This window comes from Syzygium oleosum, unplaced genomic scaffold (assembly GCF_021117445.2).
Source record: "Syzygium oleosum isolate NSW1041296 unplaced genomic scaffold, Sole_v2.1 Sole_v2.03, whole genome shotgun sequence".
Classification (NCBI taxonomy): domain Eukaryota; kingdom Viridiplantae; phylum Streptophyta; class Magnoliopsida; order Myrtales; family Myrtaceae; genus Syzygium; species Syzygium oleosum.
Window position 1 is genome coordinate 6,154,607 of NW_026607487.1, and position 285,491 is coordinate 6,440,097.

At 40.3% G+C, this 285,491-nt stretch overlaps 19 protein-coding genes, 2 long non-coding RNA genes and 4 pseudogenes across 29 annotated transcripts in view; 16 read left to right on the forward strand and 9 right to left on the reverse strand.

Annotated features, from left to right (window-relative positions):
• Positions 1-12,175: 12,175 nt before the first annotated feature.
• On the reverse strand, positions 12,176-15,240 carry LOC115667780 (uncharacterized; annotated as a pseudogene).
• A 922-nt stretch (positions 15,241-16,162) lies between these two features.
• On the reverse strand, positions 16,163-17,561 carry LOC130137661 (uncharacterized). Its single transcript, XR_008816023.1, has 3 exons — positions 17,350-17,561; positions 16,830-17,081; positions 16,163-16,492 (listed from the first exon to the last, which is right to left on the reverse strand). It is a non-coding gene; the product is annotated as an uncharacterized LOC130137661 (long non-coding RNA).
• A 16-nt stretch (positions 17,562-17,577) lies between these two features.
• LOC130137660 (putative disease resistance protein At3g14460) lies at positions 17,578-20,207 on the reverse strand. The gene has a single exon (XM_056309445.1). It carries the CDS (start codon positions 20,150-20,152, stop codon positions 17,621-17,623), a length of 2,532 nt encoding a protein of 843 aa, XP_056165420.1. The 5' UTR covers positions 20,153-20,207; the 3' UTR covers positions 17,578-17,620.
• Positions 20,208-43,017: 22,810 nt separating this feature from the next.
• Positions 43,018-43,815, forward strand: LOC115692623 (dehydration-responsive element-binding protein 2D-like; annotated as a pseudogene).
• Positions 43,816-44,814: 999 nt separating this feature from the next.
• LOC115692658 (photosystem I reaction center subunit IV A, chloroplastic-like) lies at positions 44,815-46,187 on the reverse strand. The gene is made up of 3 exons (XM_030619592.2): positions 45,830-46,187; positions 45,124-45,189; positions 44,815-45,023 (listed from the first exon to the last, which is right to left on the reverse strand). Exons 1-3 carry the CDS (start codon positions 46,064-46,066, stop codon positions 44,922-44,924), a joined length of 405 nt encoding a protein of 134 aa, XP_030475452.1. The 5' UTR covers positions 46,067-46,187; the 3' UTR covers positions 44,815-44,921.
• Positions 46,188-55,651: 9,464 nt separating this feature from the next.
• LOC115692655 (GDSL esterase/lipase At5g33370-like) lies at positions 55,652-59,066 on the forward strand. 2 transcript variants are annotated; one of them, XM_030619584.2, is made up of 5 exons: positions 55,652-56,008; positions 56,105-56,232; positions 56,660-56,902; positions 57,560-57,812; positions 58,596-59,066. In XM_030619584.2, exons 1-5 carry the CDS (start codon positions 55,756-55,758, stop codon positions 58,826-58,828), a joined length of 1,110 nt encoding a protein of 369 aa, XP_030475444.1. In that variant the 5' UTR covers positions 55,652-55,755; the 3' UTR covers positions 58,829-59,066. The 2 variants fall into 2 exon arrangements, with proteins under 2 accessions (XP_030475444.1, XP_030475443.1); XM_030619583.2 differs by having other exon boundaries at positions 55,653-56,008; positions 58,579-59,066.
• A 5,572-nt stretch (positions 59,067-64,638) lies between these two features.
• On the forward strand, positions 64,639-66,314 carry LOC115692624 (GDSL esterase/lipase At5g33370-like). Its single transcript, XM_030619532.2, has 5 exons — positions 64,639-64,928; positions 65,022-65,149; positions 65,243-65,485; positions 65,602-65,854; positions 65,977-66,314. The coding sequence occupies exons 1-5, from the start codon at positions 64,667-64,669 to the stop codon at positions 66,207-66,209; spliced, it is 1,119 nt and encodes a 372-aa protein (XP_030475392.1). The 5' UTR covers positions 64,639-64,666; the 3' UTR covers positions 66,210-66,314.
• A 4,208-nt stretch (positions 66,315-70,522) lies between these two features.
• LOC115692641 (two-component response regulator 24-like) lies at positions 70,523-71,132 on the forward strand. The gene is made up of 2 exons (XM_030619550.2): positions 70,523-70,837; positions 70,956-71,132. The coding sequence occupies exons 1-2, from the start codon at positions 70,523-70,525 to the stop codon at positions 71,130-71,132; spliced, it is 492 nt and encodes a 163-aa protein (XP_030475410.2).
• Positions 71,133-73,476: 2,344 nt separating this feature from the next.
• LOC115692631 (uncharacterized) lies at positions 73,477-85,036 on the forward strand. Of its 2 annotated transcripts, XR_008816226.1 has the most exons (14): positions 73,477-74,043; positions 74,251-74,422; positions 74,534-74,751; positions 75,406-75,466; positions 76,573-76,645; positions 77,689-77,766; positions 78,424-78,581; positions 79,611-79,779; positions 80,867-81,329; positions 81,480-81,854; positions 82,332-82,535; positions 83,516-83,649; positions 84,349-84,812; positions 84,845-85,036. XR_008816226.1 is itself a non-coding variant. In XM_056310034.1 (13 exons), exons 1-13 carry the CDS (start codon positions 73,615-73,617, stop codon positions 84,521-84,523), a joined length of 2,709 nt encoding a protein of 902 aa, XP_056166009.1. In that variant the 5' UTR covers positions 73,477-73,614; the 3' UTR covers positions 84,524-85,036. The 2 variants fall into 2 exon arrangements, 1 of the variants encoding a protein (XP_056166009.1); XM_056310034.1 differs by having other exon boundaries at positions 84,349-85,036.
• A 1,288-nt stretch (positions 85,037-86,324) lies between these two features.
• LOC115692627 (protein PIR) lies at positions 86,325-118,339 on the forward strand. The gene is made up of 30 exons (XM_056309359.1): positions 86,325-86,594; positions 86,707-86,779; positions 86,949-87,013; positions 87,252-87,329; positions 88,152-88,271; positions 88,350-88,420; positions 88,633-88,725; positions 90,507-90,576; positions 90,709-90,773; positions 90,996-91,191; positions 91,408-91,566; positions 93,409-93,495; positions 93,589-93,804; positions 94,554-94,765; positions 95,401-95,548; positions 95,999-96,167; positions 98,861-98,937; positions 101,370-101,540; positions 103,049-103,125; positions 103,202-103,304; positions 104,040-104,159; positions 104,255-104,398; positions 112,582-112,731; positions 112,967-113,110; positions 114,991-115,078; positions 115,209-115,336; positions 115,547-115,754; positions 116,623-116,795; positions 117,256-117,462; positions 117,806-118,339. The coding sequence occupies exons 1-30, from the start codon at positions 86,541-86,543 to the stop codon at positions 117,998-118,000; spliced, it is 3,861 nt and encodes a 1,286-aa protein (XP_056165334.1). The 5' UTR covers positions 86,325-86,540; the 3' UTR covers positions 118,001-118,339.
• Positions 118,340-127,107: 8,768 nt separating this feature from the next.
• Positions 127,108-131,408, forward strand: LOC115692653 (probable leucine-rich repeat receptor-like protein kinase At5g63930). Its single transcript, XM_030619579.2, has 2 exons — positions 127,108-130,686; positions 130,884-131,408. Exons 1-2 carry the CDS (start codon positions 127,764-127,766, stop codon positions 131,243-131,245), a joined length of 3,285 nt encoding a protein of 1,094 aa, XP_030475439.1. The 5' UTR covers positions 127,108-127,763; the 3' UTR covers positions 131,246-131,408.
• A 1,250-nt stretch (positions 131,409-132,658) lies between these two features.
• Positions 132,659-134,284, reverse strand: LOC115692654 (uncharacterized). Its single transcript, XM_030619582.2, has 4 exons — positions 133,863-134,284; positions 133,502-133,750; positions 133,092-133,358; positions 132,659-132,982 (listed from the first exon to the last, which is right to left on the reverse strand). The coding sequence occupies exons 1-4, from the start codon at positions 133,866-133,868 to the stop codon at positions 132,929-132,931; spliced, it is 576 nt and encodes a 191-aa protein (XP_030475442.1). The 5' UTR covers positions 133,869-134,284; the 3' UTR covers positions 132,659-132,928.
• Positions 134,285-143,067: 8,783 nt separating this feature from the next.
• On the forward strand, positions 143,068-147,819 carry LOC115692640 (uncharacterized; annotated as a pseudogene).
• A 10,012-nt stretch (positions 147,820-157,831) lies between these two features.
• LOC115692616 (uncharacterized) lies at positions 157,832-162,071 on the forward strand. Of its 2 annotated transcripts, none has more exons than XM_056310228.1 (8): positions 157,832-158,091; positions 158,264-158,596; positions 158,697-158,868; positions 159,413-159,596; positions 159,688-159,771; positions 159,967-160,074; positions 160,751-161,020; positions 161,764-162,071. In XM_056310228.1, the coding sequence occupies exons 2-8, from the start codon at positions 158,293-158,295 to the stop codon at positions 161,845-161,847; spliced, it is 1,206 nt and encodes a 401-aa protein (XP_056166203.1). In that variant the 5' UTR covers positions 157,832-158,091; positions 158,264-158,292; the 3' UTR covers positions 161,848-162,071. The 2 variants fall into 2 exon arrangements, with proteins under 2 accessions (XP_056166203.1, XP_030475384.1); XM_030619524.2 differs by having other exon boundaries at positions 157,833-158,091; positions 158,694-158,868.
• A 3,137-nt stretch (positions 162,072-165,208) lies between these two features.
• LOC115692617 (uncharacterized) lies at positions 165,209-170,729 on the forward strand. 4 transcript variants are annotated; one of them, XM_056310227.1, is made up of 7 exons: positions 165,209-166,577; positions 166,667-166,841; positions 167,482-167,659; positions 167,759-167,875; positions 168,026-168,133; positions 168,713-168,834; positions 169,400-169,618. In XM_056310227.1, the coding sequence occupies exons 1-7, from the start codon at positions 165,689-165,691 to the stop codon at positions 169,428-169,430; spliced, it is 1,620 nt and encodes a 539-aa protein (XP_056166202.1). In that variant the 5' UTR covers positions 165,209-165,688; the 3' UTR covers positions 169,431-169,618. The 4 variants fall into 4 exon arrangements, with proteins under 4 accessions (XP_056166202.1, XP_056166201.1, XP_056166200.1 ...); XM_056310225.1 differs by lacking the exon at positions 168,713-168,834 and adding an exon at positions 170,429-170,729 and having other exon boundaries at positions 165,215-166,577; positions 169,400-169,669; XM_030619525.2 differs by lacking the exon at positions 168,713-168,834 and adding an exon at positions 170,429-170,729 and having other exon boundaries at positions 165,215-166,577; positions 167,759-167,842; positions 169,400-169,669.
• Positions 170,730-172,773: 2,044 nt separating this feature from the next.
• On the forward strand, positions 172,774-188,709 carry LOC130137830 (uncharacterized). Of its 2 annotated transcripts, XM_056310224.1 has the most exons (9): positions 172,774-172,919; positions 173,228-174,495; positions 174,590-174,764; positions 175,404-175,581; positions 175,674-175,757; positions 175,942-176,049; positions 176,525-176,794; positions 177,521-177,636; positions 188,555-188,709. In XM_056310224.1, exons 2-8 carry the CDS (start codon positions 173,256-173,258, stop codon positions 177,617-177,619), a joined length of 2,154 nt encoding a protein of 717 aa, XP_056166199.1. In that variant the 5' UTR covers positions 172,774-172,919; positions 173,228-173,255; the 3' UTR covers positions 177,620-177,636; positions 188,555-188,709. The 2 variants fall into 2 exon arrangements, with proteins under 2 accessions (XP_056166199.1, XP_056166198.1); XM_056310223.1 differs by lacking the exon at positions 188,555-188,709 and having other exon boundaries at positions 177,521-177,801.
• On the forward strand, positions 184,380-188,709 carry LOC130134353 (uncharacterized). Its single transcript, XM_030619522.2, has 8 exons — positions 184,380-184,562; positions 184,831-185,153; positions 185,250-185,424; positions 186,038-186,206; positions 186,306-186,389; positions 186,602-186,709; positions 187,379-187,648; positions 188,442-188,709. Exons 2-8 carry the CDS (start codon positions 184,859-184,861, stop codon positions 188,583-188,585), a joined length of 1,245 nt encoding a protein of 414 aa, XP_030475382.1. The 5' UTR covers positions 184,380-184,562; positions 184,831-184,858; the 3' UTR covers positions 188,586-188,709.
• Positions 188,710-190,574: 1,865 nt separating this feature from the next.
• Positions 190,575-200,522, forward strand: LOC115692620 (uncharacterized; annotated as a pseudogene).
• On the reverse strand, positions 196,843-200,211 carry LOC115692622 (probable receptor-like protein kinase At2g42960). Its single transcript, XM_056309604.1, has 8 exons — positions 200,109-200,211; positions 199,127-199,684; positions 198,690-198,713; positions 198,159-198,599; positions 197,902-198,017; positions 197,362-197,622; positions 197,082-197,279; positions 196,843-196,881 (listed from the first exon to the last, which is right to left on the reverse strand). The coding sequence occupies exons 1-8, from the start codon at positions 200,209-200,211 to the stop codon at positions 196,843-196,845; spliced, it is 1,740 nt and encodes a 579-aa protein (XP_056165579.1).
• Positions 200,523-202,641: 2,119 nt separating the features above from the next.
• Positions 202,642-219,912, forward strand: LOC115661811 (violaxanthin de-epoxidase, chloroplastic-like). The gene is made up of 6 exons (XM_056309698.1): positions 202,642-202,782; positions 203,093-203,409; positions 203,490-203,650; positions 218,083-218,179; positions 218,513-218,904; positions 219,480-219,912. The coding sequence occupies exons 2-6, from the start codon at positions 203,122-203,124 to the stop codon at positions 219,556-219,558; spliced, it is 1,017 nt and encodes a 338-aa protein (XP_056165673.1). The 5' UTR covers positions 202,642-202,782; positions 203,093-203,121; the 3' UTR covers positions 219,559-219,912.
• A 219-nt stretch (positions 219,913-220,131) lies between these two features.
• Positions 220,132-223,740, reverse strand: LOC115661810 (cation/H(+) antiporter 19-like). Its single transcript, XM_030584011.2, has 3 exons — positions 223,543-223,740; positions 222,208-223,209; positions 220,132-222,015 (listed from the first exon to the last, which is right to left on the reverse strand). The coding sequence occupies exons 1-3, from the start codon at positions 223,738-223,740 to the stop codon at positions 220,804-220,806; spliced, it is 2,412 nt and encodes an 803-aa protein (XP_030439871.1). The 3' UTR covers positions 220,132-220,803.
• A 33,864-nt stretch (positions 223,741-257,604) lies between these two features.
• LOC115661812 (uncharacterized) lies at positions 257,605-260,566 on the forward strand. Its single transcript, XR_008816108.1, has 3 exons — positions 257,605-258,531; positions 258,661-258,840; positions 259,342-260,566. It is a non-coding gene; the product is annotated as an uncharacterized LOC115661812 (long non-coding RNA).
• A 6,714-nt stretch (positions 260,567-267,280) lies between these two features.
• Positions 267,281-269,151, reverse strand: LOC115664406 (probable receptor-like protein kinase At1g11050). The gene is made up of 4 exons (XM_056309605.1): positions 269,142-269,151; positions 268,406-268,963; positions 267,486-267,880; positions 267,281-267,298 (listed from the first exon to the last, which is right to left on the reverse strand). Exons 1-4 carry the CDS (start codon positions 269,149-269,151, stop codon positions 267,281-267,283), a joined length of 981 nt encoding a protein of 326 aa, XP_056165580.1.
• Positions 269,152-278,727: 9,576 nt separating this feature from the next.
• On the forward strand, positions 278,728-282,760 carry LOC115692660 (violaxanthin de-epoxidase, chloroplastic-like). Of its 2 annotated transcripts, none has more exons than XM_030619595.2 (6): positions 278,728-278,885; positions 279,206-279,522; positions 279,603-279,763; positions 280,648-280,744; positions 281,066-281,457; positions 282,032-282,760. In XM_030619595.2, exons 2-6 carry the CDS (start codon positions 279,235-279,237, stop codon positions 282,531-282,533), a joined length of 1,440 nt encoding a protein of 479 aa, XP_030475455.1. In that variant the 5' UTR covers positions 278,728-278,885; positions 279,206-279,234; the 3' UTR covers positions 282,534-282,760. The 2 variants fall into 2 exon arrangements, with proteins under 2 accessions (XP_030475455.1, XP_030475456.1); XM_030619596.2 differs by having other exon boundaries at positions 278,733-278,885; positions 279,213-279,522.
• Positions 282,761-282,858: 98 nt separating this feature from the next.
• LOC115692656 (cation/H(+) antiporter 19-like) overlaps positions 282,859-285,491 on the reverse strand; it is a 4,472-nt gene continuing 1,839 nt past the window's right edge. The window contains exons 3-4 of the mRNA XM_030619585.2: positions 284,730-285,491; positions 282,859-284,536 (exon numbers count right to left, since the gene is read on the reverse strand). The exon at positions 284,730-285,491 is cut by the window's right edge and continues 240 nt beyond it. Coding sequence (XP_030475445.1) covers positions 283,325-284,536; positions 284,730-285,491 — 1,974 coding nt within the window. The 3' untranslated portion in view covers positions 282,859-283,324. The remainder of the gene's footprint in view (positions 284,537-284,729) is intronic.

Sequence of the window (285,491 nt, forward strand, 5' to 3'; positions counted from 1 at the left end):
AACCAAAGACTTTTTAAGCATTAAAGTATTCTAACTAGATGGAGATGGCTTTTGTCTTGGTCTGCATCTCTTCAATCCACTTGCACTGAAAAATGGACTTTGAGGCAACAGTCCGTGTAATTGGATGGATCCAATGATAATTGTTGCAGCGATCTGAATTTGAACTATTGAAAAAGGTTGGCCTCATATGGACCTTACTTGATCTAACGATTAAAATTCAATTTAATATGTCTACTAGATTTACTAAATAATTGCTCACATCCAATTTATTGGGATGCAGGGTCAGAAGTAAATTTGTCATATGGATCATTAGCGAGCATCTTGAGCCATATATATTTAATTTTTGGTAAAAAAGGCATATTTAAAATAAAAAAATCAATTTCTAAGCATTTTTTTCACGTAATATCAAAACAGAATGCATTGAAAGCTTAAAAAAATCCATAGTTGATTGCTTAACAAGTGTCCAGAAAGAATCATTAAAAAACTAGTTTTTAAATAATAATTAAAAAATTGTGGCATTGTATTCACCCTTAAATGGTTCCATCCACCTCTAGAGGATTTAAAAGGACAAACGTATCCAAATTAGCGGTCCCATTCCTCATCATCTCTATCTCCACCAAGTTTGTGTGCCTCACTCATTGTTCACCTCTATTTTGTTTAGGACTAGTACCTAATCGACATTGGTACATTAGCGGTGGAGGAAAGAATTGAGACTTAGGGCCCGTTTGGTTCGGCTTTGGGAAAATGCATTTGGAGTAATGCAAATACCTTTGGGCTAAAGGGGTTTTCCGAAATGCAAGTAGCGTTTGGTAAGTGTTTTACAAAATCAACTTGGGCTAAAGGACTTTTGCTTTTTTTTTTTTTAAAAAAAAAAAACTCCGGTGGAGCTACACGGCCGGCCATCGCCTCCGGCCAGATCTGGTCGCCGGCCAACCGCCGACGGCCGGATCGTCGCCGGCGACCACCGCCCTGGGGTCGCGCGACCCGGCGACCACCGCCAGGGTCGCTGGGACCTCGGGAGTCGCACAGGTCTCACGACCCGGGCGAAGCGTTACTGGGTCGCGCGACCCGGGCGAGCGTTGCTGGGTCGCGAGACCCGGGCGACTCCCGAGGTCCGGTGACTCCCGAGGTCGGCGACCCAGGCGGTGGTTGCGGGGTCGCGTGACCCCCGAGGCGGTGGTCGCGGAGGGTCGCGCGACCCCGGCGACCGCCGCCTTTGGGGTCGCCGGACCTCGGGCGGTCGCCCGCCGGAGGGTCGCGCGACCCCCGGGCGGTGGTCGCCGGAGTCGGGCTAGCCCTCAGGCGGCGGTCGCCGGACGTCGGTTTGGGGAAGATGAACAGTGTTGATGAATAGTGCAAGTTGCATTCCGAAAATGCAACTTCCCAAAGCACCTTGAGAAGTGCATTGGCCAAAGGTCCCTTGGCCAGCATTCCAAATGCAATTGCATTTCCCCAAAGTGAGTAAAAAAAATTGCCAAACGCCATTTGCATTTGGCCAAGGGACTTTAGAGGCCAAATGAGCATTGGGAATGCTGAACCAAACGGGGCCTTAAGACACTAGTGGTGGTAATTGGCGGCCCAATTCCCTAAAAATCCCCAACTTTAGCCTTTGTCCTAATTATATCCCAAACTTTTTTTTGTCTCATAAAAAACCTCAAACTTTTACTTTTGTCCCAAATTTACCCAGTTAACTTTTCGTCTAATTTTTTAATTTTATTTTTTAATTTTTCGAATTTTTTTATTTTTTTATTTTCTTTTATTTTTCCTTTCCTTTTTTTTTTTTTTTTTCACCTTCGGCGGTCAGGCCGCCAGCGCCCAGCTAGCTGGCCGGCGAGGCTTAGCCCCGCCGGCCATTAGCGAGGCTCGGCCCCGCCGGCGTTGGGCGAGCCGACCTCGCTAATAGCCGCGGGCCGAGCCTCGCCGTGGCTAGCGAGGCTCGGCCCTCCGGCCTGGCGAGGCTCGGCCTCGCCGTTCTCGGGCGAGGCCGATCTCACCGGAGGTCGGCGGGGCCGACCTTGCCAATAGCCAGACGGGGCGAGCCTCGCCCTCGCCGATTCTTGAGGCGAGGCCGATCTCACCCGGAGGTCGGCGGGGCGTACCTTGCCCGATGGCCGGCGGGCCGAGCCTCGCCGACCACGGCGAGGCTCGGCCCGTCGGCTATTGGCGAGGTCGGCCTCGCAGGCGGCGTGGCCGAGTTCTCGCCGAGATCGGCGAGACTCACCCCGCCGACAACGAGCGAGGTTGGCCTCGCCGAAGCAACGGCAAGGTCGGCCGAGGCTGAACCTCGCCATTGCTAGGCGAGCCGACCTTGCCAGATCCTGGTGAGAACTCGGCCACGCTGCCGGGCTTGCGAGGCCGACCCTCGCCAATGCCGACGGGCCGAGCCTCGCCGTGGTGGCGAGGCTCGGCCCCCGGCGGCTATTGGCAAGGTCGGCCCGCGCGGCCTACGGTGAGATCGGCCTCGCCCAAGACGGCGAGGCCGAGCCTCGCGCCCCCGCTCTCGGCCAGGTCACTGGGACCGCGGCCAGGCCCGAAGGTGAAACAAAAAAGAAAGAAAAGGAAAGGAAAAAGAAAAGAAAAAAGAATAAAAAAATTTGAAAAAATAAAAAATAATATTAAAAAATTGGACAAAAAGTTAACTGGGTAGATTTGGGACAAATATAAAAGTTTGGGGTTTTTTATGAGACAAAAAAAAGTTTGGGATATAATTGGGACAAAGGCTAAAGTTGGGGTTTTTTTAGGGAATTGGGCCGGTAATTGGCCAAGTAAAGTAGATGTAATACACAAAATATCATCCATCTCTACGTATGTATAAAAACACTTTTTTATGGGTCACCATTTGAATGTATACTCGATTTTTCATAAGTCCAATATTCTTGTCTTGATTGAGGCCACCGGCAAGTCTTTTCTTTTGATATCTAGTTTTGGCCAATGATGACTTAAAGAAGTCTGCTAAGAAAGTCTTCAGCTTCCAAAGAAATTGACTGGTGCTTAGTTAATAACTGAGGTTAGGTTACGGAGTTTCGTAGTCCATACTGTTAAATATGTCTTGAATTTTATGTACTCGGTCCGGTTCATCACCCGACCCGACATATTTTTTGTACTACCCAAAAGTGGAGAAAAAATTGAGATTTAGTTCGTGACGAGGAAGGTTGTGCCGATAGGCCCAACCCGGAGCAAGAGAACAACAAATGTCTCGGGGGGTTCGAGGGCTATGCCCTCGAGGAAATTTTTTGGGGAGCCCTATTTATACTGCGGCTAGGTTTTTTCATAGAAAAAAAGAGAGATTTTTGTTTTGGGAGAGATTTGTGAGCCGTGAGGTTTTGCTAAGTCGCTTTTTCGACTTCTGAAAACTGTATTCTCTTTGATTATAGTGAAATCTTGTTTTGCCTCACCCGTGAACGTAGATCACCTTATGATCGAATCACGTAAATCCTTGTGTTCTGTATTTGTTTTTCCGCATTTGTTTCGAACACATACCCATCTCTTCTTTCCTCCTCGCGATTTCGGTCTTTGTTTAAAGTTCTAAATCGTTGGATTGCTAGCACTAAATCTCAGCCGTCGATAATCAAATATTCCAGCAAATTGTCCAGCAAAAAGTTGCTGGTTTTCCTTTCTTCATTGATTGCTCTGCGACACCCCCCTCTTCCATCTTGATTTTTTGCACTCAAATCTGTTTTGCTCCTTCTCCACGGCACAACCATTCTTCCTCCGTCTCTTCTTCTTGTTTTTCTTCAGCATATTCTGTTCTTTTTCATCATTCTGTCTGTCTGTCTGTCTTTTTGTTTGTTGGTTTCTGTCCCGTCGTTTTCTCTCTTTCTTACTAGGAAGAGACTGCTGTTGCATTTCATCAGATGATGGTGTGGACCAAAGACTTTTCAAGCACTAAACTGCTCATTCTTTCTCGAAAGAAGCTGCCGTTGCATTTCATCTCGCCTCATTTGAATTTGAATTTCATTTCTTTTGCCTATAATTTCTCGGAAGCAAGTTGGTCGGACGCGGGACCAACAAGTCTTGGCATCATTAAAGCCAGCAAAGGCTCAGAAAGTAAAGAAGCGGGCCCCGTCTCCAACCCAACCCCGAAACTTTTCTGCTCTATTATTGTTCATTCAGTTTTCCCTCACCACTCACATCAATCGAATGCCCAAATGCACCCATCCGCCATCATCATGCATCACATAAGATCATATGGCATCGTGGTTTCATTGCAGCCTCATAAACCCCATCCTGTTATCAAATAAAGAAGTTATTACATACTTTTAGTTTACGTAGAACGAATACCATCGTAACCATTGATCATATGGGTCCCAACATAATGTCACGTAACACGAGAGCTCAATGCATTGAAAGCTCCAAATAATATGTAGTTGATTGCTCAACGAGAGTCTAGAAATACTTGATAAAAAAATCATTTTTAAAATAATGGCCATAAAAGAAAAATTGTTACTTTTCTTTGTTACTGTGGTTGCTACTGAGATTTGCCCTCTGAAAGATACATTATGCATAAGATTAGGGGGGAAAAATAGAGCGGCCCTAGATCGAATTAAATTGCAGACCTTCAAGCTTCATTTTTTCCGTTTACCTTTTTGCCAAGCAACAATGACTATATTCATGTTGAAGCTTCCTCGTTTTATTTGGTCCGCGGGGTCAAATAAAATATGCTTATTGTTTCAATAAATTTAATTAACCTACAAGGTTTTAAGGGACGGCTCAAGAAGTGAGTTAGCACGAGGACGCGGTTCAAGGGGTGGTTCAAGAAATGGGAGCCAGATAAGAACAAGAATTATTGCGCGAAGTAGAGGAAGACCCCTTCACCTTTCCCAGATGCAAAGCATGGAAAGAAGGGATCAAACTTTTTATAGTTTGTATGTTAGTGTTGTTCTTCCGATGCTTCGCACATGGGCCCAACCCTACGACAGGACACCAATACCCTATCCCACCAGAGAGAAGCTCTAAGCACCACCGATCATGAAAGTCGAAAGACTTTTGTATCGGTTGTCTAGGTTCTATCCATGCATCCCCCGGGAATTGGCTATTGAAATTCCGACAACTTGTTGACTTCCTTCTATTATAATGTAGATTTGTTAGGGCAATCAGAGGGATTGCGGCGTGCAAAGGAAGCAAGCTCTGAAAAGATATGTGCCAATATGAGATGTGAGGAATTTTGCGAATTGTTGTTAAATTATGTTTTATCGGGTGGATTTGCGATGGTTAAATTCATAATGAACATGTTTCGTGGTTTTAATATTTAGTGAAAGCCAACCTGCAAATGCATAATGACCCAAGTTTCAGTTTGTAAGCATGAACAATTTGAAGCCTGGTGTAAGACTGTCCGACTATTGCATTGCAAGATTCAACCATCAAATTTCAACACTAGAGAAAATGTCAGAGAGAATCAGATGTGCTCTAGGCAATTGATCCTACACGTTAGCTAATGAGGCTGTTTGTGGGATGAAAGAAGACCATTAGAAGTTAAAACTGTCTACATCAGTGTCGGCGTCGGTGATGCCACATCGGACTGCTGGTGTGCATGTTAATGATTTCTGATTTAGATTGGCCGAATGGACTCAATTTATAAAAATGTGAAAAAGGTTTAGGACTAAATTGATACAATTTGCAAATTAAAAGGTTTATAACTGAATTGGCATAAATTCAATAGGTTTTGGACTTGTTTTGTTCTTTTCCCTGTAAAAAAGCATTCCACTATTAAAGTTATAGCACTGAAATTGATTCTATGTGATGCCATAGTCCTTATGTCATTCATCTCAGCTATTTGACCTCATCCGTTTATAATTAGGACATGGAAACAAAGGAAAAATCGAATTAAGATCGATGCTCACACAAAACGCCAGATTATAGGCTCAGGGATCCTTCCCCGTAGCTTGCTTGCGCTATATTTTTCTACCTCAATTAAAGTTGAATTTGGCAATTAGATGCTGGGCTTTTCAGGATCTTCCTTTGCTATACTATAATGAAAGTGATTTAATTATGTTCATCGAGACATTTCGGTGCAAGATTTGAACGAATTAGCCGAGGCAAGTCGAACGAAATCCAAATTTGCGCTTGGGCTCGTTGGGTTCGAATTCAGATTTCAAATTATAAATTAGAGTATTTCAGGCCCAAGTCCAGAAAACCTTCTCAATCTCTCGGGCCTAATTCAGAAGAGTTCTCGGTCGCTAATACAAAATCTACCAACGATTTACACGATCTTTGAAGTTATAGCGGCAAACTCATGCAGCAATGGCAGTCGCCACCAAAGCCAAATACGCATGAGATGTTTCAAATGTCCTAGTGTAGATGCATGATCAGCAAAATCCAGAAAAAACAAAAGATGTTACTTCATTTACTCGATAACATTACAAGTAGAGCGAATGTGGAAGATCAGCATTGAATGAAGAGTTTCAACCCTAATACATCTCAAGACAATTTTTGCAATTTTTTTTTCCTTTTCTTTTCTTTTTCTTTTCTTTCCTTCCATTTTTGCCTGGCGGCCATAGGCGAGGACCACCCTCGCCTGGGCAATAGTCGCCCACACTAGATGTAGCGAGAAAATTATAAAACAATCATAAATTTTTTAGAATATTGCAAAAATTGCCCAGATTAGCACTAGCAACGCCACGTAAGACGGCCAACGTTCACATCAGTGATTTCCGGTCAAAATTGGCTAGAAGGACTATATTGGCAAAATATCGAAAGATTTATAACTAAATTGACACAATTGAGAAGTTTAGAACTAAATTTGCAAATCGTTAAAATGTTTAGGACTTTTTGGATAGTTCCTTTGTTTTTAGTTAAAACAATGCTCGCACAAGTTAGCCACGAAACTCACATCGTCGCCAAAACCATTAAATCTTCACTATTTCTAGGGATGAACACATTTTTGTGCCAGGCGCAACTTTCTTTGCCAAAATATGTTGCGACGTGGGTCTAGCAACGAAGCTTCATGACGAGGGGGTCTTGTCGCTAATAGCTCCAGTTACATGATACATATCAAGTTCTGGCGACGGATTTGCTTGGCCGACAGAAGCCCTTTTTCTAGTGAATCTAATGTTGGAGTATGTGTATAGATGTACCGCCAGATAGAAATCCATTAGTATAGGCCTTTTCTTCCGACAGATGAAATATCACATTCTTATGTTCAAAGCGTGCATATGATGCCCTAGGAGCTTGCTGTCCGTATGTATTTGTGCAGTGAAGGAGGATTTTTTGATCTCATTTGGATGATAAACTTGTATTGTGGTTGATGGGGTCTTCGTTCTGTTGAAGTAGCTACCGGCGCTTTTTGTTAGGTCTCCTGCGAGTGTTGCTGTCAACCTATTCTCATATTGGGCAATAGTGTGCATAGATGAAAGTTGCTCTCTTTGAGGTAAAGTAAGTGAGTGTTTCGAGCTAAATCTTCACTGCATCATGTTGACATCTTCTCGGCTTGCCATCCATGCTTTGAGAGTGTAAAATATCACCCGTCGTTCTATCGGTAGAGATAGTATGACGTTTGATCCCTTCTTCCTCTCCTTCGCACAGTACTTCTTCTTGTTGTCTGGCCCCCATTTCTTGAACCAGCTAAATACAGGGTGTCAAGAGATACTTGTCCATGGAGAAATTACAAGGTCCCTGTTGAGATGCAGTCCTTTTCTAAATAATGTGCATGCTCTTTAGGGTGAAGTGCACTTTCCTCTCGATAAATTGCTCACTTTTTTACAGTGAAGTGCATGCTTCTCATAATAATATACTCTCGTACACAGGAAAAAATTATCAAAAAAATCCTAAACCTGTCCTAAACCTTTTAATTTGTCTACGTCAATGCCACGTCGGATAGTTGGCATCCATATCAGTGATTTTTAGCTAAAATTGGCTAGATGAACTAAATTGTCAAAATATTTAGAACTAAATTAGTCAAATTAAATGGTTTAAGACTGTATTGGTACAATTACAATAGATTTATAATTTTTTTGGTAATTTTTCCCTCTTTCATGTCAAGCGCACATTCCTTTGAGGCCAAGTGCATCCTTCTTAGGGTCGAGTGAACACTCGTTATGGTCAAGAGTGAGCTCCTTCTGGCATCTAGATGAGAAATGTGCTTCTTTCGATGAGGGGCATGCCCCTTAAGCAGGTCGATGTTAACGGGGCTCCCATGGTATTCCTAATGTTCTATCAAGTTATCAAAACTATTGTGAAATCGTCTAGAAAGCCCATGTTCACCTTCTATTGTTGTAGGAACTGGTTAATTAATCCAATCAAGCCCACTACGATCATTTGCAAAATAGGGACGAGATTTTTCCGTTGTTTTAACCGTGGGTCAAATTCTAGTATAAGTTCCCAACTAAAATCCCCAACTCAGTTTTAGCAGAAAAGAAAGTCCCCAGCTCAGAGCGTTTGACCCTTTTTTGCCTTAAGTCAAAATTGAAGCAGTGGCCATCCATCTCGCTCGCAACCTCAAAAAAGGACTTGGAGCTCCCAAACATCATCAATTAAAGTGATTGCAAGATAGCCATTGATGCTCCGCTCAGCCCTCGATCTGTGCTTTGCTCTAACTCCAGGAAAGGCCAGGATTGAGTGTAACCTGTTCCTCCCGTTTCTCCAACAAATAATGTCTTCTTGTAAGACTCTTCAAATGATCAATGAATGATGTTACTTTCTAGCAAAATAATAAAAAGTATAGTTAGATTGATTTATTAAATCTAATGATGATTAGTTCGACAGAATTAAGACCTTCCTCTGTTCTTCATGAGAGAAACTCCAATCCAAAATTAGATGAGAGCGACATTCAATGCTTAGATTACAGAACAAGTAGAGAGATATTGTTCTCCCAACAGACGAACTGTTAATCCTGTCAAACGTAGGGAGTTTATCATGTATTACTAACCAAGAATTAAAGCCAAATCTCGGCACATTAGGGGAGAACCACACAAGTCTGTGCCAGTCAATATCAGCATTCTTGTTTCTGACAATTTCCGAAGCAACAAAAGAGTCAAAGCAACCAGTTGAAGAAGCTGTGCATACAACATTCTCTGCAGCTGAGGAATTAGGAAAATTCACACAACAAAGGGCAGCTTGGATGGAAACCAACTCTCTAGACCTAGCAGCGGGCCACTTCCAATGAGAGTTACGAATTACAGCAGATACTTTGGCCTGCAGAGGAAGAGAAGATTCATAAGTAATTCTCCCTGAGATATGATTCCGGCAAGAGCCCAGCATGGTGTCACAATCATACCAAGAGAAATATTATCTCCATTATCCACTATATATCTAATGCAGGGTTTCCAAATATTCCCAGACTTTTAATAACTTCTTCCAAGCATAAGTAGCATCTTGTTTACAGTCAAGGTGATAGCTATAGAGCCCGGCAAAACATAGAGACCACACCTCAGCAAAATACTCCACAGACACTTTAAAATACAAGCAAGATTTCACAAATCCAGTCTTCTAACACCAAGGCCTCCAAAGTGCTTAGGAGGACAGACGGTGTCCCATCCAACTTTTGCTCCCTCTTTAGCATCAGGATCTCCCTTCCAAAGGAAAGCTCTACACTTTCGCTCAACCATTTCAAAAACTTTCTTGGGCAACAAAAAGAGTTGACAGTAATAGTTAACCAGATTATGAATAACAGATTTAATAAGCTGAAGTTTGATGGCATATGAGCGGCTTTTAACTGTCCAAGCTCTAAATCTTGTTGTAATTCGATGATTTTATGAGAGGCTTATACTCCTTGTCTGAAAGTCTTCCAGACAATCGACAATTACTAGAAGAAAGAACCAAACAAGAACATAGGGTTGGCTGATCGGTCAAGCTGTTTGATTTGATTGCTGCATGTTAGACAAATGCATTTATCAAAAGCTAAAGTTGTTAGGAAACGTACCGAGCAATGTATATATGACGTACAACTTAACACTCCCCTTGCGTAGAACCGATCCCTTACGCATGCACGACACAATGTGGGCGTAATCACATCAATGAGATATCCAGGGAAATGATAACAAACAACATAACAGACGAGAAATGTTAAACCAATGACATGTGCTTTGATACAATGCTAGAAATGGACAAGTAGAATGCGGACAATTTGTCGGAAATTTAACAAAACAAGTAGAATGCAGACTATATGCTAATCCTTCAGAAGAGATTCTTTCTATGTTCTGATTATACCCCATGATCATTACCCGCCTCTTAAACAGCCAGTCAATAGAAATAGCAGAAACAAATCTACTCACCCTTTAAACTTTGCCAACCAGCGACTCCAGAATCCAAAGCTATGCATCTTTGACTCCATGAAGCAGAACATGAATAGTTATCAAAATGAACTTTGGGCAAAGATTTCATTGAGAGCTAACCAGTCCGCGAAACGCCTTCATTTGTGTCTGTACTCAAACCGACTAAACCATTCCTCAGTCTTGGATGGTGAGTAAAATGCCGGGATGGAAGGGTTGAGGCACAACAAATCTGTTTCCCCCATAGATCTCGATGTGCGTCACAGTATGCTCGGAAATGAGAAGATTGCGTGGGTGGGAATAAGTACTTTGAACCAGTAGATGCAGACAGAAAGTTAATATCGAGTTCCTTCCACTTATGGTGAATGCTGCCAGAGTAATTTTCGCGTATCAGAATCAGAGAAAATAGTCGAATACATTCCACAACTTAGTAAATGTGTTCAAATGTGTTCAAAGGGCGTGGCCGCCTTGCCCAGATCTGGGTGAGGCCAGCTTCGCCATGGCCTCATCGACCGCGGGCGGTTGAAGAGGACAGTCAACAGGGACGCACAGCGGACGTAAAATAGGCAAGCTCCGGACAAATCCATCGTTGTTCGGGACCCAGTCAGTGATGAGATCTCTCTTTGGCAACGGTCCTTTGTACTGTCCCTTTGCTTGAAAACGAACACAAAGCATATGAATAACGAACACGAATTGAAGAATTTTGTGTAGAAGCAAAGCGACGTGGAAGCACCTCCGCCAGCGGATATGAAGAAGCCCTGACGGAGCGCGGGAAAGTAGGGCTCGGACGACGACGGAGGCGAAGGCGATGGGGGTTGGAGGGAAGGAAGTCGGGGAGGAGTATAGTTCCTGCTTTCAGATTAAACCCAAACCCAAACCCAAGTGTTTACTAGTAGATTGCTTGAAAACAGAAACCTGCAAATGCAATAAGAAACCAAGCTCTGAATTCTGAGCATCTATCTTGGGTCATCGTCAAAGCTGGAAGGAATAACATATCGTAGAAGTACAATAATGCATAAGACGATCAATAGCTTGAAGCATGAGCAGTTAAATCACTACGCTCAATCTTATTTTGAAACTAGAGACATCGCCCATCCATATCAAGGACTTTATAATTATCGAAAGTGAAAGACCGCTCAAGGCAAAGTGAGAACCTTTTTTAACCAATTCTATCAATTAACGACAATCGCGATATGTTTTGAATAGTCGTAAGACTGGACGATTCCCATGAAGTCAGGTAGCTGTTGTTGATTAACATCAATTACTCTGCTCGACTGCTGCAATACTAAATAAGTTCATAGAAGTCCATAGATTCTTTATAAGACTCCCTAAACATCAATGGTACTAAAGAAATAGGCAAAAGGAGAAAAGGGCTTCATGAGTTGGATATTCTTGTCAAAGACTGGGGCTGCTTCTTGGAAGAGGTCTTCATCAGCAAATTTGCTTTGACAAGTAAAGTCCGAAGCACAAACACCATCGACCATTCCAAATAATTCCTTTTTTGAAATGATGATGATATTATGGCGAATATCTACAAGAAAAAGTCCAAATTTAGAGGTTGAATTTCCTACGGATGTAACCGAGTGAAATTACCATGAATGCCAAAAAAAATTGTTGTTAAGTCTCTCTTGGAATCTTAGTCAATATACATTTCTCGTTTTAATCTTATAACAACTCCTTTTCATCGATTGTGCTTCTTCCTCCAATAACTATCTGGAGAAATGCAAAGGTCAGTACCTAGACCTCATGAAAATTGGACCCGAAAAGAGGAGGGTTGAAGTTGACATCTGTCTGCTGTCACTGGATAGTTTTCAGAGCAAAACACTGCAACTTTACACAACAATAAACGATAATAAGCACAATCTCAAACAAACCTTACTCTAGCTAGATAGTTTTCACAAACTTAGATTCCAAGCAAGACACAACCTACAATGCTTATTGGTGCCAATCTTATTTTGAGACCAAGGCAACACTCAAAACTATGCTTAAGAGAGAACTCGACAATGTTGATTACATTAAAGGTCGAGAACTAGATGATAGTGAGATTCAATGATTAGTTTGACAGAATTAAGACCTTCCTCTGTTCTTCATTAGAGAAACTCCACTCCAAAATTATATGAGAGCGAGATTCAATGCTTAGATTACAGAACAAGTAGAGAGATCTTGTTCTCCCAACAGAAGAACTGTTAATCCTCTCAAAGGGGGGGAGTTTATCACGCATATGACTAAACAAGAAATAAAGCCAGATCTTGGCACATTAGGGGAGGACCACACAAGTTTGTGCCAGTCAACATTGGCACTCTTATTTCTGACAATTTCCCAAGCAACAAAAGAGTTAAGGCAACCATTTAAAGAAGCTGTTCATACTACTTTGTCTGCAGCTGAGGAACTGGGAAAATCACACCACAAACTGCAGCTTGGAAGGGAATCGACTCTTCAGACCTAGCAGCGGACCACTTCCAATGAGAGTTACAAATTACAGCAGATACTTTGGCCTGCAGAGGAAGAGAAGAGTCATGAGTTATTCTCCGTGAGAAATGATCCGGTGAGATCCAAGCATGGTGCCACAAGTCATACCAAAGAGAAATAATCTCCATTACCCACTCTATATCTAATATGGCATTCAAAGTTTTCCGGACTCTTAATAACTTCTTCCAAGCATAATAAGCAGCATCCGGCTTACAGTCAAGATGCTCCCCATACAACAAGTCAAAACATAGAGACCTACATCTCAACAACATACTTCACAGACACTTCAAAATACAAGCAAGATTTCCCAAATCCAGTCTTCGAATGCCAAGCCTCCAAACTGCTTAGGAAGACAGACAGTGTCCCATGTAACTTTTGCTCCCTCTTTGGCATCGGAATTTCCCATCCAAAGGAAAGCACTATAGTTTCGCTCAACCATTTCAGTTACTTTCTTGGACAGCAAAAAGAGTTGACACTAATAGTCAACCAGACTATAAATAACAGATTAATAAGCTGAAGGTCATCGGCCTATGAGCGGCTTTTAACTGTCCAAGCTTTAAATCTTGTTGTAATTTGATGATTTATGAGATTGTCTAAAAGTCTTTCAGACCATCCAAAATAACTAGAAGAAAGAACCAAACAAGAACATAGGGTTGGGGTTGGCTGATTGATCATGCTGTTTGATTAGATTGCTGCATATTAGACAAATGCATTTTTTAAAAGCTTAAGCTGTTAGGAAACGCGCCAAACAATGTATATATAATGTATAACTTAACACTCCCCTTGCGTAGAACTGCAGCCTTACACACTTACAACAGAATGTGGACATAATCACGTCAATGGGATAACTAGGTAAATGATAACAAGCGACATGACAGACCATAAATTTTGAACCATTGGCATGTGTTTTGATACAATGCTAGAAATGAACAAATAGAATGCGGATAATTTGCTGGAATCTCAACAAAACAAGTAGAATGCGGACAATTTGCTAATCCTTCAGAAGAGATTCTTTTGGGATTCTGATTGTTCCCCATGATCATTACCCGCCTCTTAAACAGCCAGTCAAAAGTAAAAGCAGAAACAAATCTACTCACCCTTTAAACTTTGCCAACCAGCAACTCCAGGGCTATGCATCTTTGATTCCATGAAGCAGAATACGAATACTTATCGAAATGAACAATGGGCAAAGATTTCATTGAGTGCTATCCAGGACGCAAAACGCCTTCATTTGTGTCTGCACTCAAAGCGACTAAACCATTCCGTAGTCTTGGATGGTGAGTAAAATGCTGGAATGGAAGGGTTGAGGTGCAATAAATCTGTTTCCCCCATAGATCTCGATGTTGTCTCTGTAAATGCAGACAGAAAGTTAATACCGAGTTCCTTCCACTTTTGGTGAATGCTGCAAAAGTAATTTTCGCATATCAGAATCAAAGATATAAGGGAAATTAGTCAGGTACATTCCACAACTTAGTAAATGTGTCCAAATGGAGTTTCCAGACTAAAACAGGAAAGAGGATTTGGAGTACCCATTAACATGAAATGAACTTGCTCTATCCATCCTGAAGTTCTGAGCCATACTTCTTCGATGCAATGCAACTTTCAAACATTTTTCAAGCTCGTCTTTGCTATTTATTCATCATATAAATCATGTCCAGACTTTAGATTCATCTAGCAGATCGAACATCCGGGGAAAAACAAGACATTTATTGAACAGGGAAAGAGAACACAGGCATACCACTATCCCTGCCAGTAATTCGAGAACCAACAAAAAATCATGGAAAAGCTTTCACCAAAGTGGAGATGTTAACAAGAAAGCCAGCAACTCCGGGGCTATCCATCTTTGATTCCATGAAGCAGAATACGAATACTTATCAAAATGAACAATGGGTAAAGATTTCATTGAGTGCTATCCAGGACGCAAAACGCCTTCATTTGTGTCTGCACTCAAAGCGACTAAACCATTCCTCAGTCTTGGATGGTGAGTAAAATGCTGGAACGGAAGGGTTGAGGTGCAATAAATCTGTTTCCCCCATAGATCTCGATGTTGTATCTGTAAATGCAGACAGAAAGTCAATACTGAGTTGCTTCCACTTCTGGTGAATGCCGCAATAGTAATTTTCGTATATCAGAATAAGAGATATTAGCGAAATTAGTCGGGTACATTCCGCAACTTAGTAAATGTGATCAAATGGAGTGTCCAGAATAAAACAGGAAAGAGGATTCAAAGCACCTTAACTGCCATTAACATGACATGAACTTGCTCTATCCATATGAAGTTCTGACTTCTGAGCTACCCTTTTACAATGAGACCCAACTTTCAAACATTTTCAAACTTCGTCTTTGCTATTTATTCATCACATAAATCATGTCCAGATTTTAGATTCATCTAGCCGATCGAACATCACGGGGAAAAACAAGACACTTATTGAACAGGGAAAGAGAACACGTACATACCGATCCCCGCGAGTAATTCGAGAACCAACTGATCACGGAAAAGCTTCCACGAAAGCCGAGATCTTAACAAGAAAGCTAGGCTGCAGTGGCATGTACCCTTCTTCTTCATCTCTACAATGAGGAGCAATCTCACGTCCAGGGTCAACCCCCTTCAGCATCTTCTCCTACTAAGACTTAAATACCGGTGAGGCGGCGATGGCGAAGGAAAGGGTACCGACCAAACTTCACCAATGGGAATTCCAGTGTAATCTGCAAGGCAAGCAGGATTGAGAGAGAATCTTGGGTAATGAGGCGATGACAAAAGAATTGGTGGATGAGGGAGCGCAGAAAAACTGGTGGAATGCAAAAAAAAATAAAAAAAATCAGCCGGTCGACAACATCCCCGGGATTTTTTCACGACAATTTACGCCGGACCGATGAGATCACGGGGGGAAGAAAGCATTTCAATGGAGAGGGGGGGAACCGGTGCCAAATCTGAGGAGAGAATTTGACAGCGAGTTGAAATCAAATACCTGGTTTTTACCCCGAAGGGCCATCGAGAGGAGGAGAGCCGAAGAAGAAGCGGAGAGAGGCGGTGATTGGGATGGTGATGGCTATACGCCCAAAAGTAGCTGCTTCTTCTTCAAGCTTTACTACTGCTAAAATCTTCTAAAATAATAATTAAAATACGGAACCCCCTTTTCCCAAAAAAAGCCAAAGCTCAGATAATATTAAAACCCCCCCTATCGATTCCCCGCATATAATAGCATTCGAGTCTGAATCGCCCTTTTAAGTAATTGACTCCAATGTGTAATCATCGCCAAATACGACCAGCGGGATTTCGCGGATGAGGGGCCAATAGCGGCCGGTCCCTTTCTTGCATCGCTCCTCCAGAATCTCGCATCCAAAGATCGAGAGTTCTTCAAGGGAGGGAGGGAGGCCATCCTGGGGCAACTCCCTCAGCTTCGGGCAATTAGTGATCCTTAATCTCTTGAGAGAGGGAGGGAGACTGCTGGACAGTCTTTCATCCAAAGAAAGTGTTGATTGAATCCAGAGCTATGCATCTTTGAATCCATGAAGCAGAACATGAATAGTTATCAAAATGAACTTTGGGCAAAGATTTCATTGAGAGCTAACCAGTCCGCGAAACGCCTTCATTTGTGTCTGTACTCAAACCGACTAAACCATTCCTCAGTCTTGGATGGTGAGTAAAATGCTGGAATGGAAGGGTTGAGGCACAACAAATCTGTTTCCCCCATAGATCTGGATGTGCGTCACAGTATGCTCAGAAATGAGAAGATTGCGTGGGTGGGAATAAGTACTTTGAACCGGTAGATGCAGACAGAAAGTTAATATCGAGTTCCTTCCACTTATGGTGAATGCTGCCAGAGTAATTTTCGCGTATCAGAATCAGAGAAGATAGTCGAATACATTCCACAACTTAGTAAATGTGTTCAAATGGAGTGTCCAGACTAAAACAGGAAAGATGATTTAAAGCACCTTAACTGCCATTAACATAACATGAACTTTGCTCTATCCATCCTGAAGTTTTGATCCACCCTTTTTCGATGCGATGCAACTTTCAAACATTTTTAAACTTTGTCTTTGCTATTTATTCATCACATAAATCATGTCCAGATTTTAGATTCATCTAGCCGATCGAACATCACGGGGAAAAACAAGACACTTATTGAACAGGGAAAGAGAACACGTACATACCTCGATCCCCGCGAGTAATTCGAGAACCAACTGATCAAGGGAAAAGCTTCCACGAAAGTCCGAGATGTTAACAAGAAAGCTATGCTGCAGTGGCATGGACCCTTCTTCTTCGTCTCTACAATGAGGAGCAATCTCACGTCCAGGGTCAACCCCTCCAGCATCTTCTCCTCCTAAGACTTAAATACCGGTGAGGCGGCGATGGCGAAGGAAAGGGTACCGACCAAACTTCACCAATGGGAATTCCAGTGTAATCTGCAAGGCAAGCAGGATTGAGAGAGAATCTTGGGTAATGAGCGATGACAAAAGAATTGGTGGATGAGGGAGCGCAGAAAAACTGGTGGAATGCCAAAATAAAAAATAAAAAAAAAAATCAGCCCGTCGACAACATCCCCGGGATTTTTTCACGACAATTTGTGCCGGACCGATGAGATCACGGGGGGAAGAAAGCATTTCAATGGAGAGGGGGGGAACCGGTACCAAATCTGAGGAGAGAAATTGACAGCGAGTTGAAATCAAATACCTGGTTTTTACCCCGAAGGGCCATCGAAATCTTCGCGAGATCGAGAGGAGGAGAGCGGAGAGAGGCGGTGATTGGGATGGTGATGGTTACGCCCAAAAGCAGCTGCTGCTGCTTCTTCAGGCTTACTACTACTAAAATCTTCTAAAATAATAATTAAAATACGGAATTCCCTTTTCCAAAAAAAGAAGCCAAAGCTCAGATAATATTAAAATCCCCCCCCTCCCCCAATCTCTTCCCCGCATATAACAGCATTCGAGCCTGAATCCTCCTTTTAAGTAATTGACTCCGATGGGTCATCACCGGTTAATGAAACCAGCGGGATTTCGCGGATGAGGGGCCAATAGCGGCCGGTCCCTTTCTTGCATCGCTCCACCAGAATCCCACATCCACGGATCCAGAGATTCTTTAGGGAGGGAGGGAGGCCATCCTGGGGCAACTCCCTCAGCTTCGGGCAATTTTTGAACGATAACATCTGTAGAGAGGGAGGGAGACTGCTGGACAGTCTTTCCACCTTCCCCATGTCCCGCATACAGAGATCGAGCAGAGAGGAAGGGAGCGGAAGCCGAAGATCCTTCTCCTCTCCCACTCCTCCCACCCTGCCGTCGATATGCAGAGATTGAAGGGAGGTGAGGGGGGTAAGCCACTCCCTCACCGGCTGCTTCATATTCCCGCATCCCCTTACTTCAAGTTCCTGTAGCTGGGGCGGCAATCCTCCGTGGGGAAAGCACGCAATACTCTCACACCCTGAAATTTCGAATTCACGGAGACATGGAAGTTGATACAACTGATTAGGTAACGATTTTATCTTCGGACAATTATAAAGAGAAAATCTCGAGATGCTGAGAGGAAGAGGAGGGAAGCACTCTAGCTCCAGTGCAGGACAGTTGACCAATGCCAAGGAAGTGAGATGGGATAGTGTGTGCAGGCACGGAGGTAAACTTCTCAAATTCTCGCAATACCAAATTTCAATCTCTTGAAGCGACCGAAGACAATCTACATTTATCTCCGCGAGCGACTCCACTCCATTGCAGTAAGAAATCTCAAGTGTCTTGAGGGTCGCAGGTAAAAATCTACCCTCGCTAAATAGAGAAGCTGGTAGAGAATTGCATTCGTCAATTGTTAACTCTTGCAGACAAGACGTCATGTCAATGCGGTTATTGCTATTGCTGCTGTTGCCACTGCTTGGTTCATCCGGATGAATACTTAATCCTCTGGGTAAAGATTGCAACATATTGCAGCGTTCGACATTTAATGATATCACCGATGTTGGTATACCTGTTTCGGGGAAAGACACGAGTTTTGGACAGTTACCGACCATCAAGTTTATAAGAGAGGAGAGGGTATGCATTTTGCTTGGGAGCTTCTCTAAATTGACGCAATTTGTCAATATGATAGTCTCGAGGTTGATGGGCAGCTCTATATCTCCTTCTCCAGCCCCAAAATATATGAATTCCAAACAATTATGGACGACTAACCTCTTCAGGCAAGCAAGATTCCCAATTATATCTATGTCTTGCCACAAGTACAATAGCTTTTCACAACTTCTCATCTCCAACTCCTCCAGTTTGATCAAGGAGCTTGTAAACCCATGACTTAAGCAAGTTAGGTTAGCAACATCTTTTACAACAAGAGCGGTTAGAGATGTCAAGTTCACCAAACTCTTCAGCACCCCCTCATTACAACCTCCAAACTCTAATTTCTCAAGAGATGGAAGGCTCGTGATAGAGGGCGAGGCATCCATGCGAGGACAGGAGTTGATTTCAAGCTCTATGAGGGAGCTTAGTTGACTAGGCAATCTTCCGATCAAAATAGGGCAATCTTGTATGACGAGATGCTCAAGACGAGGGAACAAAACTCCCACTTCTTCAGTGCCGACCCAATGAGACCAGTCCTCCCATAATGGCATGTCCTTGAATTCCAGAGTTATTAAGGACATAAAAGGACTTCTAGTTCCATAAAATTCAAATCCAACCTTGCGTATTGCATTTAGACCTTCGATGTACAGTTCTTTCAGCGAAGATAGTTGCCCGAGTGATGGTAATGTTTTGGCCCTACGACACCCGTGTAAATGTAAATGCACTATGTTAACATGTGGGGGACTTCCTAACCATGATGGGAATTCTAGGCCACCATAAAAAAATATTTTGAGAATTTGAAGGTTTTGGTGAGGGCAAAGTAAGTCAAGGACCTTTGCTTCAAGCTCTTCATCCCGGAAATTCTCAAAATCTCTACACCATTGCATGGTTAACCAGCATATTCCCTTCTTCGTGTATAAATTGGCATCCGTGGCATCTCTGGCTTCTTGAACCATATGCAAATCAGAGATGCATAATTCCCCTCTAAGGTTCTCCAGATTTTTTAACTCCTTCAATCTCGAGCCATTTTCCGTTCCCACTACAAACTTCGACAACATCTCAAGACCTACCAAATTACCTATATTCAGTGGCATCCCTATTAGGCTCGGAGTGTCGGTAATATCGAGATATCTCAGATTGATCAGTTTCTCCATATCTTCGGGTAATTTGATAAGCTCATTACAGCCCCGCAACATCAAAGCCTCTAGATTGTACAATGCAACAATTGACTTTGGAAGCATTTTGATATTAGTATACGACAGATTAAGGTGCCTTAGGTGCCTCAGTTTGCCAATGCAATCTGGTACCTCTCCGATGCAGTAGTGACTTAATGAAATCACTCTCAAGTACTTCAATGCTTGCAACAAGTCACATATCACTTTCTGGGACAAATAGGAATAAGGGCTAGATTGCTTCCTTAACGATATGAAGCTCCTAAGTCCCTTCATTTGATGATATATCTTGAATCTTTCCGGTACAATGTGAATACTTGGAAATGAATGAGGCATGACGAGCTAAAGATGCATTTTTTTATCATGCTCAAACTCAAGCTCCCCGAGCTAAAATGGGTTGCACCCGCCACTAACTTTGCCAGGTCATTCACAAGATCATGCATCAAGAATCTTAATTCACTGCTACTCGAATTTTGAAATAACGATCTAGATACTAGCTCGTCAAAATAATTCAAACCTGCATTCCAACGGTCCTTTCCTTCTTTTCCCTCAACGAAGCCCTCTCGCAATCCACCAAGTGAATCAACTCGTCTCTTGGATTTCATAGTCTTGGGGAAATATAGCACAAGTAAGCGAAACATCTCCTCAAATAGGAAGGGAGATGGAGGTAGCTAAGTTTCAAAGCCGGAAGGATGTTAATTCTTTCTTCCGGTAGATCCCAAATCTTGCTATTCAATACAGCTTCCCATTCACGGGGACTGACTTTAGCACGTAGCAGCCCGGCCAATGCCTTCACGGCTAATGGCAAACCTTTGCATTTTTCTACTATTTTCCGGCCTAATACTTCAAGATCGGTACGACCATCGAAATTTCGGTCTCCAAGAGCATGAAATGCAAACAAAGTCATACAAGCATCTGGTGATAGCACTTTGAGAGTTATCGGTCGAGCACGGGCCATTAAAGCAATGTCGAGGTGACGAGTTGTGATAATGATCTTGCTTCCCTTCTCTCCAGATTGAAAAGGCTTCAAGAGGGTTGTCCAGTTGTCATAATTCTCATTCCAAATATCGTCTAATACGACAAGAAACTTCTTCCCCGAAAGGTTTTTCTTGAGCTCATCTTGAAGCCAATTCAGGGTTTTACCTTTCACAGGACAAACGGCGGTTGGTCATCTCCAGGATACTCTTTGTAATAGAAAGCAAATCGAAATTATCGGAAACACAGGCCCATGCTTTCTCATCATAGGTGAGACTAGTATCATGGTAGACTCGCTGAGCTAGAGCCGTCTTCCCAACACCCCCCATCCCTACGATGGCAATTACTTCTGGATCCACACATGTTCTATTGTCCTCGATTCGGGTCAGCCATTCGAGGATCTGCCTTTTTTCATCCTCCCTACTAACAAAACAAGGCTCGGTCCCATCCGTAGCGGGAGGCCGCCTATCCAGTTGGCTGTATGCTGATCGTTGCCCATTATTCTCTCTCAGGCTCAGATCATCTTTAAGAGTTATGATCTCCTGCAATCTTCTATCCATCTCTTCGATCTTGGATCTCATTTTGCAGTCGAACATAAATGCACATGGACTAAATCTGAAGCAATAATTCGGAAGAAGAGATTGCACCTTGCTACAACCGGGTTCCGCCTTGGACTCGTTCTTCGCGGATTTTGTGGCGAACTCATCAAGCAAGTCGTCAATGTCGTAGGCCAAGTTCCTGAGATCTTCGAGCCACGACTTCACCTCTGGATCGCCGTTCAGTTGCCTGTCCTCTGCATCATCCAGCACGTGGTCAATCCTGATCAGCCTCTGCCCCCATTTCTTCAGCAGCTTATCGATACCCTCGTGCCGCGCAAAGTTGAGAAGCTCGCGAGAGGCCAACCTATCAAACAGCACTTGAAGAAAGGCCCCAAGAAAGAGCTCTGCGATGGGCATGGCTTGGTTCGGGAGCAGCAAAGAATTAAACGAGAGTGCGCGTATGGTTCGAAACAAAGTGTACTGAGCGGAGAGGAAACACAAGTTCTAATTTCCAGGACAACAGCATCAAATGATGGTGTGAACCAAAGACTTTTCAAGCACTGGAGTGCTTTCTTTCTCGGAAGAAGCTGTCGTTGCGTTTCATCTCGTCTCATTTGAATTTGAATTTCATTTATTTTTCCTTAATTTCTCGGAAGCAAGTTGGTTGGACGTGGGACCAACAAGTCTTGGCATCATTGAAGCCACCAAAGGCTCAGAAAGTAAAGAAGTGGGCCCCGTCTCCAACCCAACCCCGAAACTCCTGCTCTATTATTGTTCAATCAGTTCTCTCTCACCACTCACATCACACAAATTCTCAAAATGCACCCATCCACCTCCATCATGAATCACGTGGATCATATGGCATCATGGTTTCATTGATGCAGCCTTATGAACCCCATCCTGTTATCAAATAAAGGAGCAGTTATCACATAATTTTAGTTTATGTAAACCGAATACCACCTTAATCATTGACCATATGGGTCTCAACATTATTCAACGTAACATGAAAGCTCAATGCATTGAAAGCTCAAAAAATTATGTAGTAGATTGCTCAACAAGTGTCCATAAACACTCGATAAAACACTCACTAGAAAGAAAAAAACTGTTACTTTTCTTCATTACTATGGTTGCTACCTAAATTTGTTCTCTGAAAGATTCATTATGTGTAAAATTCGGGGAAAAATTGAGTGACCCTAGATCGAATTAAATTGCAGACCTTCAAGCTTCATTTTCTTTTTACCTTTTTCCCAAGCAAAAATGATTATATTCATAATGAAGCTTCCTCCTTTTATAGGTAGAATTTGATATAGAGCTATTCATACCCTATTATTATACTTGCACGCTACAATATTTATACTTGCACGATGACTAAATTTTGGATTATATGGGTAAGTATATTTTACCAACGGTTAACACCATTTTTGTTAACGAATTTGTAGGTTACTTTTTTTTTAGAATAGTTATTGCTGGCTAATTCCAAAAAAAAAAGCACAAATTTTATCTTGAGTGACAATTCTGATCCGAACTTTTTTTTATCTCAATAAAAAATACTAAATTTTACTCGAGTCCTAAATCTAGCTCAAAGTGATATGAAATTTTAAAATTATCCGGGTCAAATTTGAGATTTAAGTAAAAATTGATAATTTTTTATGAGACGAAATAAAAGTTCGGGCCAGAATAGATGCTCAAGGTAAAATCTGTAGCTCTTCCATTTTTTGTTTTGGAATTAGGCCGTTGTTGCTGCTATTCGCAAAATAATTTGTACAGATTTGGGACTCGATATATAAATTATACTTTGGTTGTGCACCCAAGCCTCCGTTGCAGCGGGTCCTCCATCTCCCATCGAAAGCGGATCTCTCCGTGTCCCTACTTAATATTGGCGTTCCCATGCGGGAAGCCTAAACGACGGATAGGACCACGCGGGCGAGTTGGGTCCCCTCGGCCATCACTGCGCGTGCATGGAGTCGTACCGCCCTCTGGATCGGTGCGAGGTTGACACGACACGTACGAAGCTTTGATAATGGCTACGTGACCGGCCAAGGGCCAGAAAAGCAACTCGACTCCTCCAGCCGTGGCTAACTATCGACATCACTTTTTCTTTTCTTTTTTTTGGGTTTCAGCGCCAGGCCTGTCCTGATGTAACTGCATGGAAGCAAATCCCGCCATCCCTTCTCTGAGAGTGTTCATCTCAGGCCAAGCGGTAAAAAAGGTCGAATGGATGCAACGGAGGTACGAACAGCTAGATAAGAAGCGACTGAAGGAGCCTGACGAGTCGCCGGTTAGGCCAAAAAAAAAAAAAAAACAACTGCCGGTCGAGGATTTTAGGACCAGCGACGGACGGGAATTAGGCGACGTGCAGCGGCGGTGGACGATGCCGAGGGAGCTTTCTTCCTCTGCGTTTTAGACAGAGAGAGAGGTAGAGAGAGAGAGAGAGAGAGAGAGAGAGAGAGAGAGAGAGGGGACGTACGCCATTGAAACTCTGGTCAAGCTTTAATCCCTAGGCTAGTAGTTCGAAAGCTCGCCGGTGAGAAATAATATGTTTAAGGACATAATGAAAGCCCTTCTATTGTCATCAAGAAACCCTTCGTGAGTGGGTTGATGGATATTCGAATCGTCAAAAAAAAAAAATCTTAATAGTCGATTAAGAGCGTCTCCAAGTTTGTTTTGATACGATGATTTCATGTTAAAATTACAACAAAATATACGTCATTACGACCACGGTATGACTTAAAAATATGTTTCTTCTTTTTTTCTTAGGGAGTTTCATTAGTTATCGTAGCCCGAGCGAGAACAATTCTCGATCGTCAAAGTAATATGCCAACCCTAAACTCTCTAAACGTTTTTTAATCTTCACTAATCCCATCAATCAAGTGACCTTAGCCCTCCCCTATATACCAATAAATCACGTACCGATTTCTTTACCTTTTAATGAAGTTTGGTGGTCTTTACTCGCTCATCTCCAACACATTTATTAACCACCCACCCATCTACCTCATTCCAATATAAACTCTCTCTCTCTCTCCATGTATGTTACTTTTCAATTTTATGTTATTGTTACCCTTTTCTCATACGAGTGTCTTTCAATTTCACTTTGAAGAAAATTCCATGATTTTACAGTAGATTTGATAAATAATGAATTGTCTCATTATGTGTGATTAACAAGAGAAATTGTCAGTTTACTTCTTCTTTTTAATGATTCTCTTGAAAATCACACGAATGTCCCTCATTAACCCTCTGTCCAAAATTTATCGTTGACAACCGAGAAATGAAAAACTCCAAAGCACGAACTATTTGAGTATTTCGAGCGCGAGCTCTCCAACCGCGAGAGATGAAATATTCCCAAGCACGAGATATCAATGAGCGCAAAATCACTAATGGAGATTTTGATGAAGGGTTAATGCAGAACATATTTGGGATTCAAGTAAAAGTTTGTGATCTTTTATGAGATAAAGACCACCCGCCTGGGTGGCGCTGCTGGAAAGGGCACTCTTCCTCTCGCAAAAGGTTGGGTGTTCGAATCCCGGGCGCCGCAGGGTGACTTAACCGGTGCACGTGTGTGGTGGCTAGCACGTGTCGCCCCCAGGGTTTACCTCCCGGCTGTCGGCCGTACGGGGGTTCCCTGGGTTACCAAAAAAAAAAAAAAACAATTAAAGTGAAATTGAAACCAGACCTAAAGTTGGGATTTTTTTATAAGACAAAAAAAAAAGAGTTTAAGGTAAAATTGATATTGAATCTAAAGTTGAGGGTTTTTTATGAGACAAAAAAGTTTATGGTAGAATTAAGACTGAACCTAAAGTTGGGGATTTTTTTATGAGACAAAAGCTAAAGTTGGAGATTTTTTTGGATATTATGCCTAATTTATAGTGAAGTGCATGCTTCTCATGATAATACATGCTGTCATTGAGGTCATGTGCTCATTCCTTAGAGGCAAAGTGCATCCTTCTTAGGGTTTGAGTGAACACTCTTTACGGTCAAGAGTGAGCTCCTTCTGGCGTTTGGATCAGAAATGTGCCTCTTTCGATGAGGAGCACGCCCCTTAAGCACGTCGATGTTGATGGGGGCACCCATGATATTCCTATCGTTCTATCAACAAGATTGTGGAATTGTCTAGAAAGCCAGTGTTCACTTTCTATTGTTGTAGGAATTGGTTAATCCAAACTTGCGATTGTGTCTAGTACTATCATTTGCAAAATAGAGATGAGATTTTTCCATTATTTTTACCGTTGGTCAAAATCTAGTATGAGTTCCCAACTAAAATCCCCAACTCAGAGCGTTTGACCCTTTCGTGCCTTGGGTCAAAATTGAAGCAGTGGCCATTCATCTCGTCAGCGACCTCGAAAAGGTCTAGGATCTCTCAAACATCATCAATGAAAGTCGTTGCCAGTTAGCCATTAGTGCTCTACTCTGCCCGATCTATGCTATGCTCTAACTCCAAGAAAGGCCACGATTGAGTTTAACCCAGTCCTCTCGTTTCTCCAACAAATAATGTTTTCTTGTACGGCTCTTCAAATGATCAATAAATGATATTACTTTCTACCAAAATGATACAAAATACAGTTAGATTGATTTATTAAATTGAATTACTATGTGTCTGTCAAACTTTTCTTAATACGCAGCATATGACCCATTTATTTAAATGTCCATTTATAGTATAATATATCACTTGGTGTATCAATCTAGTTAACTGTCGTTAATATTGTCATCTCTACAAATGGAGAGCGTAGGCCAACATCAGTGATAATAGTTTGACAAATTGATTGATTTTTCTAACTACAGATCGATTTGATACTTTGCTCCCTCATTTTTTCCATAGCTTAAGTAGTTTAGACTTGAACATATTCATTGCATTCGTGATGTGGTGTAATGCGTAGAAAATTTTTTCAAATGCAAAATTGAACATTAGAAAATTTATAGGATTTTCACTTCAATCAAATGCTATTTTGTCAAACATCATTTTATTAAGACGACCAAACACAGCCATAGAAATTAGGTACTTTACATAGTGAGTTCAGAAAGGTGGCTTGATAATGAGAACATAATTAAAATGTCACCATTTTTTCAAAGTTTCAATATCAAGTGTTAGATATCTTCAAAGTCTTTATCATTTCTTAAAATTGTTATACTTAACAAGGTAAAATTGAATGTGATTCACAATGGAGATCTACATCTCTTATTTTGTTCTTAATTTTTTTTAACTGACACTTCATTTTTAACTCAAGTTGATAAATCGAATTCTCAACGAGGAAAATGCTAATTGAGTTCTTAATTGGATAGTATCCAAAGATCATACTAGACAAATCTCTCTAGAAAATGTTAAACCTACATGACCACAAAATAATTTCTAACCATATAGCTTGCTTTCAACTGCTCGTGATAGTGAGATGTGCTACTCTGTTAGAAAAGAAAGTATGCATATAAAGGGGCTCCTAAATCACGATGAATATTTTTCGGACATCCATATATTTTGGTTAAAAGTGTCATACTTCATTTTTTGCTATACGAAATTACCCCAACAATTACAATTTCTATATACTGAGAAACCACCCACTTTTTTTTTTTATACATAACCGCCATTTTATCTCAATCTCACATTTCATCTATATATTTAGGCCAAAAGTGGAATTTGTTTGTCTTAATTCACTTTTTAAAATTACCCCTACAATTACAATTTCCATTTATTGAATAACCACCCATTTTTTCATGCATAAGGACCATTTTGTCTCACAATCTCGTTTTTCGCAAGTGTCGATATTGGTCTAATGCTATGACTTTTACTTTTATACTACGACGGTTCTCCTCTTATTTTTAGAATGATATCACTAAAGGCTTTTGAAATCAAAATTTAAAAGTTGGACATGCAACATTATGGCATTAATTGATGGGAAATATTAGATGTCACGATGGAATTCGATATCTAAACAAGTAAAGTATTGATTGTTCACGTCATGACGGCAATCAGTGTATTAGAACGTGCCCACAAGTCATGTTTTAACAAAATCCTCCTGTTTTGCAAATTGAATGACTCGAACGAATGTTTTAAAGTGTACTGCGACCCCAATTAGCCAATTAACTAGACCTAATTGGAATTTACTGCGTTGGTGTAAGCGTAATTTACCACATTGGTGACAAGTGGTATGCTCCTTTCCGATTCTTAATTCTGCACACTGCGATTCTTAATGTGATTCACAATGATGGTCTAGACCTTTCATTTTATTCGTGAGTTTTTTTTTCACCAGAAATTTTATTCTTAACTCGAATTCAATAATATTGGTAATCAAATAAATCCAATTCTCGACAAGAAAATGCTAATCAAGTTCGTGGTTAGGTAGTATCTATGAAGCATACTCGAAATTTATCCATGTTAGATCTCCAATGTGCCACGTAGGACAATTAACGATAACTAGATCGTCACGTTAACAATTTCAGATGAAAATTGATCGGAAAAACTATATTGACAAAATTAAAAAATATAAGGACTACATTGAAACCAAACAATGAACCTCTTTAAACTGAATTGATAATTTTTTCGTTTGAAAAGTTTTGACACCCAATTGGTAGCTGTACAATAGTTATGATAGTGTTATCGTCCTTATCCTGATATTTTTTGATGAACTTTTCACGTCTCGCATGTCCATCAATTGTTTTATTCGGACGAAAAAAAGGTCCAAAGGCCACTGCAGGTACTCAGAGGGAGGACAATACTGTCCACTTCTTTTGCTTTTTTCTTCGAAAGTGACACTAATGCCGCGAATCATTTGGTGCTACAAACGTGGTGTGGTTTGCATGGACATGCGACGTTTGATTGATTGCCTGAACTTTTGTGAACTTTGGACCATCTTGGTCTTTCCACGTTTCGCATGTCCAACCGTTGTTTTATTCGGACACGAAGTATTAAAGTTTGTATAATAAGGCCCACCATCCACTACAGGTCCTTCGAGCATGATAATGTCTGCTTTTCCTTTTGCCGTTTTTCAAAAGTAACAATAATGTCACGAATCCTTTACAGCTAATAAAGTGGCAACGTTTCACATGGCGATAAGAGGGTACATGCTCCACTATAGGTCCTTAGAGGACATGACAATAATGTCTCCGTCCCCTCTTGCTGTTTTTCCAAAGTAACAACAAAGTGGCGAATCATTTGCAGCTAAAACAATGGCGTGTTTCGCGCGGCGATGTGACGTTTAATGGAACATGAAAAAGATGAGTAATTATACTAATAATCATGGCTTTTTTTTTATCAAAATAATCATAATTTTTTATTAAAATAATATTATAAAAAACCTCAAACTAATATATAAATGATAAATTTACTGAAACAAAATTTTGGATTGTTAAATATGTCTTGAATTTTATGTACTCAGTCCGGTTCATCACCCGACTCGATATATTTTTTGTGCGACCAAAAAGTGCAGAAAAAATTGAGATTTAGTTCGTAACGCGAAGAGTTGGGCCGATAAGCCCAACCTGGAGCAAGTAAACAAATCTTTATGGCGGTCCGCCTAAGCTAAAGTAAGCGAATCAATGTCTTGGGGGGGTTTGGGGGCTAAGCCCCCGAGGAAATTTTTTTGGAGAGCCCTATTTATACCACGGCTAGGTTTTTTCATTGATGTAGAGACGATTTTGTTTTCGGAGAGATTTGTGAGCCATGAGGTTTTGTTAAGTTGTTTTCGACTTCTGAAAACTGTACTCTTTTTTTATTATAGTGGAATCTTGTTTTGCCTCGCCCATGAACATAGATTATCTTGTGATCGAACCACGTAAATCCTTGTGTTCCGTATTTGTCTTTCCGCGTTTGTTTCGAACATGGATCAACAAAAATCCGAAACTGGTACACGTGTGACATAATTATCCTCCGTTAGCTTTCGTCAAATTTTGTTGTTAAATTATTAAGTTGAATAACATATGGCAGTTGATGTAGCAAATCCACGTGAAAATCTATGGGTTAATACCACCAAAAACTCTAACCTAGTACACCTATGATAAATTTACCTCAAACTAATTTTTAGGCCATCGAAAAAACCCCCAAACTAATATACGCGGGATACATTTACCCTCCGTTAGCTTTCGTCAAATTTTACCGTTAAATTTACCAAGAACTCTATATCGTATTCCTCTTCATCGAGTCATTCATCGTCGTCTCTGTCTAAGGTTGTGAAAATTGGAAACACCATTTAGCGAGAACTCTTTAGTGACACTTTTAGTAACTCTAGTGGTACTCTTGACAAAATGGCTTGACCAAATACTACTATATGGCCTAATCACTGCCTAATGTGGCATCTTGTGTAAGAATATTAACGACTGATTAGGCCCTTGCAAGTTTTACTTGACCTTCTGTTAATACTCCTTCTTCAAGATGAGCATAAGCAGTGTCTTTTCACAGGTGGAACGCAATAATTGTTGGAATCCTGAATCCCATTCAAAAGAGGGTACTGAGCATTTGACGTAGCAGCTTTTTTTGATAAATCTACGTCGATGAATGAAGCAATTGGGCCGAGTTGTGTTGAGCAATGAAGTTTATGTTCTAGATTTCTCTAATATCGCATATATATCATCAATACCTGAATTTTTTTGTTGCTAATTCACTACAAAATTTACCAAGAAGAAAAAGGCTTTGCTGTTTAAGTAAAATCACTGCGACCATTCATCATAGGCAATATCATCATATGCAAGGACCTCTATAGATATTAGCAAACATAATTTCATTAACTGGCTAGTTTGTAGAGACAAACTATCGATAGCAGAGATCGTAATTCAATGGTTAACTTCAGTTGCTATACAATGTAATTTGTGTAGGCCCGGTATAGAAAACAAAATCCGCTTATTTTTTCGGTGTGAGTAGACAAACAGCATATGTCGCAATATCTTGGCACAACAAGGGATTAGGCACTCTCTAGGAGGACGCAGAGGAACTTCAATCGATGATTAGGGCAACAAAGGCTATAAATTTGGCAGAACGACTCCTCAAGGTATCTTCTCTAGTAACCATATATTGCATCTAGATAGAGTGCAAAACAAATAAACTAACATCCATATTATTTTGGTTAAGGTGCATAAAATTGTAAAAGGAAGAGTGAAAATTAAACCTTCCTAGACAAATGTTATATTGACTACTATATGAAGACCTACTACCTCCATTTTTTCGAATTATTAGCTCTATTTATAATGATGGGGAATGCTCATAAACTGTTGTACTTCATCTGCTTTATAATACTTATTTTTAACATAAAAAAAAAACAAAAGAAAAATCCCAACTCAGAGCGTTTGACCCTTTTTTTGCCTTAGGTCAAAATTGAAGCAGTGGCCATCCATCTCGCCAGCAACCTCGAAAAAGGACTTGGAGCTCCCAAACATCACCAATTAAAGTGATTGCAAGTTAGCCATTGATGCTCTGCTCAGGCCCCGATCTATGCTAACTCCAGGAAAGGCCAGAATTGAGTCTAACCTGGTCCTCCCGTTTCTGCAACAAATAATGTCTTGTTGTACGACTCTTTAAATGATCAATGAATGATATTACTTTCTAGCAAAATAATAAAAAGTATACTTAGATTGATTTATTAAATTGGAATACTATGTCTGTGTCCAACTTTTCTTAATATATGTCCCATTCGTTTAAATGTCCATTTGAAGACTGATATATCACTTGATGTATCAGGCTAGTTGACTGTTCTCAAAATCATTTAGCTTAGTTATATCTACAAATGGAGAACGTTGGCTAACAACAGTGATGATAGTCCGACAAATTGACCCATTGTTTTGACTATCGGTTGATTTGATACTCTACTCCCTCATTTTTTCCAAAGCGCAAGTAATTTGGACTTGAATACACTAATTGCATTCCTGACGTGGTATAGTACATAGCAAGATCTATCATCCTTCAAACACAAAATTGAAAATGTGAAAATCTAAAGGACTTTCAGTTCAATCAAATGCTGTTTTATCAAACATCAGTTTCTTAAGATGACCAAACATAGCGATAGAAGTAAGGTAGTTTACATAATGAGTTCGGAAAGGTGGTTTGACAATAAGAACATAATTAAAATGCCCCCATTTTTTCAGAGTTCCAAGATCAAATGTTATATCTTTGAAGTCTTTACATTTGTTTAAAATTGTTATACTTAATGGGGTAAGATTGAATGTGATTCACAATGGGGATCTATATCTCTCATTTTGTTCTCGACTTTTTTTTACCTGACAATCTATTCTTAACTCAAGTTAAAAAATATTGGTAATCTAATTAATCAAATTCTCGATGGGGAAAATGCTAATGGAGTTCTTAATTAGATGGTATCCGGGAATCATACTCGACAAATCTCTCTAAAAAAATATTAAACCCACATGACCACAAAAATAATTTTTAAGCACAGAGCTTGCTTTCAGCTGCTCGTGATGGTGAGATGTGCTACTCGGCTAGAAAAGAAAGCATGCATATAAAGACGTTCATGAATCACAATGAATATTTTTTGGACATCCATATATTTAGGTTAAAAGTGTTATTTACTTCATTTTTTGCTCTACGAAATTACCCCAACAAGTACAATTTCTATATACTAGAGTAACCGCCCACCTTTTTTAAAGCATAACCACCATTTTATCTCACAATCTCCCATTTTATCTATATTTAAGCCGAATGTGTAACTTGTCTAACTTTCACTTTTTAAAATTACCCCTATAATTTAAATTTCCATTTATTGAATAAGCACCTACTTTTTAATGCATAACCACCATTTTGTTTCACGATCTCATTTTTCACGAGTATTTATATTGGTCCAATGCTAATAAGTTTTTGAGCTATACTTTTGCAATACAACGATTCTCTTCTTATTTTTAGAATGATATCACTAAAAGCTTTTGGAATCAAAATTAATAGGTTGGACACGTAACATTATGGCATTAATTGATGGAAAAATATTCGATGTTATGATGGAATTCGATACCTAAACAAGTGAAAGTATCGATTGTGCACATCACGATGGTAATCATTGTATTAGAACGTGCCCTTAAGGCACTTTTTAACAGACTTTTTTTTGCAAATTGAATGACTCGAAGGAATGCTTTAAAGTGTTCCGTGACCCCAATTAGCCAATTAATTATAGGCTTAACTGAAATTTACGGTGTTGGTGTAAGCGTAATTTACCACATTGGTGACAAGTGGTATGCTCCTTTCCGATTCATAATTATGCACATTGCGATCCATTGTGTGTATAGATAACTATGGAAAAGATAAGCTTTACAGGTGGATTGGTGTTAAGAAATTGAAATTCGTTCAATTGAGATCAGGAAGGCATTACTTGTTTAGAGAGATTCCAAATACGGAAATCACTTATCTATTGGCATGACTTGTAGAAGTTTATCTTTTCACTTGCGTTGATAATCCTAATATTTTGCGGAATTCTTTTTTATGCTTGAGTGCTATGTTTTTCTCATTTTCGCAGCATCATTAGATGGTGGAATTGATTGTTTGCGACAGGTGCGTTATATAAGGCAGCAGATGGGCCAAGATTGGCAGCATCGTGTTAATGTTAGCTTTCTTTAACATGATTTCGAGCAAATATAAACCCACTCGACCACAAGTAGAAAACAATAGCAAATCTCTCTTGATGCGTATCTAATTTTATTTTCTAGGGAAAATTATCAAAAAATTCAAATTTTTAATTTTTTTTTTCTTTTTCTTTGCTTCTTCCTTGGCCAATTGCTAGCCATGGCAACCAGCCACAGGCGAGCTTGAGCCTCACCACAAGCCGACGAGGCTCCAGCTCACCAAATTTCGGCGAGGTCGAGCTCACCTGAGGTCGCCAAAGGTCGGCAAGGCTCTAGCCACCTCGAGTGAAGCTCGAGCCTCGCCCAACTCACCGGATCTAGCAAGGCCCGAGCTCACCCCAGGCCGTCGGGAGTAATGCTTGGTCTAGAGGTGAAAGAAAGAGGATGGAAAATGTTTTCCGCTTTCTAAAAAACTGAACATTTTCCCCACTTTTTATGGTGCTTTTTCCATTGGCGGAAAAAGTTTTCCTTGACTGGTTTATTTTCTGTGAACCAAATGTCGGAAAATCCAAAAAAAATTTCCTGGAAGTTTTTTTCTGTAAAACGAACTGAGCCTCAAAGAAAATTTAGCTAACCTATGAGCCGTTGTATTACCTTCCCTTCCATTATTAACCTATATCAGGACACAAAGCACCATTGAACATGAAAGTCAGAAAGACTTTTGCATCAATCGACTAGGTTCTATCCGTGCATCACCCGGGAACTCACTCTTGAAATTCCGGCAACTTGTTCACTTTCTTCTATTAAATAATAGATTTGCTAGAGCGATCAGAGGGATTGCAGCGGCAGCTGCGATCCCTAGGAAGCAAGCTGGTGAAAAGACATGCCACAATGAGATGTGAGGAATTTTGCGAATTGTGGTTGAATTGTGTTTGTCGGTTGGATTTGCGACAGTAAAATTCATAATGAACATATTTCGGGGTTTAATGTTTAGTGGAAGGCAACCTGCAAATGCATAATGACCCAAGTTTCAGTTTGTAAGCATGAACAATTTGAAGCCTCGGGTAAGACTGTCCGACTATTGCATTGCAAGATTCAACCATCAAAATTTCAACACTAAAGAAAATGTAGGAGAGAATCAGATGCGCTCTAGGCAATTGATCTTATCACGTTAGCTAATGAGGCTATTTGTGGAGATGGGAGAAGCCCATTAGAAGTTAGAACAGCTCCTAAACCTGCCATCTTAGAATGGCAAGACTCATAAACTGACTAGGTTTCCCACCAGTAGCAAAAGACTATAAATAAAGCACTACAGTAGCCTCACCTAAGCTTCCATTAAAGACGACCTGTATCAGGAAATGTTGAATTCAGACAGGTTTTACTCTGAAATCAAGAAAGGATTTTTATGAATGAGCCTAAATATGTGTATACTATTATTGTTTCTTCGTATCAAATGGGCTCACTTCTAAACCCATGCAAATATGGAGGCAACTTTTCCAAACTCAAGTAGAAAGTAAAGCTTTCTCAAGATGCCACCAATGAAAAGCTTGTGGCCTGACGGGTCACATGGTAACTACACCACTATCTCCTTGGCTAGTGGAGCAACATGTGTTTCTCTAACTGCTTAGCACTTGCATCAATCTCGAATTCCTTAGTCATAGCTTTTAATGCCTGCAAGTGGTTGTTCCCCAGGAAACTTCTTCAAGGACTGTAGCTGTAAAAAGCCAAAAAGCAAATCATGCAGCATCGTCTTTAAACAAAAAGGATGCAAAACTACCAACGTAATAATTACAGAAAAATGATGATTAGACGATCCCGGTAGAGGACGGGGGACACCGAAGGGAAGAAAATTAGTTCAAAGAACTACGAAGGACATGAAATTGCCAAACTGGAGAAAGGAATTGAACAAAAGAACAGTCGCCATCGCGAGAACAACTGCATGAGCAATCACAAATTAAAAACCTACTTCTGCCCTTTCAGCAACCAGATGACGGGGCATTCGCCTTAAAGTTCTGTCAATGTCCCTGCTCTCCTTATAATACTCTTGTGCCATTGCTCTATCACTTCTTTTTGTATCTAAACTATATTAAGGGAAAAAGTTGCGCTTGTACCAGGGGAAAAGAAACGAATAAGCCCTCTAAGTGCATGCAATGAACCACACAAAATGTGCTTTCTCCATAATATACTGAAAATATTAAAAGGATATCCCCTCCCTCGGATCAAGAATCATGCTCCCAGCAGTTTTTTCCACTCTCTTCGAAGTGGTGCTGCACCAATATCGCGAGTTGGCACAAGACCGCTTCCAAAGCGCTGGTAGAGATAAGAAAAAGTTGAATGTATTAATCACTTAGCTCGAAGAAAACAATTTAGCAAATATGAAGAGCTGCGCCATATTGCAATGACTTCATTCACAAATTTAAGATGGAAAATAACTCACCTTCGTTTTGGTTAAACTATAGAAACGACTCTTGCATGCACCCTTTTGGAGGCTCAACCACAAAATGGCGTAAAAAGATACTCTCTGTAATCCATATGTTTAAGTGGGGAGTTCGATTCCCCACCTTCTCAGGGGGGGTTAGAGGTGGGGACGTGTAATTTCAGATATGCGTTTCGACTCTCACGCCCTGCAAGAAGCAAATCAAAAGTTTGAGAGTGAGTTGAGAGTTAGAATAGGACAGACTAAAAAAAAAAAAGTCAAAAGTCAGATTTTCCGATTCCTAAACGGTTCTTCAATTGCATGTCTAATAGGGGGAAAATACCAAAAAAGTTCTAAACCTATTGCACTTGTGCAAATTCAGTTCTAAACTTTTCTATTGTGCTAATTCAGTCCTAAACATCTTCACGTTTTGCCAATTGAATCCATCAGGCCAATTTATGCTTGAAATTACTAACTTGGATGCTGGGCGTCCTACGCGATATGGCCTATGCTGATGTAAACAATTTTTTTTTCAATTTTATAAATTTTTTTTGAATTTTTTTATTTTTCCTTTTGTTCTCTTTTCCTTCTTTTCTTTTTTTTTTTTGTCTTTCATTGTGACTGGCGAGCTCACCAGCCATTGGGCAAGGCCATCGTGGCTGTAGGTGAAAATGGCCTCACCCACAACTGTCAAGGCTTCGCCTAGATCATCGCGGCCACGGGTGAGGCCGCCTTGCCAAGGTATGGAAGCAGGATCTATACTTCTCTACGACTTCCTTCCCTCTGGCCCCCATTGCCTTCGCCTCGGTCATTGTCCGAGCCCTACTTTCCCGTGCTCTATCAAGGCTTCTTCATCTTCGTTGGTAGAGGCACTTCCACATCGCTTTGCTTCTACATGGAATTCTTGGATTTGTGTTCCTTATTCATATGCTTTGTGTTCGTTTTTGAGCGAAGGGACAGTATAGAGGACCACAGCCGAAGAGAGATCTCATTGCCGACTGGGTCCTGAACAATGACGGATTTGTCCGAAGCTTGCCTATTTACATCCACGTTGCATTCCTATTGGTTGTCTCTCACCCGTAGCTAGCGAGCCATGGCTAGGCAGGCCTCGCCCAGATCTGGGCAAGGCAGCCCTGCCCGTGGCCACGATGGCTTTGCCTGCATCTTGGCAAGGCTGAGTGAGGGTCACGGCCCTCATCCAGTGGCTAGAGACGTCACTGAAAGGAAAAAAAAAAAAAGAAGGAAAAGAGAAGAAAAGAAAAAAGAAAAGAAAATAACCAAAAGAATTATTAAAAAAATTATAGAAAAGTCCATGTTAGTGCCGGCTGTGCCACGTAAGACCGTCAGCGTCCACGTCAGCTATTTCCTACTTAAAATTGATCGGATGGACTCAATTGGCAAAATGTGAAAATATTTAAGACTAAATTGGTATAATTGAAACGTTTAAGATTAAATTGGCACAAATGCAATAAATTTAGGATTTTTGTATATGTTTCCTTAAAATTATTCCACTATTGAATTTATAGCACTGAAATTGATTCTATGTGATGCTATGGTCCTTATGTCATTCCTGTCATCTATTTGACCTCATCCGGTTTATAACTAGAACAGGAAAACAAAGGGAAAATGGAATTAAGAGCGATTATCACACAAAACGCCAGTTTATAGGCTTGAGGCTCCTTCCCTGGGATTTTGCTTCCGCTATACTTTTCTAGCTCAATTAAAGTTAAATTTTGTCTATTCGATGCTAAGCTTTTCAGGATCTTTCTTTGTTACACTATAATGAAAGCGATTTAGTTATGTTCATCGAGACATTTCGGTGCAAGATTTGAACGAATTTGCCGAGGCTAGTCAAACCATAGCTAATTTTCCTATTAAATCGAAATTTGCGTTTGGGCTCGTTGAGTTCAAATTCAGATTTTAGATTATAAATTAGAGTATTTCAGACCCAAGTCCAGAAAACCTTCTCAATCTCTCCGGCCTAATTTACTAGTGTTCTCGGTCGCTAATACAAAATTTACCAACGATTTACACGATCTTTGAAGTTATAGCGGCAAACTCACGCAGCAATGGCAATCGCCACTAAAGTCAAATTCGCATTAGATGTTTCAAATGTCCTAGTGCAGTAGCGTTTGCAGTGGCTACTAAATCAGGTTTTGCAATGACAATTGCATAATCAGCAAAACCCAGAAAAAAACGAAAAGATATTACTTCATTTACTTGATAACATTACAAGTAGAGCAAATGTCGAAGATCACCATTGAATGAAGAGTTTCAACCCTAATATATCTGAAAGCTTTTTAACAGTTGAGACCGTTTAAATGTGAATGGAAAAACCTTTCTTAAACCGATTCCAATGGCAAGTGAGGTAGGTCCGAGCTTAAGCCTTCCTCAGGAAGATTGTCTGAAAAATCTTAAACCTATTTTATCGAGGCCAATTCAGTCATGAACCTTTCAATTGTGCCAATTTAGTCCTAAACCTTTTGACGATTTGTCAATGTAGTTCTTCTAGCCAATTTTGGCTGAAATCGCTGATGTGAACGCCGGCCATCCTAATTGGCATGGTGGGTGCTGACGGGGACAATTTTTGCAATTTTTTTTCCGTTTCCTTTTCTTTTTCCTTTTTGTCTCTTTCTGTTCCTTCCTTTCATTTTTTCCTGCTGGCCACAGGCACCTAGGCGATCGTCGCCCACACTAGATCTAGCAAGAAAATTATTTGAAAAAATCAATTTTTAAAAAAAATGCAAAAATTGTCTAGATCAGTGCTGGCCGTACCATGTAAGACAGCCGATGTTTACGTCAGCTGAAGGACTACATTGGCAAATTGTTAAAAGACTTAGGATTAAATTGGCACAATTGAAAGGTTTAGAATTAAATTTGCAAATTATCAAAAAAGTTTAGGATTAAATTGGTACAACATAAAGGTTTAGGACTGAATTAGCCCAATATAATAGATTTAGGACTTTTTGGACTATTTCTTTATTTTTAGTCCCAACATTGCTCGCACAAGTTAGCGACCAAACTCACATCGTCACGAAAACCTTTAGATCTCTACTATTTCTAGTGATGAACACATTTGGTACCAGGCGCGACTTTCTTCGCCAAAATATGTTGCGACGAAGGTCTAGCAACGAAGCTTCGTGACAAAGGGTCTTGTCGCTAAAATCTCTCGCTACATCACATGTTACATACCAAGTTCTGGCGACGCGTTTGCTTTGCCGACAGGAGCCCTTTTTCTAGTGAATATAATGTTGGAGTATGTGTATGAAGATGTACCGCCGGATAGAAACCCATTAGTATCGACCTTATCTTCTGACATTGTGGGTATTAAGTCGCCTATTCAAAACACATTTTGCGGGGGAAAATTATCAAGAAAGTACTAAATCTATTGCACTTTTGCCAATTCAGTTATAAACCTTTCAATTTTATCAATTGAGTCATAAACCTTTTCACTTCTTACCAATTGAGTTCATCTAGCCAATTTTGACCAGAAATTGCTAACGTGGATGTTGGTCGTCTTACATGATCCTTGCCGGCTCTGGGCGAGGGCCGCAACACCTTCGCCAGCCAAAGCAAGGTTCGCGACGCCCTCAGGCGAGGGCTTGGCGGCCTTTGCTGGCCCTAACTCTAAAAACGGAAAAAAAAAAAAAGAAAACAAAGAAAAGGGAAAAAAAGAAAAAAAACTATAAAAATTTCAGAAAATTATTAAAATATTATTAAAAATGTCAACGTCAGTGACGGCAATGCCACATCAGCAATTTCTGAGTAAAATCGGCCAAATGGACTTAATTGGTAAGAAGTGAAAATGTTTATGATTCAATTAGCAAATTTGAAAGTTTTAGGAATGAATTAGCAAAAGTGCAATAGATTTAGGACTTTTTGGGTAATTTTCCCCACTTTGCGATGGACGCACTGTAACAAACTCCTCACCATTTGACAGGAAGTGTGTTCTGCATAACCAAGGTTGCAGAGGCCGTTTCCTTAGGATTCGTCGTCTGTGTATATACAAGCTAGAAAGGGACTCTTCGCAATGCCAATGTTGAATAACTTGCCACTGAGTCAAAGTCCTGCATGCCCTAACATGTATTCCTCTCATCGAACCAGTCGTCAGGCATTCACGACGGCTTTCCTCCGTCGCTATGGCCGTTCTTCTCGTTCCTTCGTTCCCCTCTGTATGAATCGGACGTGCTCCTTGAAAACGTGATAACCTCTCGGTTTGCCTCGACATAACGTGCGGACAAAAACAGCCGGAACTAGGGCAGGGGCTTCGACTCTCTTTATTTATCACGTTGTCGGATGATACACACGAGACATGCTCTCGTATTTTCTCGTGTTCTAGGGGTTACGCCATGCGCATGCAACGGGGGCGACGGTACGTCGCCAACGTGGCGCTGCGTAGGGCCCCATGCTTCGACACACGTAGCTTTGCTCTCCATCACTTGAGGACGAAGCTCCTCCCGAACCTCGTCGTCGACGCCTGTGCCTCGGTGTTTTGTCTCTCTGTCACTGCCGCAGGCGTCTCGCTTTCCACCTGTCAACTCGAGCCACCATCTCTTTCTCTACGAGTATCATGCATCCACCTAACTCATTAGACAAAAGAAAAAGTCATAATTCCCTTGCGAAATTTATGTGTAAGTGATTGAATGTAGGAATATATTATCGATGTTGGATTGTTATTATTCGATGTGCCAAATTTGAATTCATTTCACGAGTGGGTCGTGTTCGTGAACCTACAAGTTCTCGTATTGTCGTGTATTAGCGATTTCCAGTATACTAAAAGGATCGTTTAAGAAGCGAATTTAAGTTCCGATGAAGTTGCCAGGCGATATCGTATGTGGTTAAGATGATGACCAGCTAATGTAGAATGTTAAATAACAGATGACTGGCACGCCTCTCGATTACTTTGCTCCCGCGGCCGGGGAAAATTGTCCAAAACATTTAAACCTATTTCACTTTTACTAATTGAGTCATAAACCTTTTCACTTTTTGCCAATTGAGTCCATCTGGCTAATTTTGACTGCCCGGAGTTGACGTAGACGCCGGCCGGCACCGGCCGTCCAGCCACTATTGACATGACAATTTTTAATATTTTTTTTCGAATTTTTAAATATTTTTTCCTTCTTTTTTTTTTTTTCTGGCCTTCTTCCCTCAGGCAGATCCAGCGACCGACCAAAGGCGAGGGTTGGGTCAACTCGGAGGTCGCCACTCCGACAACCGACGAGGAGGACAAGGACAACAACGAATTTGACCCGCCGTTCAGGGTCTTCAACCTCTTCCAGGTAGCGCTCTCGAAGTCCGGGTCGCTCTGCGGGTAGGTGACGATGTCGGGAATCGCCCTCAAGCCGTGCTCATCATTGAAGATGACCTGGGACGGCGTCTGAGCCTGAGACTGAGACCCAGTATGCGAACGCTGGTGCTGTGTGATGATGGAGGATGACTCGACCGGAGCGAAGACCAGGTCGGCTACCTGCGGCAGTGCCGGCGGAGGGTTGAGCTCAAAGAGCATGCTCTGGACCCAAGACGAGAGATCGAAGGGGTTGTAGTGGACGGCATTGTAGGAAAGACAGGAGATGCCGTCTTCTTGAGCAATGCCCATCACTATCTCAAGCTGCTCTAGCTTCTGGGTGACGTCGGCCATGCCTGACGACCTCACCTTGTAGCCAAGAACTGCGAGGAGCTCATCCATGTCGCCACCTGGGTCGCGACGGCGAGGTCGGCCTCGCCTTGGCTCGGCGAGGCAGACCTCGCCATCGCCGTCGCTTGGGTTGGGACAACGAGGTTGGGCGAGGTTCGACCTCACCCAGCCAGGTGCCGGCGAGGCTCACCCTCGCCAGTGGCCAGCGAGGGCGAGCTTCGCCAGAGGTCGGCAAGGCCTCACCTCTGGCCGGTTCGACCTCGCCGGCATTTGGCCGGTCGTCGGATGGGCCAGAGGAAGAAGGCCAGGAAAAAAAAATAAAAAAAATCAATAAATATTTAAAATTGCCACGTCAGCGTCGGCTGTTCAGCATCCACGTTAGCTCCGGATGGCTAAAATTAGCCGAATGGACTTAATTGTTAAGAAGTGAAAAGGTTTATGACTCAATTGACAGACTTAAAAGGTTTAGGACTGAATTGGCAAAAGTGTAACAGGTTTAGGACTTTTTGGATAATTTTCCCCCGCGGCCGATATAGGTGCCTCCGATTATTTCATGCTAATGATCATTGCAAAGAGTTATTATCCAAATGCAATCTTGTCTACGAGCAAGACTTGAGGTACCAAATTTGACCTACGAAATAGTAACCAACATGTTGATATAAACCCAACAAATGAAAAGCACATCACCTCGTATACCCTCGCTAACTCGTCTCGTAAATTTTTTTTGTAAATGGGCCAATTAAATTTAAACAACCACTTACAGACTGTCACGTTAAGTTTAGTGTTCCTAGCTCGTAGACAATAATAAAGATTTTATTTGGTACGTTGACAGTATGAAAATATAGAGTTTTAAGCACGAATACGTGTATAGTTTTTAATATCGAGAATCAATCCATTTTATCAATAAGGCTGTGTTTGTTTCCGGAAAAATATTCTCCCGGAAAATATTTTCCGGGTTTTCCGGTGTTCGGGGGGCGGAAAACGTTTTCTGTGGGAAAACATTTTCCTTATCCCCTCACAAAATAGCCTAAGTCTATGGAAAATGACTTCCACTTCTTCAAAAGCGGAAATCATTTTCCGTAGCTGCTTCTTCTTCTTCTTCACTATTTTTTTTTTCATTTTTTTTCGTTCTTCTCTTTCCTCAGCGCTGTGGCTGGCGACCGGCCAATGGCGAGGCCCGAGCTCGCCGGCCTCAAGCGACCTCGGCCTCGCCGCCGTCTGGCGACCTCGGGTGAGTCTCGAGCCTCGCCCAGGTGGGCAGATCCGGCGAGGCCGAGCTCGCCCGAGGTCGGCGAGCTCCAACCTCACCAGATCCGGCGACCTCGGGCGAGGCTCACCCGAGGTCGCCAGACGTCGGCGAGGCTCTCGCCCAAGGTCGCCGGACGTCGGCGAGGCTCCGGCGACCTCAGGCGAGGCTCAAGGTCGCCGGATCTGCTGATGCTTTGATTGTTTTGTTTTCTGGTGTTGCTGTTTGTGGGTTCTTCTTCTTCTTGTTCGTGGGCGAGGCTCCTCGGGCTGCTTGATCGCCAGCGGCGACTTGGGCCTCGCTAGATCCGGCGACCTCGAGCCTTGCCCGAGGTCGCCAGACATCGGCGAGGCTCCGGCGACCTCGGGTGAGGCTCGAGCCTCGCCCAGGTCGCCGGATCTGGCGAAGACGGGCTCGCCGGATCAAGCGAGGCTCGACCTCGCCGGAATCTGGCGAGCTCGAGCCTCACCGGCCTGGGGTGATGCTCGAGCTCGCCTCCGGCCGTAGCCGTTGTCGGCGACCTGCAGGAGAAGAAGCAAAAGAAAAAGAAAAAAAAAGAAAATATTAAAAGTATTACAAGAAGAAAAATCATTTCTATACCGAACAACGGAAAATATTTTCCGAAACTTTTTCAGATTTTAGCCGAACACCAGAAAATTGTGTTTCAGGAAAACATTTTTCAGGAAAATGACTTCCGGGAAAATATTTTCCAAAATGAGAATATTTTCTGCCAACTTAAATGAGTTTTCATTTTCCGACTGTCCGTACAAGACTGAATTTCCTATATACATCCATCTTATAAAAGGTCTGTGTCATTTCTTCCGTATAGTCACTGAACCAAGAATCAAAGTCTCCCTCCCATCACTTCGGGTCCCCAAAGGCCCCTTCCCTCCTTTTCATCATCTCAAATCCTACAGGAAGAGATACGTAAAACATGGACAAACTGGATCGAGCACAAATATCAGCTGGCAAGAAGAAAGAAGCTGTCAAAACCAAGAAGCCTTCCATAAGCAGCTCGAGGAAGGGCTGCATGAGGGGCAAGGGTGGCCCCGAGAAAGCGCTCTGCACGTACCGGGGCGTCCGGCAGCGGACGTGGGGCAAGGGGGTGGCTGAGATGCGCGAGCCAAACTGCGGCGTGAGGCTCTGACTCGGCACCTTCAACACCTCCCTCGAGGCGGCCCTCACCTACGATGAGGCCGCGAGGAAGCTCTACGGGCCCTCCGCAAGGCTCAACTTGCCCGCGACAACGACTGCCATCACAGCACCACCGATCAACAGCGACAACAACAGTGGCAACTTCTCGGCGGTTGGTTCCGGCAATAGTTGTATAAGTGAGCAAGCGGTGAAGAGTGAAGCGGTTGATGCAAGTAGTCACGACCCATTTAACATGAGGGATGAGACTGCTAGTCGCGCGACGGGAGATGCTAATTACAATTACGTGGATTGGTCATGGGAGAACTTGGTGTTGCCTGACATGGTGAATGAAGATCAGGGCGATTACGAGTGCTGGCCAGAGTTCTCATTTGGGAGTGATTATCTTGAGAGAGTGATCTAGGGTTTGTTGGTCATGAGGAGCTGTGATTGCCGGATGGTAGTCAAGAGAATACAGATTGGGAGGGCTTGCAAGTTCCATGGAATTTGTATGCTTGATGTGGTTCACCATGGCCTCTCGTTTTGGTACAAGAGGAGGAAGATGAAGCACAGCTAAGAATTATGTTAATTTTGGTTCTTTAGGAACGTTTCTCTTTCTTTCTTTCTTTCTTTTCCTTTATAAAAAGAGAACCCTTTATAGATTGTATAAATTAGTTGGGTTTACGTTTCTTTTTTTTATATCTTTTATCTTCTTTTTTTCGTCCCTTAGATGGGGTGATATAGGGACTAGAAAACTAAGAGTAGAACTGGTCTGTTCTATGTGTTTTTTAAGGCGGAAAATAATCATAGAAAGGTCCTTTAAGGCTCTATTTGCCTTTTTTTGGGCTCTTTCTATGATTTTTTCTAGGCTTTCAGCCTTTTTTCATGTGGTTTTGTAAGGGCCTGGCCGCAACCCATTCTAAGTTCTGACGATGGTTTTTTTGTGGCTCCATGTTTGAAATGGATTGTAGATTTTATGGTTATATTTTCTCTACTCCTTTCTAGTATATATATTTTGTGTTTGTGCTGCTTCATAGGTAAATAGTCTTTCAACGGATGTTCGTGAGATATGGCAGGACTCCTCTTCTTTGGTGATCTGGTCTTTATTCATCGTCTTGCACAAGTAAAAGTTCAAAGATATGCATGCACGAAGGCTCAACATGAATGTATCACATTTAACCAATCTAAAGTCATGGAAAATCGCTTCAGAATAATGTTCTTTGTTGGTGTTAAGAGTACAGTAAGGTACTCAAAGGAGGGTGGCATTAACATCAACATTCTCATTGATCCTCTCTTTTCCTCATTGTTCGTGTGATTTTTCGTACGTGAGTGGGCATGATCAGCCTGCTACTGAAACGACGTACTTAACGATTAGGGGTTTTCTCCTGATACGAAGAAGGGAGGTGCAATGCGGATCAACATGACCTCGACGCGTCCACCCTTTTAATCAGTACCTTGGTTACAAGCCCACGATGGTGAACTCGATCGATGGACGAAAGAAGGTCTGCGTCGTCGATCTAATAAGGCACTCGTGGATGAATTAGATTGACTGTGGAAGAAGAAGATGGAGAGGATATTACAAAGACAAAGTATCATACAAATCCTGGGTTTTACAAAGCACTCATTTAGACTTCTTCAATCTCATCCAACGCGAAGTTGTTGGTCGATACGTTGGCGTAGTTGACCTTCTGGAATCTGACCACCACCGGGTACCTCGTCTTTGGGTCCTGTCCGTCATGCGTGAACAACAAAAAAACATCCGCAATCAAACGTTTTTGCCAAGATATCTCTGTGTTTCGAAGCGCAGAGAGAGAGAGAGAGACAGACCTGATCAACTGCGACCACAGATCCCACATCCTTGAACCAGTAAGACTCTCTCCTCAAGATCTTCACCTACAAAAGAAAAAGAAAGGAATTATGATCGACCCATCTGACTATTTGCCACAGTAATTTGGTATAAACCCACTGCAAGAACTGAAATTTTACTGAAGATGCAAACTTTGTAGATTTTGTTGGGTACCCATCAACACCATACTTTATCTCTACGAATGACGACATCGAATTTCGATTAGGCTTATCATTGGTTCTTAGCCTGATAATCATCGCAATATTCTACTTTTTGCTAACTTGACTATATGTAAAAATCCCCACGAATGCATGCGTAACCGCATCGTGTTATAAAACAGACAACGATATCATATTTCTCGACAGGGCAATAATTCGCGTGTCATATTTTAGCAAAGTGAAATGCTAACTCCAGAAACTAGCAAGGGTGGTCAATCAGTATAAATTAAGAAAACATAAAAGAGGAAAATTCCGGACCACAGAGAGTAATCAGCATTTTCCTTCAAATATTGCTAACTACAACACTCACTTCAACAGATTTGAATCTACATATAAATAGCTATTACTAGGTAAGACGGCTGATTGATGAAAAATTATCCAAGATAAGCTTCAGAAGTATGCTAATACCACATGATTCATCCCAATCTATTCAACTTGAATGACAAGAGCTTTGAAGCAAATCGATTACCTTGGTGCCCCTCTTGGGCCCGATCGGAGGGGGCTTGGGCTCGCCCGAGGCCGGAGCCTGCGTGGTGGTGGCCGCCGGTGGCACCGCCTCCCCCTCCGCGGCCCGCACCACAAGCCTCCTCGCGGACCGGCTGTTGCCGTCCCTAGGGAAATAGGCAATGCTCCTGGTGGTGGAAGAGCTCGTGTTGGAGCCAATGCTTGGGCTCAGCACAAAAGCTGCCATGTTCAGCGTAGCCATGAGAGGTCTTCTTCTTCTTTTGTGCCAATCTCTTTGCCTAAGGAGCTCTTGTTAAGTGCAAGATGGCAATTGAGGAGAGCAAAAGCGAGAGGATCGTTTTCTTCTTCTTCCTCGGGTGGGGAAATTATCCGACTTGTCTGAGAATTAGAGCGGGTTGATCTTTGCCGCCAATGGGCCGTTGCCACGTCGGCACAAAATCCATAACGTGTGGATAGAGAGTAGGGGTTGATCAGGTAGCGTTCTTACGCGGGAATTTCGGGGTTGCATTGGTGGACCATCAGAAGTTGAATCGAAAAGTATAGTCCCGTGTTCTGTTCCTGGGCCAATTGAAATTGGTCCAGTTGGGCCTAATCCCATGTAAAGAAAATTACAGATTACATGACCTAATTTTATCAATGATGTCACATATTAATAGGCTGATCACCTCGCTAGAGAGAGAGAGAGAGAGAGAGAGAGAGAGAGAGAGAGCATACTAGCTTCGAAGCTGAGGTAATCAGCGAGACCATCGCAAACTCAGGCAACACTGGTGCGAGATCTGTAGCTATTTGTTTTCACCCTTCTCTCTCCACCGTCTGTTTTCAAACTTGTCTAGCTTCTTTTTCTCTCTCGCCATTGTTATTTTTCGATAGTAATTGAGTTAGTAAATTAAATTGGTTGACTCTGAGTCTGTTCCAAATGTTCTAAACTTATTTAGACCCGCATGTAGTTGGGATTTGATTTTTCTGAAATCCTTTTCAACATGTTCTCAAGATTTTAGGTAATCTATGTACCACCTGGCCATTAAATTCGAGTTAGAAAGTGGTTATGTACCGATTTTGCCACCCGACTCGTTCTCGTAACCTTTTGTATTTGCTAGCCAAAACGGCGTTGGCTCATGTCTCATAGCTAGCGAACGGCAATTTTGAGAAGTGCAAAGAATTCAATTCTTCTCCGAAGCACTGTGAGTTTGGCAAATGCTAAATGTAATCTTGGTGAGTTGAAGTTTCTAAGGGGACATTGGCCAATGAAACCTAAACTTATTGTACGGCTTCCAATTCAATTCTAAACTTTTCAATTTTGCCAATTTAATCCTAAACTTTTGCGTGAAATTCCGATGTATTAGCCAATTTTTATCGGAAATTGTTGACGTGGGGGTATGCCACGTAAGACGGCCGGTAATGACTGGACCACCACTTCAACGATTCCTGACGAAAATTGACCGAAATAACTGCATTGGAATTTCAGGCAAAGATTTAGGACTAAATTGACAAAGTTGAAAAGTTTATGACTAATTAGAATCTATAAGTATTGTGATTCCAAAGATGAAATCACAAATAGAAATTGGAAATTAAGAAAGAGTGACGAGTAAATCCAGGCAGATACTAAACAAATAGTATCGAAATTTGCAAGGAACAAATGGGCAGGCCGAGAAAAGAAACAAAAAGGATTGAAGTTTTTGGAATCAATGAATGGGACTGGCCGAAGTTGGATGCGAACCGTCTCTTTATTCACTGATTCTAATGTGATGTCGCTTGAATTTACATGGCCCTTCAATACATGATTGAACTAAAGAACGTACGCCACCTCGAGAGGCCATGTTCTTGGCAGTTAATCTTAACCCAACACGAGAAATCACATCCTTAATTGTGCTATGTGTATTAAGAATGCGAAGGATCTCAGGGATGAGATAATTTTGCGCCTAAAAACTCTCTCTTGCTCTTTATATCCGACCTGATTTAAGCATCGGACGGTTTTCTCGTTTGTACAAAAACCATGTCCGGCTAGGGTATGGTAAGTCTGCGTCCAACCGATTAACGTGAATAGGAGAGTAAGGCTACATTGGGTTGGGCTTTTGGGGAAAGCTTTTGGAGAAATGCAGGAGGGTTTTTAGGTTGAAGTGTATTTTCAAATTGCATACAGTGTTGGTAAAATGTAATTTTAAAGTGTATTTGGAAAAAACTTCGGTTTTAATGCTCTTTGGAACAAACTAAACTTGAAAAGGACTTTTGATACAAAAAAATTTAATATAAAAAAACTCAAAACCTTCATCAGATGCCCGCGGCCTTCGCTTGAGGCCGCATGACCTCAGGCAAGGCTCACCGGCAACGTCAAGCGAGGTAAGGGCAATTTCCAAAATTTTTAAAATTTTAGCGAGGGAAAAATTGGAAGAAAAAGTGTATTAGCAATCCGAAAATGTTCAAAACCCAAGCTCATACAGACCTACCTTGGGATAAGAGACATTAGAGGTTTTTAGAAATGTAATTGCATCTTCGAAAAGCTCTTAAAAAAATTTGTCAAATTTTACTTGCATTTACCCAAAGTCATTCAAAGCCCCAAAGCTTTTTGGCAAAGCGTTGCCATATTAATTAGGCATTTGGGGAAAGTCTTTAAGGAAATGCAAGGGATTTTAGCTTAGGGGATTTAAAAATGCATTGGAAGCAACTTTGATTTAAATGGTGTTTAGAAAAATCACTCTTGTAAAGTTCCTACGCTTCTGCCTTAGGCTAACGGACGCAATACAGTTTCAGAACTCTCCAAAAAAATTTGCCTAACTCCTTAGCATTTGGCCAAGTACCTTCAGAGATTTAAAGGTCTTTGGGAAAGCCATTCTTAAGCGCAACCTAAATCTTCTAAGAGAAGTTTCCCCGTTCTAAACACGAACACTTTGTACAATGAACTTTAAGACAGGTTTTCCGCATTCTAAATACACAAACTTTACACATTGAAAACTCTCTCTCTCTCTCTCTCTCTCTCTCTCTCTCTCTCTCTCTCTCTCTCTCCACTTAAGTATCCCACCTAAGTTGGTCTGTGCCTTGGACCCCTCGCTCAGCAAATGAAGCGTCACATAGACATTTTATTTGCTCCCTGATGTTGTATCTATTCTCCTTTTTTATTTGACTTGATTCAATGACCACTAAAATTTAAGTACCTCAAAATACTTGGTTTTCGACTTAAAATCCATCATTTTCACCTGTTTCCTTTTTGCCAATACTATTATCACAAGCTTCTGGCTTTCTTTCTTTTTATTTATGTCTAATTCAAGCTCATCATCACGTGTAATGAGATCCGGTAATGATAATTCTTCTAGCGTTAGTTGGGTAAGTTTCATTCATTGTGACCAACTCTCCTGGTGTCGTGGTGGCCTGCACTGCCTTTTGCAAAAAGCAGTAGAGGGTCGCGCTATCCTCAGTCACACTCGCCGGGCCGTCACCGCCCTCCACGATGATAGCAAATAAAGGGACGACACCGTCTCCTAGTGTCTTAGAGGCTTGCATTGCCCTTTGCCGCGGTCGTTGAGGGATGACAACCCTTTGCTGTTGCAGGTGGAGGGTCGACAACTTCCGCCAGGAGGCAGAGGGTCGCGACTCTCTTAATCCCCCAACTTTTCTTTTTTACGTCAATTAGGACTGATGCGGCGCTAGGTTGGACGCCATGCGAAAGTCAATGTCCATCAAATCGGCATTTGCCCAATTCATTGTTTGGATCCCGATCAAAGCGTATCAATGCAAACAAGCGAAAAAAAATTCAGGTGCATTGGTTGATTGAAATCAAAACTCAATGATCGAATTGGCGAACACCGCCTCCGATGAGTTACTGCTGAGATTACATGAATTTGAATACGAGCATATGGTATGTATTGGACACTCTTTTTCCCTCAATTAACCATCAATGTCTTCCAAATCGAATGTGCACTCTTCAGACAAATTCCAAACTTGTGAGGTCGATATTATAAGAGAATCAGTTTAAAATTCAAATTTCAAATTATCCTCCATAATTTCAGCATTTTCATTGTTATAGATAGCTGTCAATTAGTTGAGATTTTCTTCATATTTTTAGTTGTTTACATCCTTGTACATGTACTATAAATATCACTGATATATAACAATGAAAATTATCCTAAAAAATATTCTCTTAATCTTCTCCTTTTATGGTATTAGAGCGTATTTGCTTCTAAGAGCTTCTCTCATCTGCTCCTAGCCATGGCTGCTACAAACTCTACTTTTGAAACAATGGTTGCCACAAACTCTGCTTTTGAAACAATCCTTCTCGAAATTTCTACAGCCACTTCAACCAGGCTTATTGCAATCTTTGTTGGTGCACAGCTTCCCATCAAGCTGATTTCCACCAACTATGCTTCTTGGCAGGCTCAATTCATGTCCTTGCTAGTCGGATATGACCTTAAAGGATTCATTGACGGAACGCATCCTTGCCCACCGGAAGAGATCACCCGCGGCAATCAATTTCTTCTCCTTTTAGATATTTCCACGAGTTTTGAGCCCCCAGCATAAATTGCTACATTTTTTAGGTGGAGTGATCATTCTTCTTTTCTTTTCTTCTCATCAGAAAAAAAAAAACAAAAGAAAGAAAAAACGATGGAGCAGAGCATCATTGTACTTATTCTGGCTGCCCGGAGAACAACTATTTAACCAATGGAATTTTCAGCAATATATTCCATTTGGTACTGGTGGGCTGGTCATTTAATAGCCTGAAAACTTTGGTTGCAGTCATATTGCAATAGGGCGTGGACCGACTTCTCTCCTTTGTCCCAAGATGAGGGAGATCGATATGTTTGCAGTACATTGTCCAGCTATTTCTTGTTCCAATTCGTTGTGAAAGTAGTTGACATCATTTAAATCTCACTAACCCTAGGTACACTCTATAGTCTTTTTTTTTTTTTATCAATTATATATCATATGTTGCGTAGTTTTGTAGAATAAGAAATTACCTCAAAGCCTCTATTAAGTTTTGTAGAAATTATCATAAATGTGGGTAATCATTAATTGTTATGATATTTTACTTTGCAAAAGAAAAAAAAGGTTGTTATAAAGCAAATGAAATATATGGGACAATATATGATAGCCCAAATGCAGTTTGCGATCAAACTATATTAGGCTGAGCACACGTCAGTTTAGTAATAACGTGGTTGGACAGGTAGTGCAAGATGGTATTTTGATAGTCGCGTGGGATGAACGGACCTGTTAGAACATATTATGTAAATAGCCTATGATCTCCTCTCTGCTTCTTATTCCATGCACGTTACGATTTATCATTCCAAACGCATTGGTCTGCCTGGTTTGTACAAATCGGAACCTCTTTTGTCGAAGTTAATATGAACTCCACCATGAAAAGTTAAGCCAATTGAATATGTCCAACTAGCGTTTGCAACCTCATTTCATGAACAGTATGCTCCTCATGAAACTTCTTCGAACATTCAACATGTCTCTTCTTTCCCTTGTCAAAGCATTTCTGTTTACTCACATCGTTCATTTCATTGAAACAAGTTAGATTGGTAGATGCATCAAATTGACCTTTTTTCTTCAAAGAATACCTCGGATGATCAAGATGGGTATTTTAGAGAGAGAGAGGAAGAAGAAGTAAAGAGAGACCCATATTCATAAATGAGAGAGCAAATTGGTAGATGGAGAGAAGTGAAGGTTGAGTAGTGGCAGTAGATTAAATTCAGGCCTACCCAATTTAAGGGAGTCACATGGCCAACTTTCATCTTTGTGGCCTTTTAATCTGCTTCCTTTGTTCAATCAATGAGCATCCCCCGCTCAAGCCAAAGCAGAAAATGACTACACGTGCTCTTGCCAAGCTTCAAAGTTATAAGCATTTAAAGCCACATTTTCACCCCCTTACTAAGTTACTATGGATTCCAAATTGATAGCCGAGGTACTTGTCAAGCTTATTTAATAAAAAAAAATCAAACTTCTAAATATGCGACGACAAAATTATATGTGAAAATCCAATATTTGCTTGCTCGATTGTCTAACGAGCGCAAGTGGTGCTGTTTAATGGAATTCAACTATTAGATACTACATTATTCATAATAGTTCCAACCGCTTTTTTACTCATTATATACATAAAAGTACTCGGTCAAAGTGATTAATTTGAATCAAGCTCGAGATTGGAACGTTTGAATTGACGCGAGGACTTCAAATGTTAAAAGTTTCCCCCGAAAAAGTGTAGGTAAGTGTAGTATTAATTTGAATCAAGCTCCAACTTATTTTTAGGTTTAGGCACTCTAACAAACATCTGCACTCAAACAAGCATTTGGGAACCCGACCCCAGTATGTCTATGTACAATAGATAATATCACACTAGGAAAAAATGCATCATGCGAATCGAAAAGTGCTAATAAAATGAAAGTATTTTCTCAAATAGAAAGACAAAAATTAAAATATAGAATTAGGTTCAAAGACCTAAAACTAACTTTTGCCTCATCACCCACTCATAAAAAAATGTCCATGCCTCACACAAACATTTTCACAAACACTCACATAAAAGACACCACTGGGCTACTTGTAGGCCTGTAGAATACCCTTGAAAGTCCCAGTTAAGTACCGGTATTTAACATTTAGAGTTGTTTGCACGCGGTTGGTGTCGCCTCCGATTCCTGAGCTGAAAATTCCCTCAAAGCCCCAATCAATCGTGCCAACCCTGAGGGAGTTGAGGAGTGCATCTCTGCTCCGAGCATTCAAAGATTGGCTTGAACCGATCAACTGCATCAAATCTGCTTGATCAATTGTTGAGTAGTCAAGAAATCGAGTTCCTCCAAAGGAGATCTGCATGTCTTCTGCGAAACTCCAGCATTGATCTTGTTGAACAATTTATCATTTGCTGACTTTAGTGAATTATGTGGGTACTAGATCATGCCAAATTTATCCGGGACATGAGAATGTTAAGTTCGAGATGCGGGATCAGAATAGGATAAAGAAGGACGAGAAATCTGCAGATTTATGATGGCCATTCCCATATTTGGAAAAGAAATTGTTGTAGATCGTGATAGCACGACCCATCTCATGCTGTGTTTGGTGTATTTTCGATATGAATGGACTAAAGTCGACTACTTTACCCTAATCATTCTCAAAATTTGGAAACTCGAGTCGCGTCACTGGATTTCGATGTCGACCGCTGGCAAGATTTCATGAGACTTGCCTCCCAACCGCAATTTTCCGCGGCAGATAATCATGCAGACTTGTTGGCCAAGCACGTTCCTTTGAGCAAGTTTGAGTAGTTCGAGTACCACCGGAACTTGATAAACATCTGTGGTGGTTGAGCAGCCCGTGAAGGCGTGAGAGAGGAGCAGTATAGAGCATGCAACAGCGATTTTGTCTCTGCTCAAATGTTAAGCTAGAGTGGAGAATTGTTATTTTATATATTGAGCTTGAGCTTTTCGATTAGGACAACATGTTGTCCCAGGCACACATTCGGCAAGACTCGGTGGCGCCAAACATCGTTTTTAAGCATGTTTCGAGGTTAATATCGTCGCATTACGCCTTTAGCCCTTAAAAGTATTTTGGTATTCTCTCCATGAGGTTTTTGGTGAGAAAAAACATTGTGTAGATTGTGCGAAACACTGAGTAAGCTTTAGATGTAATCAAAAGCTGAGTCATTTCCTAAGTTTTTTTTTTGTTTGTCTTATCTTTAGCTTTCTTTACTCTCCGACTTTTGCTCTATCTCTTGCACATCCCGTACCTATGATACTAATGTCTCCACCCGCCCAATTCCTTTACCCCGCATGTCTTACATTAAAAACATATAAATGACCTGAGAAGATTTTACATTATTAGGTCATTTATTTCATAAAAATGGTGGACACTATATAAATAAATGAAGTCATCCATCACCCGCCAACTCAAAATCTTATATCACAACCCCATTATTGGTCAAAATTACTGTGTAAACTTGCTTCAAAGAGGATTTATTTCCTCTTTCAACTTGGGGAAGACCATTGACAACTTGTTCATGATAGTGAACAATGATGCCACTGCAATAATGTAGAACAGTGGCATCCCAGTAATAATTTAAGTCTCCCTAGACGTCTGGCTAAAAATGTGGCACTTGCCCTAAATTGTAGTCCAAGTTATTATGAGGTGGTTTAGCCAAAAAAAAAGAAAAAAAAGAAACATTGTTTTAGAGGAAGTTGAGGTTATACTCAGACTCCTCCATTTAGTTTGCAAAAAAGTAAAATGATTTTGAGAATATTTTCTTAAAAATGATCACTTGTATCGTTTACAAAAATAAATGAATGAAAAATATTTTTGTCGTCGACAAAAATATTTATATATAAATTGTTATTAATAATAAAAGTATTTTTCGTTGACCCACTATATCAAACGATATAGGCGATCATTTTTAATAAAATATTTTTTAAATTATTTATTTTTCACGAAACAAAATAGTGCTTCATTATATATCTACTCAATCCTCGCCTCTAGGTCAAAGTATATCAGTTGCATTATGGGTTCTTTGTCACAGTTCATAGATACGTTTTACTATCACCGACACCAACATGTAACTTGCAAAGAGTAGGTACAGTGATGATAACCACATCAATATAAAACCATAAATGAGCTTTGGAAACTTCAGTTTGGCCCCACAAAGTTTACGTCGTGGTCATTTTGCTCCCCAAAAGTGTTATGTCATGTCAATTTACTCCTACGCTGATCACAGTGTGTGTACCAGTTTGCTCTCAATCCTTACTGTCAGTGCACGTTTAGCGGGAATATAGGGAGTGTAGTCAGTGCTCTTCAACCACGTAACCTGTGAATTGTTCAGACAAATGTAGTATAACTGTTGAGAAAATATATTTTGTTGCCTGTGATTGTCCCCCCTTAGGTGCCATATAGTGCTTCGGGATTGATCAAATGTCAGGCCAAAAAAACACACAGAGAATAAGGGCACTTGATAATCAATCTGTTTATCTATTTTTCTATTCCTTGAAATATGTTTGGAACAGAAATCCGTTTTGTAATGCAGTTTCATTTTTCTATTTTTCAAATAAATTTTTAGCCCAGAAATAAATTTGGAACATAAATGAGAAGTATAAATTTTCTACTTTTCTATTTCTGGAATAGAAATATAAATAAAAACTATTCTCATCGCTCGTCCTCATAGCCTACGCTCGCCACCACCACCTGTCGATGTACGAATTCTACATCGATGCTTTCAATTGAATTGATTAAGGATGTTCAATTCAATTTATCTCACGAAGGAGTGCAACACAATGAATGAAAAAGAGCATGGCAGGGAGATATTTAAGAAGGGCTATCAAACGAATTTCTGTTTCGAAACAAAATTTTTTTGTCATTATTAAATGCTACTCCCTACTCAGAAACTCATCTAGGGTATTTTTCTGGGCAGAAATTATTTTCGCAAACATAATGGTTATCGTTTGCACCCTAAGAATCTAGGGCAAATTGACACATAAAGATAGTGCGAAGGGCAAAGTGAAAGAGAATACAAGGGATCAAAATGATATAAGAATTTACAAACTTGTGAAGGCAAAGAAATATTTTTCAACATTTTCCTCTAGAAGAATGGCAAGATGCTAAGTAGCAAAAAATAAAAAAATAAAAAAAGGTGCTAAATAGTAAATGAAAAGAAGGATAAAATAAACACAACTAGCACACAACACATCGTACAATGCGATAGAATCGTGCTAAATAGTAAATACCCTCTTCAATTCGAAGCCCTACCCGCACCCAATAATAGGCACGGTGCATGTGGACCTTTTCCATATGTACTAGGGCGTTAGCAGATATCGCCATTCAATGCATGAACCCAAATGATTGATCTTTATATAAACCATTTGCTCTTCACTTTTCATATATATGCGTTGCATGGAGCTAGTCTCGCTCTAGAGAAAGATTTACATGCTCTAAGGTTTAAGAGAGTATATACTGTAGTGCTTGGGTTATTCCCCAATGGAGGGCACATTTTTCTCTTGGATCTCTTGCTCGATGATTCTGAGTCTAGCAGTGCTGATTGGCATTGCGACTCCAGGAGTCGACGCGGCGCGCGCTTTCTTTGTTTTCGGGGACTCGCTGGTCGACAGTGGCAACAACAATTACCTCGCCACCATTGCCAGGGCTGACGCACCGCCTTACGGCATCGACTATCCGACTCATCGGCCCACCGGCCGCTTCTCCAATGGGTTAAACATTCCCGACATTATCAGTTAGGACTCGAGAAACGAAAATTTGTGTGTATATATGTGATGATTTCGGCATTTTTGTTTTTCCAAACTGATATGGTCTTTTTGTTGATTGTCAGGTGAGTCGATTGGCTCGGAACCCACGTTGCCATATTTGGATCCTGAGCTCAATGGAGAAAGGTTGCTCATCGGCGCCAACTTTGCTTCCGCCGGAATTGGAATTTTGAATGATACTGGAATTCAGTTCGTAAGTGTAGTCTCAAACTGAACTGCATTTTGTTTTGCTAGCTTGCACAGCTCTTGCTCTTCAAAGAAACTAGAGAAAAATCAATGTGTCAGATTAGGGTTACATTTGCAACCACGTTTAATTCGTAGAAAGCAAAAACAACTAATATAGACGGAAGGGTATTCCACATTATGTCATGAAACGGAAAATTTGTTGATTATTGTAAATGCTCATACATTTCTAGCTCTTGAAGTCAAATGAAAGTTTCGCGCTTGAATCGTACATTATGGGGACAAGAACATCATAAATTGCGTAACTTAGGAGCTAAGATATATGTTTTTAACCTTGGCGATGTACATTCAAAATTGGGGATAAATTTCTAGAGCTGGTGTTGATATTTGCTTCATTGATCTCCAATGTTACTTGTCTCCGGGTTTTCTTTTTGCAGTTTAACATCATCCGAATCTCCCAGCAACTGCAATTCTTCCAACAGTACCAGGAAAGGGTTGCCTCACTCATCGGAGAAGACCAAGCGCAGCGGCTCGTGAGCGACGCTCTCGTGCTGATTACCCTCGGCGGCAACGACTTTGTCAACAACTATTACTTGGTGCCTTTCTCCGCCCGGTCCCGCCAGTTCTCCCTCCCTGACTACGTTGTCTATCTCATCTCCGAGTACCGCAAGATCTTGGCCGTAAGCCATTTGAACTTTTCCTGTTAGTCAAGCGACAAAAGAGAAATATAAATGTACATATGTACGTTTTTGAGATTTTCATTGGCTGTTAAAAATTTTCAGGGTTTTTGTAATGAAAAGCATGACATGAATTTAAAGGCTAGTAAAACCAATGTGAAACATCAATGCCATTTTCCATGTTTTAGTTCTGATCTATGCACATGGCACGTACACTTTTGATGCTATTTTCATGACATAAAGTAAACTATGCATGCGTGTTTGCGTCGTGAACGAGGGATGTTTTCAGCGGGTTTGGTCGATGAGATTGAATAGCATTTTTGCTGTATGTGAACATTGGCCTTTTCATGCTGTCATGGGGGTGGGTACTCCTCTCTAAGGCCTACGGGACAAGTTCTGAATGATAACACAAATTTATAATTTTGCCTCTCTCTCTCTCTCCCCCCCTCTCCCTCTCGCATTCAATAGGCATAATGCATGAGACGTATTGTATATCTACTAATAATAATAAGAATGCAACAATATGAAAGTTTCTCATCTAATTTTCAAAATTCTGTGCAGTAGAGTAGACAGTACAGCAATCTCTCATCAAGACCTTTAGATGAATTTTTCGCTATGGCATTACAATTCTTACATCAAGATTCCAATTTTTCATTTCAGAGGTTGTACGAACTAGGAGCACGGAGGGTCATTGTGACCGGCACCGGGCCGCTGGGCTGCGTCCCAGCCGAGCTGGCTCAGAGAAGCAGGAACGGCGAGTGTGCGGAGGAGCTGCAGCGGGCGGCCCACTTGTTCAACCCCCAGCTCATCCAAATTATCAACGATCTCAACAGAGAGATCGGCTCCGACGTGTTCGTCGCCGCCAACGCGCTAGAGATGAGCGTCAACTTCATCACCGACCCTCAAGCATATGGTAACGTGTCAAAAAAAAAAATCAAGAAACGAAACATAGTTTGCACTTGAAATAGCAGATGCAGCAACCCTCGCATAGCACTTGCAAGTGAAGGTGATATTACGAGTGAAAATATACAAAATAAATAAAATCTAAATACATTTTTATATTATCCTAAGCAATTAAATAGTTATTGGGACCACTTGGTCTTTAGGGTGCTAATGTTATGGGAGCCCATGTCTAGCATTTTTTATAAATGAGAAAGTTATATGCTTTTTTTTCCGTTTATTTTTTTTCTTTTAATATTGAGAAATTTATTGGGCACTAAAGTAAATGTGGCCTCTTTGAAACTCTGGGTCCATTTGCCCATCCCTGCTAGTAAATGCGAGAAATGAATGACTTAGGTCAGTCACATTCTGCCTAGTAAATAACGGGGCATCACATCTTCTTCTCACCCTCTAGAGACAACCTATAGCGTGGAACGAAACTTAAATCGCAACGACAATGACTCAGAAGTTGAGTGAGAACCAACCGGATTCAAACAAATGATATGAAGCACGGCCTTAGTACGATGATTTCTGGTTTGAACTCAACTGATCTGAGAGAGAGAGACTAGTATCTTGCATTTCTATTGACACGTCACCAGTCTTGATTAGCACTCGAAAGCCTAGACTTTCCCGAATTAGTATCATTTCCGGCATGTCCGTACCTCTAACGGATCGAACTTTCTTCCTGGTCATACTTGTTCTGACCATGCTTTTGGTGTGCGTGACCCCGATCGGCGCAGGTTTCGAGACATCGAAGGTGGCGTGCTGCGGGCAAGGGCCCTACAACGGATTGGGGCTGTGCACGGTGGCCTCCAACCTGTGCCCCAACCGGGACGTCTACGCGTTCTGGGACCCGTTCCATCCGTCGGAGAGGGCCAACAGGATCATCGTCCAGCAGATCCTGACCGCCGACACCAGATACATGTACCCGATGAACCTCAGCACCATCATGGCCTTGGACTCCAGGACTTAAAGTCTCGTCATGCCTAAGTTTTTTCATCTTTCGCCTATGTGTTCTTCTTCGATTTCCAAATGAAGACATTGTGTTCGTCCGTCGTATCTTTGCTTGCCGGATTCTTGGCTCTCTTTGTTCAGGAGGGGGTTTAGCAAAGTGAGTTCTCCTCTCTGGTGCGGTGGTGTAATGTGGTTGGAGTATATTACATGTTGTGCTTGATGGTGAAACAGAGATTTATTCTATTTGGTAATAATCTCAATTTGTTATCTTCTAGATGACCATCTTTTTGTCTGATGAGTGCTTGTCTAACGTCTTTGAGTGGCGGCATATTTGAATTGAGCTCCGTTTATTTCGCCGAAAATCAATAATTTTGAAAATCGTTTCATCTTCCATAAAAATATTTAAATATAAATTGTTGTTGATGATGAAAATATTTTTCATTGGATAATTATTTCAAACGATCATTTTTATAAAAATATTTTTCTAGTCATTCATTTTCCTCGCAATACACGGACATTGTCAGGATTGGAGGTACATGAACAAAAGATGGTAGTGAATATTTACAACTATTTAAAAGGTTGTTTGTGTACCTATAGGAATTTAAAGGAGTGGGGCATCTCCAAAAGGTCCCAATTATTGGGATCTTTTTATAATTAAACCATGAAATCCGATGTTTGTATATAGAAGATTGAAACAGAAAGTACAAAAAACTATAAACGTTTAGAATCTCATGTGGTAACTCGTACTTTTACATATAATTCAAGAAATATCTGATTTTCGGTAAAGTTTTCGTCCACATACGTGTTCTCAACTCAGGATTAAGTAATTTTTCCTTTTGAATAAAACAATATTATGCGCGTATTAAAATACCTATCATGTTAAAAATTTACGACAAAATTACTTCAATTTTAATTACACCTATTTTCTTTACTTGCACAATGGTTGTTATGTTACTTATCAGTTATGTACCACAAAAGTTGAGTACGCGATAATGTGATATCAAAATTTTCCAAATAAATGGAAACAAAATGAATTACTAGATACTGGAAATTTTTTCATGAAATGTTTTGTTTGAATGATCATAAATAACATGTGAGTTTTTCTCAGTTTAAGCCAAAACTTGAAAAGCACATTAAAATGATCAAGATTCAACGTTTCTTAACCAATCAGGAGAGGAATTGGGAATAGAAATAAGGTAAAATAGTCGAATTGCCCCTGAGCTTTGGCGAAAATACTCAGTCACCCCTTCCATTTTAGAAATTTGCTCTGAACCCCCTATCAAATTTGAAAGTTTCAAATGGGAAACAGTCTTTGCCCTCTACCCACTATTAGAGAGGGCTGAACCCGTACCCCCGTTGCCAAGGGTATTGCCGCCTCTACGAATAAAAAAAGAGGGTAGGGTGGCCATTCGCCACGGCGGAGGGTCGCTAGTCGACAGACCCTCGGGCTAGAGTGAAAGAAGGGCCACCTCGACATTGCAGTGTAAAGTTGTGTGACCCTCTCCTTCGTCGGGTGGAGGGTAGCGTGTCCACCCCGCCTTCGTGGCGGGGAGTCGAGTGGATCCTCGACCTGGCGGATGAAAGTCGCATGACCCCTTCGCCCTAGTGCATGAGGGTGTTCACGGCGATGGAGGGTCAGGGGACTCTCTTCTTGAGAAAGCGGAGAGGGTCACACGACCCTCTGTATTCTCGAGCATAGGGTTGGAAACCCTCTGATGTTGTGGCAAAGGGTTGCCCAACCCTCTTCCGTCGTCATAGAGTGCGACAATGCACTTTGTGAGAGTGCGCATTGGATTGCCAGTTGCCATATTAAATTATATTCGGACTAATGTTAATTCCTTAAATAAATATTAACTTTAAGTCCAATCCCAATTTTATCCCGAACTTTTTCTTGTCTAAAAAAAATCGCAAACTTACTCTTTAGATCCAAATATCCCCCCCCCCCCCCCCCGGTCCAAGAATTGCCACTAGCTTCTTCAAAAGTACTAACATCAGGGCCAATTAGAAATTTATTAATCTTGTGTCTTCACCAATACCCTCACTCCTCGTATGGAAGTAGAACAACATTAGCCTCCCAATATTGATAATTTGAAGAAATCAGAAGCAATTTTCAAACGTCGGATATATTTGAGATTAGAGTGAAAATTTGTAATTTTTTCTTAAATAAAGAAAAGCTCGAGACAAAATTAGGATTAAATCTAGTCTGTGAAGTTTTTTTAGGGAACCAAGCCTGCCGCATTATAGAGTACCACTTGGCATCCAACCAGGATGGATGTAGGGGAAGCAGCTCCAGCATCATTGGCCCAGAATGGCCTGAGGGGGGCCTCAAGCTGATGCTTTTCACCGTCTTTGAAGATTTGTCCTTCTTCCTTAATAAGTTGAAGATTTCATCCTAGTTGACTGCCGTTCTCCATCCCAAGAACAATAATAATACAAGGCGCAGTGATCAGTCCGCACATCATACATCCGCCGGACGAGGTTGTCATGGCGGCGTTGCTTCTGTTCTGCGTCAGCAAAGTACCGCGATTTTCTGACTCTGACGCGTGAAAGTTCTCATTGCGTCTGTGGGGTGCCACAAGCCTGTAAAAGACGGGGGGGAGTTACTGATGTGGTTGCACAGTTGCGCTCTCAATCAAAGCCGTCGTAGTTCCGGCTGGGGTAGGACTCTGACGATCCTGAAGTGCTTGTCCGTCCTACTTTTGCCCTTAATTAAAGCGCCTGGAAAGTGGGTTTCCGGTACTGTTGGTTGACAGTAAAACAGAAGCAACGCGTGATAAAGTTATATTAAGCTACAAATGATAATTATTCTATTTCAGAAATTAATTTTTGATCAGGAATTAATTTTTTTATTTCCATTCCTGAACGAATTTCTTAGCAAAAAAACACGTTTGATAATGACACAAAATTTCTGTACCCTAAATAAAAATTTGCTTGATAACGACACAAAATTTCTCCTTCTCGGGTAACCGGCGAGTGGAAGGTGCGCGAGCGAATGGCGGTGGCAGACAACAAGCGGCAGACTATGGCAATGAACGGCGGGGGGAGGCGGCGGTGGATAGTGACGCGACCAATGTGGAGGATGGCGGCTGGTGGCCGTCGGTGACGGGAGGAGGGCGGCCGACGCCGAGAGTGGTGGCCCCTGGACGGCGGGCGGCAAAAGGCGGGCTCCGGCGGGAGGAGGGCGACCGGCGCCGGGAGAGGTGGGCGGTGGACGGCAGGAGGCGAGCGGCGACAGGAAGAGGGTGACCGGTGCCGAGAGACGGTGGCCAGTGGACGGCGAGTGACTGCCCACGGCGGCTGGCAGCGGGAGACGGCGAATGGCGGGAGGTGGGCAGCAAGGGGACGAGGGCGGCGGCCAATGGCAGGAGACAGTGGCCGGTGGACAGCGTGTGGCGGCCCACAGCGACGGGGGGAGGGAGGGCGGCCGATGGCCCATGGCGGCGGGAGACGGAGAATGGCTGGAGGCGGCGGCCAGCAAGTGAGCTGCGATGGGCAGCAGGTGGGCGACCGGCTAATAGGGAGGGTGAGCGATGAGAAGAATTTTACCTTCTCATTTATGTTCCAGAAATAGAAAAGTAAAAAATTTTAACTTCTAATTTATGTTCCAAACCTAATTTTGGAACAAAAATTTGTTTCAGAAATAGAAAATGAAATTGCATTTTAAGGTATATGATACAAGACGTACGTATTTATACGGTTTTGGGATATAAAGGGTGTTTATTGATGTGTATAAATTTATACGTGCGAAGTTAGAGATTGGCGAGCGATGCGGTATTTCTTAGGATCTCATGTGAATTCTTCAATTTCACGTAAGATTTGTTTTACCAATAGGTTCTAGCTCATCACTTAACCCAACTCGGTTGGACAACAAGCAAGACGGCAGTGAAAAGGGAGCGTGTAGGTTTGAACTCTCGAATCGCAAATAAAAGAAATTGCAATAACAAAGTTGGAATCGATACAAATGAATACCGAGGCCTGTGTACTTCAAAGCTCCCGGCGAACTTGAACACTATCGAAAACCGTGCAAATACAGAGAATGTTTTAACAGAGGAAGAACGATTTCAATAAAATAGAATGGGAGAGCAATAACGGCTGATTAAATCAGCTGTACGTTACGAAATTCGTATTAAATCAGAATGCAAAATTGGGCTCGTCGTGAGGCCTACTTTTCGGTCCTGCAATTGTGTACGCGGGATATGCGCTCGCGCCCAATTTTCAGCTTGTCGGGCGTCGGATTTGCACCCCCTGAGCCTGCACGCGAGGCATAGTATTTGTGCTATGATAGTTGCTACTTCAAATGAGTGTAACTGTATATAAAGCACTCCATAGCCTTCTTTCTTTTCCAATGTGGGACTAGTGTTTTTCCACTTCCCACTTCCAACTCAAGGGTGTTCTTTGAGCATCAATTTCTCATTCATTCACCCATCAATTTATCCCATATTTCCAACAGATATAACCATTTAACCATGTCAAAAAATAGCTGATTAAAAGACCAAAAACTTGAGTATTTAGTTTGCTGGTCATCTGAAGAAAAAAAATTTGAATATGTCATATCGAGATCTGATCCTATAATCACATTCTACGGTTCGTGCAAAATTAGTTGGGGTGACCTAATTGCAACCCTATCAAGAATGTGCAAACCTCTCAGATCTAGGTTCACTTGCGACGTATAACCAATTTATGAGACATGCATGGTGTTTGATAAGCATCTTAGCAACCGAAACTTTGCACTCGTGCCTCTTAATTTACGAAAAGAACAGACACGGCCATAGATATATTTCGACATGAATTGTGAAACACTACTTTTTCACAAACCTACCTAATAAGGAAAATGAAATCGCGAGGTCCCCTAAGGAAAAAACACTGGACACAGCTCACGTCCGTGATACTCCATTTACGCACATCACATGCCACCTACTCTCTCTCTCTCTCTTTTGGCTCTTCTCCTCCTTGTCTTCCCTTCTTGCTCTGAAACTATTAATAGCTAGGGGACCTTGTTGAGAAAGCAAGTTTAAATCATCAATGTCAAGTCGGGCAATTCATTTGGCTTTTGCTGTTCAATTGAATTTGTGTACCTTAATCTAGCAAAGCACAAAGGGAAAAAGATTGATAGAGTCGAGTCTACATCGAGGCGGTCGTTGGAGGACTCGGATTAACTCTTTGAGAAAAAAGATTTAGATTTGATCATAGCAACCGAAAGATTTAGAACTCAATTGCGTGCCATAAATGAGATTCAGAACTTCTGGTGCGCTCGTTTTTCCACCAGCTCCCTTCGCAGTCATCATCAATTTTGCGGTTCGATTTTTAATGCTACAGTTGTTAGCTTTCGCGCAAGGAAAGTCATCGGAACATAAAAGTAGCCGAATTTTAACTTTCGAATTTGAGATTTCATGTACACTAAAAAGTTTAGGATCGGTTTGGCACTATGCTTTGACAAGCTATTATAATCAAAGGTCTCGAGCTCGAATTCTCCTTCCACTCGTTTATGAGTTTCCCTTCCTTCTTGTATACCTTGGATTCGGATCGTTGTTCGATCCACCCGCCAAGCTCGCACACGTAAAGGATTTCGCGGCGCTATTGATAATCTTATTTTCGACAATTAACCTAATGCACTCAACTTTCAACAGAGTAATCATATAATTCCATCTTGTGCAAAATTAGGAGTTGAGAATTGAATGGTGTTCATGGTCATTCACTCATTGGTGACCGAACCAACTGCTTTTGATCTGGCAAAAGACCTAATTCAAAACTACGAACCACTACCTCGCTTTGTGCATAAAGCTCTTCCCCTATTATTGCGTTCACGTATCAAAGCAAGTGAAATCACACCATAAAAAGAGAGCTAGCCATTTCGAGCTTCTCACACCCACTTCAATGGCCAGCTCCTCATTCCAAACTCCATGGCCCGCTCTTCTCGCTCTCGCTATTGTCATGTCATTGGGGATAACCCTCGCGCCGCGAGCGGAGGCGGCGCGGGCCTTCTTCGTGTTCGGGGATTCGCTCGTCGACAACGGCAACAACAACTACCTCGCGACGACCGCCCGGGCCGACTCCCCGCCCTACGGGATTGACTACCCCCCAACCCACCGGCCCACGGGCCGGTTCTCCAACGGGTTCAACATCCCCGATTTCATCAGTTGGGTCCTTACCAAACTTACCATTTCTTCTTGAGAACTGCCTTGTCCAATGTTTGAGCCTTAGTATTTATTCTCTTTTCTCATTTGGACAGGCCAGGAGATTGGGTCAGAGTCCACGTTGCCATACCTGAGCCCCGAGCTCGGAGGGCAAAGGCTGCTTGTGGGTGCAAACTTCGCTTCAGCAGGAATTGGAGTTCTCAACGACACTGGAGTTCAATTTGTGAGCTGTCCCCCCTTCTTTTGCAGTTCAAATTACATTAGAACAAGCGATCGAATACTGTTCGCTAATGGATGCAACATAAATCTTTTGCAGATCAATGTAATAAGGATGTATCAGCAATTTGAGTACTTTCGGCAGTACCAGCAAAGGGTGGCTGCATTGATCGGGCCCGAACGCACCAAAAAGCTCGTGAACCAGGCCCTCGTGCTCATCACCGTCGGAGGCAATGATTTCGTGAATAACTACTTCTTGGTGCCATACTCCGCAAGATCTCGCCAGTACTCTCTCCCTAATTACGTCCGCTATGTCATTTCCGAGTTCAAAAAACTCCTCATGGTAATTAGTTAATAGCTTACTTCAGGGTTCTTATGTTGTGCAAGAAAAAAAGAAGACATTCCTATGGAGGGTCTATGTGTCATTGGTTTCTTTGTGATCCCGTTTTGTTCTTGCAGAGGTTGTACGATCTCGGGGCGCGGAGGGTCTTGGTGACGGGCACCGGACCACTGGGGTGCGTACCGGCGGAGTTGGCAATGCGGAGCCGGAACGGGCAGTGCGCTGCTGATCTGCAGCAGGCGGCATCACTGTACAACCCTCAGCTCGTCCAGATGCTCAAGGATCTCAACAAGAAGTACAAATCGCAGGTGTTCATCAGCGCCAACACCCAGCAGATGCACAATGACTTCATCTCCAACCCTCAAGCATACGGTATGTATACATATGATTGAAAAAAGGGGTGCGCGCCAAAAATGGCCCCTGTACTCTTTTCCAATGTTCGATTTGGTCCTCGCACGTTAAATCTTTATCAATTTGGTCCTTGAACGTTGCAGGATTCATCACATCGAAGGTGGCATGCTGCGGGCAGGGGCCGTACAACGGGATCGGGCTTTGCACGGTGGCGTCGACCCTGTGCACCAACAGGGACCAATACGCGTTTTGGGACCCGTTCCACCCGTCGCAGAAGGCCAACCGTCTGATCGTCCAGCAGATCATGACCGGTTCCACCAAGTACATGGACCCCATGAACCTCTCCACCATCATGGCCATGGACTCTAGGCTCTAAATCATGATAATGTCTTTCGTTTTCTCTCTAATGGCTATGTACCATCTACTTAAATCTTTGTGAAGGACTTAGTTAATAATGGTAATTAATGCATTTTATGAGACATGTTATCATGGTCATTCTTCGTTAATCGCGTTTGATAAAATTGAGAACGTTGGATCTTTGGTATTTCGCTTAAGAGTTAAACATCACTAAAGAGAGGGAGCCAAGCTCCGACAGGGCATCTGCAGCCTGTCTATTTACATTACAATGACGGTAAGCTCCACAGATGCATTATGTATTTTAACGTATTAGTGCCCGCACGCTTTGCCCTTTTAAGTTACTCTTATATCTTTTTCTTCCCTTGGGAGAGGAAATACCCTCTAGTCATTTTACATCTCAATGATTCCCGAGGTCCAAATGAGAACCGAGATGAAGCCTTTTAACAACTTGCTAAACTTGCTAAGGTCAAAATAATGTCCTTCAATTTCTCTCTATGGTTATGTATCTTCTACTAAAATCTATGTGAAGGACTTAGTCAATAATGGTAATTGATGCATTTTTATGAGACATGTTATCATGGTCATCCTTCCTGAGCCGTGTTTGATGAAATTGAGAATCGGTAACCTAGACGAGGCCGTTCTGACAGTTTCGGGTGATCGAGTTATCCATTTGGTATGGTGGTGATGGTTAAAGGAGGACTCGTAAGTAAAACAATATTTGACACGCCTTGCTCGAGTTTCGATCTACAATGTTATCTAATTTTCTCCGATCTTCATCTGATCCGACACTACTTAGGAATTATTCGAACAGGGAAAATTATCCAAAAAGTCCTAAACCTATTGTATTTTTGCCAATTCAATTTTAAACCTTTTAAGTTTGCCAATTGAGTCATAAACCTTTTCACTTCTTGACAATTGAGTCCATCCGGCTAATTTTGACCGCCCAAAGTTGATGTGGACGCCGGCCAGTGCCGGCCGTCCGGCAAAGGCTGACATGGTAATTTTTTAAATATTTTTTTCGAATTTTTAAATTTTTAAAAAAATTTCTTTTTCTTTTTCTTTTTTCTTTTGGCCTTCCTCTGGCCAGTTGCTGGTCGCCTGATCCGCCAGAGGGAAGAAGTTAGAAAAAAAAAAGAAAAAAAATTTAAAAAATTGCCATGTCAGTGTTGGCCGAACGGCCGGCGACCACGTCAGTGCTGGCCGGCCAAAATTGGTCGGACGGACTCAATTGGCAAGAAGTGAAAAAGTTTAGGACTAAATTGATAAAAGTGCAACAGGTTTATGACTTTTTGGACAATTTTCCCTATTCGTACATGTATAATGCTAGTGATTGAAGTAATTCTCTTAAAGCACATCAAATTATTTTCTGACCCTATAGATCATGCATGGATGGTAAGTTCCATGACCAGAATCAGTTCTTTTGCCCATTAGCAATGCTTCGTCTTCAAATAAGATGTGTTTAAGCTTTGAGGGAGCAACCATTAAACACCAGTTAATTGTCATTAGTCCCCAATTGGGTGACTTCACGGATAGCATACACATCTTACTTTATGATTTCCACATGTTGATGTTCAAAAATTTGTATTTAATATTCCAAGTTACTCTTTCTCAAAGTTTCCATAGTAAGGTCTCATGTACACAAGTAGGTGGATCTCAAGTATGCCTCGAGTATGTCATTGTCATTATTAGGTAACTAGTTCGCGAAAGAAATAGCATCTGAAACAATAATTGTGATCCAAGACTGGATAACAATACTGATAGTATGATACTAATTGCGGATTCGGAGACTAGATAACAATATTAATATTTGGGATATCACTTTTGATTGCTTTGTAGTCTTCTACTTTATCATATATGTCTTTTTCCAGCATGTTAAATTCAACTTTTTAAGGTCGAGTAATGAGTTGATATTGGCTATCAGATTTTTTTTAGCTAATTTTAAATGCGACTTAAGTAGCTTTTTCCCTTCTCTTGGGGTATAAAATCCGAGCCGAAGATGTCAAAAGAGGGAAGAAAAAAATTGCAACAAATATTTTTTAAAATTGCAAAAAAATTGTTCACGTCAGCGTCGGCTATGCCACGTAGGACAGCCGGCGTCCACATCATCGATTTCTGATCAAAATTGCTCGGATGGACTACATCTACAAATTGCCAAAAGATTTAGGACTAAATTGGTTAATTTGAAATGTTTATGACCGAATTGGCATAAGTGTAACAGGTTTATGACTTTTTTTTTGATAATTTCCCTCATTTTCGTGGACAATGAAAAAATTTATCATGAAAACATTTTCCATCAACTAATTATTTCAAGAGATATGGGCGACCATTTTTAGGAAAATATTTTCCAAATCATTCATTTTTTGCGAAACAAATGGAACGTTAATACATGTTTGTGTATAAGGTGTTTTTAATAAAAATCGATAAGTGCTTTAATATCTAATAAAATTCATATGTAGATTATATCTATTCCTATATAAAAGATGATGAGTTATTCATCCCTAATAATCTCGACAGAAATGAGCAATGACAAATTAAGGAGTTTAGGGCTCTATTTGTTTCGCAGAAAATGAAAGTTTTGGAAATATTTTCCTCAAATTAATCGCTTATATTGCTTACAAAATGGCTGAATGAAAAATATTTTCATCATCTATGAAAATATTCAAATGTAATTTGTTGTCAATAATGATTTTCAGTAGCTAATTATTTGAAGGGATACAATCAATCAATTTGGAAAAATACTTTCCAAGTCATTCATTTTTCACTAATTAAACATAGCCTAAATTTGAAAGAAGGATCGACTTTTTCCTTAATTCCATTAAAAAAGGCAAAAGTATAAGTTGTATAAGGTTAGCTAATCAAGCTTTTGACCGGGTTCTTCATTTTCCTAACCGTTGCTTCTTATTAGCTTATACATTATTCTTGAGTATTGCATATAAATGATTTAGAACCCAAATTTTCTAACCTAATCAATTTTTATCTCTCTCTACTTCTATTGCTTAATGAATTAACAAAATGTATACTCAAAATGATATCTGATTATTTCTTAATGCTGTTTAGTGTAAACTTTTGGGTTAATTATAAACTAGTGTTCAGGCTCAGGCTGCGTGTGCACGCAAATAATTATGTAAGTAAGTGCATGAAATGGAAAGTTATTGTACTAAAAATGTACTTTCTCATTTACAATATTTTTTTAATTTTCACGCAATTAAATATCAGATAAATTCTAAAAGCTACTTTGTTAATTGGTATGATTCTAATCATATAAACTATATTCCGACAACATATATAGCTTTAGGGTTTGCAATGTTTATCCCAATTTGACAATGATGAACTATATCAAATTTTGAGGGAAAATCCAATGATTCAATTTTTTTAATTTTATGAGAAGTTAGGTCAATTCGACTATTTTCTAGCCATAAAAACTCAATGAAATTCTTCCAAGAACTTGCTAAAGTAATGATTTACATACTTTAGATTAAAGAAGAACAAAAAAAACATAACCTATTGTTCAAAAATTTGTATTTACTATTCTAAGTATAACTTTCTCAAAGTTTCGATAGCAAGGTCTCATGTACACAAGTAGGTGGATCTCAAGTATGCCTTGAGTGTGTCACTTTCATTATTAAAGTAACTAGTTTGCAAAAGAAATAGCATCTGAAACAATAATTGTGAATTGAGACTGGATAACGATACTGATAGTATAATAATAATTGTGGATTCGAAGACCAGATTACGATATTAATATTTGGGATATCACTTTCGGTTGCTTTGTAGTCTTCTGCTTTTTCAAATGTCTTTTTTTGGCGTATTACATTCAACCTTTTTTTAGGTCGAGTAATGAGTCGATATTGGCTATCAGATTTTGTTTTAGCTAATTTTAAATGCGAGTTAAGTAGCTTTTTCCCTTCTCTTGTGCTATATAATCCCCGCTGAAGATGTCAAAAGAAGTAAGAAAAACAAGAGTCCAAGCTCCTTCCTACGGGCCTCCGTTCTTGTGTGTGAGCGAGCAGGTGTTTCGGGTTAGTTTTGTAACTTATTCTTCGAAAATACTTCTTTTAAGCCAACTTAAGAAGCTATATGTATGCATGCATGCAACTCATTTCATTTTCATCATCCAACACATCCTAAAGAGTGACTGCACAATGATCTTCAGGATGAAATCCTACAAAAAAAAAGGAGTCATTAATTAACCTAATCCTTACAAAAGTATCATCAAATTAGAGCTTGACATATAAAACAAATTATCGTTCGACCTATTATAGGCCAGATGATTACATGAATGCTTGATCCTCATGTAAATGTAACTTCGGTTGTGCGACGTGGCACTAGGGGATGTCGCTGTCGAAGCAAGTCGCCGGTGCAGCTAGCCCCGATCTGAGGGGCACCGGAAGCGGGAAGGCTGAAATGTGCGAGTGGACTGGAGTCAGCTTGACTGCCGCACCGGCAAAGAAGAAACTGTCAGTGCTGATCGTGGACGACGACTCGACGATCCGCACCATCCATACCATCCTGGTGAATAGGGTGGGCGTGGAAGTGGAATCTAAACTGGCTGAAAATGGGAAAGTGGCGGTGGATCTGTTCCGCGCTGGAGAATCCTTTGATCTCGTTCTCATGGACTGGGAGATGCCCGTCATGAACGGCATTGAGGTAACTACGTGCTGCTGCTAAGATGCACAAACAAACTTTTTCACATGTCTGTTAGTTTTCGTCGATCATTCGATATCCATTCCATACCCTAACAACGGCATTTTCATCTTCGCCGCAGGCAACAAAGGAGCTGCGGAACATGGGAGTCAGCAGCATGATCGTGGGAGTGACGTCGCACTCCATGGATACCGAGAAGGGCACTTTCATGGCGGCTGGTCTGGATGATTGCTATGGAAAGCCACTGTCGATCAAGATCCTCAAGAACATCCTCCAGAAGATGAAGATCGACGACTGAGTTCTTGAATGTGGGAAGAAGCAAAACCTCTTTTCATGTCGTGTGGGTGGTGGTGCTTTATGTATGAGGCCGGTCGATCAATCTAAATAATAAACTAAATGCTTTCCTTTTAATCCATAATCTTAGAAGGAAGGTGTGGTGAGGCATTTACTTGTTCCAGTTCACAAATCTACCAAGGAGATATGACAAGAAGTGAGGATAGTGAGAACAAACCCTCGATCATTAACATAAAAATACTTAGCATTAAATCTACCCTAGATATACACCTAGGAGATGTGCTAGCTCTATGATAGTTTTGATGAGTTCATGGGACTAGGAGAATGTTATCTCTAATTCAATCGTCATATTGCAAAACATTCGATTTGTTCCCGGGCTTTTATTATTATGTAATTGGTTTCTTAGAGTGAATACATTTTTTTTTCTCAAATTGGTCATTCTACCAAACATGTGGATGAAAATGCTGACGTGACAAGCCACCTGAGTGACCCTCAACAAGCTGAAGTAGTAGAAAAAAACAAGCAAAAAATAAAAGACTAGGAGCAGAGATGGGCGGCGAAGGCTAGTGAACGGTGGCGCCACCCATATGCTGGCAGGGGTCGCCAGTCCACTCCATCACCAGCGAGAGTCCACCGACCCTCACCTTCGTCTGGACCAGTCGTAACAAGTCGTCCTCGCCACAAGCACACGCATACACACCAGGGAGAGAGAGGCTCGGTGAGGGATGCCGTGATCGAAGTGACAAGAAGCACGGTGAGGGACTCTGATCCCCTCCCCTTCTTTCCATGTTTCTCTTTGACAAAACCCTTCTCCCTCTATTTCGCCTTTTTCCTTCTGTTTATCCAGATTTTCATTTTCTAAAATCAGGAGAAACTTTTTTAGATTATCTTAATTAGTGGTGTTCAGCCGGATTGAATTTACCTGGGAATCAAATTAAATCATCTGAAAAACAGGTCCAAAACCAGTTTCTATTTGAACTGATTTCATTTTTTTGGAACCAGTTTGGTTCCCGGTTCCAAGTGATGACCCGCTTGGGAACCGGACCGATCAAACCGGTTTTGGCACCGATTTTTAACTTGTGTTGAAAAAAAACCCTAGCTCACTAAACTCGGTCATCTCACCTCTCTCTCTCTCTCAGTCCCTCTCTCTTCGTGCAATCTTGTCCTGCAACAAGCTCAGTTGCCTCTCTCTCTCTCTCTCTCTCTCAGCAGCAAGCCAGCAACTAATATCGTCGCCAGTTGCCACCATCAAGGTCTTGGCGTTCAACAATGTGGATCTCCTGAGAACACCGGCTATCATGAAAGTCTTGGCGTTCGCCTCCATCTCCTGGGTCTTCTTCTACTTGGGCAAACACTGGTCCGAGTCCGACGATTAGCGCCAGCACATCTCCTCCTCCTCCTCCGCCCCCCCATCAGAGGCCTCCCTCCGCCGCCCTCTCCCCGAATTTCAACAAATCCTTTGATGTCTCCTCCTTCACACCTCATAAGCAAACCCCTAGCCCTCCCACCACCGCCTAGCCATCGCAGGATGGGACTGCCGCCACATCTCCTCCTCCTCCTCCTCCTCCTCCCCCACCTCTGTTGGCGATCACGAGGTTCAGGATCGTGGACGAAAATGGGATGATGACCGACAACTTCGAGGTAGGGGAGCTTGATCCGGAGTTTGTGGACGAGGGGACGAATAATGCGATTGAGATTGAGATTGAAGGGACCGAGGGTGAGAAGATTGGGATGAAGGTTCAGGTTCAGAAGTATGAGCTTTGCCCGGACAGTATGAGCGAGTACATACCTTGTTTGGACAATGTGGAGGCCATCCAAAGGTTGAATTGGACGGAGAGAGGCGAGAGGTTCGAGCGGCATTATCCGGAGAAAGATAAGGGGTTGAGCTGCTTGGTTCCGCCTACGGAAGGGTACCGACCGCCAATTTCTATACTGGAAAAAATGAAATCAGACAACGCAACAAAAGAAAAACAGGTTCTTAGGGTAAATTTGGAACCGGACCGAAAAAAATAGAGTGTGTTCTAAAACAGGTTATACGACAAACATGATAAATTTCATATTCCAAAAATTAAGAACCGATTATAATAAGATAAGTTCCATTGAAACCTATTCACTCTTAAATCGATCATCCTTAATCTTAACACACGTAAGTTGCCACGTGAGAGTGAAACGTTTTCATTTAACGATAATCCAACGGTCATATCAGTATATCCGTACATTTGTCCAACTAAATTGGAAAAAAAATTCAAAATTTAGGTACTCCATCACACTAAAAAAACTCTCAAGAGCCAGATTTAAATCAAATCACTCCGTTCTTAACTTGCTCGGACACCATAACGGTCACCGGCGACGGTGTCTCTCTCATAGCGACGACAATCTTAGCTTTCGCTAAACCCCTCCGTCCTCCGTCCTCATTTCTCTCGCTTCGAACTTTCGCTTTATCCAAAAACCCAAACGACTCCCCCGCCCCTCCCATCCTCCCTCAAATGCTCACCGCGCTCTCCGCTCCCCGCTCCCGCCTCTTCCTCCAGCCGCCTCCGCCGCCGCGCCGGCCCCCCGCCGCCACGCCGCGCTCCGCCGTCGCCTCCCCCGCGCCGCAGAAGAAGGCTCGGGGGAGGGGGAGGCGGAGGAAGCAGCAGCAGGCGGAGCAGCAGCAGCTCGCCGGCGGCGGGGGCGGCGGTGGCCACGGCTCCGGCCCCGCCTCTCCCGCCTATGTCATGGCCTCGGCCTCCGCCGCCGAGAAGGCCCTCCGCCTCGCCTTCATGGAGGAGCTGACGACCCGCGCCCGGGACGGGGACGCCGCCGGCGTGTCCGGAGTGATCTACGACATGGTCGCCGCGGGGTTGAGCCCCGGGCCCCGGTCGTTCCACGGACTCGTTGTCTCGCACGTGCTCAACGGTGACGCGGAGGGCGCGGTAATGCACAATTGAAGCTCAAAATGCTAGGACGTTAATCTTAGATCCATTTTGGTTCGGCAGATAGAAAGATCGTCCCCTTGCTGTCCCCTAATGTGTAGCAAGAACTGAGTCTCGAAGCTGTTTAATCGCAGGGATTGGTCTTGCTTTTGGTGCTAGAGTTGGTCTGTTGTGTGTGACGATGGCGCGTTGTTGGTTTGAATGCAGATGCACTCGCTGAGGAGGGAGCTCAGTGCGGGGCTTAGACCGGTGCATGAGACGTTTATTTCGTTGATTAGGTTGTTTGGTTCCAAAGGATACTCGAGCAGAGGAATGGAGATTCTTGCGGCGATGGAGAAATTGAACTACGATATACGCCAGGCGTGGATAGTTCTTGTTGGTACTTATTCAAGTTTTTGTTTTGCGCGCCGGGTTGCGTGTGCTTATGTGTATGAGTGCTGTATTCTTTTGCGCGAGTGTAACGATTTCTGTTTTTTAAACTTTCGGACAGAGGAGCTTATCAGGAACAAGCATCTGGAGGATGCTAATGATGTTTTCCTGAACGGAGCAAAAGGCGGTTTGAGAGCTACAGATGAGCTCTATGATCTTCTAATTCAAGAAGACTGTAAAGTTGGGGACCATTCTAACGCTTTGGAAATTTGTTACGAAATGGAGGCAGCAGGAAGAATGGCCACAACTTTCCATTTCAATTGTCTTCTTAGCGTTCAGGTTTGCCCTGATTCTTTATGAGCCTAATTCTGCAATCTGACACATTAATGATTTAAACAACAGGTTTTATGTGCATAGGATTTGTCTGTTGTATGTTTCTAATCATTTCTTGGTTTTTGGAATAGTTTCTAGGGCTTAATAAGCTTGGTTAATCAATAATTTCTAGGGCTTAATAACTTTGGAAAAGCATACTATGCGTGAATGTATGCCTATGTGCTTCTAAGAGCTTGTTTGGTATAGCTGTGGTTCATCTGTAGCTACGATGTGAAGTGCTGCTAGTTTTGCATTTGATGATAGATGTTGCAAAGCTGTAACACTTCAAAGCTGGGTGAGACAGCTCGCAAAAAACTACCGTAAGCTGTTGTAGCTTTAGAGGTGCTGCTGCTGTTGAGGTGTTTGCCAAACACCTTTAAAAGCTCAATTGCTGCAACATTCATTTTTTTAGCTGAAGCTGCCACAAGAAAGCCGTGTCAAACAACCTTTAAGCCCATTTGTGATGTGCACCAGATCATGAAATCTCTTTCTTATTGTAGAATAGTATGTTATGACAAGCTTGTATGTTGAGCTTAATTATTAGAAGCTTGTATGATATTTTTTTTATTCCTTTTTTTTGAAGACTTCACTATACTGATAGCATCTCTATCTGTTAATTAGGCTACTTGCGGGATACCAGAAATAGCTTTTGCCACGTTCGAGAACATGGAATATGGAGAAGGTCTCATTCTCTTCTCCCCTGATTGTGTCTGTGTTTCTTTGACAATTCTCTCCATAAGTTTTGTAACTTATTGAATAGTCTCCTGATTGGCCAGTATCAGAGAGACCTAGGTGTACCTCGCATTTCTTTTTCTACTGCTGGTGAATTATAACACCTTAATGTGTACTACTGTTGAACCCCAAGCTATAGATGATTTTATTGTCTTACTCCATAAGTATTCTAAAAGACAGATTGATTTTTGGATGTTAAACATGGGGCATAAAATCTTCTAAGATATAGAAAATCATTATGATATTTTGGTCTAATCAATTCTTGTTATACTTTTATTCCGGATGTTAGCAAGTAGGCGTGAAATACTACATATGCATGCACGCTTGCGCAAATATACCCAAATCATATTTATTTAAGTAGTCGATGTATAGATGGTTTAGCAATATGAATTTCAACTAAGCCAAAAAGAAATTGGAGTTCCAAGTCAAATGGCATATACAATAATTTTGGTGTTTTATATGTTTCAGAATAAATTATTGCTTTTAACTTTTTGATAGTTATTAGATTCAGTTCGGAATTCAATGGTGGTCATTCGTTAACTTTCCCCTTCCCTTCACCTCATTAATGAACATGGAGGCGCATTTTGAATTTTATGAAGTTAATCAGATTTCTAATTTTCGTCATGTCCCAAGTTCCAAACTTAAGATATGTGTTAACAATATACTTTTGTCATGTATTTTGTTGTGTGTACTCCCATGTGTATTCACCTAGTCATCAAACATGTGGACTACGAAAACTTGCAGAAGTAGATATCTTTAGCTGCTCTCGGTCTTCATTGTCAAAATTTCGTTGACCTACCTAGTTTAAGTCATGTGTATGTGCTTAATTAAATGTCGGTCTTGGGACAACTATGTGTGACCGTCAGAAATTATTGTGATCATGTATTTTCTGTTCATAGACGTTTGGATAGCAATAATTCTTGGTTTTGCTTCTTTTTTTTTTTATAAAATTACTTGGATGGAAAGGAAATGGAATAGAAATTTTTCTTTAGACGGTTGAATTGAAGTCTTTGGACTGCAACTTAATATGTTTCTTTCAACTTTCTTGGTTAACAGATTTTATGAAACCTGATACTGAGAGCTATAATTGGGTCATCCAAGCATATACTAGAGCTGAATCCTACGACAGGTAGAGTTCCGGTGAGCTTTGAAGATGTAGCTTTTCATTATGATGACAATAGCTTTTTGAAAGCTGATATTTATGCTCCATGTGTGTTTGATCTGAAAAAGAGCAGTTTGAAGAGCAGTTTGAAGTTGCTATGGGTTCACTCAACTCTTTTCTTCATATAAGTCATATCTTAACTAAATCTCACCTTCATGAATAGTTTCCATCTTGCCATAGTTGCTTGTTTAACTCGTGAATTCCCATCATGGTTTCTCCTCTCCTAGGGCTTCACTTTCATGAATCATTACCATGATTTTTTTTCTGGCCTCTGAATCCTTACCACAAGTACTTATCCCATCGTTCGTCCTAAAGTTATTGTAGGTTTATTTGGTGAGGTAAAATCGCAACCGTGGTAATACCCCTATCAAAAATTTGACAAATTCGTTTATGGATCTTACTCAAATTTACTTCTTGTTCTATTACTATTAAGAGATACTATGAGAAGTACTTGTCTGGTGTACACCTTGACAAGAAAATCAAGGGATGAATTGTGAACTATATTTCTGTTTCCTTTTCATTTGTCCTTTTTCTTTAGTGATACACTATCAAGGCTTTTGTATTTTGATCAGTTTGCTGCAAACTGCAAAGCCTGGAAGAGGCTTTTTCGGTAAAAAAGAAGTTCCATTTGTATGGCGTGTGTTTAGTCCAAGTATTTGACTATTGGTCAGCACAAATTTTTGCCAAGATGTTCACAAGTTTAGTCATTGATCTGCCCTCCTATTTTTTCTGTTTTGTCAAAAGTTGCATCATATGCGACCAGTATTAAGCATGGGCTGTTCTGGTGAAATGCAACGTTCCCCGTATTTTGCACTGTAAAGTGTGAATGGAGGTCATGTTGCTGAGTTCTGCTCACTGCACTTCTTTTATTGTGGAATGTGGTGAATGCTTCAACTATTTTTTATCTCAACATCCGGATGTTGCTGATCATCTGCTATATTGCGGTCCTTAGATACTTATATTGTGCAGACGTGCTGCTTTCATCATATTGGTTTCCTTGTTATTTGTAGAGTACAGGATGTTGCTGAATTACTTGGCATGATGGTTGAAGACCACAAGAGGTTGCAGCCTAATGTGAAAACTCATGCGTAAGGGACACCTATAGTGATCTTCTTTGATACAAGTCATCTGAATAGCATAACTTTTTGTTATGCTACCAAAAAATGCTGTACTGGAGCATTGCAGACATATAAATACAGGGTTTGACATATGATGCTAACTGCCAACTTTGTTGTTCTTTACATGCTTAATCATATAAGACTCTTGACATTTTAGATGAAGTTATGGACTGGTTGTTTGTGTGACTATATAATCCTTACATCTGTTTTTTTTTTTTTTTTTATAATTTATGGAAGGCATACCTAGTCTTGCAGTGGAACTGTTTGATAATCTTTGTTATTATTTTTTCTCTGATATCTGGACCTCTACGTTAAAGTCTGTGATCTCACATTGGTTGTTGGCATCACATGCATTTAGTCTCTCTCCACTTACCAACTTAAGCTTTTGAGTTTTACTTGCAACTTTAATGCAATTTCAGTCCAATTTGCATGTATAGGGCTCTTATACGCATATATTCTCCGTCCGCCTAGAATTTTAAAATTTTGAACTGGAAATTTTAACACTTCAAATATGATCTTTACTACAAATACATCAAGCAATCTAGTATGATTATGTCGAAGTGAGGAAGCTCAAAGTGGTCACTCTAATATATCTCAGTCTTACCTTTGATATGCTTCAATGCACAGGTTGTTGGTGGAATGCTTTACCAAATACTGTGTAGTGCGGGAGGCAATTCGGCATTTCCGTGCTCTGAAAAACTTTGAAGGAGGCACAAAAGTTTTGCATAATGAAGGGAATTTTGGAGATCCTTTGTCCTTGTACCTCCGAGCTTTATGTCGAGAAGGTTAATTATTTAGTAGGATTAATGTATTGTGTTTTGTTTACCAACTTTTAGATGAAAATTCTCTTAGAATCTTTATGAACAATAAGTTTCTGAATTTCTGCCACTTCAGTCTGCATTATAAGTTATGTTTCTTTCTTTAGATCATTTTTTGATCTTCTTCTCATGCTCTATAGCTTTTACCTGCGATGAGTATTACCTGTGATCCTTCAAAATGAGGGACAGCATAGACCTTATTCTTTTGCTTTTGGAGCAGAAGTCTTTTGTTGGTTCTTACTATAAATGATTGTTATATACTGACATTAGGATGGAAGTATATGGGTTTGATTGGTTTTTGAATCATGTGGGATGTGTGAATCTCTCGACCAATTGCATTAGTTCTGTCTAAAAGCAAAATTAGTTATTTAGGAGAACTCTGGATTCAAGAGGTCATACGTAAAGCCATTCTTTTGTTGTGTGCTGGCCTTGGATGAGTGTCTATATTAGGAAAGAAACTTTAAACTCAGCTAGTTCTTGAAATTAGGAGGATCCTTGAAGTTGACTGTACCAGATACTGTGGGTGTTGGGTCCGATAAAAGGAATGGATTAGTTGAGCCATCCAAACTTATGTGACCATGATACCTGTTGTACTTCCAGATCAGCAGGAAGATATTATATTATGCTTTTTTTGTACTATTTCTCAAACTGAGGCTTGAGTATTGACCGTTGTTGTCCAAATTTAGATTGAAATAATGACCGTGAGGTACTGTGTTTCATTTGTAACCTTGTCCATGTAAAATTGTAGGCAGTGTTTCCAATTTAATGAACTGTGAATGCATGTAAATTGCGAGGGCTTTGAGGTTGTAACTTTTAGCTGCTTTTACCTGTATTTGCCGCTTTTCTTTTGGTTTTGCCATAGTTTGCAGACTTGCTTGATATGGAACCATCTTATAATTGCCCAAAAATATTGGCGTCGGAATCTTAAGTATAATTAGATCGCGTTCTATTGTGATCTACTCACTCTTCCTTTTATTTGCTACATTCTAAATTCAGGAAGAATCGTTGAATTGCTGGAAGCATTGGAGGCAATGGCCAAAGATAACCAACCGATTCCTCCGCGAGCTATGATCTTAAGCAGAAAGTACCGAACCCTTGTGAGCTCTTGGATTGAACCTCTACAAGAAGAAGCTGAACTTGGATACCAGATTGATTACATCGCTAGGTGTGTTTCTCAACTCATATATTAGAAAAGCCGCATTATGTCAATTGTGCTATTTTTTCCCTTTGAGAATTCATTAAAATTTTAGTTTGGTTGCCATAAGTTTGTTATTTGGCAAACTGCCAGTGTAGTCAAAGGCGAAAAAGTGCACTTAAGGCGTTAAGGCCTTAAAACGCCTGAGGTGTAAAGTGCAGAGATAGTGCACGTCTGGGAGCTGGGTGCAATAACTCAAGTTGGTAACTAACATTTACAAGTTTCACAGTATAAATTGTGTGAGAAAATTACAATACGAATAGAATGATTATGATTATTCTTAGAACATAACATACAAATTGAAGCAGGGAGAGAGAAGAACACAAAAAAAGAAAATTTAAGTTGGAACCAACAAAAATTCCACAGAGAGAGAGAGAGAGAGAGAGAGAGTTGAATAACTTTTTTTTTTTTGAAAAAAAAACAGTGACTTGGTATCCAATAACTTTTTTTTTTTTTGAAAAAAAAACAGTGACTTGGTATCCTGTAACTCTAGTCCTTTCTCTGATGATGGCATTTTTAATGAGAGAGGAAATTGACAAGACTTTTATAAGCGAAGGTCTGAACAGTGTTTAAGACTAAGTAATACTTTTTGCGGGGATCCAGTCTGTCTAACCTTATAAAAAAGGCTGAAAGAGTTTTTGTCGAAAAGAAACCATTCTGGCATTTCTAAAGCCTAAGGTTTTAACAGCTAAAACTATTGCACCCGCACTTGATACGTTAAGCATAGAAGGCGTGTTCCTGATTGAAAACGTGTCACCTTGACATCCAAGAGGCAAATCTCCATTACACCGCCTCGCTTCAGCACCTATGCATACACCTCAAACGCCTTTGACTACACTGCAAATAGAAGCAAAAAGTAAGGCATTCATATCGTATGCTTTGATTTAATTTTTACTATGTTATCATAACTATGGGGCTCTTTAATAGTATGCCACATAAAACAAAAGAAGGATGTTGGGCTAGTGGTGTGATGATAATAATTTTTCAAATTACCTTGTGATTTAACGTGTGCTGAAAAATGTCTTAATGCTTAAGTAATTCTTCCCCATTAAATCAGGTATGTGGCTGAGGGTGGGCTTACTGGTGAACGCAAGCGCTGGGTTCCACGAAGAGGAAAGACCCCTTTGGATCCCGATGTGGCTGGATTCATATATTCCAACCCTATGGAAACCTCCTTCAAACAAAGATGTCTGGAGGATTGGAGAATGCACCATAGGAAGCTTTTGAAAACCTTGCAGTATGAAGGACTCACAGCTCTAGGCAATGCTTCTGAATATGATTATATTAGAGTGGAGGAGAGACTAAGAAAGATTATAAAGGGTCCTGATCAAAATGTTTTGAAACCTAAGGCTGCCAGTAAGATGACAGTATCTGAATTAAAGGAAGAATTAGAGGCTCAAGATCTGCCAACAGATGGAACCAGAAATGTTCTTTATCAGCGTGTGCAGAAAGCAAGGAGGATAAACCGTTCACGTGGACGCCCCCTTTGGGTTCCTCCTGTGGAGGAGGAAGAGGAGGAGGTTGACAATTTACTAGTTTTCTTGTTGTCTGTATTGGTTTTATAAATTGCTTACACGTGTGGGCATGACTGTCTTGACTTCAGTACAGTTCCCATTTTTGCTGGATAGTTGAATTTACCTTGGTGTTGTTGGCTTCTATTTCTGTCTTAGGTTGATGAAGAGCTGGATGAACTTATTTCTAGGATCAAGCTAGAGGAAGGAAATACAGAGTTCTGGAAACGCCGATTTCTTGGGGAAGGAATGGATAGGAGTCAGGGAAAAACCATAGAGGTGGAGCAAGTAGAAGTTTCAGATTTACTGGATGATGTTGATGCTGTAAAGGATGTTGAAGATGAAGAAGGTGATGAGGAGGAGGAAGTTGAACAAACCGAAACCGAGAGTCCAGATGGGGAGAGGGTAAAGGACAAGGAAGCTGAAGCGAAAAAGCCGCTTCAAATGATCGGTGTCCAGTTACTTAAAGATTCTGATCAAACAACTACCACAACAAAAAAATCGCGGAGAAGGGCTTCTCGAGCATCTGTGGAGGTAGATATTGTCTGATCTGTGCTCATTGTTGTCTCTTTAGTTCATTTTCTGGTCCAGAGAATTTAGACATCGTGTAAGTGATGACAATAATAAGTTTATGTAGTCCTTGAAAAGGTAAAAATAATAAGGGAACTTTTGCTCGACTTGTGCATTAAATAACTTGGTCAAAGTCTGTATTCAAATTAGGGACATTGGTAGGTCAAACTCTGCATTTGAATTTGTCAAACTCTGTTATTGGCTTTTGCCTGCTCTCTTTTCCTGATTATTGCGGTTGGATCTTACGATCTAATGGGCCTGGTCTATGCTCTTTGTTCAATACCTAAGGTGAGTTCTTGAAATGATTACACTCTAGCTACAATTCTTATTCGAAATAAAATTATGCTGATGTGGTTGTACTTGGTATCTTTTTGCGTAATCCTGTTTTGCATGGTGAGAGCCATTAAACTCAATCTATTGGTTGTACTGTTATTCATGCAGGATGACAAGGATGATGATTGGTTTCCTGAGGACATAGTTGAGGCATTTAAGGAACTGCGGGAAAGGAAAGTTTTTGATGTGTCAGATATGTATACAATAGCTGATGCTTGGGGTTGGACATGGGAGAGGGAGTTGAAGAACAGGCCACCTCAGAGGTGGTCTCAGGAACGGGAAGTGGAGTTGGCAATGAGAATAATGCAAAAGGCATGTTCACTGTCTCTTGTACTTGGCTCTTCTGTTCTTTCAATAGTAAAAGTTTTCCTTTATGCCAGATTATGCTTCTCTGTGCTGATTTTTCTTGTTAATTTCCTAGCATCATTTGAAAGGTTTTAGTTAGCTAGCTAAACTGCTTCCCCTTTCCTCTTAATTTAGGAGCTACTTTAATCTACTTCCCTTGAGCCATCTATTTGTAGAGCAGTTACTGCAAAAATTTGAGTAGCTTATAGAAAATTACTTTGATTGAAAGTGCTTTTTAAGTACGATCACCTTTAATTACTTGGCCTTTGAATGCTAAAGTTGAGCAGTTCAGATGCACTTTATAAACTAGTTTTTTATTAATAATCAATGCATCTAAGTTCCCTCAATGATATAATAGCTTGGAAAATTTGACAAATGTACAATTAGATCATTTTATTGTAAGTTAAAATATGCTGTGAGTAGTAGTATCATCAATGGTTTTCTGTTCTTGAAAGAATTTGAATGAAGGTTACTAGTAGGTCAAGAATATCAAGAATATCTTAGGCCCTATACAAAAGCTATTGGCAGTTGCATTGAAACTCATTACAGGATGGGGTAAGGAACTTAGCATGTGCTGTTGTTTGCTGAACCTTCTCAAGATGTTGAGACTTGCTAATTTGGAAACAAAATTTAAGTTGACATCTGGATTCTTCTGGTGACAATCTCTCTCTCTCTCTCTCTCTCTCTCTCTCTCTCTCTCTAGAAGGGGACACTGCAAAACCAACATCATAGACTTGTCAGTTAGCTAATATGTGCTGTAAACATGAGTTGGGTTCGTCCATTAAGCAGTATAAGTTATTTGGATGTGTTGAAGAATTTAATGACTTCAGATTTTCATGTCAAATAGTAAGAAAATTATTGCAAAAACCAATAGTAAGGAAAATTCAGGAAACTCTCATAACTCTTCTCTCCCAAGAATTTGATTGGTAAATTGAAATATTTTTCAGGTATTAGAATTGGGTGGGCAACCCACTATTGGGGATTGTGCCATGATACTTCGTGCAGCTATGAGGGCTCCTCTGCCATCAGCTTTCTTGAAGATCCTGCAAACTACACATAGTCTTGGTTATGTGTTTGGGAGGTATTGGATTCTCATTACCTTGTCGTATCACGATCTAAAAGTTTCATTTTCATCCGTATTGGTTCTTGGCCTGCCATGATCTGAAAGCTTTATCCATTATGCTGCTGCATACTCTGCCCCTTCTCTTCACTTTTGAGAAAGGGTCTCCAATTCAATATGATCAGCTTTTTGTAAGTCTAATGTGAAAGCATTTTTGTGTATCATTTTGATGTGGTGCCATTGCTTCTTTTGATGTAGAGCATGGTATATTTTATTCATGAAGTACCAATGCATTCAAAATCATAAATCTCTTGAAAGTATATTGAAATGGATGTCTTAAATCAATCATGTTTGGGTTTCGTGGCCTTTTTTGGAATTTTAGCTACTTGACATGTGGAATTTAGGTTCGAGATTAACTAGTATTAAAAGAATAGTTGATTTTTCTCTGCATATTTACCATCCATGGTATTCAGGGGAGCAGAAAGTGCCTAGATACGTACATGTTTGTATTTTGGCAGGAAAACACATGAGCATGTTAAATACTACCACGTTCCGTGCTTCTTTTAGTAGGAAATAATTCGAAATATGCTTTTCTTCTGTGAACTTGCATGATGAAATCCTGCCGAGTGTGGGGAACTATCATGGATTCTTAGAAACTTGAAGTAGTAGAAGAGTCTGTAATTTCACCTTACAAAAAATGGTTTCCCTCTCCTTTTGCAGTCCTCTATATGACGAAATCATCTCACTGTGTCTTGATCTTGGAGAATTGGATGCTGCGGTAGCCATAGTTGCAGACATGGAGACTACTGGAATAGCCGTGCCTGATCACACCATAGACAGGGTCATTTCTGCACGGCAAGGTGTTGATAGTGTCACCGATGATGTACCAGAATAACTGTCCTTGTCTGTTCATCTCCTTGCAGCGTTGCATTCAAGGGTTATCGGAAATTTGTATCAGGGTATCCACAAGTGCTCCAGATACTTGAATGTCGGGCTTGAGATTATCGACAAAGCTGATTGCCCGGACGAAGCTGATTTTTGTCACAATGAAGATGATTACAAGCGAGGTTCCAAGGTATGTTTACATTCAATCCAAGGACTTTGCCGGAAAGAAAGGGAACTCGACATACCGATGAGACTCATTAGAGAGATGAAATCTGATTGTACATACCCTAGTCTAGTAGGTTTTTTTTTTTTTGGTCGGATAGTCTAGTAGTTGAATGGGGTCATTTTGGTAGTAGATATGTTCATGTATTATTTATTGGATTCAGAGTTGTTTCTTGTATGGCCCGGAAAAACGAGCGGAATTGTCTCATTATCTGTGCTCATCTCAAATGTCATCGAGGAGAACTTTTCCGATAGTAGACGAAAATGCAATAGAGGCCTCTCGTGCTCGTTTGTCATTGTAGAGATGGTTTTTCAGAAGACGCGCTGACTCGCAAATTTGTTCGGCGTTTTGATGATTCCAGCAAATCGCGGTTTTACCTGGTATTAACAAAAGTACTTACATTCTCACCCCCCATCTTCTCTTTGAGTATCGAATGACAAACATGTTTACCGCTCGAAGCATCCCTCGGCGTTACCGTGCCTTGTTTAAATTGGAACTCGCTAGAATCCTAAAGTGACGTTCCGGTTTAGAGTGACCGAATGGTCCGGAGGCCATGGGGCCGGGGGAAGGAAATAACCTTTCAAAAGGACATCATGGTCTCTGCTTCATGTCGAAGCAATTGCATTGGCATTTATTAGTGTTCTATGAGTTCAAATGATTCAATTGACTTGCCTTTGAAGCAAAGAGCAGAAGAGATTTGTCTTGCCTTGCATCTCAAATTTCCACTAATTTCACGTGCTTTCATTGTTAAATAGCACAATCCGACTTATTATATTCTTTCATTTTAAATTTTATTTTTAAAAAGAACACTTTTTGAAATGATTTATGCTGTACAGTTTCTCTTGCCAAAGAGGATCTGATTAATTACAAAATGTGCAAAGCAGTGTAAATATAATCTCTGTCAATAGTTATAAATAGATGGTAGCAAAAAAAAAGGGAATAAGCAATATCAATAAGATGCATGTTGTGCATGATGCTAATGCTCAAAAATTAATTTTTTTAGCTATAGAAATGGACATGCACTATCGAAACACTTTGTTCTTTTTGTATAAAATCAATAATCTGATATGATTTTTTGGTCCATGCGACATGAACTATCAATAAAGCGTATCAGTTTGTATGATTGACAACATGAATCGATCATGAAATTTATTGCTTGAATACTAGCCCGAGCAGATCACACGAAATCCTTATGAGAGTTAAACTAATATATATAAATCAAATATGGGAAAATGAAAAGATGTTGACTATATCCCTAGATTCATATTGAAAAGGTAAAAAAAGTTAATTGGTTTCTTAGGGTGACTATAGTTTCTTACCCTTTTTTTCTCTAAAACAAATTGTATGTACTTCCATAGTTTGTCCTTTGTTTAGCCCCAAACACGTGGTTTTTCAAATATATATATATATACATACTGACATATAGATTAATGCCTTATTTTTTCTAATTTAAGAAATTACTTTTCAAATTGCAAAATTCCTAAGGAAAAACAAAAGGTAGAAAAATTGATCATCAAGTGCACCCAAAAAAAAAAAAATCATAATAAAGTTTACAAACCGTTGGATTTTCTTCCTAATCCCAGGCACCAACCTCGCTAAAAGCTCTGTCCGTTTCAGACAGCGGAGTCGAGTCAGCTCAGTTCCTCGCTCCGACTCGCCGGCGAGTCGCGATCCCATTCCCCCTCTGCTCTCACCAGTCCATAATCTTCACGTCGTCGTCGTCTTCAACCTCCGATTTCCATCGCTGTCGCATTGCGACCGGCGAGAAAATCTCGCCCGGCTTTGAGCTGGATTCGGCGCTCCAATGGCGGTCCCCGTGGAAGAAGCCATCGCTGCTCTCTCCACATTCTCTCTCGAGGTGAACTTTCTTGTACCCTTTTAGCTCCCTCTGCGAAATTCGTATCTGGGTGTCGCTGTTGTTGTCGTCGTCTCGTGGAATGCGATCGGAGTTCGGGATTTTTGTTTCGCAGGACGAGCAGCCGGAGATTCAAGGACCGGCCATCTGGGTGTCCGCCGAGCCCGGCGCCACCAACAGCCCCATCGGTACGTGAGAGACTCGGACCCGCTAGGACTTTGAGATTTGGATGCGTGATGCGTGCGTGCGTTGAATTCGTTCGCGCGTTTTTTTTTTTTTTTTGGTTTTTGCTTGATGAAATCGCTGGGAGTGTCTGTTGTGGACTGGCAAGTGATGCGGTGGCTTCCTCTCTCGCAGAATACAGCGATGTTTCGGCGTACCGGTTATCTCTGTCCGAAGACACGAAAGCTCTCAACCAGCTGGTGCGTGGACTTTTCATGTTTTCTTTTTCCCTCTTCCCGGTTTCGTCGTCTATTTGCGTTTGCTCTTTCAAGTGCACTGTAAAGTTTGCAGATTTATCTACGACAGAAGAAGTTTGCTGGGTCGATTTGTCCGGTCACGCTGATTCTTTCGGACAATTTTTGTTTCTCGACATTCGGAAAAACTAGTAATGTCGTTAGCTGTGCACTTTCTAATTGTGGAAATTGGAACCGTTTGCAGAACTCTCTTATTCAGGAGGGGAAAGAGATGGCTTCGGTGCTCTACACGTATCGCAGCTGTGTGAAGGCGCTTCCTCAGGTTGGTTTTTCCTTTCCATTTTGAAATCTGCAGGATATCTTTGCTGTTTTAGACAATAGTAGTACTCAATTGTGTTCTTAGTAGCATCATATGAGTAATTGTGTTGACATAAAGTAATATGGAGACACATGTTCGTGGTTCTCATATGGTGCTGCCAGAAAATCCACATTTGGACTGGAAAGCGGGGAAATTCTTGTTCTATCAAACTGGTTTTTTCTAGATTTCTTATCAAATTTTTTGGGTTATATTATGAGTTTATTTTTGTAGATTGGAGGGAAACGTAGATTTCTTGCAAAGAGCTGAGTTTGATGTCTAAAGATCTACAATGTACTTAGGGTTATTGTAGTGTTGAGCAATATTGATATTTCCCTTTGTAGAAAGTTAAAATTTGCATAAACTCCATCTCAAGATAATTGTCTTTTCTCTCCAAACGCCTAGGCCTTGTATTGGTTATTGATGCTTGTGGGAGCAATGGCTTTTTGATGAAGTATTGCATGTGTATTGAGAGAGGGCTTTGTTTTTTCTTTTCTCAAGCATAATGCTCAACTTAGTTTACTGTTAATCTACTCCAACCCCCCGCACCCCCCCCTCCCCCCCAACCAAAAAAAAAAAAAAAACAGGAAGAAAGAAGCTTGCAAAAAACCTATATATCATGGAAATGAACTTTGGGGACTTGTAATTGACATAAATACATTTTCTAACTACTGGATGATACTTTAAACAAGTCCCACATTTGTACTGTCTTTTGCAATTGAAGATAATAGTTAGCTTATGCTCTAGACAGAACTTGTTAAAGACAATCAATGTTGTAATAACATGCAGCTTCCTGAGTCTATGAAGCATAGTCAAGCTGACTTGTATATGGAGACATACCAAGTTCTTGACCTGGAGATGAGTCGACTCCGTGAAATTCAACGGTGGCAATCATCAGCTGCGTCTAAAGTATAACAATTTCTGCCTCACTTGTGGTTGGCTTCACTTGCATATTCCACAGTGTATAACTCTTAAGTTTTAATGCAGCTAGCAGCTGATATGCAGCGTTTTTCCAGGCCAGAGCGACGCATTAATGGCCCCACCATAACTCATCTCTGGTTTTATTTGAATTCCCTCTTTCTTTTACATCTATTCATCCTTTCCTGTCGTCTTTTTGAAGTTGTTTGTTCCAATGTTCAGCAGACATCCTCTACCATAAATGTTGAATATACTGTAAATTGTAGTTCACTTACATATGGAGACCTACCGTTGATATTTTTTGGCAGTTATATGCAGTGGACTGTAACACTTTTTCCGTTGCTTACAATAGGTCTATGTTGAAGTTACTTGATATCTTGGTACAACTTGATCATCTAAAAAATGCAAAAGCAAGCATACCGAATGATTTTTCTTGGTATAAGAGGTACGGCAACTGATTGTTACCTGATGTTGGTGCTAAGTTTAATTAAATTATGCTTGACATTTGGCTTAGCTCTCTCTCTCTCTCTCTCTCTCTCTCATGCTTGTCTGCTTAACTTTTGGATACTTATTAGGCTTATCTCTGTTCATTCTTGTTACCCAAGTCGTGTTTTTCTTGAGGATTCTATTGATAATTGAATTTTTTATGGACCCGTGTTTTCCTGGTTGGACAAAACTTCCTCTTCCCTCCTTGTGATCGGTGGGTTAATGCAAATCACTGCATGCATAGTTAATTATTACCTAAACAAACAGTATCTTCATCAGACCACCACCATATCAACTACTTGGCCTTTGAGCTCTGTAATCAACTTCCTCACCATCGATAGAGCCCACGCTATCCGAATCTAGGCAGATCTGGATATTGAACTCGCTGATTAGCTGCTAGGAGATTGATGGATGGTGAGAGAGAGAGAGAGAGAGAGAGAGAGAGAGAGAGAGAGCTGACGGAGGAGAAAAGAGGTGACGGTGATGGTGGGAGAGTTGTTGGTGCACTGAGTAGGTGGGGGGCATTGCAGAAGGGAATGGTAGTGGGGGGCTGCTGATGGCATTGAGGTTAGAGGAAAGACATGGAGATGGAGAGGAGAGAGAGGGGGGCTGACGGATTGTATAAAGTAATTTGGTGTGTGTTTTTTAAGTTAAAGTTAAATGCGCGTGACAGTAAACTGACCAATAAAAAGTTGGGTCAGAGGAATTTTCCTCCAACCTAGCTCATTATTGGTATTGTTGACAGTTTTTGGTTTGTATAAGGTCCCTTAATGCACATGCACATTTCTAGGACAAAATTTTTCTGAGGTGATTGTTATAGACATACCAATTTTATTTTTCATTTTTCATTTTTTTAGAAGATCATTACAAGAATACGCCATATAAATGGGAAAAGTGCACATGAAGTCCTAAACCTTGTGTATGTAATGTAATTATGTCCTAAATCTTTGAGTTAGTTCAATTAAGTTCCATAATTTTTCAAAAAGTGCAATCAAGTCCTTGGTTCAGTGTTGTGGTGCAATTTTCCCAGCCAAAAATATTAAATATCTAACCTCTGTCAATTACTTTAGTAGATTACATTCCTTGCTATTATACAGAGAACTCCAGCCTCCGAAACTTTAAATTGGCAATGATTAACTTTAGTATCTGCCATCCCTAGAGTAAGCATACTAGAGATGGTTAGGCCATGAAATATAGAATTGGTCAAAAGTGGAAGTGGGTGAATGGTTTAACAGTTCACTAGTAAAATATAAATTCTCATACCTTTCATAACATTCTTATAATATATATGCCTTTGCAATCTAGTATAACTTAGTTTAAGAGGTAATAGTAATGGTTGAAGTGGCTTAAAGTAGTGTTTGTTGTTTTGTGCTTCTAGCAAAACTAAGTAGATTCAATACAAAACCAATTGATGGTTAATTCGGCGATGATGTTCATTTGCTAGAAACATCAATTTTAGAAATGATGCTTTTGTGCATTTTGATTTTATGGCAAAGCTACGAGCATGATTGACATGAAAGTTAAAAATTGGAAGTTTTACTGAAGTCTTTGTAGTTTGAATTTTGACCTCTCATTTTTCTACCGAGCGTCATTTCATAAAAATACTGGACTAGAGAATACCCGTGAATATATGCATCTTTTGACATCTTTGACATGCAAATTACATTCCAGAGACATCTCTTCTTGTTTGCTTTAGAATTTAGATGAATATCTTCCTCTTGGCTATTCTCAAATTTTCAGGACTTTCACACAAGTCAGCATTCAATGGCAAGATGTTGACACAATGAGGGAGGAGTTGGATGATTTGCAGGTACACAATAGTTTGCTCCAAAGCAGGAAATGCTGGCATTACACTGATTAAAAGTCTTGGATGTCAACTTTGTTGCTCCTCATGCATGTTTGCTTCTCCTAACCGGGACTTCGTGCAATCCATTTGTCACAGATTTTCTTAAGCACAAGATGGGCCATCTTATTGAACTTGCACGTCGAGATGTTTCGGGTGAACAAGTATCCTGTCCGTATGACAACTGAATGCACTTATTCTGTATGAAAGAAAATTAATGTGATGTATAAGAACATATGCATTCTCATATATGTATTCTGTCCTTACATCGTTATGCTGCTGATTGATTGCCGGCAACACCAAAATGTGATTTGCCCCATCAGCTTACTTTTAAATGGTAGTACTATGCATATCTGATTATTTTTGAGGTCCTTAACTCTGACAAGTGTGGAAGATATTCTACAAGTTCTTATTGTTTTTGCTGTTGAGTCATTGGAATTGGATTTTGCTCTTCTTTTTCCTGAGCGGCATATTCTTCTACGAGTTCTGCCCGTCCTAGTTGTGCTGGCAACATCATCCGAGAAGGACAGTGAATCACTGTACAAAAGGGTTAAGATTAACAGACTGATCAATATATTTAAGGTACATTCTCATAATGTTTTTTTACTTTGCAATGAATAGTAAAATTTCAGGACAAAGCAGAACCATGCGATCATCAATAAAATGTTTATTCACTAGAATAGGAGTGGTAAATGTGCATTAGTTATAAATTTTTCATCTAAGATCGTTGATAATTATTCTAAATTAGTTCTTCCAGTGTGGTTGAAATGATTAATTTTATCATTTCTGTCTTGGCAGAATGATCCGGTAATTCCTGCATTTCCAGACCTTCATCTTTCTCCGGCTGCAATACTGAAAGAATTGTCAAGTTACTTCCAAAAGTTTTCTTCTCAAACTCGTCTTCTCACTCTTCCAGCGCCACATGAGCTCCCTCCGAGGGAAGCACAAGAATATCCTGTCTACCTATTTTAAAGTTGCAATATACTTTTTTGAGTGTTACAATCTTGTTCTCATAGTACTAGCGAACTGATAAGATAACTTGGTCGCATAGAAATCAAAGAGCATTAGTCAGTGAATGCTGCCTTTACACTATCTAATAGGGATTACTACATTAGTCACTCTACTGATATTCTGTTATCTTTAGGTACAGGGGAGATGCTTTATTGGTTTGAATTCAGTTCGGTTAACTCTTATAGGTTTAAGTACTGGGTCTGAGAAAATGAAAATATACGAACCCTCATTTTACATGCAAAAAATTCGTGTAGAATCTAAGCTTTCAATTTTTCAGTTACCTGGAAGATTTTCTTTATCCATTTTGTTCATAGAAGTCATACTTCCAGTTCCGGGGCAATATCTATACATACACGACTGCGGAATGAGATGGTGATATGCAAATGTGGCTTGATAAAACTTTGAATGTATCTTCCCCGTACTCTTTTGATTAAAATGCTAAGATCTTTACATCCTTTCTGCTGAGGCTTTTCAATGACTTTGCCTTTTGTTTCTTTTAGATGTACAAAGTCAGCTTGCCCATCATGAGGTAGATCAATATCTAACCTACTCGTTAAGAACTATATAAAAAAAGGTTTAAAACTACTATAAATGGGTAGCTGAGTGTTAGAAAGTCCAACCCAAAAGCTTAAGCTATTAGGTGGAGGGAGACCACATGAATATAAAGAGCATTTAGGACCCGTTGTCAATTGATGCGGGATAATTCTTCAACACCCCCACTCACGTGCAGGCTAGATTACAAGTAGCACGTGAAATTTTGACATCACACATTCACATGAAATTTTTACCACGCACATTCGCGAAAGGGATATCATTGGCTCTGATATCATGTTAGAAAGTCCAACCCAAAAGCTTAAGCTATTAGGTGGAGGGAGACCACATGAATATAAAGAGCATTTAGGACCCGTTGTCAATCGATGTGGGATAATTCTTCAACACTGAGCACAATAAGAGATACCATTTTACATAGGAATACATCATGATGCATCTATTATTGCACGGTTGATAGTAAAATCTTTTGCACTTTCTGATTCAGAATTTTAAGTTTTCAGGATTCATGAAAGACTATTCTGCTTTGAGTGCTTTTCACATAATCACCGAACTTCTGTTTATTTCATTGGTTGCGGTTACTCTTTTTTGTCATCTACCAATCATCACTCCATACCCATTGGAAAAACCTGACTAAAAGCTGCAATGGCACCCAGAGAGGAGTCTCCTCCCCTAGAATAAAGTGCCTTGTCATGTCTCCCCTTGTGATTTTGAGTCTTCTTGACAAAGTATTGCATGAGATATATTGGTTATACAAGTATCCTACCTGAACTTAGGCCTTTTCTATTTGTGCAGAATGGGACCTAGGTATAGACTGAGGCGATAGACCTTACTAGAGCAATACATCTTAGATTTAACCTTTGGACAGATAAATGTTGTATGTACTGGTGAGCATCATTTTCACCATAGGGTCATAGATAAAACTACCAACTGGCAGAATTGTCCTATAATATCGACTCTCAAGTCTTATATTGTTATCATAATTGTGTTCTGACTCCACAAAGTCTGGTGTCATCAATAAATTACAGCATGTCAATTTTATAATAGGAGAGTTGGCCACCCAATTTCACTGATATCTGCATTGTGGCAGCACTAGTGTTGCCAGAGCTTGGGCAATAATAAAACAATGTCATGCACTGTTCAAAAATTTTCTTTCTTCTTTCAAGGAAAAAATTGTTAGAAAATAATATCATCCTGCCAACTTGCTGTGATAACTCCTTGACATAGGCCACTTATCAGCGCCAGTATCTGATTGTTAATCACATTGGAGCCATTCGTGCTGAGCATGATGATTTCTCAATTCGTTTTGCTTCATCTGTGAATCAGGTATTCTTCTTCATACATATGCAGATGGATAGTTTCTCTACTTGCTTAAGGTGCAAATTTTGATTTAAATTCTGCTTGTCTATGTTTTGCTAGCTTTTGTTGTTGAAGTCAACAGAAAGCGCCGATGCTGAATGGTGCAAAGAGGTAAAGGGGAATGTGTATGATATGGTAGTGGAAGGATTTCAGCTCTTAAGCAGATGGACTACACGTATATGGGAACAATGTGCATGGAAATTTTCTCGGCCCTGCAAGGATGCGGTTTCACTAGAAGCAAATGAACCTTTAGGATCATGTTCTGACTATGAAAAGGTACTATATCTAGTGGTTGGAGCATTATCATTATTATGGAGTTCCTGTTAGTCTGCATTTTGTTTTATTTGCTCCCTTCTCTGCAGAGATAGCTGCTAATATTGGTCAGTGGGTAGGAGACTATTGGCTTCACTTGCGGCTGAATGTATAAAGCCTTGTCCAGCTAACTTTTCTTCTATTTGATCACTAAAATTAAAATTTCGTTAAGGAGGGCCACAAGACTTCAACCCATGAACAAACTGAAGCGTTCAGAAAAAAAAAATCATGAAGATGAGAGATTCATCAATGTTAATTAAACCCTGTGTGCCAAATCTACCTAGCGATATACTAAAAAAATGTACAGCATGTCTCAAGCCGACTATTTTATTAAGTCAACAAATTGTCAACCTCCTTTTCCAGCTGGATAACAGTATCAAATCAGATTCTCATCATCAAGGTGAAGTTACCCTTCCATTTGTCCGTTCTAGTGGCACTTTCCTGTTTCAGTCACATAGTAGGAAAATAACCTTTTGTTGAGTTGATGCTAGTTTTGTAAAGAACCAAACCAAGTTGATCCAGCTGCTGGGTGTGTTCAACCTTGATAGTGTTAATTTTTCTTCGAGGCTCTTCTAAAGTTGAGAACAGCCTAGTCTTGGACCTTGACCTGTTTAGCTTTAACTTTTGGTCACTGTTAACTTATGCAGCTGAGAGTGATGATAAACTGTAAACATATTGCTTCATGATAGTGCATATCTGGAATTACATTGCAGGTAGTTCGGTATAATTATAGTGCAGAGGAAAGAAAAGCTCTGGTTGAACTTGTTAGCTACATAAAGAGCACTGCTGCGATGATGCAAAGATGTGATACATTGGTAGCTGATGCTTTATGGGAAACCATACATGCCGAGGTACAAGATTTCGTGCAGAACACTCTAGCCACCATGTTGCGAACAACATTTCGAAAGAAGAAGGACCTATCAAGGTGAACATTTGAGGAGTTCTTGATTGGTACTTTTGGGAAAATTTTGCTCCTCAGGCTTGTTAAGTGCATGGACATAAGGAAATTTCGAGTTTTTTTACTTTTGAATAAGAGATGCTTCTATTTGCTTGTGATTTCCTTTTCTCCCCGTAATTTGCCAAGCTAATCAAGGCTAGCTTTTCCATGTCTATATGGGAAGGGAGGTTGATTTGTATTAGACAATTTTATAGTTTCTCTGAGAAATGTCCGTATGGTCAATTGATAAACAGGAAAATATGGAAGTTTCAAAGGATTGGTTGGCTGAGTGTGCAATATAGTATCGATGTCTTAATTTTTATTTCATACCCCGAGTAGAAAGCATATCATCTGTGAACAAAATATACAAATATGTGTAGAGCTTTGAAACAAACATAGAGGTTACTGTGGTCATGGAAATTGGACAAGTTGTCAAAAGCTCAGCTATCAGTATTTCCGTAACTTTTTGATGTCATCCTTTATGACATCACTATGTTGTCATATGTATTCCTAGATGACTTGTGAAATTGTTATTTTGCTCGATTATATAAGGTTCTTATTTATGCTTTGCTGAAATATCCTTCTGTTCTCATCCTTTATTTTGTCTAATTTTTATTTGATAGGATTCTCTCAGACATGCGAACTCTTTCAGCAGACTGGATGGCAAACACAAGCAAGTCCGAGCCAGACTTACAATCGCTACAGCCTGGAGGTGAAGAAAGCAAAGGGAACTTTTTCTGTCCAAGGCCAGTGGCACCAACGGCTTCTCAGGTTTTTCTAAAGCTTTAATCTTTCTCCATTTGTATTATTAATTTGGTGGTTATTCCTTTGTCCCATTTTTTCAGCTTTTGCAGTTATATATATTGATTTATTTGAGTTACTATATTCTCTTTCTTTATGTTTCAGCATGTCATGTATACTTTCTGCTTTGTATTCTTTATATTTGCACATGTGTGTATCTGCATGCATGCGTTTATGTCTGTATCTATCTTATGCTGCCATGTGCGAAGACACTTTGCGCTGAACCTTACAATGTTCTGTAAAGCTCAGTAGTAGCTTAGGGTTACAGGTATGAATCCACTTGAGAAACGTGCACTGGGTTGTGTAGTGTGCATTAAACCACTGTTAAATGGTATTAGATGGGTCATTAATCAATTTGCTGCTTGTATATGCAGTTGGTAGAGGATGAGTTTTCTAATTTCCCGATGTCACGTTTTTCAGGTCCATTGCCTGCAATTCTTAATCTATGAGGTTGTTTCTGGTGGTAATCTTAGGAAGCCTGGGGGACTCTTTGGTAACAGTGGTTCTGAGATCCCTGTCAATGACATGAAACAGTTGGAGACATTTTTTTACAAGCTTAGCTTTTTCCTGCATATATTGGACTATACAGGTACCATTTCATCTTGTAGGCTTTGTGCTTGATTTTTGTTCATGGTTGTCAACATTTTAATAATCTGATGGTAAAAGAACTAATCAATGATCTGGCTGGCAATTCTACCAGTTTAATTGCGGCTTCAATCGCATTGTATCAGAGCTTATTCATTTCATCCAGATAGATGTGCTCAAGATCTGTTGTCTCCTATTTTCAGCATGTCTTTTTAATGTATTTTACTTTCCTATAATCCCTCGCAATTTATTGTTTCAAGCTATGGACCGTCACTTTGGGAAACGTAATGCCTTAAGAGGTGTTCAATGCAGACTGGAAGACTGTCTCACTAACTTCAACTTTACCTCTATAAAGTTGCTAAGAAGCACATGCTGTCATGAGTAATGGGCAGATCAATTCTGTTTTTCAATTTTGAAATGAACACAATTCACTGTTGATATATATATATATATCTAGAGAGAGAGAGAGAGAGAGAGAGAGAGACTATCTATGTATGGTTTTTTAGACAATAAATATTGCACAATCGTTTAAATAATTTAAATAAGTTGAAAATAATCACGTAAAGAATCTAAATTTGTCTATACATTGTTTATATAAACAACAAAAAGTTGTATAATGTTTTCTGAAACTTTAGCCTTGAGAAAAAAGTCTCTTTTGTTTAGTACAATTAAATAGTTTCCTCCAGAATCTTGAAAGATATGTTGTATGCTAATTTGATCACGTAGCTTTAACTTTTCTAAAATGTAGATGCTAAATATTAACAAATGTGAAATATAATATGGAAAATATTCTTTTGACTTGTTAAAATGATAAAATGTCATCCAGATACCAAATAAGATAATTAAATTGTTTTAGTTATTAAGTTGTTCAGACTAAAGCCTTGATGATATATCCATTTACTCATGTTGCTGTTCAATATATTCCATTCTTGACCAGAGGTCAGAAAAAATAGGAGGTGAGAAGATGAATTATATTTGCCTAAAATGGAATACACCATTGGTTCCAAAGCGAGCCGCAAACATATGTTTCGGTTTTCTTGTTTTAGTACTATTTTTAGACAAACAGTTCAATTGCTGGTTCGATTGGACTGTATTAGAGCTCATGCATTTCATCTACAATTTGATGTGCTCAAGATCTTTTTGTCTTTTCTCCTTTCCTCTTTAGTGCATCTTACTTTGCTATAATCCCACGCATTCTAATATGTCAAACTATAGGGCATTTGTCACTTTGTGAAAATAGTGTATGTTAGAAAGTCCAACATAAAAGCTTAAGCTTCTAAATGAAGGCGTGGTTTAATATTTATGTTAGAAAGTTTAAGCTAATAGGTAGAGTAGACCACATGAATATAAAGAGCAGTTATGATCCGATGTCAATTGATGTAGGATGATACTTCAACAACTCAATTATTCTAATACTCCCCTCACTCTTAGTCTGGTCTTTTTGCCTAGTACTAACTGTGGACACATGACCTGTTGTCAATCGATGTGGGATAATACTTCAACAATTTAATTATTCTAACACTTCACCTCACGCTTAGTCTGATCTTTTTGCCTAGTACTAAGCATGGATATATTTCATTGGGGAGGCAAATTTGGCCTAGACAGATTTGAACTCAGGACCTTCTGCTTTGATGTGAGATTTTGGTGGGATCACTGTCAACTGTTCTAAAAGCTTAAGCTGTTAGGTGGAGGGAGACCACATGGATATTAAGAGCATTTAGAACCCATTATCAAGCGATGTGGGAAAATACTTCAACACCCCTCTCATGTGCAGACCGGATTACGAGCTGCCCGTGGAATTTTGACCACGGCACGTGGAATTTGACTAATGGGGGGTGGAGACACGTTCACGAAAGGGATAGACTGGCTTTGATACCATGTTAGAAAGTCCAACTCAAAAGCTTAAGCTGTTAGATGAAGGTGTTGTTTAATATTTAATTATTCTAATAGTGTATAAGAGGAGTTTAATGCAGACTAGAAGACTGTCTCACTAACTTCAACTTTACCTTCCCTAAAATTATATCACTGATCTCAACAACCAGCATCCCACAGTTTCACTAGCGGATGAAGTGGATCAGTATTGTGAAAGGAGAAGCTGCATTAGTGGTAGAGCTATACACTTTATTTCTTTGGCCGAAGTAGAATTTTATACTTGCTAGGTGAGAAACTAATGCTTCTATAGGATAGAGAATGCCTCTTGGTCCGGAGTATTTATCTCATGCAAATGTAATAACCACATTGTTTTCCTCTTTCTTTCTAATATCATTTTTATTATAACGGTTGTTGCTGTTGTTTGGATAACCACATCAATCGCATGGTCAATGTGTAATCCAAATTTTGACCCTTAACTGGCTTTCTAATTTCACAATAAGATTTCTAATTGCGCTTCCGGTGTGGGCAAGCCATAACCACTGATTATTGCTTCCATCAAAGGTAGTTGGTTAGAAGAAGACAGAAGGAAATGAATGTCCTTTGTTGATCGTTCCTTTTTCCCCTCTGTTAACCGTTTCATTTTTTGGATTCCCTAGCTCTATTGATGACATTTGTGTGATTTCATTCACTTATGGACATGTCAGTATTTCTTTGGACAAATCAACTTTATTTAACAGTTATCAGCAATAATTGTCTACTTGTATTGCTGTAAACAATTCACAGGAAGCATTTGGACAAATTTAACTTATTATTGTTGTGCTGCAGCGACATTGGTGACTCTGAGTGATCTTGGTTTTCTCTGGTTTAGAGAGTTTTACTTGGAGTCTTCTCGTGTTATTCAGGTAAAGTGACAACTTGTGGACACTGGAACATATTTCTCGTGCATTCTCACACTAGAATATCATCCTTGTGCATCTCTGATAGGGAACCGACGGTGAAATCTGAGATCAGGGGATTGTTTTTGGGTCATGAGTTGTGAGAACTTGCTTTGTCTTTTCTTGGTTGGATGTTTATGCTCTCAGAGTTGGTCAAGAAGGTCGCACTACATGCCTTATAATGAAGACAGTCCCTGCAAATAGCAACTATTTATTGATCAAGAAAAACTTTGTTGCAATCATGGTTTCTATGAACTCTGTGTCAGAAGATCAACTTTACAATTTTGAAACAAATATTGTAATATTCTGACTTCAAATACAAGATTTGATGCCTGCAGAGTCCTGTATTTATCTCCGGAAGATACAGAGAAACGGCTCCCTAAATATCTTGAAACGAGACGTTTCTAGTACCATTGTCACATGAGCAGTTGACCTAGTGTATTAGTTGTAATTTATCTGTTAGGAACCAGAGGCCAGACTTTTTACATCATTTTGTCAGTTTGCTTAAGAGAAGAAGTTGCTCCATCATCTCTTCACATCTATTCCTGGATTCTACCAGTAATTAACTGGATTCTTGAACATGGGAATTATGAGTGCAGTCAAATATGGACATGAGTCTTTTATTGACTTTTTTTTGGTTTTGTGAGGTGGATGTACTTATGAAACTCTTCAGAAAAAAAAATTAAAACTTGAATTTGTTAAAATAGATGTTTTTTTCTTGGTCTGTCCTACTCTAACTCTCCCCTCTCTCTCTCTCAGACTTTTACTCTGCTTTCTTGTTAGATAGATGGTTAACATAATTCAAATTCTCACAAGAGTCTTACCTTGGATCTCCATCAGTCTTTACCTATAACTCCTTTGACAAATGCATAAAAAGTGGAAGTTTGCATGTAGGCCCTTACGTATAATACAAAGATCTTTCTAGTTCTGGCTTGAGAGTTTGACAGCAGCGGGAGTTTTCCAGACATTGTTGGATTTGGAGTGGAATGAACTTTTTATCGATTTTATTGTATGATGGTACTTTTGTCGCTTCATTGACTACATTATTTTGTATTTGGGAAACTTTTTGTTAACTGGAAATTGGGGTGAATAGACTAGTAATGGATAAGGTGCAATGTCGTAGAAGGATCCATCAAGCCAACTTCGCTCACCGAGCAAAGGCTTAATTATTGTTACTTGGTTCTCAAATAAAACCCAATCTAGGCACCTTTTATTATATGTCAAGCTAGAGAGTACTTGTAACCAGACTGAACACCGAATGGCTGAAACTGTCAAGAGAATCTTCTATCTCGATTGGAATCATTAATCAAAGGACTGCCTAAGTTATAAAGGAAACTGAGCAAGTTTGTTAGTTATTCCTGAGCTTTAGATATCTAGTGATACTTATTGTTACTGAAAAAAAATATTACTTAAATAGGTACCTACTTGCTTAGTTGGTAAAGAACTAGGGTTCAATTTCATCTTGAATGTGATTAACATATAAAAGAAAGGAAAGGTCCCTTGCAATTCAGCAGCCTCTTTAATGAAAAGACAAGCAGAGGAAATTGAAACAGAATATAATTTTCACATGCTAGTATTCTTTTGATGGATGATTGGTAGATCAACTGTGAGGTTCCTGTCTAACGTGCAACATTTGCTGACACAATATGTGCTATTTTAGAATGAATTGATATCAGTTTATTTACATCTTGTTTCTAATATAATTACTTTAAAGCTAGGACTGTGTTAAAGTGGCTGCCTAAAGTATTGACACAGTTTGCCTAGGGGACCACTGTTCGAAATATAGTGGACAAGATCTGTAAATATGTCATTGATTCAATAATATACCTGGAGTCACGATAAATACATGCGTAGGTGCAAAGACATACTTGCGTAGAGAGACATTTATATGCATGGATTTTCAGTAGCTTTAATAAAAAATAATTACAGATGAGCTGCAATTGCTCGGCCAAAGCAATCCGAATAATTCCAGTGGAAAGTGGGCATGTCCCTGCTTCAAATTACAGCGGTTGTTCCACATATGTTGGACCAGATTTTTCAGATTGTTTTGCATTGCTCTTTACATTGGTAGGATACTGTGGTCAGAGCAAACTATCTAATGATATTACTTCAAGAATTATTTACCCATAGTTGTTATAGTGGGAGAAAATTGGCTAAGTAAATGGAAAGACTAATTCTGTCTTTCCTCATTTCTATATGGTAACAAAATAGGCATCAAATTAATGTACATCACTATAAGTAATGCTATTTTGAAATGCTTCATGGAAAACAAAGCATGCAGTACATTGCAAAGATAGATCTTCTCCATGAAGACGTTTTTATGTTCCGACTTTAACCATCCCTTGTTTCTCATTCTGCTATCCTCTGCACCAATTCCTTATGTCTTTTTGCTTTTGCAGTTTCCTATTGAATGCTCTCTTCCCTGGATGCTGGTGGATCACGTATTAGAGTCTCACAATTCTGGACTTCTTGAAAGTGTCCTGATGCCTTTGGACATCTATAATGATTCAGCTCAGCAGGCATTGGTTGTCTTGAAACAACGGTTCCTCTATGATGAAATTGAAGCTGAGGTGTGTTGACTTCTTGATCTCGAACTGTGAAGCTGTGGCATTCGTTCACTAATTTATGCTTGAGTGTTTGGATTGTCTTCCATAGCAGCATTATAGGATTTATGTAAGCTTTGAATCTGTCAAGCAGCTTCAAATACCAAGGTTTTTCACATTTTTGTTTTCGTATTGTGACAATCAAATGGTTACCAATCAGTATGTCATGCCATAGAGAGACAATTTAAGATTACTGTTATTTTAGGGTTTGAAAAAAGTTTAGAAAGGAAGAGGGAATTTGTCTTGATTTGGTAGAACTAAAATTGGTTCAGCTATGTCCTTAGCTAATTCAACTTTCCATATTGCCTGTTTGTCTTGACCCTTATGCAGCTTAGACTGACATAATAGAATAAGCACAGAAATTAAAAATCTTTCTTGCAGCCACTTGACCTATCAAAACTGCACCTTAGAATCACATTGCTTCAGGAGGGTAGATATAGTTTGTAATCTTTTTGTAAACTGATACATGTGCTGAAGAAAATTCGTGTGTTCTTGGAACATGCAATCTCTTTCATGTCTTATGAACTGCTTTCCCCACTGTAAGAATTGAGCTACTATGGCTTGGAGAACTTCCCATACTTGAATTTGAAAGCTTATACTGTTCTGTAGGAGCTTTAGTACAACCGATAATTGCTTAAAGAACATTCCATCAGTGTTATTATGCAATTTACACTTCCTTGATGGAAGTGATTACTTTAAAAGTTTGCCACTATTGCTGGCAAATGTTATCATGGCCGCACCTTGCAGTGCTTTTATTAGTATCAAAAGAAAAAAAAAACCTTGTAAAATAGACGGCCATACCTTTAGCATTACGTACAGACAATGGTTAGGTACAATATGCATTGCACCAATAGAACAAGAGAGTCATGATCACAATTAGCAGAGAATAAAGGACAGCTTAAAGAAAGTACTACATAATGGAATGTGAAGCAAAAGTTTCCTATTATAGCCTTCCTTTATGCATGACTAACCAAGATTATGCATGGATTGAGAGGACTGAAAAATGTGCATGATACATGGAACTGCTAAACCTCAAAAATCTAGAAATTACTGAGGGTAATATACTGCAAAAGGCGGATGTCAAGATAGGTATTATAACAGTTGAAGCAATTCTCTGTCTTTAATATCTGCAGGTAAACGTTCTTTCTTGCCGTCTTATATGAACGGTCAAGTTGAATGAGAGTTTTCTCATCTCCTTGTTGCTCAGTCTATCCTCTGTTGTGCTATTTCCTAGTTGCTGATTCATACATTTGTCAAGAATTTAAGAACAAGTATATGTTTGACGAAACTTTTTGTTATTGAGAATGCCCTCATTTCTGAAGCCAGTGTCCATAACTAGTTCAGGCCCATCAGGCAACATAAGCCTTGGGTCACCAAGGTTGCAACTATATTGTCATATGTAAAATTGATGACACTGATCGCTTATTTGCTTCATCCGGCTATGTTTTGCTTTTGCTCAATTTCTCCTTTTACAGGTGGACCATTGTTTTGATATATTCGTGTCAAAGCTTTGTGAGAGTATTTTCACATATTACAAGAGTTGGGCAGCAAGGTAAGCAATGTGGTCTCTATCTTGATTACTCAAATACAAATTCTTTACTATTCTTCACTGAAGTCAAATCTTGTAGCGAGCTACTTGATCCATCATTTCTCTTTGCCTTGGATAATGGAGAAAAATTTTCCGTCCAGCCTATGAGGTTTACAACATTACTAAAGATGACAAGAGTAAAGGTCAGTCTCATTCGAATGTCATTATCATGTGCTCTGCATCTTTTTTCCTTCTTGTTGTGGAAATGACGTGTGCTGCCAGTCATTCAAAAGAGCCAGTTACTAGATTTGTCCTGGATTTATATGAGGTTCTTATGCCCAGTACCGAACTACCAATTCTCGTACTAAATCTATACCTTAACTGGTGCTTCCAGTTCAGTAAACGAGCAAGCTCCATCATTGCATTATCCTGTGCATTTTCTATGTAAAGGTCATTCGAAAATGGGCAGGACACGGCATATTCTTTTCTTGGTCTGGGTTCTACAATATTGGATGAATTAGACATGCTGAGATTGTATGAAATGAAAATAGACGGAAAACGCACCTCTATTATGCTGCAAGTTAGAAAATCTCTACCTCGAGCACTGTTTGACCCCCACGAGAATGGTCTTTTTATCCTTTCATTTGCATCACCCAGGGAACAAAACCTTGGATATTTTTAATGTGATTCACATGATGTGTATGTGGTCTGTCCTACAAGTTCAAAAATTAATATATCCTGTGTGAGGTGAATAATTCCTCTTGCAATTGGATATATTGAAAAATCAAAAAACACCCCATTCATGCACTTAAATATAGGTGTACTTATTTTGTCATGTCCATATGTTTCTTTCCTCTTTTTGTCTCTCAAAATAACAATTATTTACTTTTTGAAATTTCTTCCTGCTTCTCTCTCTCCCTCTCTGCTCCCATGTATAGTTGCTTGGAAGGACCGTTGACTTGAGAAGTCTGATTACGGAAAGGCTGAACAAAGTTTTCAGAGAGAATCTCGAGTTTTTGTTTGATCGTTTTGAGTCCCAAGATTTATGTGCAATAGTGGTAAAGTTCTTTTCTTGCTCTTGTCAATCAAGTTTCCAAATTAGGGAGATCCTCAGAGTTTTCATCATTACCTCCATTATTTTCTCTTATTTCAGGAGTTGGATAAGTTGCTGGACGTCTTGAAGCATGCACATGAATTGATATCAAAGGATATCTCGATAGACTCATTTGATCTAATGATGAACGAGATGCTAGAGAACATATCACTTGTTTCATATTCAAGTCGACTTGCCTCTCAGGTTGAATCTCTTCCTTCATTGTTATATTTTTTTATCGTCGAACAAGTGTGCCCTAGGATGCTATTAACTCTGACGTGCGGTAACTCCTATTATTCTTGCCAATTGAGATTGTTTAATATTCTTTTTCTGCTTTGCCATATCCAACGTAGTATTTGCTAATTAAACTTAAGCATGTTCTGCTGTTGTTGTAAATTAACATTGCAAATCTATTTTCGGTCTATCACATTAAGATGTTTACTTTGAATAATAGTGAGTGTGTTGTAATCCTTATTATGGCCAAAGTTATAATTCCTATTACCCCATGTAATAGCTATGTTGCCTGACGTAATATACTACTATTTTGGTATACAGTTATACTTAATCATAACTGTGGATTTTTAGATGGAGAGAAATTCTTATTCTCATTCTCACATTCTGCTACTTTACAGTGTTATATATATAGGCTAATACACAGAAATCCTAACAAACAAAATAGGAAACAAAGCCTATATAGGAGAACAGTTGCAATCCCACGATATGTGGGATTTTACCATAATCAAAAAACTTCCTAAATAGGAAAACCCTACTCCTAACAATCAGTCAGGTTTCCTACATATTTACAGCCGGATAATCTGGCTATTCACAGCTCAACAATAACTGAATTATTTATTTGTAAATAAGAATAATAGTATTATATATATTGTTAAAGTATTGTCCCAAGTTGCTTGACAACGGTTCCTAAAGAGACGTGGTCTCCCTCCACCTATGAGCTTATGCTTTTGGATTGGAGTTTCTAACATGGCATTGGAGCTAGTGTTATCCTTTTTGCAAATGTGCGTGGTCAAAATTCCACATGATTGTGTATAGTCAAAATTCCACGTGCCACTCATAATCCGGCTTGCACGTGAGAGGGGTATTGAAGTATTGTGTCATATCGCTTGACAACAGGTCCTATTCATGTGATCTCCCTCCACCTATCAACTTAAGTTTTTGGGTTGAACTTTCTAACATATATTAATCAATTAATCATCATATTGATCATAATATTGTAGTTATTGTAGTTGTTAAATGCTTTTTCTACTTTGCCATCTCCAACGTACTATTTGCTAATTAAACTTAAGCATGTTTGGTTGTCATTGTAAATATGACATTGCAAGTCTATTTTCGATCTATCACATTAAGATGTTTGCTTTGAACAACAGTGAGTGTGTTGTAATCCTTATTATGGCCAAAGTTATTGTGAGAGGAAAAATTACTTTCTATTATTCAGTAAAGATCAGTATATACATTAGTAATCAGAAACAAATTAGTAATTAGAAACAAAATAAGCCCCAAGGGTCCTAAAGACCACTTTACCTTTATACTTCTAACACTCCCCCTCAAGCTAGAGCATAGATATTAATCATTCCCAGCTTGTTCCAAATATATTCTATCCTCCCACTAACCAGAGGTTTAGTAAAGATGTCTACAAGTTGTTCATTGGTTCGAATGTGACTATGAAGGATCACTCTACTTTGCAACTTCTCTCGAATAAAATGACGGTCAACCTCAATGTGTTTTATTCTTTCATGAAACATAGGGTTGGAAGCGATATGCACTGCAGCTTTATTATCCCACCATAGAGCCATAGACATTGAAGCTTTCAAGCCTAACTTAGTTAATAACTGCTGATTCCACACTAATTCACATGTCACTTGTGTCATGGCTCTATATTCTGACTCAACACTAGAGCGGGCGACAACACTATGTTTTTTAGTCTTCCATGACACCAGATTTCCTCCAACCAAGGTACAATAGCCAGTGGTTGATCTCCCATCATCTAGAGACCCTGTCCAATCAGCATCAGATTATCCTTCAACTCTGTTTGACCATGGTTTTGGTGAACAATTCCTTTCCCTGGAGCCTTCTTTGAGTACCTCAAAATTCGAATGATCGCATCCCAATGAGATGTACTTCAGAAACTGGCTTACCACACTAACTGGAAAGGCAATGTATGGTCGAGTAATTGTGAGATAATTCAACTTAACTACCAGCCTTGTATATCTCTCAGGATTATCAAGAATATTTCTTCCCTCATCAACCGGTTTAACCCTTTGTTCCATGGATGAATCAAGAGTCTTGATCCCAATATACCTGTCTCGGTGAGCAAATCCAGGACATATTTTCGCTGTGACAAATGACAAAATAATTCCTTTCGGTGACTGTGCCACGTCAATTCCTAGGAAATACTTCAACTTTCCTAAGTCCTTAGTTTGAAAGTGTTGCTGAAGATATATCTTTAGTTCAACTATACCAACCAAGTCATCTCCTGTGATAATAATATCATCAACATGCACAATCAAGAATAGCTTGCCTTCCCCTGACTGTTTATAAAAGAAAGAGTGATCATCTCCACTTCCAAATAGTCCGAAAGAAAGTGCAGCCTTAGAAAATCTTCCAAACCACGCCCGTGGGGATTGCCTCAAACCGCACAAAGACTTTTTCAATTTACAAACAAATCCCCTAGACTCCTCTTGAGCAATAAACTCCGGAGGTTGCTCCATGTAAACTTCCTCATGAAGAATACCATGCAAAAAAGCATTCTTGACATCAAGCTGATACAAGTGCTAGTTATGTGTGGCAGCAAAAGAGATCAAAATATGAACAGAAGTATGTCAATAGGAGAAAGTGTTTGGATAGTCAACCCCATACACCTGAGCATACCCTTTTACAACAAGTCAACCCCATACCCCGTACACCAGATTGTGATTGGGATTGACTTTCACTGCATACACCCATCGACAACCAATAGCAGGTTTGATTAACTTGTAGGGCCTTTAATTCTTCTTCCATTGCTGTCATCCAGCCAGAGCTTTGCAATGCCTCAGCTATAGACTTGGGGACACGATATTGTTCAACAATAGATAAAATAGACCGAAAGGAAGGTAAACACAAAAGAATATGAGATGAAGGTTGCAATCGAATGTTGGGTATAAGCACGTGTACCTTTGCGATGAGCAATAGGGACGTCAAGATCATATACAAGAGGAGGGTAAGCTATCGGTGGATCTAGAGGTGAAGATGACATTGTAGTGACAGGAGGAAGGGGGGAGCAGTAGCTACTCGAGGACGTTGAGTATAAAAATAGAGAGGAGGTGGTTCCCCTGTAGACACTGGTGAAACAGCTGGAGCAGTTGACTGAATGGTGGTCACGTGGAAGTCTTCGTCCAACTTAGACAGTTTTCGGAACATTATGATATGGAGTGGATTCAAAGAATGGAATATCGGCATGTATAAAGTATTTTCTCAGTAATGGAGAATAGCAACGATATCCCCTATGAGTATGGGAATAACCCAGAAACACACGCTTGATGGCCTTGGGATCAAGTTTTGATACTCCAGATCGATGATCACGAATTAAACAGACAACAAAAAATACGGGGTGGTAAGACTAACAGTAACTCTTTGGGAAACAAAGTAGAAAATGGAATACCACCTCGCAAAACAGAAAAAGGCATACGATTAATGAAATAGCATGCAGTTAGGACAGCACCAGACCAAAAGGTTTTGAGGACCTTCATCTCAAACAACATTCACCTAGTAACTTCCAATAAATGTCTATTCTTCCTTTCAACGACACCATTTCATTTTGTTGTGGCGTATCATGATAGGAAGATTCATGGATCATACTATGTTGAGTCATAAAGTTAGAAAAGGGTGCAGAAAAGCACTCCTTAGCGTTATTAGAACACAAACTTTAACACATCGAACTGAGTATGAATTTCAAAAATAAGCACAAAATACAGAAAACAATTATGAACGACTTTTCATTAGATATAACCAAGTGACTCTGGAATAGTCATCAACAAAAGTAACAAGGTATCTAAAACCCAAATTGGAAACCACATGACAAGGACCCCAAATATCTTAATGAACTAACAAAAAAGGGGACGCCACTGATTTAATGACTCTAGGCGGGTAACTAACTCGATGTAACTGTCCAAGTTGACATAAATCACACTTTAAACTAGAATGGGACCAAAAACTAGATTCTAACTTCTGAAGACTGTGTGGAGAAAAATGACCAAGATGACAATGGATCCGGTATGGGGATGCAATACTAGAACATGCAATGGAAGGAGTGTCTTCAAGCACATATAGCCCCCTGCCTCACATCCTCTACCATTCGTCTTCTTCGTAGCTAGATCCTGGAAAATACAAGAATCAGGGTAGATTGTTACTGAATACTGAAAGTTTTTGGTTAATTTACTAATAGACATGAGGTTAAATGGAAATTGTGGAAGATAAATAATGAAGGAGTTGGATGAACTGTGCCAACCCCCTGTACATGTGTAGATGAAACGTTGGTTAGGGTAACTGTGGATGAAGATGGAGTAAGAGGAAAATATACTCGAAAGATCTAACATGTGATCGAAAGCCCCTAAATCAATGATCCAAGGATGAGAAGCAGCTGAAAGGCATGCAGTAGTATTACCTATTTGTACCAAAGTAGCAGTGGAAAAAGTAGGCTGTGAAATCTGAACCTGGTTATACCGAGCAAATTCCTCATCAGACATAACAATTACCTTGCCTTCAAAAGAGTCAGTACTAGATGCAGTATTTGCAAACTATTGTTGCTGCCCTGGTTTTCCATTTAACTTGTAGCAAAATTTCTGAATATGACCAGGTTTGCCACGGTAATGACAAGTCCGTGTGGCCCCTGAGCTATTAGTAGACATGTGGGATTGTCCATAAAGATGTGGTTGGACTTGGCCTCTCCCTGTTCTAGTGCCTCGGCCTTCCCCTTCTCTACCACGTCCATTATATCCTCCACGGTTTCCTCCATCACTTCTACCACTACCAATTTGAGACGGGGACACAAGAGCTGAACTATTTACCAGAGGTATGGTGTCTTGAGAAGACTCACGAGATACCCGAAGAACCCAAGCAAACGTATCTGTGAGTGATGCAATAGTCTTTCCTCCAAGAATATGAGACCTAATGTTTTCATAGTCTGGACTGAGACCTCCTAGGAATCCCATTATAGCCAATTGTTCTCTCTGAAAGTGCATTTTCTGGACATTGGCTGAAATAGGGAGAGCAACATTCAACTCCTCATACATCCTCTTAAAATCTTCAAAGTACTGTGTAATAGAACGCCCCTTCCTTTCGGATCGATAAAGCTCATGTGATAGCTCATATATCTGTGACAGGTTATTTTGCCCAGAATAAAATGCATTCAAATATTTCCACGGTTCTTCAACTGTGTCAATTTAAATTACTAGATCAACTATATTACTCTCCATATAATTTAGCATTTGACCAAGAATACGTGCATCGACAACATCCCAAGTTGCATTGTCTCTGGGTTTAGGCTCAATTAAGTGTGTATGCTAATTCCTGGCTGTCAAAGTTGACTCCACAATTTCCATCCATTGATGAAAATTAGCACTACCCTCAAGCTTCTTATCGGTAATTCGATTGGATGAAGAGGAAATCACCTCAGTCATCACAATATTCTTCTTCTTGGGATCGCCCACAGTGTTACTCTTCGCAGGATCAACCATTCTCCAATAATAATAAGAAAACTCTCGCAAAAAATATCCTTCGAGCAACTCAACCGCAACAGTTCAATAGTCCAACACAATTGAAAAATATATCACCACATAAAAGAGTCTCCATGACCTGAACAGCCATTGACATGACAACCCGTTGCTTGAGATGGTACAGTAGCCCACCTCGTTCACAGTAATCAGCAAATATCAATACCTGAAGGCATCCTCGAAAGGTAGAAGCAAGGCTGTCGCATCACTTCAATCACGGCTAGTTTGGATCAGACTGTGCAAGATCCAGCGACTGCCTATCTAGTGACCGACGACTCTAGCAACCGACGAATTGCGTCGGCGATGGGAGTCGCGTGAGGCAACGAACAAGGAAGCGCTAGAGAGAGACACGCTGGTGGAGGCAAACGTGGTGACTGCTGACTGTTCCGGCGAGTGGTCGACGGCGGTGAGTGGCTGTTCTGTCGACTAGGTTTAAGAACCTTGCTCTGATTCCATGTGAGAGAAAATATTATTTTCTATTGTTCAGTAAAGATCAATATAGATCAATATATACATTAGCAACCAGAAACAAAATAAGCCCAAAGGATTCTAAAGACCACTCTACCCTTTATACTTCTAATAGTTATAATTCCTATTGCAGCCAAATCTCTAATAGTTATTGCTGAGATGCTCCTCTTTTCTCCCTCTGACTCCACCGGTAATATAATCTTTGTGTGATGCAATATTTGCGGTTGATGATTATACTTAATTATTTATTTATAAATAATAAAAATATTATTATATATTCTAATAATTATATTGATCATAATATTGTAGCTATTGTAGTTGTTAGAAACTTAATTGGATTGCATATGTTCATATAAAATAGGGTATAGTCATATATATAATAGAGAACCACCCTGTAATGATGGAAGCTGCGGGTTCGAGCCTTGTCAGTCTTGACGAAATCAAATCCAAGAATATAAATATGAAGAATCCCATTTAGTTTTGATAATTATATTTTAATAGTAAAACTACACAGTAATTTAACACTATTGTTCTGGTAATATAATTAGTTATGTTATACATAATTATATATTATACATAATATAGTATGTAACCACCAGCAGGGGTGGCCTGGTGGTAAACGCGCCCACATGCATCCGAGTTGAGGGAGTCAAGTCTAAGCAATGATAAAAATTCTCCTCGGAGCCAGCTTTAACGGATGCTGGTGGTGTTCTCCCAGCTTGTTGATGTGGCTGTGGTGACAGTCTTGTCCACACGAAGAGTAGCTATTGCTCAATCCTAACATTCTGCAGCAATTATGAGACTCTTATGGTCATGCCCAGAGGAAACGCTAGTTGCTTCTCTCCGCCCTTTTCCTTATCAAAAGAATTTAAACATAAATGTTACGTAGTTGATCTACTAGAGATGAGAGAGCTAGGCATATGGCATATTTTATCCCTATTCACAATGTCAAACCAAACGAAGTTACTATTCTGCTACCTAACCCAAAGAGTGCAATAACCATTAGAGCTATATAACATCATAATCAAAATAATTGTTACATTACAACCTTAACCATCACTGCAACCAAATATGCATTTCCTCCTCTATCTGTTGCGGGTCGACGACTCCTTTTTCCCCTTCTTCAAACTCCGATTTGTACTTTTCATAGAGAACTCTCTGATGCAATAGAAGAAGATCCATTTTGCATCATACCTAAGGGATCCGTTCGTTTGGGCCAAAGAAGCAATGTCACTTGATCTCTAGAAAATACATTCAACTTTGACAAATAATATGTAATTTCTGAAACAGTTATAGTAGATAAGATCTCATCTGTCCATTGGTTCAAGGCATATGAATGCTTTATCTCTAGAAAATACGTTCTACTTTGATAATTAAATTGTAATTTCTGAAACAGTTATAGTACATTAGATCTCATCCGTCCATTGGTTCAAGGCATATCACTGCTTTTCATCATCCTGTGAAAAGATTAAACTCGAATAATTATCTGGTCAAGTTCCATAACACATAAATCTTTGGAAGGGGTATGCTATATTTATAAAGCCCGAAGCCAAGATTGATATATGAGAAAGTTATCAGTTGCTAGTTACAATTCTTTGCCCATAACTTCGTATATTAGAAGATCTTGAATTTTCAGGTACTAGTTAAACGTAATTTGCAGACATTTGTTGAGGATAGGGTAGAATAATGGAATCTCCCAGAGTAAGGTGAGTCATGTCTTAGTTTGTATCTGATAACACATCATTAACGAAGATCTTGGAATAGCCTCTTAAAACACATTAATGAACATCAAAAGATAACCAGGATGGCAGCATTTCTAAAGAAGATTCTGTAGTTTAACATGAGGAACATGTCTATTAGATGAGCTTTTCACTGCTTATTCTTTTATCTGCAAGTTAATGATCTGTCATGATTTCTCTGTCATATTATCTGCTAGTTATGATCAAATAAGGTGCGTAAGTACCTGTGATTTTTTAAAGTTGGTTCGGTATTACAGTTTGACATACACGTAAGTTTGTCTATATGAATGCATACACACACACCTTATAGTTTGCCAACATCCAATCAATAACGCAATGTATGATCCGATGTTGCTGCAAATTTGTCATTGATGTCCTTAGCAAATGTTCACTTCAATTTTTTTCCCATTTCCAGATTTGGTCAGAGATGCAAAACGATTTCTTGCCCAACTTCATTCTTTGTAATACTACTCAACGATTCATCCGTTCTTCAAAGGTGGCATCAGTTCCTGTTCAAAAGCATTCTGTTCCCTATGCAAAGCCCAATTTCTACTGTGGTACTCAAGTAAGTTAGTGGGTTGATTTTACTTTAAACTTAGAAAATTAGAATCTGCTATTTTAAAGTTACTTCTTTTTTTAACTTAACACCAAATTTTTGGCATACTGTTGTATAAATTAAAGTATTACTTTTTGGTGGGAAATTTAATTGTGGCTTACTGGAAGGACTTTAAGCCCATACAAGCAGTTGCTTAACTTTGTTCGTTGCTCTTCGTAATCATTCCTTCTTGTTGTCATCATAGGATTTGAATTCTGCACATCAGAGTTTTGCGCGACTTCACAGTGGGTTCTTTGGTATGCCGCATATGTTTTCGATGGTTAAACTTCTAGGTTCAAGGTCATTGCCTTGGCTCATCAGAGCACTGCTGGACCATATCTCAAATAAGGTACTTTTAGAATCTCATACTTACTTCTCTTTTGTTTTAACATCCCCAACAATCTGTTCTTTCCTAATTGGAGTCCGCATGGTCTACATTGTCAATACATTATATTTCTGCTCTTTATATTAATTTGGAATTTTTCGCATTCTGATTTGTGTATTGTAATACTTCAAACAGAATAGATGTTATCAATTAAATATGGTCAACTAAGGGAGTGTTTACTGGGGGAAGGGGGGGGGGAGATTTGTTGGGGTGGCTGTAGCTTTTTTACTATGGTATTTTGGGTCCACCATCACTTTTAGTTTTGCTTATTTTTTGCTTTTAAGTAAACCATTAAGTTTGACCAAAAAAAAAAGAGTAAACCATTAAGAAATGAAATAAGATCAAATTAATTGAAATCCCAAAAATTGACAAAATTTCTAAAGTACTGTATAAATACTTTGTTATTAAATCCAAATGCTCCTCTGGAAAAGGCTCTATTACCTTCTAGACCTCCGAAGCAAATGAATATTAAATAAGTAAAGGAAGAAAGAAAGTACAAAATAGGGAATGCTGCCTGAAGATTAACCATCCTATGCTTGAGGGAAAATGGCTTGACTTCTAGGAAAATATAGAGATAGATTCTACAAGTATATTCTTGAATTGTGTAAACAAACCTTCCGTTTCAACCAATAGTACCAAATTGATTTAGAATTTGGTAAATCAGATTGTAGGAGAACCATAAACCTTTTATGGTGTTGTAAAGTCTCATCATAATAATTAATGAAATCTTACATGAGAAGAGAGTCAAAATCTCATGTCTTTTGTGGATGCATTATGCTTTATGAAAATCCATATTGAGATAATCAGTGGTAACACATGGCAATATTACCTTTAACTAATTTCTTTGATTTGGAATAAATAGAATTTTAGTGGAACTTTGTGGAATGTTAGAATAATTAAATATTAAACCACGCCTTCATCTAACAGCTTAAGCTTTTAGAACAGTTGGCAGTGGTTCCATCAAAATCTCACATTGTATCAGAGCTGAAGGTCCTGAGTTCAAATCTTTCGAGGCCTCATTTGCCTCTCTAATTAAATATGTTCACGCTTAGTACTAGGCAAACAGACCAAATTAAGCGTGGGGGGGAGTGTTAAAATAATTAAATATTAAACCACGCCTTCATCTAACAGCTTAAGCTTTTAGAACCGTTGGCAATAGTCCCACCAAAATCTCACACTATACATTTGTTTTCCTTTGGCAAAGACCACATAGTTCTGCTATCTGCTATATGCCTGAAATTTTTGAGCTCAAAATTTGACAAATCTTTGGGAATCTGAGAGTCAAGAAACTAATTAGCTTATTAAAAAGAATAAGTACAGATGTTCAGATCTTTGGCATCAGAAAAACTACATTTCAATTTGTTCTCCTTATAGGTTTTGTTAGGTAGACCATCTTAGATGGTTATGTGGAGTGGTATTTTCTTAGTACCTCAAGTATAAATTTTTTTCTTCTTTTTGAAGGAGAAAAGGTGAAACACGTGCAAGATCCACAAGACTCCAAGAAGTAACTTGTTTTAACATTTCTTGAATGACTTCACCCAGCATTTATGAAATAATTCTGAGCAAAATAATTTCTTCTTAGCTATCAAGAAGTCCTAAGTATTTTCTTCACAGAGAATATTCCTTGATAACCAGATGATGTTCCGTCTTGACTGGCCTTGACTCGGGATTGAGGAAATAATTCTGAGCAAAGTCATTTCTCCTTAGCTATGAAGAAGTCCAAATTTTTTACTTTGCATCGATGCCTTTTTTTTGTGCTAAATTTGGAAATCTTTTGAATAATCTCCGAGAATGTAAAATCTTTATCCTGGGTTTGTCTAATCTCCAATTTCTTTCATGTTCAGATTACTACCATAGAACCTATGATAGCGGGATTACAAGAAGCATTGCCCAAATCAATTGGATTGCTTCCTTTTGATGGTGGCGTGACAGGTAACTGATAACATTAGCAACGTTTTTCAAGTGATTTTTGTCACAAATTTTCTTACTCAATATATAAACAGATTGTTTCTCTGGTAACGTTATTCTAAATCCACCTTTTTCTCGTTGACTTCTTATATAGGCTGTATGAGGCTTATCAAAGAGCAACTTAACTGGGGGAAGAAATCAGAGCTTAAAGCAGAGGTGCTTCGTGGGATCAAAGAGATAGGAAGCGCTTTATATTGGATTGGGCTTCTTGATATAGCATTGGTCAGTGCTCTAACCTTTTCTTGTCTGAAATTTGAATGTCGTCCCGCTGAAAGTTTTATGTACTTATGCATGCATATGCTAAATGCTTGTAAGACTTGCTCGGTTGTTCCTCTAGTTTTCTGAATCTTATAATGTTCTATGACAACAGTTCTATGGGAATTGCCTCATTCATTTTATATCCTTATTCTTACTACATCACATCTATAACAGAGGGAATTAGACACCACACACTTCATGCAGACTGCACCTTGGCTGGGTATGATTCCAGGTGCAGATGGGCAGATAATGCAAGCTCAAGATGGTGGAGTCAGCCCTATAGTTAACCTTTTCAAATCAGCAACCACTGCCATTGTTTCTAACCCAGTTTGCGCAAGTCCAATGTCCTTTCACACCATGGCAAAACAGGCTGAAGCTGCTGGTAATTAATTGTCTATCAGCCATTTCTATTATTGAGCCATATTCTCTCTGCTTAGTCCTACCGTTGCAGTCCCACTTGTGTTTTTGACAAGTTTTGTGTAAGTTGTTGGATGTAGAGAGCTTGTATAAAGAAAAGAAGCATTTTGCACATAGCAGAGTTGCCTTCCTGCTTCAAATGTTGACTCACACGTTTCTGGCTTACCCCCAGATGCAGAATAGATTCAAGAAATTTCATAAACTGGATTGGAAGATGGTAAATTGGGAACAAGAGAGCTGGGTGATGCAATAGGAGATTGGCAGTTGCACATATGAAAATATAGCCTGCCCCTTAGTTTAGTATGACAGTGCATACACTCCCTTAGCTTGATTTAGAGATAATTTCCAAGAAAATTTAACAAATGTCTCAATGTTTTGCCAGTTTTTATATTAAAAACTTTACTGCATGATCGATTTGAAGACCTATTGATTCTGGCTATCGATTCTACCTACCCACCCGTGTCGGTTCCGGGTACAAGTACCCTTCTCTAAATCAAACTTCTCCTTGCTATAATGGTTCAGTTGCTCAAATCTTTGAGGGAGCACCCTTGTAATTTTTATTTCCTCTTACAAATACGAAATTCCTCTGTTAAGGTACTAATTTAACGTCAAAAATCTCATTGCACAGGTCACTTGGAGTTAGTTTACATAAAAAAGACTTTTCTTCCTTTGCTATACTTCATTATACTTTTACCTCTTAATGCAATCGACTAAAATTTTGCATCAACAGTCAATATGGAGGAAAACAGGACAATAACTTCCCTTGATGATGTCTGTAGTTTCTGTTTAATTGGCATTGCAGATGCATGACTGACTTCTCGTTTTAATTGCAGATTTACTGTACAAGGCTAACATAAATATGGGAAGTATCTTGGAGTATGCCCTTGCTTTTACAAGTGCTGCGCTAGATAAATATTGCAGTAAATGGAGTGCTGCACCCAAAACAGGTTTTATTGACATTACAACCTCAAAGGACTTCTACCGCATCTACAGTGGCCTCCAAATTGTAAGTTGATGTCAACATATTCTTTTCCTGTTTGTTCTGTAACAACTAAAAGTCAAAAATATCTTGATCTTAATGGGTTGTAGAAGCCTATCCAATTTCATACATCAGGGTTCTGTGGGAGATTTGTTTGGCTATAGATACATCGTCAATCCAATGTTTCCTTCTTTTGGGATGGATTCTACTTTTTGGTTATTTTGATAGTGAAGCATTCAGTAATTTTTCCTTGTGGATGTTGGCCACCTTGAATGGATGGGTCAATATTGGAAAAGGTTTACCTCTTTTGATTTGCTGTAATATGTTCCTACATCAAGGCAAATGCTGTTCCTGCTATGTTGGTGGCCAGGTCTCTATGGAATTAGTACTCTGAAAGTATAGTCAAAACACTCGCTCATGTGGAGACCTATCGATATATTAAATAACCACCTTCATGCTGAATGTTCTCTTAATTCTTCAAATATAGGGGTATGTGGAGGAGTCTGTTCAAATGCAATCACCAAGCCATGAAGTATTGGGGGATTCAGTTGCCTGGGGTGGTTGTACCATCATGTACTTGCTTGGGCAGCAGCTGCACTTCGAGCTATTTGATTTTTCATATCAGGTCCTCAATGTTGCCGAGGTAGAGGGAGTGTCCCCTACGCATGCGCACAAGAATCCTCCTTCCCTGCAGGTAAAACATGGGCCAAATTTCGTCATAAAATCTTCCCCGACCAGAATACAGTTCAAGAGACTCTTCCGACCTGAAAATTCAAGGGTTTCATGTAGTATGTGGCAAATAAGGCCATATAACGACTCATGTAAAGCAAGCAGTCTATATTTTGAATTTCTTCTCACATTAGGCGATAGCAATTGGTTGTCTTCCTTTTTCTTTCATAAAGCAGCTCAACAGGGTTTGGACCAGATGCTAGCGCTGCGTTGGAATGCACTTGATGTGCTGTATTGATCAATCTAATAAACTTGGCTTGCATTTTTCTGTTTCATATTTTAATGTGCTTGTATTCATCTTTAAACAGGGTTGGGAGGCGCTCTTGGAAGCTCTGAAGAAAGCTAGGAGGTTAAACAATCATGTGTTCTCCATGTTGAAAGCGCGGTGTCCACTCGAAGACAAAACAGCTTGTGCCATTAAGCAAAGCGGTGCACCCCTTCATCGAATCAAGTTCGAGAACACCGTGTCCGCATTCGAAACACTGCCACAGAAAGGTGCCTGAACAACGCTATTTCTTTAACTTTTCTTCTTGCAAGATCACCCTATCATGAGCGTGCCTAATGGAGAGGTATTCAGCATCGATGTTTCTGACTGTATGTAGTTATTCTCTTGTAGAGAGAGAGAGAGAGAGAGAGAGAGAGAGAGAGTTTTAAGACTCCCATTTCGGTTGGTAATGGGAATGAATTGCTTTACTCCCAAGTAAAAAGCTTATAATCCTAAAAGATAATCTCAAGAGTTGTCCTAGAGGAAATATACCCGTCACAACTTGGCTATATCATATCTTTCAGTACCTCAAAACACATGCATCATCGTGTCTTATGATAACATTTGTCCTCTTGCGGAGATTACATCTCTCTCTCTCTCTCTCTCTCTCTCTCTCTCTCTCTCTCTCTCTCTTCCAAGCTCAACGATATCCCGGACATGTTCTTGATTCATTTGACTTTATTGAGATTCTACGGTTGCTTCCGACTCATTTTCGAATACATTAAACTAGAAAAGACCGTGGTCATGTTATATGGTTAGATGGCGTCCTTATCCTCTCTTCCCATTTTGAGAACAATCAGTTCGGCCGACAAGTAAACCACATAAACAAATTACGATGAACTGGCGGATTAGACAGTGAGTTTACCCCCTTGACTGACTGTATCTGAATTGAAGACAACATTAGCTTTCTCTACTTGACATCTCAAACTATATATTATATTTTCTGTGGATATTTGATGGAGTGACAAGAACTAAACCACTTCGAAATCATGTAGTCTGATTAACGACTTTGAAAACTCAAATGATCTTTTTCTAATCGAACATAGCAAGGCTTTGCAATAGAATTTCTTGAAGTAACCTTAGGAGTCAAAAAAACATTGCTTATTAGTGGCCTATCTTGATTCTGTGAGGTAGGCTTTATGGATGTGTTTTTTATTTTAATGTGCCAGTGCCTGCACGTCTCACTCTCTCAATTCCCCTTGTAATCTTCTTCGGGGAGAGGGAATATCCTTTGGAAATTTTATATCCCGGTGATTCCAAGGTTCGGACGAAGATCGAGATAAAATCTTTTAAGGACTCAGAATTATAATGTGACGGGACAATTTCTAGATGAATATTCATCTAAATGAGACATTATTTAAAGTACCTATCAAGAACCTACTCATTTTTCACCATTGTTCAATTCGCAACACATGGAGGCATAGGCGCACCATAAATTGTCTTGGAATTGGACACCCTCAGCCTCTTAAGACATGAAAACATGTGGTTGGCTTGTAGCCTTTGTGGATCACATGTGATTGCATAACCAGGAATCATGAACTTCATTCCACAAAGTCAAATCCACACAATCAAGTTGTCGCACAGCAAAATTTCGACCCGAGAAAAACAAACTGAGATTATAAATAAAAAAAAATAGGACCATGAAGGAAAAGAAAAGCAAATGATTCCTACCAACAATACCAATAATTTAACACAAGGAGCTGAATCCACCTTGGGGAGTTGTATCCCATGACATGCGTGGGTCCATGGAAGCAATGTGGATGGCTCTTCCGACTCGTGGGTCTCCACTCATCCAACTCTTATTTTCAAGGCATGAATCATTCCTAGATCCTTTGGGTCGGTTTGAGTGCAATTCAAAGTCATCTTTTGACTTGTTCTCTCACTTCCGTGGCCAGACTTTCTAGTACATTCTGTTTCCTTTTTCTTTGGTCCAAATGATTCAGGAGAACGACCTTATGATCAAAACGAAGATGGATACAACGTTTTCAATTTGAAACAAGACTTTTACACGAACACCTCAAATCTGATAAATAAATAAAAAAACTATACGCGGGCATTTAAAGTTACCCCGAATTCACTCGTTAGAGTAGTTTACGAATTAAAATTTTGTTCATTTTGTGTGCATATATATAGGTACATGCGGTTTCTTCCATCTGACGAAGGATGATAGTAGTCTGAGTTGCCATGATTAAACATTTCTCATGAAGAACCCAAAAGAGAAGTGTAGAGCAATTTGAGACTCAAATGCCACCAAGGATCCCAAACTGAGGAATGTGTGATTATTTTTCCTAACGTTGGAGAGTTCCTTAAGAGAATAAACTACATCGAGGCCCCTTTTGTAGTGACAGTCGCTGTCCTAATACACTAAAGGGCAGCTCCGGAGTTATCTGGTTTTTCTTTTTTCTAATCTATATTGCTTCTAATTTGATCTACATGCACATAGATTATCATGACAATACAGATGGATGTAAAAGACAAGCAACATGTGATATCGCGCCGGTAAATAATAAAGTAAGAGGAGGAATTTTATGGGAAATGGACTTCCTTGATATGTAAAAGAGGTCGTCATCCGTGACGAAAGCTAAGGGGAATTTGGTAATCAACTAGTCTCTTAGCTACTTTCCTGAGTGGGTGATATTGTGACGCGGACACCCGGTTGCAGATGGCTTTGTGGAGCATTTGGATAAACACATATCTAGCAGACATTTCCTGAACAACAATTCCGTGTAGTGCGCTAGAAAACAGTTATAACTTTTGATCCATGACGAGTTATGGAACCATTGATACCAAACTAGAAAGCTCGCTTCGAGCACTACACTTCGGCCAAACCGGATACCTCATTTGCAAAGGGCTTTGGGACCTCAAAATTCATCGTTTGAGGCGTGTTTCTGGACACTTTTCTATTTTTATGTCATTTTTTCACATTATCTTATACTTTTGTTTATTTTTTTTTTGAACTCTTTACCGCTCAGGGTTATTTTCAAGTTCCAATGTCACCTAAGGTTAGCAATTTTTTTTTATTTATCTTTTCAATGCATCGGACATCTTTTTGTATATTTTATAGAATACAAAAAAGGAGATTTCTTTCTATGGTTGTTCCTGTGACCGTGTGCACCTGAATGCTTGTTTGTGAATCTTTACTGTGGCAACGAACAGGTTACCTGCTCTTAACGGTCAAAGCAAACCGTTTCATTCTAAATTATTGTCGAATCCATGTTTATCTATCCCTTAGTTGCATTATATTGCCACAAAAATAATTATCTTCCACACTAGATGCGTACGATTCTTCCTCTCACTTATTTCTTTTGGCGGGAATTTTTTTATTGGCCAAATACCCTAGAAAAACCTTGAACTTTTCGCTTTCTACAGAAACTTTTGAGATTTGTATAAAAACTCTAGATTTACCACTCCTAATTTTTGTTTGTTTTTCCAAGCTTTTTTATTTCTACAACTTTCTTCAACCGCTCTACCAGGAAACCTAAGGCAAGATTGTAGATATACTTAGACTTAAAAAGGAATTTAAGTAAACATAGAGTTTATTCATGGGACAGGACGGACTTGAGGAAGATTATGACCGAGCTTGAATAATTTCCAAAGGCTGGTTCTACAACTAGAAGGGTTTAAAAGCAGAAAATCAGTAGGCATAATTTGTTTAGATCAGGCAAGTTGTGCAATCCAACCGCAAGCAATAGCCAATATATTGTTAAAATCTTATTTCGTGTATAAATAAACAGTGGTAATAATTTCCACAAACAGGACTAGGACAAAAATATATATTCTCGTTTTTGTCGACTTCCAGTCATTTCATAAATGAATGTAGGTTTCTACTTATGCATAAAACCGTAATGTGATTGTCATTATGTTGTGGTGTAATAAAACTGTAATATCTATTGCATTGTTTGGTTTAACCGTTTAAGTAATGTAATACCTATTATAATATGTAATATGTGCTAACAGAATTTAAAAAATATCCTAAAATCAGAGTTAGAGAATATTATAATTATCACTTTAATAGTCAATCAAAATGTAAATATATTTATTTATTTATTGATTGTTACAATTGAAAATTAATTAAGTACATCTGATTATGTTTACAATAAGTATTACATTTTAGTAATTATGAATTTAATAGCGAATCATGAGTGTAATAACTCATATATTAATTATCAAGATATCACAACTTAATATATAAATTTCTATCGATCATCTAATAATTGGTTTATGATTAGATTTAACCATATAATATGTGATCATATAAAAGTAAACCTTCTTTATTCCATAATTAACAGTATGATCGAAATAATAATTATATTACAATTTGAGCATTAAATCTATATTCTTAAGTTATGAAAATTTACATAACCAGACCTAATGGGGAGCAACTAATATCATGCTATATTATGTTATGAATGGCTTTGATCATAATAAATAATTATGTATAACCAAGATAACCTAAATACTATTAAATTATTTATTTATTTATTATGTGACATTCTATTTTTTAATCATAGAATATATTATTAGAGTCAAGATAAGTACAGTTGATGTTATCGTTATAAATACTACAAATGAATTTAGGTGTAATTAATATACTTTAATTATTATAAATGATCCAACATTGATATAGTGAGTGAGAAAAAAAAAAGACAGATATTTTGGGAATAGTCTAACTGTAAAGGCTAATGACACAGGAGTCGATGTAATAGTTATTACCGCTTTGCCATAATGGTTACGACAATGGCTGTAATGGAAATTACACTGAAATAACTATCACAGCAAGCAAAAACTACAATAATTGGGCCAGTAATGTAATAGCCATTACTGCAACTAAACATGTTGTAAGTGTAAGTTAAATATTTATTAGTACATTCGTTTTCATAAAAGTTACAATAAGCTGTCAAACCTAAAAGAGTATGGCAAGTATAGAGAGCTTACCACACCTCTTACGAAAGTTGCGACACCTCTTTATAATATTAAAAAAAAAAAGCACCGTGAAAATCTATACTTAACAAGCTCTTGATCATGCCAATGTCGGCCCAATTCAAAAAAAAACCCTCAACTTTACACTTTGTCCCAAATATACCCTGAACTTTTTTTTGTCTCAAGAAAAACCACAAACTTTTATCTAAGTCCCAAATCTGCCTCCCGTTAAAAATCCATCCAATTAACGTCGGAAAAAAAAAAAAAACAGAGGCAGGCGGTGTGGCGGTGGCCAAGCCTTCGCGGTGGCCGCCGCCACAGCCCGCCGGGAAGGAGCGGCGGCCTCGCCACAGGCCTTCCCGAAGCCGGCGACCCTCGCCGGCCAGGGCGAGCCGCCGCGAGCGCGCGCCCCCGATCTGGGGAGGCGCGACCCTCGCGCCGAGATCGGGGCCGCGCGCCCTCGCCGGCGGCTAGCCGAGGGTCCGGCGAGGGTCGTCGGCCCTCGTTTGGGCCTTCTCGAAGGCCGGCGACCCTCGCCGGCCCCGGGCGAGCCAGCCGGCGGCGCGCGGCCCCCGATCTGGGGGAGGCGCGACCCTCGCCCAGATCGGGGCCGCGGGCCCTCGCCCGACGGCTCGCTGGGGCCGGCGGGGTCGCCGGCCCTCGCCGGGCCTTCTTGAAGAAGGCCGGCCCGAGCGAGCCGCCGGCGAGGGTCGCCGGCCTTCGGGAAGGCCCGGGCGAGGGTCGCCGGCCTTCGGGAAGGCCCAGGCGAGGGCCGCCGCTCCTTCCCGGCGGCTGTGGCGGCGGCCACCGGCGAAGGCTTGGCCACGGCCGCAGCTGCCGATTCTCTATTTTTTTTTTTTTTTTCTGACGTTAATTGGACGGATTTTTAACGGGAGGGCGGATTTGGGACTTAGATAAAAGTTTGTGATTTTTCTTGAGACAAAAAAAAGTTCAGGGTATATTTGGGATAAAGTGTAAAGTTGAAGGTTTTTTTTGGAATTGGGCCTGCCAATGTCACAACTTAAAATTAGTGTGCCCCCGACGCTATTCAACTGCATAATTGCTATCCATATGACAAAACCCAATTCCATCTTCAGAAACCCACTTGGGAGATTGATTAAGATAAGCTCCAATGGGTACAATCAACTTTGAACAAACCCACCACCTTTGCTTCAAAAGTGTTCTTTATTTTAATGTGTTAATTTTTGCACACCTAACATCTCCAAATTCTTTTATATATCCGTCTTTCTCAAAAAGAGGGAATACTCTCTTTTCGCCTTACATTCTAGAAACCTGAGGTCCGAATGAGGTGGAAGATGAAGCAATTTAAAGACTTACTCGGGTTGGAACTGCAAAATTGTTATCCATCTAACAGAACCCAGCTTTGTCTTCAGAAACCCACTTGACAGATTGATAAAGGCTGCGCATGACAACGATTCTGTGCCCGGAAACAGATTCTGCTCAGAAATAATTCTTTTTTATTCTGTACCCAGAATTGATTCTGAGCATTTTAAGGTGTTTGTTAACGGCCCAAAATTCCATTCCTGGAATAGAAAAAGAACAGAAATGTATTTGGTAACGCCACAAAATTTCTTTATATTAATAATATTTTTAAATATTTTAATATTTCTTTCTTTTTTTTCTTTTCTTTTTTTCTTTTCCTCCTTCTTGGCCATGGCCTGCTCGCTGGCCATGACCGGTAAAATCTTTTTTATTAATAATATTTTTATTAAAAGTATTTTTTCTTTTTTATGGCCATGGCCTGGTCGCCGGCCATGACTGGTAAAATATTTTTTTTATTAATAATATTTTTTATTAATAATATTTTTATTTTTTTGGCCATGGCCGGTAAAATATTTTTTTATTAATAATATTTTTTATTAAAATATTTTTATTAAAAATATACATTTTTATTTTTTTGGGCCATGGCCGGTAAAATATTTTTTTATTAATAATATTTTTTATTAAAATATTTTTATTAAAAATATATATTTTTATTTTTTTTTGCCATGGCCTGATCGCCGGCCATGGCTGGTAAAATATTTTTTTATTAAAATATTTATATTAAAAATATATTTTTTTCTTTTTTTTGGCCATGGCTTGATCACCGGTCATGGCCTGTAAAATATTTTTTTATTAATAATATTTTTATTAAAAATATATTTTTTTATTTTTTTTCCATGGCCTGGTTGCTGGCCATGGCCGGCAAAATATTTTTTTATTAATAATATTTTTATTAAAAATATATTGTTTTTCTTTTTTTGCCATGGCCTAGTCATCAGCCATGGCAGGTAAAATATTTTTTTTATTAATAATATTTTTTATTAAAAATATATTTTTTTCTTTTTTTTTTGCCATGGCATGGTCACTGGCCATGGGCGGTAAAATATTTTTTTATTTTAATAATATTTTTTATTAATAATATTTTTTATTAAAATATTTTATTCTCGTCAGATCCGGCGAGGGCGGTCCTCGGGCCGGACATTAGAAGCTACATTAAAAACCAAGAAAATGAAGAAGAAAAAAAAATTGATTCTCAAAATTGTTCCCAGAATCAAGAAGCTACTTTTTTTTTATTCTTGAAAACTGATTCTGGGAACAATTTTTGACAAAATTGTGCCCAGAATCAAAAAATTAAACAAACGCATTTCTGTTCTCAAATTGATTCTGGGAACAAAAGAATAAAATCAAACACTGTTTGGCAAATTATCATGCGCAGTCTAAGACAAGCTCCAACAGGTACGGTCAAACTTTGAACGTACCCACCACCCCTGCTTGAGCGTTGACCCACTTCTGTCGAAGTCTACCCTGCCAAGTACATTGGCATTAACTGTTGGCAAAGTCCAAGTCTACCTTGGATCTCAATGGAACTGATTGTCATCATACATATGACTAGAATTTGTTATTTCAAGGGGGATTACTTTAGAGATTGGACACCGGTGTACGTTTTCAGAACTTGCTAAAACATGCTTTAAAAAATGGAAATTTCTTGTTTTTATCTTTTTAAGGTAGGTTATTTTCGTAATATGTATTACTTTCTCAATCAATATATGAACTTGATAAGCCTTTTCTGAATCTCCTATTTTCTATCCGGAATTTTGACGCGGGGAAAATTTGATTCGTGAGATTATTAAGTATTTCAAGATATGAAACTTGTTATTTAAGAGTAAATTTCACGTCATTAAACTGGGATGAATATTGATGGGGTTAATACCACAAAAAACCCTAAACTGGTACACTTGTGATAAATTTACTATAAACTAATTTTTTGACAACAAAAAACTCCAAATTAGTACACATTTGACAAATTTACCTTTCATTAGTTTTCATTAAATTTTACCGTCAAATTTCTAAGTTGGATGACACGTAATAGTTGACTAGCGTACCAATTTAGGGTTTTACCTCTCCATTTGTCACATGTTTATCAATTTGTGATTTTTTATGGTATTAATCCAATTTAACGGAGGGTAAATTTATTATAAAAATACTAATTTACGATTTTTATGGTTAAAAAATTAATTTTAGATAAATAGGAATTTTTTGTGGTATTAACGAAGCTATAGCAGGAAAATAGGACTAAGGGTCTGTTTGGCAACTTGCCAAATAGTGATTGATTATGTTCTTTTGTTCCTAGAATCAGTTTGGGAACAGAAATCCGTTTGTTAAATTTTTTGTGCCCGGGCACAATTTTGCAAAAAATTATGCCCAGAATCAGTTTTGGAACAGAATCAAGAATAAAAAAAAGTAGTTTCTTGATTCTGGAACAATTTTTTCAGAACTGATTCTTCTTGATTTTTTTTTTTGTTCTTCGGCCCTGCCACCCGCTAGCCATCGCCGCCGGCTGCCGGCGACCGGCCAAAGGCCAGGGCCGACGAGGGCGTCACGGCCCTCGCCACTTGGGTGAGGGCAGCTCACGGCCTCGCCCAGCCAAGGCGAGGCCGACCTCGCCGTCGCCACTTAGGTCCGTCGCCTGGGTGACGACGGACCTGGGTGGCGAGGGCGAGGGCGAGGGCGAGGGCGGCAGCGAGGGCTGCAACACCCTCGCCAGCCTTGGCCTGTGGCCAATCGCCAACACCGGTGGCCGGCCATGGCTAAGAAAGGAAGGAGAAAGAAAGAAAAAAAAAGAAATATTAAAAAATTCAAAATATTATTAATAAAAAAAAATTTGTGTAATTACCAAATGTATTTCTGTTCTTTTTCTATTCTAAGAATGAAAATTTTGGGTAGTTACCAATTGCTGCTTAGAAATTATTTTTGGGCATTGACTCAAAAAAAATTATTTCTGCCCATGATTGCTATGCGAAGCCTAAGAAACTGACCACTGCTGTACTCACTTTCTTATTGACCTGTATAGAAATGAAACGTGGCGGGTCTCTGACTCTCTTCCAGTATTATCAAAGCATTATACTGTGCATTGTCCTGACAGATGGAGTGAGGGTTGAAAGTATGCTTTGTCGGCCATAACTATCTCTCTCTCTCTCTCTCTCTCTCTACCTTGTAAAGGTTTACCATCCTTCGTGTTCATCTATAGCTCATAGAAAAACTTTCACTTTTTGAGCACTTGGGTTTCTATGTTTCTGCTTTCTTGATGATAATAGTCACAAAAAGGGTTTTTGCATCTTTATTGCACTTTGAAGTAGAAGGGAAGACCACTGGCGAATAGTAAAGCCGTTTACTTGCATTCGTTACGTGACTCTTCTCGATTAAAAAGATTTTCCTTTTGGTCAAATATTCTGCTGATAACCAGAATAGAAAGATTCTCCTTTCCATGGTTTTTGGTTTCTCTCGTGGGGTAAAAAGGAGGTACGTGAGGCCCTTCTTCTTCTTCTTCTTCTTCTTCTTCCTCATATTTTTCGCCCAAAATCCAATCCTTTGATGGGAACTTTGTTTATTTGCATTCTTGTCGCGTCTGCATTTCGAGTTGGGGTACGAGTTTCTTCGACATTCGACACTTGGCTTATGTGAAACTGAATCATATTCAAGAACAGAAGCTTGAGAGGAAGAGTTCTATTTGACCCTGTTTTAAATGCAACATATAGAGGGGACTTTTTCATGGTTGAGTGATTGTGCTGGTTTGGAATATGGAGAGATTGAAATGGGTGTTTCTGGCCATTAACTGTGTTGTGGCTGCTTTTCTGGATCAGTCTCTGGGGCTTGATGAGGAAGGTCAATACCTTTTAGAAATAAAACAGAGCTTCATTGATCAATTCAATCATCTCACTAGCTGGAATGTTAATGACCCAACTCCTTGTGGATGGAATGGTGTGAATTGTACGTATAGTTACCACGATCAAGTCGTGTACTCTCTCAACTTGAGCTCGATGAATCTCTCCGGATCTTTATCTCCTAGTATTGGCAAACTGGTTGGCTTGACCTATCTTGATCTCTCTTTCAATAAGTTGTCCGGAAATATACCGGGAGAAATAGGCAACTGTTCGGGTCTCGAGGTCATCAAATTGAACAATAATCAGTTTGAAGGCGAAATACCAGCGGAATTGTGCAGGCTGGGGTGTCTGACATCCTTGAACATCTGCAACAACAAGATTTCCGGGCCTTTTCCTGATGGGCTCGGAAACCTTTCCTCGCTGTCCGAACTGGTTGCATACTCGAACAACATCACAGGATCGCTGCCACGTACTCTTGGGAATCTGAAGAGCCTGATGACTTTCCGTGCCGGACAGAATTTAATTTCTGGAAGTTTGCCTTCAGAATTGGGCGGATGCAACAGTTTACAGCTTCTCGGTCTAGCGCAGAACAAGTTAACGGGAAACATTCCAATGGAACTCGGAATGCTCCAGAGCTTGACTGACTTGATTCTTTGGGACAATCAGCTTTCTGGGGTGGTGCCTAAAGAGCTCGGAAACTGTACAAGTTTAGAGACTCTTGCTCTTTACAAGAACAATCTTGTGGGCGGAATACCGAGAGAGCTTGGCAACCTGATGTTTCTGAAGAAGCTGTATGTATACTGGAACCAGTTAAACGGAACGATACCAAGAGAAATTGGCAACCTTTCTTTAGCTACAGAAATAGATTTCTCGGAGAATTTCCTGACGGGGGAGATACCGATTGAGTTTGGGCGTATTACAGGGTTGAAATTGCTCTACCTTTTCCAGAATCAGTTAACAGGTGACATCCCCAACGAGCTTGCTGACTTGAAGAATCTAACGAAGCTCGATCTGTCCATCAACAGTCTTACTGGTCCCATCCCTTTGGGGTTTCAGTATCTGACAGAGCTTTACAGGTTGCAACTCTTCAACAACTGGCTGAGCGGCATCATTCCTCCGGGGCTTGGCGTTTATAGCAAACTCTGGGTGGTTGACTTATCGGAGAACTTGTTGACGGGGAAAATTCCCCGGTATCTGTGCATGAATTCCAATCTGATTTTGCTGAACTTGGGGTCGAACATGCTCACAGGTAATATTCCTAGGGGAATCTCGAACTGCAAGTCCCTCGTGCAGCTTCAGCTCGTCGGAAATAACTTCCAAGGCACTCTTCCACCAGATTTATGCAACCTGGTAAACCTTTCTACTATCGAATTGGATCAGAATAAGTTCAGTGGTCCCATACCTCCACAAATTGGTGAATGCACAACACTGCAAAGGCTTCACCTTTCCAATAATTACTTTGTGTCTGAGTTGCCGAGAGAGATTGGTAATCTCTCTCAACTGGTGACTTTCAACGTCTCGTCAAACTCGCTTACCGGGCAGATTCCACCCGAGATCTTCATGTGCCGGAGGCTTCAACGGCTTGATCTGAACCGTAACAATTTCATGGGTGCTTTGCCGAGTGAGGTCGGAAACCTTTCCCAATTGGAGCTTCTCATGCTTTCCGATAACAGGCTCTCGGGCACCATACCTGTCATGCTTGGGAACCTGAACCGATTGACCGAGCTAGAGATGGGGGGGAATTCGTTCTCCGGGGCTATACCGGCTGAGCTTGGAGCGCTCTCGAGCTTGCAGATTGCCCTAAATCTGAGTTACAACAACCTGTCTGGGGAAATCCCACCTGAGCTTGGGAATCTTGTTCTCCTGGAGTACCTCCTGCTCAACAATAACCGCTTGACCGGTTCGATCCCCAGCTCCTTTAGGAGTCTCTCAAGCTTACTAGGTTGCAACTTCTCGTGCAATGTCTTATCCGGACCTTTGCCTTCTTTGTTGCTGCTCGATACCATGCCTGTGAGTAGCTTTCTCGGGAACGAAGGGCTGTGCGGCGGACCCCTCGGAAATTGCAATGCCTCTCTGTCTTCACCTTCTTTACGCCCAGAAACAAACAGCCAAAGTTCAAAATTAGCTAAAGTTGTCACCATAGTAGCAGCTGCGATTGGTGGGATTTCTTTCATTTTAATCCTAGTTGTCCTGTTTTTTATGAGAAGGCCAGTTGAGACTGTTGCACCTTTGCAAGAAAAACCGGTTTCTTCGCCAGTCTCCGACATTTACTTCTCCCCAAAGGAAGGTTTCACTTTCCAAGACTTGGTCATGGCAACCGATAACTTCAGCGATAGCTTCGTCATTGGGAGGGGAGCTTGTGGGACGGTGTATAGAGCGGTGTTGCCAACCGGCAAAACCATCGCTGTCAAGAAGTTAGCGTCCAATAGAGAGGGAAACAACATGGACAACAGCTTCCATGCGGAAATACTGACTCTTGGGAAGATCAGGCACCGGAATATCGTGAAGCTATATGGCTTCTGTTATCATCAGGGCTCGAATCTCCTCCTTTACGAGTACATGGCAAGGGGTAGCTTAGGGGAATCGCTCCAAGGGTCAGCCTGCAATCTCGATTGGCCAAGGCGTTTCTTTATTGCTCTTGGAGCCGCAGAGGGGCTTGCGTACCTGCACCATGACTGCGTGCCTCGGATTTTCCACCGGGACATTAAATCAAACAACATCCTGTTAGACGATAAGTTCGAAGCCCATGTAGGAGATTTTGGATTGGCAAAGGTTATCGACATGCCGCAATCCAAATCTATGTCCGCAGTGGCAGGCTCTTATGGCTACATCGCCCCTGGTGAGTATCAATAGGAACCCCCACCACCCCCCCTCTCCCTCCGCCTTCAAAGAAATCTAATTCCAAATCAACGAGCCGTCGAATTACACGCAATAATTTGGTTATGAATCAGCAATCTGCCTTCAAGTTATATTCTAAAACACCATCCATTTGACAGATCTAGGACTCTCATAATGTTCTTGACCTTGAAATGGCAGAGTATGCATATACCATGAAAGTTTCCGAGAAGTGCGACATCTACAGCTATGGAGTCGTCTTGATGGAGCTGCTGACAGGAAGGACACCGGTGCAACCCCTGGAGCAAGGTGGCGACCTCGTGACTTGGGTGCGAAATTACATCCTAGAACACTCGTTATCTCCCGGAGTGCTTGATGTGAGAGTGGACTTACAGGACGAGAGCACCGTATCTCACATGATCATGATCTTGAAGATCGCTCTGCGTTGCACGAGCATGTCTCCATCAGATCGCCCGACGATGCGGGAAGTCATCGCGAAGCTCATTGAGTCTGGTGAGAGGGAAGGGAAGTTTAACTGTTATCCTAGTGATGACACTGATTAGAGAAAGGAATCTTGAATACTCTATATTATGACATTGAATGACTCAGGTTATGTAGGATGATCTTTTGGTGTTTGATTCATCCTTGTTTTATCTTATTAGAGATAGAAATTACTGCTTGTACATTCCTGAACACTGAATTTTATAGTTCTCTGTTTCTTCCGTATACCATTTTCTTTCATTGATCTTCTCATCTTTCTTTTTCTTTTTTTTTCTTTTTGCATGGTAAACAGCATTTACTTACTTGATTATCAAGCAGCAGTTGACATACTACAAAGGATTGAAATGAGGAGGCACTTGACTTGGTGACTTGTGGCTTGAATATCAATTTGATCATGGGAGTTTACCCTTAATTATCGACTTTAAAAAATAAAAAGAGCAGAGGCGGAATGAGGAGCGAAATGATTTTCTAACTCATCATTTATGAATCATTTTTCGGCGATAAGCAAATCCAAATTTTTACACAAGTCCCACGAGCAAATTCTTTTGAATCTCCAAAGATGCTCAATAATTTGCCTAAAGTCAAAAGGCAATAGTTATGCAAATATAAAGTAGGTAGCAAACATTAGGCGACATTTTCGTTGACATCGTTTCCATGTCTGAAGAATAAAAGTTGATTTGCAGAAGCGTGAACAATAGTTGACTTGCGATGATCTCAAGAATAAAAGGAGCCTAATTTCGGCGCAAATGTCCTCTTGATCAACAGAAGCATGCTTGACATTGATTAATGGATACTGCAAGGTCACAAGTGTCTTAATGAGCGTCCCAAAGTCTTGTTTTTCCCGGAAAAGCACTAAATCCGTTGTTTTTACAACATCGGAATTCTTCTAGCTGTAGTGAATCTATTCCCGTGACATGATAGCTTATGATCGCCGGTCGCTACTTTACTTTTCGCTCAATTGCCTTTCTGAAAGGTCATCAGCAGCTTGGAATGCGTTGGCATTTTCGGGATGCATCAAACATGAGAATTGCCAGCTTTGATATTGTGACGTTCGACATCTTACTCAGTGTCGCATGCATTGTGTCAACATCCAAAGCTGCTTTGAGAAATTATCGTTTTCTTTAGATGCAATAGTTTCACAACCGGATGTATGAATGGACGGTGCGGAGCAAATAAGGACGTGTCACCAAAGTGAAGCTCGTGAGTTGCTGAATAAGTTGGAAGAGAAGGAACTGCTGTTCGAATGATAATACCTAGCTACAATAACAAGTCGTCCTGCTTCGAAGTTTCTATCCAATTCAGTCCATAAATCGAACTTGGGAAAGTTCTCCCTAGTTGAACCGAACCAGATCGACAATTTCAATTCGACCTGAGTTCAATTCAAACCGGTTCAAACTGTTCCATGCTCATTTAAGTGTGTCAACAGCAAAATAAAGTCTGCTCATTAGGCTATTCAGCTCGATTATTTCGATCTCTTTGCTCCCTGAATGACTGAATTTCAAATTAATCACCGCTATCACCCACTCGTAAAGCTCCTAAATAAGTACATTAAGAATGATCACGAGGCTGGAGTGTGGCCATCTTGGAATTCAGAAATGTACTTTCTACCTCCTCGATCTATACTCGATATATATTATATCAACTCTCTCCACACATTTTCGGCAAAAAAAACAATACCATAATAAAAGAAACTATAAGTGTGAACATTCTTGAGTTCTCACTAGCACTGGACCTGGACGATGAGCTTAAGCTGAGCAAACCGGAACCAGACATCTTGAGATGAACCCCAGCATCTTCTTCTGAATCAATGTGAGAGGAAAACGTGTCAAAGCATTCATCAAAGCGACAGTCTTCGTAAATAGATCAACCGTATCAACAAGGGAGCGAGAGAGAGACAGAGACACTGACCCTCTTGGTGGTGCGAAGGAGGTCAGGGGAAATTTTGTAGAGATCTTCATCGACGGGCTTCGGGGGTCGTCTTCGTCGGGCCATTTGAGGATAGGCGACCGAACCGGCGTCGTCTTCTTGCAGTTTATCAACAATCTTGTTCTTGATGTTGCCAGTCCGTGACACGTAGCGCTGTTCCTTTGGCGGTTCTGGGACGTCACCGTCGCACGTTCTAGATTGCTTTTCTGACTCCTTGACATGCGCAAGTCGCTTTTCCCTCACTCTTGTCTGCTAGAGAGACGGGTCCCGTTACAACAGTTTTCACATTAACAAAATGAAAATTAACACAGGCACACCATTTTTAAGGTCGCTGATCCCTTCGTAACATGACCTATGCTTGGATGTTTCAACAAAACCGAAGGCGAACCAACCTTTCGAGGAGGGACACCAAGAGGAGCAGCACGAGGATGATGACGACGATGTTGATGTCTCTCTTCAGACAAGCCAGCACCGACGTGTGGCTGCGGCCGACCGCATTCGCCGGAAGAAGAAGAAGAGCAGTGAGAGCGGACCAAGCCAGCTTGCCTGGCGCACTCGAAGTACTGGGTGATGGGAAGCTGGTTTGCGTAATCCCAGTTCCCAAACGCCGGAATCTGCCCACTCCTCTTGTGATAATTCTCCTGAGTTGTTGCACCGAACACAACCAAAAACAAGCTTCAGACCCAAAAGAAAAAAAGGAACAGAACTCGGTGACAAAAGACAGATAACAGGAGTCAAACGATGCAAACTTACTTCCATACCACACACCCCAGCACAAGAAGCCAAGAACAAAGAGACAGAGAGAGGGAGTGGAAGATAGAGTGAGAACTGAGAACAGAGAGAAAAAGACGAGCTGATCTTTCTGTTTCTTGTCTCTTTTTCTTTAGGATTTTGGGGGATCTTTCACTAGATGGTGAAAAGGGTTGAGAGCAAAAAAGGTTAAAAGGAGGGAGTCGTCTCGGGATTGCCCAGAAACTCCAAAGGCTCCAAACTCAAATCTGGCTATGCGTTTTGACAGCAGAGAATTTTAGAGAGCAAAATCAGTGAATCGTGATGTTGAAGCTCAAGTCTCCATTTAAAGGCAACACAGCAGCAATGCACAGAGGTGAGGAGAAAGGACTAGAGAGAGAGAGAGAGAGAGAGAGAGAGAAGGAACTGTTGAAAAGGGTGATAGTTTTTCAACCTTTTGTCAGATTGTCCATGCCTCATGAAGAAATGTTACTTATTGTATTCACTATTCACCACCCTCTTTATAATATTTAATCTACAATACCATCTACGGATCTACCTTTGAAACTAGCTTGTGCGGAAAAGGTTTTCTTGAGTACTATTTGTCTTTGCTCTTTTTTCTTCTTTTTTTTTTGACATTCATGTATCTATATTTATATATTTAAGTTTAAAGTGAGTTTTGTCTCACTTTTTGCAACTTTTCTAAATTATCCCGCGATAATCAATAAAAGATATACCTATGCATCCGAGGCAAAAGTAAATTTCGTCTCACTTTCAGTGACCTTTCCAAATTATCTTTATATTAATAAATAAGAAGATATAATTAACATTTCTGAAAATTTCTCCTTTTAATCCACTTGTTTATATATCCGCTCATTTCTTTTTTATACACAACCACCAAACTTTGCCATAGCGTCCCAACGCACTAGTTATTGATTTAAGGAAGAAAACATAAATTCTCATATTTTTTACTCTCACGTTCCTAGTCATTTTGGGTCTGCCTCAAGCGATTTTCATTTCTAACTTTCGATTTTTGCAAGTTATGTTATACTTGCGCTTTGACTTTCATTTAACCCGAAACGCTTGAAAGATGTCAAATATCAAACTATTGACACGTAGCATCGTACATAACTTTCTTTAATTCTTCAAATTGGACATAATATTTTTTGTTATCAAATTTTAAAGAGAAAAACCTAAGTAATAGTCCAATGCTTCTCACCTTTCTTTTATTAACCTGAGTTCACTTGGCATGTACTGCAGAGGAGGAGGAGATGCATTTGAATTTGATGGCCTCAGTTAAGAAAAAGGAAAGCAAAGTGGAGTTTAGGTGAGAGTGCACAGTGCTAAAGAAAAAGAAAAGAAAGGGGAAGGAGGTTCTGAATTTGATTGTAGTGGATGGTGACTTTGCTGGATTTTTCCTACTGATGATTTGGACATTTGCGTGTTTCCCACTTAAAGACCCACTCATGATGAAAAGGAACTTGTTAAGAAGAATTGATGTTGTTGACATATATATTGATTAATTGCACTATATTTATATTGAGCATTCGAAGATGGTTCATTTTTCTAATATTCATTTTCGATTATTCTGCATGATATTAGTTTTAAAAATAAGATTTAGTATTGCTAGAGTGCAATATTGGAGGGGAAAAAGTTTCCTTATTGGTGTTACATACTATTGCTGTGTACACATGCTAAGGAAAAAGAAAATTATAAAAGGACTTATACAAGAAACCGCATCGGTGTAATTTTTCTTTTGCAAAAGGCACTTGTAAGATCAAGACTCATGTGCGTCGCCATGTTAAATATCAGTCATGTGCACACATGTTATGATTTCTTTTTCTTCTTTCTTTTTTGGTCATGACACATGTTATGATTTCAAGAGCATTATTTATATAAAACGATTGCATTATTGGTATCTCAATAAAAATCCAGAAAAATACCGGTCCATGAAATGTTTGTGCACTTCAGAGGGGTTTTCTTTTGAATCAGTAATAGGATAAGAATGGGCTATCAATATTGTCGATCTCCTAAACTTTACCCAATGAGTTCTACACAAGTAGTCTGAATGTTTGGTTTTGGCCATATAATCACCGCTCATATCGAGTAATCCGGTTACCGCCGCACCCTCAAACGTGAGTTGGTGTAAACCCCTACACCTATACTTCAATGAGGGGCTCGCTCATAATGCGTTTCGCAAGTTTTGGCAATTATCATATATGACACATGCTCGAGAACCCAAAGTCAAACATTTTGCACACTTGGGGATGAGGTGCCAAATATATAAATAGAAATTACTATTAACCAACAGTTATAATAGCTCAACGGTTCCGTACAAGCTTGTCTTTTATAAGGCCGAAGGATCGAGCGATGCCGCGGGCAAAACTCTGACCTTACTTTACTCTTGCGCACCTTTGCCTCGTGTGAAGAGAGTTTAGGACTACGAACCGCTAACCTCGGATCTTGAGGTCTTTATCGATGCGAAACAGTTACAAATCAAATCGAAAACAAGTATCGGGCTCTCATGGTAATGCCCAAAAGACAGTCAACCATGATTGGGTCACTATAGCAGATTAACATTACCTCATCTAAGTTTTGAATGAACCAACAATTAGGCGTATTAATGATGCTTGTAGATTTTGTAAGACCCCCTTCATCAATATACATCGTTCTTTATGGTCAACGTGTATAATGAGTAGTAGTATACGTCTCTTATAATATGTTTTCTGGGTCAAAGAAGACGGACCTCACCTTATTCATTCACACATGCCTCGTTTGCAATCGATGATGATGAAGAACTCATGCGGGGGAAGTCAAAACGTGTGCCACGGTCTAGTTAACTCGATCACGTTTGACCTAATGGCCGGCCCCAAACACAATCCGATACCCACAATAGTCAAATAAAACTTCTTTTTACATAATTATATTGGCTTTTATATAACCTCTCAAGCTGAAATTGTCAATTCCAAAACTGCCAGTACGCTCCCTACTTTAACCATTATACTAGGACGGATCCACCGTCCTAAAAACTGTGTGCCCTAGTGCAAATCGGACTACCTCTTGCATAGAACAACGTACCTCACACGTTCAACGATTTTCGACGAAGAATCAAGGCTTTTGTTTTTTTCGTGATCCAATGGCTTTCGGGCATTTATAGAAGTGCCCGGCACGCTACATACTTGATGGTCAACTCGATTGCTACTTTCGCATGCATGACTTTTGAGTGCCCGTAATTGAAAAACGAGTGCTTTCTTTGGTGGGGCGATTCGATCTTTATAATATATATGGATAATACTTTTTAAGTGCAAGACAAGTACTCTTTAATGGTATATGCCTCTCTGTTTACATTGTAAAATAAGCAAAAGCTAATTTATAATATTATTCAAATTTTAAAAAAGTATACGTGAATCTATGTATTAAGAGTTAATTTTGTGAAAGTTTCAATAGTTTTTAGATTAAAAAGAAAACAAAGGGGGTTTACGGTGGACTACTAAAAGTTGGCGGTAATAATTGAGATAATTTTACTATATGCTTCCATCAAAATTAATACATGGCTTTACATCTACCACGAAATCTTAAAAAAAAAAAAGAAAGCGAGAGAGATTTGTCACGAGGCATTAAGGACAACTGGAGTCTCGAAATCCACAGTCAAACCTTCTCTGTCGGTTCCAATCTTGTGAAGGAGACTTATTATAGTCAATTATTTGCGAGTAAATTATTGAATTAAATTTTTTGTTTAAAAAGGTCCTGCATCGACCACGTTGTAATAATATTAAATAATTTTGGATGAAGCGATTGTTCCAAATTAAAAATTGGTGAGCTTAGACTCGATTACTTTGATAATCGCATACTAATATTATCAAGAAGAAATCACTTGGCACAAAATAAAGCAAAAGGGAAGTACAAAAGCGCATCTGTAATGTCGCATAAAGTTCGAATAAATCAAGGGTCCTTGTATATATTTATTTAATATCGTAAAATAATGAAAAATTTTCCGAACGATTCTACGCGTCAAAATCAAATGTCATAAGAGGTTTCAGATACTCAACACCAAGTAAAGGTCAAAAAATACAAAAAAAAAAAAGGGACAGAGAGAAAGAACTGATCTGGTTTTCTACACTTAAACAAATATTTGAGTTTTTGTCTAGCAAGAAAAAATAATATCAGTTTGTTTTTCTGAATTTGTACAGATAAAGCATTTCTATTTTATTTTTCCTTACTTTTTGACTTCTAGCTGCAGGGGTTGGTTTTGGTTTTAAGTGTGTGGGACCAAAGGAAGTGGGAAAAACAGGGTGTGAACTCTGACTTGTATCGTTTAATCAAGCGAAAAAATAGAGTGTGAACTTTGACTTTAATCACCTCTTATCTAGTGAGTCACGATCTAATGAGTCAAAAAGTCAATATTGCTACCCACAATGGCACGTCATCGTGACAACTCCGTCCTTATTGCACGTAAATAATTCAAATAAAGAAGGAACATTTTTCTTTTAAAAGGGTAGAAGGTAAAAAATCACTTTGACTTGAGCTCTCTTAGCAAGATTGTCAATAATTTCATTGAAAAAGCAGAACATCTCGCATAATTTTTTACCACCATCTCATAATTCGTGGGCATCTTCATTCGTCAAATGATTACACATAATGATCCGACCGTCGCCTCAGCTAATAATCATTAGAAAGGTTGCCTCGTTAGAGGGATTTCAATGAATAAGATTAGTGTTAAGTAATCTTGAGCAGCTAGCTCAAAGAATTAGGTTTTTCATACTTATAAATTGATCACTAGCCCCTTCCACAATAAATGTGAGACAACCTCAACAATCGTCCCCTCGTGTTTAGTTTAATCTTTTTGCTAAGTACAAACGTGAACATATTTAATTGGGGAAGCAAATATGGCATAGAAAGATTTGAACTCCGGACCTCATACTCTAATACTATGTGAGATTTTGTGAAATCACTACCAATTATTCTAAAAGTTTAAGCTGTTAAATGAAGGCATTGTTTAATATTTAATTAATTTAACATTATTGATAAAAGTAAAATATTTAGAGGATGAATTAGAGATTTTAATTTAGCTCGCGAATCGAGATTAATGGTAATTTGATCTTTTGCGATATTTGAGAGGGACTGGCGATAATATTTATTCGAAAAGCATTTACGATTACTCTAATCATATCTTTTTGGTTTTTAGTACAGGAGTCATTAACCTTCATTTGCTTACATCCTAATTTCAAGTAAATAATTCAAATTAAAAAAGAACAATTTTCTTTTGGAGGGGCAGAAGGTAGAAAAATCACTTTGACTTAAGCCCTCTTAGCAAGATCGTCAACAATTTCATTGAAAAAGCAGAACATCTCGCATAGGTATTTTTTGACCGCCGTCTCATAATTGGTGCGCAACTTCATTAGTCAAATGACTACACGTAATGACCCGACCGCCGCCCCAGCTAAGAATCATTCGAGAGTGATAGAATGTCCATTATTTCTAGAATGCTGTCAGAGTCAATGTTATCCTTTTCGCGAATATGTGTCCATCCCATCCCCTATTAATCGATTTTCACGTGCGCTTGTAATCCGGCTTGCACATGAGAGGTGATGTTAAAGTATTGTCCCACATCAACTTGACAGCGGATCCTGTATAGTCTTTATATTTATATAGTCTCCCTTCACCTATCAATTTAAGCTTTTAAACAGTTGGTACTAGTTCCACCAAATCTCACAAAAGGGCTACCTCGTTAAAGAGATTCGAATGAGTAGGATTGGATTGATAAAATTGAATTATTTATGAGGGTAATCTATTGAGAGGATGAATTAGAGACTTTAATTTAGCTCGCGAATTGAGATTGATAGTAATCCGATCTTTTGCGATATTTGAGAGGGAATAGCAATAATGTTTATTTGAAAAGCATTTAAGATTACTCTAAACATTTCTTGTTTTTAGTACATGGGTCATTAACCTTCATTTGCTTACAATATTTGAGTTGAAAGTAATTTTTGTTTGATCAACATACTACTACTGAATTTTAAGGCTGATGCTTTTTATAAAACGACATAAATCGATTCGCTTAAGTTCGGGTGCTTTTCATGTTGATGGTGATAATTTTGTATATAACAGAGTTTAGAATGGTCCCGGGCGCCGCAGGGTGACTTAACTGGTGGCACGTGTGTGGTGGCTAGCACGTGTCGCCCCCAGGGTTTACTCCCCGGCTGTCGGCCGTGCGGGGGTTCCCTGGGTTACCAAAAAAAAAAAAAAAGAATGGTCATCCTTAAAAAAATTAAATCTTGTAATTTTTTGTCGTTTTCACTTCATATAGTTTCCAAGATCATTATATCCATATATTAGTCCATGATGAAACACTTGGAGAATCACCGACTTGCCACGAAAGTCAGAAATCGTTTTGCTCAGCAAACCCTAATCCCCATGTCGTTTGGCTCTTCAAAACCGAAATCCGTAAGCCGCACTTCGCAGTGAAGATCAAGGATCACGGAGCTGAAGTCGTCTGTGACTTTCCTGCCGATCGCTTTGTTCTTCATACCCTAATACCCAAATCGTTTTGTTCTTCAAAATCGAAATTTGTACCCTCCATCAGCCACACTCCGAAGTAAATATCTGATCGTTTTGTTTTCAAAATTTTACCTTCCTGTTCGAATTTGTGAAGTTTGTGAGGAAACCAGGGTGCCGTGGACCTAGGACTGGCCTCGATGGACTCGAGCATGGGCGCCAAAGTCCCAGGCCTGACCTCAATGGACTTAGTTCCAGGTGCAAGGGAGCGGGTCCTGGGCACCGAGTTCGGGGCTTGGCCTTGATGGACCTAGGTGTGGGCACCGGTACAAGATTCCCAGGCCTAGCCTCGATTGACCTGGGCTCGAGCATCGGGGTTCTAATCTCGGGCGTTGGGGTCTCAAACTTGGGTCCTACGTACCGAGGTCTAATTGCCAAGGACTTGGGCTCGACCTCTATAGACTAGGGCTAGGGCGCTAGGGAGCAAGGCACGGGCATCGAGTTCTCGGCTCAGTTTCAGGGGATCCAAGACCAGTGCCTATGCTCGTGCCCAGGAGTCGGGGACACAGGCTTGAGACCCAATGCCCATGCTGGGTTCCTTGGCTACCCAAACGGCGAAAAATATTTTTCAATTCATTTTCAGGTATCAGTCAAATACCGAAAAATATTGTCATTTTCCTAAAAAATGGCTTTCCAGAAATATTTTTTGGAAATGTCACATTTTTCGCGAACAAACGGAGCCTAAGTATCGAAAATGAACATCGGTGTTTATGAGTTATGAACCAAAAAAAAAAGAAGCAATCGTCTAAACCTAGAGTTGTGTAATATCCAATTAAACTGTCCATAAGCCAAATCTTAAAAAGGACACACATGGTAATTATTTAGGGGTAGGCTTCAACTGAAGTTTCGTAATGTAACTATTTGAATGCTTTCTTCGGAGGCTCGACCCTGAGAACTCGATCAAATCCTCAACTCTCGTCTTAGGTTGTCATTTTTTCCAATTGTTTATTCCATGTCGATTCAATATGTTAAGTTCTAATGTTCAATCACGATTTTTTGTCGACAATTAGTCGAAGGTAGTCCACAAATTGCAATCGGAGATTTAGGGACTAAATTGGACCAAGGAAAGTAAGAGAATAATTGAATAACGGCAATAGTACATGAACATCTTATTTCTTTCCACGTCGTTTCTATTCAACGTACAATCAAACAGATCGAAGAAATTATAAGTTTCTTTGTCTTTATTTTCGCAAATTGCCTGGATTTTTCTTTATGTAAATTCTTATATTTTGTTCCTATAAGGGAAGGGGAGGAAAGGAAATTTGGGGAGAAAATTGCAAAACCCCCGGTTTCCTTTTTTTTTTAATTATTTTTTGTCGAAAAAAAGTGTAGTCATTGCTCAAAATGATATATGAGAAGCACATAAAATTTATAGCAAAACAAATCGAAGTAGAGTGAAGCTTGTGATACTACAAAACAAGGCCAAATACAGAAAATAAGGAGAATCAATAGAACACTAGCAGAGTTAAGCATACACTTGTTCCATAAAAGCGGATTTGTCAAGTAAAGTATTCGGCGGCCGATCAGCAGATCTCGTATCATTGTCAGTCATGAGCACACGTCGAAAATTCCTTCTCTAGTAACTACGGCATTGCTAGTTGGCGGTGCGCACCTAGGTTTGGCTTCCTTTATACTATCGCCGTACGGAAATAGCCAAAACAAGTTAAACAAACACTGATATAATATTTTGGAAGACCAAATCTTCGTGATTTAGTGAGGCACCAGAGCTTCTGTGATCACTATTGAAGCGGGAGGCAGAGGAGTTGTACTCTGACAGAGCAAACGTTGGGGAATCCCGAAAACATGTTTGTTGAACTCCCCAATCTAGAAAGAGAAAGGATATCTCTTAGATCTTGAACTAGATCGACAAATTTACTCCAAACTTACTCCAACTTGTTCCAATAACCTCAAAATAAATTCGTTAGACTTTCATCCATATGAATCATTAAAAGTCCGAAGTGGCAGTGTGCATCACCACGCTCTTGACCTACGTAGAACCATTTACTGACACGTTCGATTATTAGTAGCTGTCATGGACGAAATCTAATGAAAGGCATTTTTAAGTCATCGATATAAATTCGGGTACGACGAGAAGGAAAAAATTAAGTATTGATATTTCACAAGATAAAGTTTAGAATATTTAGTGGGATTATCCCATTTTAATCTTTCCCACTTTCCCTCCGACAATCGATTCGCATTCTCCCACATTTCCCAAACGTATCTTCCTTACCTCGGAAAGGCCCTGCTTCAACGAGCTCCTTCTTCATTGCGGTCGCTCCCAAGAGAACTTCCTCTGCTTGCTCGCACGAGAGGGGAGACGAAGCGCACCGATGTTTCAGCTTCTCTGTTCTATATAAACCCGTTATCATGGCCGACCCGATTCGTCTCGCGAGAGGAGCAAACCGGTCCTCAAGTGTCTGGACGTTCTCCGGTATGTCTGCTGATGCGCTCGTGCATGTGAATTTTCGAAACTACTCTCGCACGGGTTTTGTGCTTTCCTTTCGTAGTTTCTTGCTTGCATGGCTGTGTATCATGAATGGGATGAGGCTATTCTTTTAAGCCCAGTTCTTGGTCTGTGGGTGTAAGGTGATGAACGCTCAGCTGCCAGTGTCATTCTCTTCAAGCTTTTTAAGAGAAATTGTAGGCATGTTTTTTCTTGACTGCAGTTTTCAGTTCCGGGTTGCTGTAACTATCATGGCGTACGTTCCTCCGCATAAGCAACATTCGAAGGAGAGCGGTGGCCCGTCCCCTGTTCCGGCATTGCTTCCACCACAGTTCAAGAAAGGCCTTAACTTTAGGTCGCCTAAAACAAATGCTCAGCAGAGTGAGAAGATCGTTAATGCAAACGGGGTAATATATAGATGGTTGCCTGTTGGTTCCGATTCCGATACTGATGGAGATCGTCTTCCTTCCAGTGTCTTCCTCAAGCCAGTCTCGGTCGAGGCCCACGAAAGGAGAACAGGGGAGAAACAGCTAGCCTAGGCAGAAGTTGTATGGTTAATGGTAAGCGATCGTTCCATTAAAATGTGATCCTACGTGCTCTATATACCTTGAGATGTGGATCCATGTTGACTTCAATGGCATTCTTGCCTTCTCAGAAGAAGATGAAACTTTGCGGGACCACAGGAAGAAACCTTGGGAACGTATAGCCGAAACCGCGATGCAAGATTTAGTTTCTTCATTCTAAGTTGTGAGGAGAGAGATTAAGGGTCCGAGCTTGGGACTGATAAAACCAGCACCGATTGCTAGATTCGGGAAAATTCTTTTTAGTGGGTAAGCTGCTTGGATTAATTTCGGTGAATAATTAGCTACTTCTACTTTATGTAACATTTGACTCTGTTTCATCAATTGAGGTCCACGTGAGCCTAAACGTGGTTAGGACAGAGTTCAACATTTCGCAATGCTTAGCATACACGAAGGAAATTAATTGAGGGCTTTGCTTGTTTAGAATTAAATTTCAGTAAAAAGCACGTTTTTGATTCTCGTCATAATTCAAAATATTGCATGTGTTGCAAAACTTAGATTAAACAAAAGGCAGAAAGCAAAGTCTATCCAGACGTGCCCTTAGTAATGAAATTTAAATTTTTGAAAGTCTCAATATTCTGTTGCGTGATCATGAATATTTCTTAAACTTCAGAGCACCTTATCCATTGTATCTGTTTAAAATCGTGCTCCCTATTGCGAATACCTCGCAAGCTAGGCTTTGTTGCTAATAAAGCATAATTATTTTGCCTAGTTTTAAGGTTGAACTCCTTATAGTGATTATTTTGAGTGTACTTGATGATATTTGGATGGCAGGATAGACGCATAAGCTTGACATTATTTTTGGGTTCAAGAGTCCTTCATTTCCAGTGGAAGCTTGCGGAGATATGGTTCCAAAGACCACATTGAAACGGCGGGGAAGAGTATCTTACACAAACCTTCCTGCCTTTTATATGGAAAATGTGACTCGTAGAATTTCCGCAGAGATTGGCCTTAGTTTTGAAGACAAGAAGGATATATATCAGGTCAAGGTATTAAGTCTCTAGTTTCTGCATTTTCACTTACTATTGACTTTCATATGCAATAATATGATTTTGACAGGTCAGTTGCTTCCATCTTTCTGTGGTGCAGTTATCTGATAAGTCCAGGCCAGATGCGACCATCACCCGCAAATGTAGTGTTTCTAAGGCAGATCAGAGACTTGAACTTTATAAGGCAAATTCCTGCTTCTGACCACATAATAAGAGCTTACACTAAATATTACCCTACTTGTTTCATGCTAAAGGCATTGTGTTGTTTTAGTAAAAAAAATCATGCATTACGCTAATCGTATGGAGTTATATATATATACTGTTCCTTTTTCTAAATGATCTGGTTTTTGTTGTTTATATAGGGACTGACAACTGCAAATTTTGGTTGTAGGTCGAATTAAATCCAGTGCGACATATGGTAGTTGATGTATCATGCCTCAATAAGGATCTGGACATGAGGTTGATGTTGCGCACCAAGAGAATCTTGACGGCTATAAGCGTAAGTAAATGAAGCTAAGATCCATGTGAGATTTCACTTACTAGGGCCTGTTTTTTTAGCTTAAGCAAAAATGGATAGTGTTTTTATACTTTCCTGCCAAAATTAAAAATATTATTCAGATTTTGTAAAATTATGATAAACTTTACGTAAAACAAGTCAACATTTGAATTTTGTGATTGGATTAGAAAATAGTTCAAGCGTGTGGGTAGCAAAATTTTGATTAAGTAGAAAGTAAAACGTAAGAGTCAATCTAGACAGACAGTAGCTGTTATTGAAGTAATTGCTTCTTTGCCTCAAGTCCTACCTATTGAACACTGGATACAATTTTAGCTTGGTGGATAATGTGCAAGAAATGACTGTTGGCCATGTTATACGTTATGTAACATGGCTAATTGCTTTACCTGGAGACTTTTCTATTGCCAGTTCATATTACGGCATAAGAAAGCAAGCAAAGTGGCCCATACAAAGAGGAATCGGTATGTAAAAGAGAAAATACTCTAACTGGTGGATAATGTGCAAGAAATGACTGTTGGCCATGTTGTACGTTATGTAACATGGCCAATTGCTTTACCTGGAGACTTTTCTATTGCCAGTTCATATCACGGCATAAGAAAGCAAGTAAAAGTGGCCTATACTAAGAGGAATCTGTATGTTAAAGATAAAATACTCTAACAATTTTTTACCTTCCCTGGGCAATTAAATTTTTTGCCACGTTGATATCATAAAAATTACTGCTTTTATTTTACTTCAAATTGTTCATGTGTCGCAGAAAAATGAAAAGAACAGCATTAGGGATTTGGTTACTTCTGCAGTTTTAGATTCTAGTGTTAAGGGGGGTTTAAGGTGGCCTCTGGGGAAGGCATCTTGTGGAGATAGATACAACGTCGTTGGAGTATGGCATACAATCTCTTCGACTTATAAGAATTCATACATGAGGCTTAAGGCGAGACAAGCTGATCGGTTTGATTTTGGGATGTCCCAAGGGGTAGTTACTGAAGAAATCTCCCTGAACTTGAGGGGAATGACTTCTGGATTGCACGTAAGTTCTTTTGACCCCTGTTAAGATAACTGTAGTCTTTTTGCGTGTACTTTGCTTGTGAATGCCCATGTGCTCCGGCTGAATACTAGAATCGACAATTGAAGCATCTTGTAACTTAGCTAATTTGTGAAAGCCTTCCAATGCAAAATGCATAGAATTACCGGTAGTTAAAGAAACCTGATAGTGCATGTCATGTTTTAAGTTTGAATCTTCTATTTTCACTAGAATTTCCTTATCAAGACAAATTTATCTTTTGATAAAAAAGAGGTTACTCGTTCTTTTCTGTTTTTTTACTGTTAAGTATTCGGATTTTCATTTTGTTGACACTACTACTACTGTTACAATTTTCAGGGACAAAGTTTGGGAATTGATTCAATCTCTGATATGCTTAAAGATGCAGTAAAGATGATGTGGGAGCACTTCTTATCTTGTGGAAATACGGCAAAAGGACACTATAAGTACCATAATTTGTGTACGGAGATCACTTTGGTGCCATAACTTTTTTTCGGATCACTTTAGTGCCAAGTCGGAGGAAAAACGATCACTTAAGTGTCATAAGTTTTTTTTGGATCACTTCAGTGCTAAAATTTTTGAAAAATGATCACTTAAGTGCTAAAATTTTTTAAAAACGATCATTTAAGTGCTAAAATTTTTGAAAAACGATCACTTAAGTGCTAATCTCCGGCGAGCCACGTCAGCTTCAGAAATTAATAAAAAAAATGCCACGTCGGATTTCCAGCGAAAAATTGTGTACGGCACCGGAGTTGGTACTTAAGTGATCGTTTTTTAAAAATTTTAGCACTTAAGTGATCGTTTTTCAAAAATTTTAGCACTAAAGTGATCCAAAAAAAACTTATGGCATCAAAGTGAGCGCCGTACACAAGTTATGGCACTTGTAGTGTTCTTTTGCCGTGGAAATACTGTCATTTGAATCAGCCTCTCTCTATCTACGAGAGAGAGAGAGAGAGAGAGAGAGAGAGAGAGAGAGAGAGAGAGAGAGAGAGAGAGAGAGAGAGAGAGAGAGAGAGAGAGAGAGTAAATGAAACTCACGGTGATTGTGTTTATTTGTCTTGTGAGAAAGTACGAATTCCTGGGCTCAAACGATTGGGCGTCATTCTCTTTTTTCGCCTTATGGGAATGAGTTTGTTATATCGCTCTCGCTTTATGTATCTCTAGCAATTTGCTTGAAAATGAGATCTTTTTTATTATAGAGATTTGAAGAACTAATGTGTAATTATGCGAATCTGGGTTAAATCTACGTGGATGCTTAGTAGACATTTCACTAGCTCTGATACTTAAATTGTGATGTTTATAGTGACATGTGATACATACTGATCAAGAGAACACCAGTACTGTATTGTGTATTGTGAAAAACTCGTGCATTGATCAGCGACCAGTGGTGACGTTTTTATTTTTCCCCGATTAATCAGTGTAAACTTAATCATGAACATTTGGTGTTTCAATGCCTTGAAAACTCGGAAAATTTTAGTAGGTCAGTTCCTAATCAAGGAAATATGGTAATACTCGTAGCGCCATGTCCCATGTCGAACAATCAGACCACACATGTGACATGACTTTAGCCAAATTAAGAAGTGGATAAATGTGGATTAAAGACCAACCTGTATCTTCCATTGCTTATGAAGAAGACATGCAAAAGATCTCTCCGGTTCCATTTCCTGGACATATAGTACATTATGTCTTCTCAATTCATAATCTAGGTGGATGCCCTGGTATTGCTTGAGGCACGGAGAATATTAGGATATTAGGGAGTTAGGTTGAGAACTGGTTGTTGAGTTTCTGTAGTTCGGAATGTTGTACACCCTGTTAATAGCTCATACAGGAACTGTGGACATTCCTGCTGGCGAAGCACTTTAGATGCTTCTAATTCTTTCCGTGCCTAATATGTACTTGATATGCTGTAAGCGGCAGTTTCAAATCGGCATGGTCGAGGGTTGTGGGACATTGACATATGCTGTCGGCAATCTCCAAGGAAAGGTATGGTCCAGATCCTATGATGTTCCTCGAATAATTTTAATACAAACATGTAGGGGTGTCAATGGGTCGGGTCGGGTCGGGTTTTCATGATACCCGACCCGACTCGACTCGAAACAATGAATATGTGTGCTTGGCCCGACCCGAAACAAGACTTGAACATGATATAGCCACACAATCGGGTCGGTTCGGGTCATGTTCGGGTCGGGTCGGGTTCGTGTTTTGGAAAGAGGGGAGTATGAATTGGAGTCCGGGAGGATGAATTGCCTCAGGCTCTGCAGTGCATTAAGGCAAAGTATGAAGGATACACTCTTAAAGTTGGCGTGGAGTGGAGTGGAATGAAAGAAACAAATACATGAGGAATCTGATCCTCTTGAAAGTAGAGTCATTGCCGGTGTTCTTTTTCCGGTGAGGATTTCCTCTGAATCCCTCACTCCAAGATGGTTGCAGGTTGATATCTACAGAGGTTGCTGAGCTGTGTCATAATCGGAGGATCCCTTGCCGATTTGGCCAGAAGGAATCGAAAAATCCTAGATTTGGAGATGTACATTGTTGCTGATCAGACATCAATTTTCATTGTTTGGAGACATCGATCTTTTCATTGTTTTGGTGGGGACATCTATAGAGGGCTTATAGATGATTCGTTCATCAAATCTTTTGTTTTAATGTCACTAGTTCATGGAGTGTAAGCTGGTTAAAGAGAGAATGCAGAGTGTGAGTTCAGCAAATGTAGAGTGTTAAGGGAATCAATCAATCACCGAAATTCAAGATATCAGCAACAATCAAGCAATCAACAACATTCTGGTTCCACCAAAGAAGGAAAATTGGAAGAATCAAGCAAAGAAGGAAACCCACAACACAATCTCCACCAAAGAAAGAAACAAATTGACAGAATCAAATCCCCACAAATCAAGCATCAACAAATCACTACATCAATTCCCAATCAGTGAATTACGATTCCTTTCAAAACCCTCTTAAGTGTAGACATTGATCTTCTTGTGAAAGTCTATATATAAAGCCTTTGTAATTGGACAAAGACACGATAGAAAAATACAAAACACAGAAAGATTATTTACACATTCCTTCCTCTGTTCTTCTGTTCAATTCTTCGTCACTATTCTTAGTTTCAAACATGGTATCAGAGCATACCAGCAAAAGCCCTCGATCCAACACTAACTCAACTCCTGTATCCTCAGAAATAATCACTAATGCTGCCCTTCCACATCTTGCAACTCCAAATTCAACACTCAATCTTCACTCCCCACCCACCATAGGGGAAAAACTCACTGGGCAAAATTACCCAATCTGGAAAGCCCAAATTACCCCATATCTTCTTGCAGCCAATCTCCTCTTTGTTCTTGATGACTTAGAACCAGCTCCTCCACAACACATCCCACATGCATCCAACAACGGCACTTTGGTGCCCAATCCCGAATACAAGGCATGGCAAATTCCTAACTCAATTGTGATTGGGTGGATTCTCAATTCATCCACCTCCCCCGTCGTCGCTCAATTGACGAACGACACCTCTACAGCAGCCATCTGGAGATACCTCTCCGACTCTTATGCCGCACAATCAATAGCACAGGCATCGGCTTTGCGACTTCAATTTCAATCCATTACAAAAGGAAGCCATGCAATAATAGAATTTCTTCACTAGGCAGCCACCGTTGCAGATCAATTAGCCACCATTGGAGAACCCCCATCAGCAAACGAGTACCACACACACATCTTCCGTGGTCTTGGACCAAAATTTTCCGATTTAGACACAGCGATCTCCGTTGTCTCTCAATCAGGAGCACTCTCACGTGACGCCCTTCATGGTTTGTTGCTTCAACACGAAGGAAGACTAGAAATCAACAAAATGACCTCCAATACCCTTCCACCTGCTGCTTTTGTATCTCACCAGTCGAGATTCACGTCTCAACAGTCTAAAAGGGGCACTCAAAATTTCAGCCCATCAAACGCAAGCCCATCCAGCACTAATCCAATTTTGCCGACACCAACAAGGGCACCCAACTACCGGTCGTTTGGTAAAGGTGGCAAGCGACAAAATTCAGGTCCATTTTGTTAGATATGCCGATGACAAGGCCACTGAGCGAACAATTGCAAGCAGCGGTTTAATCCCCAGTTTATTAAACTGGCACCACCTCAGGCACATTATTTGGCCCTAACCAGAACTGCTCAACCCATAGCTTATTATGCCTCACCTACTACTCCACCTTCTACGATGGATATTCAGTCTTGGTATCCAGATTTTGGAGCCACCCACCACATCACCAACAGCATTTCCGGCCTCTCCCAGGTCACTCCATACACTGGGAATCAATAATTGACTGTGGGTGATAGAGTTTCCCTTCCCATCACTCACACAGGTACATTCGTGTCTACAGCAGGTCCACAATTTTGTCTCTTAGATGTCTTAGTTGTCCTCATATTACAAAAAATATGCTGTCAGTTTCTAAATTTTCATGTGATAATAATTGCGTCTTCTTATTTTACCCCACCTCATTTGTTGCTCTGTGTGTTCATACTGGTCAGGTATTCTTCCGAGGTCATCTTGAGAATGATCTATATCATGTCTCCACCTCTAACAAGTCTTCATCAACTTTCCTTAGTTCCTTCAACTTATGGCATCAACGCCTGGTCATGCGTCATCTGATCAAATAACTCGTCTGCTTCAATCCACACAAACACAATTTTCCAAGTCATCTCCCTCCCATTGTACGGCCTGTGCTCTTAGCAAGAGTAAATGCCAACTCAACCCCCCATCCCCTTCTAGACCTAAATTCCCCCTTGAACTTGTTCACTTTGATGTTTGAGAACCTTCCCCTGTCACTTCTGTTTCAGGATATAAATATTAGTCGATAACCATTCTCGGTTCACTTGGTATTATCCTTTCACCACTCGTGATCAATTTGCAGACATTTTTAAGGCTTTTCACAAATTTGCAGAAACTCAATTGCAACGTACACTAACGACAATTCAATGCGATGACGCACTAGAATTTCACCGCTCTATTAAAGTGCGAAACCATCTCCTCCAATATGGTATTCATCAATGAGTATCTTGTCCATATGCTTCATTCCAAAATGGCACCGCTGAACGCAAACACCACCACATTGTCGAGATAGGCCTAGCTCTTATGTCCCACACTTCTGTTCCTTACCAGTTATGGGAATATGCTTTTGAAACGGCGGTACATCTTATCAACAGGACATTGACTCCTCTTCTCGACAATCTCACACCCTGGCAGACACTGTTCCAAACGCCACCAGAGATTTCACACCTCAAAGTTTTTGGGAGCACAGTTTTTCCATACTTGCAGCCAATTGCCACTCACAAACTTGCCTCAAGATCACATCGCTGCATCTTTCTTGGCTATCCTCCAGGGTATAAAGTCTATCACGGTTACTGCCCACAAACAGGCAAGATCTACATTGCGGCTGATGCAGTTTTCAACGAACACACCTTTCCATTTGGCGATACACCATCTCCACCGCCATGCTCTGCCCCTCCACCTACAAGTGTGGTACTACCTCTACCACTGACGGATGACTCTGAACAGCACTCCACGTCTGCAGCAGTAGATCTAGCCCCTGGGTCCTCACCATCCATCTCACCGACGTCATCTACAACTCCTTCCACAACTCCAGAGCCTAACACTTCCGACTCCTCTACTTCAGACATTCCAGCCCCCACACATCCCATGATCATTCAGTTGAGAGATGGCACGATTCACCGATGAGTCCTCACAAGGAATCAAACTTTTGCTTTGATTGCAGGTACACAGATTCCCGTCGAGCCTACTTGTTTCACGCAGGCTTCCTGAGATCCAAATTGGCATGCAGCTATGGCGGTAGAATATGATGCCTTAATCAACAATGGAACTTGGGAACTTGTACCAGCACCTTCTCATGTACGCCCCATCGGCTGCAACTGGATTTACAAAATCAAACTCAGGTCCGATGGCTCCCTTGAAAGGTATCACCAACAACCGGGAATTGACTATATGGGAACATTCAGCCCCGTTGCTAAGCCAGTCACAATTCGCACAATACTTGGGGTAGCTTACTCTCAAGGCTGGCCTATTCGCCAACTAGATGTCCAATGCTTTCCTTCATGGCCAATTATCTGAAGAAGTCTACATGACGCAACCATAAGGATTTGTTGATCCCCAACGACCGACTCATGTCTGCCGTCTTCGATGCTCTCTCTATGGCTTAAAGTAGGCGCCACGCGTGTGGGACCAACGGCTCTGTTCATATCTCCTTAAAATCAGGTTCTGTGTATCTACTGTGGACTCTTCTCTCTTCATTATGCATACTCCACATTACAGCATTTCTACTTGTCTATGTGGACGATAGCATCCTCATAGGGTCACCTCAGGCTCCTCTACAACCCTTACTCAACTCACTCCAAGGTGAATTTGCCATCAAAGACCTTGGACCCCTTCATTATTTTTTGGGAATGGAAGTTCAGCACACCTCCACCGGCCTTCTATTCAATCAAACCAAGTTCATACAAGAGATCCTGTAGCGGTCCAACATGACTGAAGCCAGAGCTGCTCCTACTCCTTACACCATCAATGAACCGTTATCTGCTTACTCCAGTGATCCTATGCCTGATCCTGCACTTTATCGTAGCATTGTGAGAGCTCTTCAATACCTCACACTCACACGCCCATATATAGCTTATTCTGTGAACACCGCCTGTCAGTTCCTTCATGCTCCCACCACCATGCATTGGCAAGCTGTGAAACGGATCCTACATTATCTTGTTGACACTCTATAGCACGGGCTACATTTTAGCTGCTCGTCCTCCACTGTTCTCCATGCATTTTTCGACGTAAGCTAGGCCGGTGATCGTGATGACCGACGTTCCATTGGTGGCTTTTGCATCTTCCTTGGTTCCAACCTTATTTCCTGGAGTTCGCGCAAACAACGAACAGTTGCTCGCTCTAGCACCGAAGCAGAATACAAAAGCCTAGCAGACACCACAGTCGAGCTCATTTGGATAGAGTTTCTACTTCGCGACCTTCGGGCACTACCTTCACACCCGCCTGCACTCTAGTGTGACAATCTCTCGGCTATCTATCTCACTACGAACTCGGTTTTCCATGCCCTCACAAAGGATGTGGAGATTGATTTTCACTTCATCCAAGAACGCTTGGCATGCTGTCAACTCTCGGTTCATTATATATCAACTATCGATCAACCAGCCGACATTTTCACCAAAGGACTCTCATCAGCTAGATTTCGAATGCTTCAAACCAAGCTGACTATCCATTCTGCCCAGTCAGCTTGCGGGGGGATGTTAAGGGAATCAATCAATCACCGAAATTCAAGAAATCAGCAACAATCAAGAAATCTGCAACAATCAAGCAATCAACAACATTCTGGTTCCACCAAAGAAGGAAAATTGGAAGAATCAAACAAAGAATGAAACCCACAACACAATCTCCACCAAAGAAAGAAACAAATTGACATAATCAAATCCCCACAAATCAAGCATCAACAAATCACTACATCAATTCCCAATCAGTGAATTACGTTTCCTTTTAAAACCCCCTTAAGTGTAGACATTGGTCTTCTTATGAAAGTCTATAAATAGAGCCTCTATAATTGTACAAAGACACGATAGAAAAATACAAAACAGAGAAAGATTATTTACACATTCCTTCCTCTGTTCTTCTGTTCAATTCTTCCTCACTATTCTTAGTTTCAAACATAGAGGTTCAAAGATACTATTAAAATATGTCTCGAATTTGACTCCGTAAACAAAACTAGACTCAGGATTAATTATATATGTGGATGCCTAAATATATGCCATGGAAATCAATTTTTTTCTAGTGTCAAAGTCCAGGTTGAACAAGATTTTCAGCCAAAACAGGGAAAAAGATATATACGACATTAGCTTTCCTAGCATGTGTTGGAGTTTTGCCCAAAAGTGAAAAGTCCAGCATGGAATTGATTTGGACAATGATTCGGTCGACTCTTGGGTGCATATAAATATAAATAATCTCTGCTTTTGGGAGTCTGCATAGAGTTGTTGAAGTGCCGTTCCATCGAGTGCTTGACAATGGGTTTGGTGTGTCTTTCTTCGTGAATTACATCCAAGATGAATTGATGTTCAAGCCAACATTTTATGGTAAGATTTGTTAATTCTTCTGTGAGATTGAGAGATTATTTCATGAAAAATTATGAGGCTAAACAGTGTGTGAATATATTGGGTGTAATTGGGATTGGAAAACATTAAGAGTGTTTGAGTGACTCGAGTGTGATTGTAACTTACATTATATCGTTTTATCTATAGTGAAATTCTTTGTTGCTCTCCCATGACCAAACCACGTAAACTTTGTGTCCGATTTATTTCTTGTTCTGTCTATTTTATTATTAGATCGCTTGCTTCCGCAATAATTGGTATTAGAGCTAGGCTTGGCTAAGCTGAAGCGAATGGATGGAGACAAAAAAAAAAGGAAAAGTGAAAATCGACAGATTTGATGGGAAGGATTTCAATTTCTGGAGGATGCCGATTGGAGATTATCCGTATTAGAAGAATCTAAATTTACCCCTATCTAGGGGGAAGCTTGACTTGATGAAGCTAGATAAATGGAAATTGCTGGATAGACAAGCATTAGGAGTTATCCGGCTGACGTTGGCTCGTAACATTGTGTTTAATATCATAAAAAAGAAGGCCACTACAGGTTTGATGAAAGACATGTTGGATATGTATAAGGAGCCATTTGCGATTAACAAGGTTTACTTGATGCGAGGTCTGTTTAACTTGAAAATGAGCAAAGGTGCGTCAATTGCTGATCATATCAATGAATTTAATGTGGTTGTCAGTCATTTGAGTTTATTTTAGATTGATTTTGAAGATGAGGTCCATGCTTTGATTCTATTATCTAGAAACTATGCTGTGGATTGTTATAAGTAATTACTCTTAATCAACAAGATGCATTGTTCCTTGAAGCATGGCGATGTCTTTCTTACAAGTAGAGTGACGGTTCGCTTCAATGATTATTAAATCTTGAAAAGTGGACTACCTCATTCCATGATAGTTGGAATACTACTATTACCGTTGTTAGTAATTTCTCTTGGTCAACAAATGAGGAGAATCTGATGAACCTATATCTGCTGCTTTAATGGGTGAAAGTAGAGAAATAACTAGTACATGTGTTGGGAGGAGCAGTATAAACTTGAATGGATGTAGTCGGTCTAAGACTGGTGGTGCTATTAGTTGGAGCTATGGCAAGATGGGGCATTTCAAAATGGATTGCCTTATGTCGAAGAGCAATAAAGGTAAGGGAATTACTGCAATAGCTAATAGCAATTCAAATATTGTTGATTATGATTTATCTGTCACTGAGGATTCGTCTGTTAATTGATGGATTATAAAATCTGGTTGTTCGTCTTATTAGTTTTTTACTTATCAGTGCACGAATAGTAGTATAGTGTAGTTGGTAAACAATGTTGAGTGCTATGTTGTGGGTGTTGGTGATATCAGAATCAGAATCCATGATGGTATAGTGAGGACATTGATTGGAGTGATGCACACTCAAGAGTTGAAGAAGAACCTAATTTCCTTGAGTACTCTAGATTTAGCTAGATGTTGGTATACTTTAGAAAGTAGAGTCTTGAAGGTTGTTCGAGCTGTCTTGATGATAATGAGAGGAATCAAGTATAATGGCCTGTATGAGCTTCAAGGTGAGACAATGACGGAATTTTCCATGTAGACATTGGAGGCATCTGTTCGAGAGTTTGAATTATGACATATGCGTTTGGGGCACATTAGCGAGAAAAGCTTGAAAGTTCTAAGTGAAACGAATCTATTATGTGGTTATGTTGCTGACAAACTGAATATATGCAGATATTGTAACTTAGATCAAAGGCGAAAAGTGCAGGTTAGTTAGGGGTGATCGATTCCGAGATGGGATGATTCCCACCTTGGAACCTAAAACCACCTACAAAGGGCCGGTTCCACAACTTAGGAATTGAAACCACCCATTGGTTCCTGCCGGACTACCGGTCCAATACTTTTGGATAAGAGTAATTATAGCAGTGTTTAAATGGATTTGAACGGTGTTCAACTCGAGGTGGAGGTTGTAGGTACTAGTGAAGTAATTGACACATATGGTGCTTGTAGCGAGATGGAGCCTGTAGAGCTAATAGTTGCTGTAACTGTTGAATTTGACAATATGTGTGCTAGATCTACTCACAAATATGAATGCAATGGGAAGGTTGTATCGGAAAATCCTTGTGGAGTAGTTAAAGTGAGAGGTGGAGTTGGTGTTCTAATGAAATCCACGGTTATGGCGAAAGATATCTGTGGCGATTGAGCCCATGAGGGGCCGCGAGAGAGTAGCAGTGAAGCTCGAAATCTATAGAAACGATTGTCACTTGGCTCAAACGTCAACCCAAGGTGGGGATTGTTATAATATGTCTCGAGTTTGAGCTCATGAACGAAACCCGACTCAAGATAAATTATATTTTTCAACGCCTAAATATATGCCATGGAAATCAATTTTTTTTTTTTTTGGTGCGAGAGTCCAAGTTGAACAAGGTTTCCAAGCAAAACAGGCAAAAAGAAATATACGGCATTAGCTTTCCTAGAGTGTATTGGAGTTTTGGCTGAAAGTGAAAAGTCCAGCGTGGACTTTGATTTGGACCATGATTCACTCAATTCTCGAGCACATGTAAATATAAATAACCTCCATTTTGCGGGAGTCTTTGCACAGTGTTGTTGAAGTGCCGTTCCACCGGGTGCTTGATAGTGGGTTTCGTGTGTCTTTTTTAGTGAATTACGTTTGAGAAAAATTAGAGTTTAAGCCGAAAGCTTATTGTAAGATTTGCTAATCTCTTTATAAGATCGATAGATTATTTCGTGAGAAATTGTGGGGCTAAACACTATGTGAAATTATTGTGTGTAATTGGAAAAGGATAAACATTGTGAGTATTGGAGTGACTCAAGTGTGGTTGTAATTTCTGTTGTATCAATGATCTATAGTGAAGTTCTTTACTGCTCTTCTTGTGGATGTACGTCATCTCAATCAAATCATGTAAATTTAGTATCCGATTTATTTTCTTATTCCGTTTATTTTATTGTTCGATCGCTTTTTCCACATAAATACAATAAGGAGAATTGCAGATCATCCCAAAAGGTGAACCCTATACCTGATGCACCGTGGAATAAACATCTGCATTACCCTAATTATTCAATTGTGGTGCTCGTAGTTAAGATTTTCGGAGGCATTTGGTCCCTAAACTAGTATTCCGTCATGAATTCAAAGTGAATCTCATATTTTCGTTCAAATGTTAATAGAAAATATGTTAACTAAGGCTCAATTTGTTTTGCAAAAAGCTTGAATTAATTTGTCAATGAAAGATATTTTTATTAGGGTTAATACCACTAAAAACCCCAAACTGGTGCACCCGTGACAATTTTATCCAAAACTAACATTTTGACCGCTAAAAACCCCAAAAAGATGCATTTTTGAAAAATTTACTCTTCATTAGTTTCTGTTAAATTTGAGTAATACCACAAAAAATCACAAACAGGTACACCTGTGACAAACAAAGGGTAAAACATAAAATTTGTACATCTGTCAACTGTCGTGTTGCATTTAACAAAATAAATTGACAGTAAAATTTAACGAAAATAAATTGAAGGTAAATTTATCATGTGTTTACCGGTTTGAGACTTCTAGAGGTATTAACCCTTTTTATTATCAATAATAATTTATATTTAAGTATTTTCGTGAATAATATAGATATATTTTATTCATTCATATTTGCACGTACGGGGTTACAAGTCCGAAGTATTGATATTTCACGAGGCAAGGTTTATTAATATTTAGTGGGATTAACCCATGTGTCTTTTCTTTCCCTCTTTCACTCCAACAGTGGATTCGCATTCTCTCGCATTTCCCAAAACGTATCCTCCTCCTCCCTCCGGCAAGGTCCTTCCGCAACAAGCTCCTTCTCCAATGCGGTCGCTCCCAAGAAAACTTCCTCTGCTTGCTCGCACGAGAAGGAAGACGAAGCCCACCGACGCTTCAGCTTCTCCGTTCTATATAAACCCACGATCGTATCCAATCCGATTCGTCTCGCGAACGGTGCAAAAAACGATCCACAAGCGACTGAACCTTCTCTGGTGCGTCTGTTGTTGCGCTCGCACGTGGTTTTGTACTTTCTTTCTGTAACTCCTCTGCTTGTATAGGTATGTATCATGAATGGGATGAGGCAGGTGTTCAACACTCGCCTGCCAGTGTTATGCTCTTATGCTTGTTAAGAGAATTTGTGGGCATGTTCTTTCTTGACTGCAGCTTTTGAGTTTCGGGTTGCTGTAGCTATCATGGCATACCTTCCTCCGCATAAGCGACACTCGAAGGGGAGCGGTGGCCCGTCCCCTGTTCCGGCATCGCTTCCGCGACAGTTCAAGAGAGGTCTGAACTTTAGGTCGCCTAAAACTAATGCCAATCAGAGCGGGAAGATCGTCTATGCGAACACGGCGATTTCTAGATGGTTTGCTGTTGGTTTGGGTGATGATGGGGACCATCTTCCTTCCGGGGTCTTCCTCAAGCCGGTCTCGGTTGAGGCCGTTGAAAGGAGATCAGGAGAGAAACCGCTAGCCTTAGCCAAAAGTTGTATGGCTAATGGTAAGTGATCGTTCCTTTAGTAATGAGATCCTGTTGTGCTCTAGATATCTTGAGGTGTGGATTCATGTTGACTTTAATGGCATTTTTGGCTTCTCAGAAGATGCTGAAACGGGTCGGGACCATAGCAAGAAACCTTGGGTTCATATAGCCGAAACTGTGATGCCTGATTTAGTTTCTTCATTCGAAGTGGTGAGAAGTGAGATTCAGGGTCAGAGCATGGAAGAAATAAAACCCACACTGGTTGCTAGATTCGGAAAAATTCATTTCCATGGGTAAGTTGCTTGAATCAATTTCAGTGAATTAGCTACTGCTTCTTTATGTGACATTTGACTCTGTTTCGTTGGTTGAGGTCCCCGTGGACCTAAAGAGAGTTCAGCATTTTGCAATTTGATACGCAAAGGAAATTAATTTAGGGTTTGTGTGTTTGGAAGGAAATTTATATAGAAAGTACTTTTTTGTTTTTCCACCAAAATTTAGAATATTGATTGTGTTGCAACATTTAGGTTAAACAAAAAGCAAAAAGTAAAAGGTTGTCCAGACATGCCCTTAGTAATGCAATTTAAATTTTGAGAATCGCAATGTTCTGCTGTGTGATCATGCAAATTTCTCAAACTTCAGAGGACCTTGCTCATTGTATCTTCTTAAAATCATGCTCCACACTGTAAATACCGCTCAAGCTAGGCTTTGCTGCTAATAAAGCATAGTTATTTTGCATACTTAGGTGGTTGAACTCCTTATAATAATCATTTTGACTGTAGTTGAGGATATTTGGATGACAAGATAGACACATGAGCTTAACATAATTTTTGGGTGCAGGAGTCCTTCATTTCCATTTCCAGTGGAAACTTGTGGAGATATGGTCACAGAGACCTCATTGAAACAGTTGAAAAGATCATTTTACACAAATGTTCCTGCCTCTTTTGTGAAAAATGTGACTCTTAGAATTATCCCAGAGATTGACCTTAGTTTTGAAGATGAAAAGGATATATATCATGTCAAGGTGCTTAAGTCTCTAGTTTCTGCCTTTTTACTTTTTCAGTCATGCATTTCAATAATTTTGACTGGTCGATTGCGTCCTTTTTGTGGTGCAGTTATCCGATAAGTCCAGGCCGGATTCGACCATCTCCTGCAAATGTAGTGTTTCTAAGGCAGAGCAGAGACTTGAACTCTATAAGGCAAATTCCTGCTTCTCTCAAAAAATAATGAGAGCTTATACTAAATATTACCCTACTTGTTTCATGCTAAGAGGCATTATGTCATTTTAGATAAAAATAACATTGTGGAGTTATATATGTACTATACCTTTTCCTAATGGTTGGGTTTTTTTCATTGTTTATAAAGGCATTGACAACTGCATATTTTGGCTGTAGGTCGAACTAAACCAGGTGCGGCACATGGTAGTTGATGTATCATGCCTGGATAAGGATCTGGACATGAGGTTGATGTTATACACTAAGAGAATCTTGACAGCTATTAGTGTAAGTATTGAAGCTAAGATCCATGTGAAACTTCACTTTGTTGGAGGCACTTACGAGGGCCTATTTGTTTTAGCTTAACTAAAAAAATGTGTTTTCTTGTTTTACTTTCCTGTCAAAATTTAAGATTTTATTCAAATTTCAAAATATCATGAAAATTATATGTGAATCTAAATGTCGACTTTTGAATTTTGTGAAAGTTTCAATTGTGTTGGATTTGAAAAGAGTTAAAGCGTGAGAGTAGCAAAATTTTAATTAAGTAAAAGTGAAATGTTAGAGTCAATTCAGACAGACCATAGCTCTTATTGCAGTAAATTTTTCTTCGTTTCGAGTCCCACCTTTTAACTCTAGCTTGGTGGATAATTTGCAAGGAATGACTGTTTGCCATGTTATATGTCATGTAGCATGGCTAATTACTTTTACTGGAGCCTTTTCTTTTGCCGGTTTCCATCACAGCATAAGATGTGGCCTATACTAAGAGAAATCAGTATGTGAAAGAGAATTGGAAGGGCCAACGGTTGCATTCTCAAATTTTTCGTCCATTGCCCAATTTACTGAATAATTATGCTTGAAACAATTTTCGACCTTAACTTTATTTCCTTGGGCAGTTAATTTTTTGCCACATTGCCATCATAATTGTTAGTCCTTTCAATTTACTTTAAGATGTTCATGTTTGCAGGAAAAGGAAAAGAACAGCATTAGGGATTTGATTGCTTCTGCAGTCATAGATTCTAGTGTTAAGGGGGGTTTAAGATGGCCTCTGGGAAAGGAATCTTCTGGAGATAGATACAGTGTCGTTGGAGTTTGGCATACAATCTCTAAAACTTATAAGAATTCATCCATGAGGCTGAAGGTGAGACATGCTGATCGGTTTGATTTTAGGATTTCCCATGGGGAAGTTACTGAAGAAACTGTCCTGAAGTTGAAAGGCATAACTTCTGAATTGCATGTAAGTTCTTTCGTCCCCTGTTAAGATAAAAGTAGCTTTTTTGCGTGTACTTTGCTTGTGAATGCGAATTGGTTCCATGTAAGTTCATTACTGGAATTGACAATTGAAGCATCCTGTAATTTCTGGATTAGTATTTGATTTGTGAAAGCCTTCCAATGCACATTAAATTATTTTAGGCAAAGAATTCCGGTGGCTTCTCTAACCAGTTAAAGTGCATGCCAAGTTTCGAGTTTGGATTCCTTTTAGTTTCACTAGAATTTCCTTTTCAAGACAAATTTATCTTCTGATAGTTAAAGAGGTGATTCTTTTTTCTTGTTATTTTTACTGTTTAAGTACTTCAGCTGTTATATTGGGTTGCATCGTTTGACCTTTGCTGGTGCAACATTTTAGAGAAGTTGTAAATTCAACTCCCCCCTCTAAATATCAATTTGATTCAGTGTGTTGAATTTGCTGTGTCATGAGGATGATGTGCTCTTAATGAAACACTATACAACAGACAAATAACTCTTTTTACATTAAACAATTTTTGTCAAGGGATTTGTTTCTGAGGCAGAGGCCAAGTATTTTCTTACAGATTGAGCTGCATGTAACAACCTATATATGTGGGTTTGTCATACCTGATGGCTTCCTGTCATCATCTTCATTTTGTGTTTAATTGCATCTTACTCGACAAGGACACAAGTGTCAATATATAATGGTTTTGGGATTTTCATTTTGTTGACACCTATTACTACAATTTTCAGGGACAGAGTCTGCAAACTGATCTAATTTCTGATGTGCTTAAAGATGCAGTGAAGATGATGTGGGAGCATTTCTTATCTTGCTGAAATACGGTCATTTGAATTGGCCTCTTTTTCTCAGTGTGTATTTGGGTGTGTGAGAGAGAATGTAAATGAAACTTATGGTTATTGGGTGAGTTTGTTTTTGTGAGAGTATGAATTCCTCACTGAGAACGTAAATTTATATAAGGGCTCCAAAACATGGGCCTCATTCTCTCTGGCTTTATGTATCCTCTAGCAATTTGCATATTATGAATTGACAATTATGTGAATCTCGGTATAATGTATGTTGATGCTTAGTAGACATTTCACCGGCTTTGATACTATATATATGATTTGCGATGTGATATACTCTGATCAAGAGAGAACTAGTACGATATTTTGTATCGTGGAAAACGCTCTCTATATTGAATCAGCGACTAGTGGTGAAGTTTTCATAATTTTCATTTTTCCTCGATACGTCATTGACCTGATCATGCACATTTGGTTTTTCAATGCTTTGAAAACTTGGATAATTCTAGAAGGTAAGTTCCTGATCAGATAAATATAGTATTACTTACAGCACCATTTCTCCATGTCAAATAATCGGACAACATATGTGACGTAACTTTAGCCCAATCAAACAGAGGACTAATGTGGATTAAAGACCGACCTGTATCTTCTGTTGCTCTTGGAGACGACATGCAACTGATCTCTGTGGTTGCATTTCCTTGACGTGTGATGCATTATTGTCTTCTCAATTCTTTATCTAGCAGGATGCCCTGGTATGGCTGGAGGCAACTTGGATTTCTGGAGAATACGAGGGAGTTAGGCTGAGAACTTGTCATTCAGTCTCTGTAGTTCGTGATGCTGTATATACTGATTCGATGTTCCTTTGTGTGGACAGCTCATGCAGGAACTGTGGACATTCCTGTTGGTGCAGCACTTCAGATGTTTCTGCTTCTTTCCGTGCCTCGTATATACTCGATACACCAACAGCGTGTGGCAGTTTCTTATAGGCGTGGTCGAGGGTTTGTGGGAAATTGACATATGCAGTCAGCAATCTCTGAGGAAAGGTACGGACCAGATCCTATGATGCTCCTCGAGTAATTTTAATACAAACTAGATTGATGGCATGTTTTTCTGCAGTTTTCTCACCTATGGTTTCTGCTGAGCATGCATAGTCCTGGGCCCTGTAACCTGTTGTGCATGGTTTAAGCCGTGCCCGCCACTCGCCCTCTTGCTTATAAGTAAAACTATCTCTCTCTCTCTCTGATTCTCGGTCCTCCTCTCGATCTCCATTACTTCCGTCGTGCACTTCACAAATCTTTTGTTTTAATGTCACTAGGTTAAAGAGAGAGAATGCGGAGTGTAAGTTAAGCAAAAGTAGAGGTTCAAAGATACAATAAGGAGATTTGGAGATCGTTCCAAAAGGAGAACCCCTATACCTGATGTGCCGTGGAATAAACATTTGTGCTCCTGTAATTATTCAATTTTGGTCCTCGTAATTACAATTTTCGGAGGCTTTCAGTCCCTAAATTACTATTTGGTCACTATCTCGAAGTTAATTTCGTATTTCTATCCAAATGTCGATAGAAAATGCTAACCGAGTACCGAAAATCGACATCGGTGTCGACGTGTTATGAGAACGCGGTTCATAACTATTTCGGAGTAAGCTTCTATCGAATGCTGCATTGTGATTAATTTGAAGTACTGCGATTCTAAATGGTAACTATTTGAATACTTTATTTGGGAGCTTGATCCATGTGGAGTGGACCAAAACATTAGCTCATCATTTTTTTTTCGATTGTTTATTCCGTATCGATTTAGCGTATTAAATTCTATCACTCGGTCAAAATTTTTGTCTACATTTGGTTGCAAATACGAAATGGGTCCAGATATCGCAATCGAAGACTAATTTGGGGACTAAATCTTACAAAACAAAGTAGGTAAGATTGCCAAAAAAAAAAGCCTTAAAACCTATTGTACGGATAATTTGATCGTAAACCTTTTGATTATATGTCAATGTAGTTATCCCGGTCAATTTTAGTTGGAAATTGCCGACGTGGACGGCGGGCGAAGCCGAGGTGGATAATTTTTTTAATTTTGAAATTTTTTTTCTGAATTTTTTTCTTTTCTTTTATTGTGGGCCGACGACTTTGGCTGGCGACCTCTGCTGGCCACCGTGGCTGTGGCTGTGGACTAGCGGAGGAAAATAAGGAAAAAAAAATAAAAGAAAAAAAAAGGAAAAGGAAAAAAATAGAGTAAAAGAATTCAAAAAAATTATGAAAATTATGCTTTATAAGACGGTTAGAATCCACGTCAGCGATTTTTGATTAAAATTGGTCGGAAGAATTACTTTAGCGAATCGTTAAAAGATTTAGGATTAGATTTGAGATCAAATTGGTATCCGTAAAATAAATTTAATTTAATTTTTGGTAATTTCCTTAACAAAGTATGGGACGATAATTACCCTTTTTCCCAATCTCATCATCACCCCTTTGTTTTTCACATGCAGACAGTACAAGAATGTCTCGTTTCTTTCCACGTCATCTCTATTCAATTAAAAAATCAAACGGATTGACGAAATTAAAATTTCATTTGTCTTTATTTTCGTCGATTGTTTAATTATGTTTGGTTCATATAAGGGGAGACGGGGGAGGTAATCGGCAATTTGAAAAACAAATTTTCCTTCGTATATTCGTTTCCGTTGCTTAATTGAACGAGTCGATAAAAATAAATTTTATTGTTAACAATAATTTGCGACATGCTAAGGTAGCTTGTTTTTCTAAAGGATTAATATCATGAAAAAAATTTAAACTGGTATATTTGTGACGAATTTATTCAAAGCTAATTTTTTTACCATAAAAAATCCAAAACCGATATATCTGTGATAAATTTACCCTCAGTTAGTTTCGGTTAAATTTTACCTTTAAATTGCTGAGTTAGATGATACGTGGCAACTGATTTTGAGAAGTAAACAGGTCTACCAGTGTGTGGTTTTACGTGGCATTAATCCAATTTTGTCACAAATGAACCAGTTTGGAGTTTTTGGTGGTTAAAAAATTAGTTTGCTGTAAATTTATCATAAATGTACCGGTTTGAAATTTTCGATGGTAAAAAAATTAATTTGAGATAAAGTTGTCACATATATATCAGTTTGGAAATTTTTGTAGTAATAATCCTTTTTCTAAATGATATAAATGATGATAATCAGGACATTTTTCTAAATCGTTAATTTTTCACGAGTCGAATTTTTTTTTCCTTTCTCACAAAAAAATTTAATTTTTCTTGTGTCATTTTTTCCACTGAAAAACAGGTCAATTCCTCAGTCTCTCTGGTTTCCCAAGAAACAGTATGTCCTTCTTCCTCGGAAAGGTGGTCCCTCCTCCAATGGGAAGGGGGGTCCCACTCAACTCAAATATTTTCTCTACTTCCTCGCGAAGCTACCTTGCTTCCACGAGAGAGAGAGAGAGAAGGCGAAGCGCACCGATGTTCAGCTTCCCTCTCTCAAATTCTACACTGACCCTCCTCGATCATGGCCGCTCCAATCTGTCTCGTGGAAGGAGCAAGAAACCAATCCTCAAGTGACCGACACCCCACGCTCTGGTACTGTCTGTCGATGCGCTCGTGCGTGTGAATTCTCGAAATTACTTGCTCTGGTTTAGCTTTGTTGTGCTCTTGTACTAGATTGACAGAATGCCTCTGAGTGATGTCAGCTGAAACTCTGCTTCTGTAGCTGTGTATCATGAATGGGGTGTGGGTGTTTTTTCAGTCCAGTTCTTGGTCTGTGGGTTTTAAAGGGATTGACACTCACCCGCCAGTGTTGTTCTCTTGTGCTGCTTAAGAGGAATTGTGGGCATGCTTTTTTCTAGACTGAAGTTTTGAGTTCCGGGTTGCTGAAACTATCATGGCATACGTTCCGCCGCGCGGGCAACATTGGAAGGAGAGGGATGGCCCGTCCCGTGTTCCAGCACCGGTTGCGTGGCGGGTCAGGAAAGGTCCTGACTCGAGGCCGCCCGAAACTATTGCTCATCAGATTGGGAGGGATCAACATTTGGAGGAGAGGGATGGCCCGTCCCATGTTCCAGCCTCGGTTGTGTGGCGGGTCAGGAAAGGTCCCGACTTGAGGCCGTCCGAAACTATTGCTCATCAGATTGGGAGGGATCAACATTGGGAGGAGAGGGATGGCCCGTCCCATGTTGCAGCCTCGGATTCGTGGCGGTTCAGGGAAGGTCTTAACCCGATGTTGCCCGACACGATTGCTAATCAGATTGGGAGGAATCTACATTGGAAGGAGAGGGATGGCTCGCTCCGTGTTCCAGCATCAGATGCGTGGCGGTTCGGGAAAGGTCTTAACTCGATGTCCTCCGAAACTATTGCTCGTCAGATTGGGAGGAATCAACGTTGGAAGGAGAGGGATGGCCCGTCCCGTGTTCCAGCATCAGTTGCGTGGCAGTCCACTCAAAGTCTTAACTCGAGGTTGCCCAAAACTATCGCTCATCAGAGTGGGAGGAACCAACATTGGAAGGAGAGGGATGGTCAGTCTCGTGTTCCAGCATCAGATGCGTCGCGGTTCAGGAAAGGTCTTAACTCGAGTTCGCCCAAACCTATTTCTCATCAGAGTGGGAGGATTGAGTATGCAGGCAAGGCAATATCTAGATGGTTGGCTGTTGGTTTGGATGCTGGCGGAGGTCATCTTCCTTCTAGTGTCTTTCTCAGGCCGGTCTCTGTTGAGGCCATTGAATTGCAACCAGGAGAGATACCGTTAGCCTTAGCCAAAAGTTGTATAGTTAATGGTAAGTGATGTTCCTTTGATAATGAGATCCTATGTGCTCTAGATATTGTGCATTTCATGTTGACTTCAATGGAATTCTTGGCTTCCCAGAAGATGATGAAACGGGCCGGGACCATGGGAAGAAGCCTTGGGTGCATATTACTGAAACTGTGATGCAAGATTTATTTTGTTCATTCAAAGCTTTGACGAGTAAGATTAAGGATCAGTGCATGGATGGAATAAAACCAACAGTGGTTGCTAGATTCGGAAAAATTCTTTTTCGTGGGTAAGTTGCTTGAATTAAATCTGGTGAATGATTAGCTACGGCTACTTTATGTAACATTTGGCTCTGTTTCATTGGTTGAGGTCCCCGTGGACCTAAACATGGTTCAAAGAGAGTTCAGTATTTGGCAATGCTTTGCATACACAAAGGAAATTTATCAGGGGCTTGTTTGTTTAGAATTAAATTTAAGTAAAAATTACTTTTTGCTTTTGCGCCAAAATAATGTGAAAAGATTATGAAAAATATATATGTGGATCTTTGTATCAATGTTTGCATATTGCACATGTTTCAAATGTTTAAAAAAAAAAAACAAAGTCAAAGTGCATGTGTCGCAATATTTAGATTATACAAAAAGCAAAAAGTAAAAATCTATCTAGACACACCCATGGTAATGCAATTTGAATTTTTGAGAATCTCAATATTCTGCTGCGTGATCTTGCAAATTCTCATACTTCAGAGCACCTTGCTTATTGTAAGTCTTTAAAATCACACTACACGTTGCAAATACCATTAAAATTAGGCTTTGCTGCTAATAAAGCATCATTGTTTTGCATAGTTGGGAGGTTGAACTCCTTATAATAATCATTTTGAGTGCAGTTGTGAATATTTGGATGACAAGATAGAACATAATTTTTGGGTGCAGGAGTCCTTCATTTCCGGTGGAAAATTGTGGAGATATGGTTGCAGTGGCCTCATTGAAATGGTTGAAAAGAAAATTTTACACAAATCTTCCTTCCTCTTATATGGAAAATGTGACTCATAAAGTTATCCCGGAGATTGGCCTTAGTTTTGAAGACGAAAAGGATATATATCATGTCAAGGTGCTTAAGTCTCTAGTTTCTCCTTTTTTACTTTTTTGTCTTTTGTATGCATTTCCATAATTTTGACTGGTCAGTTGCATCCATCTTTCTGTGGTGCAGTTATGTGATATGTCCAGGCCAGGTGAGACTATCTGCTGCAAATGTCTTGTTATTAAGGATGAGCAGCGACTTGAAATTTATAAGGCAAATTCCTGCTTCTCACCACATAATGAGCTTGTACTAAATATTACCATACTTGTTTCATGCTAAAAAATTCACGCTTCATGCTAATTGTGTGGATTTATATATGTACTATACCTTTTCCTAAATGATTGGGTTTTTGTCATTGTTTATTAAGGCATTGATGACTGCAAATTTTGGTTGTAGATCGAATTAGGCCAAATGAGACACATGGTTGTTGATGTATCATGCCTCAATAAGGATCTGGATATGAGGTTGATGCTACGTGCCAAGAGACTCTTCACGGCTATTAGTGTAAGTAATTGAAGCTAAGACCCATGTGAAACTTGACTTTGTTGGTATTTTTTAATATCCCGCCAAAATTCAAAATATTATTCAACTTTTAAAAAATTATTAAACCTCTTATTGATCTATTCTCCAACTGGAAAATCTTCCTTTTGCCTCCTCCTTCAACTGAGCTACCTAGTTTTCCAATCATACATGGCACTCCAAGCTCTTCAACAGAAGGTGGAATTGGACCAACACTTACTTTCGAAATCATCCAAATCCGCCCCTGTGAAGTACTTATTCATAAGAGCAAGTGCATACTCGATTCTATGAGGTACTTCCATGGCCATGCGTGAAAATCGATCAGAAGTATCCTCATCCCTGTCCGTTGGGTGGGTAGGCTCCTTGTCCTTGGGAAGCCGAACTCCCCATGGGGGTGCTTCAGGCATATCGATCTAAAACCTATTTTAGCATCGAAGAGGGAATTCAGTGAGGCTTCCCTAGTCATCTTATCCCATTAAGTGCATATTCAATCAATTTAGCTACTCCCTTACTAATGTCTTTCGAAGTTGATTATTCTATAATATAACTGTGAAAGGGGAATAGCTTGCGGAATCTATATCATCTATGAAGGGCATTTGTATCAACGCATTCCAAGTCAATGAAAAAAGAGGATTTCAAAAGAGAGCAGCTCCTATTACAAATGTAGTGAAACCAATAAAGTTGAGGTAGTGTTAATTGTCTTTCAAACTGCCTACAATTTTACATGTCTACATTTGAATTTTGTGAAAGTTTCAAGTTTTTGAAATTGAAAAAGGTTCAAGCATGTGAGTAGCTAAAATTTGATTAAAGTCGAAAGTAAAATTGAAGACCAATCCAGACAGACCATAGCTCTTATTGCAGTAATTACTTCTTCGTCTAAAGTCCTACCTATGGAACTATGGGTGCAATATAGCTTGATTGATAATTTGCAAGGAATGACTGTTCGCTGTGTCATAGGGTATGTTACATGGTAAGTTGCTTTTCCTGGAGAAATTTCCTGGGCCAGTTCATGTTACAAGATAAGAAAGCAAGTAAAGTGACCTATGCTGAGAGAAATCAGTATGTAAAAGAGAATGGAAAGGGCCAATGGTTGCATTTCAAAATTTTGATTCACAGCCCAATTTCCTGACAAATAATGCTTGCGACAATTTTCAACCGTAACTTTATTTCCCTGGGCAATCAACTTTTTTGCCTCATTGCCATCATAATTGTTACTCCCTATAATTTACTTCAAATTGTTCATGGTCGCAGGAAAGTGAAAAGAGCAGCATTACGGATTTGATTACTTCTGCAGCTTTAGATTCCAGTGTAAAGGGGGGTTTAAAATGGCCTCTGAGGAAGGCATTTTCTGGGGATAGATACAGGGTCGTTGGGTCTTGGCATACAATCTCTAAAACTTATAATAATTCATCCATGAGGCTGAAGGTGAAGCATGCCGATCGGTTTGATTTTAGGGGCTCCCATGGGGAAGTTACTGAAGAAATTACCCTGAAGTTGAAAGGAATAACTTCTGAATTGAATGTAAGTTCTTTTGTCCCTTATTATGATGAATTTAGTTTTTTTTGCGTGCATTGTGCTTGTGAATGCGAATTTCCATGTGTTCCAGCCATAGGTCTGACCATTGGCTCAATACAAGAATTGACAATTGAAGCATCCTGTAATTTCTGGATTCATAGCCGATTTATGAAAGCCTTCCAATGCATATTAACTTATTTTAGGCATAGCATTTCCGGTAGCTTCTGAAATCTGATAAAGTGCATGCCAAGTTTTAAGTTTGAATCTATTTTCACTAGAATTGCCTTTTCAACAAAATTTACCTTTCGATAGGTAAAGTGGTGATTCTTTTTTACTGTTCTATTACTCTCAAGTATTTCAGCTGTTACATGGGGTTACATTCTTTCACCTTTGCAAATTTTATAGAAGTTGTAGTTGCAATTCTGCCCCTGGAGATATCAATTTGATCAGTGTGTTGAAACTTGAATCTACTGTTTCATGGGGATGATGTGCTCTTAATGAAACACTATGTGTTATACAACACACAATCAACTCTATTTTTACATTGAATAAAATGTAAAAGGATTTGTTTCTGAGGCAAAGGCTGAGTATTTTCTTACAAATTGAGCTACCTGTAATAACCTATATGTGTGGGTTTGTCATACCTGATGGCTTCCTTTTTAATTGCATCTTACTCCCTATGCTTGACAAGGACACAAGATGTCAATATCCAATGGTCGTGGGAATTTTTTTTTTTTAAATGTTTACTGCTACTACAATTGTCAGGCACAGAGTCTGGGAACTGATTCAATCTGTGATATGCTTAAAGATGCAGTAAAGATGATGTGGGAGCACTTCTTATCTTGTGAAAATACGGTCTTTTGAATTGGCCTCTCTTACTCAGTGTATGAGAGAGAGAGAGAGAGAGAGAGAGAATGTAATTGAAAGTCATGGTGATTGTATGATTTGTCTTGTGAGAATGTACTAATTCCAACTGAGGATGTACATAAGGGCTCAAAAACATGGGCCTCATTCTATTTTTTCGCCTTGCGGGAATGAATTTGATATATCGCTCCGGCTTTATGTATCCTCTTGCAATTTGCTTAAAAATGCTATCTTTCTTATTATAGAGATTTGATGAGCTACTGCATCTTATGAATGGACAATTATGTGAATCTCGGTATATTGTATGTTGATGCTTAGTAGACAGTTCACCAGTTCTGATGCTATAAATGTGATGTTTAAAGTGCCGTGTGATATATTTTGATCAAGAGATAACTAGGACAACATCGTGTATTGTGAAAAATGCCCTATATTGAATCAGCGACTAGTGGCGAGTTCTTCCTCATTTTCATATTTCCTCGATACGTCTGTGTAAAACCTAATCATGCATATTTGGTGTTAAAATTTTCGGGAGGCATTTGGTCCCCTAAATTAACATTTGGCCGCTATTTCAAAGTAAATTCTCATATTTCTGTTCAAATGTTGATAGAAATTGTCGACTAAGTACCGAAAATCGACATTGGTGTCGATGTGTTACAAGCAGTAGACAAAACCTAGAGTTGTGATGATCCGATCAGATCTACGTGAGCGGTTGGTAACTATTTAGGAGTAAGCTTTTGTCTGAGTGTTGCGATGTGGTTGATTTAAAGTACTGCAATCCTAAATGCTAACTATTTGACTACTTTATTTGGGAGCTTGATTGATCCATGTGGAATAGACCAAATCATTAGCTCATCAATTTTTTTTTATTGTTTATTCTGTATCGATTTAGTGTATTAAATTCTATCACTCGGTCAAGATTTTTGTCTCTATTTGGTTGCAAATATGAAGTTGGTCCAAAAATTGCAATCGAGGACTAATTTAGGGACTAAATTTGACAAAGCAAAGTAGGGAAGATTACCAAAAAAGTCATTAACCTATTCTACGACAGCTAATTCAGTCATAGATCTTTCAGTTATGTCAATTTAGTCCTAAATCATTTGATGATTTGCTAATGTAGTCCATCTAACTAGGATTGATTGGATATAGTTGATGTGGAGGCCAACCAACACTAAAATGGATAATTTTTTTAATTTTATTATTTATTTTCTTTTTCTTTTTCTTTTTTTTTCCTTCTTTTTTTTTTACTATGGGCTGGCGACCATTGTCGGCTCTAGGCGAGGGCTTGTGAGCCCTTGGCTGTGGCGGGCGACCACTACTGGCAACCACTGAGGTTGTGGGCCGGCGAAGGGAAATAAGAAAAAAAGAAAAAGGAAAGAAAAGGAAAAAGAATTCACAAAAATTGTACACATCAGTGCTGGTTAAGATGTTCGCATCCATGTTAGCGATTTCCGGCTAAAATTAGTGAATCGTCAAAAGATTTAAGACTGGATTGGTTAATTGAAATGTTTAGAACTGAATTGATATTTGTAAAATGAATTTAAGGCTTTTTTGGTAATTTTCCTAAACAAAGTATGAGAAAATAATTGAATAACGGTACTCGTGCATGAACTATTCTTTTTCACTTTCCCTTTTTCCCACCCTTATCATGACTCCTTTGTTTTCACATGCAAATAGTACAAGAATGTCTCATCTCTTTCCGTACCTCATTTCTATTCAATTTAAAATCGAACAAATCGACGAAATTAAAATTTCTTTTATCCTTATTTTCCTCAAATTGTAATTATATTTGGCTCATACAAGGGAAGGGGGGAAGAAAATTGTAGAGGGAAAATCGCCAAGCCTTTCGCATCGTTTCTTTCATAAAGAATCAGCAATTTGAAAAATAAATTTTTTACATTTAATCATTTTTTGCTAAGTTTAACGAGTCAATGAAAAATAATTTGATCACTAACAACAACCTATGACTAACCATCTTGATTCCCTACCAAAAAAAAAACCATCTTGATTGATAATGAGAATATATTCGGGTAACTTGTTTTCCTAAATGATATAAATGAGAACAATTAGGATTTTTTTTAAATCGTTGATATTTCGAGTCGAATTTCTTTTCTCCTTCCTCACAAAAATTTAATTATTCCTTTTCATTTTTCACAAAAAAAAAAATACAGTCAATTCTCACTAGCTTCCTCGGGAAGGTCCTTTCTTCAATGGCGGGTCCCCACGCTCAAATTTTCTCTACTTGCTCGCGAAGCAAGTTTGCTTCGCCGAAGAGAGAAGTCGAAGTGCACTGATGCTCAGCTCCTCTGTTCTACATTGACCCTCCATCGTGGCCAACCCAAACTGTCTCGTGGAAGGAGCAAGAAACGATCCTCAAGTGACTGAACCCACTCTGGTACGTCTGTCCATGCTCTCGTACATGTGAACTTTCGAAGTTACTCTCGTTTAGTTTCTCTGTTTTTATTGAAGAAAAATTTGGAATCATATCTGGGTTTGTTGTGCTCTTGTGTTGGATGAGAGACTGCCTCTGAGTGATATCATCTGAAACTCTGCTTGTGTAGCTGCGTATCATCAATGGGATAAGGCAATTCTTTTAGTCCAGTTATTGGTCTGTCGGTTTATGGTGATCAAGACTCACCCGCCAGTGTTGTTCTCTTATGCTTCTTAAGAGAAATCGTGGGCATGTTTTTCTCTTGACTGCAGTTTTAAGTTTTGGGTTGCTGTAACTATCATGGCCTACGTTTATCGGCGTAAGCGACGTTGGGATGACAGGGATGGCCCGTCCCGTGTTCCAGCATCGGTTGCGTGGCGGTTGAGGGAAGGTCTTAACTCGAGGCTGCCCGAAACTATTGCTCATCAGACTGGGAGGAAGCGACATTGGGAGGAGAGGGATGGCCCGTCCTTTGTTCCAGCATCGGTTGCGTGGCAGTTCAGGGAAGGTCTTAACTCGAGGCGGCCTGAAACTATTGCTCATCAGATTGGGAGGAATCGACAGTGGGAGGAGAGGGATGGCCTGTCCCGTGTCCCAGCATCGTTTGCATGGCGGTTCAGGGAAGATCTCAACTGGAGGTGGCCCGAAACTATTGCTCATCAGATTGGGAGGAATCAATATTGGCAGGAGAAAGATGGCCCAACCCGTGTCACAGCATCGGTTGCATGGCGGTTCAGGGAAGACCTCAACTGGAGGTCGCCCGAAACTATTGCTCATCAGATTGGGAGGAATCAACATTGGCAGGAGACAGATGGCCCGTCCCGTGTCCCAGCATCGGTTGCATGGCGGTTCAGGGAAGATCTCAACTGGAGGTCGCCCGAAACTATTGCTCATCAGATTGGGAGGAATCAACATTGGCAGGAGAGGGATGGCCCATCCTGTGTCCCAGCATCGGTTGCGTGGCGGTTCAGGGAAGATCTTAACTCGAGGTCGCCCGAAACTATTGCTCATCAGATTGGGAGGAATCAACATTGGGAGGAGAGGGATGGCCCGTCCCGTGTTCCGGCATTGGTTCCGTGGCGGTTCAGGAAAGGTATTAACTCGAGGCTGCCCAAACGTATTGCTCATCAGATTAGGCGGAATCAACATTGGGAGGAGAGGGATGGCCCGTCCAGTGTTCCAGCATCGGTTCCATGGCGGTTCAGGAAAGGTATTGACTCGAGGCTGCCCAAACGTATTGCTCATCAGATTAGGCGGAATCAACATTGGGAGGAGAGGGATGGCCCATCCCGTGCTCCAGCATCGGTTGCGCGGCAGTTCAGGAAACGTCTTAACTCGAGGGCACCCAAACCTATTGCTCATCAGAGTGGGAGGATCGAGTATGCAAGCAAGGCAATATCTAGATGGTTGGCTGTTGGTTTGGATGATGACGGAGATCATCTTCCTTCTGGTTTCTTTCTCCGGCCAGTCTCTGTTGAGGCCATTGAATGGCAACAGGGAGAGAAACCGCTAGCCCTGGCCAAAAGTTGTATAGTTAATGGTAAGTGATGTTCCTTTGATAATGAGATCCTATGTGCTCTAGATATCTTGATTGTGGTTTCATGTGGACTTTAATGGAATTCTTGGCTTCTCAGAAGATGATGAAACGGGCCAGGACCATATGAAGAAACCTTGGGTGCATATAGCCGAAACTGTGATGGAAGATTTAGTTTGTTCATTCAAAGCTTTGAGGAGTGAGATTAAGGATCAGAGCTTGGATGGAATAAAACCAACTCTGATTGCTAGATTCGGGAAAATTCTTTTTCGAGGGTAAGTTGCTTGAATTATTTTTGGTGAATAATTAGCTACTGCTACTTTATTTAACATTTGACTCGGTTTCATTGGTTGAGGTCCCCCTGGACCTAAACATGGTTCAGAGAGAGTTTAGCATTTGACAATGCTTTGCATGCACAAAGGAATTTATCAAGGGCTTGTTTGTTTAGAATTAAATCCAAGTAAAAAGCACTTTTTTGCTTTTCCGCCAAAATAATTTGAAAAGATCATGAAAAATATATATGTGGATCTTCGTGTCAATATTTTCATGTTGCGCAGGTTTCAAGTATTTAGGAATAAAAAAGAAAGTCAAGGTGCATGTGTTACAGTATTTAGATTATACAAAAAGCAAAAAAGTAAAAATCTATCCAAACACGCCCCTACTAATGCAATTTAAAATTTTTGAGAATCTCAATATTCTGCTGTGTGATCATGCAAATTTTTCATACTTTAGAGCACCTTGTTTATTGTATCTCTTTAAAATCGCGCTCCACGTTGTAAATACCGCTCAAGCCAGGCTTTGCTGTTGATAAAGCATAATTGTTTTGCATAGTTGGGAGGCTGAAGTCCTTATAATAATAATTTTGAGTGTAGTTGTGAATATTTGGATGACTAGAACATAATTTTTGGGTGCAGGAGTCGTTCGTTTCCAGTGGAAAATTGTGGAGATATGGTTACAAAGGCCTCATTGACACGGTTGAAAAAATCATTTGACTCAAATCTTCCTTCTTCTTATATGGAAAATGTGACTCATAAAGTTATCCCGGAGATTGGCCTTAGTTTTGAAGATGAAAAGGATATATATCATGTCAAAGTGAGCCTCTAGTTTCTACTTTTTTACTTTGTCTTTCGTATGTATTTCCATGATTTTGACGGGTCAGTTGCATCCATCTTTCCGTGGTGCAGTTATCTGATGAGTCCAGGCCAGGTGAGACCATCTGCTGCAAATGTAGTGTTATTAAGGATGAGCAGCGACTTGAACTCTATAAGGCAAATTCCTGCTTCTCACCACATAATGAGAGCTTATACTAAAAATACCCTACTTGTTTCGTGCTGAAAAAATCGTGCATCGTGCTAATAGTTGGCAGTTATATATGTACTATACCTTTTCCTAAATGATCGGGCTTTTGCCATTGTTTATGAAGGCATTGACAATTGCAAATTTTGGTTGTAGGTCGAATTAGGCCAGATGCGACACATGGTTGTCGATGTATCATGCCTCAATAAGGATCTGGATATGAGGTTGATGTTACGTGCCAAGAGACTCTTTACGTCTATTAGCGTAAGTAATTGAAGCTAAGACCCTTGTGAACTTCACTTTGTTGGAGGCACTTACTAGGGATTGTTTGTTTTAACTAAAAAGTATTTTTTTTACTTTCCCACAAAATTCATAATATTACTCAAATTTTAAAATATACTTGGTGGATAATCTGCAAGGAATGACTGTTAGCCATGTTATAGGTTATGTAACATGGCAAATTGCTTTTCCTGGAGGCTTTTCCTGGGCCAGTTCATGTTACAGCATAAGAAAGCAAGTAAAGTGACCTATACTGAGAGAAATCAGTATGTAAAAGAGAATGGAAAGGGCTAATGGTTGCATTATCAAAATTTTCGTTTGCAGCCCAATTTCCTGGCAAATTATGCTGGAGACAATATTCGAACTTAACTTTATTTCCCTGGGCAATAAACTTTTTTTGCCACATTGCCATCATAATTGTTTCTCCCTACAATTTACTTCAAATTATTCATGGTCGCAGGAAAGTGAAAAGAACAGCATTACGGATTTGATTACTTCTGCAGTTTTAGATTCCAGTGAAAAGGGGGGTTTAAGATGGCCTCTGATGAAGCCATTTTCTGGGGATAGATACAGTGTCGTTGGGGCTTGGCATACGATCTCTAAAACTTACAATAATGCGTCCATGAGGCTGAAGGTGAAGCATGCCGATCGGTTTGATTTTACGGACTCCCATGGGGAAGTTGCTGAAGAAATTACCCTGAAGTTGAATGGAATAACTTCTGAATTGCATGTAAGTTCTTTTGTCCCCTGTTATGATAAATTTAGTTTTTTTGCGTGCATTGTGCTTGTGAATGCGAATTGGTTCCATGGGCTCCAGCCATAGGTCTGACCATTGGCTCAATACAAGAATCGACAATTGAAGCATCCTGTAATTTCTGGATTCATAGCTGATTTGTGACAGCCTTCCAATGCATATTTACTTATTTTAGGCATAGAATTTCCGGTAGCTTCTGAAATCTGATAAAGTGCATGCCAAGTTTTAAGTTTGAATCTATTTTCACTAGAATTGCCTTTCCAACAAATTTATCTTTTGAAAGGTAAAGAGGTGATTCTTATTCACTGTTCTTTTACTTCGAAGTATTTCAGCTGTCACATTGGGTTGCATTCTCTCACTTTTGCAAATTTTATAGAAGTTGCAACTGCGATTCTGCCCCTAGAGATATCAATTTGATTCAGTATGTTGAATCTACTGTTTCCTGAGGATGATGTGCTCTTAATGAAACACGGTGTTATACAACACACAGTATAAAATTTAAAGGGATTTGTTTCTGAGGCAAAGGCCGAGTATTTTCTTACAAATTGAGCTGCCTGTAATAACCTATACATGTGGGTTTGTCATACCTGTTGGCTTCCTTTTTAATTGCATCTTACTCCCTATGCTTGACAAGGACACAAGATGTCAGTATCCAATAGTTTTGGGATTTTTTTTAATGTTTACTACTGCTACAATATTCAGGGACAGAGTCTGGGAACTGATTCAATCTGTGATATGCTTAAAGACGCAGTAAAGATGATGTGGGAGCACTTCTTATCTTGTGGAAATACAGTCATTTGAATTGGCCTCTCCTTCTCGTGAGAGAGAGAGAGAGAGAGAGAGAATGTAATTGAAAGTCATGGTGATCGTATGAGTTTGTCTTGTGAGAATGTACGAATTCCAAACCGAAGATGTATATAAGGGCTAAAAAACGTGGGCCTCATTCTATTCTTTCGCCTTGTGGGAATGAATTTGATATATCACTCGGGCTTTACGTATCCTCTAACAATTTGCTTAAAATTGAGATCTTTCTAATTATAGAGATTTGATGAGTAATGGACAGTTATGTGAATATCGGTATAATGTATGTTGATGCTTAGTAGACATTTCACCAGCTCTGATGCTATAAATGCGATGTTTAAAGTGCCATTTGATACATTCGGATCAAGAGAGAACTAGTACAACATCGTGTATTGTGGACAACGCTCTCTCTCTCTATATTCAATCAGCGACAAGTGGTGAAGGTTTCGTCATTTTCATTTTTCCTCTATACGTCAGTATAAACCTAATCATGCACATTTAGTGTTTCAATGCCTTGAAAACTTGGATAAATTTATAAGGTAAGTTCCTGATCAGGTAAATATACTAAATACTCAGCAGCGCCATTTCCCCATGTCAAACAATCGGACAACGCATTTGACGTGACTTCAGCCTAATCAAAAGATGACAAATGTGGATTAAAGACCAACCTGTATCTTCTGTTGCTCTGGTAGAAGACGTGGAAATGATCTCTCTGGTCGCATCTCCTGGCCGTGTGATACATTATCGTCTCTCCATTCTTTATCCAGCACGATGCCCTAGTACGGCTGGAGATAGCTTGGATTTTTGGAGAATATTGGGGAGTTAGGTTGAGAACTGGTTAAACAGTCTCTATAGTTCGTAATGTCGTACACCCTGAACTTGTTAACACCCCGATTTTACGTTCCTCTTTTCGTAAAGTCGACGGTAAACTTTTCTATTGTTTACTTTCCTTTTTCCTATTAACTTTAACCGACTCCACTAAGGCAGTAACTAAAAGGAAATTGTACCGCACTTTCTTTTTCTTTCTTTAAATGACAACTCCTCCAAGACTTTTCCCTTGTATTTGACCGAATCCAATAAGAACTTTAATTTCCACATGCGTTTCTTTTTTTCTTTGATTTCATATTTTCGCCTCAAGCTCAACTCGAGACATGGTCACAATCGCTTCGCTAAAAATTTGAATTTTGCTGCTACTCTCTCACAGCGTCCAGTGGGCTCAACCGCCACAGACATCTTTTAAGTCCAAGCCTCGCTTAAACTTCGTCATAACCGTGGATTTCATAAGAACACGAGCTCCACCTGCACCTTTAACTATTCTACAAGGATTTTCCAACGCAATCTCCTCAATTACAAATAAAGCAAAACCACCGTTGCGTCCATACCGTACACCTTGTTAAACTTGGTAGATACAACAATTGTTGGCTCTATAGGCTCCACCTCATTACAAGCGCCATCCGTGTCAATTACTTCGCTAGTACTTGCTACCTTAAGAGTTTTTGGTTGCAATTCCACCTCAAGTTGTATACCATCCATATCCATATAAACACTGCTATAATCATTCCTCGACAGAAGTACTGAAGACTCATCAAACATAACTTTTCTGCTGATAACATGTGACTTTAATTCCGAGTACCATAACCGAAAACCCACTCACTTTGTGTATAACCTCGGAACATGCATTTTCTTTTCCTTCCATCGAGCTTGCCAGTACTCGTTCGCATATAACATGGACAACCAATTTTAAAAACAGAAGAATCAGCAATGTTACCTAGACTACACTTATTCAGGAGTCTCACATCCAATCGCAGTTGAAAAGGATCTATTCATTAGGTAGCTTGTCGTATTAAGCGCATCCACCATAAATTTTCTAGTCAAACCAGCTCTGAAGAGCATTTTATGAACCGTCTCTAGTATTGTTTTGTTCGTCAACTCTGTAACATGTTGTGATTCATTTGCACTACTGCAGTGTTTCACTATGCCTTCTTGCATGCAAAATTTGTTAATAACTCCAAGTAAAACTCCATACCATTGTCAATATGCACATGCTTGATTGTTTTACCAGTCTCATTTTCTATCAAACATTTCAATTGCCTGATCCTACATCAGTATCAAACTCGTGTCTCAACAAGCACACCCAAGTCTTCATCGAGTAATCATAAACAACTATTAGACTATTAGCATAAACTTGGGAAATCTCGACAACTTGCGAACATCCTAGTGAAATAACTCTGCAATCTATGTGGTTTCTTTAACGGTTGTACTGAATTGCACTTTCTGCCGTTGATCTAAGTCACGGCACTAGCATACTTTCACTTCGTCAACAACATAATTATATAATAAATTCCTTTCACTTAGAACCTTCAAACTTTTCTCGCTAATATGCCCTAAACGCATACGCCACAATTCAAACTCTCAATTAGATGCATCTGACATCTCCGCGGTGAAATCTGTCGCTGTTCACCTTGAAGCTTATATAGGCCACTATACTTAATTTCTTTCATTATCATTAAGACACCTCGAACAACCTTCAGAATTTCACCTTCTTAAGTATACCGACACCTAACTGTATCCAGAGCATTCACGGAAATCAAGTTTTTCTTCAACTGTGGAGCATGCCTCACTCAAGTCAATGTCCTCATGATATCATCATGCATTCTAATTAACATCACCAACACTTACAACATCGCAATCAACGTTGTTCCCCAACTGTACTTTACTACTATTCATGCACTGATAAGTAGTAAACCGGTTTCCATTTGGTGTAGCATGAAACAAATAACCCGAATCCATAATCCATCCACCAAACAACGAATCCTTAGTGACAGACAAGATATAAGCAACACCATCCGAATTACTATCAACTATAGTTGCAACATCATCAGTAAACTAAACTCTATTTCTCCACCATTGTCTTTTTCAACTTAAAACAATCTTTATATGGTGCCCTATCTTACCACAATTCCAACAGACAGCACCACTAGTCTTAGACTGACTTCGTTTGTTCAAGTTTATACTACTTCTACTTACACTAGTATTAGTTCTTCTTCTACTTTCAACTACTAAAGCAGGAGACATAGATTCACCATATATTATTCTACGTATGTCCTCACTCATAATTAAATCTTGAATCCCATTAAACGTCAAACTTGTTGATTCAGAGAAATTACTAACAACAATAATAACAGTATTCTAACTATAATAGAATCAAAGCACATACCTCATCTTCGAAGTCATTCTCAGCCGAACTCAATTAACTAACAATCACATTGAATTCATTGATAGGATCAGTAATTCACGCACCTTTGCTCATATTTAAGTTAAATAAACGTCGCATCAAATAGTCACAGAGGGCTTCTTGTACATATCCAATAGGGCTTTCATCAAACTCACAGTGGTATTCTCTTTCACGATATTACACGCGATGTTACGAGCCAACATCAGTCGAATAGCACCCAACACTTGTCTATCCATCAATTCCCATTCAGCTCGCTTCCTCGCCTCAAGTTTCTCCACAGATAAGGAGCAATTGCAATTTCATTTGATACAGATACTCCTCAATATGCATCTTCCAGAAACCAAAATCCTTCCCGTCAAATCTGTTGATTCTTACTTTTCCTTCTTTTGTCACTATTGAATCTCTTCAATTCAGTCAAGTCTAGCTTTGATACCAATTGTTGGAGAAATAAGTGATCGAATAATAAAATAAAAATAATAAGGAAATAAATCAAAAACCAAATTTACGTGATTCGGTCATAACGATCTACATCCACGGCATGCGTTAACGAATTCCACTATTAAAAAAACGATACAACGGAGATTACAACCACATCCGAATCACTCAAACACTCTCGATGTTTCCAAGCCCCCAAATTACACTCAATAACTTACACAATATTTAGCTTAATAATTACTCACGAAATAATCTTGCAATCTCACAAAGAAATTAATAAATCTTACCACAAGATTTAATCAACTTGAACACTAACTACATGGTATATAATTCACTAAGAAAGCCCACGAAGTATATCCATTGTCAAGTGCTCGAGCAGCCCTTCGAGCACTCTTCTTGGACATAATTTTACGAAGACCCACGTCTGCTATTTTTCATCAACGACGGCGCACCTCTATTCGCTAAAAACATAACAGCCCATATATATATATATAATGGTAGAAAACCCTTCTTAAAGTTGAGTCCAACGCGAAAGGAAAAAGTAAAGGAAACTTCAGGTCAACTTTCCTCTTATTTACCTTCCTTTTTCCTATTAACCTTGACCGACTCCAGTAAAGCAGTAACTAAAAGGAAATTGCACCGCACTTTCTTCCTCTTTCTTTATCTGACAACTCCTTCAAGACTTTCCCTTATATTTGATCAAATCAAACATGAACTTTAATACTTTAATTCATATTTTCGCTCCGAATATTTTCAACATATATATTTGTTATTATTCAATTTTGGTCCTCATAGTCAAAATTTGAGGAGACATTTGGTCCATAAACTGACATTTGGTCATGACTTCAAAGTAAATTTCATGTTTCCATTCAAATGTTAATAATAAATGCTACTGAAAATCAAAATCCGTGTCGATGGGTTGCAATCGGTGGAAAAAAGAGATGATTTGAACTTGGAGTTATAATGATTCAATTAGATATACGTGAGCCAAATCCACAAAAGGAGAACGCATGTGGTTTTCTATTTAGGATAAGTTTCTACACGATTGTTGTGATGTTATTAATTTGAAGTACCCGCGTTCCTAAATGGTAACTATTCGAGTACTGTTTTCGGGAGCTTGATCCATGTGGGCAAAGACCGAATCGTTAACTCTCATCTTAGGTCACCATTTTTTTGCAATTGCTTATTCCGTATCGGTTGAGTATATTAAATTTTATCACTCAATCAATGTTTTTTTTTTGTCTACATTTGGATGCAAATAAGAAATTGGACCAGAAATTGCAATCGAAGACTAAATTAGGGACTAAATCTAAAAAAACAAAGTATGAGATGATAATTGAACAGGCGATGAGTGCACTGGAAATCCTAAAACTTATCACAAAAATGCAATTGAATCCTAAAATTTTTTAAAATATTCAATTAAGTCATAAAACTTGTCAATGCGGGGCAATCAAATCCTTTTATTAACTCCATTCAACTTGGCTAACGGAAAATACTAACATGATTTTTTTAATTATTTTCTGTCTCCTACATGATGATGACGTGGCTAAAATATGAAACATAAAACTAAACGACATCGATTTGGTCCAAATTTGATTTTTTCAATATTTTATCTAAATTACATTAAACATAAGAAAACTTTAAAAAAAAAAACGCAAAAAACAGACGAGGGCTTGCAGCCCTCACTGCCTCTGTTGTCGCCCCACCATCACCGGGAAGGGCTGGTGATGGTTGGCGGGGGTCGTCGGGCCCCGGCCCTCGCTTGGGCTTGGCCAAGGGCCACTACTGGCATTGTGGTCGCGGCGGTAGCGAGGGCTGCCCTCGGTTTTGCTTTTTTTTTTTGTATTTTCTTAAAGTTTGCTTATTTTTTAACATAACTTATATAAACTTTGTATTAAAAAAATCAAATTTGGACCAAAACAATGTTGTTTTTGCCACATCAGCACCACGTAGGATAGAAAAAAAAAAAAGCCATGTCATTATTTTCTTTTAGCAAAATTGGAGAAAGTTAACGAAATGACTTAAAGTTTTAAAACTTAATTTTTTTTTTTAAGTTTTAGGACTGGATTATGCTTTATTGACAAGTTGTAAAACTTCGAGTGCACTTTCTCTATTGAATAGTGACAATAGTACATGAACTACTTTTTTCAATTTACCTTTTTTCCCAATCGTGTCACTCCTTTCTTTTCACATGCAAATAATACAAGAATATGTTATTTCCTGCCACCTCATTTGTATATTCGATCAAATAAATTGACGAAATTATAATTTCCTTTGTCTTTCTGTCCGCCAATTATCATTATATGTTATTCATATAAAGGAAGGGGAGGACGCGTCTTTTGTTTCGCAAAGAATCAGCAATTAGACGTTTATATCGCCTAATTTAATGAGTTGATGAAAATTGATTTTATTATTAACAATAATCTATGATTAACCATTTTTGTTGATAGTGGGAATATAGTTTCCGGTAAAACAGTAATGTGCGTGACACAAATGATGACAATTTGAATTTTTTTCTTTAAATTGAAAAATTATTTTTTGGAATAGATAAAGTCGAATTTCTTTTATAGGTTAATATCAAAAGAAATCCCAAATTGGTACACTTACGATAAATTTACCTCAAACTAATTTTTTGACCATCAAAACTCTAAACTGGTACACCTATGATAAATTTTTCCTCCGCCGTTAGTTTTCGTTAAATTTTACTGTCAAATTACTGAGTTGAAAGACACGTGGCATTTGATGAGTGTACTAATTTGGAGTTTTACACTTTTGTTTGTCATAAGTTTATTAGTTTGTGATTTTTCGTAGTATTAATCTAATTTAACAGAGGTAAAATTCTCACAAGTATACAAATTTGGGGTTTTTGGTGGTCTAAAAATTAATTTGAGGTAAATTTGTCATAAATTTATCGGTTTAGAATTTTTGTTGATATTAACCCTTCTATTTTTCCTTCTCGCAAAAATTTAATTTTTCTTTTCATTTATCATTCGGACACAGTCAATTGTCACTCTCTCTCTCTCTCTCTTCTTCCCAAAAAGTATTTTCCTTCCTCCGAAAGGTCCTTCAACAAGCTCCTTCAATGGGGTCCCACTCGCTCAAATTTTTCTCTACTTGCTGGCGAAGCAAATTTGCTTTTACAGGCGAGAGAGAAGACGCAGCGCGCTGACGTTCAGCTTCCCCATTCTTTATATAAACCGGCGATCGTGGCCAGTGCAATCTGTCTCGTGGAAGGAGCGAAAAACCAACGCTCAAGTGACTGAACCCTCTCCGGTACGTCTGTCGATGCGCTCGTACACGTGAATTTTCGAAATCGCTCTCGATTAGTTTTGCTGTGCTCTTGTGTTAGATGAGAGAATGCCTCTGAGTGATATCATCTGGAACTCTGCTTCTGTAGCTATGTATCATGAATGGGATGTGGCTGTTTTTTCAGTCCAGTTCTTGGTCTGTGGTTTTAAGGGGGATTAACACTCACCTGCCAGTGTTATTCTCTTATGCTTCTTAAGAGGAATTGTGGGCGTGTTTTTTTTCTTGACTGCAGTTCTTGGTTTCGGGTTGCTGTAACTATCATGGCCTACGTTCCTCCGCATAAGCGACATTCCAAGGAGAGCGGTGGCCCGTCCCCTGTTCCGGCATCGCTTGAGCGGCGGTTCAAGAAAGGTCTTAACTCGAGGTCGCCCAAAAGTAGTGCTCATCACTGGATCGATGCAGACACGGCGAAATATAGATGGTTGGCTGTTGGTTTGGATGATGATGGGGATCATCTTCCTTCTGGCGTCTTTCTCAAGCCGGTCTCTGTTGAGGCCGTTGGATGGCAACCAGGAGCGAAACCGCTAGCCTTAGTCAAAAGCTGTATAGTTAATGGTAAGTGATGGTTCCTTCGACATTGAGATTCCATGTGCTCTAGATATCTTGAGTTGTGGATTCATGTTGACCTTAATGTAATTGTTGGCTTCTCAGAAGAAGATGAAACTTTGCAGGACCATAGGAGGAAACCTTGGGAACAGATAGCCGAAACTGTGATGCAAGATTTAGTTTGTTCATTCGAAACTTTGAGGAGTGAGATTAAGGATCAGAGCATGGGAGAAACAAAACCAACAATGGTTGCTAGATTCGGCAAAATTCTTTTTCGTGGGTAAGTTGCTGGAATCAATATAGGTGAATAATTAGCAACTGCTACTTTATGTAACATTTGACTCTGTTTCATCGGTTGATGTCCCCGTGGAACTAAACGTGGTTTAGGGAGAGTTCAGCATTTGGCAGTGGTTTGCACACACAAAAGAAATTTATCAACGGCCTGTTTGTTTAGAATTAAATGCAACTAAAAAGTACTTTTGTTGCTTCTCAGCCAAAATATTTTATCTGAATTTCAAAAGTTCATAAAAAAAAATTTGTACGCAACAATTGCATATTGTGGAAGTTTCAAGTGTTTAGAAATAAAAACAAAAGGTCAAAGTGCATGTGTCGCAATATTTCAATTAAACAAAAAGCAAAAAGTAAACTATCCAGACACGCCCTTAATAATGCAATTTAAATTTTTGAGAATCTCAATATTCTGCTTATTGTATCTCTTTAAAATCGTGCTTCACGTTGCAAGTACCGCACAAGCTAGGCTTTGCTGCTAATAAAGCATAATTGTTTTGCATAGTTGGAAGGTTGAACTTCTTATAATAATTATTTTGAGTGTAGTTCTAAAATATTTGGATGACAAGATAGACACATAAGCTCAACATAATTTTTGGCTGCAGGATTCCTTCACTTCCAGTTGAAACTTGTGGAGAAATGGTAACACTGAAACGGTTGAAAAGATCATTTCACACATATCTTCCTTCCTTTTATATGGAAAATGTGACTCATAAAGTTATCCCAGAGATTGGCCTTAGTTTTGAAGATGAAAAGGATGTATATCATGTCGAGGTGCTTAAGTCTCTAGTTTGTACTCTTTTACTTTTTAATCTTTCGTATGCATTTCCATAATATTGACTGGTCAGTTGCATCCATCTTTCTGTGGCGCAGTTATCTGATAAGTCCAGGCCAGGTGCAACCATCTGCTGCAAGTGTAGTGTTATCAAGGCTGAGCAGAGACTCGAACTCTATAAGGCAAATTCCTGCTTCTCACCACATAATGAGAGCTTATACAAAAATTTACCCTACTTGTTTCATGCTAGAGGCATTATCTCATTTTAGATCAAAATAAAAATCATGCATAATGCTAATTCTGTAAGTTTATACATGGACTATACCTTTACCTAAATGGTCGAGTTATTTTCATTGTTTATAAAGGCATTGACAACTGCAAATTTTGGTTGTAGGTCGAATTAGGGCCGGTGCGACACCTGATAGTTGATGTATCATGCTTCAGTAAGGATCTGGATCTGAGGTTGATGTTACGCACCAAGAGAATCTTGACGGCTGTCAGCGTAAGTAATTGAAGCTAGGATCCATGTGAAACTTCACTTTGTTGGAGGCACTTACTATAGGGCCTGTTTGTTTTAGCTTAAGTGAAAACAATTTTTTTTACTTTCTTGCCAAAATTTAAAATTTATTCGATTTTAAAAAAATTATGAAAAATTATATGTGATACTACATGTCTAAATTTGACTTTTGTGAAAGTTTCAAGTGTTTTGGATTTGAAAAAGGCTTGGGAATTTTGACTAAAGTAAAAAGTAAAAAGTAAGAGCCAATCCAGACAGTCCGTAGCTCTTATTGCAGTGATTACTTCTTCGTCTCAAGTCCTACCTATTGAACAATGAGGGTGATATAGCTTGGTAGATAATTTGCAAGGAATGACTGTTACCCTTGTTATATGTTATGTTTTCCTGGAGACATTTCTTGGGCCAGTTCCTATTGCAGCAGAAGAAAGCAAGTGAAGTGATCTATACTGAGAGAAATCCGTATGTAAAAGAGAATGATTAGTGCCAATGGTTGCATTCCCAAAAATTTCGTTCACAGCCCAATTTACTGAGAACTTATGCTTGAGACAATTTTCGACCTTAACTTTATTTCCCTGGGCAATCAAATTTTTTTGCCACATTGCAATCGTAATTGTTACTCCCTGTAATTTACTTCAAATTGTTCATGCTTCGCAGGAAAATGAAAAGAACAGCATCAGGGATTTGGTTACTTCTGCAGTTTTAGATTCTAGTGTTCAGGGGGGTTTAAGGTGGCCTCTGGAGAAGGCATCATCTGGGGATAGATACAGTGTCATTGGGGTATGGCATACAATCTCTACAACTTACAAGAATTCATTGATGAGGCTGAAGGTGAGACATGCTGATCGGTTTGATTTGAGGATTTCCCAAGGGAAAGTTGTTGAAGAAATTACCTTGAAGTTGAATGGAATAACTTCTGAATTGCATGTAAGTTCGTTTATCCCCTGCTAAAAGAGACTTAGTTTTTTTGTGTGTACTTTGGTTGTGAATGTGAATTGGTTCCATGTGCTCCAGCCATAGGTCTGACCATCCGCTCAATACTAGAATCAACAATTGAAGCATCCTGTAATTTCTGGATTCATAGCCGACTGTGAAAGCCTGCCAATACATATTAACTTGTTTTAGGCATAGAATTTCTGGTTGCTTCTGAAATCTGGTATAGTGCATGCCAAGTTTTAAGTTTGAATCTATTTTCACTAGAATTTCCTTTTCATCAAAGGAAACGAGTTGATTCTTTTTTCCTGGTTTTTTAAATTTTTTTTATTTTGAGTGTTTTAGCTGTTAGATTGGGTTGCATTCTTTCACCTTTGCAAATCCTAGAATTTGTAAATTCAACTCTGCCTCTTGATATATCAATTTGATTCTGTGTGTTGAATTTACTGTTTCACAAGGACGATGTGCTCTTGATGAAACACTATATGTTATACAACGCACGGTTAACTCTTTTTTTTTTTTTTATGTTAACTAATGTATGTCAAAGGATTTGTTTCTGAGACAAAGGTTGAGTATTTTCTTACAAAGTGAGCTGCCTGTAACAACGTATACATGTGTGGTTTTTCGTACCTGGTGGCTTCCTTGTCATCGTCTTCATCATCAGATCTCGTATGAGGTTTCGTGTTGAATTGCATCTTACTCCCTATGCTTGACAAAGACACAAGATGTCAATGTCTAATAGTTTAGGGGTTTTCATTTTGTTTACTACTACTGCTACAATTTTCAGGGAGAGAGTCCGGAAACCAATTCAATCTCTGATCTGCTTAAAGATGCAATAAAGATGATGTGGGAGCACTTCTTATCTTGTGGAAATGCGGTCATTTGGCCTCTCTTTCTCAGCGCGCGCTCTCGCGTCGGAGAATGTAAATGAAAATCAGGGTGATTGTATGAGTTTGTCTTGTGAGATTGTACGAATTGCAAACTCAGGATGTGTGTAATCCTTCTTCTGTTTTTTCGCCTAGTGGGAATGAATTTGATCTATGGCTATCGCTCTAGCGATTTGCTTCAAAATGAAATCTTCTTTTTAATTATGGAGCTTTGATGGGGTTATGCATCTTCTTATCACGTTACAGTTATGTGAATCTCTGATACTATAAATGTGCTGTTTATCGTGCCATTTGACATATAGAGATCAAAAGAACACTAGTATAATATTGTGTATACTGAAAGATGCTCTCTCTATTGAATCAGCGACTAGTGGTGAAGTTTTGGTCGTTTTTTTTTATGTCGACCCAAAGTGGTTTTGAGCGGTTGCGAAAGGAAGAACAACGAACGAAGAAGAAGACGAAAATAGTTCATGAACTTTAGCCCAATGTGTGATGTGGTTCTCGAAATTTTAAGTTGCTCAATGTGCAATAACGTCCCTAAATTTTAAGTTATTCAATGTAGTTCATGGACTTTTGGTTTATATTCAATTTAACCCCTGGACTAATATGAAAATGTTCAATGTTGTCCTCGAATTTAAATTAATAAAAGTATAATATTGAACATTTTCATATAATTCATGGACGAAATTGAACATGTACAACCCACCCATCGGTGGCCGTGTTGGTTTGCGCTCAGTTCCTTTCACGAGAGGTCCTGGGTTCAAACTCGTCCATTGGTAATTTAAGTGGGGGGTCATGGCGGTGGGATGTTGCGCTAGCCCCCCTCGAGGACTAGTCGGGCATCACTGCTGGTTTGAGCCCTAGCTCGCCGGCTGGGCGGACACCTCGATTATAAAAAAAAAAAAATTGAACATGTACAAAAAAAATTCAAGGATCATGTTGCACAAGGGGTAAAGTTTAGAGACTATATTGAATAAATTAAAAGTTCATGGACCACATTGCACCTTGGGCCAAAATTCATGGACTATTTATGTTATTATTCCGAGGAAAAGCAAAAGGAAAAAAGAAAAAAAAAAGAAAGAAAATAAAAAAACCCAAATATGTCCCGATCATGTCTTTGAAAAGTGATATGAGAGATGCACATGCTCGCTTAGGTCCGTATTTTTTTTTGGTCACTGCTTAGGTCCTTATTTGAAGTGGCCTATTTAGACCCTTATATGAAATAAAGTTTATTTGAAGTCCTCTTTTATGGAAAAAAAAAGTACCACTTCAATTCCTTATTAGTCTGACAAAAAAAAAGGGTTAATACCACGAAAAACCGCAAATTAGTATATTTGTGATAAATTTATCCAAAATTAATTTTTTAATCATAAAAAACCCTAAATTGGTATATCTGTGATAAATTTGCCCATCGTTAGTTTCGTTAAAATTTATCGTCAAATTGCTGAGTTTGATGACACTTAAATGTTGACGGGTGTACCAATTTGGGGTTTTACCCCTCCGTTTGTCACAGATTTACCAATTTGTGATTTTTCGTGGTATTAATCCAATTTTATGGAGAATACATTTGTTACAAGTGTATCAATTTGGGTTTTTTGTGGTAAAAAAAATAGTTTGAGGTCAATTTGTTACAAGTGTACCAATTTGCGATTTTTAGTGGTTAAAAAATTAATTTCGGGTAAATATATTATAGATGTACTAATTTGAGATTTTTCGTGGTATTAAAAAAAAATACTTATTTGAAATTTCCCCAAATATCTTTTCCTTCTCGGGAAGGTCCTTCTTCCCCAAGCTCCTTCAACGGGTCCACTCACTCATGGTTTCTCTACTTGCTCGCGAAGTAGGTTGCTTTTACAAGAGAGAAGACAAAGCGCACTGATGTTCAGCTTCTCCATTCTATATATAAACCGTCGATCATGGCCAACCCAATATTGTCTCGTCAAAGGAGCAAAGAGCAATGCTCAAGTGACTGACCCCTCTCTGGTACGTCCGCCGCTGCGCTCGTGCATGTGAGTTTTCGATGATCGCTCTCGTTTAGTTTTGCCGTGCTCGTGTCAGACGAGAGAATGCCTCTTGAGTGATATCATCTGAAACTCTGCTTGTATAGCTGTGTATCATGAATGGGATGGGGAGCGATTCTTTTAGCACCGTTCTCAGCCCGTGGGTTCAGGGTGATCAACAGTCACCTGCCAGTGTTGTTCTCTTATTCATCTTTAGAGAAATTGTGGGCATGTTTTCTTTCCTGACTGCAGTTTTCAGTTTCGGGTTGCTGTAACTATCATGGCCTACGTTCCTCCGCATAAGCGACATTCCAAGGAGAGCGGTGGCCCGTCCCCTGTTCCGGCATCGCTTGAGCGGCGGTTCAAGAAAGGTCTTAACTCGAGGTCGCCCAAAACTGATGCTCATCAGAGTGGTAGCATCGAGTATGCAGACCCGGCGATATATAGATGGTTGGCTGTTGGTTTGGATTATGATGGAGATCATCTTCCTTCCAGCGTCTTTCTCAAGCCGGTCTCTGTTGAGGCCGTTGGATGGCGACCAGGAGAGAAACGGCTAGCCTTAGCCACAAGTTGTGCAGTTAATGGTAAGTGATCGCTCCTTAGATAATGAGATCGCATGTGCTCTAGATATCATGAGTTATGGATTCATGTTGACTTTTAATGGCATTCTTGGCTTCTCAGAAGATGATGAAACGGGTCGGGACCATACGAAGAAACCTTGGGTGCAGATAGCCGAAACTGTGATGCCTGATTTAGTTTCTTTATTCGAGGATTTGAGGAGGGAGACTAAGGATCAGAGCATGGGAGAAATAAAACCAACAATGGTTGCTAGATTCGGGAAAATTCTTTTTCGTGGGTAAGTTGCTCGACTCTGTTTCATTAGTTGCTAGAGAGAGTTCAACATTTGGCAATGATTTGCATACACAAAGGAAATTTATCAAGGGCTTGTTTTTTTAGAATTACATTCAAGTAAAACGTACTTTTTCTTTTGGTTTTCTGCCAAAATATTTTATCCAAATTTCAAAATATTATGAAAAGAATTATACGCGGATGTTCCTGTCAATAATTGCGTATCGTGAAAGTTTCAAGTGTTTAGGAATATAAAGAAAAAGTCAAAGCGTATGTGATGCAATTTTTAGATTAAACAGAAAGCAAAAGAGTAAAAATCTATCGAGATACGCCCTTAATAATGCAATTTAAATTTTTGAGAATCTGAATATTCTGCTGTGTGATCATGTAAATTTCTCAGACTTCAAAGCACCTTGCTTATTGTATCTCTTTAAAATCATGCTCCACGTCGCGAATACCGCTCAAGCTAGGCTTTGCTGCTAATAAAGCATAATTGTTTTGCATAGTCGGGAGGTTGGACTCCTTATGATAATCATTTTCAGTGTAGTTGTAAAATATTGGGATGACAAGATAGATAAATAAGCTTAACATAATTTTTGGCTGCAGGAGTCCTTCATTTCCAGTGGAAACTTGTGGAGATATGGTTACAGAGGCTTCATTGAAACGGTTGACAAGATCATTTTACGCAAATCTTCCTTCCTCTTATATGGAAAATGCGACTTATAAAGTTATCCCAGAGATTGGCCTTAATTTTGAAGGCGAAAAGGATATATATCATGTCGAGGTGCCGAAGTCTCTAATGTCTACTTCTGTGATTTTTAATCTTTCGTATGCATTTCCATAGTATTGACTGGTCAGTTGCATCCATCTTTCTGTGGTGCAGCTATCTGATAAGTCCAGGCCAGGTGCAACCATCTGGTGCAAATGCAGTGTTCTTAAGGCTGAACAGAAACTCTAACTCTATAAGGCAAATTCCTGCTTCTCACCACATAATGAGAGCGTACTCGAAATATTACCCTACTTGTTTCATGCTAGAGGCATTATCTCATTTTAGATCAAAGTAAAATCATGCATCATGCTGATTGTCTGGAGTTATATATGGACTATACATTTACCTAGATGATCGGGTTTTTTTCATTGTTTATGAAGGTATTGACAACTGCAAATTTTGGTTGTAGGTCGAATTAGGGCAGGTGTGTGTGCGGCACCTGGTAGTTGATGTATCATGCTTTAATAAGGATATGGATATGAGGTTGATGTTACTCACCAAGAGAATCTTGACGGCTATCATCGTAAGTAATTGAAGCAAAGATCTAAGTAAAACTTCACTTTGTTGGAGGCACTTAATAGGGCCTGTTTGTTTTAGCTTAAGTGAAAACAATAATTTTTTACTTTCCCCTCAAAATTTAAAAATTATTCGAATTTAAAAATTATGAAAAATTATATGTAATACTTAAAAAAAGCTCGAGCATGTGAGTAGTTAAATTTTGATTAAGTAAAAAGTGAGATGTAAGAGCCAATCCAGACAGACCATAGCTCTCAATGCAGTAACTTCTTCTTCATCTCGAGTCCTACCTATTGAACAATTAGGGTAATATAGCTTGGTAGATAATTTGCAAGGAATGACTGTTAGCCTTGTTATATGTTATGTGATATGGCAAATTGCTTTTCCTGGAGACATTTTTTGGGCCAGTTCATATTGCAGCATAAGAAAGCAAGTGAAGTGACCTATACTGAGAGAAATCCGTATGTAAAAGAGAAGGGAAAGGGCCAATGGTTGCATTCTCAAAATTTTTGTTCACAGCCCAATTTACTGAGAACTTGTGCTTGAGACAATTTTCGACCTTAACTTTATTTCCCTGGGCAATCAAATTTTTTTGCCACATTGCCATCATAATTGTTACTCCCTGTAATTTACTTCAAACTGTTCATGCTTCGCAGGAAAATGAAGAGAACAGCATTAGGGATTTGGTCACTTCTGCAGTTTTAGATTCTAGTGTTAAGGGGGGTTTAAGATGGCCTTTGGACAAGGCATCTTCTGGGGATAGATACAGCGTCGTTGGTGTATGGCATACAATCTCTACAACTTACAAGAATTCATTAATGAGGCTGAAGGTGAGACATGCTGATCGGTTTGATTTGAGGATTTCCCAGGGGGAAGTTACTGAAGAAATTTCCTTGAAGTTGAGTGGAATAACTTCTGAATTGCAGGTAAGATCTTTTGTCCCCTGCCAAAAAAAAATGCAGTTTTTTTGCCATGTACTTTGCTTGTGAATGCGAATAAGTTCCATGTGCTCCAGCCATAGGTCTGACCATTGGCTCAATACTAGAATCGACAATTGAAGCATCCTGTAATGTCTGGAATGATAGCAGACTTGTCAAAGCCTTCCAATGCATGTCAACTTATTTTAGGCATAGAATTTCCGGTAGCTTCTGAAATCTGGTAAAGTGCACGCCAAGTTTTACGTTTGAATCCATTTTCACTAGAATTTCCTTTTCAACAAAGGAAACGAGGTGATTATTTTTTCCTTTTTTTATTATTTTTAGTATTTCAGCTGTTAGATTGGGTTTCATTCTTTCACCTTTGCAAATTCTAGAATTTGTAAATTCGACTCTGCCCCTTGATTTATCAATTTGATTTAGTGTGTTGAATTTACTGTATCGTGAGGCTGATGTGCTCTTAATGAAACACTATATGTTATACAACCCACAGTTAACTCCTTTTTACATTGAATAATTCATGTCAAAGGATTTGTTTTTGAGGCAAAGGTTGAGTATTTTCTTACGAATTGAGCCGCCTGTAACAACGTATACATGTGTGGTTTGTCATACCTGGTGGCTTCCTTTTCATCACCTTCATTATCAGATCTCGTTTGAGGTTTTGTGTTTAATTGCATCGTACTCCCTATGCTTGACAAGGACAAAAGATGTCATTATCCAATGGTTTTGGGGTTTTCATTTTGTTTACTACTACTACTACCACTATTTCCAGGGACAGAGTCTGGGAACTAATTCAATCTCTGATCTGCTTAAAGATGCAATAAAGATGATGTGGGAGCACTTCTTATCTTGTGGAAATGTAATCATTTGAATTGGCCTCTCTTTCTCAGTGCGCACGCGCGAATGTAAGTGAAAATTGTGGAGATTGTATGAGTTTTTCTTGTGAGAACTACGAATTGCAAACTTTAGATGTATATAATCCCCATTCTCTTTTTTCACCTTGTGGGAATGAATTTGATCTATTGCTATCGCTTTATGTGTCCTCTAGCGATTTGCTTCCAAATGAAATCTATAGAGCTTTGATGAGGTGCTGCAAGTTACAGTTATGTGAATCTCTGATACTATAAATGTGCTGTTTAAAGTGCCATTTGACATATACAGATCAAAAGAACACTAGCACAATATTGTGTATACTGAAAGATGCTCTCTATATTGAATCGGCAACTAGTGGTGAAGTTTTCATCGTTTTTTTTCTTTTTTTTTCGGTATGTCAGTGTGTGAACTTCATCATGTACATTCGGCATTTTAATGCCTTGAAAACTTGGATAATTTTAGAAGGTAAGTTAATATAGTGGTACTCGTAGTGCCATGTCCCATGTCAAACAATCATGCGATACGTCACATGGCTTCAGCCAAAAGTCAATAGAGGACAAATCTAGGTTACAGAAATGTGATACATTATGTCTCCCATAATGAAAAAGGGAATAAAAAATTCTCTGGTTACATCTCCTGGACACGAAATTCATTATGTCATTTCAATTCTTCATCTATCAGGGTGCGCTGGTATGGCTGGAGGCGACTTTGGATTTTTGGAGAATATTAGGAAGTTAGGTTGAGAACTTGTTATTCAGTCTCTGTAGTTTGTAATGTACACATTGACTTTATGTTCCTTTGCGTTAACAGCTCATGCAGGAATTCTGGACATTCCTGTTGATGCAGCACTTCAGATGTTTCTTATTCTTTCTGTACCTCTTATGTACTTGATGCGCCAAGAGCGAACGGCAGTATCATATCGGGATGGTCAAGAGTTGTGGGAAATTGACATATGCAATCAGCAATCTCCCAGGAAGGGTATGGTCCAGATCCTATGATGTCATCCAATGCCTTAAACTTTTGCTCTCTCTTTCTTTTCCTTTTGTGATTTTAATACAAACATGATCGATGTTCTTTTGCAATTTTCTCACCTATGGTTTTCTTTGTTGAGCATATATGCCCCAGGGGCCTAAAACCTGTTTTGGATGTTTTAAGTCTTGTGCTCGCTGCTCGCCCTCTCGCTTATAAATAAAACCTTCTCGCCCTCTGATGGCCAATCTCCTCTCAATTTCCTTATTTCAATAATGTACTTCACAAATTTTTTGTTTAATGTCACTAGTTCATGTAGTGTAAGTTGGTTAAAGAGATAGAATATAGAGTGTGAGTTCAGTAAAAATAGAGGCTCAAAGATACTATAAATTTGGAAAGGATCGAGAAATTTATTTATATTTCATTCATGGAGTATAAGAAAGATGGATGAAGTGGAGGTGTGCCTATGATATTGATTGTAATTGTGAAGTGCCGCTGAGGAAAAATTTGCTAGGATTGTTCTAGAGGCCAGCGCTTCTTTATGACACTGAATGTTGCGTCATCAAACACCGACTCGTGTTTTCGCCTTTTAGTCTCTGAACCCTACATATGCAATCTAATATTTCAGAAAAGCTACCCTATATCTTAGATTCCAACACAGTTAGGAAAAGGTTAAGAAAATTTAAAAGCTAGTAGGTGCAGAGTGTAAAATTTTTGGAAACCTTACGATGCAAGTAGTAAGGTTTCGCGACTAAAGGCGCAGAGTGTTTGTTTTAGAAATTAGAGGTTATATGATGTAAATAGCGGAAAACTTGAGGATGGAGTTTCTTTATTTTCTGAAATGATACAGCCACGCATGTTCTTTCAATTGCCATCATGAAGAATAGTTTTGATGTTCATCTACTCACGATGTTTTTGAGAAAATTGAAAATTGAGAATAATGTAAATACCTTCTGATACTTGAACTATTTAATTCCCTCGACATTGAATTCATGCAGGTGGATGTGAAGGTGAGACTTCAGTTCCGCTATATGTATGCATCAACAAATACACATTATTGAAATGTAAAATATGTTATTAAAACTTGCAATATGTACAAAACAAGTGTAGTTCCTTGGATCATCTTTCCAGTTGGAAATGACCTCTGATCATGATTAGAACTCACTGAACTTTTGAATTTGTCATGAAGATTTCCATTCATTCACTTTGACTCAACAGCAGATACATGACGCTTAAAAGTCTTCTTTCACCCAGTTTTACCTTTTACGGCTTCCATACCTTCGATATATATATTCTTTTATGTATGCTTACTCAAGAGGAGAAGCAGAGAGTCTTGACTCTGGAGACCTGGACATTATCAGATGTCTATTTTCTTGAAGAAAGCTGATCTCTACACCGACTTATGACAGCCGTACAGAACCTTCTGCTGCTGCAATAGCAATATGGTAGTAATTTTCAGGCTGGAAGTACATCTGGTGATCTTGAAAAGGATGTCGATGTCGAGTTCTTCTCCCTCTTTTCCTTCTGCGACCGTGTAAAGGATTGGAATTGTGAGTAATCACTATCAGAATAGCAGGCGCAATACTGCTTCGGATATCCGATTAAGGGCTATAAAGTGTTGCCGCTTACCTTGGCCACTGTGTTCTTCCAAGCTTTCTCGAGCTCGTCAAGGAACATATCAATTGTGGGCCGATCTTTGCTATCTTGGGCAACGCAGAAGATGGCAACTTGCAAAATGGACTCAAAGTCTGCCTTATTGACGTTTCCGTTTAGTCGCGGGTCCTCAAAATCCGATAGTGGCCGTTTGCCAATGCTGACATCCCTTGCCTGCCAAAAGACAACACTATATCGTGATTACAAATCTGCTGATCAATGTTCAGCATGCGCAGAGTCACGAAATAAGCTGTACCTTCCTCGTCAGCTGATCTCTGGCCTCAAGATCTAGCTCAATAACTTTTTGTCCTGAAAGAAGTTGGAGTGCGACAATGCCAAAGCTGTAAATATCACTGGCACAGGTTAGCTTGGCATTGCTCATATACTCTGGATCCATGTAACCTATCGTTCCTCTGACTTCGGTAAAAACTTTGCTCTCCTCCATGTTCAGGATTCTTGCCAGCCCAAAATCCGAGAGCTTTGGTTCCAAGTTCTCAGTCAAAAGAATGTTGGTAAGCTGCGAATCAAGCTCACACCATTATAAACATCCAACCAACCAAGCCGCTGCATAATTTGGTTTGTGGCCTTTGTGTGCAAGCCATTATTTTGTACCATTAGTCAGACGTGAAGTCATTATTTTGTCCAGTGCAAATAGGAAAGATATGCTATAGTCCGCATATCAGTGCATTGAAATGACTAAATTTCTAAGTGGAAAAATCTTGGAAGCAATTTTGATAGGGAAGCTTTCATGTGACGGCTTTAAATGGAGGATCAAGAGGTAACTCATACTCATTACCTTAATATCCCTATGAACGATGCAGCCGTCTGTGTAGTGGTGGAGATATCTCAGGCCCAGAGCGCATTCTCTTAGAATTTTGACTCTCCTTTCCCAGGTCAAGACAGTGTCTTTCCCTATAATTAGGACAAAACAAGCTAAGGTTGAAAAATATGAAATAAAAGTTACCTTTCTGGAAAAGCTTCTTTTCTGTTTTCTTTTAAGTTTTGAAGAAAAAAAAAATGATAGAGGTATGAATGGAGCGGATCCGGATGTACTTAGTAAATGATAAGCTAGATTCCCGGCAGGGCAATATTCGTAGACCAGGTACTGCTCGCCATCTTCGATGCAGTAGCCGAAGAGACATACTAAATTTTGATGTCGGACCCTTGAAAGACCTTCGACCTCCCGCCTGAAAGAGTCAGATGTGTTGCTCTTGTATATGTGTTTTATGGCTACAGCTTGTCCGCTTGGCAAGACGCCTTTGTAAACCCGACCTGCACTTCCTCGGCCGAGGCATTTTTTTTCATTATGGTAGTTAATTGTATTTTCGATCTCTGCCCTTGAGAACCTGTAGAGGCCAGACCACGTGCTCATCTCATTTAGCTGAGCCGATTTAGGAGGTTTGTTCTTCCCAGTCACTTGTTTTATCAGTGCAATGACCAGCATCAGTCCAACGGTCGCAATCAGCATTGCCAATACCACTTTCACCGTGGAACCTGGCGAAGATACGATTAATTTGTGCAAAAATGATGATGACTCAAGAAGGCAAACTACGAATTATGCAGAGTTGGTGGATGGCTACTTACTTTTGACTTTGATGTAACCTGTATCTGTTGACAGAAAAGAGGAGAGTCAAGATGAGATCGTGTTGAGATACTGGTAAGCAAATAGAGCTGCATGCATACCCTTAAAGCAACTGGGCGGGTAGGTATGTGTTCAGAATGAAATGGGTATCTGATTTTCTTGAAGGGAAATAGGGGCATAATAGAATAGCACTTTGTGTGAAGATGTTCTGGTTATTCATTGTTGCAACACAAATTCCTAGTACAAAATCATTCATCAGTTTTTTAGGTTAGAGCAGTTTTCTTCATCCTCTTATTCGTGTTACGTTATCAAACATCTTTGGAGAATTTAGTTGACATTCGATTTAAAATCAGTGAAATCTTTAGTTACGAGGCAATACGAAGCACAAACTTTGCATGTTCTAGAATTAGTAGTCGTCATTTTTGGCTGTAGTCCTTACCCAGCTTGTCTAGAGCAGGCAGACATCTGTAGAAGTCATCCATCGACGCAAGATCCTCTGCTTTCCAAGAGGCTAGATAAGTAATAACAGCCACCCCACAAATTGCCCTTTCTGTATTATTGTTGTTTGCCTGATAATGATTTAATATGCTCTCCCTTGCGTTCGCTATTGCATTAATGCAATTCTCGCAGACATCATCGAACGAAGTGTTGAAGTTTGTGCAATTACCCTGTGCATCTCTGTATGAATCTTGTTCATTGATAAATGATGGCAAGAAGCTGGAGCACCGGCTGCTTCCCTCGAAGAGATTGTTGAAGTGACATGAATTAGCCGGCACGCCCAATGGCTGGAGGAAATGGTTGCTACAGTCGTTCCACTGGTCGCTGCTGAGAAAGATGTTGCTTGTGTTATTTGCGTGAAGAGCCAAGGATTGGGACAAAGCCTCGAGGACATTTCCGCAGCAAAGCGTCGTGGGGTAGCTACCCCAGTAAGTGATCTTTTCTTGGTTGCCGATGCATTCGCCCGTCGGTTTATAGGGGAACGAGTTCAGTGGACAGGCTGCAATGCATTAAGGCGTGAAGGAGGAAATGGCAAGTACGTCGTGATATATCATGTACTGTGCTTTTCTGTTCTTTTGGGTGTGAATCAAGTATCTCCAAGCAAGTTTGTAGCATCCTTCGTTCTGCATACAACCCTTTTGGTAGTACTGATTTATACAGATTTTATTTCTACATACTTAGATTCATCGTGCATCGATACGCTTTTCCATTTAAATTGTCCATAAGAGGATTAAATCTCATCATCTAATGAGCTAGCGAATCTTTAAAGGACTTGCATTTTTCTTTCTATTGTCATCAAACTTGGACAGGAACAGATGAACGCATGATGCACGGCGAGGTTTGGTGACTCGACATGTATTGTGCGATCAATGGTGCTTGTGAAGAACTTCATATATAAAGGGAAGGGAAAAGAAGCAACGGACCTGGATCAGGCGAAGGCGCCGGGGACAGATCGCTTAAGGCACGAACCAGCAGAGCGGCGAAGCCAAAAAGACACAGCTGCAACATATGTCCTCTTGCTTCCATATCTTCTCCAGTACAATGTGCATTTGCCCTCAGAAAATGACTCTAGTCGTGCCGACGACAGCTCGATGCGCTAGAGAAGAACCGGCTGAAATTTTCGAAGAGATGAGGGAGGTGGTGTAGTTATAGACGATCTTCTTCCTTGTGATCGTCGACCACAGTTTGGAATATCCTCGCCTACATGCATATGCTGCTTACAGCTACCGAACCTTTGGGTTCAACGAGGAATGTCTGCAATAAAGACTTATATTATCCTTCTATGCTAAGGATCGGAACCAGATATGCTACGAAACTTGTTCTCACAGATTGTCTGCTTCTTGTGGGTGATAGCAAACCTCTCCCTAGTTATTAACTCCCAACTAAAAATTTAATCATTTTCGGACAGTTCGTCCAATCGGGATTTTCCTTAATCACATCACCGCGTCGGGTCGAATAATCGCTGGCGGCGAAATCTTTAGTATGGTAGAGTTTAAGAAGCTGTTGCTAGCATGGGTTTGCGCGGAATTTGGTACCTTGAGATGTTGTCATGTCTTAGGTCGTACCATACACGAGCTGGATTTGACATTCTCGAAATAAGTAAAAGAAATTAAGTAGTAAGAAATAGAAATAAGAGTAACATAATTAGATTATGGAATCAGAAGAATATCTGTAAATTTAGCACTTAAATGTTTGAGCCGGATTTCAAATTCTCGAATACAATTTATATGTCCCTTCTTAATTTCTTTATAAACATAAAGACAATTAATCATAGTCTTTTAAATAGCGTGGACAATTTGGTTTTTGGCTAATTTAGGTGCCGACATTAAATAAATATAATTGAATGCTGAAAAGTGACTTTTGCATCATAAATTATTTTCTTTAAAGAATATGCACTTACTTGGTTTTTTCGGCTTATTCATTCGCCGTCTCCAAATAAATTGCATTTAATGCTGAAATGTCACTTTTAAATAACAGATCAATGGTTGTGCGTTGCATGAATCTAAATTAATAATTCCGTTTTTCTCATAATCTTGGAACACGACCTCCATGAGCCAGCTACTTACAGGGAAACAAGCATTGTAATGTGCCGCCATAACCTCCTACTTAAATCTGAGTTTCTTTGTGGGCAAGAGTTGAACCCTCAACGATCGGTTCTTGAACGGATCAAGGATGGGCAACAAGGAGCGTATCTCTAATCTTTTATTGTTGAGAATACAATGTTACCATAGTGGTTGACGAAAAGATCAAATAACAAATCTACAACATCGAAAATTGATACACAATATCATATCCTATTCACCGATCATAAACATAACTTGCATAAGGAATTTTTTTTTAATGTCTTCAACTATTAATATCTACGAACGATTGTTCTCAGAAAACTATAATTATTTTTTTTGGTAAAAATCATTTCCTTTGGTGCTTCAAATCTTCATTTATTTTCCTTTCTTTGAAAAGATTATTAGATATGCTAACACATTCGCCATCGAGTGAATGACACGTGTTTTCGGAATTAGTTTTATTATCGAATTCTACTATGTTGTCGGTAATCCAATAGCCAGTGTGTAAATTATTTCTTAAACCAACGACCAATTTAATTAAAAATCGTTTAAAGCATATTATATGTATTTTCAAAAACCAAGGCTGCACAATGCACATATGTTGAAAGAAAAGAAACTTAAACATACATTAGGCTCCATTCGTTTGGCGGAAAATATTCTCCCGGAAAATATTTTCCGGGTTTTCCGGTGTTCGGGGGGCGGAAAACGTTTTCCGTGGAAAAATATTTTCCTTCCCCCCTCACAAAATAGCCTAAGTCTATGGAAAATGACTTCCTCTTCTTCAAAAGCGGAAATCATTTTCCGAGCTTCTTCTTCTTCTTCTTCACTAAGGTCGCCGGCCGCGGCCGGCCGCCGCCGCCGGCCGCCACCGCCCGCTAGACGCCGGACGTTGGCCATCGGTCGCCGGCCGCCGTTGCCGCCGCCGCCGCCCGTTGGCCGTCGGTGCCGGCCGCCGCCGCCGCGGACAACGCTGCCGCCCGGCCGCCGGCCGCCGCCGCCTGGACGCCGCCGCGGGCCGCCATGCCCGCCGCCGGTCGCTGGACGCCGCCGCGGGCCGCCGCCAGTCGCCGGCGAAAAATATTTTCCGAAACTTTTTCATATTGGTCGCCGAACACCGGAAAAATATGTTCCGGGAAAATATTTTCCAGGAAAATGACTTCCGGGAAAATATTTTCCAAAAGGAGAATATTTTCCGCCAAACGAACGGAGCCTAAAAATGATTCCGGTTTATATTATAGAATTTAACAGGAGAAACTGAAAATGCTATTTGCTCAGAGGAAATCACTAATATAATTTAAGAAAATTGATAATAATAAAAAGAAATGTAGAGTGAGATTGAAATATTGAAATAATCACAACAACGTCACATGCCTTATTTCCACACAATCTCTTATCCGGCTTCCCTCCCTTCCAAGTCCCACGCAGCTTGGCGCCTCTTTTTCTCGTCACTTCTTCTGCAAAGTCCGAATTTTTCTTCGAGATGAACAGAAGCGAGCCTCTCTCCATTCTCGAATCCTGCCCGCCTGTCGTCAAGGTCAGTTTTTTTCCTCTTCTTCTTTAGCTGGGCCATTAGTTTGGTGATGGGTCTTCATGAATTGGAAGCCATGAATCGGCTGGTTGGAGTAGTTCCTGGGGTCTTTGTGCGTTCAGTTTCTTGTTATTGATTGAGAATTTCAATGTCCCATGTCCGGAGTTTAAGCCAAGATTGGATTTTGAGTTGAATATGGTGGGAACATGACTGTTTGATCTTCTGGGTTGGCATTACTTCCCTGTTGTTTGGGAGATGAGGCGTGAGTGCAAGACTAGTTCACGGTGAAAGAAGCTAATTTCGTGGGGTGAATCAGCTTGCAGTAGGAGGAGAAAATTCCGAACCATGGCATCGGCTGCTGCGCGGTCCATCTGCCTGTTCCGCAACGAGAGCATTGGTGCTGCGTCTATTGCGGTTAACATTTTGGCTGATAGAAGTTCTCATATGAAGTTGCTGTGCCATCACGGCAAAGCTCGGGCGACTATGTGGACGGGCATAAAGACAACGAGGTACTTGGAAATGAAATGCTGTCAAGAGAGCCATTGTCGTTTCGAATCAAGTTGTTCTGGTTTGCCATTGCCGAGGAAAGACGAAGTTTCTTCATTGCGCGGAAGTCGTTCGAGAGTGCCTAAAGTAGTGGGTGACTTCAAGTTTTCTCTTGTTCCATTCATGGAGAATCGCTAGGTCCTTGACATGGTTTTGTCTCTTTCAAGGTAACTGAGAGTGCACGGGAGATATTTCAATTAGCAAGAGAATGGAATCAGCGACACGTCACCAAACTAGCTGCTTTAGCTGCATGCGCATTCTTGATAATTCCCTCTGCTGATGCAGTTGATGCTCTCAAAACCTGCGCTTGCTTGCTAAAAGAGTGCAGGTATTTTCTCCGTTAAGTTTTGTAATATTCGGGTATTAAAAAAAAAAGAAGTCAAAAAGTCAAAAGTAGTTACAGTGGCTTGGCTAAGTTAAAAGAAGACCGAGAGCTCCTTGCCAATAACAGAAACAGAAAAGGGAAGACGAAAAAGGGGAAAGGAGAAGATAAGGAAAGGCAAAAGAGGTTTTGCGCCGCACGAACCTCCCCTAGACAATTCGACTTCGTATTTCAACGCTCGTTAAGCACTCGCGTCCCTCGTTCGTCCGATCGGAGAAATTTCCAGATTTAGGGTTTAAATTCGGAATTTTGGGAAATTTAAGCAACGAAGTTCAATTTTTGAGTCGTTGAGCTGCGTATATATATAGAATTGGTAGTTAAGGGTGTCGTAGAGCCGTGGGATTTTACGGATCTCGATTTCGACTTACTGTTTGCCCGAAACGAATTTTTGAAATTTTTCACAAGAGGTGAACAGTACACGTCTGGCAACGTTCAGGCCATATTTCGTCGGTTTTCGGCTCGATTTTGGAGTGGCCAATTTGGGGCTTTTGTAACACTCTAAATGGGCTTTTTTTTTACTATAAGTTTGCTAGGATCGGAGTTTGATGGAAAGAGTTTTGACGCGATCAAGTTTCGCCGTGCGGATGGTTTGGATAATCGCTTTGGATGAGCAATTTGTGGACGCTTTTGAGTTATCTTGTTAGCGTTTAAGAATCATTTAGCCAGTTCGTAGATATCGTAGTATTTTACTTGGTTTTGACGTCGATTCTCGTTTAATTGTTAGGATTACAAGATCGTCCGTTTGAGTGAGCGTCGTTATTTGATTTTTGGGGATTCTAGGTGAGTGGTGCTATCTCTTCTTTGAGTTTGTAAACTCATATTTCGAAAGCAATATGAGTCACATATGTTATAAGTTAAATAGCATTATTATTGCATAAAAGCTCGGATTGGGCATTTACTACCCTATTGATTATTTGAAATGGCATGGTAAAGCATTTCTGGAAATGAATTATATATCGATTATCGTGAAATGAATTGAGGAAATCCTTTATGAAAAGAATTCTTTTGTTTTATGAAAAGAATTCTTTTGTAGAAGGTTATACATATTGATTTATGAAGAATTATGAAATGGTTATGGAAACATATTATGAAATGTGTCATGAAAGTTTATATATATATTGTCTTGTGAAGCTGGGTTATGAATGATTTGAGAAATGGTTGAGAAAATGGCGGATGGGCTATGTTGTGAAAAGTTAATTGTTTGGTTTATGAGATCGATTTTCAGATTGGATTTTTGGTATTGGAAAATGATTATTTGATGCTCAATATCGTTGTGAGCCCATTGAAGGGCTTGGGAGTATGCATATCGAGTTTAGGATATCCTTTTGGGCCGAGCCACCGGCTTTGTAGGTGGAGACCTTGCCGAGGGGGGAATCTTGGGCTGCGCATGACAACCATTCTGTGTGTGGGAACAAATTCTGCTCAGAAATGATTCTTTTTTATTTTGTGTCCAGAAATAATTTCTAAGCATTTAAAGGCGTTTGGTAACTGCCCAGAATTTCTATTCTTAGAATAAAAAAAGAACAGAAATGCGTTTGGTAACTAAACAAAATTTCATTTTATTAATAATATTTTGAATTTTTTAATATTTCTTTATTTTTTTTCTTTTTTTTTCTTTCTTTCCTTGGCCATGGCCGGTCGCCGGCGCCGGCAACCGGCCACAGGCCAAGGCCGGTGAGGGCGTCACGGCCGCCGGCAAGCGGCCACAGGCCAGGGCCGGCAAGGGAGGCTCGACCTTGCCCAAATCTAGCGAGGCCGACCTCGCCATTGCCACCCAAGAGACGGACCTGGGTGGCAACAGCGAGGTCCACCTTGTCGTCGCGGCCGCGAGCCGCCCTTGCCCTGGCGGCGAGGGCCGCAACGCCGTCGCCAGTCACCGGCGGGTGGCTGGCCAAAGAACAATAAAAACCAAAAAAAGAAAAAAACCAAGAAGAATTAGTTTTGGAAAAATTGTTCCAAAATCAAGAAGCTACTTTTTTTTGCTTCTTGATTCTGTTCTAAAACTGATTTTGGAAATAATTTTTTGCAAAATTGTGTCCAGGCACAAAAATTTCAACAAACGCATTTCTGTTTCCAAACTGATTCTAGGAACAAAAGAACAGAAATTTTCACTGTTTGGCAAGTTGCCAAACATGTCCTTGATAGCTTTGTTACAAGGCTTTGTGTCGTGACCATAGTTTGATATTAAGCAGTAGATTCATCGATGGAATGGACCATCGATGTGTGATGTGATATGAGATTCATCAATGAAATAGACTATTGATGTGTGATTTGATATAAGTCAATGGAATGGACCACTGACGTGATTTTTAATAGAGATCGATCAATGGACTTGACCATTGATGTTTATGATGATTTAAATGAGTATTTTTGAATTTTATAAAACTCGTTGAAATGAAATAATTCTTATGTGACTCGATATGTATTTTATATCTTGAGTTTGACTTCTGGAATTCTGGTATGACTTTATGTATACGTGCATAGTGGTTGCTTGATCAGCTTAGAAGAGATATGCACTACTTATTGAGCTGTGGTTGCTTAGCCCTCTTTTTTCCCAATCTTTTCAGGTTCTTTGGTTAGTAGCCAATAGAGCGAGAGCGATGTCGTAGGGACTTTTGGATGGTTTGAGGCTGCGTCCTTTGAGTTGAAGGACGGCCATGTCATCCCCCATCCTGGTAAGTTTCAGGGTGTGACATCTTGTGGTATCAGAGCTTAGGTTGTGATCCATTTAGGTGTAGATTTTATGGGACGTTGTGAGGTCGTGTGTTAGTTTTTAGTGTGTTAGTCTTTTATTGAGTACTAGGGTGTATGTCTCTTTTGGGATCTAAGTGATCGTCGGTTCTAATTCAGCGAAGTATGCTTCGCCTTGTAAAGGATAACAAAGGCAAGCGAGTTATTACCTTTGATACTGAAAATGTATCTTAAGGTTCTCGAGGTGCGGTTTTGACAGGGAGATAAAAATGATCTAAGTCCTGACTCGTAGGAAGGGAGCAAGACAAGGTGCTTAGATGCTCAAGGTGATAAAGTTTATGAAGATTTTGTTGCTGTCACCGAGGATGGTCAATTAGAGCATATTCAGCTGGACATACTTTGTTTGTGTGTACGAGGGTGAATTTTTTTTGCGAAATGAAAGAACAGTGGAAGAAGAAAGGCCTTCTTCTATAGTAATAAGTGAATTGGTTCAATTGCGACAATAACATACTGTTTCTGGTTTAAGGGGAAGGATTCCGTTCCAGACTAGAAATTTTGTTTGCGTTTAGGCTAATATGCAGTCTAATTTTGCATCTGTTGATGTTGGCAATGAGTCCAGAAATGTCAGGACTCCCAGAACTTCATTGGATATTAAACAAGAAAACCACGAACCGTTACAATCCACTAGCCAAGCAAATGATAGCGACTGTCCATGGGATCGAGTAATAAACAACAAAAACAATGCAGGTGCTGAAAGTGTGAATTGGCAAGATACATCTAATGAAGGTGGAAACTGAGAACAAAATGTGGCTGGCAAGAGGGGAGAAGGGCAACAGCAAACTGTTGCACAATTTAACGAAGTTTAGGGATGATAAAATAGTTGTTATGGAAGGCAATTGGCCCACAAATTCAACTAGTGACTGGGCCCGTGGAGCTCCAACAATTATGAGGGAACAATACCTACATCAAATTCAGGACATATGGCATAATGATGTTGGCCCTCACAAAGTAGTGGGAATGTGGCCTGAAGGGTCTACGGGTCCTCCTAGAGCATAGCGTGCTGGTCCTCTTAAAATGTAAATAGATTCCATCCTCCTGGTGATGATAACAACATGGAGCTCAGGGACGTTTGAGTAGGAGTGCTTCCAATCTCCTTCACAGTGGTTTCTGTCAAAGTTTGGATCAGCTGACACAATCATTAGTGGAAAGGCAAGGTCATACTCTCATCGAAAGAGATTTGCAGAGAATGTCCGGTGTGGTCCCGAATTCTTTTACCATGATTGAAGTAGTTGTTGGTATTGCAGGTTTTAGCGACTTGTGGTGTCAATGTGTTTATGGATTGATTGTTAAGAATGGGCAAGAGCATAGTTTGATTGTGGGCACTGCATTGTTAGATGCTTATGCAAGATGCAGAATTGTTGGTGGCTCTTACAAGGTGTTTCAGGGACTAAAGAACACAGGTTTGATATCTTTCAATGCGGTCGTTAATGGGTTTGTGTATAACGATCCTTTCAAAGAGGCCCTAGTACTCTTTAACAGACTTAGGATGGTTAGCATAGTACCTGGTTTAGTGACAATGGTGTCCGTAGTTTGGGCATGTGCTGCTTTAGGTTCACTAAACTAGAATATGTTCATAGCTCGATTATCAAGAATGTACATATTTTGGACGTTCACAAGAGGCTTTGTGCCTCTGGGTAAGAGAACGAGCACAAGAGGAAGAAAGCTTTCGCCTTTATTCAATGTCATTGGTTGCTGTTCTAATCGCTTTTACGGAGCTCGCTGCACTGTATCTTTGCGAGCAGCTTCACTGTCATGAATTTGGATCTGGTCTTTTGCTATGTAGAGCAGTCAAGTATAGTCTCGTATAAGCATAATCAAAACATCGGCTCGTAGAACCAGCCCTCCATGTGTCCGAGGAGATGGTTGTCTTCGGGATATAGTCTTTTGGAATGTAATGTTGAAAGGTTATGGAGTTAATGGTGCCGGAGAAATTGCATCCTGCCGGGCTAGTGGAAGATGGACTAATGATTTTCAATCAAATAGCTGATGTGAAATTTTTAGATGGAGAGAAATTCTTTTTCTCATTCATATATACTACCTCTTTACATTGTTATATTTATAGACTAATACACAGAGGAGTCCTAGCAAACAAAATAGGAAACAAAACCTAAATAGGAGAACAACTACAATCTCACGATTTGTGGGATTTAACCAGAATAAAAAAACTCATAAATAGGAAAAAATCTACTCCTATCAATCAGTCAATTTTCCTACATATTTTTATAGACATATAATCTGGATATTTACAGCTCGACACTCCCCCTCATGCTGGTGAATAGATATCCTCCATTCCCAACTTGGTAACTAGCTCGTGAAAACTTCCACCATTAAGCCCTTTGGTCAAGACATCTGCCACTTGCTGTCCTGAAGGAACATAAGACAAACAAATTAGTCCTTCTTCAAGTTTCTCCTTGATGAAGTGCCTATCGATCTCAATGTGCTTTGTCCTATCATACTGCACAGGATTATGAGCAATATTAATTGCAGATTTATTGTCACAAAATAGCTTCATAGGACTTTGCCACTCGACCTCCAAGTCATCAAGAATGATCTTGACCCACAATAACTCACATATTCCTTGAGCTGCGGCCCTAAACTCAGATTCTGCACTAGATCTTGCCACCACATTCTATTTTTTACTTCTCCAAGTTACTAGGTTACCTCCTAGGAAGGTACAATAACCAGTTGTAGACCTCCTGTCAACCACGGATCCAGCATAATCCGCATCTGTATAAGCCTCAAGCTTAAGATCAGGACTCTTCTTGAATAGTACTCCCTTCCCTGGGCTCCCTTTCAAGTAGTGTAGGACTCGATGAGCAGCCTGTAGATGTGACTCCTTTGGATTATGCATGAATTGACTAATCAAGCTTACTACATAAGAGATATCTGGCCAGGTATGAGCAAGGTAGATCAACTTTCCGACCAATCTCTGATACATTTCTCGATCCACTGCTGCTTCCTCTTGTGCTTGTGCTAGTCTCTGGTTTGGCTCAATCAGAGTAGTTACTGGTTTGCAACCAAGTTTCCCGGTTTCTTCCAAAAGATCCGTCACGTACTTTCGTTGTGAAATAAAGATCCCTTGCCTTGAGTACGAAACCTCAATTCTCAGAAAATACCGTAGCTTTCCTAACTCCTTTATTTCAAACTTCTGAATCAAGTATTGTTTCAGCTACTGTTTCTCCCTTTCATCATTGCCCGTGACTATTATGTCATCAACATACACCAATAACGCTGTAACTCCCTCTGTGTCCGAATGTTTTATAAAATGTGTATGATCTCCCTGGCTTTGTTTATACCCAGATGCCTTAATGACTCTAGCGAACCGTCCAAACCAAGCTCTAGGTGACTGCTTGAGCCCCGTATGGTGCCTTTTTAAGTCTACAAACCTTTTCTGTTGTTTCCTTTCCTTCAAAACCAGGTGGGATGCTCATGTAGATTTCCTCTTCCAAATCTCCATGTAAAAATGCATTCTTTACATCATATTGTTGAAGTTCCCAATCAAAATGAGCAGTTAAAGACAGTAAAATTCTTACAGTATTCATTTTAGCCACCGGTGCAAATGTCTCTTGGTAATCCACTCCATATATTTAAGTGTTACCTTTTGCAACCAATCTTGCTTTGTATCTCTCTAGAGAGCCATCTGCCTTGTACTTTACAATGAATACCCACTTGCACCCAACTAGATTTTTCCCTTTTGGCTTGTCAACAATTTCCCACGTTTTTTTTTCCAGTGCCTTCATCTCTTCTACCATGGCATTCCTCCGTTCCTCTTTTGACAATGCTTCAGACAAAGTGTTAGGGACAGCAAAAGAGTTTAAACTACAATAAAGTTTTGGTATGGTGATGATAATCTATTAAGGGGCACAGAATCTGATAATGGATAAACTAGTTTCTTGGTGCACGCTCTAATCCCTTTTCTAATAGCAATAGGTAAATCAAGATCAGCCTCAGGTGTATCACTAAGTTGTTTATTCAAAGGAGGTTTAGGATTTACCGTATTCTCATTGGCAGCACCCGGAGTGGCATTTTGGACCTGCTCTTGTGTTGGAACGGATGTCCTCCTTGAATACACCTGAGAAAATCTCATAGAATCATATATATGAGTTGGACTAGTGGGAATAGAAACAAAATCAGGTTGGTGTGTGGGAGATTGTGGTGGGCAAGAGATAGGATTCAAGGTAGGTTCATGAGCTACAGTGGACAAGTTTGGGTTGACAGGGACATTGGACAATAAATCCAGGTTATCAATAACACCATGGCCCTTATCTTCCATGACTGAAATCTCCCCCTGAAGATAAGGTTGTGAAAAATAGGGTTTATTTTCAACGAAAGTGACATCTGCAGAGAGATAGAATTTTTTGGAAGGGGGATGACAACATTTATAGCCCTTTTGTGTTTGTGAGTAACCAAGAAACGCACATTTGATTGCACGTGGATCTAACTTTCCTCGTTGATGATGATGAATGTGGACAAAGGAAGTACAACCAAAGACTCAAGGTGTAAGACCATTAGATGTACGAAAGTGAGGATAGAACTGAGGAAGAACTTCCATAGGAGTCTTGTGGTCTAATGTACGTAAGGGTAGTCTATTGATCTTGTATGTGGCTGTAAGAATAGCTTCCCCCCAATATGTTTTAGGAACTTGCCCGTGAAACAATAGGGCACAAGTTGTGTTAAGGAGATGACCATTTTTTCTTTCAGCAACCCCATTTTGTTGTGGTGTATTCACACAAGATGATTTATGGATAATACTTTCCTTTTGAAAATACGAGGACAATACTTGATTGAAGTAATCTCTAGCATTATCAAATCGAAAGACCTTGATCTTAACCCCAAACCGAGTTTGAATCATGGAATGGAAGGAAGGAATAATGCTACTCACATCAGATTTATGTTTGAGTAAGAAAGTTCATGTGATCCTAGAGCAATCATCAATTAAAGTGAAAAACCAATGACCTCCAGAGATGTTTGGAATCGTGGAAGGTCCCCAAATGTCACTATGGATCAAGTCAAAAGCATTAGAACTACGATGATTGCTAATAGGAAATGGCACACGATTATGCTTGGTTAACTCACAAACATCACAATGGAAATCTTTAATAGTCAAACCTTTAAACAAGGGTGGAAACATAATACTCAAGACTTGAAAGGACGGATGACCAAAATGAAAATGATGAAGCCAAATAGCTTCTTTATTTGAAGTGCTAAGAAACGATGAAGATGGATTATTCATGATTCTTCTTGCAGTGAGAGGTGTCTCAAGGTAGGACAGCCTATTTTGTTCCTTAGCAAGTCCAATCCTCCTCTCCGAGTCCTGATCCTGAAAAACACAGTAGAATGGGTAAAAAATGACTTGACAATGAAGATCTTTTGTGAGTTTTTGTATAGATATAAGATTGGCAGACAGTTTAGGGACATGAAGAACGTCTTTAAGGACAATATTAGCTATGATAGAAATATCTCCAACCCCTGCAATAGTCGCAAGAGACCATTTGCCATAAAAATCTTCCTATTGCTAGGACAAGGTGTATAGGTGTTGAAATGGGATGGGGTGTGAGTCATATGATCGGTAGCCCCCGAATCAACAATCCAAGAATTACCTGAGAGTGCCAGAGAGCATACACTAGAGGGTTTATTAAGAGACCCTAACAAACCTCTTATTTTCTCAATTTCTTCACTATTGAAGGCTGTTTTCTCCTGAACTTCTTCGTGACTAACTTGGTCAGTTAGGTAGACCCGGGGCCTTGACTATGTTGCATGATTTACCCATTCTTGGCCTGAAGTAGTTATTTGCCATTCAGTTTCCAGCATTGCTCCTTTGTATGTCTCGGTTTCTTGCAATAGGCACACCACAAGTGGTCCCAGTTGTCTTTCCTTGGCAAGTCACCCTTTTCATCAACCTTTTTGATTGTCAAGGCTGACCCTTCTACTATTTGTGGTTCGAGCATGACGGATCGACGACTTTCTTATGCCCGGATCAAGGAAATTGTTTCCTCCAATGATGGCACATCCTCCTTGCCAAGTATTTGAATTCTGACTTGGTCGAATTCAAAATTAAGCCCGACTAAGAAATCATAGACTCAATCCTTTTCAATAAGATTCTTCGGAATGGCCGCATCTTCTGGACACCGCATCTGGAGTACTCAATAATGATCGAGTTCTTCCCATAAGTTCTGCAAAGAATTAGCATACTCTGTAACAGTCTTACCTCCTTGCTTTGTCCCACTAGTTTTCACCTTAATTTCATACACCTGGGCTACATCACGAGCCCTTGAGTACGTCCGTTGGATGGAATCCCAGATCTCTTTTGCTGTTGATAGAACATACAAGTATCGCTTATGGCTGGTTCTGTGGAATTCCATAGCCATGACATAATCATGAAATCAGCCTCATCCCATGCATCCCAATCAGGATCTCCTAGTTTGGGTCCTATCCCAAGCAGATGACTGAGTTTTCCTTTGACCTTTAGATACGTCTCGACAAATTGTGACCACTTGAGATAGTTCTTCTCATTCAAAATGAGGTCTGGTCCAATATTCTGAAGATCACCTGTCATGTGTGTTAAGGCGACCTCCTCCAATGGTTTCTTGGTAGAAGGGGTAGGATAAGTGGTTTTAGGTGTGATTTCGGAATTGGACATTTTTGGAGAGTAAAGGTTAGGAAGAAAATAAGAGTAGTAGTGCAGCTATGAAGACTGCATTTGAAGGAAAAATTTCCTGGAGAATAATAGACAGCAATGAAGGTTGTAATTTGGAATCTAGAAATCTAGCTTAGAGCTCTGATACCATGTGGAATTTTTAGATGGAGAGAAATTCTTTTTCTCATTCATATATACTACCTCTTTACATTGTTATATTTATAGACTAATACATAGGGGAGTCCCAGCAAACAAAATAGGAAACAAAGCCTAAATAGGAGAATAGCTGCAGTCCCACAATTTATGGGATTTAACCAGGATAAAAAAAACTCCTAAATAGGAAAAAATCTACTCCTATCAATCAGTCAATTTTCCTACATATTTACAGCCATATAATCTAGATATTTACAGCTTGATAGCTTAAGATAGCTATATTAAGCCTCACAAGTAGCGTTTGCAGTGCTTAGTTGACGTGCTAGCTCGTGCGGGATGCTTGTCAGTTGCACATGGCTTTGCCAACAATGTTTGGACTAGGCAAGTCTCGACCCTACATGTTTCGGACATACAGTGAAGGAGTTGCAAAACAAGAACATGCAACTCACGTACAATCAAGTGAGGCACGTTTGGCGGGTCCGAAAAACTATGTACGCTTTTTGCAAGAAGAAATTCAAATGAGGAAGAAGGAATTTGAGGAAGAAGTGGAGAAAGACATAAATGCACAAGTTGAGATATTCATCTTGGAAAAGTTTGTTGAAGATCTGAAAGCAAAGAATTTATCCCTCTAATTAGAATGTGAGAAACACGTTGAAGCCTCCTAATTATCCAATAAGTTGATCAATGAACTGGAGAGTGAAAATCTCGAGTAGCCACTAGAAAGGGAAATGCTGGCAAATGAAATTGGAAGACGGAAGATGGCATTTTATCTAGTGTTCAGGGCTTTTCAAATTGATGCGAAAGTAGGTCGTGAAGGTGAGATCGCGAAACAACAAATGCTTTCCCAACTTGATAAATTGCCTTTAGGGCATATCTTGGACAGAATAGGGCAATTAAAGAAATCGCTCACAAGGGGCAAGGATGAAGAGCAAAAGTCGCTAGTTAAGAGCACCATGCTAATAGCCTATCTGGGAGGACTCGGATTAAAGTGTAACAAGCTTGAGCCAAGTAAAGACTCCTTCGAGCAGGAGCTCAGAATCATGACCGAGCAATATATGATGCTGGAAAAAGATAAGCATGAGCTTCTAGAGATGAAAACCTCTTAAGATCGGATCTAGGCAAGGCGGAGCAACAATAGGAGGCGCTAGGGACTTATATGAAAGTGATGCCCAAGAAATTGGTTGATGTACAGATGACTCAATAGCGTTTGCAAGAAGATAACTCCAACAAACTAATTGAAAACCAAGCTTTGATGGAGAAGATTATAGATTCAAAAAGAATAGAAGTGTGTTCTTGAAGAGAGACTTTGAGATAATCAAGAACTGAATTCTCTTGGTAACCTCTCTTTGGTTTTCTAGAGCTTTGGAAGGAGAAAGTTGAAGAACTAAAAACCCTTGCTGCTGATCTTTGTGGCCCCCAAGTGATTAACAACGATCTAAGGGAAGATTGATATGCTGAGGAAGAACCTAGAGACAGAAAGGTTATAATGAGCTCCCTGAACTACAATTTTGTGAAGGCTTGATGGAAAGTGTTGCTAAAGCTCTAAATTTCGATGGCGATAATCATGTGGGCAATAACACAGAATCTAGCACTCTAGTTTCTGAATACATGATGGTCTCCTCTCGGCGGGATGGTTTAAAAGCCCCCAAAAGCTAGGCACAAACACAACTTGAAGGATATAGCTGATTATAAGGAGAAAGAGAGAAGTTTGGCCGAATTGATGGATGATTCTAGGATTTTGCAGATGAAGAAACTGATCTTGACGGTAAAGCTTCTGTATGCTGGTCATTTGGGGTATGGTCTAGATGGAAATTCTATCAGTTGATAATCGATGATGACGATGATACCCATTCACTGTATACAAAGAGGAATGACCTATATGGAGTCTTAGAGAACTAATTCTTTCTCCGAGACATGCTAGAAAGACTTCCCTCTCATGAAAAAGAAATCTAGTATGAAGCTTTGCATGTACTACACGTCACGAGTCCCGAAGGTTTTGCAAGTATGGTTAGACTGGTTTCTGTTTTCTGATGCTCATGTGAATGAACTATGAGCTCCTTTTTGCGATCGAATAATTATGCGGTGATGATAAACCTGAAATAGAAAAGAAAGCAAAACTGATATTTATTAGAGACGCAGCGAAAGCATGGTTGACTTTTGGAATGTCCTGGTAAGCTTAAAGAAATAGAGGAGTTTATTGAGAACATACATTAAGATCCAATGGAAAAATTGCACATGGAGGCTACTTGGGAGTATGAGGAGGAGGAAAAACGCAAATATCCACATTTGTTTGATGGTTGAGGTAAGTCCAAATTTCAAGGACGAAATTTCTTTTAAGAAGGGATGAAAGTAATATTCGGGTATTTAAAAAAAAGGGGCTTGAAAAGTCAAAAAGTCAAAAGCAGCTACAGTGGCTCAGCTAAGTTAAAAGGAGATCGAGAGCTCCTTGCTGAGAACAGAAACAGAAAGGGGAAGAGGAAAAAGCGGAAAGGATGAAAAGAAGAAAGGGAAAAGAGATTTTGCACCGCAAGAACCTCGCCTAGCCAATTTGACTTTGTATTTCAATACTCGGTAAGCACTCGCGCCCTTCGTTCGTCCGATCGGAGAAGTTTTCAGATTTAGGGTTTAAATTCAGAATTTTGGAAAATTCAAGTCGTGAAGCCCGATTTTTTAGTCGCTGAGCTATGTATATATATAGAATTAGTAGTTTAGGATGTCGTAGAGCTGTGGGATTTTACGGATCTCGATTTGGACTTACCGTTTGCCCAAGACGAATTTTTGAAGTTTTCCACAAGAGGTGAACAGTACACGTCCGGCAACATTCAGGCCATATTTCGTCAGTTTTCGGTTCGATTTTGGGGTGGCCAAGCTGGGGCTTTTGTAACACTCTGAACGGGCTTTCTTTTGATTATAAGTTTGCTAGGATCAGAGTTCGATGGAAAGAGTTTTAGCGCGATCGAGTTTCGTATTGCAGACGGTTTGGAAAATCACTTTGGATGAGCAATTTGTGGGCACTTTTGAGTTTTATTGTTAGCGTTTAAGTGTCATTTAGCCATTTCGTAGTTATCGTAATATTTTACTTGGTTTTGACGTCAATTCTCATTTAATTGTTAGGATTACGAGATCGTCAGTTCGAGTTAGCGTCATTGTTTGATTTTTGGGGATTCCAGGTGAGTGGTGCTATCTCCTCTTTGAGTTTGTAAACTCATATTTTGAAAGCAATATGAATCAAATATGTTATGAGTTAAATAGCATTATTATTGCATAAAAGGTCGGATCTGGCATTTACTACCCTATTGATTATTTGAAATGGCATGGTAAAGCATTTCTGGAAATGACTTATATATCGATTATCGTGAAATGAATTGTGGAAATTCTTTATGAAAAGAATTCTTTTGTTGAAGGTTATACATATTGATTTATGAAGAATTATGAAATGGTTATGGAAACATATTATGAAATGTGTCATGAAAGTTTATATATATATATATATATATATATATATATATATATATGTGTGTGTGTGTGTGTGTATTGTCTTGTGAAGCTAGGTTATGAATGATTTGAGAAATGGTTTGAGAAAATGGCGGATGGGTTATGTTGTGAAAAGTTAATTGTTTGGTTTATGAGATTGATTTTCAGATTGGATTTCTGGTATTGGAAAATGATTGGTTGATGCTCAATATTGCTGTGAGCCTGTTGAAGGGATTGGGCGTATGCATACTGGGTTTAGGATATCCTTCTGGGCCAAGTCACCGGCTTTGTAGGTGGAGACCTTGCTAGGCGAGAATCTTGGTAGCCTTGTTACAAGGCTTTGTGTCGTGATCATAGTTTGATATTGAGCAATAGATTCATTGATGGAATGGACCATCGATGTGTAATGTGATATGAGATTCATCAATGGAATAGACCATTGATGTGTGATTTGATATAAGTCAATGAAATGGACCACTGACGTGATTTTTAATAGAGATTTATCATTGGACTTGATCATTGATGTATATGATGATTTAAATGAGTATTTCTAAATTATATAAAACTTGTTGAAATGAAACAACTCTTATGTGATTCGATATGTATTTTATATTTTTAGTTTGACTTCTGGAATTCTGGTATAGCTTTATGTATACATGCATAGTGGTTATTTGATCTGCTTAGAAGAGATACGCATTACTTACTGAGCTGTGGTTGCTCACTCCTCTCTTTTCCTAATCTTTTTAGGTTCTTTAGTTAGTAGCCAATAGAGCGAGAGCGATGTCGTAGGGACTTTTGGGTGATTTGAGGCTGCGTCCTTCGGGTGGAAGGACGGCCATGTCATCTCCCATCTTGGTAGGTTTCGGGATGTGAGACACCTGTGCCTTTATTACATGTGAGATGACTGGACAATTGACATTTGGTCAAAAATAGTAGACGTAATAAGAACTGTCTTGAAACTATTTAGCATGATTGACTGAAGGAATCATGATATCATATTTATACTCCCGTGCTTATAAGAAATTGCTGTCTGTCTGTCTGTCATAGTTAGCTTTGTTCGTGAAAAAGATGAAGTCCTATCATCTGGCCTTGCTCGGATTCTCTGCTACTGTGCCAAGAGTCACTTTGTAAGTTGGAATTTGTCATCTTTTCAGCTAAGTTTTCCCTCATAGCTGATGTCATTATTCTTGAGGGTTCAAAAAACCAGTAGCTCGTCTTCTATATTAGTAGACGAAACATGAGGTGCTTATTATGGAGTTGATTGCTGATGTGGAGGCTAGAGGGTAATACAATGACTATAAAATATGATAGTAAAAAAATGGAGAATAATGCTCCTGAGTTGATTGATTGGTTCAATGAGAAGGATAGAACTGGCCAAGTGCATCGCAAATCCATCATGTGCTGCGAATGTTGCTTGTCTCCAGACGTGCAACAATCGGCCTGACGAGACTGAATGCCAGGTTTGCTCCGAACTTACCATTTCGTAAAGACATTTACGTACATGAACACTACTGTAAGAGAGAAATAATCATCAGGTTAAGAGCCTAGGTGCCGCCTTTCATAGTTGATTTATTAGTTCACCCTTTTTGCTGCATTACCTGTCCAAGTTTTCTGTGCTTCTTCTCATGTAATAGTAGGAAGAACAGAATAGTAATGCTCTGCTTAAAATATTTAGTTTCTGCTAAAATTGGATTTAGTGAGCTATATTTGGCTTAAAAAGCAAATAACCCGGCCAGGAGTTCAAGTATAGTTGCTCACTTTTTTGACAGAAGTTTTATCTTTAATTTTTTCAGATCAAGTGCGGGGATCTCTTTGAAAGTAGTGTTGTGGATGAATTCAATGAATGTGCAGTTTCGCGGAAGAAGTGTGTACCTCGGAAATCTGATGTTGTAGAATTTCCTGTCCCTGATCCTGCAGTTCCTGGTAAGAGCTTCAACATAGCAGATTTCAGTCGGAAGTGGTTCATTTGTAGTGGCTTAAATCCCACCTTTGACGCTTTTGATTGCCAATTGCATGAATTTCATATGGAATCAAACAAGCTTGTGGGCAATCTGTTGTGGAGGATACGCACTCCAAATAGTGCATTCTTCACCCGAACAGCCGTACAGAGATTTGTACAGGACCCTGAACAGCCCGGGATATTATACAATCACGATAATGAATATCTTCATTATCAAGATGACTGGTAATTCCTCGCGGCAAGTTCTTCAACATTTCCTAAGTTCCAGTTTCTCATGCAAACTTATTTCCTTCTGATGACTATAATATTTTCCTCGACTTCATATGTACAGAGCGACCTCCAAATCATCTTCTATTATTCAAATTCTCGAACAAAAGAAGGCCGATCATGTATGTGATGTGTGGGGAATTACGTGACTCAGCTTTTATCCTGGAGGAATAGAAGTATGAGTTTCTGTGGTTTAATGCTTGGAAATTTGACAGACTTTTAATTATGCATGAATGCATGAAACAAATTAGCTGCTGAATGTTTTCGCTTAGTATTCAATTTGTTGTCTCAAAGTTAGAACTGACAAATTATTGGGTCAAGAAATACTGGAAAGCTCATACTGAAGATTAGATAATCAATAACATGGAGGAAAACTTCCTGCGATAGCAGTCAGGGATGTGGCCAAAATGATATCGTTCATGATCAAGTGTATTATTTATCTGATATAATGTCTTCTTGAAAATTATTACTTTGGTTTGGTTAATTGACGAATGTCATTTTCAGTAATTTCTTCTTCGCTACAAACTTGGCAGGTATATATTGTCATCCAAGACAGAAAACAAGCCAGATGATCACATATTCGTATACTATCGGGGCAGGAATGATGCATGATATGGGTACGGAGGAGCTGTTTTATACACAAGAAGTGCGGTTTTGCCAGATAATATCGTACCAGAACTCGAAAGAGCTGCGAAGAGCGTAGGAAGAGACTCTAAAGACTTCATCCGAACCGATAGTACTTGCGGGCCTGAGCCGCCTCTTGTGGAGAGAATAGAGAAGACGATGGAGGAAGGCGAGAAGACTATCGTGAGGGAGGTCAAGCAGATTGAAGATGAGGTACAAAAAGTGGGAAAGACCGAGATGTCTTTGTTAAAGAGGTTGGCTGAAGGGTTTAAAGAGCTTAGACAAGATGAGGAAAACTTCTAGAGAGGCCTCAGTCGAGGAAATGGAGTTGTTGAATGAGCTGAAAATCAGTCGAGGAAATGGAGTTGTTGAATGAGCTGAAAATGGAAGCGACTGAAGTTGAGAAGTCCTTTGGATGAGCATTGCCAATCCGGAAGCTAAGGTAGGTCTAGGAAATGTGACAGGAGATCATTGTCACTCTGATTCCATTTGTGATGTACAGCTGTTCAAATGAAGTCTTCGGCGATTTCAACTTCATTTCCTCTTTTCTCTGTTTATTCTTACATACGAGACTTGTGCTCCAATAGGCTGAACATGGACTAGGTTCGACTGGTCACGTTGGTGAGCTGTCATTTTCATTTCTGTAGATGATTCATTTAAATCCTTGTGAGAGGTGGTTTGAGTTGATATATGAAATCTACGTTATATTGTCATCTCCCTTCCCTCTTTTGCCATAGTTGGCCTTGTCAGTTCTAAGGAACTGAAGTCACTAGAGAAAATAATCCCTTCTGATTGATAATGTTCTTTATTACAGTGTTTACAATATTGAGATAATAAATCTAAATAAAACATATTTGCATAAGATTGATCTTGGTGTTTGTGAGCATTTGTGCCCACAATGTTCTGCCCCATGAAGTCGCACACTTACATTACAGGTGACACATTTTACATCTCCCACCGCTCTCCTGTGTCTTCTGTCTCTGAAAGATTTTGTCAAGCCTCGACCTGCTCCAGTTTCATACCCATGAGCATGTCCAGGGTTCACTAGCTCCACAATTTGCAAGGCATAGTAACATGAAGTACACGCCATTGCAATCTCCTCGAAACAGGGAATGGAGGAGATCTGTTATTTGACTAGGATGGCCTAATAGTTTCACTCTATATAAGTGTGATTTGAAAGGGACTTTGTTGAGTTTCAAGAAGATGATGCACAAGTACATGTGAGACAGAACTTTAGACCATATTACTGCCACGGGGGTAATCTCCCATCGGTGTTTCTGGCACGTCATAGACATCTGCGTTCACCTGTTCCTCCACCAGCGGGTGAAGACTCCCCAACGGGTTATACTGTTGAACCACCAGAACTGATGAGGTGGTCGAGAAGCCCGACGAGGCCAAGTAGCTCCCGACGTGGCCCAATTCCGGACAATCACTCGCCCGGTCCACCAATACCTGCACATTGGAAGGCATCCTTCCCACTATAAATAGATTGCACTTGCTCATTGATTTTAATGCAGCAACAATGTCTTCCGTAGTTGCCACAGCCTTCTCCTCATAGGCAATAGACTCATTTTTGCTGGCAGTCAACTCTGACAGATCATCATCGCTGGGGTTGTCATCATCTTCATTACTTTCTTGTGCTGCAACTGCAGTTCCTGGAGGGAAAACAAACTTCATGACACTCAGCACAATCCCAGAATGCTCTGCCATGCGAACCCCGAAGGTGAGCGCCTCACGATCATCACGGCCTCCGAAAAAGGGCACAACGATCGTGTACGAGACATCGCTGGCAGAGACTTGGGTTGTGCCTCCTAGGCCACGGTCCACAAGAATCCCAACTGAGCACGGAGCATAGCGTAGGACCCTCTGGTTCACGGCTTGGAAGGAGTAGCCCAATGACTCCATCACACCATCCAACCTCTGGTGCTTGTGGAATGGGAGCAATATCATCGCAGACCGCTTCTGATGCGCGCTCGTGCAGATGTCCTCGTGGATAGTGCCAAGAGGGGATATAGCGGTCATGGAGCGCAGGGTGACGGAACTGAGCTGCTGGTAGGCCTTGAACGCGATCACCATCTGGTCCTGGTCGTCGCGGGCCTTGTTCCAAAACGGGAGGCCATTCCTCCGTGCCTTGTGCACCATGGAAATGGCCGAGGGTCGCTCTGAGAGCTCCATGAGGTGCATGACATAGACGCTGAGGCGGCTCCTCTTCCGAATCCCGCGGGACGACTCGATGAGGTTGATCATGGTAGGGATGTTGCAAGTGCTATGGAAGCAGACCAGCAGCCGGAGCTCGGTGTCAAGGTCCTTCCGCCGGATCGTCCGGTGCTTATACAGCACTCCTCTCCTGGCCGGTTTATACACAGCCATCACTATAGGGGTTGTGATGAAGGTGGTGAATAAGGCCATTAGAACTAAGACTGCAAATGTCTGGTCATTCAGCACCTGAGACAAAGGGCCGAAAAAGGTAACCAATTTGCTGTCATTCCAACTTGTTTCCTAAAAAGCCTTTGTTATGGCAGATTAATTTTGGCAATTACCGGATTGATCTTCTTAGCTTAGGACTAATTATAAAGCACGACAATTTGCCAATTGTAAAATTTTGTGTTTAGCGAGAAATGGATGAACATACTGTACCTTCCTGTCCTTCCCAATGTTGAGCACAATGAGCTCCACCAAACCCTTGGTGTTCATCAGGAACCCCAGAGTGACAGCTTCCTTAAATGGCACCTTGCACAACATTGACACGGACATTGTCCCCACAATTTTCCCAAAGCAAGCTGCGAAAATGACAAGCACCAACAGCCCCCAGGACTGCGCTCCTTGTATTGTCGCGACATTTGTCTTCAATCCGCTCGACACAAAGTAGAGTGGCAGGAGGAGCCCCGACACAAGGTCCTCTATCTTCTCGATCAGGACCCCGGCGAATGGCCCATCCTTCGGCACCACAATGCCCACCACAAAACCCCCGAAGAGCGCTTGTATGCCGATGGTGTCCGTCACGAAGCCCGCAGCCAGCACAAGCGACAGCGTGATGCATATGTAGAGTTCCTTCACGGGCTCACCCTCGGGTGACCTGCGTGCCATCCAGGTGAGTGCTGGATTGAGGGCGAAGATTGCAAATAACACGAATGCAACCCCACAGAGCAGGACCCACAGGGAGACCAGCGGGGAAGTGTTGCTGCCTGAGAGGGCTATGGCAAGTGCGAGCAGGATCCACGCCGCAACGTCGTTGACGGCGGCCGCCGACATGGCTATGCGGCCCAAGTCAGTGGTTAGGAGCTTGAGCTCAGCAAGTATGCGGGCCAGAACAGGAAAGGCCGTGATGGATAGGGCCACGCCCATGAAGACGAGGAACGGGCCTTGGCTCACTCCTTTGGAGATTGTGGACCGAAGGACCACCGACGTGCCGATTCCAAGGATGAAAGGGAGGCCGATACCGGCTATGGCGATTCCTAAGGCTTTCTTGCCGGTTTTCCTGATGGAACGAATGTCGAGCTCAAGGCCGACCAAGAATAAGAAGTAGAGGAGGCCTATGTTCGCAAGCGTGTCGAGGACGGTCATGCTTTGTGCCGGGAAAACTGTGTGCAGGAATTTCTCGCTTCTTCCTAATGCCGAAGGCCCAAGCAAGATTCCACCCTGGGGACATAAGAATCTCAATAACCAAGTGTTTACTGTTTCCCTAATGTGAGACTTGATGACAACATTAATAATTTCCCTAGTTCACATGAACTTTAAAAACTACCTCTTCCTCACTGAGATTAACTGCCACGTGCATTCATATTAATAGGAAAAGGCTTTGCAGAACCTCGGTTAGGTTGTGGATGATTTCTCTAGGAACTTGGTGGACCCTTTTGGAAAGAACATATTACATGGCACTCCATTTTTCAGAATTGAAATGAATCTTAAAAAACATTAGAATTTCCCCAATAAACACTTTTCTCCTCAAACGATGATATGTAAGAAACTCACAATGATCTCCGCGATGACCCTTGGTTGTCTGAGAGGCCTGAGAATCAATGCAAGCAGTCTCGTGAAGACCACGACGAGGCATATTTGAAGGATGACCAGAGGGAGCGCGAAATCCAGAGGGTTGTCGCCCTGGAACGACCCGTTTGACGTCGCCTGCATCGGCGCGGGGCAAACAGTAGCCGTCGCATTGGCCGCCATATTTTACGAACTTCCGCCCAAGATGTCTGATATCGGAAATTCAAGAATCAATGTGAACATGCGAAAGTAGAAAAACAAAAATCTCTCTCCTCAGAACACTATTAACCTCGGGCCTCCCCTATATCATCATGTCTTTCCACGAGCGTACGATGTGCAACTTCTGAAGAGAATTTGAGTTTCTTCATAAGCGAGAGAGAGAGAGATGAGACGGAGAGACCAGCATTTTTCCTTTTGAAAAGGGGATCTAGAATAAAGCGGATATTTATAAGAGAATAATGCTGAGATAAATAACTATCAACACATGTCACACCCCAAAACCTACGCAGCCTCAAACGACAACAAGCAATCGAACTCCCAAAAGTCTCCATGACAACGCTCTCGCTCTAAAGGCTACTAACCAAGAAACCTGAAAAGATTAGGGAAAGAAAGGGGTAAGCAACCACAACTCAGTAAGTCGTACATATCTTCCAAGCATATCAATACCCAAGGGCATAACTCATTTATACCAATCATAATATAACAAATTTACAAGAGTAAAATGAGTTATATACCACTTCCATATAACTATATTCATAGCATGATTATCCATTCATCCATAATATCAAAAGCATAATTACTAGTCCAATTCAATAATCAAACTCGTCAAATCACGTGCCAATGGTCCATTCCTTGTGCAATATTCAACTCAAGACTCTAGAGGTGGCTCCCACGAATTTACATTATCGTATAACACTTAGTTTTTTACTATACATATTAATAATACAAAGCCCTAAAGGTGGCTCCCACGTGACCCAAGTCGCCGTGTAGCACTTAGTCCTTGACAACAAAGCTCTAGAGGTGGCTCCCACGAATTAACATTATCGTGTAGCATTTAGCCCTTCACCAACACGTATCAATGATACAAGGCCCTAGAGGTGGCTCCCACGAAGTTATGTTATCGCGTAGCACTTAGCCCTTTACCAGTCCATATCACAATCGGTTTCACAAACCGAATCAAATCACCTTTCATAAACCATACTCAAATTCAATGTAATTCTTTCACATAAAGGTCTCGCAAACGCAAAATAATCATACCTCCCAACTCCATTCATCAGACATACTATAATATCACAAGACATTTCTCAAGCCATTTTAGAATTCATTTCATAAACTATTAATATTTCAATAGGAACGTCTTTCATAAAACGTTTCCCAAATCATTCACAAATAGCCAAAAAGTAGTAAATGCCCGATCCGAAATTATGCATCGAATATTCTACGAACATCACATTTGCCTTTTAGCCAAATCACACTTTGCATATAATATGCCTCATACTGCTCATTTTCAAAATATGAGTTTACAAACTCCAAAAAAAGATAGCATCACTCACCTGGGAATGCCCCATAACCAAACAACGTGGCTAAATTCGTCGACGATCTCATAATCCTATCAATTAAATGAGAATCGACGTCAACACCAAGTAAAACACCATTTCACTAACGAATCGACTAAACCAAGCTTAGACGCTAACAAAAACGACTCAAACGCGCTCACAAATCGCTCGTCCAAGGCGATCATTCAAAGCCGTTCGCAACATGAAGCTTAAACGCAAAACTTGGTCGTGCCATAAATCTCTCACCCAAACCCTGTTCCAAGCGATCTTACGGTCAAAATGAAGATCTTTCAAAGCACTAGAAGACCCACAAATTGGCCGTTCCAAAATCGAGCCGAAAACCGACGAAAATCGGCCTAAAAACTGCTGGTCGCGCACTGTTCACCACACTGGCTCAACTTCAAAAAATTCATTTTGGGCAAACGGTAAGTCTAAATCAAGATTCGTAAAATCTCACGGTTCCACGACACCCTAAACTATCAATTTTATATATATACGCAGCTCAATGATTCAAAAATCGGATTTTACGGCTCGAATTTCTCAAAATTCTGAATTTAAATCATAAATTTGAAAACTTCTCCGATTAGATGAACGAGGGGCACTAGGGTTTACTGGGCGTTGCGATACGTAGTAAATCTAGCTCGATGAGTCGTCCGTGACAAGAACACCCTCTCCTTTCTCTTTCCTTTTCCTCTTCTTCTTTCCTCTTTCTTTTCTGCTTTTCTCCTCTATTTTTCTGTCATGCGTGTCCTCGGTCCTTTAAAAGAGCAGGAGTGCCCCTTTTTCTTTTCTCTTTTATTTCTCTTCCTTTGACTTTTCAACCCTTTTTTATTTTTTTTGTCTCTGTTTTTTTTGTCCAAATATTACAACACATGAACACCAACTGTTTAGATTGAGAGAGAGAGACCTGTCTCCGGAATACTATTGAGAACTCTCAGAAAGGGGAAATTTCCGAAAATGGATCCGAAGTGGCTAAATCATTTTAAATAAGGGCTTAAAGTAGCCAAATCGTCTCAAAAAAGGACCTTTGGCCAGATGGTGACTATTTCGTTGCCGAAGAATGAGTATTTTAGTCAAAAACGTTATAAATATATATTTTACTTTCTTTTTCTTTTCCTTTTTCTTTTTCCTTTTTTCTTCTTCCCTCCCAGCCTTCATTGTGCCTAGCCAGCAACCTCCGTCGGCCTGAAGCGAGACCGCCTTCGTCAGCGTCGAGTGAGGGTCGCCCTCGCCTGGGCTAGCGAGGGTTGCCCTCGTCGACATCAGGCTAGGGTTGCCTTGCCTAGGCCAAGCAGGCAAGGGCAACCCTTACTCTCGCCCAACGCCGGCGAGGGCGACCCTCGCCAAATCCGGTGAGGGCAACTCTCGCTTTGGCCTGGCCACGCCAGCCTAGGCGAGGGCGGCTCTCGCCGACATCGGGGGAGGACGGCTCTCGTCAGTGTCGGGCGAGGGTTGCCTCGCCTGGGCTAGCCTCGCCCATCGCCGGCAAGGGTGGCGACTTCCACCTGAGGCTGGTAGCCTCCGCTGGCCCCGGTAATGGCTGGCAGAGGGAAGAGAGGAAAAAAAATAAAGAAAAGGAAAAAAAATTCAAAAAGTAAAAGACAAAAATACCCTTTGGCCGAGAGGTCAAGTCCTTATTTGAGACTGATATGGCAACTTCAGACCCTTATTTGAGATTGATATAGCCACTTCAGGCTCTTAATTGAAACAATATTCACTTCAAGCCCTTATTTAAGAAAATGAGGACACTTCAGGTCCTTATTTGAGAAAATGACTCCACTTCGGATTCCTTTTTGGAATTTTCCCCTCGGAAAGTGAAGGGTGTGATGGTGGTGTGGCTAACGGGCCTCTATTTTACAGTGTGCGTTCGTTAATTTATGAGAGCTTGTTTATAGCTGCGTATATGCGCCATGTATATCAAAAGGTATGCAATGAATGAGACACCTATAGATACCTACGGCTTTTATACTAAGGGTGCACTTCATTTCGTGCTATAACAATTAGGATAATGTGCATTATTGCCTTCATTGCTGCCCGGAAACGGCAATTTTGCATTCACCCGATTAATTTTTAGACCCTCCGATGAGTGATGGAAGAGAAATGTCAAACTTCTTTTTCCCACCCTTTTTTTCGCACCCAATAATTGATTAAACTACATGGAAACAACTCGGTTTCTTACATGCATATGATGGTGCCTTACACGGATCGTTTTCTTATTTTCGATTTCAACTCCCCTAATTATTCTCCAAAGGTCGTATAATCTGAGGTTGGTGTTTATATGCGCCTTCCCAAGTTGAAGCCGTGCGAATGCGGGTCATGGTCAGGAGAGAGTTGATATCTGTTTTAGGGTTTTGCATCCGAGATTTGCATCTTGATCGGGAGACAAATTGCTATTGATATCTGCTTTAGGGTATTGGATATTAATGATGAAATAATAGATTATTTATCTGTATTATGCTGTTATGACATGCCCCCTTTTGACTTTTTCCTTCTTTGCTTGTGGAAGTGAAAAAGTGCTAGGCTGACGTCAACCCTTTCGAAACAAGGGAATGAGTCGTTTTTGTGTTTGATCATTAATCGATATTTCGGTGGAATTGTCTAAAGAAGGTTATCATGTGTAATCGAGCCGAGTTGATGGACCATACAAAATTACAGATAATTAAATCATGTGGGTACTTACTGGACGTTTCCAGATGAACGAGGGGTGCGAGTACTTATCGAATGTTACGATACGAAGTAAATTCGGCTCGGCGAGGCGTCCATGACATCAACACGCAAAGCCCTCTCTCTCGTCTTTCTTCTTCTTCTACTTTCCCTTTTCCCTTTTTCTCTGCGTTGGTCTCGTCGGCCTCTCCTTTCCCTTTTAACGGCTAAACGCCCACGTTTTTCTCTTTTCTTTTTGTTTATAAAAGGTGGGTCTCGCCACTTTTTTGACTGGGTCAATAAAAAGGCTAAATATTACAATTTGCATCTTAATTGGCAGACAAATTGCTATTGATATATGTTTTAGGGTCTTGGATATTAATGATAAAATAAGGGTTTCGTGTGAATAATTGCTTTGTCCCGCGTAAAGGGTCAAAGAACACCTTATTTATCTGCATTATGCTGTTAATGACATGCCCCTTTTTGACTTTCTCCTTCTTTGCTTGGGGAACGGGTTTTTGACTTTCTCCTTCTTAGCTTTTGACTTTCTCCTTCTTAGCTTGTGGAACGGGAAAAGTACTAGGCTGATGTCAACCCTTTCGAAACAAGGGAATGAGTCGTTTTGCGTTAATCATTAATCGATATTTCGGTGGAATTATCTAAGGGAGGTTATCACGTGTAATCGAGCCGACTTGATGGACCGTTCAAAATCATAGATAATTAAATTATGAGATTCATTGCGATCAAAGAGATGGAGAGAGAGAGAGAGGGGATAAGATTAGCAGATTCAACCGAAAATTTCTAACCAAGAGAAGATTCAAATTAAAAAAAATCAAGAAAAATAGACTACTCAAATGGATATCAATCATATACATAATAGGAATAGTAGTCAACGAAGTATTTCCAATATAATTATATCATAATAATTGACAAATGTGATCTATGTCAGTTCATGGCTGCCTATACCCACAATGAGTTGACCAGTTCAAGTTTTGACTTGCATTGTATCAGAGATGCGGATGAACTAATAATTCTTAGATAATCTCTCTCGGGTCACGTAGTTCGAGCGTCGTCAGTTATGTGACATTTCTTTTATGACATGAAGTTGCCATTTACAAAACAAAATAAGAGTATTTTAGGTTATCTGTGCTGAGGCTCTTATGTATGAAAACCTAAATATCGACATCCAGTCCTACGTGAAGGCCAGAAAGAACGTACAACAAGAGTTCGTGCTTTTGCACTTGCATTTGGTCAATTGTTCGAATAATATTTCATTGCAATGATTATCTTCTCAATTAATAATTTAACCCTTTCGGATTAAGTTGAACAGTTAACAATCCAATTTGTGTGTGCAGATTAAGCGCGCGACATTGGTTCGATTTCCATTCACCAACAAATGCACACGATTCCATATATGGGCTACGTCTAAGATGGGCTTTCTCGATTGATATGTGCATATATTTTGGTTTTCTCCCCATAGACCTAGGCGGTAATATATAATTGTCACTTCTAGTTTAGTTGGCTTAGAGTAAAATTATGTTGTCCTCTTTCAAGTGAGTTTTTTCCTGGTTATTTATTGATCTTTTTTGTGAGTTTTCTCTTGGTAATTTATTGTATTTTTTTGTTGGCTTGACAGATTTTCGAATCTGATTGACATCAAAATTTTGGATACAACTTTCAATTAAGTGTCGAGCACGTCGTATTGCGTAGGCATATAACTTAAAACCATGTGATTAAATTGACATTATCACGTGAAAATCAACTTAAAAATTAAGTATCTAGCCATCGTATTACGTAGGCATTTAACTTAAAACCATGTGATTAAATTGACATTATCATACGTGAAAATCAACTTAAAAATTAAGCATCTAGCCTGTCATATTACATAATATAGCTTTAAAAACATGTGATTAAATTGCAATAACAATTTGTGCGAAATTCAACTTACAAAGCCATCGTATTACATAGACATGCGGCTTAATAACATGTGATTAAAATCGCAATTATTTTTGTGTGTGGATGATCCTTAATAACAAAGCAAGTGCAACGGATAACTTCATATTAGTCAATTTATGCAATTTGCACGTTTTGATCAACTGGGGTGAATGCGTGTAGAACCATAATTGTATGGGATGGGCGGCTCAATTATTTACATATAATTATCTATTTAAGCCAAAACATCATTTTCTCTCACTTTTTATTTTCCAACATGACTCTTACATCAAAAGTTAAAATTATTCACTACTTTCTCTTCATTAAGTAGCGACTTAATTCACATTCAGTTAATGACTATCCGCTATAATTTCATTTAATTACGTGATTGTTCAAATCCCTTAAAAAAAGAAAACTCTTCCACCTCTCGCTAGTTTCCTTTTTCACTTTCACTCTTAGCTCGACTGAGTCAGCTGAGGAAGGCTCCATTTTTTCAACTCAAATTGTGATTTTCTCTTCCAATTTGATCCGGGAGTATTTTATTATTTTCATATTTTTTTTTTCTTTGTTAGCTATGATGTTCTTCTCTACTTGGCGGGCTTATTTTTTGTTTCAATCCTTAGGGATCAACCCGCTACTTCAAATTCTCCGAACCAAGAAGTCAAATAGAATTGAGGAGGAATATAGTGAGTTAATGATGCACTGGAAGCGGATATATGACTTCTCCGAGTTTTGCAAGCGCTCATCTACCGGTCTAGATCTATATTTGAGAGCTCTTTTCTCCTAATTTAAATCTAGATATGGGAGTTCCTTAAATACGTTTCTATGCTCTTTCAGCCATTCTCGATCTAATTCTAGATTTGGGAGCCTGTTCAACCTATTTGTAATGTCTCCGTACGGTGATGATGTTGAGGATATTGCACTGGGCAAGCCATAACTATTAGAGAATGAGATTATAGTGTGTGCTCATCACTTATGATGATGCGAGATTCAGTGGCTGCCATTTGTTCTGTACAAATCCATTCTTGTGGGATGAGAACGTATCACAACAGTTTGTGCTTTATTGTACTATTTGAGATTTGCTTTGTTTTAAACCTCTCTCATGTATCATCTTGAAATATAAATAGAATATTTACTTTGGATAAAAAAAATCCCTAAAAAAATGATCGCTCTTTACCTCGCACTTGTCTGAGCTGGACTTTATTATGATAAGAGCATTATAGTAAGCTTCATATGATCTTATCCAAAACATGAATAGTAACCAAAGAACCTACCAGGTTCTTCAATCCTTTTTTTTATAAAAAATGGATAATTGATCTTGCTTATTATATATATGAGTCAACTCCTTTCAATTCCAAAATTATATCTAACTTTGCATCACTCATACCAATTGGATTTAATTTATACTTGATGGTTCAATAGGAAACATAAATAAGCGCTGGAAAAAAAAAAGATTCAGTACTGCTCAAATTCATTGACTTCGATTTATGAAAGATGATTGGATGATAAGAGAGTCCGGATCAATGCACCCAATAATACCTAATTATCTAATGGATTTATCAAGCAATTATTTCCGTGAACAGCGAGGAAGAAGAAGCAATAGTTGAGAACGGAAATGGGAATGATCGTGGACTATTATGTGGGGAGCAAAGTATTCCTTTGAACATGTCAAGTAAGGGAGGAAGATATCAAATCAGAGACCCAAAATAGAAAGGTATAATTACCAAATAAGCACTTGACAAGGATATCATATGTTTGGCATAGTACTAGATAATTAAAATAAGATGGATGCCCATTATATAGTGGAATCAAATTGCTTCAATCATCAATTCGTCATGATGATCCATCTCAAATTTGTCCAATTAAAAAGTTTAGAACTGAATTCACACCGATGTAATAGGTTTAGGTTTTTTTTGTACTTTTCACAAAAGATTTGTTAGCAATTGATTAACATGTTGCCATGATAGATCTTGTTTTAGGGATATTCAGATCATCGTTTAAACAAGATCCATTGTTGGAAACCACTCAAGGTTTTTCTTTTTGTCATTAAAGGTATTACCGACAACTTTCCTACATTATTTGTTAGATATTGTTTATCTATCAAATATGAGCGTAATATGAGATTTTAATACGTTATTTGAGAAGTGTGAGCCAACTATGAGATAGGTTTCCCTACATTTTTAAGATCTTATAAGAGCTCATCATGAACAATTATTATAAAAATATAATACATGGGTATTTCAAATAGAATCTATTTATATATTGACAATTATTTTTGAATATTTTTATTACCGGGGAATTATGCGTAGGAACATATGAGAATATATCGATTAGAAATAAATGCAAGAGGAATTAGAAATGCGGAATTAAAAATTTTTAGAATTGAATATTTGCTATAATGACCATGAGACGCAAATTGTTGGATATACCTCTGTATGTATGTATGTATGTATGTATGTATGTATGTATGTATGTATGTATATAGACTAGAGAGTTGCATGCTGCACGGATTGAAGAGTATATTTTATAGTCTTTTGAAAAATCAATTGAAATTTTCATCGTTTAGAAATTCAATTAGTCAATACGAAATTCAAGACTTTTGGAGATTATAATTTATACTAATATATTTGCTCTCATTAGTGGCAAATTGATAAAATAATTAGGATTTAGTTATATTTACCTGCCTTAACGTATATGTGCAATTTAAACCTATGAATAAAATCTTATGTTGTATATTTTGTTAAGTATCTAGATTACATGGTTGATGCTATATATGTGATTAAGTTTCAAGATAATTTTACAACTATACCCTTCTGAAGTAATATAAATGTAGACATTTATTAGGTCCATCACCGGTTTTTAATAAATTTGACATTCACCATCGGATGTTTGATACATGGAGCAACTTATTTATAAAACTGACTCCAAACACATATATCTCTCATCTAAAAATAAAGCTGTAAGTAATTTTTTACGGTGATAGTTGACCTAACAATGCTCCTATAAATTTTCCACCATGTTTTCTCAATATTAAGGCGCCGTTTGTTTCGTGAAAAATAAGTGATTTGGAAAATATTTTTCTACAAATAATTGCTTGTATAACTAAAATAATTAGCCAATGAAAAATATTTTTGTTATCAACAATAATTTATATCTAAAATTTCATAAAAGATGAAAATATTGTTCGTTCATTCATTTTTGTACACGATATTAAGTTATTAACAATCTTGTTTAGGAAAATATTCTCCAAATTATTTATTTTCCATGAAACAAACAGAGCATAAATATGAAAACTTTCTACTACCAATGCAACATTGAACTTGTAGAAAATTTAAATTTCAAATTATAAAATCCATCATCACAAAGTATTTACCACATATACTACTATCTACTGCAAAAACAAGTACATTTACATAATTTTTGAAATACGAGCAATCAGAGAACACAAATTTCTAAAACTTATTTTTCGTTTTATAAACATTTTGTAGTGATTAAATATTTCGGTTTGGAACTTATCATAGTCTGTAAATCAACAGCTAAAAAAATATGTTTAAACTTATATTTTTTATATAGGCACACTCAAAACATTTGTCTTTTCTTTTATAGATTTTTTGTAATGATTAAAATTGTCTCTTGAAAATCTATTGTATGCCTAAATTCAATAGCTATAATAAATTATTTTTAAACATACACTTTGATATGTGCTCAATAAGGGAAGTTTTATTTTTTGTTTTATGAAATTTTTGTAATTATCAAAAATTGTCACCTGAGAATTTTATCTAAGTCCTAAGGCAACAGCCATAAGGGATGTGACTTTCTTCATAATATTTACTATAGTATTATTCAATGAGCCTTAGTGATTGTGCTAAGAATCATCGTGTAATAAAACCTTGACGCCGAATTTATATAAAGATATCATTTATTTCATGTGACAGTTAATTGTGGTATTATACAATGAGCCTTTTTGATAGTGATAAGAATGAACTTCTAATAAAACGTCCCTGCAGGATTTTGTTCTCTTTTTAGTGATAAGAATTATCATGTAAAACAACTTAAATTTAGAAAAAGAGTATTTGAGAAGAAAATAGAATATTATCTGCCATAGATCTTTGATCATTCATCTAAATAGAATCTATAGATCGTCAAATATAATTATTTTTATTTATTACCGTATACATAAGAACTAAAGATTTGCTGGGATTAAAGATTTCCTAGAATGACCTTGCAAATTATATTGCCGGGTAAAAATCGCACGTGCGAATGCCACGTGGCTCAATCTCGCGCAAGCTTTACTCACTTATCTATATATATTATACGAATGTTAATTCAATCCTAAACTTTTTAATTTTGCCAATCTAGTCTTAAAATTTTTCGCGAACTTCCAATGTAGTTCTTTTTCTTTTTTCTCTTTTTTCCTATCTTTCATGTTCATCTTTAGCCAGCGGGCGTCGGCGGGGCCATCAGAGCCTCAAAAAAGGCCAGCAACCTCGCCGTCCCCAAGCGAGGCCCAGGCACATATGGCCTTGGCAAGGGCCACGAAGCCCTTGCTTAAATAAAAGAAACGGAAAAAATAAAAAATTCAAAAAATTTGAAAAACTTGCAAAAATCATCAACGTCAGCGCCGATCAATTGCCAATCGACGACATAGGATGGCCGGTGCTGACTAGATTACCACGTTAGTGATTTCCGCTCAAAATTGGTTAGAAGGACTATATTGGTAAATCGTAAAAAATGTTTAAAACTAAATTGACAACATTAAAATGTTTAGGATTGAATTGGCCGCCGTAAAATAGGTTTAAGACTTTTTGGTATTCTTTCTTGCACATTAATTAGTGATTTTATTACCAACATATGCAAAAGAACTAGAGATTTCCCAAATAGACCGTGAAAATTAAATTGCTAGGTAAAACTTGCGTGTGCACTCGTCACATGTCTCAGCCTTGTGCAAGCTTTACCTATAGACGCGTAAATAATGGAGAGCGATTCTTCCTCTAAATTCTTGTTTTTTTTTTAAAGAAAAAATTTGCGCCTTTGTTTAACCCAATCAATCAGCTGAACTACAGTTTTTTTTTTAAGACACACTTGGTACTATGTCTTGATAAACAAATTTCTATTTATATATTTAATTCTTGGAGAGGATCTTTGGGACGTGGCTTCGGAAATTATAAGGATGCGTGTGGGACGTGGCTTCGGAAATTATAAGGATGCGTGTTTGATGGCGTGAACGTAGACGTCCACATGATCACTCACATCTCTACGTAATTTATCTTGATCGAGTCTTAATCATGGTATGTTTCTTTCTCCTACTAAATAATCGGCAAAAGTACACCACAAGTGCCATAACTTGTGTACGGCGATCACTTTGGTGCCATAACTTTTTTTCGGATCACTTTGGTGTCAAGTCGGAGGAAAAGAGATCACTTTGGTGCCAATTTGGCTGGAAATCCGACGTGGCATTTTTTATTCATTTTTTACGCCGACGTGGCTCGCCGGAGCTGAGTCAGCGTGTACAGTCAGCATTTTTTATTTTAAATAATTTTTTTTAGTGTGTATAGTCAGCATTTTTTATTTTAAATATTTTTTTCCTTTTTTTTTCTTTCCTTTTTCTTTTCTTTTCTTTTCTTTTTTTTCTTTTCTACCGGTGGCCGACCGGTTGCCGTTGGCCGGCCGGCCACCGGCGAAGCCCAGGAAGGGCTAGGCGAGGGCGGCCTTGCCCATGGCCGGCGAGGGGCGGCCCAGGCGAGGCCACCCCTTGCCGACGTCGGGCGAGGGAAGCCCTCGCCTGGGCGGGCGAGGGTCGCACTCGCTGGATCTGGCAAGGGCGACCCTTGCCGGCGTCGAGCGAGGGTCGCCCACGCCCAACTCAGGCGAGGGCGACCTCGCCCGCCCAGCGAGGGCTTCCTCGCTTGGGCGGGCAAGGGCAGCCCTCGCTGGGCGGGCGAGGGTCGCCCTCGCCGATCCGGCGAGGGCGACCCTCGCCGTGTCTGGGCGAGGGAAGCCCTCGCCCGGGCGGCAAGGGTCGCCTCGCCGGATCCGGCGAGGGCGACCTCGCCGGTGTCGGGCGAGGGAAGCCTCGCCCGGGCGGGCGAGGAAGCCCTCGCTCGGGCGGGCGAGGTCGCCTCGCCCGACGCCGGCGAGGGTCGCCTCGCAGATCCGCGCCGGGCGACCCTCGCCGGCGCCGGGCGAGGGAAGCCCTCGCCCGGGCGGGCGAGGTCGCCTCGCCTAAGTCGGGCATGGGCGACCCTCGCCCGACGCCCGGCGAGGGCCGGCCTCGCCTGTCGCCGGCGAGGGTCGGCCGCCCTCGCCGGCCATGGGCAAGGCCGCCCTCGCCTAGCCCTTCCCAGGCTTCACCGGTGGCCGGCCGGCCACCGGCAGAAAAGAAAAAAAAGAAAAGAAAAGAAAAAGGAAAGAAAAAAAAGGAAAAAATTATTTAAAATTAAAAATGCTGACTGTACACGCTAAAAAAATTATTTAAAATAAAAAATGCTGACTGTACACGCTGACTCAGCCTCCGGCGAGCCACGTCGGCGTAAAAAATGAATAAAAAATGCCACGTTGGATTTCCGGCCAAATTGGCACCAAAGTGATATCTTTTCCTCTGACTTGGCACCAAAGTGATTCGAAAAAAAGTTATGGCACCAAAGTGATCACCGTACACAAGTTATGGCACTTGTGGTGTACTTTTGCCCTAAATAATCGGATTAAAATAATCTTGCGATAATCCTACGATGGTTTGTTTGGTTTGTCAATCACATAATCTCTGGCCGTATCTATTCTTTTGTTCACATCTTGAATTTGAATAATCATGTTTCTAATTCTTTTCGGACAGAAGAAGAATCGTGTTTACACCTGTGCTTCCTTAAAGAAGCTACATTATACATTAGTAAATCACGATTAAGAAAGTCCATGATTTTTTTTTGTCAAAGGAAATTTTCATTCATTACTAAAATGATACATGAAAAGATTCTTAGGAAATCCCAGAAAATCATCATAGCAAAGCAAGCCCGAAGAATTATAAAACTGACCAAAATCCAAAAATCAAGCTATATCATCATAGCATGGTCGGCAAAAGCAAGTGCACACTCGCCCATCAAGAATAGATCTGTAACTGCATTCAAGTAAAAGAATCGGTGGCCAATCATCGAATCACACATCATGATCAGTGATGAGCACATGCCTAGATCTCCATTTGTAGCTATGGCTTTGATTTTCGGCGGTGTGCGCTTAGGTTCAGTGTCCCCAATTCCATCACCTTATGAAGACAATAAAAACATGCTAACCAAACTTAGATATGCTACTTGTGAGAGCGAGCCCTTTATCAAATGCGAGACGTCAAAGCTTCTAAAAAAACATGTTGAACTAGTACAGATCTGACATCAAAATTATTGTGAACACCATTGAAACTGGAGGTGGAGTACATATTTATTAAAATTCCTGAATGTAGAATTAGGTCGGAAGAGAAAAGCTCATAAATCTAAAATCGGAAGAGCAGAGCTTCCAAATCCAGATTTAGATCGAGAGAGTAAAGCAAGAAACAAGAGAAATAAAAGGGAAAGCAACCAAAGAGGAAGGGGGGCGATTTAGGTCAAATCCCTAACCTCTAAAAGTTGAAAAAGCGAAGATGGGCTAAAACTCAAAGAGGAAGAGAGAGAGGAGGCGATTGCAAGTTTCTCTTAAGTGTTGGAAATTTAAAATATCACAAATTAGAAAGTCCATGATGTACAAGTTACCATCTGCCCCTAACAAGCTAATGCTCAATGCAAATGTCATGATAAAAGATGATATTGATAGATTCAATCATCCATTAATCAAATGACACATCTCCAATATCTAGTTCGACAGGTATCCAAAAACGGCTATCAAAATCCTCTTTGACCCAATGACATTTTGGATAAGACATCATATGAAGCTCACCTTGTTCGAGGAAATAACAGTCAATTTTTGCCAGAAATCACGCTATCGTATATAGCACATCGTCATGTTAGCGATTTTTTGGCGAAAGTTGATCCAAAGGATTGCATTGAAATATCGCACAAAGGTTTATGACTCAATTGGCAAACTTGAAAAGTTTATGATTGAATTAACATTCACACAATAAGTTTAGGATTGGTTAAATAATTTTCCCGACCTATGCGACAACACATCATTCAAAGCTCACCCTGTTGGAGGAAGCAAAAGGGTCCACTCATTACTAGTCCAACAAGATGGTCTTGGCTCCCGCATGTCTTGCGGGCGCTGCTGTTTGTCCTCACTCACCACCACCAATGTTAAGGCAGACCGCCACTTGTGTCGCGAAGCATCATCGCACGTTAGGGTTGCCTGTCGAGCAAAAACTTGGACCGATGTAAATACTAGTTCCAAAGACTTGGGTAGCTTCTTCCGACTTAGGCATCGGAGGGTCCATCCGAGTACATAATCCGAATGCATTGATCCGTTATCTGTGGTGAAGATTGCATTTCTCATCAACAAATGAAAATCTCAAATGATGCTAAAATTAATTACTCAATCGAGTCACGCATCATTCGCACGTTGTCCAATCGCATTTAGGCACTGTCGTGTACGGCATCGTTGGGGGCATATTGGCAGAGGAAACTTCAAGGACTCTGCCTCGATCACGTCGAATTGTTCAAGAAAGCTCTGTTTTCGGATTCTCCTGTTCAACTCCTATAATGTCAAAGTCCCCAGACCGAACCCCCAAAACTGATGATTCCAAAGGGTAACTTTGGTAAATGAACAAGCAATAAAGAAATGGAAAGTCCTCACAATAATCCCCAGCTCCAAACGTGGATGATATGTCTTTGATTCAATCATAAAACTAAACTTACTAGGGACGAAAATTGACTCAGAATATCATCGGACCGCAACATAAACATCAAGGACAACCAAGATCAGTTACATGATTCTTTTATCCCACGTGACAGCAAGACAAACAAAATAAGGTGAAATAAACTAAGTACAGTGCATTATCTTCATGTTGAATATACATAAAGTGGCAGTATCATCTTTCTTCTTGATGCCGAATCGCGATAGAAAATTGACTAAACAGGAATATTTGATAGAGGAACAATTCGTCCTCTCAAGTGTGATCATAAGGAATTCAAATCTTCCAAAATTTTGCTTATAACGAAACCCTAAACATCCTTTTATATGGTGTTAAACCTAATTACAATAGGAAACGCGAAAATTACGAAAACGCTATTAAAATAACATTAAATTAACAAAAACTGCCTAAAACCCAAAAGCCTGAAAACCCATCTAAACGACACCAAATTTCAGCCCATTCCAAGCTCGCCAATCTAAGTGCATCATCCTCCCCTGCTAGGAAAAAGATTCGCCTCGAATCTACTTCATCTTCATCTTCATTGATATCAATCTCCTCAGGTTCTTCCTCATCTGCATGGTAAGGTGACAAATCCGCTACATTAAAAGTCCCGGATATATTGTACTCACCCGGCAGCTCGATCTTATAAGCATTGTCATTAATTCGCTCAAGAACTTTGAATGGTCTTTCAACTCTAGGTTGCAATTTGCCAAATTTGCTAGTTGGAAACGCTCTTTTTTAAGGTAAATCCACACTAGATCACCCTCTTTGAAAACGACTCTTTTCCTGCACCTATCCACTCGCTGCTTATACTTCATGTTTTGCTTGTTGATCTGATTATGGACCTGTGAATGTAGCTCTTTAATCTGCTTGGCATGCTCATCTGCGTCTGAACTAAACTGCTTGTGAACTGGCAATGGTGTGAGATCCAGAGGAGTAATTGGATTATGCCCATAGACTATCTCAAAAGGACTGTTGCCTGTAGTTCGATTCTGTGACCTATTGTAGGCAAATTCAGCCTGAGGTAACACCAAGTCCCATTGCCGTGGACTATCTCCAATCAAACTTCGCAGCAAGTTCCTTAAGCTTCGGTTGATAACTTTGGTCTACCCATCAGTCTAGGGGTGGTGGGAGGAACTAAACTGCAATCTGGTTCCCATGTGCCTCCAAAGAGTGCGCCAAAAGTGACTCACAAACTTCGCATCACGATCTAAGATTATGGACTTTGGAACTCCATGTAACTTAACAATCTCCTGTAAAAACAATCGAGCAACCTGTAAAGCATCAAAGATCTTGTTACAGGGAATACAGTGAGCCATCTTCGAAAATCTGTCGACAACCACCATTATGGAATCCTTATTCCGCTATGTTCTTGGCAATCCCAAGACGAAATCAAGCCTGACATCCTCCCATGAAGCATCGGGAACAGGTAGAGGCAGATATAAAGCAGCATTGGTACCTCTTGTTTTTGCCACATGACATACTCTACACCTCTTTACAAATCGAGTCACGTCACACTCTATGCGGGCCTAATAGAGGTGCTCACACAGCAAGGCCATCGTCTTATCCACTCCAAAGTGCCCAGCTAGACCTCCTTCATGACTCTCAGTAATAATGGATTCCCTCAAAGAACACTAAGGGATACACAATGAGTTGCCTTTGAAAAGAAAACCCTCTACAACTAGAAACTGTTGAAAGGGCCCTGTTTTGCACTTCCTTCAAATATCTCCAAAAGAAGGATCATCAACATACAAATCCTTAAAAGAATCAAAGCCCAAAACTCTCACCTGCATCATAGACAGTAGAGAATGTCTTCTGCTCAATGCATCTGCTACTTTAGTCAGCGCTCCTGCCGTATGTTTAATGGCAAAACTGAAAACCTGAAGAAACTCCACCCACTTTGCATGTCTAGCATTCAACTTATGTTGCCCATTAATGAACTTCGAGGCTTCATGATCAGTATACAAAATAAATTCTTTCAAGATAAGATAGTGCCTCCAATGCTCCAAGCTCCTCACTATGGTGTAAAACTCCTTGTCATAAGTCGAATATCTTCTCTTTGCTTCATTCAACTTCTCACTGTAGAATGCCATAGGTTTATTTTTCTGGCTCAGAACGCCTCCAATACCAACGCCTGAGGCATCACAATGCACCTCAAAAACCTCACCAAAATCTGGAAGTACTAAAACTGGGGCTTCGGTCACCTTTTTCTTCAACAACTAAAACGCAACGTCTGCCTCTTTGGTCCACACAAATCTGCCTCCCTTCAGACAATCCGCAAGAGGTGCAATAATAGTGCTGAAATCACAAATAAATCTCTTATAAAAGGACGCTAGCCCATGAAAGCTGCGTACCTCATGAATATTCTTCGGAACCTCCCAATTCATAATGGCTTTGACCTTAACTGGATCCATCTGAATGCCTTCTTTCAACACAATATAGCCCAAAAAGGTCACATGATCGGTCAAAAAGTGACACTTCTTGGTGTTGGCATACAATTTCTGCCCTCTCAAGGTCTCAAATACTTTTCTCCAACCCACCCATGGGTAGCTCAGTTGGTTAGGGCGTACTTGGGATTGTGTGGTTAGGCACACTGGTCCCAGGTTCGATTCCCCAGTTGAGCACTTGTGATTTAAGTGGGTGGCCATGGCGGTGGGTTGCTGTGCTAGTCTCCCCCGAGGAATAGTCGAGGTGCGCGCAAGCTGGCCCGGACACCTTGGTTACCAAAAAAAAAAAATACTTTTCTCAAGTGTTGCAAGTGTTGCTCAATCGAAGTACTAAAAACCAAAATATCATCGAAATAAACGACAATAAATTGGCCAATAAAACGATGAAAAACCTGATTCATCAGCCTCATAAAAGTGCTCAGCGCATTAGACAACCCGAAAGGCATCACCATCCACTCATATAGACCATCTCTAGTCTTAAACGCCGTCTTCTACTCATCTCCAAGTCGCATCCTAATATGATGATAACCACTCCTCAAGTCTATCTTTGAAAAGATAGTCGCTCCATGTAACTGATCAATCAAATCATCAAATCGTGGGATAGGAAATCAATACTTGGTTGTGATTTTGTTGATAGCTCTGTTATCTATGCACATCCTCCACGACCCATCTTTCTTAGGAACCAACAATGCCGACACTGCATAGGGACTCATGCTCTCTCGAATTGCACCTTTCTTTAATAGCTCCTGCACTTGTCTCTGCAGCTCCTCATATTCCTTAGGACTCATTCTGTAAACTGCTTTATGGGGAACAGCTCCCGGGACGAAATCAATACAATGCTGAACGTCTCTCATGGGCGGCAACCCAGGTGGCATCTCTTTCGGTACGACATCAGCAAACTCCTCAACCAAGGGCAAAACTTGGATAGGAATTTTGGGATTGTCTGAATTCTGCTTCATTACCACAATGGCAAAAAGCTTAGGCACGTTCACTGTCTCTTCTTGAAATTCCGATCTGTATAGCAGATTATTCTTCACATCCTTTCTCAAATCTAAAGGACCTAGAGTAATGGTCCGGCCATCCCTCTTGAAGGTGTAGGTATTTCTGAAGCCATCATGCTGTGTCTTTTTGTCAAACTGCCACAGCCTCTCCAATAGAATATGACAAGCATCTATTGGGATCACATCACACCACACCTCATTAATGTAATTTTTCCCAATCGAAAATTGCACAAGACACCTCTTGCTCACCTTCACCTCGTTCCCTTTCCTAAGCCACGACAGCTTGTATGGTTGAGGATATACTTCTGTTTTCAGCCCCAACTTCTCCACCATAATAGTGGCCACCACATTCTCGCATGTCACGGCCCAAACCCCACGGCGCGCCACATCCCTCGCAAAGGTCGATTCGATGTGACGTCCCAGGACGCGTCGCCGACCCAATGCCCGAACGACAGAGAACAAAGCATAACAGAGATAGCAAACACCCGAACAATAATTCTCATAACCAAGGATAGCCACACAACCATCAATATAACAAATACACACTTGTATTGCCAGGGAGAACCTTTACAATATTCATATACAACATGAACCTCAAAAAATCAAAAAGCGGGTCAATGGCCACTACTATAAAAAAGGGGTAAGTGGCCCGGCTGGTCAGGGTTACTAAAACTAGAAGGGCTCTGGTCAAAAAGGTACTGGCCCACTCTACCTAGGACTAAGGGCTAAACCTACGGAACCCAGTCCGAGTCGGATCCCGATGACTCGGAAGAGCTATCAAACATCTCAATCTCCGAGTCTAGGGAATCCTGCTCGGACTCGGCCCCAGCTGACTCCTCCTCGGAATCCATCGGCTCGGCCTCGTCCTCCGGCTCCATATCCTGCTCCATGGGCTCGGGCTCCTCGTCCTCCGAATCCATCGGCTCCGGGTCTAAACCCCCATCCTCCGGCGCACGATCAAGGCTCGCCAATTTCCCGTCGGGACACTGAGGGTCGACATCTCCGGCGTCGGTAAGCGGAACCTCAAAAGTCCGGAAAGGCCTGTAGGTCCCCTCATGATCCCTGATACACCACGCTATATACTTATGGACCTGGTCCACCTCCTCACCCGCATCGACCTGAACTGTGGTAAGGTATCTAACCCAAAAATTCCTGTTCCCTGCGGGGTACACCAACTCTTCCTGGTCTATCCGGTAAGGAATCCCAAAACGAACCGGTACGGTCGACATCTCAAGGCCGGGGGTCTGAAAAATTGGTTTTCAACAACAGTGAGAATAAATCTCAGCGAGTAGGTTCCCTAAACCCAAGCTAGGCTAACATGCACCTCCTGACGAGCACTAATCAACACACCAATCAAACTATAATTGACTTAGGCCCTCGGGCCCAAATCCAATACTCACCTTGCCCTGCAAGTTAGGCACTTACAATTCAAGAATAAAACATAGGACCCAATCACAGCACATGCGCACATCACTTGGTCACAACGCATGTCATGCTTATGCTCGTGCTCATACGCGTGCTCACGCCTCATCAATGCATTTTCGCACGCTTGCACTCCAGCACATTTGCAATTATCAATTGTCCTCCGACCCGCGTAAAACGCATCAGGTCCATCACTTCGAGATCAATCTCTAGCCCGCGTAATATGCATCAGGCTCATGGCACAATACCCGCGTAAAACGCATCAGGTTTGGCCATCTTCCGGTAGTCCGGGCATCGTCCCGCGTAACACGCCTCAGGACGGGCTCAATACCCCACGTAAAACGCATCAGGGCTTTATGTGATCACACATTCACATACACCAATCATTATTTGAACCCCGCGTCAAATGCATTAAGGTGTTTTAAGTGATCACACGCTTATGCCATTCGTGCACACTCATATATGCACATGCCATGCCAATATTTGAGATGCACACCCATGGCCATAAAGTTCACACTCAGGCACTCACAAATTTCACAATGAGCAATCAATTGCGCAACGCCACTTATTCAATTCACCACACAATATGCTCAATCCACATTTCAATATGCCCAACCAACATACTAGCATGACCATGAAAACAATTCAAAGCACTCTGGCATAGCACATAAATCACACATGTAAATCGCACAATTAGGTCAACATGAATCCACGCATTCAAGGCCCGCTAAGCTACTCCATTCTTAGTTACACTAGGCACATGACACGACACCACCAATTGATCACAGCCAAAGGCAAATCAGCCACATAATCCACCAACCTAAACATTCTCGGTAATTACACAATTAAACCCCAAATTGGTCACTCTTAGTCTCATTCAATCCCGACATGGCCAGCCACCAAACAGATCATTCTAGGCCAATAAATATCCTCAAATTACTTCACTTGGCTCCCCACAACATCATCCAAAACAGCTACCATGAGAACAATGCGGGGCGCGCACAAAACTCCACAATTGAGCCCGAACTTAACCGAACTCGGGCCCATTTCGACCCCATAATTCCAGCCATTGCACAGCACTTTACGGGCCTCTAAACCTCAATAAAATCATCACAATAAACCACCAAATCAGCCACAATAACAGCCACCGTTTGGATCACAAGTTTCTCCCGCCAAATTCACAATTTGTACCCGAACCAAGGCGTCAACGCTCAGCCACTATCCACTACACCACAGACCACTAAAACTTGATTAAAACATCATGCTAAACCACCAAATCAGCCACAACATCAGCCCCTAACAATCTCCACAATATAATCCCTAAATTACCCTAATTAACCACTAAAACTCATTTAGAAATGTAAATTAGCCTAATTAGGGTTTATGGTTGTACTCACTTGGATTCCTAGGCTCCAAATAAGGCTGAGCAAGTGGCAATGGCGACTGGACAGTGGCGGTCCCGCGCCGGAACAGTGGCGGCGAGCGGTGGCTCCGGCGAACGGCGCGAGCGGCGGTGACGGTCTAGGCAATTCCACGGCCTAGAGAGGGAGAGAGGCACACGGCTAGAGAGAGAGAGAGAAATGGGACGGCTGGATGGTGCTAGGCGAGGTGGTGGTGGCGGCGAATCGGCTCCGACGGCGGCGGAGCTCCTCCGGCGAGATTGGTCTTTCATGGCCAAACAAGAAGGAAATGAGAGGGAGAGAGTGAGGCGTGGGAGGAGGGGCTGCCGGCTGAGGTGAGAGGAACGGTGGCTCACGGCGGCGGCACCGGCGACGGCGACGGCACTTCGGCGATGGCGCACAAGGCTGAGGAAGAGGGGCGAACCGGCGGCGACGGAGCAGCACGGCGATGGCTGGGACGATAGCGGCGACGTCCAGGTGTTGGGGCGGTGCTGGGGAGCTGGCTGGACGACGGCCGGGACTCGCCGGACGCGGCGGCAAGCGGCAATGAGCCGAGCTCGCGCGCTCGGGAAGGAAGGAAGGCAGTGTTGGGCGGATTTGCCGGGCGACGCGGCGGCGCGACGAAGGCTCGAGGAGGACGGCGGCGTCGGCGGCTGGTGGGGCGGCGTTGGGCGAAGGCAGAAGGGCGGTCGAACGGCAGTCGGCGAGCAGGGCAGAAACGAAGCAGAACCAGTCGGCCAAGGAGGAAGAAGGAAGGAGAAGGAGAGAGAAGGAAAAAAAAGAAAAGAGAAAGAAGGAGAGAGGAGAGAGAGAGAGACGTTGCATGGGGTGGGGTCCAATCATGCAGGCGGAGGGGACGTGCGTAGCCGGTGGGGGAGAGGACGCACGCGCAGAGGAGAGAGAGGAGAGAGAGAGGGAGAGAGAGACTCAAAAGTCAAACCTCTCACTCAAGTGCGATCCGACGGACACGGTTCAAACCCAAAAACGATCTAACGATCACGAAAAACCCCAAATAATAATATAGGACAAAGGGCCAAAATGAAATAATCCAAAACATACTGCGAGGAAGGTCTACTAGTCCAAATCCGCACCCGGTCCAAAATTTCACTTTCTCACTATTCCTAGTAATCTCGACGTTGGCCACAACAATATCGACACTGTCAAATTTATTTCGTCCCGAAACTCCGAGAAATTCGACATCAAAGTTTGGGCTTTAAATAACAGCCAAATTCGATCGAGTGCGATTCTAGCGAAATCTCTAATTTAAAAATAATAACTGAGAGTGATCAGTTCCTGAGCGAGATTTTACTATAAGCACACTGACAAATTACACGTTTTATAAATCCCAAAAATGGGCCGAAATTTGGAATGTCACAACTCTTCCCTCCTTACAAAAATTTCGTCCTCGAAATTTACAATCCATACCCGACTACTCAAACAAATGGGGGTGCTGACATCGCATCACTTCCTCGCTTTCCCATGTGGCGCATTCCGTCCCGTGATGTTCCCAGATAACTTTGACCAACGGAATCACCTTGCTCCTCAAAACCTGTTCCTTCCTGTCCTCGATCCGAACTGGCTTCTCCACATATGACACCTTGTCATCCACGTCTATTACCTCATGATTCAGCACGTGGGTCGGATCCGGTTCGTATTTCCTCAACATCGACACGTGGAAGACGTTATGAACCTACGACAAATTCGGCAGTAAGGCGAGACGATAGGCCAACGTCCCAATCCTTTCCAAAATCTCAAATGGGCCTATATACCTTGGACTTAGTTTCCCTTTCTTGCCAAACCGAGATAGTCCTCTCATCGGCGAGACCTTAAGAAATACATGGTCGCCAACTTGAAACTCCAACGGTCTACGCCTTCGGTCCGCGTAACTTTTCTGACGGCTCTGAGCTGTTCTTAGCCTTTCCCGGATAATCTTTACTGTTTCTACCGACTGTTGAACCAACTCTGGACCCGTTATACTTCTTTCCCCCACTTCGTCCCAACACAACGGTGTTCTGCACGCTCTGCCATAAAGTGCTTCGAATGGTGCCATTCTAATACTCTGCTGGTAGCTATTGTTGTAGGCGAATTCGACCAAATGCAGCTGTTCCTCCCAACCACCTTTAAAATCCAAAACACATGCTTGCAACATATCTTCCAATGTCTGAATCGTCCTTTCATACTGGCCGTCCGTCTGAGGATGATAGGCCGTACTGAATTGCAACTTAGTCCCCATGGCCAATTGCAGACTTTTCCAAAAATTCACAGTAAACCGGGGATCACGGTCCGATGTGATTGATACCGGTACTCCATGAAGACAAACTATCTGACGCACATATAATTCTGCCAACCTTTCTAGCTCGAAGTCCTTTCGCACCGCCAGGAAGTGCGCTGACTTGGTCAGTCTGTCCACTATCACCCAAATAGAGTCGTGTCCCCTCTGGCTCCTTGACAATCCCGTTACAAAATCTATTGTAATATGTTCTCATTTCCATTCTGGGATTTCCAACGGCTGCAACATCCCACCAGGCTTACAATGCTGTGCCTTCACTTGTTGGCACGTCAAGCACTTAGCCACATGCCTGGCCACATCCGCTTTCATTCCGCTCCACCAATAGTGCTATCGGAGATTCTGGTACATTTTTGTGCTGCCCGGGTGAATACTATAACTGCTCCTATGAGCTTCCGATAGAATCTCTTCCTTAAGTCCCAAATCATCGGGCACACACAACCGTCCTCGAAACTTAAGAATTCCGTCCTCGGACACTTGGAAGTCCAGTTTCCTCTTAGTGCCATCCATCTCTAGGATCTTCTGAATCTCAGGGTCCGTAGACTGCAACGCCTTAATCTTGGCTTGCACTTCCGGTTTGATCCTTAATGTCGCCATCAGACTAGAGAGGTGTCCTACCTCGAACTTAAATTCTGAGTCCCGCGCTCCCTCCAATAAAATCCACTCTTTGACCAACAAATGAGCAATGCTCGATTTCTGACTCAAGGCATCTGCTACCCGGTTGGCTTTACCGGGATGATACAATATGTCACAATCATAATCCTTCAACAACTCCATCCAACGCCTCTGCCTCATATTCAATTCTTTCTGCGAAAATAAATACTTGAGGCTCTGATGGTCCGTGTAGATCTGGAACCTTTCTCCACATAAGTAGTGCCTCCAAATCTTAAGCGCGAAAATAATTGCTGCCAGTTCCAAGTCGTGGGTCGGGTAGTTCATCTCATGAGGCCTTAACTGTCTCGATGCATAAGCAACCACCCTTCCATGTTGCATTAGCACACATCCCAATCCTTTGAGCGAAGCATCGCTATAGATCTCATACTCGCCCGGTCTAGAAGGAATCGTCAACACTGGCGCCGTCATCAATCTCTACTTCAATTCCTGAAAACTCTCTTCGCACTTTTCCGTCCATTCAAACTTCGTTTCCTTCTTAAGCAACTTCTCTGCCCCCGGCCGCCGCCGCCAGTCGCCGTCGGACGCCGCCGCCGGTCGCCGGCCGCCACTGCCGGTCGCTGATCGCCGGTCGTAGCCGCCGGTCTCCGCTGCCGCCGGCGAAAAATATTTTCCGAAACTTTTTCATATTGGTCGCCGAACACCGGAAAATTATATTCCGGGAAAACATTTTCCAGGAAAATGACTTCCGGGAGAATATTTTCCAAAAGGAGAATATTTTCCACCAAACGAACGGAGCCTAAGAAAGTGGATTCCTCGATCAAATTTGGAAAGCAAGAAGGCATGTTCTTTGATCTAAAATAGGAAAGTGTGATTCATTTTTTCCACAAAGAGAGCTAAAAGGCATAATGGGTGGGCCGCCCAAGATGGGCCAAACCCAGCCCATGAATCACAAGGCCCACAATGTGGTTATTTGCCTTTTTACTATAAATAGTTGACTCCTGAAGAAAAATGAACGTGATTTTTCATGTACACAAATAAGACACCTCTTCAAAATAATGTCTTCTTCGATTTTCCTTCTAAACACTAGTGGGTACTGAAGAACGAGGATCGCTCTCAAGTGTGCAAAGTAGCATTTAATCTGTGGAAATTTCGGATATGTTCGTTATATGATATGCCTGTATGATTGGTAATACAAGTTGATGATTATTGGGCACATTTTCCGCGTTATTCGAATGTATTTTGAATATGTTGATTGAGGAATGTATTTCCCAAAATTGGTATCAGAGCCCGCTTACTTGTTTCCTGATCATGCATGTGAATGGCCTCTGAAATTGAAGTGTATTATGCCTGATCCTTTTTTTTTTGTTTCGGTCTCGTTTTTGGCCAATTTTCTTCGCGTCGACGTATTGTTCATGCATGTTTTGATTTGTTCCTTTCTACAAAACTTGATTTTGATTAGACAAACAGAAAGTACTCATCGAGATGAAAAAAATGAGAGGCGCCACATCACCGGAGGAAGCCGCACGCGCCTTCACACGCCGACACACACTGTGGGCGCGTTGGCGCATGAGGGCCACGCACGGCCGTGACGAAGCGGTGCATTTTGCACCGTCAACTGTCGATGATGACGTTAGCGACGCGTGGATCTGGATTGACCAGGATCCTAACGCAACCAACCCGTTGACCCAAATTCGTTGACCATTGACCATTGACTCGTTGACCATTGACCGATCGAATTAGTCAGACTGGTCAAAGCGGACCTATTCAGACCAGTTAGAATGTCCCCAATGCCTTTTTTTTGGCCTGTATGAGCTCATTTGAACTCCGATTAGGGGCGTTCTTGGTATCAGTGTGTTCGTATTGGAATGCTTTACATTATGGTATATTCGTCTGACATGTTTGTTGCACTTATGAATGAGAAAATGCATGATGAACCCGATGTATGTGTACTTTAGCGTATATTCTTTGGTATTTTCTCTAGTATTTCTCTATGTTTTTCGAAATACAAGTGCTGGGTCACATGTGTATGAATAAGCATTTCCTATCCTAATATATCATGGACAATGAGTAATCCTTTTTAGCATTCGTTGCAGGAACAATGGTACATACGATACGCACTCCGATAATCCCAACAACAGCAGCTCAAAAGGAGAGGCTCGAGAAACTTAAAATTAAGATAGCTCTTTATCAATGGGATGCTGGAGATGACATGATGACGCGCATCATCAAGGTCAACAAAATGATACAAGATATCATTTGGAACGGTTTCATAATGCTGGAATATGAGATGGTCGAAGTCTTAAAATGCACTATTCCTGAGGAGTTGGGAAGAATGGTCGATAACGTTAGGGAAACCTTAAACGGTTCAATTTATAAAACACTTGTGGCAAATTTCCTGAAAGAGTACATAAGGGTCGGGGCAATGAGAATGTCAACCCTTGCATTGAATGGGTCTCGGCGCAAACTGTGGCCTAAATCTAGGAGTTTTCTAGGAGCTTCTATTTTGGTGCCTAAGAAAATGAAATTCCCTAAATAATTCCATGAGTCTTTTCCTATCTCTATATTGCATAGGTACACTTGATGTTGTTTCTTTATGATATGGAGTCACTTGTGTATATGTTTCAAATTAATATTTCATGTTCTTGAATATTTGTCAATATGTTATGAAATATTTGGTTGTGGAAATTTGTGGCTTTTTCATTTTATATTGCCATATTATATGTTATGTTATGAGTGGGGAGTTCTTAAAAGTTTGTATAACTTTTGAAGAACCAAAATTTCTTTTTACATAAATGATTATGTTAATGATAATTTCAAATTAAGATTCTTATATGATGATTGGGAACATAGTGACATGTCAACTCTAAGACGTTTTGTGAAACTATTCATTAATGTGATTAGTTTATGTAATTATAATGCTGATGAAGCATTAAGATAGGCATTAATAATTCGTGTGTATATGTCTGAAATGTTCAGATACAATGGCTTCAGCAACTAAGAACGTAATGGCTGAACTTAATAAGGGAGAGAAATTGAATGATAACAATTATGAGATTTGGAATCTCAAAATTCAATGTTTTGGAAGAGCAAGAGGCACTCGAAGCTCTTAATCAGGTTATGGAAGAATATGAGAATGGGACTACTACCCAGCACAAAAGGGATAAATATGCCTTTACTGCGTGGAAAAGAAAGAACTCTCTTACTCACATTACATTGCTAAGCAGCATAGATAATGATATCATGCGAGAGTTCAGACATTTTGAAAACACTAAAGACATGTGGGCCGCACTGGCAGCAAGATTTGGTCGAACTTCTGTAACCAAATTGAGACAATTCACTATTTATTTTGACTCATACAAGATGCCTCATGGAAAGACCATGAAACAACATCTGAGATAGATGTGAAATATGATGAGTGAGCTGAAAGATGGTGGCTACATACTCACTGATGAATAGCAAGTGCAAGCAATAATTCGTTTCTTGCCTCAAAGCTAGGAGCACATGAAGATCCACTTGACCCATAATGATGGTATCAAGACCTTTGAGAATGCTATGCGGCATCTTGAGCTGGAAGAGGACCGCCTCCTGGCGGCTCAGGCAGAAATCAACATTTACTTTGCTGGTTCTAGCTCACATGGAGTTTTGGGCTCCAAGCGGAAGCATCCTTGTGAGTTCAAGAAATGGAAAGGCAAGGGAACAAGTCCTTTAGGCTAAAAACCGAGTGTTCAACCAACGGGAAAAAGGAAAGCGTCCTTTCAAGAAGAACGTTTCAAGGGTGAAACGTTACAACTGTGGCAAGAAGGGTCACTTTGCTTGCGACTGTAGTAAGCCAAAAAAGGTAGAAACCCTTGGCATTCTTGAGAGTGCTATTTATGTGTCTAGTTCAGTCTTTCCAACTTAATCTAATCCTTTGTGGACTGTAGACTCGGGAGCCACAAACCATGTAGCGAATGACAGAGAAGCCTTCGTAGAGTTTTGACGAGTTCCACAAGAAACGAAGTGGATATATATAGGGAACAATTCCAGAGTAGAAGTCAAAGGCATTGGCACCTGTCAATTGCTCATGCGTGGTGGACGCACATTGTCCCTACATGATGTGTTTTTTACTTCAGAAATTTGTTAGAACTTAGTTTCAATGTTGGTTTTAGTAAGACCTGCTTTTAATGTAAACTTCCATAATAGTGGTGTAGATTTGTTTTTAGGAATAAGTTATTATGGTTCTGTATATTTCCTAGATGGTTTCATTATATTGGATGTTAACTATTGTGAAGTTAATGTTAGTTGTTCCTTATTTACATCCTCTTATTCTTATGAGAACGATGTGAATGCATGGCATGCCAAACTTGATCATATTGGCCAACAAAGAATGAATAGATTAGCCAAAGAGGGCTTATTGGGCAATATTGAAAAGGTCGATTTACTATATGCAAGCATTGCTTAAAAAAAAAAAACAATGCGGAAACCATTTGGAAAATGAACTAAAGCTGAGTTTCCTTTGCACTTAATCCAGACAATCATATGTGGTCTAATGAATGTAAGAGCAAGGCACGGGGTTATTTACTTCATCACATTTATTGATAATTATACTCGATTCGGACATGTCGATTTGATTTCTCATAAGGCCGAGGCATTAAATTGCCTTAAAAGATTTATGAGCTTAGTGGAAAATCAATTAAACAGAAAAATAAAAGCATTAAAATCCGATCGAGGTTGAGAATATCTACCTAATCAGTTCAAAAATTTATGTAATAGAAAGGGAATGGAAAGACAACTGTCTATTCCACATATACCTCAACAAAATAGTGTTGCAGAGAGGAGAAATAGAATCTTAATGGAAATGGTTAGGTCAATGATGGCATAAGGCAACTTACCTATTACTTTTTGGGGTGATGCTTTGTTAACTGCTGCCTATATACTTAACTGTGTGCCTTCTAAATTAGTTACTTCCGCTCCATATGAGTTATGGACAAGCAAAAAGCCTAATTTAAGCTTTCTAAAACTTTGGGAGTTGTGCTGCCTATACTCATGAGCCCTCTCACCAATATGGAAAATTGGGCCCAAGAGGCAAAAATAGTATTTTCTTAAGATACTCAGAACACTCAAAAAGGTATGTGTACATAGGTGAGCAAGAAAGCGGAAATATAACTGAAATCGAATCACAGGATGTCACATTCTTAGAGAATGAATTTCCTAAAAAAGGTGAAATAGGTGGAGATTACTCACTATACAAATCTATGGATCATGATAGTGAAGTTAGCGGGAGCATTGTGACAAGTGGGGAGTTGAGTGCAAACCGATCTCAATTGCAACCACTTGATGAGATAATACCACCATTATCTAATCCAAATGGGAGTGCAGTGGAGCGTAGTGAATCATCAGGGGTACAGCCTCCCATACGACAATGAAGTCGTAAAAGCGTTCCCCGTCGACGTTTTGACATCAAAGGAGAAGATTTCATGATCACTCCACAGGATGAAGATGAGCCGAAGAATGTGAATGAGGCTCTAATATGCCCCGATAAGGGAAAATGGATGCGTGCGATGGAAGAAGAAATGGAGTCATTGAGATCAAACCAAGTTTGAGAATGGGTTGATCTTCCAAAAGGACGCAAAGCATTGGGAACAAGTGGATTCTCAAAATAAAGCGTAAGGCGGATGGCTCAGTTGAGAGGTAAGAATATAATCAACAAGAAGGAATTGACTTTAAAGAAACTTTTTCTCATGTGGTTAGATTTACCTCTATTCGTCTGATTCTGGCAATAGTAACTAGTACGGATCCTAAATTATATCAAATGGATGTAAAGACTGCATTTCTCAATGGAGAATTAGAGGAAGAATTTATTTGGAATAACCTATTGGTTTCATTACAAAAGGCCAAGAGCAAAAGGTGTGCTGACTATTGAGGTCGATTTATGACATTAAGCAGTCTTCGAGACAATGGTATATACGTTTTCACAATACTATAATGGCATATGATTTTGTAATGATTAGTTAAGACAATTGTGTATATATCAAAAGATCAAAAGATCAATTTGTGATCTTATCATTATATGTTGATGATATACTAATTGCCGGAAGCAGTATGAAATTTGTTAATACAGTCAAGAATTGGTTATTTTCCAATTTTGAGATGAAAGATATGGGTGAAGCTGCATACATTCTTGGAGTTAAGATTTCAAGAGATCGTTCAAAGAAATATTTATCCATTTTCCCAATAGACGAATATGAATAAAATCCTTGAGCAATTTCGCGTGCAAGACTGTAAACTAATAGGTACTTCTATTGTAAAAGGCGAAACATTGAGCGACAGAATGTGTCCTAAAAGTCCATAAGAAAAGGAGCAAATGGAACATGTTCCATATGCCAGTTCTGTTGAAAGTTTGATGTGCGCTATGATGTGTATAACACCTGATATTTATTATGTAGTTGAAATGGTAAGTAGATATCAATTCAATCCAGGTCAAGCACATTGGATTACCGTCAAAAGAATCCTGAGATATATGAAGGGAAGTACCAACTATGTGTTGACTTATCAAGAAAGTGAACTACACCTTGAAGGCTATACTAATGCTAACTGGAGAGAAGATTTAAAGGGAAGGAAATCTACCTCTGGATATATGTTCTTACTGAATAATGGCGCTATATCTTGGAGTAGTAAAAAGCAACAGTGTGTAGCCTTATCGACAATGGAAGCTGAGTTTGTGGCTCTATTAGCAGCAGCACAAGAATCTGTTTGGCTTGAAAGATTTTTGGATCACGTAGGTGTTGCTCAGAATGCTGCAAACCTAGTATTGGTCTATTGTGAGAGCCAAGCAGCAATAGCGAACGCTAAAGATCCCAAGTGCTATGGAAAGACCAAACATATAGATATCAAGTATAACTATATTAAGGACATGGTTGTATAAAAGGAAGTGAACGTGCAGTACATATCTACACAAAGGATGATAGCAGATCCTATGACGAAGCCGATTCCTAGAGAAGTTTTCCATGGTCATGTGAGATCTTTAGGATTGTGTAGAATATGATTTACTGAATTTTGTAATTTTCCCTGAATGTTCACTATTAATGAAGTTTGTTATTATCAATGCCTATGAGTTTATATGACACTTATGAATATCAATGCTAAGTGCATTGTATTGAAAATGTATGTCGAACAGATGAGAGATTAGCCTACTCACATGGGTAATCGCCTCTACTTACGGTGTGATGAATAGAGATGAGACAGTTTTAAGCTTATTATATAGGTGATAATTGAGAGCTCAAACTTGAAACATGGATGTCGCCTTAACAGAATGTTAAGATGAGAAAATATAATTTATTATGTCCGAAAGTGAAATGACCAACATATTTCATTTTACCTGTTTTTAATGCTAGATGTGAGTTCTGATAGATGCTTATAAATAGAGTAGATTTGTGAACTTAAGTTAGATAATGGGTATGTTTGAACTATCATCTATACGGTATTGAGAGTAAAGATATACGCTCTATGGGAAAGGAGATAATACCGTATTATGTATTTCATATTAGGTATGCATGAGACGACCGATAAGAGTTGGCAAAAGTTATGATCTCAACCTTTTATGCCGTGTGAGACTCTTGAGGAAAATAGTTTCTCAATTAAGTGTCCTCACAACTCTTACTTATTCTCAAAATTTCTATTCAATGTTTGCTATCTTAGAGCATTGTCGATGATCATGATAATTCGATCTAACGAGGTATTTCTAGAAAAGGAAGCTGGATTGAAATGGAGAGGTTTAAGGAAAGAGAAAGATCAGTTGTTTATGATGTCACGTTTTATTTTTGTATTCACAGGTCGACCAATTATGATTTTGAGTAAATCATAGTTGTGAATACAATATACGAGATGCTAAAAAAGATCAAGAGAGATACAAATATGACTGATTGATCTAGGGAACTGCATACTGATTTTACTCTAGATAAATATACCAAATTTGAGCTATTATATATTCTTAACAGATGTATAACAATGAGCTCTCGAAGTATGCTGGTCGCATAAATTATTTGCCAATATGAACTTTACAAAGAAGAGAGTTGTGTTTAGCCCATCGTGGGCAAGTGGGAGATGAAAGACATAATGGGTGAGCCACCTAAGATGGGCTAAACCCAGCCCATGAACCACAAGGCCCATAAGGTGGTTATTTGCCTTTTACCATAAATAGTTGACTCCCGAAGGAAAACAAATGTGATTTTTCATATACACAAATAAGACACATCTTCGAAAAAACATCTTCTCCGGTTTTCCTTCTAAACACTAGTGGGTACTAAAGATAATCGAGGATCGCTCTCAAGTATGCAAAGTGGTATTTAATCTATGGAAATTCCGGGTATGTTCGTTATATGATATGCCTGTACGATCAGTGATACAAGTTGATGATTATTGGACATGTTTTCCGCGTTATACGAATGTGTTTCGGATATGTTGATTGAGGAATGTATTTCCCAACAAGAGCTCTATACCTATCATGGTATAACATCTTATTCAGTGAAAAAGGACACCAAGAACAACATGGGAGCATTGCAAGAAGCGCTCAAAAAAAATTCCCAGAGAAAAAGCTCCGGTAGCGAGCGACACACGTCAACTCCGCGAAATCTCCCGACCTCCAAGGTGTCCCAGCGACCAGCGGCTATTCATCACGTTCCCATGTCCCTGGCCGTGTCCAGCCATCGCGGTGAGGCGTCCAGCATCTCCGGCGAGGCACCCAGTGTCCCGGGCGAGGAGTCCAGCAGCACCGGCAGCCACGTCAGCTTTAAGCGGCGCCAGCTCGGTGATTCCTGAGGCACTCCAGTGATCCACGGACGCTCGACCACTTCCCAGTAGCTGGCCTTGATGTCCCTAGATGCCTTTGAGTAGTTCAGCAGCTTCAACAACTGATCGCCTGCGCTTATCCATCACCCGAACACCTCCCGGCGTCAAACTCCGCTCGGTGGCTCGTCAGGCGAGTGCCAGTAGTCCCGGTGGTTCCAACAGGTCTTCCGCTGTGCCAGGCCACTTCCCTGGTACATGGAGATCCCCCTTGCATCGTCTACAGTCGCTTTCTGCCGCTGAACAGCCGTCGCTCGTCACCGATCATGGAGAAATCCCTTCGGCGACACGTCTTTGCACTGAAGTTTCATCAAGCTCGCTGGTCGTCCTTGCCCTCGCCGAGATATCCTTTTGGTGTCCTTGGTCAACCCTAATTAAGGTAGGTTCAAGGTTTGCATGATTTATGTGATAGTTTAATTTTATAATATAGTTCGAATGCATATTTTATGTTAGTGAAACCAGAACTTCTCATGTCCAACAGCTTAGACGTGTAATACCATGCACATTTTCGAAAGCGAGCTCAACATCAGTTCACACAGCGAGCTCGCACATGAACAGCAAACAATAAAGGCACATGACCAGCATTTGACACACCCAAGCACACATAAACAGCGAGCAACACAACATGCCTATACGTGCAAATTTGTTCGCATTTCAATCAACTATATCCAGGAAACGCAGTAAGACACAACCAACCCAACTTCAATTGGACATCAAAACGTTTGTAGACAGAATGCGGTGGGAACTAACTATCTACGGTTGAGTTGGGCATTCTGTCGAACAGATTGTGAGCAAGCGGTATGAAACACTCGGTAAACAGAATAGCTTACAATTTGGAGAACAACCACATGATGGAGTCTCAGCGAATCAACCGTATCCTACCTTGGGGGAGATCCGAATGGTTACCTGCTAATAGATGAAGATCATGGAAGGACTCCGAGAACCTCAGGAAGATGACGCTCAGCGATGACAAAATTCCACGACTGAAACACTCTTACGGAGATATTCGGCTGCGATTGGCTCCGACCGGGGTGAAACGGAGAAGACTTGATTGAATGTTGCGAAATCTAATCGGATCATTTTTATTAGATGTTGTTATCGATTCGCCGGCAAAAATTCAGGTGTCGACATGATGAAGTCATGTCGACACCTGAATTAGCAAATGAAGTCATTGCTATATGCTCTTCATATTTGGTAAATTATTTTCTATGGGCTAGGTGATTACTACGTTCAACTTTTTCTTATCCCTACCGGCGCTTCAAAAGTGGTTCTGTGCCAACTCGAAATATTGGTGCAGCATTACCTCGAGGAGAGTGGCAAACAGCGCAACTGTCGACGGAACTTTAAGGCGAATGCCCCGTCATCTGGTTGATGAAAGGGCTGTAGTAAACTTTTAATCTGTGATTGCTCATGCAGTTGTTCTTGCCGTGCCGACTGCTCGTTTGTTCAATTCCTTTTCTCCAGGTTGGCAATTATTATGTTGGTAGCTTTGCACCCTTTTGTTTAAAGATGATGATGCTGCACGATCTACTTTCTGACCTTTTTACAGCTACAGTCCTTGAAGAAGCTTCCTGGAGACTATGAGAATGATGCATGAACTAAGCAGTTACTGCAACATATGTTGCTCCGTCTGAGCTCGTCTGGCGGCTGCTCACAAAATAAAAGGACTTGCTCTACTTGGACGCCTTCATTTTGTACCGATCTTAGGATTTCGATTTTCATCTTTACTTGAGCTCACTTTATTGAGCTCATGTGTCAGTTGTCGCTGTTCGACGCTCGAAGAATCTTTTCCAGTGTTTTTCGTCGTCAAACAGTCTGTTTATGTAACTTCGCATCCATTTTCATGGTCATCCTTGACGATCATTACAATTAGGGTCATTGCATCTTCTGACTTCCTCTCAAAACATGTAAATACATGCATTCAAGAAAGCAACATCATATGGTTGTGCTAGAGGGACCCAATATTTCTAGCCGGGGTTTCTTATTTTTGGTGTTCACTTCAGTTGCGAACAGGAGTTGCTCCTCAGGTTGTACATAGTGCAAGGTTGCAGATGTATGGTATGCTAGGTACCGCATCAAAAAGACATGTTGAGGTTTTCTTTTGGTATCCTTTGGTTCAGACCAATAATTTTGCTCTGTTTTTCACCCCGTGGCAGGATCAGACCAAGTTGTGGTGGGGAACATTTTACATCTCCAAGAACATGATGACGAGAATGTGGCAGAAGAAGTTGTTTCAGCATGTGGAAACGATGACTCCTCCAATGCCAATGGTTGCACCCATTGGGATGAGACATCTGAAATGGAATTTTCTGGTGGAATGTCATCCTTTTGTTAAGGTCAGAGCTAAGTTATTTGCCGTTCATGACTATCTGCCGATACACAGCCTTTCTAATATCCCATAAAGCAAGGAACCTTTCTAGGGATGAGCATTGGCAAATATTTTTTGCGATGCTTCTGTGCATAGAATTTTCTTTTAAATAATTGAAAGGAGTGGTATAAAAGGAATTAAGGGGTCGCCAACCCCCATGCAGAAGTCAATCAGGTAACTGACTTGTGTAAAATCAAATGCACCTGCATCTAACATGCTCACTCTTTTTCGGTTTTGGCCATTGTTGCCACTACTGACAAGATGCTGAAATATGTAGCTGACCGCAAGATAGAAGATTTAGAATGATGATGGCTCCTGAATTTTTTACAGGCTTTGAATTCAGAGGATATTGCTTTTGGGAGATATTCAGTCGATGATATTGTCCTGATTTGTGTAGTCCAACTTGCATTGTGAGTTCTAAGGCATGAAAGAAGTAGAATACTCTGACTTATGTCCTATTCTGTGGCAGTTCAAGAGTAATATACCCAAATAATGATGTTGCAGACATTTATCATGATTTGGCAAAGAAGGTCAGGTGCCTCTTGGGAATTCAACAAGCATCATTCAATGCATCTCGTTTGCATCCTGTTATTTGTGGCATTTAAGAGCGAATTTTCAAAATTCGAGGGACCCAAGGACTTGCAGCTTACACCCACCCCCCAACACAGACTTGATAAAAGATGCATAATGGCAATCCCTAGCATTGGAGATAGTGGTGAAGTTACCATGTGATCACTCAGACCACAAGTTTACATTGGTGGAAGTGTTTTTGGCTAATGATAGAACACTACATATGTAAAGACAGAGTTCCCCCTGTTCCGCTAGAATTTCCGAAACATGTTTAGGATGCTTGTGTGATCCAGTCAGATATGATAATGGCCCTTTTAGCTCAAGTGGACTAAGGAGACCTAAAGTTATGCCAAAAATTAAACTGCGTGATGATTGCTCATATTTATTTTTCTGCAAGAAAGAATTTTTTCTAATAGTGGGAGAAGGATACTTGTAAAGAGAACTTGGCTTGGGACGATAAGCGTAAAGTTTCTTCTACATTTCTGGATACTCTCCAACCTTTGTTTGTTCTGTTTCTGAGCCTCACTCAAACGATGTATCCCACAGTTCTCCCATCAGCTTGACAGAGAGCGTACCCAATGTCAAGTAAATTTCTCTCGTTCCTAATTTATTGGCTAAACCTCTTAATACTTCCCCTCTTAAGGTCTTCCGCACTACCTACAACATATCCCATTAAGAGCAGTTTCTGTTCACTTGGCTACACATTAGTCCAGTTTATTTTGGTATGTCATAGGGAATTCTCTATAACAAGTATGACAGGAGGTTACAGGCGGGTTTTTCAGAAACCAATGGACTATGAATGGTGTGATCTGGCTTTTCCTGTTATTTTCTGCCCCCATCTTTCTCAAATATCTTGTTAGCCGGATATAAAAATTCTGAGATTGTTCCTCTCAGCAACATTGTTTTCTGCTGGCACAGGGAGATGCTCAGATACAGTGATTATGGTGTACCGCTGGCCGAGAGTGATTTAGACAAATTTACCAAATTCAAGCCTCTCAGGGTAGCTGAAGGGAAGGACGTTGTCAGTGGAAACGAAGACAATAATCTATCAAATTCTGTGAACCCGTCTTGTGAGAACGGTGTGAATGCTTCAGTAAGCGCTGGTGAAGCTAGTATCTCTGACAAAGATGAAATCTATTGTGGTCGTGAGCTATTTTAGCCTATTTGTTAGGCATTTTTATTATATAGATTTCTTCCTAGTATAGAATCTTTCCTATTGTATATCTCCTAATTAGGGTTGTCATATGTCCTATATATATAACAGGATTGAGCATTGTAAATGTACAGAAAAAAAATATTCATTGAATACAACAAGGAGAGTCTTTTTCTACATGGTATCAGAGTCCTAGGGTTTGATCCTTGGGGTACTGTACGTCAATCATCGACTACGGCGGTCCCGCTATTGCGCCGTCCGACGTGCGTCTTACCCAATCTTCTTCATCGCAATTCAGTTTGCGAGCCGATCTCATGGCCGACGAACATCCGATTGTTGCAACCGACCTGCGTACGCTAGTGCCTCGCACGCCATCTCCGCGCACCGACCGCCGCGATGAAGCAGCCTCTTCACCCAAAGAGGCCGCGCCGCCGCGTTGAACCTCCCGTTGCACCGATTGTCAAGCTTGATGGCAAAAATTATGGCGTATGGTCCCAGGTTGTTGAGATGTATGTCTCGGGCAAAGACAAATTGGGCTATTTGAATGGTGATTCTCCTGAGCCCCCTTCTACTGATCCGTTTTTTAGACAATGGAAGATCGATGATTCTACGGTGAAAGGTTGGCTTATCAATTCTATAGACCCAGCCTTGATACCAAACTTTATTCGGTTTCCTACTGCCGGAGCCGTATGGGATGCTGTGGCAATGACCTTTTTTGATGGATCTGACACCTCCCAAATCTATGATGTTAAGAGGCAGGTTTCTCGATTGAAGCAAGGCGGTGGACCCATTGAGAAATATTACAATGATCTTCAAGGGTTCTGGCGTGAGATTGATTTCCGCCGTCCTAATCCTATACAATGTCCGGCCGATATTCTGAGGTACAATGCCATTGTCCATGAAGATCGAGTTTATACTTTTTTTGATGGTCTCAATGACCGCCTGGATAATGTTCGTGCTGATGTTATGAAGATGGATCCATTTCCCACTATTGAGCAAGCTTATGCCCGAGTCAGGCAAGAGGATATGCGCCAATCTGTCATGCTCTCCACTCCTGTCGAGGTCACCTCTGGTTCCGCCATGGTGTCACAGCGGGGCAAGGGTGATCAGTTAGTGCTTTCTGCCCGGGGACCTCGCCCTAAACCTGGTATGCCAATTCAATCCGAGGGATGCTCTCACTGTGGGAATCCTAAACATACAGCAGCATCTTGTGTTTAAACTGCATGGTTATCCGGACCAGTGGGATGATTTTCAGACCAAGAAGAAAAAACCAGGCTCCCAAAAGGGGCAGAATGGAGGTCAAGCCTCCTTAGTGACTAGCGGCTTGTCATAATTCCCATGGAGCTGAATCGGGGCGGAATGGAGGGCAAGCCTCCTTAGTGACTAGCGGCTTGTCATTAATTCCCATGGAGCCTGAATATGCTAATGCCGAATCTCTTGAAGGTAATTGTGGGTTTGTCTTTGCTAATGGACATGGTGATGGTCATCATGGGTGGATAATTGATTCTGGTGCTACAGATCATATGACTCCGGAATCTGGTGACCTTCTTACATCTACTACACCACGTCGAGATCGTATTTACAATGCTAATGGACATAGCTTTCTGTGGAGGTCTTGGGCGTGTTGCATCACGCCTTCTCTCTCTCTATCTCATACCTTGCTTGTTCCTTCATTGTCTAATCGTCTGTTATCAGTTGGACAGCTTACTAATGAGTTGAACTGTGTTGTGCTTATGTACCCTGATTTTTGCCTGTTTCAGGACATTCTCACGAAGGAGATTATTGGGCGTGGTACAAAGAGGGAGGGGCTGTATTTCGTGGATGAAATTACTTCTGGACGGACCTATCATTCTCGTGGACAGTTAGCTCAAGAGAAGGAACTTTGGTTATGGCACCGTTGGTTAGGTCACCCATCCTTTGGGTATTTACGGCATTTGTTTCCCAAGTTATTTCATGGTCTATCGAACTCTAATTTTCAGTGTGATACATGTATTTTGGCAAAGAGCCATCGCACTTGTTTTCCTCCCAGTTTGAATATAAGTTCTACTCCTTTTTTCCTTAATTCATTCTGATGTATGGGGTGCGTCTCCTATTACTACTGTATCTGGGTTTCGATGGTTTATCATCTTTGTTGATGGTTGCACACGTATGACTTGGCTATATTTGATGAAACATAAGAATGAGGCTGAAGCTATCTTTCGAACTTTCCACCGTATGATTCAGACTCAGTTTGGGGCCAAACTTCAGGTTCTCAGGTCTGATAATGGTGGCGAATACTTAAGTAAACCTCTTGCAGCTTATTTTCAAGAACATGGTTTGATACATGAAACTTCTTGCCTTCAGACTCCTCAGCAGAATAGTGTTGCTGAGCGCAAGAATCGTCATCTTCTTGAAACCACTCGAGCACTCTTGGAGGGTAGCCATGTTCACCATTGTTTTTGGGATTCTGCCATAGTCACAGCTACTTATTTGTTGAATCGCATGCCTTCCCGCATTCTGAGCTATCGCACGCCAATGCAAGCACTTGCTGCCCATGTGTCTCTTCCTTCGGTTCTTACATTGCCTCCTAAGGTGTTTGGGTGTGTCGCTTATGTCCATCTTCACAAAAATCAGCGGACCAAACTTGACCCTTGTGCAGTCAAATGTGTGTTTCTTGGTTATGGCCCTTCTCAGAAAGGGTATCGGTGTTATGATCTTGCCAAGAAGCGCACGTATGTCACCATGGATGTAACATTTATCGAGACGGAGTCCTATTTTCCACTAGTTGTAGAACTAGACATTGGTGGGAGGTAGGAATTGCAGGAGCGACGGATGGGTGCGCACGGCCACGTGATTATGAGGCTGCTGAGGCTGAAGATTTTGAGCTACTGCCGCATGATTCTGAGGCTGCACGACCAGACAACACTGAATTACTACATGGGTCCAAACAGGTGTCAACAGATGCACAGCCGCAACAGCCCTCCTTGTCTTTGCCCTCTTCGCCCTCTTCAATACCACTCCAAGCTCCTGAGAATATACCTGAGGTAAGTACTTCTACTGTACTTGATTCTTTTGAAGATACTGATATGCTTACTGGTTATAAGCTACCCGATAGGCATAATAGGAGTAAACCACCGAATCGATATTCTCCAGATGTAGAGGACCGCCGGTCTCGATACCCTATTGCAGACTATGTGTCTGCCAAGAGGCTATCCACACCACTACAAGCCTTTGTGTTTACGATTTCCTCAGTTCAAGTTCCAAACAGGGTTGAAGAAGCCATGAAGGATCCGAAATGGCTTCAAGCGATGGAGGCAGAGATGGAGGCGTTGGAGAAAAATCGAACTTGGAAACTTGTGGAACTACCAAAGGATAAAAAGCCGGTTGGATGTAGGTGGGTGTTCACAGTCAAACATAAGGCAGACGGCACTATTGAGAGGTATAAGGCGCAACTGGTAGCTAAAGGGTATACACAGACTTATGGGGTGGATTATCACGAAACATTCTCTCCAGTTGTAAAGTTAGACACTATAAGAGTATTGTTATCTCTGGCTGCAAACTTGGACTGGCCCTTGCATCAATTTGATGTGAAGAATGCATTTCTACATGGAGATTTAGAGGAGGAGATTTATATGGAGCTTCCACCTGGATACAAATGCGCAGATAAGCCGAACATGGTTTGTAACCTGGAAAGATCATTGTATGGATTGAAGCAGTCCCCTCGTGCTTTAGCTCAGCTATGAAAGGGTATGGATACTCCCAAAGTAACTCAGATCATACTTTGTTCTTAAAAGGTGCTCAAGGAAGAATGACAGCTCTTATCATATATGTAGACGACATGATTATTACAGGCAATGATAGTGCAGAGATTATGAGACTACGGGAATTATTATCTAGGGAGTTTGAGATGAAGAACTTGGGAGGTCTGAAATATTTCCTGGGAATCGAGGTTGCTAGGTCGAAGGAAGGGATTTACTTGTCTCAGCGGAAGTATGTTCTTGATCTTTTGACCGAAGTTAGCATGCTAGATTGCAAGCCTGCAGACACTCCTATGGTACAAAACTGTAAGCTTGGAGAGTACCCTGATTAGACGCCTACTAATAAAGAGAGGCAAAAGGACACTATTGGTGCCATAACTTGTGTACGGAGATCACTTTGGTGCCATAACTTTTTTTCGGATCACTTTGGTGCCAAAATAGGAGAAAAAAGATCACTTTAGTGACTCCGGCCAAAAAAAGAGCCACGTCAGATTTCCGGCGAGCCATGTCAGCATCGAAAATTAATAAAAAAGAGCCACGTCAGATTTCCGGCGGCCATGTCAGCATTGACACTAAAGTGATCGTTTTGCAAAAAAGTTGGCACCAAAGTGATCCAAAAAAAAGTTATGACACCAAAGTGATCTCCGTACACAAGTTATGGCACTTGTGGTGTACTTTTGCCAATAAAGAGAAATACCAAAGGTTAGTAGGTCGATTAATTTACTTATCACATACACGTCCTGATATTGCTCATGCAGTAAGTGTGGTGAGTCAGTTCATGCATGCACCTAGTGAGGATCATATGAGTGCTGTGTGGCGCATCATTCGATATTTGAAGTCAACCCCAGGAAAGGGGTTGCTATTTGCAAAGAATGGCCACCTTGAAATAGAAGGTTACACAGATGCAGATTGGGCTGGAAGTGTGACAGACAGGAGGTCTACATCAGGGTATCTTACATTTGTGGGAGGCAACCTTGTTACATGGAGAAGTAAGAAACAAAAGGTTGTAGCTCGGTCTAGTGCAGAAGCTGAATTCAGAGGTGTAGCAAAGGGGTTATGCGAACTTCTATGGCTTCGGAAGCTGCTAACTGAGCTCGGGTATCCACCAGGTTTGGAAATCAAATTGTTTTGTGATAATAAAGCAGCCATAAACATTGCTCATAATCCAATTCAGCATGATAGAACGAAACATGTGGAGATTGACAGACATTTCATCAAAGAGAATTTGGAGGCAAAAGTGATCCAGTTACTATTTGTCAAGTCTGAAGACCAGTTAGATGATATATTGACAAAGGCTCTGTCAAGTAGAGAATTTCATTGCTCACTTATCAAGTTGGGTATCAAAGACATCTTTGCACCTACTTGAGGGGGAGTGTGGTCGTGAGCTATTTTAGCCTATTTGTTAGGCATTTTTATTATATAGATTTCTTCCTAGTATAGAATCCTTCCTATCGTATATCTCCTAATTAGGGTTGTCATATGTCCTATATATATAACAGGATTGAGCATTGTAAATGTACAGAAAAAAAATATTCATTGAATACAAAAAGGAGAGTCTTTTTCTACATCTATATGGCTCTAAAGTTGGGTTTCACGCTTCCATAATCTTCCTATGCAACAATGGCCATAAGAGAGCTGCTGAAGACATCCATTAAAAGTTCTGCGCTCTCTTTTGGATTACTCAAAGAAGATTTACTAAAGGCGAAACAAGGTGCAGTCCTTATTCCCAGAGATCATGCAGAGATCCAAAGAAACGAGAAAAGTGTGCAAGGTGAAAATAGACAAATATTAGGACAGCCTGGACAGGAGTACAGTAAAGTAATAAAATCACACTTTGACCTCCAGCATCTTGAGAAAGCATTAGTATCCACTTGAGTTTGGAAAAGTTGCCTCCATAATTGCATGGTTTTAGAAGTGAGCTGATTTGATAGAAAGAAACGAGAACAGTATACACATATTTAGGCTCGTTCATCAAATCCTTTCTTGATTTCAGAGTAAAACCTGTCTGAGTTCAACATTTCCTGATAGGGGTCGTCTTTCATGGAAGCTTACGTGAGGCTACTGGAGTGCTTTATTTATAGTCGTTTGCCACTGGTAGGAAACCTAGGCCGTTTATGAGTCTTGCCATTCTAAGACGGCAGGTTTAGCAGCTGTTCTAACTTCTAATGGGCTTCTCCCATCTCCTCAAACAGCCTCATTAGCTAACGTGATAGGATCAAAGTGCATCTGATTCTCTCCGACCTTTTCTTTAGTGTTGAAATTTGATGGTTGAATCATGCAATGCAATAGTCGGAAAGTCTTACCAGAGGCTTTAAATTGTTCATGCTTACAAACTGAAACTTGGGTCATTATGCATTTGCAGGTTGCCTTTCACTAAACATTAAACCATGAACACGCTCATTGTGATTTTTACTGTCACAAATACAATAAAAAAAACATAATTTAAACACAACTCGCAAAATTCCTTACATCTCATACTGGCACATAACTTGTCACAGCTTGCTTCCCAGCAACCGCCGCCGCCGCTCCAATCCCTTGGGCCACCCCAGCTGATCTATTATATAATAGGACTTGAAGAAGTTGCTGGAATTTCAACAGTAAGTTCGCAGGTGATATATGGATTTAGAGGCTAGACGAACGATGCAAAAGTCTTTCGACTCTCATGTTCAGTAGTGCTTAGAGCTTATCTCCAATAGGTTAGAGAATTGGTGTCCTGTTATAAGTGTAAATAACGGAAGGAAAAGGTAATACAGCACCTCATAGTTTAGCTAAGTTTGCTTTAAATTTGGATCCCTTTTTCTTCAAGAGAGATTTGCTCGTTTTAAACTTACGTTCGAGTAGGTTTACATTTGTTCGAAATCATATTAAAGAAAGCAACCATAACATGTTGCTGCCAATCTCAGGCCCTGCTGCGCATTCTCTTAATATTTTGACTCTCCTTTCCCAGGTCAAGACAGTGTCTTTCCCTGTAATTAGGACAAAACAAGCTAAGGTTGAAAAATATGAAATAAAAGTTACCTTTCTGGTAAAGCTTCTTTTCTTTTTTCTCTTTATTTTTGAAGAATAAAAAACTGATAGAGAAATGAATGAAGCGGATCCGCATGTACTTAGTAAATGATAAGCTAGATTCCCGACAGGGCAATATTCATAGACCAGGTACTGCTCGCCATCTTCGATGCAGTACCCGAAGAGACAAACTAAATTTGGATGTCGGACCCTTGAAAGACCTTTGACTTCCCGTCTGAGAGAGTCGGATGTGTTGCTCTTGTATATCTGTTTTATGGCTACAACTTGTCCGCTTGGCAAGACGCCTTTGTAGACCCGGCCTACACTTCCACGGCCGAGGCATTTCTTCTCGTTATGGTAGTTAATTGCATTTTTTATCTCTGCCCTTGAGAATCTGTAGAGGCCAGACCACGTGTTCATCTCCTTTAGATGAGCCGATTTAGGAGGTTTGTTCTTCCCAGTCACGTGTTTTATCAGTGCAATGACCAGCATCAGTCTAACAGTAGCAATCAGCATCGCCAATGCCACTTTCACTGCGGAACCTGGTGAAGATACGATTGATTTGTGCAAAAATTATGATGACTCAAGAAGGCAAACTACGAATTATGCAGAGTTGGTGGATGTCTACTTACTTTTGACTTTGATGTAACCTGGTTCTGTTGACAGAAAAGAGGAGAGTCAAGATGAGATCGTGTTGAGACACTGGTAAGCAAATAGAGCTGAATGCATACCCTTAAAGCAACTGGGCAGGTAGGTATGTGTTCAGAATGAAATGAGTATCTTATTTTCCTGAAGGGAAATAGGGGCATAACAGAATAGCACTGTGTGAAGATGTTCTGGTTATTCATTGTTGCAAGACAAATTCCTCGTACAAAATCATTCGTCAATTTTGTAGGTTAGAGCAGTTTTCTTCATACTCCTATTCGTGTTAAGTTATCAAACATTTTTGCAGAATTTAGTTGACATTCGATTTAAAATCAGTGAAATCTTTAGTTACGAGGCAATACAAAGCACAAACTTTGCATGTTCTAGAATTAGTAGTCGTCATTTTTGGCTGTAGTCCTTACCCAGCTTGTCTAGAGCAGGCAGACATCTGTAGAAGTCATCCATCGACGCAAGATCCTCCGCTTTCCAAGAGGCTAGATAAGTAATAACAGCCACCCCACAAATTGCCCTTTCTGTATTATTGTTGTTTGCCTGATAATGATTTAATATGCTCTCCCTTGCGTTCGCTATTGCATTAATGCAATTCTCGCAGACATCATCGAACGAAGTGTTGAAGTTTGTGCAATTACCCTGTGCATCTCTATATGAATCTTGTTCGTTGATAAATGATGGCAAGAAGCTGGAGCACCGGCTGCTTCCCTCGAAGAGATTGTTGAAGCGACATGAATTAGCCGGCGCGCCCAATGGCTGGAGGAAATGGTTGCTACAGTCGCTCCACTGGTCGCTGCTGAGAAAGATGTTGCTCGTGTTATTTGCGTGAAGAGCCAAGGATTGGGACAAAGCCTCGAGGACATTTCCGCAGCAAAGCGTCGTGGGGTAGCTACCCCAGTAAGTGATCTTTTCTTGGTCGCCGACGCATTCGCCGGTCGGTTTATAGGGGAACGAGTTCAGTGGACAGCCTGCAATGCATTAAGGCGTGATGGAGGAAATGGCAAGTACGTCGTGATATATCATGTACTGTGCTTTTCTGTTCTTTTGGGTGTGCATCAAGTATCTCCAAGCAAGTTTTTAGCATCCTTTGTTCTGCATACAACCCTTTTGGTAGTACTGATTTATACGGATTTTTTTTCTACATACTTAGATTCATCGTGCATCGATACGCTTTTCCATTTAAATTGTCCATAAGAGGATTAAATCTCATCATCTAATGAGCTAGCGAATCTTTAAAGGACTTGCATTTTTCTTTCTACTGTCATCAAACTTTGACAGGAACAGATGAACGCGTGATGTGCGTTAGGGGTAAGCAAGATGGACCACCCAAATCGGGACCGGACCGGACCGACCGGTTTGGTCAGGTTCTCGGGAATATCGGTCCGGTTTCCGGTTCCTAAAAGTGGAACCGGTTTCCAAGCGGTCCGGTTCCCGATTCTAGGGTGGGAACCAGACCGGACCGGACCGATAAAATATATATATTTTTCTAATTTTTTCATATATATAATATTTAATATTGATCCCATTGGAACCGATTATTCAATTTTTTAATATATTATATATATTTTTTCAATTTTTTCCATGGCCTTATGATCAAATCAGAACTATAAAAGAAAGAACGGAACAATCGGTTCCCGGTTCAAAAATAATATTTAATATTGGTCCCATTGGAACCGGTTCATGGTCCCAAGACTAACCGGTCAGGTCCTCGGTCCTAGAAACTGGGAACCGGTTCTCCTGGTCCGGTTTCCGGTTCTTGGGTTGAACCGGACCGGATCGGGAACCGCTCACCCCTAATGCATGTCGAGGTTTGGTGACTCGACATGTATTGTGCGATCAATGGTGCTTGTGAATGTTGGAAATACAATGCGAAAACGACAGGATCTTGCAAATTAAGTTAATGCGAAAATACCAGAGAAATAAACAAGGAACGATAAATTTCGGACCGAACCACATAAATTTCTAGTGTCCTTTATCGTTCCTCGTTTATTTCTTTGGTATTTTCACATTGACTTAATTTGCAAGATGATGTCGTTTCTGCATTATATTTCCAACAATTGGTATCAGAGCTTGAGGGTTGGATTTTCTTGATTGTGATTTGAGGCTTTTGCTTGTCTGATTATTAACTGAAAATTCTGCTATTGCAATTATGTCTAGAGCAAAAGTTGAGATTGAGAAGTTTAATGGGAGGAACAACTTTGGGTTATGGAGCGTCAAGATGCGTGCGATATTGACAACCCAAGGTTTGGCCAAGGCATTAGATAGCGAAGATGAGTTGCCCATTATAATGAAAGCGGCTGATAAAGTAGAGCTAATGGAGAAAGCAAAGAGTATAATCATGTTGAATTTATCGGATGAGGTGTTAATAGAGGTGGTTGAGGAGAAGGATGCCGCAGCATTATGGGCAAAATTACAGGCACTATATGTAACGAAAGGTTTGAACAATCGTTTGTACATGTTAAAGAGGATATTTCAATTTCGATATACTGAAGATACGTCGATCAGATCTCACCTAGATGAATTTAATAAACTCATGATGGATTTGAAGAATGTCGGTAAGATACTTGATGATGAAGAGCAGGGCATGATGTTGTTGGCTTCTATACCGGAATCATGAGAGCACTTTACTGATTCACTACTATAAGGGCGTACTACGATTACCTCGGAAGAGATAAAGTCAGCATTGTTCTCTAAAGAGTGGCAGAGAAAGTTACGAGATGACAGTTTAGCGCAGGATGTAGCACGAGGACTAGTGCTTTGAGGTAGAGAACAACATCGAGGGTCCAGTAGCAGCAGAGGTCGAAGTAGGTCAAAGTCACGCAATAGAAAGTCTAAAGGACGCGTGAAATGCTTTGAATGTCACGAAGAGGGGCACATCGGGAGGGATTGTCCGAAGCAGAGAAATAGAGGTAACAAGCAGAATGCTACAAGCAGTGTGGCAAACATTGCTGAGGAGAGCACTAGTGATGCAGAGGCCGTCTTGTGTATGACTACTGGTTCGTTAGGAGACGAATGGGTGCTAAATTTGGGGTGTTCTTATCCTATGACGCCTTATAGGAACTGGTTTACTATTTACCAGATTGTAGATGGTGGTAGAGTTCTGATGGAGAATAATGTAACATGCAATGTTGTGGGGATAGGGACAGTTCGGATTCGGATGCACGATGGGGTGGTGCGCACACTGACAGACATGAGGCATGTACTAGTGCTCAAGAAGAACCTTATTTCTTTTGGGACATTCGATGATATCGGGTGTAAGTACACTGCTAAAGGTGGAGTGATGAAGGTCTCTCAAGGTGCCATGACAGTGATGAAGGAGAAGAAAGTGAGTTCTCTCTATCATCTACTGGGAGAGACTGTAATTGGAACTGCTGCAGTTTCATTAGGTGAGTCAGATTCTGACTTATCTCAGTTATGGCATATGCGTTTGGGGCACATGAGTGAGGCAGGTATGACGATGCTGAGTGATAGGAGGTTGTTGAAGGGTCAGAAGACAAGGAAGCTAGACTTATGCGAGCACTGTATCTTTGGAAAGCAACATCGGATTAAGTTTACTACAGTTATACATTCGACCAAGCGACCGGTTGAGTATATTCTTCAAACATCCGAGGCCCGTCTCCGGTTCCTTCAAAAGGAGGTACTCGATATATGCTGACATTTATCGACGACTACTCGAGAAAGGTATGGGTTTACTTTGTGAAGCACAAATCTGATGTGTTTGATCGATTCAAGAAATTTAAGGCATTGATTGAGAAGCAGTCAGATAAACAAATCAAGTGCTTGAGAACCGATAACCGCATGGAGTTCTGTGGTAAAGATTTTACCGATTTCTACGAGAAAGAAGGGATTGTGAGACACCGTACAGTGCCCAAGACACCACAACAGAATGGCGTTGCAGAACGGAAGAACATAACTTTACTAGAACGAGCTCGGAGCGTGCTTTCGCATGCAGGTTTAGACAAGGAATTTTGGGCCGAAGCAGTGAACATGTCATGTTACCTGATAAATCGGTCTTCATCATCTGCTATTGAGTGGAAGACTCCTAAGGAAGTATGGTTGATGAAACCTGTTGATTACTTCGGATTACGAATATTCGGATGTCCTGCGTATGCTCATACAAGTGATAGTAAGCTTGAGCCGAGTGCGAAGAAGTGCATATTTCTGGGTTATGCACATGGGGTGAAAGGCTACCGACTGTGGTGCACTAATCCCAAATCACCTAGTTTTCTAATCAGCAGAGACGTGATCTTCGACGAGACTGCAATGCTTCAAAGGAGGGGTCTTGACACACAATCAGCAGAGCAGACAGATCGTGGTGTCAGTAGTGAGGTGGAGATTTAGGTAGAGACTCCGGAGACCTCAAAGGTAACAAAAGTTGAGACTGCAAATGAGGCCACAGTTCCTGAAGTCGGTGATAATAAACAACCAGCAAAGGTATAGCACACAATAGCCGTAGGTAGACAAAGAAGGCAAATTAAACCATCGATACGTTATGGTTATACAGATATTGCTTATGCATTGACTGTAGGTGACGAGATGGAGACAGATGAGCCTTCATCTTACTCTGAGGCGATGGCTAATTCTAAGTCGTCACAGTGGCTAGGAGCTATAAGTGAAGAGATGGAAACTCTCCATCGAAATCAGACATGGGAGCTAGTCAAAGTACCCAAGAACCAAAAGATTGTTGGAAGTAAGAGGGTCTTTAAACGGAAGGAAGGCATTCCCGATGTCGAGGCAATGAGATATAAGGCGAGACTTGTGGCGAAGGGGTATACACAGCGAGAGGGTATTGACTACAACGAGGTGTTCTCTCCTGTGGTAAGACATACTTCTATTCGTGTTTTACTTGCCTTAATTGCTGCACAGGATCTCGAACAGGAGCAACTAGATATGAAAACAGCTTTTCTTCACGGTGAGTTGGAGGAGCAGATTTACATGAGGCAGCCAGAGAGATTTGCTATTCCGAGTAAGGAAGATCATGTTTGCTTATTGAAGAAATCTTTGTATGGGCTGAAACAGTCTCCTAGGCAGTGGTATAAGCGCTTTGATTCTTTCATGGCTAGTCAAGACTATTCTAAAAGTTATATGGATAGCTATGTTTATTTTAGGAGATTGGAGGATGGGTCTTTGATATATCTATTATTATATGTTGATGACATGCTAATAGAAACTAAGAATATGTCTAATATTAATGTGCTGAAGAGGCAATTGAGTGCTGAATTTGAGATTAAAGATTTAGGTGTTGCAAAGAAAATATTGGGTATGGAGATTTTGTGTGATAGAACTGCAGGAATTTTACGTCTTTCTCAGAAGAAATATATTGGGGGGAAGAACAGCAGAAGTGCCAAAAGTTGTGTACGGAGCTCACTTTGGTGCCAAAAGTTTCATTTGGATCACTTAAGTGCCAAATCGGAGGAAAAATTATCACTTTGGTGCCAACGGCGAGAGATTCCGGCCAAATTAATACGTGGCATTTATAATTTAATTTTTAATCTTAGTTGGATTTTTTTTTAAAAAAAATTAGTCTACGTGGCATTTCCACGTATATATTTCGATTTTTTAAATACTTTTCTGAATTTTTTTCTTTTTTTTCTTCTTTTCTTTTTTTCTTTTCTTTCTTCTCCCTTTGGTCACCGCCGGTGGCCGGCCTCCCGGCCACCGGCCGCCCTGGCCTCGCCCGGACGAGGCCGCCGCCGCCCGCCACAGGCGAGGCTCGGCCGGGCCTCGCCTGTGGTGGGCGGCGGCAGCCTCATCCAGGCGAGGCCAGGCGGCCGATGGCCGGCCTCCGGCCACCAGCGGTGACCAAAGGGAGAAGAAAGAAAAGAAAAAAAGAAAAGAAGGAAAAAAGAAAGAAAAGAAAAAAAAAAGGAAAAAAGAAAAAAATATATTTAAAATAAAAAATGCTGACTGCGCATGCTGACTGTATCTCCAGCGAGCCACATCGGCTTTAGAAATTAATAAAAAAATACCACGTCGGATTTCCGGCCAAACTGACCGGAGTTGGCACTTAAGTGATCATTTTTCAAAATTTTTGGCACTTAAATGATCCAAATGAAACTTTTGGCACCAAAGTGAGCTCCGTACACAATTTTTGGCACTTCTGCTGTTCTTCCCCCAATATATTGAGAAGATTGTTACACTATTTAATATGCAGTCAGCGAAATCTGTAAGTACACCTTTATCGACGCACTTTAAACTTTCAAATAAATTATCACCGCAAACTAAGGAGGAGGAGGATCATATGTCCCGTGTTCGTTATTATAGTGCAGTGGGTAATATAATATATGCTATGGTATGCACTAGATTTGATATTTCACATGCAGTGAGCGTTGTTAGTCGTTATATGAAGCGTCCTGGTAAAACTCATTTGGAAGCTGTGAAGTGGATCCTCAGATACTTGAAGGGACAGCAGACGTTGGAATTGTGTACCGAAGGAACAGTAATGGCAGTGAGACCATTGGTTATGTGAATTCGGATAACACATGTAACTTGGATGAACGCAGGTCTTTAGCAGGGTACGTATTTACGCTAGTAGGTGGTGCAGTTAGTTGGAAGGCATCCTTACAAGATCACGTTGCCTTATCTTCGATTGAGGTAGAGTACATGGCACTGACCTTTATAGCGAAAGAGGCGATATGGCTAAAAGGTTTGCTCTCGGACTTTGGATTAGATCAGAAAAGTGTTGATATGCACTGTGATAACCAAAGTGCGATATATCTAGCATATAATCCGGTTTATCACGAGCGAACGAAGCATATCAACATCAGGTACCACTTTATCCGAGATGTCTTAGCGAAGAGTATGATTGTTGTTAAAAAGATTGCGACATCGGAGAACCCAGCGGACATGATGACTAAGCCTATTCCTTTGGCAAAGCTCAAGCTCTGCTTGAGCACAATTGACGTCTGTGAAGAATGAGCCCCCGTTGGGGCGTTAGAAGAGCTAGCATAGATGATGAGCACTATAACTTGGCTACAAACGTCGAGTCAAGGTGGAGAATTGTTAAAGTTATGTCTTGAGTTTGAGCCGTTTACGGAATCCAAATCGGTTGTATAAATATACAAGTTTAATCACAAAAGAAAATCCAAGGGTGGAGCTTCTGTTTCGGTGAAAAGTAGAAATTATTATTTTTGGCACTGCAGGACAAAATATGGGCACATATATTGTATAATTTATATATTTTCTTTTATGGGGGTAAAAGTGTTTTACTTTTGGTGAGTTTGGCTTGCAGAGGCCGTACGAAAGAAAAGATAAAATCCTTTCTTTGTGCGCCCCACTCTCTTCCCAGAGTAGCCGCACAGTGAAAGACAGAATAAAAGGGCTAGGTTTTCTTTCGGTTACACCCGTCAAACGGGTGGGTCGGATCAGATTTAGATGGAGTCGAATATGGATCGACCCATATTCGACTCATTTAACCCGTTTTGAACTATTTTCATGCAATGCAAATATAGTGATCCATACCCAACCCAACCCATATCCGACCCGTACCCATATTACTAGAACACATTAATATTTTACGAAAACTCATATCCATCCATTTAATTCACTTTAACCTCTTCACATGTATATGTTATTAGAATAAAAACTCCACATCAAATTAAAAAAAAAATTAAATAATAAGCAGACACAAACACAAAAACCCCCCAAGAAAAATCATGAAAATCCAAACGAATACATTACCTTCGGCGAAACCTAGCGCTTGAAGTAAGTTCTTCCTCCCTGTGGTGAAGAGGAGGGAAACGGAGGCGAAGCGTGGCGAGCGACGAGCGGCGAAGCGCGGCGAGCGACGAGCTGCGAAGCGCGGCGAGTGACGAGCAGCCAAGGCGACGAACGACGAGCGGCAAAGCGCGGCGAAGCGCGACAAGCGGCCAAGGCGGCGAGCGACGAGCGGCGAAGGAAGCGCGGCGAGCAGCCAACAAGAAGCATAGGTTGGGAGCGAAGCGTCGTTCGTGGATGGGTGCCTGAGCAGGTAACGTGGGTCGTGGATTTAGAAAATATGGGTCAGTTGGTGACCCATATTTTAATCCATTTTTTGGGCATTATTTATTCTCTAACCCATTTGAGCCCATTTTTTAGAAAAGTGAGTTACCCAAATAGATATGAGCTTCCTAAAACTGAGTTATAAAATGGGTACATGACCCATTTTGCTGACCCTACTTTCAGTATAGCCGAGCAAGAGGATAGCCGAGAAGCTCGCGATCTAAGCCGCCGCACGAAGAAAGAACACAGGAACGTAGAGGACGATCTCGGGTCAGTCGTGCGAAGATTGTCAAGAGCGTGAACACCGTGATTTTGTGCTATGAGTTTATTTGTCCAATTGAGTTGTTTATTCGTAAACACTTTGGGTTTGGACATAAATTTAGGTGTGAAAAACACTCAAGCATATGAGCGATTTGTAACTCTGATTCTCCTATTATAGTAAATTATTTGTTGTTGGCTCTCCCCGTGGATGTAAATACCGACATTCGAACCGAACCACATAAATTTTCAGTGTCCTTTATCGTTCCTCGTTTATTTTTCTGGTTTTTTCGCATTTACTTAATTTACAAGATCCTATCGTTTTCGCGTTATATTTCCAACAGTGAAGAACTTCATATACAAAGGGAACGGAAAGAAGGAACGGACCAGGATCAGGCGAAGGTGCCGGGGATGGATCACTTAAGGCGCGAACGAACAGAGCAGCAAAGCCAAAAAGACACAGGTGCAACACAGAAGACGACTCTAGCCGCGCCGACACTTGATGCACCAGAGGAAAACGGCTGAAATTTTCGAAGAGATGAGGGAGGTGGTGTAGTTATAGATGATCTTCTTCCTCGTGATCGTCGACTACAGTTTGGAATATCCTCGCCTACTACATACGTGCTGCTTCCAGCTACCGAACCTTCGGTTCCACGAGGAATGTCAGCATCAAAGACTTGTATTATCGTGTTTATGCTTAAGAATCGAAACCAGATATGCTACGAAACTTGTTCTCACAGATTGTCTGCTTCTTGTGGGTGATGCAAACCTCTCCCTAGTTATTAACTCCCAGCTAAAATTTAATTATTTTCGGACAGTTCATCCAATCGGGGTTTTCCTTAATCACATCGCCGCGTCGGATCGAATATTCGATGGCGGTGAAATCTTTAGTACGGTAGAGAGTTAAAGAAGCGGTCGCTGGCAATGGGTTTGCGCGGAATTTGGTACCGTGAGATGTTGTAATGTCTTAGTTCGTACCATACGCGAGCCGGATTAGACATTCTCGAAATAAGAAAAAGAAATTGAGCAATATGAAATAGAAATGAGAGTAACAAAATTCGATTATGGAATCAGAAGAAACATCTGTAAATTTAACACTTAAATGTTTGAGCCGGATTTGAAATTCTCGAATGCAATTTATATGTCCTTTATTAATTTCTTTATAAACATACAGATAATTAATCATAGTCTTTTAAATAGCGTGGACAATTTGGTTTTCGGCTAATTTAGGTGCGGACATTAAATAAATATAATTGAATGCTGAAAAGTGACTTTTGCATCATAATTTAATTATTTTCTTTAAAGAATATGGACTTATTTTGTTTTTTCGGCTTGTTTATGCGCCGACACTAAATATATTCCATTTAATGCTGGAAAGTCACTTTTACATAACAGAGGAATGATGTTGCCTTCCACGAATCTAATTTATTAATTCCATTTTTCTCATAATCTAGGGACACAACCTTGATTAACCGGCTACTTCGAAGGAAATTAACATCATAACGTGCCACAATGACCTCCTACTTAAATCTAAGTTTCTTTGGGGCAGGAATTGAACCTGCAACTACCTGTTGTTCTTGAACAGAAAGGATGGTGGTGCCTTTATCATTGGGTCAATCCCAAAGTTGGTAATTCATAGTCTATTCTCGATATACTGTTATACATTTTCAAAAAATCAAAGGGAATAGTATTTGACAATAAAACATGATTAGTGTATGCACTTGGACATTTTAGATCCATTAGTAGATATTTTCTTCATCTACCATCCTTGTTAAGGACCATATCTCTAATCTTTGATTGTTGAGAATACAATGTCACCATAGCGGTTGGACGAAAAGATCAAATAACAAATCTACAACATCGAATATCGATACACATTATCATATCCTATTCATTGATCATAAAGATAACTTGCATTAGGATTTTTCATTTAATGTTTTCAACTATTAATATCTCCGAACATTGTTCTCAGAAAACTATAATTATTTTTTTTTGGTAAAAATTATTTCCTCTGGTGCTTCTAGTCTTCATTTCCTTTCTTTAAAATTTTTGTATATATATATATATATATATATATATATATATTAAAAATAAGATTATTATTAGATCCGCTAACACATTCACCATCGAGTGAATGACACGTGCTTTTGGAGTTAGTCTCATCATTGAATTATATTGCGAGTTGATGATCCAATATCAAGTGTGTAAATTATTTCTTAAACCAACAATAAACTTAATTAAAAACCCTTTAAACCATATTATATGTATTTTTGAAAGTAAACGCTGCACAATGCACGGATGTTGAAAGAAGAGAAATTTTAATATATAGTGAAAATGATTCCGATTTATATTATAGAATTTAACAGGAGAAACTAAAAATGCTATTTTCTTAGAGGAAATCACTAATATAATTGAAGAAAATTGATAATAATAAAAAGAAATGTAGAGTGAGATTGACATATTGAAATAATCACAACAACGTCACATGCCTTATTTCCACACAATCTCTTATCCGGCTTCCCTCCCTTCCAAGCCCCACACAGCTTGGCGCCTCTTTTTCTCATCACTTCTTCTGCAAAGTCCGAATTTTTCTTCGAGATGAGCAGAAGCGAGCCTCTCTCCACTCTCCAATCCTGCCCACCTGTCGTCAAGGTCAGTTTTTTTCTTCTTCTCTTTTAGCTGGGCCATTAGTTTGGTGAAGTGTCTTCATGAATTGGAAGCCATGAATGGCTAGGTTGGAGTAGTTCCTGGGGTTTTTGGACGTTCAGTTTCTTGTTATTGATTGAGAATTTCAATGTCCCATGTCCGGAGTTTGAGCCAAGATTGGATTTTGAGTTGAATATGGTGGGAATATGACTGTTTGATCATCTGGGTTGGAATCATTTCCCTGTTGTTTGGGTTTGTTTGGGAGATGAGGCGTGAGTGCAAGACTAGTTCACGGTGAAAGAGGCTAATTTCGTGGGAGGAATCAGCTTGCAGTAGGAGGAGAAAGATCCAAACCATGGCATCGGCTGCTGCGCGGTCCATCTGCCTGTTCCGCGACGAGAGCATTGGTGCTGCGTCTTTTGCAGTTACCATTTTGGCTGATAGAAATTCTCGTATGAAGTTGCCGTGTCATCACGGCAAAGGTCGAGCGACAATGTGGACGGGCATAAAGACGACGAGGCGCTTGGAAGCGAAATGCTGTCAAGAGAGCCATTGTCGTTCCGAATCAAGTTGTTCTGGTTTGCCATTGCCGAGGAAAGAGGAAGTATCTTCATTGCGTGGAAGTCGTTCAAGAATGCCTAAGGTAGTGGGCGACTTCAATTTTTCTCTTGTTCCGTCCATGGAGAATCGCTAGGTCCTTGACATTGTTTTGTCTCTTTCAAGGTAACTGAGAGTGCACGGGAGATATTTCAATTAGCGAGAGAATGGAGTCAGCGACATGTCACCAAACTAGCTGCTTTAGCTGCATGCGCATTCTTGATAATTCCCTCTGCTGAAGCAGTTGATGCTCTCAAAACCTGTGCTTGCTTGCTAAAAGAGTGCAGGTATTTCCTCGGTTAACTTTTGTGGTATTTAGCTTCTTGTTTGATTAACAGTCGGTCCGCTGTATATAATAACCTGATGGTGCATAAAGTATTGCAAAAAGAAGCCTCCTAAAAGAGTGAGGGGAAAAACAGTGATGAAAGGAAGGAGTTGGGATGGGGGGGAGCCACTGATGGGGCTCTTTGCATTCACAACCCCTTCGCATCTTGGCTCCTGCAAGTTGTCAAAAATTAGTTGGATTCTCTGTGTATTTTCTTTTTTGAATTGTTTGAGGTTGGGGTTGCAGTGGAAGTATCTGGTCATTAACCTTTCAAGCAGTTGAATCAGGCACAGTTCATTTTATGTTGTTTGTTGTATGTGATACGTCCATTAACCCTTGAGCTTCTTTATTATATGTGAGATGACTGGACAATTGACATTCGTTCAAAAATAGTAGAAGTAATAAGAACTGTTTTGAAACTATTTAGCATAATTGACTGAAGGAATCATGATATCATATTTATACTCCCGTACTTATAGCAAATTGCTGTCTGTCTGTCTGTCTGTTTGTCTATCATTGTTAGCTTTGTTCGTGAAAAAGATGAAGTCCTTCTGTCATCTGGCCTTGCTCTGATTCTCTGCTACTGTTCCAAGAGTCACTTTATCAGTTGGAAAAATTCTTTTTGTCATCTTTTCAGCTAAGTTTTCCCTCATAGCTGATGTCATTATTCTTGACGGTTCAAAAAACCAGTAGCTCATCTTCTATATTAGTAGGCGAAACATGAGGTGCATATTATGGAATTGATTGCTGATGTGGAGTCTAGAGGGTAATAAAATGACTATAAAATCTGATAGTGAAGAAAGGGAGAATAACCCTCCTGATTTGATTGATTGGTTCAATGAGCAGGATAGAACTGGCCAAGTGCATAGCAAATCCATCATGTGCTGCGAGCGTTGCTTGTCTCCAGACATGCAACAATCGGCCTGACGAGACTGAATGCCAGGTTTGCTCCGAAATTACCATTTTGTAAAGACATTTATGCACTTGAACACTACTGTAAGAGAGAAATAAATCATCAGGTCAAGAGCCTAGGCGCCACCTTTCATAAATGATTTTTTAGTTCACCCTTTTCGCTGCATTACCTCTCCGAGCTTTCTGTGATAGTAGGAAGAACAGAATGGTAATTCTCTGTTTAAAATATTTAGTTTCTGCTAAAATTGGATTTAGTGCACTATATTTGGCTTAAAAAGCGAATAACTCGGCCAGGAGTTCAAGTATAGCTGCTCACTTTTCTGACAGAAGTTCTATCTTTATTTTTTTTCAGATCAAGTGTGGGGATCTCTTTGAAAATAGTGTTGTGGATGAATTCAATGAATGTGCAGTTTCGAGGAAGAAGTGTGTACCTCAGAAATCTGATGTTGGAGAATTTACTGTCCCTGAACCTGCAGTTCTTGTTAAGAGCTTCAACATAGCAGATTTCAGTGGGAAGTGGTTCATTTCTAGTGGCTTAAATCGCACCTTTGACACTTTCGATTGCCAATTGCATGAATTTCATACGGAATCAAACAAGCTTGTGGGCAATCTGTCGTGGAGGATACATACTCCAGATGGTGGATTCTTCACTCGAACAGCCATACAGAGATTTGTACAGGACCCTGAACAGCCCGGGATATTATACAATCACGATAATGAATATCTCCATTATCAAGATGACTGGTAATTCCTTGCAGAAAGTTCTTTAATGTTTCTAAGTTCCAGTTTTTCATGCAAACTTATTTCCTTCTGATGACTATAATCTTTTCCATGACCTCATATGTACGGAGCGACCTCCAAATCATCTTGTTTTATTCAAGTTCTCGAACAAAAGAAGTCCCATCATGTATGTGATGTGTGGGGAATTGCGTCACTCAGATTTTATCCTGGAGGAATAGAAGTAGGAGTTCTGTGGTTTAATCCTTGGAAATTTGACAGACTATTAATTATGCACGAATGCATGAAACAAATTAGCTGCTGAATGTTTTCACTTAGTAGTCAATTTGTTGTCTCAAAGCTAGAACTGACAAATTATTGGGTCAAGATATACTGGAAATTCATACTGAAGATTATATAATCAATAACATGGAGGAAAACTTCCTGAGATAGCAATCAGAGATGTGGCCAAAATGATATCGTTCACGATCAAGTGGATTATTTTTCTGCTATATAATGTCAACTCGAAAATTATTACTTCGGTTTTGTTAATTGACGAATGTAATTTTCAGTAATTTCTTCTTTGCTACAAACTTGGCAGGTATATATTGTCATCCAAGACAGAAAACAAGCCAGATGATTACATATTCGTATACTATCGGGGCAGGAATGATGCATGGGATGGGTACGGAGGAGCTGTATTATACACGAGAAGTGCGGTTTTGCCAGATAGTATCGTACCAGAACTCGAAAGAGCTGCGAAGAGCGTAGGAAGAGACTTTAAAGACTTCATCCGAACCAATAATACTTGCGGGCCCGAGCCGCCTCTTGTGGAGAGAATAGAGAAGACGGTGGAGGAAGGCGAGAAGACTATCATGAGGGAGGTCGAGCAGATTGAAGATGAGGTACAAAAAGTGGGAAAGACCGAGATGACTTTGTTCCAGAAGTTGGCTGAATGGTTTAAAGAGCTCAGACAAGATGAGGAGAACTTCTTGAGAGGCCTCAGTCAAGAGGAAATGGAGTTACTGAATGAGCTCAAAATGGAAGCGACTGAAGTTGAGAAGCTCTTTGGACGAGCATTGCCGATCCGGAAGCTAAGGTAGGTCTAGGAAATGCGACAGGAGATCATTGTCACTCTGATTCCATTGGTGATGTATAGATGTTCAAATGAAGTCTTTTACTATTTCAACTTCATTTCCTCTTTTCTCTGTTTATTCCTACATACGAGACTTGTGCTCCAACAGGCTGAAAATGGACTGGGTTCGACTGGTCCCGTTGGCGAGCAATCTTTTTATTTTTTTAGATGATTCATTTAAATCCTTACGAGAAATGCTTTGAGTTGATACATAGAATCTACGTTATATTGTCGTCTCTCTCCCCTCTTTTGCCATAGTTGGCCTCGTCAGTTCTAAGGAACTGGACAAGATGGTCACCGGAGAAAATAATCCCTTCTGATTGATAATGTTCTCTATTACAGTGTTACTAATATATAGATGGTGAATCTAAATAAAACGTGTGTATAAGATCGATCTGGGAGTTTGTGAGCATTTGCACCCGCAATGTTCTGCTCCATGAAGTCGCACACTTACATTACAGGTGACACAATTGACATCTCCCACCACTCTCTTCCGTCTTCCGTCTCTGAAAGATTTCATCAAGCCTCGACCGGCTCCAGTTTCATACCCATAACCATGTCCAGGGTTCACTAGTTCCACAATTTGCAAGGCATAGTAACACGAAGTAAAAGGCCTTACAATCTCCTCGAAACAGGGAATAGAGGAGATCTCTTATTTGACTAGGATGGCCTAATAGTTTCCCTCTATATAAGCGTGATTTGAAAGGGACTTTGTTGAGTTTGAAGAAGATGATGCACAAGTACATGTGAGACAGAACTTTAGACCATAGTATTGCCACGGGAGTAATCTCCCAGTGATGTATCTGGCAAGTCATAGACATCTGCCTTCGCCTGTTCCTTCACCAGCGGGTGAAGACTCCCCGACGGGTTATGCTGTTGAACCACCAGAACTGATGCGGTGGTCGAGAAGCCTGACGAGGCCAAGTAGCTCCCGACGTGGCCCAGTTCCGGACAATCACTCGTCCGGTCCACCAATACCGGCACATTGGAAGGCATCCTTCCCACTATAAACAGATTGCACTTGCTCATTGATTTTAATGCAGCAACTATGTCTTCCTTAGTTGCCACAGTCCTCTCCTCATAGGCAATAGACTCATTTTTGCTGGCAGTCAACTCTGACAGATCATCATCGTTGGGGCTGTCATCATCTTCATTACTTTCTTGTGCTGCAACTGCTGTTCCTGGAGGGAAAACAAACTTCGTAACACTGAGCACAATCCCAGGATGCTCTGCCATGCGAACCCCGAAGGCAAGCGCCTCGCGATCATCACGGCCTCCGAAAAAGGGCACGACGATCGTGTACGAGACTTCACTGGCGGAGACTTGGGTTGTGCCTCCTAGGCCGCGGTCTACAAGAATCCCGACCGAGCATGGTGCATGGCGTAGGACCCTCTGGTTCACGGCTTGGAAGGCGTGGCCCAGTGATTCCATCACACCATCCAACCTCTGGTGCTTGTGGAATGGGAGCAATATCATCGCAGACCGCTTCTGGTGTGCGCTCATGCAGATGTCCTCGTGGATGGTGCCGAGAGGGGATATAGCAGTCATGGGGCGCACGGTGACGGAACTGAGCTGCTGGTAGGCCTCGAACGCGATCACCATCTGGTCCTGGCCGTCGCAGGCCTTGTTCCAAAACGGGAGGCCATTCCTCCGCGCCTTGTGCACCATGGAAATGGCCGAGGACCGCTCTGAGAGCTCCATGAGGTGCATGGCGTAGACGCAGAGGCGGCCCCTCTTCTGAATCCCGCGGGATGACTCGATGAGGTTGATCATGGTAGGGATGTTGCGTGTGCTGTGGAAGCAGACCAGCAGCCGGAGCTCAGTGTCGAGGTCCTTCCGCCGGATTGTCCGGTGCTTGTACGGCACTCCTCTCCTGGCTGGTTTATACACAGCCATCACTGTTGGGGTTGTGATGAACGTGGTGAATAAGGCCATTAGAACTAAGACTGCAAATGTCTGGTCATTCAGCACCTGAGACAAAGGGCCAAAAAAGGTAATCAATTTGCTGTCACTCCAACTTGTTTTCCTGAAATGCCATCGTTATGGCAGACTAATTTTGGCAATTACCGGATTGATCTTCTTAGCTCAGGACTAATTATAAAGCACGACAGATTGCCAATTGTAAATTTTTGTGTTTAGCAAGAAATGGATGAACATACTGCACCTTCCTGTCCTTCCCAATGTTGAGCACAATGAGCTCCACCAAACCCTTGGTGTTCATCAGGAACCCAAGAGTGACAGCTTCCTTCAATGGCACCTTGCACAACATTGAAACAGAAATTGTCCCCACAATTTTCCCAAAGCAAGCTGTGAAAATGACAAGCACCAACAACCCCCAGGACTGCGCTCCTTGTATCGTCGTGACATTTGTCTTCAATCCGCTCGACACAAAGTAGAGTGGCAGGAGGAGCCCCGACACAAGGTCCTCTATCTTCTCGATCAGGACCCCGGCAAATGGCCCATCCTTAGGCACCACAATGCCCACCACGAAAGCCCCGAAGAGCGCATGTATGCCGATGGTGTCTGTCACGAAGCCCGCGGCCAGCACTAGGGACAGCGTGATGCATATGTAGAGTTCCTTCACGGGCTCACCCTCGGGTGACCTGCGTGCCATCCAGCCGAGCACCGGCTTGAGGGCGAAGATCGCAAATAACACAAATGCAACCCCACAGAGCAGGACCCACAGGGAGACCAGCGGGGACGTGTTGCTGCCCGAGAGGGCTATGGCGAGTGCGAGCAGGATCCACGCTGCGACGTCGTTGATGGCAGCCGCCGACATGGCTATGCGGCCCACGTCAGTGGTTAGGAGCTTGAGCTCGGCGAGTATGCGGGCCAGGACGGGAAAGGCCGTGATGGATAGGGCCACGCCCATGAAGACGAGGAACGGGCCTTGGCTCACTCCTCTGGAGATCGTGGACCGGAGGAC

Coding starts and splice junctions, on each gene's coding strand:
- LOC115692660 (XM_030619595.2), top strand. CDS start 279,235: ATGGCATCGGCTGCTGCGCGGTCCATCTGCCTGTTCCGCGACGAGAGC. Junction 279,523..279,602: donor GTCGTTCAAGAATGCCTAAG/GTAGTGGGCGAC, acceptor GTCTCTTTCAAG/GTAACTGAGAGTGCACGGGA. Junction 279,764..280,647: donor TGCTTGCTAAAAGAGTGCAG/GTATTTCCTCGG, acceptor TTCAATGAGCAG/GATAGAACTGGCCAAGTGCA.
- LOC130137830 (XM_056310224.1), top strand. CDS start 173,256: ATGGCCTACGTTTATCGGCGTAAGCGACGTTGGGATGACAGGGATGGC. Junction 175,758..175,941: donor AGCGACTTGAACTCTATAAG/GCAAATTCCTGC, acceptor TTTTGGTTGTAG/GTCGAATTAGGCCAGATGCG. Junction 176,050..176,524: donor GACTCTTTACGTCTATTAGC/GTAAGTAATTGA, acceptor TCATGGTCGCAG/GAAAGTGAAAAGAACAGCAT.
- LOC115664406 (XM_056309605.1), bottom strand. Junction 267,881..268,405: donor GCCTGCTCTAGACAAGCTGG/GTAAGGACTACA, acceptor TATCTTCACCAG/GTTCCGCAGTGAAAGTGGCA.
- LOC115692631 (XM_056310034.1), top strand. CDS start 73,615: ATGCTCACCGCGCTCTCCGCTCCCCGCTCCCGCCTCTTCCTCCAGCCG. Junction 74,752..75,405: donor ATTGTCTTCTTAGCGTTCAG/GTTTGCCCTGAT, acceptor TCTGTTAATTAG/GCTACTTGCGGGATACCAGA. Junction 79,780..80,866: donor CAGATTGATTACATCGCTAG/GTGTGTTTCTCA, acceptor CCATTAAATCAG/GTATGTGGCTGAGGGTGGGC.
- LOC115692627 (XM_056309359.1), top strand. CDS start 86,541: ATGGCGGTCCCCGTGGAAGAAGCCATCGCTGCTCTCTCCACATTCTCT. Junction 93,805..94,553: donor CATGTTCTGACTATGAAAAG/GTACTATATCTA, acceptor ATTACATTGCAG/GTAGTTCGGTATAATTATAG. Junction 112,732..112,966: donor ATTTCTACTGTGGTACTCAA/GTAAGTTAGTGG, acceptor TTGTCATCATAG/GATTTGAATTCTGCACATCA.
- LOC115692622 (XM_056309604.1), bottom strand. CDS start 200,211: ATGGAAGCAAGAGGACATATGTTGCAGCTGTGTCTTTTTGGCTTCGCC. Junction 198,600..198,689: donor AGGTTACATCAAAGTCAAAA/GTAAGTAGCCAT, acceptor TATCTTCGCCAG/GTTCCACGGTGAAAGTGGTA. Junction 198,018..198,158: donor TCTAGCTTATCATTTACTAA/GTACATCCGGAT, acceptor TCCTAATTATAG/GGAAAGACACTGTCTTGACC.
- LOC130134353 (XM_030619522.2), top strand. CDS start 184,859: ATGGCCTACGTTCCTCCGCATAAGCGACATTCCAAGGAGAGCGGTGGC. Junction 186,710..187,378: donor GAATCTTGACGGCTGTCAGC/GTAAGTAATTGA, acceptor CATGCTTCGCAG/GAAAATGAAAAGAACAGCAT. Junction 187,649..188,441: donor GAATAACTTCTGAATTGCAT/GTAAGTTCGTTT, acceptor TACAATTTTCAG/GGAGAGAGTCCGGAAACCAA.
- LOC130137660 (XM_056309445.1), bottom strand. CDS start 20,152: ATGAAGGGACTTAGGAGCTTCATATCGTTAAGGAAGCAATCTAGCCCT.
- LOC115692624 (XM_030619532.2), top strand. CDS start 64,667: ATGGCCAGCTCCTCATTCCAAACTCCATGGCCCGCTCTTCTCGCTCTC. Junction 64,929..65,021: donor CAACATCCCCGATTTCATCA/GTTGGGTCCTTA, acceptor TCATTTGGACAG/GCCAGGAGATTGGGTCAGAG. Junction 65,150..65,242: donor ACGACACTGGAGTTCAATTT/GTGAGCTGTCCC, acceptor AATCTTTTGCAG/ATCAATGTAATAAGGATGTA.
- LOC115692616 (XM_030619524.2), top strand. CDS start 158,293: ATGGCATACCTTCCTCCGCATAAGCGACACTCGAAGGGGAGCGGTGGC. Junction 158,597..158,693: donor CAAAAGTTGTATGGCTAATG/GTAAGTGATCGT, acceptor TTGGCTTCTCAG/AAGATGCTGAAACGGGTCGG. Junction 160,075..160,750: donor GAATCTTGACAGCTATTAGT/GTAAGTATTGAA, acceptor TCATGTTTGCAG/GAAAAGGAAAAGAACAGCAT.
- LOC115692658 (XM_030619592.2), bottom strand. CDS start 46,066: ATGGCTACGCTGAACATGGCAGCTTTTGTGCTGAGCCCAAGCATTGGC. Junction 45,190..45,829: donor GGCCCAAGAGGGGCACCAAG/GTAATCGATTTG, acceptor TTTCTTTTGTAG/GTGAAGATCTTGAGGAGAGA. Junction 45,024..45,123: donor CTGTGGTCGCAGTTGATCAG/GTCTGTCTCTCT, acceptor CATGACGGACAG/GACCCAAAGACGAGGTACCC.
- LOC115661811 (XM_056309698.1), top strand. CDS start 203,122: ATGGCATCGGCTGCTGCGCGGTCCATCTGCCTGTTCCGCAACGAGAGC. Junction 203,651..218,082: donor TGCTTGCTAAAAGAGTGCAG/GTATTTTCTCCG, acceptor TTCAATGAGAAG/GATAGAACTGGCCAAGTGCA. Junction 218,905..219,479: donor CTTCATTATCAAGATGACTG/GTAATTCCTCGC, acceptor CAAACTTGGCAG/GTATATATTGTCATCCAAGA.
- LOC115692653 (XM_030619579.2), top strand. CDS start 127,764: ATGGAGAGATTGAAATGGGTGTTTCTGGCCATTAACTGTGTTGTGGCT. Junction 130,687..130,883: donor TTATGGCTACATCGCCCCTG/GTGAGTATCAAT, acceptor TTGAAATGGCAG/AGTATGCATATACCATGAAA.
- LOC115692654 (XM_030619582.2), bottom strand. Junction 133,359..133,501: donor TTGGTGTCCCTCCTCGAAAG/GTTGGTTCGCCT, acceptor TCTCTCTAGCAG/ACAAGAGTGAGGGAAAAGCG. Junction 132,983..133,091: donor TCCTTCGCACCACCAAGAGG/GTCAGTGTCTCT, acceptor ACATTGATTCAG/AAGAAGATGCTGGGGTTCAT.
- LOC115692655 (XM_030619584.2), top strand. CDS start 55,756: ATGGAGGGCACATTTTTCTCTTGGATCTCTTGCTCGATGATTCTGAGT. Junction 56,233..56,659: donor ATGATACTGGAATTCAGTTC/GTAAGTGTAGTC, acceptor TTCTTTTTGCAG/TTTAACATCATCCGAATCTC. Junction 56,903..57,559: donor AGTACCGCAAGATCTTGGCC/GTAAGCCATTTG, acceptor TTTTCATTTCAG/AGGTTGTACGAACTAGGAGC.
- LOC115692641 (XM_030619550.2), top strand. CDS start 70,523: ATGTCGCTGTCGAAGCAAGTCGCCGGTGCAGCTAGCCCCGATCTGAGG. Junction 70,838..70,955: donor CCGTCATGAACGGCATTGAG/GTAACTACGTGC, acceptor TCTTCGCCGCAG/GCAACAAAGGAGCTGCGGAA.
- LOC115661810 (XM_030584011.2), bottom strand. CDS start 223,740: ATGGCGGCCAATGCGACGGCTACTGTTTGCCCCGCGCCGATGCAGGCG. Junction 223,210..223,542: donor GGGTCATCGCGGAGATCATT/GTGAGTTTCTTA, acceptor TTATGTCCCCAG/GGTGGAATCTTGCTTGGGCC. Junction 222,016..222,207: donor ACATTGGGAAGGACAGGAAG/GTACAGTATGTT, acceptor CCTTTGTCTCAG/GTGCTGAATGACCAGACATT.
- LOC115692617 (XM_056310225.1), top strand. CDS start 165,689: ATGGCATACGTTCCGCCGCGCGGGCAACATTGGAAGGAGAGGGATGGC. Junction 167,876..168,025: donor TCTCACCACATAATGAGCTT/GTACTAAATATT, acceptor TTTTGGTTGTAG/ATCGAATTAGGCCAAATGAG. Junction 169,670..170,428: donor GAATAACTTCTGAATTGAAT/GTAAGTTCTTTT, acceptor TACAATTGTCAG/GCACAGAGTCTGGGAACTGA.